This window comes from Leptosomus discolor, chromosome 13 (genome assembly GCF_034619465.1).
Source record: "Leptosomus discolor isolate bLepDis1 chromosome 13, bLepDis1.hap2, whole genome shotgun sequence".
NCBI classification, from domain to species: domain Eukaryota; kingdom Metazoa; phylum Chordata; class Aves; order Leptosomiformes; family Leptosomidae; genus Leptosomus; species Leptosomus discolor.
Window position 1 is genome coordinate 9,830,703 of NC_141403.1, and position 243,793 is coordinate 10,074,495.

A 243,793-nucleotide genomic window follows, 5' to 3' on the forward strand; every position below is an offset into this window, starting at 1 on the left:
GATATCTGCAGGCAAAAGAGGGAGCTGAAAATAAGTGTCCTTTGACCCTTGGTGTCCCAGTGTCTGGCTACCCCACTGCCTACTAAACTGCTTGTGTGAAAAGGACTGTCATCAGCTCTGGCTCTTTCTTCATCATCTCTAAGACCAGATCTGAGAATTCCTACCCATCTTGGTCTGCAATTACCTTGTGACTGCTGTGGCTTGGGGATGAGCTAGATGAGTTAGCACTGAATCCTCCCACACTCATTTTTAAGGATTTCTGGGTGCGTAAGTAACTCAGTTCTGTATGGTCTGCCCTGCGATGGGCATTTGGCACTGCAGGTCTAGTCACCACAGTCTCAGGCCTTTTGCAGGTTCTATTTGTCACCCTCTAAATCAGGCGGTTCTCCATATCTGGCAGTGGGAAATGCCTTTGGCAGAAACGTAGGTGCTAGGCAACAGAGAGGTGTTTTTCAGACTTCAAATCTTAAAAAGGCGGTTAGATGCCTATGTCCCTTTGTGGCATTAGAGGCTGCTCTTCAAACACAACCAGGGACTGCACAGCATGAACAAGGTGTCACAATTTGAGTCCCTGCAAAATACGGTTTTGGACAGATGTCTATGCATCTGCCCAAGGTCAGAAAGTGTGAATAAAATCACAGCATCTTTTGCTGGGTGGAGAAAAGTCGATCTGGAGTGTAAGCAGCATACAGCACAACTATATCAGAATAGCCCAGTGTGAAAACATAAGGAATGGTTAATGGCGTAAGCAAGAACCAGCCCTTAGAAGAAAGGACAAAAAGCAGTCAGAAGCCACAGAAGGGGACAAAGTTCCCAAATGCACTTTAAGAAAGGTACGATTTCAAGTCTGTCTGATTTCTGCATTAGTCACATACTAGGATCTGGATGCCCTTGAGCTATGACGCTGATGATTATTCTTCCTGCTGCTATCAGCACATCCAAGGTCACTCGCTCTGCTTCATCTCAGCCGGGTCAGGAAAGCATCGCTGACTCACCATGCTTCAAGAAAAGATGAGGGGTGGATCAAAGGCTGGTGAAGTCATAGCATCCATTCCAGCAGCTAAAACAAGGCCTTTCAGTGAATGGCCAGTGGGTTCTCACGTCCCTACCAGAGCTTTGCCAGATCCCCCAGTGGACTTCTCCAGTTGCCCAATGCAGACAACCACCCAGGACAGAGACAGGTGGATGTGCACAACCCTGCTGTGCAACTGCAGCAGAACAGTGGGTAGGCCATGATGGACAGCTGAATGGGCTGTTGTTTTCTGCTGGGGCAAACTATGTGGGATGGGTCTGTCTTTAGGACTATAGGGTTGAGTATGCACTGAGGACAGATCCTGCTGCCGACTGTAGGGGCTGTCCAATGTGCAGGAAAGAGGGTGGCCATTGTAGTGCCTCCTGGGTGTGATGGGGAGCTTTGTAGCTGGGGTAGCCCAGAGGGTCTGTGAGGGAGGTCTAGAGCCCTGGTTCGCTGTGGTCTCAGGCAACACCAGTGCTGTGGTGGGGAGCCCTTTTCTCCCTGTCTTCCTTGCTTAACCCCTGGTTGGATGCAGAGCATTGAAGATCGCTTCCTGCTTTGGGTCAGTTGGGTTCCTGAGATTATTCCATTTTCCCTCATAAAAGAGCCTTGCACCAGGACCAGCCATGAGCAGCCAGAATATTTCTCAGAATTACCTTCAAGTTATTTAGTTGATACAAAACTGAGCCTGTGTAAACAAGGGGCTTGTAGAATTAAGTTATCCCATGTGTGGTGGGGTGTTAGCTCTCACCAAAGCTTTCCCCATTCATATGGCACTTTTTTGAATCTGCTCTTAGTAGCTAGCATTGTGCCTTTGCACTGCAGTGTTTCCTTCACTGGTGGCACTAAGTTGTGTCTTGCCTTTACTCAGCTGTTCACTTTCACAAGCGAAAACATGTGAGAACACAAATATATTTGAGAATTCTACCCTTTTTTAAAATTGAGTTGAAAGTAGTCAGGGGTTTCAACAGTTTTTAGGAGGGCAAAGGACAGAGAGACAGCAGGACCTCCTAAGTTTCACTGCCCTAGGAAGACAGGCTAAAGGAGATATTTTTTTTTCCTAGCAGTCCTTAAGGGACTTTTTGCTGAAAGGACAGGCCTAGAAGGCTAAATAGTAAGGAAGGCATGATAAAAAGCAGTGGCATTTTTTAGAAAACACAAGGTGAAAGAATTCGCTCTTTTGATTAGCTTCCATCTGATTGGTGGTGTGTCATATTTATGCAGGGAAAGTGGACTCTGCAAAAGGCATTGGACAACATATGAGCAATTTTTATAAATGGTTTCTTCCCCTAGCCTTTGTGAGTAGATGGTTAACTCTCTACATACCATGGACAGAAGGAGATCTTGGATCTCCCAGGGAATCTCTCAAAGAAGGAACAGACCAGGACACAAGTAGAGCCTATTGGTGTAGATGGTCCCCAAACCTTAAGTTTGCAGTAGTCACCCTTGAGTGAGAGCGTATGAACACAGAAAATAGACAAATGGTTAAAACCTGGATCTATCAGGTGTTTCTGGAAGATTTTGGACCAGATGTTCTGTTTTCAGGAAGTTATGTTGCATATTGCACATTCCCCTCCAGTTGTGAAGGGAACAGCTGGACTCTTTGGGTTCATCTCCCCGCCTGGTAGAGCTCTGGTTGGAGGGCCTGACGATGAAGGATGTGTTCACATCCCACCACAAGCTGAACAGTGTCAGTGCCGCTGGTCTGCAGCTCTGCAAACAGACCAGCCCTGATATTCATTTTTGTTGAACAGGAAATTCAATCTCAAAGCCACCAGTTTTTCATCTATAGCTTGGTGCCTGTGTGCAGAAGTGAGGAATTTTGCTTGCCAATGCATGTGTGTATCCACGCCCACAGGCAGATCAATATAATCAGAATAAGGGTACGCTATCAAATTCTGGCACCACTCTGAACTTTCGTGACAGGAAAAACTGCCCAGGAAAATTAAACAACTACCTACAAGTGAAGAAAATAGACATGAATAAAAATACAATGTTCTCCCATAGTAATTCAGTTTGACCTATCCCCATCTTTCTCCTCTGGGTTTTCAAACCCCTTTCAGTGGCATCAGGACTGCAGCTTTACCTGCTCTCTGCCTTTGAACCAATGATGCTTTTGAGTTACGTGATGCTGTAACAAGCTGACAGAATTATAGGCACACTGTAGGCACCCTCTGAGGCAGGGCAATGTTCCTGGGGCTGGCAGGTTTTGCCTGTTAAACTGTTTCTAAACCAGAGGTGGTGACATAAGAGCTTCCAAGCTGAATATAACTCGAACAATAGGAGGAGACCAACAGAAAAACCAGGGCCTTCCCTTCTTTTGCTTTCCAAGGGAGGAAAAGGGACTGAGTAAGCCCAGCAGTGTCTGTGCCATCTCCTGACTGGACCCGCTGCAGCCCAGAGACTGACAGGCCCCTTAAGCTGCAGACAAAGGGTTGTCAGCTGTGGCAGCAGTGAAAGCTACTGATTTCACCTGTTGGTGGATCTGGAGCTTAGCCGGGCAGCTGCCATCACATCTCTGCCACCTGCTGCAACTTGCGTTGCCTGTGACTGGTCTCCAGGATTCCTGTCTCCCCCTGAAGCACTCAGACCAACTTCCCTGGTTTTTCTGAAATACTTTGCTGAAAACATATATAAACACTGTGCCAGTAGGGCTGCTGTGAAGCATGGGGTTAGCCGTACCCCAAAGGGTCAGATTTCGCTCTGCGTGCTGTGTCAGGGCATGCATCAGACCTGTTAGAGAAAGAAAGTGACTGAAGCAGAGACAGGGTGACCTACCCTTCGTGCCAGGCCTTCTATTGGTCTCTGATACTAGCAGTGCGCATAGCTTCTGTTTTTTAGCACAGATCTTTCCAATGAATTGAACAAGAGAGGAATTAGGCCAATGCTGAGGCCTCATGAAAACCCCACCTACAGCATTGTCAGGAACTGACCATCAAGTGTGACTTAGAGAGAGAACAGATAACTTCAAACCTTATAGTCTAAATCCTATTAAAATATAACAGTTTACTTTTCTTGTGTGGCCTGAGAAGATCAGAAAGGAAGACTGTAGATAGCAAAATATGTCTTTAAGTGTTTTGTACTTCCCTTTGTCCATGCCATTTTAAGAGCTATAGAAAGAAAGACCCAGGAAAAGCCTAAGGGTACAATCTTAACAGAACTCCAGCTAGTAATTCTTTTAGGCTTTATACTTCAGTCCTGCTCTCCAGTGTTTGTTATATCTGTGTGGAGGCTGGGGAATTATTCCTCTTTCTTCACATTTTCTTTCCCCTATTCAGATGTATTGATTTTCTCTTCTGCTCTTCTGTGTGGTTGAAATTGCCATTGCGCTCTTATCCTGAAACCACAGCAACTTTGACTTCCACACTTGCCAGAGGAGGGCTTACAGGCCCCCACTGTTGAATCCTGCCAGAGGTTACAGACACCCTGGTGCAGGAGTCGCTGATCTGTAAATAGGCAGGGAGGTCAAGGAGGAGGGAAGAAAATCTTGCAAGCCCTCTCTTGTGGGGTCTGTAGTTAGGGCTCAGCTGGAGGAAGCACGGAGTCTGACCTGCGGGGAGCTGGCGACTCCTTCCAGGGGGGCTCCCCATCACACTGACTGCTCTGCACGGACTCTCAATAATGCTGCATCGGCTGCTGAGCTGCAACCATTGCTGGTGGCACCACTCATTGTTATCTTCCTCTTACCACCTGCTGAACTTACGGGTAGCTTGCCTTTTGCTTTCCACTTCGGTTAGGAGTTTGGGGGCCCTGTTTCTTCTTTGGAGCCGTTCTCTCCAGCACCAGCGGAGACACCAAATATTGATAGTGCTTTTGTGGAGGGGCGCTCCTCTGACTTCCACAGGATCTTTGCCAGAGCACAAACTTTATCATTTGACTGTTCGTCTCCAGATCTGATCACAGATCTGAAAGTTAGGAAGAGTCCTGTGCAAAGTCTGACACTAATGCAAGACTCTGGGGTGCCCAGTCCAGGACAGGCTGCCCTGCCAGGATGGCTCCTTTCCCTGGCAGCTGGAGAGCTGCAGGCAGGAGCAGTGCTGTGTGGTAGCACACTATTATATATAGCAGGCATAATACAAAATGAATGAGCGTTTCTCTTAGAGCGAACGAACGAATTGTGATCCCAGATCCAGAAAATTCAGAGCTGGGGAGCATGCTGTGAAGCTGTTAATAAAGAAATACATTTGCTGCAAATGGCATCACAGCCTTTCTTTCAAATAAAATATTTGATGGATTTGGGGTTTAATCTGATTTCAGATACAGAATATATATCACAGCTTATCCTGTAAAAGCAGCTGCTAGCCCTGGCCACATGTATACACAGATGCTGATTTTACAACACATGCAGTGATAGGCACCTGAGAAACGGAGATCAGTGGAAAACTGATAATGTGTTCTTGACACCACAGAGCGTGAAGGGAATTTACAGCGAATGGAGATAGTCAAAGTAAAAATGTAAGCGAACGCAGGGCTCTGAGTTAATAGCCTCAGCCTCTTCAGTCCTTTATTCCTCCCAAAGTAAGTAGGTAAGGGAGCAACAATGCAATGTTTGCTGGAGATCTCATTAGCACTAATGGTATTACGATATCAACCAGAGCTGAAGGGTGAACTTCAAAAAAGTCACCAGTGAAGGGAACTGGGAGGCAGTTTTATTGCCTAGAAGTAGAATGAAACCTGAAAATTCAAAACTGTTCTTAGGCTAGAAATCCCCAGGTATTTCCTTTTGGAAAGTCAGGAAACTGTGGTTTCCAAACCAAAATGTGTTCCCTGGGCTCTCAGCCACTTCATCTGTATGAGTGAAACAGAGCCAGGCATGCTGACTGCACTCTGCATGACACCGGCCCTTTCAGTGTCCCACCAGCAGCACCACGGGTGGACAAGAAGCATCCTTGGCTGCCCCATCCCTGTCCTGCAAACTTGGTAGGAGACACGTGGGATTTGATGCAGAGCTGCCCAGGTCCAGGGTTAGGGCGGTGGATGGCTGCAGGGGCAGGGACCCAGACACCATGGCATCCTTGGTGAAGGCATCTGGGTCCCTGGTGTTACAGGCTCTCGAGGTCTAGGCTCTGAGCTCAGGCTGCTGCGAGTAGCTAACCAGCCAGCACCCCCTCTCTGCCCTTCAAAGCCTGTTGGAAGTGATTAAAATAACACAGGTTGATTTTGGTAAAGTAGCTAATTCCGATGAATAACAGGATCGAGAGCTTTGCCTGCCAACTCTGCTTTCCAGCTCAGTTTAATGTCCAGAGGTGTGGCGTGCAGGTATAGTCTACAAGCAAAGAATAAGAATGGATTTTTTTGTTCAGATTTTATTTAGGATAGGCACATTCAGGGTAAAAATAGAAGTTTTCCGGTTATTTAGGATAAAAATTAGAACTATTTTGAGTAGATTTATGGATCTCTATGTCTAGATGTTTGCTGTGTCACAGGTTACTACAGGTAATAATTTTGTCCTTTATAAATCAACACACCCATACCAAAAACAACACAAGGCTCAACTGGTGCAATACTACAGCTCCTAAAAGATAGTTTATGCACCAGAATGGCACTGGAATGATGGCTAGGTAGGTGTTGAAATACCTCCAAAAATCCAGGATTGAGAACCTATCGGAATTTTTGGTGACAGGTTTTTGCTAAGAAAGACAGCAGCAGGGATTAAAGGTGTGACAGTGTTTTTTCTGGGGTGGCTAGCTAGACTGAATTATTAAGGGCATTGAACTCCAGAGAAGAATGAAAATTACTTCAGGGTAAAGGCGATCTAAATGGAGAGCTTTAATTTTAAACCCTTTGAACTACAGGAGTGGATTAAGGTCGTGTTTGAAAGATTAGATTCTGCTGCCTCAGTTTTGGCTCTGTTTCAAATGACAAACCCAAGTGCAGATAACTTTCAGCTCTGTGGTCCTCTAAGAAAGACAAGTGTGAGTTCAGACTCACAGTGACCGACTGCAGCACCTGCTGCAGAAGCGCCGGACCGGCCGGCTTGCTGCTGACCCTGGCTAACGGGTAGTCTCTGCTGCCAGTCAGTCCCTAATATGGGGAGGAACTCAGGGGCTTTTTAGTTAGGCTGTTGTTTATAAAACATTAAACACCTCTTCGGGCACAACAAACACCGTCAGCTCCAGCATAAGCTGAAATCAACCATAACAAGCTGAGCCTTCACATGCTTAATTTACTGAAGAGAGAACACTCTATGTGCCCCCCCCCCCCAGCCTTTCCCAAGGCCACGACAGAAGGAAATTCATCTTTACACACTGGCCTATGGCTCCAGGAAGTCAAACGTCAGACCTGATGTTTCTCTTGTCTTCCATAAATTCAGAAGTTTTTTGAGATGGCTGTGTTTGTTTGCATTCACTGGTATTTCCTGATGTTAGGACTTTTATATCAGTTTTTATGCTACAGTAGTGCCATGGACCCATCTTTCTTTTTTTTTTGAGAACTGAAGATGTTGATTTTCATTCTGTTAAGGAACGAGCTGGCCGTTTTCAGCTCCTGCTTTTAATACTCCTGATTTGCTCTCCAGTGACAAGCTATCTTGAACGGAGTTTCTGTGGGTTACGTAGTCCCTCATTGTGAAGGAAGTGTTTTTAGATATGAGTTGCTGTTTTGGTTCAAACCCACTTAAATTTGTTTCAATTTGTTTGGTTCTTTTAAAACATGGTTAACTGGGTTAACAGACTTTGCTCTAACATATGATAACCCTTACAGATACAGTTTTCTCTCAACTGTGATGAAAAACCTGGATCTCTTTCAACCCTCTTGAATGTGTGAACTAAGGCCTTTGATAGCAGGATTGGATTTTGGGTGCTGAGACTTCGTATGTACACTGTTTCAAAAGGGAAGCCATATAAAAACTGCTGCTGGGAGCACAGAAGGGGACCTTGCTTCCAGACTCCTGAAATCCTGTGAGAACCTCTCTGAAAAAGAAAAAATCCCTTTCAAGGCTTGTTACAGTTTTAGTGCTGTTTAAGAGAATATAGCAACCCTTAAGCACACACTAGCAAGTTCTGAATGGCACCAGAGAGTATGCTCAAGGATTAGGTGTTTCTTTCTCCTTACCTTTGTGGTCCTCTGGCAGAACAGGGTAGGAAGGAACTGTGCAAAGGGAAAAAGCTTTTCTCTGCTACAGCAGTGGTCCATGGGAGAGCTCTGTAGGCATCACTGGCTGGGCTGAAATGAGAGAGGCCCCCAGCTTGGCAAGAGGAGACAGGGAGGCAATTTCCTTCTCAAGACACAGTATGTGTACATAGGAGGTATGTATTGGCATTGAATCTCCTTTTTCAATGAGAAAAGGATGATTCAGGAGTTATATCGCCAAGATGATACGAGTGGAGTGTGGGAGAACCACCTGTTTTTTCATTCTGGACTTTTCGGCTGAAATTCCCTGGGCCTGTATTGGCCTGAGTATAAGAGGGTCTTGAATCTAAAGCAACCATTTCTTATCAAGAAACAGGAGAGAAGTAGAGCAAGATTATGTGGGAAAGAAAAGGAAATTCCCAAGCACGCTGCACTCATGCTTCCTCGTTCCCTATCACAGCTCTGCAGCCCATTGCAGCTCAGCGACACTTGTGCTTTGCTGATTCACAAAATAAATCTGTGTTCTTCCCACAGTCTCCTCCTTCACACTTGGTTTGCTGGACATGCTGATGTAACACAGCAGGCATCAGCATGGGTACTTCTGTGTGCAGCTCTGGATGGGGGAGGTGGTAATAAGGACATAGAGGACCCTAGCATCCTTGATCAAGCAAAGACTCTGCCAAAAGCCAAGCAAACGGTGATGCTCTCTCGTCACGGATGAGGACAGGTCTGTGCAGCCAGGTGCAGGCAGACCCCTCAGCAGCAGGCTGAGCTAGCTGGGTCAGTGCTGTCTCTGAACAATGTGCTCGCTGATGGGGTTTCACAATGAGAAATGCCTCTTACCTGGCCTTGTCGGAGAAGGGTAGAGCAAGCGTTGTTGTATCAGCTTTGAACCACTTCACAGATGGGGTTCCTTTTGCTGCAGGTTCTGGGGCTCCTGCTCTAGTAGATGTTGTTTTTGTGGGGCCAGACATTCAGCTCCGGGAATTCTGTACAACCTTGTAATTCATGAATGTACATCATAATCTCAAAAAAAAAATGCCACATGCTGTATTCAAAACTATCAATATTTCAATGGACTTTGTACACACAATTAGTCTCATGGGCTTCTTTGTGTTTTGTGGTGCGTAATGTGCAACTCCTATTAGCTCTAAGGTGATGTTCTTAATGCACTGTCTCTCAGGACATATGAGAGAATGTAACATCCTTCAGCCAGTTCAGTAAAAATCAACTGATGAAATACTGTTGAAATAAATATTGAATGTCATTCCTAAATAGTCCATGGGGCTATGTCTTAAAAGAAATCAATAATAAAGCAGATACTCTGTACTTTAGCCAAGTGAATTGATTTTCATGTTAAAAATAACAAGTAGTTTGACTTGTGTCTTCTTAATACAGTTGGAAAATCAAACAATATTCTGTGATCAATATCATACGCGTAAATGAATTTTTGCATCTAAATGTGTTGAGTAAACATTATATCTAGTGTAAATACCTATATTTATTGGTGGTGTTAGGAAGTGTCTCCAGGTAAGAGCCTCTACAGACACAATAAAGAGAGAAACCCTGTCCACAAATGTAAGAGTGATTGAAACCTTGGCTATATGTAACTATTGATGTTCACCTGTTGAGCTAAATTCTAGAAATCACTGTTAGCTGTGGGACACAGCTAAATCTCGACATATGAAAGCCAAATACAATCATCAGAACGCTGACACCATTTCTCTAGTACAAAGACTATGGAAAGGAAGAGCATGCAGTATGTAATTCGGTTTTTTATCATCCTTCATGGCCTGTATCCTCAAGTAGTTTTGGAAACAAAGCAAGGTGGATACATTCCTTTTTCTCTACAAAATAAACAGTATTGAAAACAACTGGTAAAAAAAAGCAGGATATATGTACACTAACAGTCTGAGTTTTAAGGCAGAGTCTAACTTAAATGCATGGAGCATCCCTGCTAAGAGAGTACCAGCAGCAGCTTGAACCCAGCAGCTTTACTCAGGCTGGGCTGAAGTCTGTCTGGTGAATTTTGTCCATTTTCTACAGTCTAAGAGAAAAGCAATTCACCAGTAGCAGCTCTAAAGCCTCGTGTTCCTGACACTGGTGGTCTACTTTTTTTCTACTTCTGTTGTAATTAGAGAGAGGACAAAGCAGACTTATTTTTCACAGGACTGCTGTAGGATCAGGGAGCCCGGTGGGGACATGGGTATGCTGGCAGGTGGCACATGCGCAATGGCCTCCAAAACCAGCTTTGAACTCTTTCTCAGCTTTTTAATATCTTCATGATCTTAAGAAATATTTAAATTAACATCACAAAAGGAATGAGGGACCAAAGCCTCCTGCATGCTGTTTAAGTTGTTTAAGACAACCTTGTGCTTCAGGATGAGGATGAGAACACATCCAGCGAGTCAAAGGCTCCCTGCAGGTTCCTCTGAAGACATGGTCCACAGACACTTCCTCGGAAGAAGCCAGGCACTTCCCTGTTGGACACAGGATGCTGTGCTAGATGGACCATGCAGCTCATCCACCACGGCAGTTTTCATGTTCTTGTCTGCTCTAGGGATGCTTCAGCAAACTGTGTCAGGAATCTAGGGCCAAATGTGACAACGAATCCTAACAAAAATGCTCTGCATAGATATGCTACAGAATTTGCCTGTGGCCAGCAACACTGACCATATTTCCTAACATGAGGAAGAGGTATACATAAATGCTCTGCTGGCAGTGTATCAGAGAAAGAGGCTGATAGGGCTTGCAGAAGAAACAGCCTGAATAGAAGCAGCGTGTGTGACATCTGAAAGAGAATAAAAAAGGGAGAACGCGCCTAAGTGAATTGGTAATGGCAGAAGTTAAAATCTCTGTTTTTAAAAGGATGTTAAAATGTCTGAGTGCTTCATGCATTTCAGATCTCTTTGATCTGTTTCCTTAGCTGGATTTGAATATGTTTTAGATAAGTTTTGTTGCCTCTGTTAGTAGAGAGATGGCAAAGTCCTATTTTCAAATCAAGTTTTAAATGATTTTTTAACTGGTAGCTGACTCTGAATATAGATTTTGCTTTCACATGTGTTAATCTTAGGCTAGCATTCAGAGCAGCTACTAGTATTTAACCCTTGCAAACAGCCTAGCCTGATGCTATTTCTGCAAGCGGCTCTTTTCCAAACTTTACAAAACAGAACTTGTCTTCAGGAAAACAAACCCAAACCACACTCTTCACCTCTAAATCTCTTGTGTTGTATTTAAAGCCTGCCCTTTCACATTTTAGATATAGCATGCTGCAAGCAGTGGGAATCTCTGCTGTTATGCCTCCAGAACTGTGTTGTGACAGGTCCCTATACAGTGGCCTATCCATTGTAGACTCTCACCGTTTTTTGCAAGTGTCGCACTACCTGGGGTTATAGCAAAAGCCCCAGCTCCTGGATCCACATGGTTGTGCTTTAGCTACCATTTGGGCCGTACTGAAAATACTCTTTCCTAGTCAGACAGCACAGTTTCAAACTATGAATAAATGTGTTCAGAAATCAAAAGGATTCAACAAACATAATAGGCAAAAAGTGTAGACCTCCTGGCGTTTGAAAAGATCCCGTGCTTGTACATAGTAGATACTGGATGGGTTTTGTGTTCTAGACTGGCAATGCTATATACCCAAGGATCATAGACAGTTTGTTGCCTTTGCCCTTTTTCTCTGCACAACACGACGTCCCAGAATGTGTTACCTCTGTGGCTTTGATGTCACTGTGTACTGTTCCCGGGGTTTTGTACCCTGACCGATGGTACATGGAATGGTGACTGGATTGCCCCAAACATCTCACACGTGAGTAGCATGTGGGAAAAGAAGTCTGTAAGACAGTCTGCCAATAAAGGAATTCAATGGGAGACAGTTCTGGAAGACTGGATGTGCCCGTAGCTGCCTGTGGTGGTGCTGCTGTCAGGCAGTAAGCAGCAGCTTCTTTGCAGAGGAAGCCACTTGGCAGAATTAGCACGTTCAAGATAGTTTAGGTAGTAGCAGAGCAGCACAGCAAACACACACCTCAACCACACTGATCGTTAGTGAACCCAGTCATAGAGCTACGTAGTGGCGAGGCATGTACAGTATCTTGAATATGATTAGAGGAAAAGACTCCTTTTTTCACCGTTCACTTTACCATTTTGATGACCTTTTGGTATCCCATCTGAGATTCTCTCCTCCAGCTTGACAAGGTGTCACCATGCTCTTGTTTAGTCTTTTCCTTGCATGTTTTGGAATGAGGCCACTAATGAAGCGTGCTAATTTGCATTTTGATATTTTTCCTTCCCCCATCCCTTTTTTTCCCTTTCGTTCCCCAGCTACTTTTCTTCCTCAGTCCGAGAATTTCAAGATGGCTTTTCAGAGGGGATTGTTTTCCGTGCTTTCATCTCTACCTCCCTCAGCTGCGCTATTGTAAATGGCTTTGTTTTTCTTTAATGGATTTTCTTGTAGTGGGGAATAATTGTTTGGTTCACTGCTTCGTTTTTCATGCTTCATTTGCCTTATGTTCAAACTTTTGCTCTCCCTTGAGCAATTCACTTTTGTTGCTTCTGCTTTGCTCTGCAGCCTGTGGCTAAGACGAACGCTCAGCCTGGAGTTCAGGCTGGGGCTTCTCAAGGCAGCAGCTGTGCCTTGCTTTACTTCTGGTTTGCTGGGTTCTGTAGCATGAAAACATAATTTTCCCAGTGGTGTTTTGTACATCTAGCTGGTGAGAAGGAACATGGAGCAGGTGGATTAGCCTACAGCAGCTCAGGGGATTGGCAGCTGGTGGCAGTAGAACAGGCAGAAATTTCTTATCTTTGTGATAAAAGCCAGAGCATGAACTGAGAAGACAGGTAAGACCTATCTGCTGATCAGATCTCCCTTTGGCTTGTCTTTAGAACCTACTTCTTTTAAGTGTTACTTGCAAGTACTTTCTAACATAAATGATCTTAAGGAATATATCACCATAAATATGACCACGCGTGTGACCATTTCTACTTTAAAATATGCTAGAGCAGGAAAAAAATCTAAAATCATGCAGCAATGGGGATCCTGAATTTCTAGATTACTTAAAAGGTTGCATCTAGATGGAGTGTGGGAATGCATGGTGGTTCTGGCCTCTTCAAAGTGACCGCATCACGGTCCCGGATGGAGCTCGCACCTCCAGTTCCTTCCAGACCATGTGCTGGGCACTCCTTCACATGAAAACCAGGGCATAGGAAGGGGGAAAGGTCCCCTATGCACGTTGGTCTGATTCAGAGGTAGAGTTGGACCCCTGACATTCATGGTCGTCTGGGCCTTGGAAATGTTTCATTTCACCAAGGGTAAGTAGAATTGACCAAACATGCTATGTAATTCCCACTCTGAAATACAGTATTTTTCCATAAAGTCATGGGCTAATTCAATAATTTGGTCAGGTAATACAAAAAATGGTTACAGAATAATGACATTTCACCACTTTCGCCCTTTTTTCCACAGTGTCTCTTGTAGCAGATACCAGTTCCAAGGAGGGTGACACAGATGACAAAATTGCAGGCACATTGTGTATTTCTTCCTTTTCTAGGTGCCGTAGCATAAATCATGCAGCTTAATCACTCTGAAGGGACAGTAAGATTCCAGATAGATTTAAGCAAAAAGAATTGTTACCTGATTACAATAAAGCACACCACAGGCCTACTATTTCCCCCTACATCATTAGCATAAGCGTGACCACATCAGCAATTGTATTCTTGTGTCTGTTCATTGTGCAGCACAGAGATCAATATTTTCATTCTGTAAGAAATTCTTTTATTTGAATATTTTGATTCAATGGTAGTATATACACAACCTAAAAATCCAATATAATGGTGTTTGGAAATAAACAGCTTTCTAACAAACTGAATAATTGTTATGATTTAGAATTTCTTATGATAATTTCTACATTTCAAAATGATGCTTTGGCCCGTTTTATTTCAGATGAAACATCAAACCAAATCCCTAATGTGATTTTGCCCCCAGCAAAACACCACATTTTAAATCTTCCTGAAAGAAATGAAGACAGCCTAGAGCTGGCCATAGCCTAAGTCCCACGGAGCTGGTAGAGCCTGTGGACAAGCGCAGGTGGTGGTGGGATCGCTGGGTGTGTTACAGGGCTGTGAACTATAGGTGCCTTCAAGCTGCTAGAAGGTAGATGGAAAGAAGAAAGACTAAATAACTCTCCAGTCCCCCTTGTGAAATATAAAGTTGACTAGAGAGTGGCACGTTCACTCTATTTCCCATTCTGTGAAGAGTGAAGGAAGAACCTGGTGAAACACCATGTCTACATGCTCTGACATGCTCAGGATGCTTTGTTACTCATATGAAGCTGGTTATTTATTTCTACAAAGTGCATTTTGGGAAAAGAGATGTAGATTAGTACAGTATTTCACGTAATGGGAAGTTAGAAGTTTACAGCGGAGCCAGCCATAACATTACCTTTCTGGTAATAACGGTTTCCTCTGGTTTATCAGCAAAAATTTTTGTACTTTTTCATTAAGAGCTCAGTCAAGATACTAACAGTATGTAAACTTTTAACAAAGAGAAATAGGACCGCTGACAGAAAAGCTTATTTTCTTCCACACAAATGAAGAGAGAAGGAGGCGGAGGAAAAAGATAAGGAATGAGGCAAGAATAAACAAATATCTTAAAAAAAAAATCAGGTAAATGCATTACATATGTGCTGTTCTGGAGAACTCCTAGGTAATATTGGCAATATCATATGAGGCTGGAAAAAGGAAATGTGGTGCTCTCCATAGTTGCACATTAACAGAGTGATCCCACGTTTCCAAGGGAAGCACAGACATAGCGTGTCAGATCTTACCTCTTTCAGCAAACTGACTGATTTAAAGGCCAGACTGTACACCCGTTTAGTTAAACCAGTAAACCAGAGCTAAGGTTTGTATAAGCACTCTTTGTTCAGTTTATCATGAGGTTTTGTAAACATAGCCTAGGTTGATACACGAGACATTCAAGATAAAATGCAAAAAAAAAAAAAAAAAAAGAAAAAAAAGTGAGGTGAGATTGAAAGAAGTATCCAATCGAGACTTAAATATTGCTTTAAATTAGGACCTAGGCACATGATTGCCTTACAATGGAATACAATTTACAGCCTGTTGCCCACCCCAACAGCCACCAATACACGCTCTGGTTGTAACTCGGTTACATGTGTGCCTGAACTCCGAAACCAAGTTGGCAGAAACGAGCACCCATGGACAGGCTCACCTGTCTTCAGGGCTAAAGCTCTTTGGGTTGAGCTTTATTTCCCCTGGGGGCATAATGTATAGAAGTTAAGGTCATGAAAAGATTTCATTTCCAACTTCCCTTTCCTGCTTTTTGTTTGGTTTGGGTTTTTTTCCGTGTCCTGATGTTGAAAGTGAAAGGTGAAGGGGAAATGAAGGACAGAAGCAGGAAGAGAGAAGGAAGCCACTCTTGTGTTTCCCAGCGTGAAGCAGCTGCAAGTCTTCTTGACCTTCATGTGGACCATACAAACGAAAGACAAAATTGCCCCCCCTCTATGCTCTTTTAATGTTGTCAAGGTGGCAGTCCAATTAGTGCTACGTGCTAGGCACACAGAATGGCAGGGTTTTATTTAGTCACAAACATCTTCATCTCTGCTGAATGAACAGCAACTAATTCAGACTTCCTCAGACTGCACAACCAGCTCCTATTAACAGTAATTAGAGTGAAGTATGTGCATTGAGGGAAAACAGCTGTAAATGATGAAGAGATGGCAAGCCTGGTCTCAATCACTCCCAAGTAGTTTTTCTCACCTTACAGCTTGAAGTATCTGCCTGCAAAATGTCTTGGAACTTGCCTTTTAGGGTGAAAAATTTAAAAGAAGTGACACATCTGCTGTTGCAGGCCATTTGACCTGACTGGCTGTACTTGATCCAACAGAATCTTCAGAATACATCATCATAAATAAACAAAAAAAAAGATTAAAAACCCCCGAGTAGCAGAAAAACCCATTTTTGGAAGCCCCAAAGTAGGATCACGAAATTTATTTCAGTACTGAGACTGCATGGCTTCTTTTGAAGTCAGAAACAAGATGGGGACTTAATGGTTTGGGGGACTTGTAGAAGTCACACTGAGAAACTGTATTTCAGCTTCTCGGTCACCTCTGTAAATGCAGGGTGCAGATTCAGGGGTCACATTTCTCTGAAGGGTGGTAGGGATTTCTTTCCTTGGAAGTGGGGCATGTTTGACATTTTTACATTGGAAATTTGATTATGACTTGATAATAGCCACGTTTATTGACTTTCAATGAAAATTATGTCCTCTGGGAGAAATACTCATCTTGTTTCTCACTTGGAATCAGACAAAGGCCACAGAATTTGACAAGAAAGAAATGTGAGATAAATTCCAAAATATGTTTCATTTTTGGCCATTGTAGTTACAGTTCTAAGAAAGCTCTCCATTAGTAACTATTTTTAAAGGCAACTCCAGTAAAACACTACTAACATTTCTATTGTTATCATTAGAACTACCAATGTTAGCCATTGTAAATGTAATAAAGTAATAAAAAGTAATAAAAAGATCGTGTAGCCTTTACTAACTTTATGACAGTTATGACCCATGGTATGACAGCAAATATAATGCTTCCCTTTTTCTCTTTTCAGGGCACTAAAAAAAATGCTTTATTCCATTACTCCAAAGGCAAAGAAAAATTTTTACTGCTCTGAATAAAAAAATTCTGTTCTGGTGTGGGAGATATGTAGGAAGAGGAAAGATGCTGGAGGTTCCACAGAAGGGTCCTCAAGATGTTTTCTTGTCCTCTCCACACTCCCACCCTCTTCTCAATCCCCAGCTCTTCTCAACTTACAATTAAATGGTTAGAAAAGAAAGGACACCAACATGATGGAGAATACTTAGCATACTGATAGCAAAGCTCTCTCTTTTACAACCCTTTTACTACGTGTTTGTTATTGGTTCTGTTTATGATGACGCTGCCTTACATGTCTGAAAGTAGGGGAAAAGTATTTTTTACACAAAACATCCATGATAACTGCACAAATACAAATTCTAAAGAAGAGACCAGTAAACATTTTCATTGGATTTTTTTTCCCAAATTACTTCTTCTGTTACCAAAATGATTCTATAAAAATTAGTAGCATAAGCAAATCTTCCTGCCTTCCCAGAACAGGATTAGTTTCTTTCACAAAGTCTCTCTAAAAAGCTGAAGAAACTTAATTCAAATGTGATTTCATTTCAACATCATTGTGATATGGATGAGGACGAGGACAAGGAAAAGGATGAGGATGAGGATAAGGATAAGGATGAGGATGAGGATAAGATAAGGATAAGGATAAGGATAAGAATAAGGATAAGGATAACCCCAACATCTAAGGTAAGGATGGAAGGATAAATCACCCTCTGGACATGGTAACTTGGAATTCATGCTCAGCTTTTAGTTGCTACCATTGCTTCTGTTAAATCTCAGCCTAAATTTTTGGAAGTTGGTATCAAAGGATGCGTCGATGTTTGATTTTCCCCTTGAAGTGCATTTCACTTTTATCTTGGTTAGCCTTTCTGCATGGTCTTTGGAGGAAGGAGTCCCCATATATTCACCCCTCTTGGGGTCCACTACAAAACCAACCTGACTTAAACAGTAGCTGTATATTACCAGCGAGATTGTTGTCCTGCTGAAGTAAACGGTCATGTCTGTTAACAACAACAGGGCAAATCATCCTAAACCTGTATAGTTTTGCACCTTTTCAGGGTTAGCTCCTTCTTGAAACAAAAAAGAGCCATCAGGTTCAGATTCCATTTCTTGTGTGTCTCTAATGGAAAGGAACAGCCGTGCTGGACAACTGCAGCAAAAGCACATAAGCAGGTTTGAAGGGCACCTTCTTACCTTGGGTAATCATGTGAAGTAGTAGGATGTCCTGTAGTAAGCTAACAATAAAGCCTTTTATTGACATCCATTTTACCCAAGTAATGGAGGAGGTAATTTATAGACAAATTCATGCTCACCTTACAGCTGAATAAGAGCACAATGTTACAAGACAAAATAAGACTCAGGCCTGTTTTTTGAAAAAATAACACAACACTGGGCTTGTCCTTTGCTGTTGCTCTCTTCTCCCAAGTACTGTAATTGAACAATCTTTATTTTTCCAAAAGTGCTGTTCCACACAAGCTCTTAATGCCGGAGGATCAATGAGCGATGCTGGAAGGTGAAATTTAGACTGACAGAGGAAAAAAAGGGCTTTTGCAGCGCATTCCATTATTTTTAAATAAATGACCTTAATGCGTGCGTTAAGCAGGAGCTGGCCTTGAAGAATGGCAATGGTAAAAGCGCTGCCAGCTGGACTGGGACATCGGTCCTTTGTTCCGAATATTACGTATTTATTCTGGATCTAAATGAATATAGGATTTTTTTCCACGCTTCTAATAATGAAGTGAATGCCTGTCCTCCCCCAGGGAACCGACACTGACCAAGAGGCAAGCAGTTGTCAGACACTGCCTGCAGCAAAGCTTACAGCTGCTCCAGATCAAGCTGCACAGCAGAAAAGACTATTAGGTCTCTGGGGATGCAGATAATAGACAAAAATGATAATGTATGTGGACAAAAGTAGAGGACAGTAGTGCTTTCTGGGATTAAGAAGCAGGCAAAAAAATGGTTTTGTTATACCCTGCAAAATGATTGCTGACTCTCATTTTAGGGTGACCTCTGACCCAAAGGAAAATAATGGATGGCCCATCTGCTTGATACACAGGAATCCTCAGGCACCATTTTGTCCTATTATGTCAAAGCTGGTGCTAGAACTATGAATGTGTTACCATTTGTCTTTCCTTTGTTACACGAAACAAAGGTACCAGATACTTAACAAAACTCGCCCCCCCCCCCCCCCCCCCCCCAAGTCTCGTTCCACCTGCATAAGAATGAAATAGAAGCAAGTCTTCCTCACGCAGTTGTACTTCTCACTCTGTTTTCATTACAGAGGAGGGCATCCATCTCGGCTCGGAGCAGACATTTCTTCAATGAACTATGGATGGCCTGAGAACTGCTAATAGGGTATGGAGACCTTCATTACTCTGCTGGTCACTGGAACGTGGGCCAGCTGGGGAGAGATGGAAGGGCATTATTGTTTATGAGCTGTGTGAAATAGATGAAGGAATCAATTCTGCTGTCCACTTCGTATCACCAACAACATTCTCAGCATCTGAGCAAATGATTGTTGAGAATCTGAGCTATTTTCCCCCAGCAGCAGCACTGTTCAGGCTGAGGTTGGACCTTGTTGAACAAGGAGGCTGTGCTGTGCTGGGGTTTCTGTGTTATGACAATGTTGTGCTAGAAGGAAAATACACAATTCCATGGCCATCAGCCCTGGAGCTTGCACAAGATACTGGAACCAAAATTTCAGAACCAGTGTTTACATCTGGCATTTCTTTCACAAACTGGAGTAGGGCACCACCAATTCCCAATAACTTCACTGATGCTTAAGAGGGTTGTTTGGTTTATTTTAATAGACACAAAAAGAGGAACCTAGAAATAACAAAACAGTACTCCTTGCATCATACCTTTCACCTCAAGCAGGAAGTTATCCTTGTATCCAGGTGATTTTCCGTGACTTTTTGTTACTTCTTTCATCTGCTGTGGGAAAGATCTTTTTTCCCAGGCCTGATCCAGGACACCAGGAGCTGGCATTGCTCACAGAGAATAGCACAGTGATCTGCTGCTGCAGGCATGAAGTCACCACGCACATCACCTGAAGTGTCCCTGTGTTTGTACTTTCTACACAATCTGTTCCTGTTGGTACCGTTGCTGGGAGCATTTATTCTTATTATCTCTTGCATGCAACCTTCGTCCTGTCCTTTACCCTGCAGCAAGCCTGGGCAGAGAGAAGTAAATTTGCTCCCAGCTGCAATCCCAAGCCTTGTGAGTCTCCTCTCGGTTGCCCACATGCACCCTTCAGCACCATCCTGCACCTGCGTGGAGGCAGTTGAAGATTTCTCTCCAAGGAGGAAAGGAACCAGCATGGATTCAAAAGCACGGCAGCAAGGCATAATCCAATCTGCCGAGTAACACAGAGGACTGAGCTCCTGGACTAAGCTCAGCTAGCATCTGTGGTGCACCTCGTTACTGGCCCAGTGATCCTTGAGAACTGTTTGTAGGTTACCTGAGAGAGAGATTAAGAGAGAGAGAAAGCCAATCAAACGGAGAACTGCAGGGAAGAGTCCACCATAATTCCCACCATAAACCTGGGTGAGTATGCCAAGCTGTATCTGGGCTACCAGGTGGCAACTCTCTAGGAGAATTTCACTCAGATAAATGTCCCCAGCTATGATGTCACTACATAATTACGTTTATTTGATGTGGGCTGACAACTAGAGAAATCTGACTCATTTGAAGGAGCTTCAGAACAAATCTCAATAACAACACCTTGCATTTACTTCACATTTTTTCATGTCTGGAACACAGAGTGTACTTCATGATTTAGCAGCACCTTCATTAGGCAGATCCATTTTGGAGGTGTGGGGAAATTTAGATGCACAGAAGTTAAATAACTTGTCTGGATGCACATGAGGGTTCTGGCTCAGAGCCGAGAACGTAGTTTAGAATAACCAAGGCCTCATCTTCTTTTTAACCATTAACCTACAATCTGTTTTAAAATACTTTCTACTTTTGGATTAAAAGATAAAAACTCAGTTTAACTTATGATACATAGCTAACTTCATTTCAATGCAAAATCCTCAGTGCCATTCAGTTGTTCATCTGCTGGAGGTAAATAAAAAGCTAAAAATATTCCTGTCTTTCTAGTGATTTATAGGAGTATGAATCACAAGCACTAAGAAGGCGTGACACACATGCTGACATTTTAATACAACGTTTCCCGGTAAATACCAAATCCTGTCCTCCAGATTTGTAAAACCAGAGACAAGACCCGTGGTGTCATTACAAAGCAGCAGCTCTTCTGTGGTGACATCTGCCCTTCAGCCATAGCACTCCTGCTCCCTTCTCTGTTGGGCCACAAAAGGAGAACTTTTCCCCGAGACCCAGCTGGCACTAGCCTGGTACCTCCCAGCATGAGGATTCATAGTTCTCGTCACATTGTTATCTCAGGCTGAGCTGCAGATGCTGCTCTTTTCAGGGGTTTACTAGGCTGCTTCCTTCAGTGGTATCCAGTGGCAATGAACCACACAGGACAATTGTAAATGGTAGAAAATGGAGTACTTGCACCATTTTGTGTCTATTGCCTTTCAGCATGGATATTTCTTGTCTTCGTGGTAATCTAAAGGACAAACCAGGTTCAAGCATCAGTCTTTCATGATAACGTTTGTTATTTTAACTACTCATCACATTGCCTCTCTTAATTGTAACTTTTCCTTTTAAAATGTGCCTAGTCCTCTTCATAGCTTTAACCTTTGCATTATCCTGCTATAGAACTTTTCAGCATTTGCTAGGTCCTTTCTGAGACAAAAGTGATCAATGGGGAATATGATATTTACCATAAAGCTCTATCCATGCAATACTGTTCTAAAAACTGCCATTGACTCCAACAGGGCTTTGACATAGGTAACTGTATTCATTGAAACTGCATTTCTCTGCCTTCATCTTATCTGGTTGTCTACTCTATATTTCCTTTTCTAGGGACTGTATAATCCTCTGTAACTGTCTTCATTTATGTAAATGATGACTGATATTTGTTAAATTTCTCTTCCTGCATTTGTTGATCCACCTTCTCCAGATGTTTAGCAATAAGCTCACAGAACTAATCTACAGAGCGTCACAAATGATCTCTGGATCAAAACCAGTTATAGATTCTTACTCAAATGCTTTGCAACCTTTAAGCAAAAGTGTGTTTTGCCTTTCCAAAATGGTGGAAATCATTGAACTTAGCATGTGAATGCTTTAACCATCAGCTAGCATTCAGCCAGCTCTATCCAATACTACATCAATGTAAAACCAAGGAAAATTGACGGTGTCTTTACGTGACAGCACACATCTATTCTTCAATACATTCAAGGTGCAAGATTCACCTACCCAAAAGTGAAAACCATTCTCATGTCTTTTAAAGTATGGTAATTATATTAAAAATCTTGGCACAGGGTACTTCCTGGGGATTAGTGGCTGAGTGGGATAAGTGGCCTTTGCCTCAAGGGTCAACTCTTCCCACTTCTCCATCAATTCACTGAACCTGTGCTGCAGCTCCTCTGTTATTGCTAAGTAACAATGATTCTTTTAAATGTTAATATATATATATACTCATTTACAATGTACTAAATTTATGACATGAAGCCTGCTCCAATTACTGTTTCTAATAAGCTCACCTTAAAAGTGATCTTTCCATAGTAATTAATGACTGAATAATTTCTATAATGAGAAATAAGTGTTGGTGGGGTAACATAAAGTAATATGTCCTCCTTTATCTTTTAACATATAGACTCTGCAAATAACTGGTATGAGAAAATGGAACAGATGTCCTCATCTTTGAGTTACCGTTCACTCCAGATTTGTGATCAAATCAATCAAGCACAAATGTAAAACTGGAACAATACAGAAAGGAACCAACCTGAAGTATTCAGGTTCCTCTTTCCTTGTTTATTTGTGTTTGTGCTTGTTTTGAAATTATTTACATTGTTGCAAAGAGCTTGCATAACAAAATCAAACTGATTTAACGCTCGCAAGAAATCAAGATCTAGTACACAGTCTTATCATAGATAAGAAGAAAACTGATGTCTCGCAACATAAGCAGGTTAATGAATGCAAAGAGAAGTTGTCTTTTAAACCTCATTTCTATATCCAGTTCCTCTTGTACCTTTGCCACAAGGTAGTGTGCCCTAAGGGTTTGTGCCTTGTCCTGTGAAACCCACTGTTCACAGCAGCCACGCTGAAACCCAGGGACCAGGGAGTGTTCACTGCCGCAACAAGAAATTGGGCAGTTCTTTGGAGCAACCTGTGATAGGTCATTTCTTTTCCCATCTCTCCCTGGCTGTGAGGCCATCATAATAACACACTGTCTTGAAAATAGCCCGACACAATTATATTTTAGCACAACACACCAGAACATCTCCTGTTGTAGTTGTTGAAAGAGTGACAGTACTTTCTCTTTGGTTGTCATTCACGTGACTGAGAACGGATAAACAGCATTCAGAGGACTGTGACTTATCTCAGCTTAAATGTGTATATGTAGTTTTTAGTGTCTCAGCTGATGCTTGGCTTTGCGTGCACTGCTCTGCGCATCCCTGCTCAGTGCTCTTCTGGGGGCTGTGCAAGCTGGCACCATATCGAACGAGCAGCAGCTCTGTCTAATACATGCCATACTGGCTGGTTATTTGACTATTATGGAACAGTTAAAACTATGGAATGATACAGTTGTGACTATTTCTTATAGTCACTTTGGTGTTAACACGAAGTGGCAGCAAGCTGCTCATACTGGAATTTACTGACAAGGTTTAACATGGAAGAAAACTGAAAATAGGCCTGGAGCAGGCAGTAGGGTGCTACCATGCTTAGATGTTTGATATAAGATTGGAATTTCTGGTCTGTTTCCTGTCAGACTTAGCTCATGAAAGCTGTCAGAACCCATTAAGTTTGATTTTCTTGCATTTAAGGCAGAGGTAAAGGCATCCATAATTTCATAAATGTGTTTTATCTCATCATCCAAACTGTTTATTTCTGTAGTTAATGTGCACGCCTTGCCTTCATGCAAAGGTGTATATGCTTGAATATTCTGAATTGCACATCGACTCTTACCTCACGCTGACAGCTAGGTTTGGTCGACCCAGTATTTGCCAACACAGTCATCTGAAATCCTTTCAACAAGATTACACTGCAGATACAGGCAGGCGCAGCTGCTCTTTGGCTGCTGTGAAGAAGGATGTTGGATAGGCATCAGGAGGGGAACAGCACGTTTCCATGCGGTGCTTTCTGTCCTTAAGAAAACAAAGCCTTTCGTGGCAGACAGGAAGGGAACAAAGTATTTCTCCTTTGTCCAATCCATTTATGTGTGCGCCATGACAGTGTCAGGGAAGTAGTGGGATGAAGACTGTGTTTTTGTAACAGAAAGAAGCAGTCCTGAGCAGGCTGGTTATCTGATCCATTTTTTTTTTGCTATGTTCGTGTCCCACTGTTCATTTGGGCAGATGACAATGCACTAACTGGTGCTGTAGCAGTTTTTGATGATACCTCACAAGAGATTTTTGATTTTCTGAGCTGAAAGCTTATCACTTAGTTTAATTTCAGAACCTGCTGTTCCCTTTGTGAATACACTGTCAAATTCTCATCACAGATTTTTGCATGCTTTTAAGAAAAAAATATATGGAGCTATGTTCTTTCAGGAATAGATCTGGAGGCCGTATCAGCCCATCCCTGCTTGTCCCTCTCTACACTGGCTCTTAAGAGGCCTTAGAGGGTATGTCTTAATCAAATGATTCCCTAGATATTTGAGAAATGTAGGATTTGGCCATAGTTTTTAAAGAGAGTTGTGGGGGCACGTTGCTGCCATGGTCAGGGACACCTTCCACCAGACCAGGTTGCTCCCAGCCCCATTCAGCCTGGCCTTGAGCACTGCCAGGGTGGGGGCAGCCATAGCTGCTCTGGGCAGCCTGGGCCAGTGCCTCACCACCCTCACAGGAAGAATTTCTTCCTCATATCTCATCTCAATCCCCCCTCTTTCAGTTTAAAGCCATTGCCTCTTGTCCTATCACTACATGCCCTTGCAGAAAATCCCTCCCCACCTTTCCTGTAGCCCCCTTTCAGTACTGGAAGGCCACAATAAGGTCCCCCCAGGGCCTCCTCTTCTCCAGGCTGAACAACCTCAGCTCTCTCAGTGTGTCCTCACAGGGGCTCTGCTCCAGCCCCTGAGCATCTTTGTGGCCTCCTCTTGACCCGCTCCAACAGGTCCGTGTCTTTCCTACACAGAGGACCACAGAGCTGAACACAGCACTCCAGGTGGGGTCTCGGGAGAGCACAATAGAGAGACAGAATCCCCTCCCTCAACCTGCTGGCCACGCTTCTTTTTCTGCAGCCCAGGATGAGATTGGCTTTCTGGGCTGCGAGCGCACACTGACGGCTCATGTCCAGCTTTTCATCCACCAGCACCCCCAAGTCCTTCCCGGCAGAGCTGCTCAGCCTGTATTTGTGCTTGGAATTTCCCCGACCCAGGTGCAGGACCCTGCATTTGGCTGTGTTGAACTTTGTGAAGTTTGCATGGGCCCACCTCTCCAGCTTGTCCAGGTCCCCCTGGATGGCCTCCCTTCTCTCCAGTGTGTTGACCGCACCACACAGCTTGGTGTCATCGGCAAACTTGCTGAGGGTGCACTCGATGTCACTGCCCATGTCACCAACAAAGATGTTAAATAGCACCGCTCCCAATACTGACCTTTGAGGAAGGCCGCTCGTCACTAGTCTCCACTCGCACATCAAGCTGTTGACCGTGACTCTTCTGGTGTGACCATCCAGCCAATTCCCTATCCACCACGTGATCCATCCATCAAATTCATGTCTCTCCAATTTAGAGACAAGGATGTCTTGTGGGACAGAGCCAAATGCTTTGCACAAGTCCAGGTAGATTATGTCAGTTGCTCTTCTCTTACCCACCCACACTGTGGTCTTTTAAAACTTGTAGTTTTCTTTTAAAAGTTTTTCTTAAATATTGCTGTACGTTGCTTCAAATGAACTCCATTGTTTTGCATGGTGGTAATATTAGGCTAACCAGATTATAGATGCTGAAGTCTTCAAACTCCTTTTAAATGTGAGGATTTGACTAATTATTCTTCCATGTTTTGTAGTGTTGCATTATTCAAGTTGTTTAACCATTAGTGTGCTCAGGAAGATAGTTTCTCACTTCCTCTTTAATTTACATTATCTTGTTGTCTTTAGCAGATTTCTCATCCTTCTTTGTCACAGACGTGTCCTTTATCCAGCATATCATGTGGGATGGAAACATGCTCCTGCTTTATTCCAAATGCAGAAGAGAAACAGCTGTCAAGAATCTCCCGTCTCTCTGAGTCAGTATTTATGATTCTCTGAGTGTAAGAAATAAGGTAGAAACTGAATGTGCTTGCCTGAAAGGAACACAGCCTACATTTGGGAAATCCAATGATAATATTAGTTGTAAATGTCTATTACATAAGATTTTTAGCAGTTTCTCACTCCTAGAGACAGTCTGACTGTCATAGTCTGAAATGCCCAATGTGACACTATTTCTGTGTTAGCACTTTTTATTTCCCTCTTCCACTTCCACAGCTGCATCACTTGCTGCTGGGTATTCAGTATTGCTTTGGTATTCAGCGCTGCCAGAACCCAGAGTTTGAGAATGATTGCCACTAGCCCCTCAGAGCAGTTTGCCTGGTATTCTCCAAAGCAACACTGTCTCCTCCTGAAAGAGCAGTTGTAAGCTTGATTGCTGGATTGAGAGTCCCTCAGCTGGTTCTTCAGCTATGTTGATGAGGTCCTACAGCTTCAACAAAAGCCATCTCTGCATTATCAAAATCTGTCACAAAGTCTTTAGAAAGAAAGTGGCCTGGAGGGTTCTACACAGAATTTTTACATGAGAAATACTGTACGGGAACACTTGCACTTTTTTCCCTCTTACTGTTTTTCACAGGCTCCAAAACTCCTCCATACCAGTCTGCCGTAAGCCCTCATCAAAAGTAAACTCTGCAGTTCTCTGACTCCATTATACGCCAAAAGAATAAGCAACGTTACGTTATTTCTTTTACTAACACTTAATGGAGCATTTGAGCAAATACAGCAAATGACAAATTGGCAAAGTATGCCCTAAGTGTCCTGTGACAGAAGTACAAGTGACACTTAGCCCATGCAGTCTTTTCTCTTCACTCACCAAGAGATGTCAGTCAAGACATCTTGCCCCCTGACAGACCGTCCATCTACTGGAAATACTTAAGAAGATTTGGATCACTCTTTTCCCTGTGTTAACAGTGTCGACAATGAGCTCTTTATCTAAGGGTCAACAGGTCACTAGCCTGTCAGCTTGGATTACTCATTGTTTCACTCCAGGGTCCCGTTTCCCTGACCAGCAGCACAGCATGCAGGCTGGATTTGTCCTGGGATCTGTTCTGGAGGGGAGCAACTGGGTATCTCTCTAACAAAACTCATGAGTGGTTTGATGCTTAGATCAATCAAAGGCAGTTCCAGTAGGTGTTATGGCCAGGGCTATGCCTGTCTTTCCACCCAGTTCAGGCCTCCAGCAGGTACCCAGTATGATGGACCTTTTCATGGGTTGTGGTGTCACGGCCTGCTATATGCAGCTCACGCTCTCAGCAGTCTGCTGGGAAAGTACAAATGTACTGCGGGTGTCTCGTTTTCCAAGCATATTTAAAAATAAATGATAAAACTTTTTTAAAAGATTAAAAAAAAAACCCAAACCAACAATGAAATGTCCAGGACAAAAGAGAGGCTTGACATGGCCCAGAGGAGAGCTCAGACTTTTGTAGCAGAAGGACTTAAGCAATCCCAGAAATGAGGAACTGGAAGAATTTCCCTGTTTACCCAGGGGGAGTAGCAGTGTGGCTTCATGGTAAGAGGTTTGAGGCTCAAACTAGCCTGTGTAGCTCAAAACTAAAAACACCAAAAGTGACTCACAATAAAAACCACCTCAAAGCAGACGAGTAGTATGTGTGTGTTAGAGAGCCTGTGGGTGACTAGACACAAATCTATGGGCACAAATGCCCATGGGACAGTGATCGAGCCAGGCCAGTGTGGAGAAGGGAGTAACTGTAGATAGCCATTAAGTGAGCAACTGTGACACAGTTGACCAGGAGAATAAAATCACTCTCTATAGCTTGTTACTTGGCATCCTCTTGCTAGGTAAATGAGTGGAGAACAATTTATTAAGACTTTTGGCACCATCTCCCACAGCATAACCTCTTTGGAAGATGAAGCAGCATGGGCTGGAAGGAAGGGTTTTTGGATGGACTGCTAGGTGGGTTAAAAACTGGCTGGATCATCAGGCTCAAAGAGTAGTGACCAAAAGCTCAATGTCATGATGAAGACCAAAAAATAACCAGAGTAACCTGGGGCCTGATACTGAGGCCCATATGATCAAAACTGAGATAGGCAAAACCACAGCTGACTTGACCTCATCTTAGCAATGGTGCCACTTTGAACAGGAGACTGGACTAGACATCTCCAGAAGTCCTTCCCAAATGCTCCTTTTATGACTCCATGACACTCTGCTGCATTGCTGTTCTCATGAATCAGCTGCAGAGCCTTAAGCAGTGACATCTGGGATGCCTTGGGATACGTTTAGACCCGTGAAGTGTCATTTAGCCACGTAGTTGCTGTAAAAAGGAACATGAACTTAACGTTTTCCAGATGCCAGGGAGCAGCAAGGGCAAGCTGCTGTGCAAGGTAAGGGAAGCTAGGACCAGAGTGTGACGGCAAGTCTCCCCAGCCAGAAGTCTGGAAGTTTAGGCAGCCGGGGTCAGGATCAGGTCCGGGGACAGTGATCACGGTCAGTCTTAGTCCAGTGACAGCCCTGCAAGTCCATTGTGATCAGACTGGTCCAGGGTCAAGCCAGGAAGTCAAGTCAGTTTGTCAGGATCAGGTCCAGGACCGGGGAGGTATTTGGACCAGACACAGAGGGCTGTAATGTAACAGAGACATGGCCAAGCTAATGACCTGCTGCTTGAAAGCAGCTCCCAAGGGAAGGCTTGGAGAGCAGGACTGCTTCTAGCTTTCTTCACAATAGTTCTTGTTAGCAAGGGAGTTGACCTTGGACTCAGTCAGTCAGACTCCTTAACTTAGTCAAACAGGCTCCTACAGGTGTGCGTGGAAGGGTGCGCTCAGGACCCTGACACCAGGATTCCTGCCCAGAGCTCAGCAACCCAGGGCCTAAAGCTGGAGAGGAAAGCTTTGCTGGCCCATCGGTCCCTAACCACATCTTGGTTACACGGCCAACACCAGTTCAAGTTGGCAGGTGTGTGCCTTTTTAGTCGATGTTTTAGCAGATTTAATACTTACAATCCCTTAGACATTTCCCACGCCAGAAAAGTGGCAGATCCATCCCGTCCAGCCGGACTCTGTTGTTTGTGGCTGTTTCATCTTTCTGATAGACCGGCTGGCTTGACTACCTTCTCGTTTCACAGTAAGTGTAGTGGTAGACAAGGCTTAGCTAAAGGGTATTTATCTCTGATAGTGAAAGCATTTCCTGAACTTAAGCTTTCTTTTCCTCTTCCTTTTGCAGGAAGCAGGCTTGTGGTGTGGTATCTGGCTAAATTCCTTTTGCGCAGGTGGGAAGCCTTTCTCCTTGCTTTGCAATACATCAAGTTTTATTATTTAAAACATGCATTATTATTTCATACATATTTGGCTTAACATAAATAACAATGAAAAAAAGGTTATCAGGCTGCTTTAAAGAAAGAGCATCCTCCCTCATTTTTAATGGGTTTTTTTGGGGTGTCCTCTCCCAGGAGTGTCACAATATCCTGCAACTCTCCAGGCAGAGTGGGTAAAGACAACAAGAGGTAGCTGAAACATAGTGACACACAGCAGCTGCACTGCCCGTTACTGAAAGAGGTTGATGAGATCTAGAGGAGAGGCTGTGTCTTGTAGCACATGGGATATGGGAGATGCCTCAAAACTGGAAGTCGGGAATAATCCCCTGCATCTTAGGTGCACCCACAATAAGAAGGCATCCACAACAGGAAGGCAATCCAAAAGCAGTGGTTATCTAAGGAACCGGTGCTGTTGGTTGTTTTAGAGCATTCAGACTTCCGATTAACACATGTTCAGTCTGGCAGCGTTTGCTGGCTTTGTGTATTTGTGGTCATGGATAATTACACCATGTCATGAACTAAAACATTTCCGCAGGGTACAACTGTATCGATCCACAACGTACTTCTAAACGTCATGAAAATATCTTTCAAGGGGCATCAATGAGCAACCTTGTTCTGGAGGAAATTGGGTTTGATTTGACAGCATTAAAAGTGTTTAAAAATCACTCCCTGAGCAATTAGTGTCAGCTGTGCTCATCTTGTTGAGGCTGAAATTCATTCTCCTAAGGAATGATATGCTGAGCCTGCACACATAGCTGGAGATTAGTCACTGGGACTAGTCACCACTAGTCATTAGTGGGGTACAGGGGTATACAAGTTAAAGGATGATGGTTTTCTTGCAGAATTATTATTATTTTCTCAGGACCATATTCCTCCTAGTAGAGGTAGGTACTGTATGCCAGGGCCAATAATTCAAGGAGACAAACAGCTCATGGGTATGTGGGCTTGTGGGGAAAAGCTGATTTAGAACAATCACTGTTGTGAAACTTCGTTTTGACTACACAAAGAATTAGCCTATATGCAACAGAGCATTTGAGTTCAGTTTATAATCCTTGCTGCTTCATATATCTGGCCTTTATTCACTGCCCACCCAACACAAGCTCAATAGACTTAAACTGGCATTCATCACTGTTCTCTCAGTGGAGCTTTAGCCTGACAGCATCCGTGTGAGACACCTTCTCCTGTGCTGCCAGGTGAGCAGGGATGATATAAGGCAGCAGAAACTTGTCAGATCCTATAGCGAAGTACAACTCAGGTTTCAAAGCCAGAAAAGTAAACTCCTGAATGGCTGTCATGCTTCAAGGCTGAGAAATTTTCATTCCAGTTTAAAGCACTAGAAATGGTCTTGGCTCTGTCTCAAACTCTTGTTCTGTGGTTTCTCTTCTGACTATTACAAGACACAACCACATTCACTTCAGAAAAATGGTTGTTTAACAATTAAAACACTGGCTTTTAGAAAAGTTAAATATAATTGAATCCTCAAAAATGTGTAGCCAATTTGCTCTAATAATATTGTGGTCTTCTTTTGCACCTTCTTTTGATTCAGAAATCACATTACCCACGTATAAGAATTAGGAACTATAACATCTCCACACTCCAGGCTAGCATTACTATCCTTAGTCTACAGAGCAGGAAATTTAAGGCAGAGAAGATCTTGATCACTATCGTTCAGCAGATATGTGAGATAAATGGGAATAAGATACAGACCTCCTCAGACCTCCGGGACTGGGGTGCCAGTGCTGCAGGATTCTGCTTTTACTATTAGAAGTAGTAACAACAGGCGCTGTATTACAGAAACTGTACAGAGGACTCACACACTTCATCAGGCTGTGGCAAGGGAGCAGGACATTGGAATGCCCAGTCATTCGTGCTTCCTCAGAGTGCTTCACCTGTCAAGTGTTGCTCTTCTTTTGAGCTTTAAAGTCAGAGGAAACAAGCTAAATTAGCAGCGAGTACATCCATATCCTGCATGTCAGGATTTCTCTGCTGAGAGATGGCAACTTTATATGTTCATGGCATATGTTCAGCCATCCCTCTGAGCCCTGAATATAAACCAGGGATTTAATTTTGTTGCTTCGAATGTGTCACACCGATGGGTTACCCCAGCAGTTTCCAAATGTGTGTGTAGTAGTTGTTATACATAATATGTTCTCGTGCCCTGTGGTGACAAGCCTGTGCCAAGTGCCTTAATACCAAGAGCAGCAGAGAGAAAATGGTGATTCTCATTTTTCTCAGGCATGCCAGGACACGTTTGAAAAGGTTTTGACTGATTTGAATGACACTGCACTTGGTGCCACCCCATCCTTACTCAGAAACACTTGCTTGTCCTGCCTCCTCTGGAAGCCACAGGATGACACCCGGGAGCCGAGGACCTCGCAGGTCCCTGCCCCGTTGTGCCAAGGCAGCTGCAAGTGCTTCTGAGACCAGGCAGGTTTCCACGTGCCTTCGTTGTTCCAGCTGCATGAACACTGTGCCGCAGAGCATTGAGCTCCCTGAGGTCATTAACAGAAGTGATGGAGAAGGTGCACTAGAAGGAACAGCGGAGGGAAGCACTGTGCTCTGTTTGGAGCTGGCAAAGGACTGTAATCCATGCATTTTGTAAAAAAAATAAAGGATAAGGTGTATGAATTGATAAAAACCAAGGTTAGACTTTGCAAATAAAATTAAAGCAATTAGTGGAAATCTCTTGTCACGCAAACAAATAAGGAAACGAGTCCTCTGTGTAGTAAGGGTGGGCTAAACATGAGACAGAATAATGCTGTGGCTCCAGGTCCAAATTGATGCTTGGCCTCATTTTTTGGTAAGAAAGATGACATTGATGGGATGGAAGCAAAAGCTAAATGGCTGATGGAAGTGAATGCACAGAGACAGAAATGACCACATCTGGGTGTAAGAACATTCAAAATGCTCTTTTGAGAAACAAAGTAATTTGCACACTGAAATCTGAAAAAACATTCTGAATTTTTAATGAAGCATGGAGGAGTACCATCTGACTACTAAACAGCAAGCACTCTACCCATATATGCTGAAGGGGGAGGAAAATAATCCAGAATCAATAATTTAATCTGAATTAGATGTAAATTTAGCACAGATATTGAAGTGGTGAATATTTAAAAGCAGGACATTAAATAAAAAACAGGATATACCATGGATTTAGTCATGGTAGTTTGGTCAGATGATGACTATAATTTTTGATACCAAGGATGACTAAATCTGTGTAAAATACAGAAAAAAAAAAAAGAAAAAATACAGAAAAAAACCCTTGCTAAGACCAGAGCTAAATCTCATCTATCTGTATGGTAGCTAGCTACCAACACCTTATAGGAAATTATTATTTATAGAGGTTATACAAAGAAAGTAGCAAGAAATAAAAGTTCAGAGTGAGCGAAAGAAGAGAAATAATAATGGTTCTGGAAAGAGCTGCCATTAGTGGAAATCCTTAAACATTTGGGATGGATTTTTTTAACATCTTCATTAATGACTCTGGGATAAGAAGGTGTTGTGTACTGATGAAGTTTGGTGATGACACAAAGCTCAACAGAGAGGCAGCCTGTAATATCATACAGGAAAAACTAAATGACTTTGAGAGCAGAGTATTAGAGATGGGATGAAATTTAATTGCATAATGTGCAAAGTCATGCACTTAACGAGCTTATAACATGAACTTCTGCGAATTGGGAGTTTCAGATGAAAATGACAGGGAAGGAGGGAGACCCTGGGGCGCTTGCTGATTGCAGGAGGATTGTGAGCCACCAGTAGAGTGTGGTCATGAAAAAAGCAAGTGCCACAGCTGGAAAATACCTTTCCTGCTATAGCAAGGGGGGTGTTTGTGTCACTGCACGAGACACTGATCAGAAATCACGTGAAATATCACCCATTTCCCTTGTTTGAAAAGGATAGTTTCAGATGGGAACAGATGCCAAATCAGCCACTGGGAATTCCTTAGGGACGGAGAAAGGGATTTTCATCTGTGTGAAGCAAAGGCAATACAGCCACACAACTGTCCCTGTCCTCCCCGTGGGGCTGGGCCGGTGCCCTGCACGGTGTTGTGCCCCACCTGATGGATTCATCAGCCCCAGAGAGCACAAGCCCACTGTGCAAGAGCCATGTCCACCCAGAGTTACCTTTCTCGGCCTAAAAAAGTAAAATTAGCTAGAAACTTGATGACTCTCTGTAAATAAGCACTGGGGTTTGTAGCCGTCCTGTCCCCCAGCAGGGCAGTGTCAAGGAAATAGAAACCCAAAGAGGGAGAAAAATTATATAAACTTAGGCTGAAGACAAAGACAGCTTTGTAACCACCAGAGCAGAGATTTAGCTGTGACATTATAGAGAAAAAATAAACTTGCTTTAAAATGGAGCTTAAATTCTTCAGCATCCTCTATTCACACTCTTTCCCAAAATGAACCTAGTCAAAGCTCTCGGTCTCCAGTTTGTTCTGTAACAGCAAAGCACCAACTTCTTGGTTTAAGTCTACTACTTGTTAGGGAATGTGCTAGTTTTTAACAACTTATTCCATCAATTCCCCATGGGAAAATATACCATTCAATTCAAGTTTTGGGTGTCAGTGGTCTTTTAAAGACAACTTGGCACAGAAGTTTCGTCGTAGAAAATAAAATGAAATTGATGGAGTTGTTTTGTAGTGTCTGCAACCTTTACAGCGATCTGTATTTGGTGAACATTTAGCTGTAGGAAGAAAAGTCAACAGACTGAACTGGGCATTTAGAAACATGGTGCTAATTTCTGGTGTGCGGAAATATTTTCTCCCAAAACGGACTAGTCTTCTCAGACTGAAGACAGCGCAAAAGAGGCAAAATAATTTTTCCACTAACCGCTGTCAACTGTTGATGTTTTCATCACTAGGACACCAATTATACTGACAAATGGTCTTCATGAGGTCTCTTTTGGGCACATATATTTCACCAGTTGTCTCCCTCTCTGTGGCTTAGAGTGGAGTCGTTTCTTTGGAGATCTAAAGTACTTGTCTTCCTTCTGATTGCACTAGAGACAAGTTACTGCCTGACAATTTATAACTCTTTGATAGTGAAGACCCTCTATTTAAACTCCCTGAGCACTTCTTTTGGAAGATACTTAACTTCATTTTATTTTTTTAATGTTTTCCAGCTCTCACAGTCATATGTGACTATGGAGATCAGTTTGGAATTCAAGGAGGGATTTGTTTTCAGATGTACTTTGAGTCCTACATGCCCTGCTGTTTTTCCCTGGGTTTTACATTCTCCTATAGTTTTTCAGAGATGTTGAGAAGCACACGGTTTTCAGCAATGTCTAGGACAAGTAGATAACTCGCCATCTCTTCATGTTATACTACAGTTCCATAGGAATCAAATACAGGTGAGAGGAGAGAGGCTGAAACTCTGTCACACACAAGTGCCCATGTTGAGCCACTCCATCATGTGGTTATTCACCCATGCAGAGTACTTGACACCTCCTAAGGGTGCTGCAGGTCTGTGGCACTTCATGTTCAACAGCAGGACTCGTCCAGCCTCTGTTCTGTGATGCGATGTCCAATAGCTGGAGAAAGCCAATTCAATTCGATGGCAGTTTCTAGGCGTTCGTCCAACGCAGACGCAGCGTGCACCACATCATGGGAAGAGTGACAGACCGAGAATCTAAACTTAGCTTAAGTGTGGAGCAAACCGCTGCAAACCTTCCTGGTATGGATCGTAAGCCCTGTATAGGGCCGGGCCAGACACAGTCCTCTCTAGAAAATCACAGCCCAAAGTCAAGCCTTGACCTTTTGCTAAAGGGGAAGCAAGGCTAATTGTGCCCAACTGGTCAGGCAATAACTGCGCTTGAACACCAGGTTAAAGAGTTTCTGGGACTTTATGTCTCTCCAGAGAATATCTGGCAGCCGTGATAGACTCCAACCACACCTGACAGAGGGGGCTTGCTACCAGAATCAGGTCTTCTCTGCGTACACATAGGAGAAAGTAGGTATTTGCAGTAGTGTATATGAGCCATGGGAGAGTGACACGGGAATGCATTTTCTCTCACTTATACATATACACACGAACACACAGAGACCTGTCCCAAAGCCATTAAAATCTCAGCCGTAGGGGGGAGATTTCTCAGGACGTGTGAAGTGACAGCCCTTGGCGCTTCTCCAGCCAGCCCTCCCGCAGGCCCCTGCTGCATGAGAATGAGCTGATTAACAGCTTTCCGTACACTGGAGCTAGGGCACTTAAGGGAAGGGGATGCTCCTTTTATCCTACAGCTGCAGAGACCGCAGACAAGGTAATGAGAATTTTCCAGTAGTCTCACCTTCCCCTTTCCAACTGTTTTTCTCACTGTTCCTCAGCCCCTCCTCCCTCCATCTTCAATGTACTTGCTCATTAATGGTTACAAAAAAGCCCCGAGCTGGTACACATAGAAGTGCAAAGCTGCTGCTGAACAGGCTCCGTTTGCCTCCAGATCGGTTGCTGCATCTGCTTGTGAGGCTGCCAGTCAGGACTCTGGATGATTTAAGAGGCTTTCTGATTGGCAATTTAGTTAAACCTGCTGTGCACAGCTAGGTCTTGGGAGAAGGAAGATGAATGCACATTTTAATGACTGAATCAGCATATATTGGGAACCAGGATGGCAGCAGCCTCCCCTCCCTGGGGGCTCACCAGCTAGGACAAGCAAAAAGCCTCGCCTGTTAAAAAGTACGTGATTGCTGGATGTCCCTATGCTTGATATGTATTCTGGATGGATTGTGCTGGGGCTCCCCAATGACATTAAATCATACCCAGTGTTCGCAAGATGATGTTGATGCTGTTTAGACCCCGATTCCAGCGCTGCATCCCAGGAGGGATAAAGCCGTACTGCAGAGTGGCTTCAGCAGGTTGTTGCATCCTTTACGTTCCCGTGTGAAGTGGTGCTGTAAAACAGGAGACTGCTGACAGGTGTAATCGTTGTTTTATATACACACACTTACTCCGGGCTGGCTAGTGTAAATTAGCACACCTCCCGCGCAGCCACTGGAGTTACGTTGATTTATATCTGCCGAGGGATGCAGCAGTAGAGCTTGCCTCTATTTTTGTACATGACGCTTATACATTCCTGTGCTTCAGTTTTCAACAGACAGACTTCAGCTACGCAGAGGAAGATTGTGTCCTCCATCTGTTTTTACTTCCAACAAAAATCTCTGCAGTTATTCAGTCACAAATGTGAAATTATTCCATATCCTCAGTGACACTGAGATAATTGAATTTATATTGCACATATGCTTGTTTACACTTGCAAGAGCTCACAGTCATTATTACTGTTGCTGATTTATGTTACTGCCATCCAAAGCTGCATGCATTTATGTACATCATTCATTTTAAAAAATTTCAGAAATAAATCATCACATAACAAACTAAGCAATCAGATGAATATCCTATTATTCCCCTCATCTCTAACTATTCCAGTCGCACTAACAACCTTCAGATCCTTTTATGTCACTCCAGAAGTTATATTCTTGTACTTTGAGCTCAATAGTTAAAACTGTTTTGGACAAATGCACAGTTTTGCACAAATGCACACAAATGCACACAGACAAATGCACACAAATGCAAAATGCAGAAGCAAGTTGCAATTTGAGGAAAGTGTACAACAGAATTCGGGACGTTAAGGAACCCTGAATCTAACACATTGGAGAATTACCACTAAACTCCACACATATTTCAAGCTTTTAACAAATCATATCTGAGACCAGTACATTAGAATTCAGACTGAAGTGTTGCTTGTGGGCAGACTGATTCCAGCATAGTAAGGCACCAGAAAGCAGCCAGGTTTTTCCCAAGATGATTTTTTGAATTAATTCTGTAACAGCCACCCTAAACCTTCTTCCTGGACTCATCCACTTTCTGGAGCGCTTGCCTCCCTGTGAGCTGTTTTTGTCACACCTGCCTGCCTCAGGCCGTCTTACTCCTAGATCAGGAAGAACATGAGCTCTGATACTCACTTGCTCAAGCACTAAGGCTAAGTTTTCCATGCTGTGCTTTAAAGGTTATATCATTTAGGTACTAGCTGTGGAAAACATGGCACCTCATAATTTATTTCCCTCTGCAAAAAGACACTTAATGGTTTACCAAGACAGTGTCATTATTGTTCAGACAGAGTAGAACTGACTTTGTGAGTAATTGAACTCGATAGGAGCCGGTCCCCGGGTGATTTAAATCACAAGTATCTTGCTAAAGTCAGTACAATCAGTGCTGCCAAGTTAAACCGACTAAAGACATGAGGCCAAATCTGCACCCGACTTATACATCACGTCTGGGCCTAGAGTCAATGTTTCCACCACACAGATGATCAGGCCGTCAGAGAGACACTTGTTGTTTTTAAAAAGCTGATTGATCTTTGATAGCAAGCTACTCAGCCCGGATCTGCGCCAGGAACTTCACAATCCCAACGTAAGCCAGCTACGGGATTTAGACTGGTTCAGAGTTAGGCAAGAGGCGAGAGGGGAAATTCTGGATCGCAGTTCTGAGAGCTCGACTTTGCCCGACTTCTGCTGCTGGACATCCTTGCCAGCTCCCAGAATTCCTGTGGAGTCAAGAATGTTTCAGCTTCACTCCTCTACGTGCTCAAGGCTCAAACTTTGCTCGTGTCCCAGTTACATGCCCTGCTGAGAGCAGCAGAACTGGCGATTGCCTGTGAACGCAGCAAAAGAGTGAATTCGCTACATCAAGAATAAAAATGGCAAAAACTGGACTCTTCTCGTTAAATAAATCATATGAACAATCCATTTGCATATGTTTTTCATTCTTGGGTATAGATTCTTAAATATTTTAAAGGTTTAGGAAACCTGGGAGGATTTATAATGTGGATCCCTCTGAACTGTGATCTAAGAGTTACTTCTCCCTTAAGAATAATGATTTATTTGGTCTAAGCTGTTTTAGCATTATTATTTTTTAATCTACTGGGGCTTTCAATGCAGTTACTTTCAAAGGAAATAAAACCAGATGGTAATTGTAGATTAGGGAAAAAGAATGAGCTCCCAATTAATTATTAAAATTGACTGTTAATTTTAGAGACTCGCAGCAAATTGTCCATAAAAGAAAATTTAAAGATACAGGGACACCCCATATTATATTATTTCTCAAATTTCCTATTTGCAAGCTGTAAAGAACATTTTCAATGTTGGAGAAATCCCATTGAAAAAGTAAATGACACTAGTTATATATGGAATTACATCAAAGATCTGTTCCCCTCCTTATATATGTACACCATTCACAAACAGTAACACTATAAGATGCTGAATATCAGTATGTTTTGTGTAGTGGAGATATATATCTGTGTTTCAGTCTGAAAGCAGAGCGAGAGCAGTTTTCCAATTCTTTGGATTTTTTTTTAATCCTCAATCTGTGGTGAATTAAAATAATTTGGTGGTTTTGGGCTTTGTATGAATTAGAAAGTAATATCAGAGCTGCAAAAATACACAAACTAGCTCCTAGCTTCATGGCACTTCTTGGGAGTCAGGAATACAGCAAGAGGCTGTGTGTTTACGTCACTGAGCGAAGACAAAATATTTCGCCGTGAAGAGAGCAGATTCAGTAGAAGCTCTTTATCATACCCAGACCATGGAGCAATGAGCTGCTCTGCCCTTCTCTGGCTTCCTTTACAGTTCTTGTACACGGATCTTTTCTGCTGGCAGTGAAAATATACATTCCTTCTCCAAGCTTGTCGTTCCGCTGCTCTTCAGTGAAACAGTGAATCAACACATGTGCTGACAGGGAAGGCCAGGTTAGAATAAATGTAGTATCAAAGTTCTGTTTCACTTTCAGAAAAGGCTGCACAAAACATCCTCCCCTTCTGAACTGACCTGTCCCCTCCCTGTGTTCAGTCCCTTCTGATGCATTCAGTGACCAACTGTGGTTACAGGCACGCTTTTCTCCCCTTAGCTCTGCATACTCCATACTGCAAATGAGAAAGGGATGGAGCTCCAGCCTGTGCACATTGGCAAGGGAGTTACTGGTATCCCAGACATGCTTTTAGGAAACTGAAGGTTTTATCCCTTCAACACCACGTTTCTGACGTGATAACTTCAGCTGAAGTGCAATGTCTGGGACAATGCAGAGAATGAGAAGACCTGGAGCACACTCTCGGAGTACAGAGTAGACTTTGCAGAAAGAAAGTGATGAAATGGTGACCAGAAAGAGAGCTGAGAATATTTGCAGTGGGATCAATATAAAGCCCTGCTGTAATATGTTGAGAGACTTACTTCAACCACAGCATTATGCTACATGTCAGCCATCCAGTGGATCAGCAGGTGCTGGTCACCTACCAGCAACACTAAGGGGGAAGAAAACAACCTCAATTAACAAACCAAATAAAAATATTAAATCTCTTAATATTAAGCATACACCAAATTTGACAACTCATTTGACTGCCTAAGGCACTTGGTTCATTCTGCTTAATATTATTAACAGTTCCCAGGGAAGTGCTGCATAGTTACAGTAGCTGGTACATGAATCTTTATCACACGTGCAAGAGTGGAAGCTTGCAATGGGATTATGAAAACAGAGTGTTTATTGGTTTATTTCCAAACTGATCTCTATGCAGAAAATAGTGATCTAATGACACTACTTACTGTCTGATTGCTGACTTCCCTCGGGCAAGAAATGCTCACCCGTCAAGTGCCGGGATGAACGCTCTCCTGAGAATTTTGAGCTCTCTGCCTTTGAGAGTTGCTTCACCTCTTCCAGTCAATGTGATTGGGTCACAGGATGCAAATACCTTGTATTCTAGTTTGGAACACGCTGTGAGTTAAATTAATGGTTGCACATGGAAATAATTCTAAAAGCACAAGGCACCTTCCCCACAGATCCCTTTGGCCTTTGCTCGTGAATGTTGCGGGGTTTCCTCTAAAAAGAAGTGGCTCGGTCTGGATGTACGCTCTTTCAAATAGAACAAAACCATGGGCTGTTCTCCTTTCAAGGGAAAGCAAAGCTGAAAGCGCTCCTGTTGTGTTCACAGTCTCAAAGTCTACTTTGTATAGAAGAACGTAAGAGCAGGCAGTCTTGGGTCAGATCAAAGGTCCATCTAGCGCAGTGCCTGTCTCCAGCAGTAATCAGCAGTGGATGGCTAAGGCAAAGAATAAGAGCAGGGCAAGGATATAGTCATTCTTTCCCCAATGTTACCCCAGCCTTCAGCAAATTGTTTGAATAGCAACTTCCTGAGCCAGAGGTCGTGACTTCATTTTTGATAGCCCTTAATGGATTTTTCTTCCATGGATATATCCAACAATTTTCTGAAGCTTGACTTCCTGTGGAAATGAGTTCTACAGCCTCACTAAATATTTTGTGGAGAAGTACGTCCTTTGGTTTTATTCGAAGCTGGGCCCTGGTGGGTTTCATTTCTCCTACTCCTTGAACTGGAAATGATATTGAGGTATTGCTCCAATTTATCTTCCTCATGCTGCTCAATATTATGAAATACTATAAATGATGAAAAAAAACCCAACACCACTATTCTATCTACACTTACTCATCTTTTTTTTTTTTTTTTTTCCATGCTGAAGAATCCTACTCTGTTTAGCCATTCTGTACACAGAAGTTGTTCCCTGTCTTTATGCTTTATCATCCATGTCTTTGCTATGCAAGATCCTTCAGTAACTGACACAAGAGAGATGTCCAAAACAAGGAGACCGAAACAATCAGCTGACTTTAATCCACCACTTCCCAGGAATTATCCTCCACAATGTACAAGGGCAGCAGAAGAAGAAATGCACTTTGCTGGTACATATAATTGGGCTCACTGTGTTGACAAGAGCAGTTGAGCGTGAGTTTGGTTGCCAAGGCCATTAAGTCACCCAAAGTCTTCCAAGAACAGATTAGCACAGGTCTTATGATGCTCCTCATAAGTGATTTTCGGGACCTGAATGAGAGAAGCTCTCCTCTCCTGTCATTTCCACATCACCAGCTAAAGCTTACAGATTCCTGTAACAACAGGGAGATGGTGGGCTGTGAAGTAGGCAGATGGCCTGTAGAGCTCCTTGTCAAAGGGCATCATGGAAGGATGTTCCAGAAATGTATAAGTCTTCTAAGAGACATTGTGAAAGTTCAAAGAGGACAAATTTGTCCTAAAAACATGAGCACCACATTGCTGGGGAAATTCCTGACCTCCAAATGCTTGGGCTGGGAGAGTGCAGGGGTGAAGCTTGTCCTGTTTTTACACCCTTCACTAGACGCTCGTGGTGGCTGCTGGTGGTGCAGCACCCTGAGACAGATGTACCTGCAGTCTGACCCAGACGAACCTCTGACAGACCCAGGCAGACGCATTCACACGTGGCCCGTCACCATGACCCTTCCCGTGGCTGCTGAGATGCCGCAGGAGGTTGTGCTCTCCCCGAGCTTTGCTGGGAAAGGGGCGACGCGACAAAAAAGGGCGGTGAAGACCCTACGGCCGGGCCGGAGCCCGCGCTGCTGGGCCGGCAGCCCCCGGCTCCTTTGTCCCTGCTCCCGCAGCCCAGGAGCGCCGGGAGAGGCGGCCGGGCGGGCGGCAGGAGGGCTTAGGACCCAGGGGGGCGGCAGCCGCCAAGTGGAAGGACCCAGGCTTTGGTGCACACGCCTCCTACCAAAAAAAAAAAAAAAGAAAAAAAAAAAAAAAAAAAAAGGAAAAAACTCCCCAGCCCCGCGGAGCTGCCGCTCGCTCATTCACAGTTTTCTAGAGAGATCTGAGCCGGAACCCGGGAGCCGGCAGCTATTTCTCGCCCGCCCAGCTCGGCGCAAGGACACCTCGGGGGTCGCCCCCGCCCCGCCCTGCAGGTACCGCGCGCGGCTCCCCTTGGCTCTCGCGGGCGGCTCGGCCGCCCCCGGCCCCCGGCCCCCGGCCCCCGCCCCGCCGGGCCCGGGCTGCGGCGTTCAGCACCGCCGGGCGGACAGCTCCGGCCGCCGCCCCGCTCCCGGACCGGCCCTGCCTGCCCTGCCTGCTCCTGCCTGTACTGCCCTGCCCTGCCTGTACTGCCCTGCCCTGCCTGCCCTGCCTGCTCCTGCCTGTACTGCCCTGCCCTGCCTGTACTGCCCTGCCCTGCCTGTACTGCCCTGCCCTGCCTGCCCTGCCTGCTCCTGCCTGTACTGCCCTGCCCTGCCTGTACTGCCCTGCGCTCCCTGCCCTGCCCGCTCCTGCCTGTACTGCCCTGCCCTGCCTGCCCTGCCTGCTCCTGCCTGTACTGCCCTGCCCTGCCTGTAGTGCCCTGCTCCTGCCTGCCCTGCCTGCTCCTGCCTGTACTGCCCTGCCCTGCCTGTACTGCCCTGCCCTGCCTGCCCTGCCTGCTCCTGCCTGTACTGCCCTGCCCTGCCTGTACTGCCCTGCCCTGCCTGTACTGCCCTGCCCTGCCTGCCCTGCCTGCTCCTGCCTGTACTGCCCTGCCCTGCCTGTACTGCCCTGCGCTCCCTGCCCTGCCCGCTCCTGCCTGTACTGCCCTGCCCGCTCCTGCCTGTACTGCCCTGCCCTGCCTGCCCTGCCTGCTCCTGCCTGTACTGCCCTGCCCTGCCTGTAGTGCCCTGCTCCTGCCTGCCCTGCCTGCTCCTGCCTGTACTGCCCTGCCCTGCCTGCCCTGCCTGCTCCTGCCTGTACCGTCCTGCCCTGCCTGCCCTGCTCCCTGCCCGCTGCCTGCCCTATCTGCTGCTCTCTTGCCTGCCCAGCTCCCTGCCTCCTGCCTGCTCCTGCCCTGCTCCTGCCTGCCCTGCCTGCTCCTGCCTGTACTGCCCTGCCCTGCCTGCCCTGCCTGCTCCTGCCTGTACTGTCCTGCCCTGCCTGCCCTGCTCCCTGCCCTGCTCCCTGCCCGCTGCCTGCCCTATCTGCTGCTCTCTTGCCTGCCCAGCTCCCTGCCTCCTGCCTGCTCCTGCCCTGCTCCCTGCCTGCCCTGCTTGCTGCCCTGCCTTCTGCTCCCTGCCTCTCCTGTCTCTCCTGCCTCTCCTACCTTTGTTTCCCTGCCTCCTGCTTGCCCTGCCTGGCTCCTTCCCCTGCTTGCCTCCCTTGCCTGCCCTGAATCCCGGCTCCCTTTCTGCCCTGCTCCGTGCCTCCTCTGCCTCTTACCTAGCTTGCTCCCTCCCTGCCCCCTTTTCCCGCTTCCTGCCTCCCCTGGCTGCCTCTCCTGCCTGTCCTACCTCACTGCTCTCTGCCTCCTTCCCCAGGCTCCCTGCCTCTCTTCCTCTGATCCCTGCCTTCCCTGCTTCCCTGTCTGCCCTGCTTTTCCTCCCTGCCCTGCTTTTCCTCCCTGCCCTACCTGCCCTACTTCCCCTACCGCCCCTGCCTGCCCTGCCTACCCTGCCTCTCCTCCCTGCCCTGCTTCCTGAGTCCCATCTACCCTGCCTCTTCTGCCTCCAGCCCTCCTTGCTCTGCTTCTCTGCCTCCTGCCTTCCCGTTTTCTGCCTTCCCTGTCTACTCTCTTCCTTGCCCTGCTCCCTTGTCTCCTTTCCTCCCTGCCCCTTTTGCCCCCCTTTCCTCACTTTCCTGCCCCTTCTCCTCCTCCTGTCTTCCTTCTCCATCAATCCTTCTTGAAAGACGGCATGGGGGCTGGAAAAATCAGCTCAGCAGCCCAGGAGCTGGGCAAGCAGGGGAAGGGGCACAAGTTGGAAGGGAAAGTCCAGATCCAGTTTGAGAGTAGGGGAGAGGTGAGAAGGATGGAGGGGAAAGGGTTAAAACTGACAGTTATGGGACCAAGCAAGGACTCCAGCCAAGTGATGACGGACAGGAGCTTGCCAAGTGGCAGCAGATACCTATTTGCTCCTCAGCAAAGTGACGCCTGTTTTGACCAGGTTCATTCACCCCAAAGGGGGATGAGGGATTAAAGGGAGGGGGGAATGTGCTGAGTCAGGCCCATGTTCTGCTTTCCCAGTGGCAAACGGTGATGGATCACGGTGGCAGGGAAGAGGTGGGTGATGGACTCCTACCCTGTCGGCCCTTTGCTGCATGAAGTCGAGAATTAAGTTGTGGTCTCTGCAAGCAGTGAGGGTGTTCAGAGAGGACTTCATACAGAAAACAAAGGCAGAGCAAATAACGGCTGGAGAAACCCCATGGGTGCTACTGGCCTGACTTTAATTCTATTTGCAGTGGTTTAATCCTGGGAGGGTGGGGAAGGTCATATGAGAAAGGGAGCTTTCCCTTTTCAAAACGCTGATTCCTCGGTCTAAACAAGCCCCAGGAATAATGAAGTTAAGGAGCAGATGGCTACTCGCTGTCCATCACCAAACAGTGACTGGATCATATTTGGAAGGAAAAATTAAATTACAGAAATGCTGCTTTCATGTGCTTTCTGAGTAATCAGATGGTAACACGGCTTTCCTCCAGTACCAGAAGTTAATGCAATGCCAACATCTAACCGATATATTATGTAACGGCATTATACCATGCACTGCGTAGCAAAGGTAAAGGTTTACTTTTTCATACAATGATGTCAGAAAACCTTATGGAGCTTTCCCTGGTTTGCAGTCTGTATCCCAGCTTGAAGTTTACAGGGGCAGCTTGTGTTGTCAGTGCAATCGGGTCTGATATGCGTCTATTATAAAATGCTGACAACTATTTTAAAAATTCTGTTGACTCACCCAGCTCTGAAAGCTACTGGATATTTTCTAAAAGCTGGACTCTGGTAAGGCATGTGCAAAACAACAGAAGACATTACAGCCTTTTCCAAAAATATTCTTACTTTATTAGATCACCATTTATAACTTAAAACAAGATTCTCTTATACTGAGCAGCACTGAGTGCTGCCGAGTAGTAGCGTAAGTAGCGTAATTGAGTTTGGCAATGGAGGGACTGCAGAATGCACCCCACAGCACTGAGTCATAATGCCTTAACTGTGTGCTTTGAACACAGAGGATGTTTCTTTGAAACATGTAGCAGCAGCCACCTCATCTTCCGAAAGAGGACCATGTCAGTTAAAATATAAATGATCAACCTCATAAAAGGATGGAGACTATTTCCTTCAAACTAAGACTAAACTAATGCAATTCTTAATTTAAGTGTGCTGCTACCGAAGCAATTGTGCTGGTGTTTGGTGAGCAAGTATTATTTTCTCTCACAGCCCGTTGCTGTGGTGTCTGGCACATACACAAACAAGACACAACTGTCAGACCCTACCAGTTTAAATAAAGGAAGCAACCTCAGTCTTTTATGGAGGGGGAAGTTCAGTGAGCAGCAGTTCACAGAGTTTTTGGTAGATGAGTAATAGGTCTGTTCCCTCCTGATATTAACGCTACTCTGAGGATCTAGTTTGAGAATTTCCAAATGGTTTGGAGTTTTTGGGTTTGATTTTGTTTTATAGGATTTGCAGAAATAAACTCCTTATGTCTGATATGTTCCTCAACTGGGAAAATAAACCCACAAGGTAATATCAAATTGCTACAATTCTGAGAGAATTGTCTCTGTGTAGATCTTTGTGTTTGTACTCAGACTTCAATAGGAGAGAATAAAACAGGAGGATCACATGAATTCCTGAGTGCAGAAATCCCTCCCTCTTTCCCCACTTCCTTCCCTTCTTCCCTTCCCCCTTCCTTCCTTCCTTCCTCACCATCCCTGACTGTCCCTCCTTCCCTTCCTCCCCCCAGGGTGATGGATGCCTTTCTCTGGCATCATGTGTAAAGCAGAACTAACTCAGCCACGAATAGGGCACTAACACCTCACCATCACATTGCTTATTTTTTAAAGGAACTTAATTTTTAAAATGTGGAGCAAAAGAATGGTAAAATTAGATAAACTTCATGGTATCAAAAATGTAAGACTAAATATCTTGATAACGTGTTTTGTTCCTTCTTCTCTATATCTTTGTGCAGACGTTGTAACACAACTTCTACAGTGCACTGAGAGATTTCCAAACACCAGTACTAACATCCTCTCCCATCAGATTTCTACGTATAGCTTAATTACCCGGTTTGGGGGTCAGAATTCATATTTTGCATGCTACTGATAATTTATGCTGTAACGAGTTTCTATGTTAATGGCAAGCGACCGCTGTCCAGTAGTGGCCAGGATGCTTTTTACATGGTGACACTTGGACTAGTTCATGGCTGACAGGGAGGTCTCTCATAGCCTGCTGCCGCTTTGACATGCCACAGGTCAGGCACCACGTTCCCATAGAGATTTGCAGTTTATCTGCAGTTGGTGAATACTTAAAACTTCAAAACTATGATTTGGAGAAAGATTGAAGCAATCTCATTAAGTTCATGTGTATTTGGATTATTTACAAGTTGTCCCTCTCATTGGTGTGTTGTCCTATTCCTTAATATTCAGGCAGGCAATAAGTTTTGCACATTTCAGGTCAAAAGACAATGACGCAATTTTTTTATTTTACTTCTATTAGACAACTTTGTCAGCCACTCCTCATGCCTGCCAGCTTGCAGCAACAGCAGGACAACTGCAGGTCGGTGTTGCAGATGTACTGTGCAGAGAGCTGCAAAGACCTGTTGAGTCACTGCCATGTTTTGACCTGTGCCACGGCTGAATTACCACAGCTGGGCAGCCAGATGTGCCCCAAGGATGACCCGTACCTGCACAAGCTAACAAGAAGATTGTAACATGAGGGGACTAGGAATGTGTGATGTATCTACTGAACCGAAAGAAATGCTAGTTTTTGTACCTGAGCGAGGAGATCGCATATCGCATCCTGGGAAAGTGTGAGAAACCATCGAATTCCCCACGCAGCTGTTACAGGCACAAACATTTGTTATTTTGGTACTGAAGGGGAGCAACAATTCCCTAGTGAAGGTTTACAGGAGCACCAGGACTTGAAGGAGAAAGGCTTGTGATATTTAACTCGTCTAGGTTCACTGGGAGAATCTAGTCCCTTAGGGAATGGCTATGGGGAAGCAGATGTTCATAATAGTCGGCGCTGGTGAGTCCACAGCAGGGGTGCTGGGTCCAGTCTGGGCTCCCCAGCACAAGAGAGACATGGACATACTGGAGAGAGCCCAGCAAAGGGTCACAAGGGTGATGAAGGGACCGGAGTGTCTCTCCTGTGAGGAAAGGCTGAGAGAGCTGGGACTGTTCAGCCTGGAGAAGAGCAGGCTCAGGGGGATCTCGTCTGTGTGTACAAATACCTGGAGTCAGGATGCAAAGAGGATGTGGCCAGGCTCTTTTCAGTTGTACCCAGTTACAGGATGAGGGGCAACAGGCATGAACTGGAACACGGGAGGTTCCCTCTGAACAGCAGGAAATGATTTTTCTGTAAAAGTGACCAAGCCCTGGCACAGGTTGCCCAGGGAGGTTGTGGAGTCTCCATCCCTGGAGATACTCAAATGCTGTCTGGACACATTCCTTGGGTACCAGCTCTAGGAGACCCTGCTTGAGCAGGGGAGTTGGGCCAGATGCCCTCCAGATGTCCTTTCCAATCTCAGTCATTCTATGACTCTATAATGATCTGAGTCAGGCTATTTGACCTGGAATACGAGATAGACCTGTTGGGAACCCCCATAGGGGGGTTGGTCTTTGCAAAAACATGAAGAAATGGTACACTTTTGGGGTCCTGATTGTGCCATTGAAGACTTGGAGGGTTACACTGGGGACTGCGGGAACATTGCAGTCTACCTCTCTGTTTCCTTGTGTGCAACATGGCTTCACATTTTTCTTACGACAGAGTATTATGCATAGGGGGAAAGATCGCCCAGAGGTTAGCATGGAAGCTTGCAGCTCAGGAGACATATGGTCTGTTCCTAGCTCTGTGAAACGTGTTCTCCGTGATCTCAGGCAAAACACTCAGGGCTGTACTTCTCCCTGCTCTCTGTGGAGGATGCCAGGATCTCGCAGCCAAAGGCGGGAGGGAGGCAGTTTTTCTCATCACTCTTTTGAAATTAGTTCATGGAGCTGGAGTACATCCCTTTCTGTGCCCGAGTGCTCCATTTCCAGTGCGGGTTTCTACCAAGGGACCATAAGGCCACAAAGTGCCATAGGAGTCGTTCCTATAGGGACAGCTGTGGATTCATCCTTCCCTGCCCTTCTGGAACAATCCCTGTGAAACAGAACATAGCCCCAAGATGTTTTCCACAGTTATCAACAAAATATTTTTAAAAAAGCGATTTAATGAGGTGACACCCACACTCTGGGATGAAATCATTCTAGATTACCATTTTCCCTCCCTCCCTGCCCACTCTTTTCTTTTCTGGCATGATTTTAGCAGCTAATATCTGTATGAATGCTAGGATTTAGGAATTATATAATGACACAAATTGTAACAGTGGTGCCTGTTGGTATCAGGTGAGGATCAGCCTTAGTGCCTTCTGCATTTGAAAGCTGTGGTAATGAAATTTCACATGGCGTATAGCTTTGGACTGAATGGAAAACACCTGGTAGACAGAAACGATAAAATCTTTCTGGAACTGAGGTGGATGGGAAAGGGCCAAACGGATGTGAGGACAGTGCTTCAAGAGGCAAATGCTGTTGCAGGGATAGCTCAGCGGGCAGGAACAAAATGATCCAGACAAACGTCATCATCACTGAGAGCAGGTTTTGGCCAACTTTCCAGGGGATGTAGAGCAGATAGAGGTTGAATGCTAATTCAGACACTGTGATTGAAGAGAGAGCAGCAAAGCATATTAAGATATGTAAAGTGCTATATATACTCTCTTAAGATATTATTTTCATTTTAGTTAATTAGTAAGTATTACTATACATTTTATTATCAACTAAATCTTACGTTTGAGGGCCAGGCAAAAATATAAGCTGTTTGTCTGAAGACCATATACCACTTTCAGTATTTTACCCATCCTAACCCACACTCCGCCCCTTGTCATTCTCTTGTTGGGAGTGAAAATAAATACACCAAAATAGTGTGTGACGACACAATTTTGGGAATCTAGTGTGCCAACACACAGCAACAATATTCAAGATAGGGAAGAAAAGGCCAGCATCTTCATTTGGGAAAAAACCAACCAACCAAACAAACAAACTAAACCAAACCAAAACACAGAACAAAGGCATAAACATCTGAAAATCTGGCAGATGAGTAAGAGCTATACACCACACCAGAAGAGAAGGAGAAATTGCCATGTGTGGGAGGGGGTGAAAATGGAGAAGGTGCTTTTGTTATACCTTTGGGAATCAGAATAAATCAGTACCATTTGAGAAAGCACAATGACAATTAAACTGGGTAGCTATGGAACATTAAATTTATGGTCAAGGTAAGCAGTGGGAGAACCAAATCATCCACTGATGTATATCAGACCCCTTGAAGTCAATGGTGCTCAAGTGGATTACTAACCCCATGATTTGTGTTATGATTCAGATAGTGACAACATTGTTCATACATATTTTGGATTATTTTGCAATATATGACACTGAACCAATAAAGTATTTTAGTGCAGTCTGTTCTGGCTGATAATCAGGATAATCTATAGAGGCTCTCCTGTAAGCTGTAACCCATGGCTATAGCTCAGCTCTCTATCAGAAAACTCTGAAATGCATTAAAAAAATGTATCTTTTTTTTTAGACTGAATATATCCAAGTTGCTTTTTGGCAGCAACATCTGACAGGAGAGAACACTGTCTCCCTCACTTTGGGATCATCCTGGGTATGAAGGGTGCTAATCCATTTAAATATTTAAATGGATTAGCACTCTTCATGCCCAGGATGATCCTGAGGTGAGGGGAAACTTTAACAAAAGTAAGTAGCATAATTTTTTATATTAAGTGCTTGGAGATACTATAAAAAATCTAAAGGACCACACTTCATCTCCTTGGTCGAATCCCATTTTCTTCCAGAGCAGACTGAAGTTGACCTTTCAAGAATCTGCCTTTTTTCCAAATAAGTGACTTGGTGGATGAGGGAGTCAGAAAAGGAGCAGAGGACAGGACAGTTTTACTGCCATAAACTCATAGAAAATGGATGAACTTACTGCAGGGGGGGGGGTGTCACAGTTAACTGCCACAAGTCCTTGGACCTATTAGAACATGTCCAGAGGAGGCCACAAAGATGCTCAGGGGCTGGAGCAGCTCCCTGTGAGGACAGGCTGAGAGAGTGGCTTTCAGTGCTGAAAGGGGTCTACAGGAAAGGTGGGAGGGACTCTTGATCAGGATAGGATGAGTGGTGATGGTTTCAGACTGAAAGAGGGGAGAGTGAGATGAGATATGAGGAAGAAATTCTTCCCTGTGAGGGCAGTGAGGCCCTGGCACAGGCTGCCCAGAGCAGCTGTGGCTGCCCCCTCCCTGGCAGTGCTCAAGGCCAGGCTGGATGGAGCTGGGAGCAACCTGGTCTGGTGGAAGGTGTCCCTGCCCATGGCAGGGGGGTGGAACTGGGTGGCCTTTAAGGTCTCTTCCAGCCCAAACCCTTCTGTGATTCCATGACTTTGTGTTTCTAGGTGACAGGAGCTCCAAAGGTGTTCCAACTCATACTGGGCCCCAAGCCAGAGCTAATGCAGACCCCAGATAAGCTCCTTACTGTACTACTTGCTGTGAAAATGAGGAGGGAACCCATCCTTACAGTACTCTCCCCCAATGACAGTGTGACCCTTAAATACACCCAGCTCCCCTAACAACCTCATGGAGGTGATTGTAACTAAAAGCATGATTTATGCAAGAAAATGCTAATGTCACGATTCATTTGAGATCTCAGGCACAAAATACTGGCCTGGTTTCCCCATGGCCTATGTCAATTTTACATCAGTGGAATTCAGTTGATACCATCGGAGTTGTCCTAATTTGGTCTAACAAAGGCAAGAGCGAAGCAAATAACTGCTACTTTATTTTTACACGTGACCCACCTTTAATACAAATCTCATTTCTTTAAGAATGGAATAACCTGTCCCTATAGATTACCCTTCAAAATGTCAGGGTTTGTTTTTCTGGAGTCATTGGCCCTCCGTAGTGCCTTGTCAAAGGCAGCCAGCCTTCTTTCCTCCTGGCATGGCCTTTTCCCAAATTTTCCCAGGCTGATCAATCACCGGACACTCTGCTCTGCAGGTAGCTCTTCTCAACTCCAGCTCCACAGGGAATACAGCAAGAAGCTGCTGAACAAAGTCTCATTTGCATCACCCACAGACCAGCCTGATGCACATTGCTGTTAAATTAAAAGCTTATCTCCCGCCTCAACTGTCCTTTAAGCAAATATGCAGAAACTCTCTGTATTCAAATTTTGGGATCTCATCCTGGGGCTGCAGCTGTGGCATCTAAAATGTGTTTTTAATCAATGACATGCAAGCTCACAGAACAGGGAATGTGGGCAACCATTGTGCTGATTGACTTCCAGGTCCTGCAATGTAACTTTGAGCAGCCCCTGGACGAAGAAATGCTCTGGCTGCTGCTCTGCCCTTTGTTTGATATGAGAATGCTGAACCCAGGGGAGTAGCTGAGTGAAATGGTTGTTTTACTATAAATAATTCATAACTTTCCAAACAGCTTTCTTCAAATACAATAAAATATGTCTTTCACTGAGGGATTCCCTTTTAATTTTTAAAACCAATTTTTCTTTTTCCTAAGTTAGAGAGGGAGAGGGATCAGTTAAGTGGTGGGGTTTTTTTGTTTGCTTGTCTGTTTTTGTGATGGCTGAAAAATTGGGCAGATCTTGATCTTTCGTCACACACATTTCACACTGGAACAGACTTTGATCTTATTTCACACAAGTGTAACTACACAGACTTCGATGACAGCCTCTTGCTAATTATGTCACTGAAATGTAAGAGATTCACTGTACCGTTTTGCTCGTACATAACAGCTTAAGCAGCTTTTCTTCTAACACTTGTAAAACAAGTTTGAGGTAACATGCAGGAATGAAAATGAAATTCAGAATTAGGTATTCAAGAAAGATACAAGATACTAAAAGAATAATTTGGAATAAAATACGTCGCTTTTCTAGTAAAACACAAACCCTGTTGGATTATGTTCATCAAACACTTTATTCATGGGAAGTCTCTCATGAAGATGTATTAAGTCTCAATGGGAAATATTTTCAGTGGGGTTTTACCAAATAGAAAGTGCCCTTGATGTTGGTGGAGTTTGGGGGTTTTCTAATCACTTTTATGATCAGCTCAGGGGCTAATTCAATGAAAGCTCAAGCTGATAGTATGAGTGATAAAACTGAATCAAACGGTTGTTATGCTTAATGTGACAAGTGCAAATCTGCATACTTAGGAAGGTGACGTGTAGCTCCTGTTAAGGTAGAAAAAGTTACTATTATTTTTGCTTTTGTCAGCCTGGACTTGAAGTCATAGGATGTTGGAACTCCCACACTTTTGTAAGACAACTTTGCAAAGTGTGTTCTAATAGTAACTTGATACAGCTTAGTATTAATCGTCAGTTAGTCAGATTGCCTTTCTGAAAGCTTGAGTATATATATTCAAGATGTCGGTGACTGCCTTATCCCAAATGCACCCATTCTGAATTACTTGGCTGATATCTTCTTGCATATGAAGCACATAAAGCAATTTTTTTTTGCTATATGAAGTTCAGAAATGCATTCCTGTAGCTTTATATATAAATTTAATCTTTTCTTTATGTATTTGCTTTTTCTTCTAGTAAGTGATAGAATAAACAACCCTTTCCTTTGGATGGATTATACTACATGTGAACTGCCTGTTACTCTTTCTGCAAGAATAAGAAAAGCCCTTCACTTTCATTTGTTGAGTATCAGCTCGATAGCACAAAACTTCTGAATGGCTCACGCTCACAGCAGACCACCAATTGAATGTGATCAGCACCTCTCCTACTAAAATAACTGAAGTTGAGGATTTGGAAAAGAGATTTTTGCAGAGATGACCCATTTACAAGCTGGACTTAGTCCAGAGACTATAGAGAAAGCCCGCCTGGAGCTGAATGAAAATCCAGACATTTTGCATCAGGATATCCAGCAAGTCAGGGACATGATCATCACGAGGCCTGACATCGGGTTTTTACGTACAGATGATGCTTTCATCTTGAGATTTCTCCGAGCCAGAAAGTTTCACCAAACGGAGGCCTTCAGACTGCTGGCTCAGTACTTCCAGTACCGCCAATTAAATCTGGACATGTTCAAAAACTTCAAGGCCGATGATCCAGGAATAAAACGGGCTCTGACAGATGGGTTCCCGGGAGTACTGGAAAATCGCGACCACTGTGGCAGGAAGATTCTTCTGCTTTTTGCAGCCAACTGGGATCAGAGTAGGTAAATGTAGATAGTGTCCTTATCTTTTTTCATACACTCACACTCAACTTGTAATGGAATATTTGTGACCAAACTTGAAGCAGCAAGGCCATTTTCAGTAAAATATTTTGCAACCATGAGTCCATTTCACTAAAACTTTCATCTGATCTGATCACCTCTCATTCTTCAGACTTAACACCGTTGAGAGATAAGGGTATATCAGTGTGTCAGACAAGTAGCTCACGTTTTTTTCCGTAAATATTTCAAGTTTTTAGCCAGACAGTATCTGTTTGCTGTAAGTACATTAATGCCTATTAAATGAGTGCCTCAGTAATATCAAGGGCTAGCTGAACAGGTTGACAGAAAGCAAATGCCTCAAACATATGGGGGTTCTCATAACTCTTCTGGTGCAGAAGGAACTGACCATATTTATCCTGTCTCCATACTTCTTAACTGATCTTTTTGTTTGTTTGTTTTAACTATTTCAGGAGTTACAGCCTGTGCTATGAGATTTCCACAAACTGCATTGCAATTTCTGCACACTCTGGTTACTGTACACTTGTTAGTCCAATAAATAGGAGACTCACGCAAAGCATATTTTCTGTTCAGGTTGTTTCTGTACAGAATGGTATGAACAAAGATATCTCCCAGCCATTGTTATAAAGTGATGTCCCTAAATGTTAATGTGATTAGTCAGCTTTCACTACCCATTTGAAGTGATACGGAGAAAAGGGGCTAGTCCAGGAATACCCTGTTCACATTCCTCTTCGTCAGAAGTCATTCCATTTTTCCCTGCCTTCATGGTGAGCTGGAGAAATGTAATCAGCTGTAGGATTGCCATGTGTTCTGATTTTTCACAAATATCAGACCAAAGAACAAAATTCAGATTCAGGTTTTGAGTATCATAAACTCTGATGAGCTGCAGGTAGGGTTTTGTCTTGGCACAGTCTAAAGTTGTCCATGAAAGCGTCAATAGATTGGAGCTTTGAATTTATGTTATAGACATTATTAGAGAACAATATATATACGCTGTCAGTTTTTCATGTTAGTTGTGTTCTGGGAAAACCTTTCATCTCCATGTGAACACAGAGTTCAGAAGCGTTTCTAATTTTCCTTTGCATGTACAGATCTGGTAATTAAATGTACAGAAAAATTTACAGAAATGTAACTTCGCATATACAAAGATATATTTGGTGAAATCCAGAACTGAAGCGAGTGATGAAAGCCCTATTGACTACAAAGCAGCTGACCTCCTGTCTTTCTGAACTGTCAGCTGGTCTTTCTTCCAGCTACAAAACCCTTCCTTTAGCAATTGGCCTGGAAAAAAAGATGAATGAACAGGTATCTTGAATTAATAGAAAGTATCGGCTTTAGAGGACAGAAAAGCACTGTGGTTCTGCCGGTTGCATTAAGGGATTTAGGTATTATATAGAGCCAGCTTTGGGTTTCTGATCCCTCAACAAAATGAATCCTTGCGATTAACCTCATACATCAGGTCCTGCTCTTGGAAAGCTGAGAGTGCTGCTGTCTAAGGCTCCTGCAATGAGATTTTGACAGAACATTGATTCCTGTCAGATTTTGGCTCGAATTTTCTGCAAGTCCTTTAATACGTGTCCATGTATATGCGTATATATGTGTGTGTGCAAAACCCAAAGTGATCCTGTACACAAGACGTCTTGTTTCTGAAAATGTAATTTCCACTTTCAAAGAAGAAAGGCTGAGGAAGATAGGATAGGATAAACTTTCTTAAGGGTCCTCAGTGAAATTAAAAATCACGTGCAAATCTTACCTCTGTTCAGCCACAGAAGCTCAACTTCTCTATGGATTCAAATGGCAAGAAGTGTCATTTCTGTGGGCTTTTGTGGTGCCTCAAATGCAACAGGGATTTGGGACAGGGTTTGGGCCGTGAGTAAGTAGAGGGATGACCTCTTCCTTTTTTACTGTCCAAAGGCATCAACAAGAGCAAAAGGAAACAATATGCAATGTCCTATTAAGCAGAAGGAAGCAGGCTGTTGACCAGAAGAAATACATATTTGTATATATTTCACAAAAAACCTTGAACAAACAGGCATTGTGTGTGTGTTACATACATATATCCTGGGCAAACTTTCTATAGATGTGTCTTCAGTGATGGCAAGATGTTTACAAGCTTACAGTTCATCTGAATGCTAGTGCGATCAATTCACATGATGCTGTGATGCTGACAGGCTCAGCCTTCAACACATCTTTCCTAACTTTGATCTCATTTGCAGCTGGTTATCTTCTCTTTCTTTATGATTAAATCATAATTTATGAGGGATGATTTATAAAGATCATAATTATCATAATTATCATAATTAATAAAGGATCATTTAAAATCAGCAGAGTTATAATCCAAAAGCTGATTTTCAGTCCAGACACTCTGACTGTTTATACTCCTGGGAGTATGGTGGCTGTAGGGATCAAATGTCAAGGGGGCAGAAGCAGCTTCAAAACTTTTTGTATTACAAATATATTGATTTTTTAAAAGAAATGTCATTATTTGTGTAACGTGACTGCTTGGACAAATCAGACGCAAGATGTTTTTAAGGAATTCCCTGTATCAAAGGTAAATCTTCCATGCAAGCTTTTAGCAACATTTGTAATTTCATCCTCAAGAATGTAAGTGACAGATCTAACGTCTCTGGAAAACCAGGTTTTAACTTCCAGTCTCGATGTTTCCCGTTTCAGCTTCCAGCTGCTGGATTGTGTTAGCTTAAAGGGACCACAAAAATATGACAGCTTCCCATGCCTGAGCTTTTGTGTCCTGATCACGTCATCTTTTAACCTACTTTTGAATTCACTGAGGATGCGGCACTGCAGGGTACGTTACTGTCAGGCAGTGAGAAGAGAGTACATTAGCTGCGCTACAGCAGTGGTTCTTGTGTTCACCTTTAACCGCAGTGAGCATAAAACAACTGACCCTCTTTTCCTTGAGGACAAAACAACCTTGTGCTGTCCACAAGGTAAAGAACATACTTGTGGGCAGCCAGCCCAGCAAAGGTAATGTTCTGCAAAGTATTGCACTCGCTTAAAATCTTGCAATATATTTATGCTGCCAAAGCTTAAGTAGATTGAACTTCTTCACTCTCAGAATTAGGAGGATTTTCCAGGTTGCTAATACTCTTCATCATTCCTTTCTGGACCTTTCCTGTCATTTTAGCATTGTTGCTGATATGCAGATGGACGGAGTGAACACAAACTTTCACTAATAAACCATTATGTGGTACCACCATCTCTTCTGTTCAGTAGTTCCCTCCTTTTAAATATAAGATTCTCACTGTTTTCTTAGCTGTTCTATCACATTTTGAGCTCATGTTCAGCTCAAATCTGCTTCCAAGTCACCGTTTCCTAAAATACAAACACCACTGGTAAATGTGTCATACGTTCTCATCCATAGTGTGGGCACAGTCTAGCATGTGATTCACGCTCTTCTGTAGAGCTGAACCCGTCCTCCTCATCAATCATCATTGCGCGGGTTTTGTGACATCTGCAGAGTTCACTGGCAAGAATTTTATTTTTGCTTCCACATTGTTCAAAAAAGATAATTGTGTTGACCAAAACCTCCTCAATGACTAGGAAAAAAACACGAGGAATGATAATTCTTATTGCCAAATCACTAGCTAATATCTATCATGGTGCCAGGGTTTCATTCATTTAGCATGTGCTACATTGGTTCAATTTTTCTTGATTTTTTTAGACAGGCTTCTTAGAGATGATGTCATCACTTTCTTTCTGGGTCCTGCATAGTATATTTTGGATCTGTTAGTTAATGTCAATCACACGTGATACAGAACAGAAAACTTCAGAGGTATTGAATAAGTGACAATGAGCAGATGGATAGAAAAGAAAGAGATCAGATTAGTTCTGTACACTAGAGAATCCACGCAGGGGAGGGTCATCGTTCGCTTTGATCGGAGCTCAGGCCTCAGAGCTGCAGAATAATCCAACTACAAGGTGTGAACTCACCCCAAACCCACAAAGGCTTCACATATACCACTGCTTGCAGAGCACCTTCTTTTTAAAGAGAAATTGTGCAGTAATAAAGACAGATCAGGATGTCAAACTGATCTTGTTGGGAACTTTTTTGATGAAATAATTTGCATCATTAAAAACCCCAGTTTGTGAAACTGGTACATGCATACATAAAAACGTATGGCTTTGATGAGACCTGAATCAGGATGTGTCGTGTTGTCTTGGTTTGAAAGACAGGTGTCTGCTGAGGAAGGCAGGAGCCTCCCTTGAAATGGAAAAATGCAACCCCCTTCCCTCCAAATTATTATAATTTTGAAATTAAGGGGCCTTCAGGCAAAGATATAGGGGATAGGAATAACAGTTCTTTACTTATATATATATATAACACAAGGCAGGGAAAAAAAAAACCCAACCCACTGGTTTACACTGTCAGAGTCAGAAATACAACCTGACACCCTGTTAGGGTGGCAGTAGCAGTCCGATAAGATGCTGGCTGCAGTCCTCCTGAAGCGATGGATGTAGTTCTGTTGAAGCAGGGATCTTGTAAAAGGGTCTGGTCTTCCTCCGAAGGTCCGGTGGTAGGTAGGTAGCTCTTGTCCTCTGGAACTCCAGTGGGGGGAAAAACTCCTCTGGGAATCCAGTGGAAGAAGGCTGCTAGGGTGTTCGAAATCTCAGTTTTTAGTTAGCATGGACTGCTTGGCTCCTTTCCCCCCGGCGGAGCATCTCACAATGGGATGGGGAGTCGTGAGGCAGTTCCTTGATGGGCCATTTAGCAGGAGATAGTCCAGGAGCGAGTTATCGATGGGTCAGGCGAGATCAGGCATTGTTGTGCCCATGAACAGGAGATAGTCCAGAGGGGGGAGGCAGGGAGCACCGCCCCACCTGGTCTCAACAGCTCCTGAAGATGGTAAAAGAATACTTTTTTGGGCACGTTTTACGCTGTAACCTAGGACACGTGTGCTGAATCACGAATACTCTTTCTCAAACATTTTCATTTCGTCAGCCTCACCAAACCTAAGCCCTTGCTCCTCTGACACACCTCTAGCGAAACTGAAGCTTTTAAAGAAGTCAGGTAAGAGTGCCTTTGCAGCTGCTGGGGTGAGAAAAGCCTTTGCTAACCACTGCAACCATCCCCGGGTCTGCTGCTGCCTTCTGATATACCCTGTTCTGCACCAGGGATATGGGAGTTTGGCTGAACAAGTAATTCAGCAGAAGGTGTTCATTAATCTTCCAAGTAAAGATATTTCCTTCAAGGTTGTTCAGCCAGAGTAAAATTTATTTCTGTGTAGAGAGCCAGCAGAAGGACTATCTCTAGTCACAATCCTCTGCAATCAGGGTCCGGGGGTAGGGGACAGAAGGTTGGCTATTGTGTTTTGATGTAAAATGGTAATTAATTTCTGTCTTCATATCTGAACTGTTGCGTCTTAAAAGCTATCGCATAGCTCCAAAAACTCTGTAAGTGAAATGGAAAAAACTACTGCTTTATTTACAACATATTCCCAAGTCAGCTGCTAGCCGTAAATTCTCTTTTATTAACCAAGGAATCCCAAATGCCAGAGAGTTACCGTTCTGTAGGAAAGTGTATTGAGAAAGGGCAAGGAAATACTCTCACTTAGTGGTAAACCAACAGCTATAAACATTTGAAAAGATCGTAATAGAAAAAACGATGTCCTTGCTGAGAATGCTCATAGTAGTGTAATTACAAGGATATTATCATCAGCAGATCCTGTTGGTATAAATGAATATGTCTCACATGCTGATTATTCCAATATATTTCAAGGATAGCCTCAGACGCTTAATAGAATATGAAAGAATAAACATCTGTTGAGGCTGATTTATAGTCCCAGGCAAACTGTGGAAATAACTCAGCCTCATAGCTGTGTATTATGAGGGATTACAGCTGAAATACGGCCAACCCTAACACCAGAATGATTTTTACACAGAAAATCCTTGGGTTTGGTTAGGAGGTAGTGCTTCTATGCTGGGAGACCCAGACTGAGGTTGTGGTTCAAGCGCTGCATTGACCAACAGATAGCCGACAAGCACACTGTATCAGAAAATAGTTCACATTGCATTGTTACATTACTGAGCTAGTCTGAAATGGCAGCAGAATTCAGGGTAGTAGAGGAAGGAAGCAGGGCATAAGCAGAACACTCATTTCAAGGAGTAACAGATGTGCAAATCAAATGTTGGACAAAGACGATGAAAAGGAGATCTGTCTTGAAACATTCTAATTTGCTTGGAGGCGGCAACTTAACTCAGTATCATTTATTATGGAAGCCGCGTTCAGGAAGGCAATTGTAGTCCCTATGAATGACAGAAGGATGACATGCACAAATGACAGTCTTGGGTAGGGCTGAGAAGGGAATCAAAGGAGAGGGAAAACGTCTGAAAAAGAGAAAGAAAAACAACAGCTGGGAAAGTTATGAAGCATATGTTGAAGAATGAGAGAAGCCTGACTGAAAGGAAAAAACCAGTCCACGGCGGGGAGGAGTCAGGCAGTCAAGTCCATACTGAGAGGGAGGAGAAGGTGACCGGCTGGTGCCGGGCCAAGGGCTGGCTGAAGGGCTGCGAAGGACAGAGCCAGCAGGCGAGACAGACCATTGCTGGAGCAATGAGAAACGAAGGGCAGACTGGAAAGTGGCTCTGTGCCACCTCCCTCCCATGGAGAAAAGATACCCAACCCAATCCCCAGGCTTGATAAACCAGAGACAAGGACGGTTGATGAAGAAATGTACACACAAAGACACGCGCACGACAGTGCACCCATGCACACACTCCCCCTTCCTTCCCAGACTGTCTCAAAAGATGCCAATTTTGTGCGAGGATTTATTACTGGGCGGCAGCAAAGAGAAACTGCTTGTGACAGCACTTGTCCCTAGACAACGACCCACACTCCTGCGTGGGCCCTGTGTGTCATCCTCACAGCTGGTTCTGCAAAAGAACATTATAACAGAGCTGTAGCAGCAGAATAGTACGAAGCCCAGCAGTAATGACATCCCGCTTGGCTCTTTGTCTCTTTGACCCTTGGAAACAGCTGGTGACCATGAATGAATGCGGGAGCTGCGTGAGGACACTGACATGATCAATGTGATCTAACAAGTGAACCTTTATTTCCGTGTTTTTCAGTGCAATTTATAACCGTTGACCACACCAAATAAATACTGATTTGCTTCATCGCAAATAACGGACCATAGTCCAACATGATTGGCCACATTGCGAGTCATGTTCAAGTCACGTTCACAGATGTTCACACCCATCTTCTTCAAGAATTAAAACTGCGTCATTAATGGCGGCTGTCTCTTCTCCTGCACCTGTAAGATGTTCATGCCCCCTGCACCGGAAGTTGTTTATGCTTTCTGCAGTTCCGGTACATCCCAGCTCAGGTTCTCTGGAGAGGCTAGATTTTTCACATGTCCCTTGTTTCATAAATGTCCTCCCACAAATGAATGCTCTTGTAAACAGAAGTTTTTTGAGGTGAGAATTCACAGGAAGGGGATCACAATATTTTTTGTCAGAGCTTTTCCTAAATCAAGTTTTCTGAGTATCTGATATCCTGCTCTGTTTCTAACTTGCCAGCATAACTAAAAGCAGCTAAGGGAAATCCATGCATTGCAGAAGAAAATGACTGCAAAGAGTCAGGGGAGGGAAAAAAGGTAATTCTCTGACTACCTATTTAATAGGCTACATGCAGTAGAAGCGTGGAGGTATTGAGCTGGAATCCTTAAATACATTTGAAATTTTTTAATTCTAATAATATCTTTATATATTATTTCCTCAGGCCACGATTCATTTTAGACTCTTTCCTCTGAACGCTGAGCCTCTGTATTAATTCAATTTTACATAAAAATAGTTGCTTTTTTCGCACACCCTGGCAAATGCTGAGCATCCTCCACTTAGAGCACCTCAGAGCAGCACAAGGGATGCTTAGGAACTGGTGCCGTTGGCAGGCGGGGTGATCCCGGTGGGGTCACAGCGGACAGTACGAATCCAGTGGATGGTGTGGTGGGTACTGAGCGCCATGAAATGCCTGAACAACACATTGGGGTGAATTGTACCCTGACACCACAGTCACCCAGCTTCAAGGTGCTCGTCTGCCGTGGCGAGGCTGAAAGACAGCTCCCACGGTTGCGCTGGTGAGAGTGCCCTGACCAGGTATCTCCGGGAAGCTCCTGGTAACCACAGGCACCTAAAAATCTAACATAGCAGGCAGAGGTGGAAGCCAGGGGAAAGGATGGAGGAGTAAAGACATTCCAATAAACCAGCCTAAGAATTGTGTTAAAGCTCTTCTGTACAAGATATTTTGCCTCTTTGACATGGGTAAGCCAATAAAGAGGGTGGGGCATCGTAATTAGTAAGTCATGACTTGAGACTTGATTCCTAAAGAGAAGAAAGTGGAATCACTCCTTGAGGAAGAGGAAATTTTTGTTTTAAATTCTGATTGCACTCTCATAGTTTTAATTTTTAATAAGAGCAGCAAAAAAGCAACTACGCCTTGCTCTCTGACCATGGCAATTGCAGCTCTGGTAACATCCTGGAATGTCCCTTTGTAGCAGGGGACAGAGGGCAAAGCCCGCTGGTTAGCTTCCTGCTGGAGCTATTTGCTATGTAACTGGCTATTTTCTGCCCATGCTGAGCAAACTCTCATCAGTAAAGATTAATTTTTAAGGGAAAGGTAATATGTAAATATCTCCATTGGTGCTTTTTTCTTTATGGAAAGATGGTATTGCTTTGCCAGTTTTCTGTTGCAGGCCCACAGTGGATGGCATGTGTCTGTGCATGCATCGACACGTGTGGTGCCAGTTACCTTTTATACATGCAGTATAAATCACAGCACCAAGTGTTACGATGTTTATACGATCGATAACAATCTATTTGAAAAACACACATGGATTATTTCTATAATATCTCATAATACATCTTTGGAGGGCCAAAATCCAGGATTTGATTGAAACTGTCAGATTCAATGCTATTGAGTACAATATTTTTTAAGTTAATGTATCAATATACATAAGAAGAAATATTTGCATTTCAGAGGCAAATTAGTATGTTTTCTGTTTTAACTTTGCCAACTTGCTGTGTATCACACCCCTCGTTAGGGACCTGCTGCTGGCCACTCTCACCATGAGGATTTGGGGCCAGAGGAACCCTTGGTCTGATCCAGCAGAAGCCCTCGCACATGTACATTACAAGATATATACTCTCGCACACTTTACCAGAGATGCAGCTGATGGTCTGAACTAACAAAGCAGGAAGCTTAAGACTTTTTTTTAAAACCTTTTTAGACCAATATAGTTTTTTCTTCATTGAGTTCCAGTTATGAGCCATCCCCACGCCTGTCTTGTTCTTTCCCACAGATAGTCCTGTTCTCCCTTCCACAAAGCCATAACTTCAGCTCCTCTGGTTTTATGCCATGTCAGTAGAGGGAATTAATTCTGTACATTCAGATATGAATGAAGTAATAAAGGCGAAAAAAAAGTGGTGACAAGCACAAGGCCACTGCTACAGTGTGATCAGGAGCGTGTGATCAGGGGCATGTGCTCCCCGTGCCAGCGCTAAACCTTTCACTCTTTCCTTCCTTCTGGCTTCCTTTCACAGCAAACCCAAGAGATGCCAGTCACGTGCATTAAACATGCACAGATTAATCTACAGTGTGTATGTGGTCCCTATACCCCTTCGGAGTGCTAGGGTATGTATTAGCCCACAGAATTTCTTTTGAATAGGTATTTCTGATCAGGAAAGTCCACACTGGAGTGCAATAACCTTATCTAAGTCATCTCCATCCTCTACTATTATCTTGGACCTGCTCTTCTAAGCTGTTCTCACTTCGCGAGGTTTCTGAATAAGAATGCATTACCTTGTTTTCCCAGGGATAATCCTACCCATCTGTTGTGTAAGTACAAAAGGAGAAATGTGATTTATATTGAAAGAGACTGCTGAAAAATCCTGCTTCCAAATGCACTACAATATTCATTTGAAAACTGAGATAAAAAAAAGAGAAGGAACAAACTCTGACCTAGGGAGAGATGGTAGGAAATCTTTCTATTTCTTAGGTTCTCATTTACATGTAAGCCACTTTTAGATGGCTACTGCAATTTAAATTCAGTTTCACTCTGATAAAGCCTGCATTTCTGTTCGAATAAAAGAGCTTTCAAGTCTAGTGAAAATGACAACTTATGTATGCTGTAGCTGCCAATGAATGCCTTTCCTTTTTTCCAGCATCTTATTACTATTCTCTGCTAAAATGTGTGCACAGGTGCATGTACATTCACTTTCTTTCAGAGAACATTTTACATGACTCATTTAAAAATAATTCAGGATCATTTGGGGGTGATTTTGTCTCTTCAACAAGAGACATATCAGTGGTAGACCCCACATTAAAAGCCAAGGAGCCCTGTGAGACACCAGACATACCTGCCAGTACTGGTTTAGTCCAGGCTGACACATTTGTCTCTACCAGGATTTTCTCACCTTTTGGTTTGTTAAATAAGGTATTCATGGTTCATTAATAGAGAAAATACTGATTGAGCACAACAGGATTTGGGGTAAAGGATGGACTACAAATGGAATGATACCGTAAGGGGATGCCATTGAGGAAGCGCTGTCTCTGAGCTGTGTTACAGGAATGTTGTCTGCAGGGCACCACCAGTTACTCACCTTTACTCACCTCAACTGACCTGTAACCTAAGTACTAGCACGAGAGCCAAATCTAAGCTAAGTCAAAAAAAGAATAGTGAAACAAGAAGTCTGGAAAATAGGACAATGTAATAAAAGTTGAGGACAATAAGAAATGGCATAGGAACCTTCTTATATATGAAAATTTACCTTAAGAAAAAGTAGTAGTAAGTTGTTCCCCGTTTCGTTGGGGGTTGAGAATACAGAATAAAAGCAAATTAAGTAATCTTAAGCAGAATTAGATTTCTGAAAATTAGAAAACATTTTGCAATGATTAAGATGAACTTGTAATGGAGGCACTTTGTGGACTGTTGACACGGGATTTTTTACTGAAGAAGTCAGAGACTGTCCTGGTTCGGCTGGCACAGACTCACAGCCCAGCGCTGCCAGGCAGGCCGTTAGCAGCTCTGAGGCAGCCAGGGCAGCTGCCCTGGGTTAACTACAGGTGTAGCCCAGACCATAATGTCATGGTCATCATAAAGGGGGAAGGTTGGCTGAGGAAGAGGACTTCCTGCTGAAGTTTCTGCTTGAGTTCTTTCTTCTCCTTCTCTTGAGGACTGTGATGGCTAGATGCTCCGGGCTGCGTATAACCTCGTACACTTTATTTGTTCTGCTGTTTCATTGAATCTGTCTTTACTTCAACCTTTGGATCTCCTCTGACTTTCCTGATTCCCCCTCTCAATTGGGAAAGGGTCATTGGGTTATAGAGTAAGTGCTGTAGTTTAGCCCCAGCATGGGCTAAATGTAGGCACTTTGTGAAAAGGTTATGATGCCTGTCTGTGATGTGGAAAATTGCAGGATCTCTAGGTAGGCAGCCTGTTTAGAAATAATCCTCCAATGGGGACTTTCTGACATAACCCCAATAAAACTTCTAAAAGTTAAGGAAGGTATCAGTGAGTAAATACTCTGTCAGGAGTATGCAGATGCGATGGGTGAGAATGGCACTTTCTTGTGTCCGTCTTACCTTCAGTGGTATTGAGTTTTCCCATGGGAGGGAGCTTCTGAAGCACAGAGTGTGGCTGTCTGTGAAATGTTGCAGTGCAGATGTAGTGGTGGCTGTGTGTTTGTAGAGGGAATGCTCCAACTAATGCAGGAGCCACATGGCCTGTCCTGTTGGCTGCCCTCAAGGAGATTAGCCCAAGGAGGGCCTTCAGAGCTCTTGCTGACCCTGCTAATCGGCAGCTGCATCCCTACACCCAAGGAAATTTAACTAGTGTAAAGCCACCTTAATCTTAACTGCAAAACACACTGTGGTATGGCTCTGGCACAGATGAGTATCTAATCTCTGGGACTTCAAATGCTGTTATTGAATGCTGCTGGACCTACCAAGCCAAAACCACTGTCTTAGTAGAGTAGGCTTGAAATTTAAGGAATTTACTGTGTTGTCTCATTTAACTGCACTAGAGTCAGGGAAAGGCAGCGAACAGCAAAGGCTATGTTAGCATACAATGCAGGGAGGTAACCTACAGGCAATTGCCAAACATAATAAAACGCATGGATTTTAAGTGCAGCTGCGTCAAAACTCTTGCCCAGTCAATCCAGACTATGGCAGGGCCACATTGCACCTGCAACGCTTATGTGTACTCTGCTGGAGACTGGTGTGTATCAAAAATTATACTGGCTTCAGAGGAGTAGAGGATAGAAGGCTGGGCTTCCTTTCACCAGTAAGTACCGTAGAGTCAATACAACAATTGTATTGAATCCTATTTCTCCACAATCCTATTTCTGCTGCCTTTGGGATCTCAAATGGTTACTGCACATCTCTGCTGTCAGTATGTCACAGAAAGACCCATCCCACCCTGGAAAAAGACTTCATGCTGCTGGATCAGGAGATTTGTAATCTTGGTTAAAAGGCAGAGTTTATTGCAGAAATTTAAGACTTCAAATCCTGATAATGAAATACAAGTAAAGCATTGATTAAATGCTTCAGGTAGATTGCCCATTCTTTTTTTTTAAACAAAGAAATTATGCGTTAAGTCACTGCATTCACAGAAAATGAAGTACTCGTCTTAGGGTTTTAAAATATGTTTAAGTTTTCCCTCTGTGATTATGGCTATAGAAATAATACTTAAAAATTTAATATAGCCTATTTTGCCCCCTGATCCTGCATAGGGGGTATTTTGAGAACTACTGCAAACCTGGTGGTTTCTAACTTTCAATTTGTAACCTGCACTTTAATATTTTTGTTCCATAATTACTTCATGTGTTTTTAGAAAGCCAGTCTAAACATTGTATTTCTAAATTAGCTGGGCCAGTCCCATTAATTTGTTCAGGTGATTCCTTTGGAAAAATTTCCTCTTGGCTCTTTGTGTTGCAGGGAGTCCTTCTGGGCTCACCTCTTTCCCCTTTATCTTGCAATTCTCTCAGAAAACAGTATTTTGCAACCTCAGGGCCAAAAAAAAAAACCCAAGACCCTTTCAAAGGACTATTTTATCAAAGAAACCCTGTACCTCCCAGAAAAGCTCACTTCCTCACTTGCAAACCATCAGGTGGTGGTAGCTCTCTCTGGATCTAAACATTTTTTTGTTCCTCTTACTTCACCTATTCTGTATAAGTGGAAGAAAATCCACAGAAAAATATATTTCTCTTCCTTTAGGCAGACCTTTTTTTGTTCCATTACTGTCATCCATACAAAAATATACTTAGTAAAAGGCTAGCAATGATATGTAGCATAGAGCTGATGATACTTGATTTCTGTGTTCAGCGATTCCTCTCCAAAAGGAGCAGTTGCCTCCCTCACTGGTGTCATTATAGGAGCAGTTCCTTCATCCTGCCTATAGAATTAAATCCAAGGCAAGTTCCTAAGGTTTCTCCTGCAATCCAGTATGATTCAGACTGATGGTGTCTTCCATAACTCTTGTTTTCTGCTTGGTAGTTATAAAATTCATTTAGTTATCAGTCTTTTGATAATTGATGTATTGGGGAGTCATGTGTCCATGGAATCCAGATCTCCCAAAGTAACTTCTCGTCAGCTGCTTTTCACACGGGAGGTCTGATACCCAATGAAGCCTGAGGCAAACCTGGAAAATGCGAGTAAGAAGACATACTTTTTTTCTGGTTCTGCTGGTAACCTTTGACTAGGCTTCTCATTGTTGGTTGGATTGCATCATGTTCTTTCTCATTAAGGATTCTGTGAAGTCTGGAGTCTTCTACAGCTATCTCTTGTTTATGCTTTCAGTGGATTTCTGGAAAAAATATCTGCGCTCTCAGGGGGAATTGTTGTTGCTCTTCATTCCTTCACTTTCTTAGTGAAGTTGTACGAAATATGATCCACTCAAAGGTGGCTAGGGTGAAAAATGCTTGTTTTTCTTGAGCTTCATGGCACTGCGTATCCTTTTCAGCATAACTGTGCAAAGCAGTTTCTTTGTGGCTGGCAGCATCATGATCCCACACACTTTTAATGGTCTTTATTAAGTGTACAGAGCTTCTTTTTTTTTTTTTTTTTCTGGTTTTTCTCCCCTGCTCAGTTTCTTCATCATTGTTTCTGAAGAGATCTGCAGTTAATTTTTCCTAGACTGCTGTCTTATGAGTCTTTATAGAAGCTGTTTTGTGTTCCCTAATGTTCATTTCTACATCCATCAAAACAAATAATATCAAGTTCCTCCATCTTGTCAGCTGTATCAAAGTTGCCTATTGTTCCAGTAGGAAAACTCTTTGTTATGTAATGCTTGACATCCTTTTAATTTGCTTATAAGAAATAATTAAATATTTTCATTTCTGTCATCTTTGGCACAGAAGGGCTCAAACTAAAATAATTTATAACCCTTTTTGTGTTTGACATCACTTGTACATCTCTTTTAACGTCTGCCACTTTCACTGCCCAGATTTAAGTACAGGCATAAGTGTAGGTGCATGATTGCAAGTGGCAAAATTGCATTGCTCTAATGCCCAGCAGTTAACAGTCTTTTGGCAGACATAGGTGAGGTAAGTTGTGATGTGACAAAAAGTAAATGGAAAGTTGTGTATGTTAGTGAAGACTAACAGAAACTTGGAAAACTCTAGAGTGACCTAGAAAAGCAGCATTTATTATGCAAAGAAGCCTAAGCGCAGTGCAACAACATGTTGGATTTTAATATGCGGCCACATCTGGTATGCAGACCTCTTATCCTCTCTTAACTCCATGCAGTTTCTTCTGGGTTGTCAATTACTTTTAAACTTTTAAGAAAAACATCAGGTCATTATGGGCAGCACAATTAAGAAGTGTACTTATTGTGCAGTGGTGGTCAGAAAAGTTAATTAGATGTTAAACTGCATTAAGAATGAGATGGAAAATAAATTGGAAAAGATAATATTCTTTTGTGTATGTTGATATTCCAAACTCACCTGGAATACTGAATTCACTTTACATTGTATTATCTCAAAAAGAAGGGGATGTAAGAAATATAACTGTGCAAACAAACGAGCAATGAAAGGAATTCATTAACATTATGAACAAGTGAGGCAATTGCATCAGGAAAGAGTGAAAAGTCCTGGGCTATTTCAAATGGAAAGATGTTGAAGATGCAGTGGAGAGATAGAGGAGGTACAGTGGAATCACACAGGGAAAACATGATAGGAGGGAGTCTGAATCGGTGGTGCCATTTGTACCTTCTTCTAATAACAAAACAAAGAAGCTGTATATTTGCTTTCTGTAATTAAACAGTGGCTTCATAATGTTCAAAAGAAAATCTTTTCCTTTTCTGTAATGAAAAATTAACTTGTGGAACTCAATGATGCAAGAAATTGAGCAAATAGCTTAGTGTGATGCAAGGATGGATTGTAGTGCTAAGAGGGACTAAGAGAAGGCAATGCAGTCACACAGAACAAAATAAAACAGAGGTCATCAATCCTAATGGTTCCAACCATAAGCCATTGATGTACCAACATTTGTTTTGCTCATTATTACTACAGCTGTGCTTTGAGGGAACAATATCACAACATTGGTAAGGTCATGATAGGAGATTAAAAACTTCGTCTCCAACAGTACCCTGACCTGTGATCATCAGTCTGTTCCCACGTGTCATCTCTGAAGTTTCTAACAGCAGAGACATCTAATCTGAAACCACCACGAACTTCCTGACTGTGCTTGTGCTGGAATGTACCCTTTGCCCATCTTCCCCATCCTCCTTGAAGGGGGCATTGCATTTGGGAGTATCCAGCCAAGTTGCTGCTGTGGCTCTGTAGAACTGATTTGTTGACTGCATTATGGGGTTGTAGCGTAGGGCTTTTAATAATTTCCACAGTATTGTAACACACTGCCTGTGATTTTCACTTATTCCTCTCAATAGAGAAACTTGCACAGTGTGCAAGCACGACATTGCTCTGGGAACTAAAAAGGCAAGAAAATCAGCTCAGAAATACTGAACTCCTGAAAGAATAAAGCCCACAGCCAGAAGAGCACTCGTATTGCACTGGAGATTCAGTTCTGACCTTTCCGTTCAGCAGCAGGCTGCAAAGCAGAGCTGCCCACTGCTCCAGGGGGGCTTCACCCTGCGTGGTGCTGAGCCCAGCCTAGCTGGGCTGCCCCGCTGTGCCCAAGCAGACTCCTCTTGTGCGATCATTAAGCTTGTGCTGTGCAGGGTTGAAATCATTTGCCAGCCCCATTTGGGATCAAGTTTCTGGAGAGCACAGGGAATTTTATGCTTTATCTTGGACTGATCCCTTCTAGATGGTGTGACACATCCTTGGGCTGAGGCAAAGGGAAGAGCAGAGGCCATGTCCCCATTCCCCTGTGTAGGTCTCTGGTGGAAGCTGGACTCATCAGCGGTCCGAAGAGCCCCACCACCTGTGCTCTGCCTCCCCAAGCACAGGAGCTGTGAAGGTCCCTGGTTTTCAGCCAAATTACACATAAGAAAGGGTCCTCGCAGAGTCGCATTGACATCAGGGACAAAGTACTCATTTGGTGAGGGTGCCCACGGTATGAATGAGCATGTGTAGGAGGAGATTCGTAACAGGCTTGAACACAGAGCATGTAATTCAGGGGCTATTGGTTGCTATGGAGTTCAACTGAAGTGGAGAGTGACAGCAAAAAACCTCATAATACTGGTATATAGAAGAACATCCAGCAGAAACATAACAAGGGGAATATTTTTACAACTTTAAGAAAGCCTCCGAGAGGCAATTTTTGCATGATAAAAGAATAAACTGATGCAGCTTCTTTCTGCAGGCTGGTATATTTTCCCTTTGCAGGCAATGGCAGAGGCTTCCAGCCCACTCCAGGCAGGAATTCAAAGGTAGCCAGATGTCTGTGGGTGACTGGCCTCTCTTCAGTTAGAAGCTAAGCAGTGGATTTCTGATGTTGTTAAAGACAGTTCAGGTCTCAGCTTAGTCTATGTTGTTCTTTATATTGTTCAATGCATTGCTGGACTGAACACTTCTGAAGAAAAAAAAAAAAAACAGTACACTTATCTATCTAGTCTGTTATCCTGGATGTGAAGTTACTTGGGAACTATATTTATAGACTTACACAGATGCTGTGGGGAAAAACTTGCTATCTTTTCATTACAAAACAGGAGAGATGCCGATCTGAAGCTGACATGCTGAAACAACCAAAGATAGCTACACTGGATGTGAAAGAAGAATAATTTGGAGCTATGACATTAACTTAATGCAACCTGTGTTTTACTCAGTAGGATTTTTGTGTGCATATATTCTGCTTATACAGAGAAATGAAAAAATCTGTAACATGACAAAGAAGAGGCTGGTATCCTACAAAATAAGAAAAAAACTTCATTGTGTAAGAATTTCTTCAGTTTGTGTGCTGGTGAATTATTCATATTTTTGCAGCTAATGAGTTTAAGCAGCTTTGAATTGTTCTATGAAGAAAGTTACCCACAGCTGGTCAAAATATTTGTTGTGAACATTCGCTGTGAATGCAACCCATTTTTGTTGTGAATTGCAGACAAGCCTTGCCGATTTCTGTGCATATATGTGCTATTCAGACCTCAGACAGATGAGGCAAACAAGCCCTTTTCAGCACAAGAGTCAGCTGTGAGCTCTTCTGTTTGCCTGTTCGTCTTTGGTGCAGTATTAGTCAAGTGAGTCACCATGTTTAGTCACAATTCTTCATTTTGCAGTTGTTATTCCTGGTTATTCTTCAGCCAAGGGCTTCCCTGCGTTGTGCAGGGTTTGTAGAAGGGGTTTTTCCTCACCAAAAGTCATAAAATGTGAAGATCAGGTCTTGCAGTGGTTGGACTGGCTGCCATTTCCCTCTGATGGCAGAAAGGCTGAGTAGCTGCTCATGAGCATGTGTTTGAATCTAGAAATGGATTCCAAGGACTGTATGTCAGTAATTTCCAGTGCTTTTTTCATCAGTGGTGAATTTTAAATTTCTAAAAACACATGCACCAAAAAGCCCCAGATACTTTCTAAGAACAAATTAATGGAAGTTGGGGCTTCTTGTCAATGCTTCCTGAGCAGAAAGTAGAATTTAATCTGCTCAAATAAATTTGTTCGTATGACTTATGAACATTGGTTCTAAACCCAACGCTGACTGGGTTCCAAGGGCTTTTCCATGAACAGCATACCTCGGCTGTGTGGGGGAACAAATAAAAATGTTCCTTCCTGGGTTCTCCCTCCTTCACCAGCATTGGCCTGCTGTGTTGTTTGTTTCTCCATTTCGCAGCCTTTGATAGAACCACAGAACCATTTATGTTGGAAAAGACCTTTAAGAGCACAGAGTCTGACCGTCAACCCAGCACCGCCAAGCCCACCACTAAACCGTGTCCCCAAGAACCACATCTGCACGTCTTTCAAACTCCTTCAGGGATGGTGACTCCACCACTGCCCTGGGCAGCCTGTTCCAGTGCTTGACAACCCTTTTGGTGAATAAATTTTTCCTAATATCCAATCTAAACCTCCCCTGGCACAACTTCAGGCTGTTTCCTCTTGTCCTATCGCTTGTTACTTGGGAGCAGAGACGGACCTCCACCTCACTACAGCCTCCTCTCAGGCAGTTGCAGAGAGCAATAAGGTCTCCCCTCAGCCTCCTCTTCTCCAGGCTGAACAACCCCCGTTCCCTCAGCTGCTCCTCGCAAGACCTGTTCTCCAGACCCTTCCCCAGCTTCATTGCTCTTCTCTGGACACACTTCTCTCCAGCACCTCAATGTCCTTCTTGCAGTGAGGGGCCCAAAACTCCACACAGGATTCAAGGTGCAGCCAGCCGCCTCAGCTTGATGAGCTCAAATAATGTGGGGCAACCTGAAGATGTTCTTTTGGTGATTCTTCTCGCCGCTTCCTCTTCCATGCATTATTCCTGGTGGGAATCCTCCTTGCAGGACGGCACCAGCTCTCCCACCACTAGAAGCTAAGTCTGCATTTCTGCTCTCCATTGGTGATTTGTTGTGTGGGGTGGGTACAAAGCGAGGTGTAGTGTCCTACCTGGTTTGTACCTATGCCATGTTTGCAGCTTGCTGAATCTTATTCAGCTTTGGCCACATTTGAAGTATTACAGGAGAGTGGCTCTTACCGCGTACTAACTCAGGGGTGTTAAGCTGAGTTGTCTGCAACTGCCAAGATAATGGTCCAAACTTGGTAGCCTGCTGTCCTGTGGGACAGTTCATATTTTTAATGACAGTTTGGTTTTGCTTACTACCAGACCATCTTAATGGCTTCAGCTGCCAGTACTTCTGTACGTTCATACTTTTAACCATCTGAATAATCCAATTAATTTCACTAGCATGCCTGAAAGAGAGCCTGTGCTTAACTGTCTAGAGAGAGTAATGTCAAAAGCCTTTGCTGATGCTATCTTCCCCAAAATGTATCGCTTTCTTGCAGTGCGCCTTATTTGACCCCTTATTTTCCGACAGTTCCTCATCTTTGCTATCCATGTATCTCTTCAGGATGACGGGTGGCAGAGACATGCAAATAGATCATTTAATTTCCCTGCAATGTCTTTATCCCCTTTAATTGTTCCCATCGCACCCTGGTACTCCACTGAGCCTTTTGATTCTCTCACAGCCTGCTTACGCCTCTTATAATTAAGTAATTTCTTCTTATTTATTTTCATGTTATGCCTTTGGCTAATCTCCCCACCAAATCCCTCAGCTAAACCATCTTCATTTTTGCTTTACATTATTGTTCCTTACCACTAGTTTCTGTTGGGCCAGCTTCCCCTTTTCCAAAGGATATTTGAAGACTCTCTTTTGTGCCAAGGCAGATAGGCACTCTCCCTCCTCCTCCTTTTTGTCTTTCTGGGGCTTGTGCAAATCTTTTGTAACTCATTAGTGGCTCACTTCAGTAGGCTCCATGCTGAATCCTCACAGCACCTTATGCATTTCCCTTTGTGTAATAGTAATTTATTTCACTTTTTTGGTGTGAGAGGGTTAAACTGGTGGGGAGTGGGTTTGGAGGAGGGAAGGGAACATTAAGCAAAGGAACAAAAGAGGTGGACTAACAGAAAGTGGTTCTGTGTTCATGCATAGAAAATGATTTGGATGCAAATCAGTCACACAGCTGAATGATTTGCCTCAGAGCCTCAAGATTAGGGAGCAGAGGGCTTCAGCCTCAAGTGGCACTCTGATTTCTATCCAGGTCCTGCATTCACCGAACAGTGTGCCTACAAACAGCCCACCTGGAGGACCTGTGTGCTGCTTTCATGTCTCCTTGTACTCATCTGAAAAGCGTCTTTGTGTTCACTTTGAGTTATTTCCTACACCTTGTCCTAAAACTGCAAACACATAGAGGGTGGGAGGGGAGATCTGGGCAAGGGACAACCAGATTAGTTACACACTAAGGAAAGTGGGTGCCGTACCTCATACACAAATAATTTCTACTGAAAGTACAGGCAAGTACAGGTGAGTAATTCCTTGATAAACTCGTAATTTATGTAGACACTCAAACGAAGATTGGAATTCCTCCTAGGAGGAAGACGTTGCACTTAGTCAAATTAAATATTTTGTTGTGGTTTAGAGTTTAAGTGGATTACAGAAGATGCCTTGTATGCACTCTTTCCATACAGCCCTGCTGAAATCATTACATAGCCTTTAAAAGCATCAAAGGTAACAGGATCATGAACGTGAGTTTGAATGTTCTGTTAAGAAAACTCCTTCCCACAAAAGAAGGATGAAACCTGTTCTTATCGCAGCGTGGCCCTGTTTTCACACTTTCAGTAATAATAAGTATTCGGTTTGTTTTAAGGTTTGCGAACGTGGGGTTAAATCAAGCTCAGGATTAGTCCATCTTCTGCAGTCTAGCCAGAAAACCCATCTGTGAATGAGGATACCATTCTGTGTCGATGCCAAGAGAGTAGAGCAGGCTGGCATGTGTGTGAGGACACTTTAGGAGCCCCTGCACATCTCTGGGAGCTCCCACAGGGCAGCTCCTGTGAAAGACTAACCTCCTTGAACAGGGATGCTGCGGTAGAATACTGTAGGGTATATTAAGGAGATAAGGTCTAGGAGTGCAATTGCTTTTTTCATCACTGAAAGTCTAGTTATTTGATGCTGCTGTCTGAAAATCATCACCCATTTCATCTGGGCAATGGGTAGTATATGCACATCACAGTTTTTTTAAATAAATTTACACTAAAAATAAAGGTTGGTTGACAACCCAGTTGGTATGTCATCACCTTACGTTGCTCCTTCAGTTTGTCTGTTCAGCGCAGCTTCCCCATACAGTTTGGAAAGGTCAAGGCTGTCCTGTTACTGCAAATGAGGGAGGGGTGGTCTGGTACCCAGCGGCACCAAAGTTAAGTGTCTTTAAGCTCTCTGTCTTGCAAGTTGCCTCAGCAATTGTACTTCAGAGAAGCTTCTAACTTAGGCAGAGGCACAGTTCAGAAACAGCTTTTTCAAGAGACTGTGTCTTTAGAGAAGGAATGTACATTTCCACTCGAAACCTGCTGAGAGAAAAGAGAATGACTAAGAAAACACTGCACCATTTGCTTTAATAGAAATTTATCTTGTACTGCTGCCATTGAGGGGTAGAGGTCTTGACGGTAGAGTTTGTTTTGACTGCACGTAGCTTTTTTTCTCTCAGGCAGAATTTGAATCAACGCTCTTGTAGGCTCGGATGACTTGTTTTAAATTAAAGAAAACAGCAGAAAAGTATTAAATTAAAATCTCCATGGGAGAACATGGCGTAAGCCTTCCCTGTAATAGACCTCAGGCCTCATCAAAATGTGAGATTTCCTTGCTTGTTGCTCTCTAAAAGAATCCGTTGTTTGTAAATCACCTTAACAGGAAGGGCAGATGACGAGAGGGCCTGATTCAGCTTACTCAGGTGTAAATGTGGAATAAGTCATTAAAGTGCCCAAGTCGCTTTTGTAAAATACATGAGATGGAAGCAGAGAGCAGCCCAGGCTTCTCAGTACAGACTTTCATATTAAAGAAAATATGTCAGCATTTTCTTCTCTGTCACTTGCTATCTCCTTCAGGACCTCCAAGGTTTCTAATTATTTTCCCAGAGCTGAGGGAAGCCTTGCAGCCAGCCTATTGGTAGCTGCTAATTAATAAAGAGTTCCCATTTTGAGTGGATGCAGCTATCTTCCATGCTGCATTTTGTTCACAGAAATAAGGCAACAGTCAAACTTTATCATGCACAGCCTTGGATCATTCCCTCCACACAAGCTGGAAGCCAGGGAGCCTAGTTGTAACCATATTGTTTGTACTACTACTGTACCGATTTATTTCCTTTTCTGATTTTCCTCTTTTTAACAGAAAGAAAAGAAGGGGGGGAAAAACCCAACAAACAAAAAACCTGGTAAACCATATCCAAAGGAGAAGGGATTTAAACTGATAGCCTGAATCCGTTTCATTTCACCACAGAGAAATATTTTCCCAAAGTAGCTTAGCTAAAACCTTTTGTAAGGAACGCCAGAAGAATCGAGACAATTTAATTCAGGGTTTATTTTATCCACCAGTGAGGAGGACTTATCACATCAAGCAGAGGAACGTGAGTTTTGGAGCAGGAGTGCTGGGATGACACCTCTGAAACAACTTTCTTTTCAGAATTCTTCTAACAGAATAAATCCCTATCCCTTGCTCATGTCCCATCCACAGCAAAGCTGAGTGTCTTGAGGTTTGAAGATAACTACAACCATTGATTGTTTTTTTTCCTGCTTTTTCTTTAGGAACTCCTTCATAGATATCCTTCGGGCTATCTTACTGTCATTGGAAGTGCTCATCGAAGATCAGGAGCTTCAGATAAATGGCTTCATTCTAATTATAGATTGGAGCAACTTCTCCTTCAAGCAAGCCTCCAAACTTACACCATCTATCCTCAAACTGGCCATTGAAGGGTTACAGGTAGGTGGAGGGTAACACATGTACCTGCAACTTTTATTGCTGCAGCCAGTGTTTTTTACCTCATCGGGCACTGGGCAGGGTAAAGGGTGGTGGGAGAAAATAATCCAGAATGCTTTAGTGTCCCATCCACTTGCAGCACAGATTGCTTTTCAGATATTTCATTTTGACTGCCTTTTGCTTTTATTTCAGCTGTAAGTCAGTGCAATCAATATGCGTGATACTTACTGTAGTATTAAGAAGGATGGTTAGAGATTTGAGGTTTAATCCATCAGAAAATTCAGGGGGATTAAAATCCAGCAGTGTCTGCCTTCTGGAATGTGCAGTCCACATGCAAGCACATCTGTGTGCAGAGGGAGGGTGGCAGGAGAAGAGAGCAGCTCCCTCAGCAGATGGAAGCGTGCTGCCGCGTTCCCGCAGATGCATTCGTGTTGGAGGGAAAGGAGGAAGAGGGAAGACAGGCTCGTTCTGTGTCCTCATTCTGACTGCTTTCATTTGTCACACAGGATCCTGTTACATCATGGTTCAGACCGTTCAGGGGCTGCACGTCCCCTTGGAGCTTGTGAATAAATAGGAGCAAGCTAAAACCTTGTCCTGTTGTGGGGTTAGGTGGAAAGTGAGGACAAAGCAAGCGGGGGCCTGATGGGGCAGCCTGAGGACGACAATCAGCTGTGGTGCTCAGGGAGGACTTCAGCCCTTTCCACTGGAGTCTGAGCTCACCTCTGCTGTTAGACCTGAGATGAGTTTTTAGGTTTAAAGTAGTCTGAAACAACCTTATTTATTGTGGGCATTTGATAGAACCCAAGGACTATTTGGGTTGGAAGGACCTCTTGTCCAACCTCCTGCACAAAACAGAGCTGACTTCAATCTTAGACCAAGTTGCTTAAGGACCATGTTTCATGTAACTGCATATTTAAAAGGAGAGATTTTATAAGTCATTGTTTATCCATTGTATTTTTAGTACTTTTCAGGTATCCTGCAGTCATAAATACCTCAGGAATAATCTTCCCTCGTGTGTGTGTATTTTAACTTCAATTTATATACTAGAAAGAACAATTTGTTCAACTAATTTTTTTGACGAACAAATTGTCTACTATTAGGTCATGTTTATCTCTACTTTATGTTATTATTCAAATATGAGGTAGAAAAACCTGTCAGCAGTTTCAAACCCATGTTCCTCTTTGTGGGGAATTTTCATCTCTTCTAACAAATTAGAAAGTCAGGTTGTGCAATTAGTCCCTAGGACAATACCTTATCTTCTCCTGCTCCTACCAGCACTTCATCTGCTTTCCTTCACAGAATAACATTCTGTGGTTCAAAAAAACCCCTCCAGTCAGAAGAAAGAGAAAGCCAAGTGACTTTCATAAGGAAAGCAAAATCCAGCAATGTGTCCTTATGCCTGTCCAAATTTTGCACTTCCAACTCTCCAGTAAGAGGCCAGTCCAGCCTTCATCCCATCTGACTTCTGGCCACGGCACTGCCAGGTTTTCTGCTGACTGCGTGGAATGAGGGGACACATTCACCTTATGGCAGCCCCGGCTTTGAGCAGTGGAAAAGAAAGTTATTTCTTTCGAAGCCAGTTTCCCCAGCTGTGCCCGTTCACAGGCTCTGCTTTGACATCACCTTTACCTGAAGGGAGACCCCAGTTTATTTGCAGTTGTTGGCAACAATATGTTTCTGGAAGTACCAAAGCCTGGAAGTACCAAAGCTGGTCTTACGGTGGTGTCATTAGCATGACACCCTGGGCTGGGCAGTATAAGGAGGCTGCCTTGCTTCTTGGTGGGTGGGCATTTCACTTCTCATTTAAAGTCACGTTACTGTTATCTTCTCCATGATAATTAGAAACATAACTGTCTTCCTGAAAAGTACAAATTGGGATAATGTGTCCTAGACTTTTCTAACCACTGGCAAGCTTGTTGAGTTGTAGGAGTGAATGATGTGCCCAGATTTAGCAGGTTTAGAAGCAAGTCGTTCATGCTCATAAAGCACATATTTAGAAAGCAATGGGGGGGGGGGGGGGGGGGGGTTGGCTTTAATCATTGCTGTTGAAGTATTTTCATTAAGAATTTGTTCTATGATTATTTTAAAAGAACTACCGTTACCCTAATGTAAAATGTATGTGAAACGTGATTGAAATGCAGACAAGACCTAGATACAGAAAAAGAAGAGTCACAGTATGAGTTGCATATTGTGCAAGGAGGTCACTGAAAGTGAAAAAATCAGGTTCTGCTCTCATGAGACAATGACCTCTGAAAAAAATTTAGATTGTTTTAGTTCCGTGTTATTTCTCACAGATAAGGCACTGTGCACGTACAGATCCTCAGACAGGCAGATTACATGGCTGTTCCAGTCCTCCTTTCTAAGAGGAGATTTTGGGTCATATTAAGTCCTGTGTAAGTTGTCTGGTGAAGTGGATGGAAGGAAAATAACCCTCTCTTACAACCGGTGGGTCTGAACCCATATGTTGGTATCTGAGGCCGGAAATTCTAGCCTCCCTGTCTGTAATGGTAATTTTAATGCCATAGCTGGACCATTTTCCCCTAGCTTTGTTAAGCTCTCATTTGGTTCAGTATCTCAGACAGTCGTTTCCGGAAATATAGACCTCTAAAAAAGAAATAGCATTAAGTTTAATAATTTAACTTTATGCATTTGATATTTTCTTCTTACTTTCAATTGGCTTTAACCCAGTTAATAAACTGGCAGTTCATTTTTTTGCATTTGTATTCAGTTTATTTTTTCCTGAAATTGCTGCTGCACTGTATTATCACTAAGTGACGAGAACAAACGTTACACAGGCACTTATGTTAATTCGTCCTGTGTTGCAAGACCAGCACCAGCCAAATGCGATGCAGGTTGCTCAGTTCCAAATACTGTAAAGTGTGTAGATGCTCAGGGAGACAAAGTATGAGTTACACCACCACATGGCTGAAAGCACATTTTGCTCAATACTGCTCTTTGTTCTGTTTGAATTTCTGTATATATTGGATCACACAAGTCAGTTCATTATAACTTCACAGGGCACCTACTCTGTTTCTCAGTTATGTTACCTAATGACCTAAAAGTAGCCTAATGTCTGCTCTTTAAACAGCAGTTGTTCAGCTGCTGAACAAGTATTTGTACAGTATGGCAATTCTCATTATGCCACAGCAGCAGGGGAAAAAATGTATTCTTAGTGCCTAAACCATCTCTGATTAAGGAGCTCTGCTCTTTTATCACAAGGCAATGGCTACAGTATGCTTTGAGCTCATACCGTACTCCTTCCCAGACCTTACTGATCTTTTGAGTTTTAACACGCTAAAGAGAAGGTTGTCATGTGGGTAGAAATGTGGGGAAAGAACTGTACATAAAACCAATCTATTTTGCCAATAACTCAATGAGTTCTGACTTCTGATCCTTGTTGTTTTAATGTGAACAGCTTTTCCCCTTCACAGCATATTTCTCCCCTTTGTTCTCTTAATCTGTGAAGCTACACTTCTCTGTGGGTCACACTGATCTTATAATTATCCTGTGACGGTAGACAAAATTTAATGGTGGCTGTCTTGGTTTGAAAAGACAGGTGTCTGTGGAGGAATGATGAGTGATCTTTAGGGTCCAATAGGGCTTTGATTCGAATTTCACAATCATTGCAGCAAAGAGCAGTATCAACTGGGAACAACCAAGATCAGTAAACGGGGATTTGTCCCCAGAATTTCTTTGGTAATAGCCTGACAGAAGTTATGACCAACAACATCCATTACAAGAGCCGTTAAAGTTCTTATATTTTTTTAAATTATCTTCAGTTTATCATCATCCACTGAAAATTGGAAACTGGTATTTCTGAGAGGAGAGGGAAATGAAAGAAAATCAATGATGCTTGACTTAAGAAAACCCTCATCAGATGCTGGTACTGATAAAATTCTTTTAAAACAGAATCTTCAAATAAGGGAAACTTGTATAAGCTTCTCTTAGAAAATTGTTTAAGGTACGTTTGTCCAGAATAGCTCTGATGCTGAGATTGAGTCAGATAATCAAGTTAACAGGTTTGTTTGGACATTGTTGGAGGTTATCCCACTTCAAAATCTGGAATGAGACACCAGATCAAGGAAAACTCAGCCTGCTGAGAGTTATACAAAGCTTTTGATCTTTAACGTGATCAATAGATTTAAATATTATTTTTTTAAATCCCCTCCTACTGTAATTATGTGGGATTGAAAAACAACGTCAGTTAAATTATAGTGGCAGATTACTTGTCACTTGGCACTATCTTACACAATCAAATATTTTTCATGTTGTTTTAGAAGGAAGAGTTAAAATATAAAATACACTCAAAATGCCAAATAGAATGTAGAGCCTGAAGAAAAAAGTGTAGCTCAATATTATGGCAAAGGAGTAATTTGTTTGTTTTTCTGAATCTTAGTGAAAAACAACAGCTTTCAGAGTCGATAAAAGTTTTCCGCCAAAAAACATTTTTTTCTGAAACAATGCCATGTTTTCAGAATAGAAGTTTACAGTGAAATATGTTCCCAAAATTCTCTGCAAAAAATCCAGAAATGATTGTTTCAAAAATTTTCAGCTGGAAAATCAAAATGCTTAGTATTCTGTTTCAGTATGAGTGGTAAGAAGCACTTGATTTCTTTCTTAATTGTTATAATTTCTTGCTTTTTCAAAGTCGAAAGCAAGTGGAGCTAATGGATCAGTAGTTCAGATCAGCATGACCTGGGTTGATGGGTACAATCAAATCTTTGTTATGGTCCCACTGGGAATCTGAACAGAACCCAGGCAGTCCTCACCCATCTGGAGACCTTGCCAAACCCTCTGCCCTGCAAGCTCGGTCTTTCCTTCACCAGCCCGGACCCTGGAGCAAGGCCCTGACTCTTCTCTCTGCTTAAACACATTTATACTCTGAAATCTGAGGTAGATGTGAACTCTTTGGCTTACTCAGCACTTCCATTTGAACACTTTCTGAGTCATGTGAAGGATGCAGGCTATAAGGTGCCTTCCTAGTAAGTATAAGATAGAACTCGTCTTTCCATAGAGTTTCTGAACATCATACTGCTGTTACTTGAAAATTTAAAGTGATTGATAATCCGCATCACAACAAACTGAAGAATATTCTAAAAAGACTTATTCTAGCTCAGCCTTTCTGTAGAAATCTCTAGTGTAGGGAGAATCTGTTTGTGCTATAAATATCCTATGATGCTGTTATGTCTCATCAGATATTTGTAACAGGTCATATTAACAGAAAGGCAGTCTTTCTGAAGGCCTTCTGAGTGCAGAACAGATCAAATCCTCTGTAATAGAAGCTAGGCAAGTAAAACCATATATAGGCACATGTATACACTGGCTTGGGCAAGGACAAGTAAGAAAAACTTAGTATCCAGTGTAAAAAGCACCTCAATGTAGACTCTAAAGCTGTTTATCTCTGGGAGACTAAATGCAGACTCAGAAGTCATTCGCTCGTTTGTCCGGCTGCTCCTCAGTCCTTCAGGCTGAAAATCTGAAAGACGAAAATCAGCCGAGAGCTGAGGCCGGTTGCTGGGGTCGTATGGCCAGGCCCCTGCACCCATCGGCAGAATAATGCCAGTTTACGGCAGCTGGGAATTGGTCTCTCTTTCCCTTCCTCTGTCAGAAAGATACTTACTTGAAGGTAGACTGGTTTTTCTTTTTTTATGTCTAGAAATTAAAGTAGTTAAGTTGTAAAAAATCAAGGAAATATTTAGATTTCGGATTTTGTGCAAAAGTCTTGTTGTTATCTTCCCCAGGATAGTGAAACTGAAGAAAAGGGGATATTCTAGGCCAGGTCCTTGAGGATGAATAACTGTTTCTTTAGTGGTGGCCTGCCAGAAGACAGGCAATTTCCTCAGAATATAAAAGCAGAATGTTCCTGTGTCATAATCACAGTGTATTGATATGTCCAAAAGGCATGTTGTAGCTTCCCAAACTTGAGTCCCTGCTAACAACTCTAGAAGACCTGCTAATAACTCAGGCTTATGTTCATAGGGGCAAGATTAGCTGTATAAACAAGGGTTTACCTGCAGGGAGGGACAAATCTGGTCCGTGAAGAAAACAGACAGCTCCTCCCAGTAAGAATGATTTAGCTGTTTCTGAAAAGAGACAGCTTCAGGACCTGATGGCATTCAGCATCTGGAAAATGGCTACAGCTCATAATTTAGCAGATGCTATAAGATGCAATGGGCTGTTCCAAACAGCTGGAGCAAAAAACCTTTCTTGATTTCAAGTCCACTATTTGTATGAAATGTGAGTTTGCATATTTACACAGATACTTGGATGAAACCACTTTCAGTATGCACATAAAAAGCACACCAATTTTTTCTATTAAATGCTCTCTCAAATGTTCCCCAATCTGTTCTCTAGTGATTTTTTCCCTCAATATTAGAATGCACTTCATGTTAGAGACCTTTGTTGAACTGCTGAACACTGAAGTCACTGCTAATGATGGGCACTTAGTATCCATTGAAAGAAGGTCAATTTGGATCATTCCAGAAATGCTTGTGCTATCTGTCTCCGGCAGCTGTTGCGATATGTAGAGTGAGTACTCGCTGAGCTGTCACTGAGGGTGCCTTTGAAATTTTAGGAGACGAGAAAAGGGATTGACTCATTATATATAAAATAAAGGTAGATAAACAGACTTTGCTCGCTGCAAGAGAAGGCCTGTGCTCATTGTGTGCCTATCATCTCTAGGGATTCGACTGGAACAAGGAAAAAGAAGAGCATAGTAGGCTGTAGACTCACATTTGTCACTTGAAAACTGGAATTAACTGCTTAGTAGAATTGATCAGCCCATCCATGTTTGCCAGTTGGAGGCTTTGGGGCTTTTGGCTGTGAGTAAAGGATAAGCTGCAATGTGGACAGCCTGAGAGGCTGGATATGTTGTATTTTGGTGCCAGTTATTTCATTTCAGTAAAGGTCTCATTGAGTGGCTGATAAGAATTAGACAGGAAGCAAATATACTTTCAGCCCCAGAAAGGAAACAGGAAAGTTTATTGCAGTAAGTCTGCTTAGAACAGAAAGCAGCTGTTTCTTGCTGGTAGCTGGTAAAAAGGCAGCTAGAGCTAATACCAGCCATGCTTGAACCTTCCCACCAACAAATGCATAAGTAGCTCATGTTGTATCTTGAACATTTCTTCCTCTCAAAAAACGTGAAAGTGGCCAAATGTACTTGAGTGAAAGCTTCCTGAAGAGAGCGTTTACTGCAGATACCTTCTTGCTACGAGAAATATATAAAGCAATTATGCAAAAATACAAAAGCCATTGCATATACAAGACCAGACCAGAATGATAGAGGAGCGGTGACATTTCAGTGACAGCTGTATGCCCACAGAGGTGGAATGGGTGTTATTCTGTTTGAGATGCGGAATGGCAATGGAGGTACACGTGGGTAGGGAGATGGAGGAAGTCAGAGCAAGAGGAGGGGTGACGATATGACTGTGCACTGTGGTAAGTGGCATGGATTATCCCCCGAGCACAGGGATGAGGACTTGGCTCTTTCTGGGAGAGGGCTCATGCTGGAGCCTCACTGACAACTGCAGGACTGAAATCCATGTCCCCTGGGAAAACAGGGGAGGCAGTGTAAGGTCCATTGTCCCCTTACACCTCCGGCTCCCAGTCCCCTTTTTAGCACATGCCTTCAAGGATGTGCCGCATCAGTGGAACCAGCCATGGGTCCCTGATGAGAGCCAGCGGTGCGGCTCACGCGGCTGCAGGGAAGGCTCTTGACAGGCCTTGGTGTTCACTGTCCACTCTGCTGCTCTAGGCAAGGTAATAATTTCTGATGCAAGTTTTTAACAAAGAGCTGCAGACCGTAATGCTTAAAATTTCTGCAGAAATGTTTGCCTGCTTGTTGTTTGACTCCGATTATGTGCAGAAAAACAAGACGCTTCTACTACACATAACAACACTCTTTAAAGCCTTGTGTATTATTATTATCTCCTCCTAAACAAAGCAACTTACAAATTCCTCAATACTTTGTATGGTCATATGTATTTGTATGGTCAGTATGTGTATGGTCAACACGTTCAAAAGAGACTGCAATGTTTTCAGTAAGTTTGAGGTGAAGTCCCAGCTGATGTGAATAGGACTTTCACCATTGCCTTAATGGAGGCTGTAATTCCACCCCTGTTATGCCATGGCAAGAAGTGATTTTTCCATTTCATGCGAGTTTTCCAGGCTTGTAGAAAATGTCCCTCAACATCTGAGCACCTTTTTGAAATTTTGCACATTGATTAGAACATTTGCCTAGTGATCTTGAAGCACTCTGTTTTGTTCTCAAACATTTTTATGTCTCTTCTTAACTCTGTAGAACTTAACACTTGAAACAAGCATTCCTGAATAGCAGGGGTTCCTTGATGCAGAAATGTCAAACTGAAACATCTCAAACATCACAATCTTCCAAGGAAACGTGAAAACATGGAGTGAAAAATTCATCCTACTTCCCTCTCGCCTCCTCTCTACCCCTTGCCCCCCTGCTAAGCTTTGATTTCAACAAATGGGCATGTTCTAAGGAAAAAAGCATTTCGGTGGAAATTGCTCCAGTCGCTGTACTGCTCTGTGATTCAAACCTTCCTACAACTCTTTCAGGATATGTTTTGCACCCCTTTCTGGTAGACACATATTAGGCCATTTGAACCTGTATTCTGCTTTTCACTGTGAGCAAACTCCCGCTGTTTCAAACAGTTTGCAGTAGAACCAGTTTGAAGCATGTCCGAAGTGTAACAAAAATAATATCCATGTCAGAGGAGGTTGATCAACCCCACTCAACCTGTGATGAAAATGCAGATAAGAAAAAGCATAGCTAACACAAATACAATTGTAATGCAAATATTCTTCAAATAACAGATACAGGTGCCTTTCTTTTTCAGAAAGCAGAAGCATGAATATATACATGATGAGCAAAATACTTGATCACTATTTAAGAATTACAGAGGATAACAGCAGATCTTTCAATAAACTGAAAACAGAATTCAAGCTTGCCTAGGCTTACAGGGTAATATAAATCTTATTCTTCTAATTTCCAAGAGAATTTAGGAGTGAGTTTGAATTAGTAGAAGTGTGCTCAGTAGCACGTGTGCTCAGTGTCTGGAAGAGGTGGTTTCTGGCGGGTTGGTGGGAATGCTCGTGCAATCTGCAGTAGTTACGAAGTGTCCTACTCTAACTTCTGTGCAAAGTTTCATGGAGAGTGCCACTGGCAATCCTCGCCTGATTAGGCTTCATTAACAAATACAGAGAACCTGAATTTAAAAGTTCTCAGGAAATAACTTCTCCTCAGTACAGCACAGACAGCATTTACCTCCTCGTGATGGTCCTTTCCTTTATCATATGATTTGATATCATTTATCAGACTTAGTGCTAAGTGTGAGGAAAGCCATGAGGGGACAGTCCTAAAGAGATAAGGATTGCTGAATCTATACTGTAACTGAAATGAATGAATTGGTACAGATAAAGCTTTGGACTTAATTAATCAATGTGAGTGGGCTTTCTGCGACTGTTGAAGTCAATGTCTGCTACTATCTCTCTCGGAAAAAAGATATTAATCATTTTAGTATGCAAAAAAATTAACCCTCTGTATTTTCAGAAAAATCTCAAACATTTTTTAATCCAAGAGAGAGCATGTGCACTCATAAACAACCAGGCAAACCTCAGTCTCTGTTGCTGGTCATTGTCTTTGCTTAATCTGAGCCGATGATCACTGCAGCACAGGGACTGTCTGTGGTCATGTGGCATCAAGTGTAGAAGAGCCACTCGGACAACTGGGCTGACAGAGGATCGAGGAAGCAGAAAACAGCCACGCTGCAGTCCTGATCAGGTACTGCGTCAGAATTTCTGCAATTAGGCTTTTCTACGAAAAGTCAACATTTTCTAAAAGAGGCCCGCAGCTTTTCACACAGAAAAAAATAAATAGTTTGGCCAGAAGAGCTGCCTTTTGTCAAAACTGAGAGAAACCTTGTTTCTCTGCAAGATTCTAGCTTGTAGTGTATCACCTCACATATTCTTACCCAGACCCTGCCATGGATACATGGGTTCAAAGGGTCTTCTGGTCATCTAATAACAATTTGCGCAAAGCGGAACTGCTGCAAATACTAGATCAGTTCAATCACAACCATCAAATCCACTAGCTGTTATCTAGCTTTTTCCACTTCCCTTCCTCCCTGCTCTTTCTCCACCTTTGATACTGCTTTCTCCTCTAAATATTGAAAGAGAAATAAAGCTGTGGGGTAAATCAGGTGTGCAAGATGGACATTTTGTGGTGCTGAGCCCACATGGCTAACAGCGTTAGGTATTCAAACACACCAAATATAATTAACTATTCAAGAAATTTCCCCCCTCCAATTTGTTATACATGCCTGAGTGAATGTTAATGGGGTCACATAGCTCTTTGAACTGCTGCTGACAGAACAATAAAGAGTTCCTGTGGTTTTCAAGAAACAGCACAGTATAATTTTGCTTGCTTTGCAAGGGCATTTCTTAATGATATCATTATACCCTCTAAACTCCTAGTCCACTCAGAAGCTCACAACACTTCAAATGACAAGTTACCTTCTCCTCTCCCTGGGAGAATTGAATCTCAATTATAATTTATAATGTGTTACTTACTCAGTGAATATTCTTTTCCTATGCCTCCGAGAGGTGCCAACTATGGTATTTTAATGAAGCACCCCCATTTTATAGCCTCTCTCTTCTCAAACTGGAACAACAGCATTTAAAGGGCTAGACCTCTTATCCAGCTTGCTGGGCAAGGAAGGCAAATAAATTCCATTTGAAATGTCTTAAAAGACAATGAAAATAACTTAGATTTGTCTCTGTTCTAGAGGAAACTTACTCCTGAACAGTAGTACCTGAGAATTAATAAATAACCTGACTAGCAAATTCCTGCCATCTGTGATAAAATCCATTCAAATGTCTGACGGAGTTTACTTTGACTGCTTCTACCATTTTGACATTGTTTGTTTTGCAAAGATATTCAAAGCAAATTAGCTGAGGAATGTTTGTTAAACTAACAAAATAGGGGAATGTTGCTATTAGCTTGAGTAAATATATTTGGCGTCTAACTCTAAGGATTGCTCAGCTTTGTGTGATTAAAAAAAAAAAAAGGAAAAAAGCAATCCTTTGTAGTAGTGCATTCCTTTTCTTTGAAGCTAGTGCAGAAAGTACATCTGTAGGATTACAGATTTAGACCAAAAGAAAAGAAAAATCAGGAAACAATCTTCCATGCGTATAGGAGACTTTGCAAATTAGTCCTCTTTGATGATTTTTTTTTTTTTTTAATGGAAATTTTACATACTACATATCCTGCTATAATATCGGCATGTGATTCTCAGACATTTGCTTTTAACAGCAGAGTGCTGTGCTGGCATGCATGCTGTTGCGAAGAAATGCCTGACTCGGGCTGTCAGGCTGCAGTTTCCCTCCTCAGACACCCACTCTCCGCAAACTGCCCTGGACCAGTCAGCGGTGGCCGTGCCACCGACATGAATGGGGATGAGTGATCAAGAACTTCAGCACAGTGAATCCCCAGTTCTGTCACCAGCCCTACTAATGTGACTGTGGTAACCACAGGAGAAAATGGATGTCTCCCTCGTTTTGGATATTTCGGAGGTTGTGGCCAAGCCCAGAGAGCAACTTCATGCCACCTCTCCCTAGACCCTGGGGAGTGTGTTGTCAGTGCAGACCTCATTGAACCTGGACTGGCTGGCACACTAAAAGGAGATGTGGAATAACTCTTGGCAGGAATAGCTGACTAAAGATGAAACGTCTGTTGATTTTTGTGTATATTGCATCCTTTTGAGGAACCTCCCGCCTCTGTAGGGACAGCCTTGGAAGACGTAACACAGCCGAAGACTTTGAACCCTTCTGATTTCTTTGCCATTCAAGTGTTGTTGCGAGTGAAGCAGATCCTGCACTCTTTAAACATTTCAAAATACTGTTTGCCCATTTTGCTAAATGCAGCAAACCACCAGCTTTAAAATTATTTGTATTTTCTTTTTATCTACCTTTCTTCCCCTTCAGTCATGATCTCACTTTTCACCCTGTGTTTCTCCAATTGCTAATGCACAGCAGAGCTTTACAAGCTGAGGTATTGTCACACTGCCGTGATGGGAGGTTTTATGAAGCAGAACAGATAGTGTCATACCTTTTGGTCCTTTTCTTTTTTTTTGGTTCAGCATCAGAATTACTTAAATGAGCTCAGCAGCAACACATCAAACACTGATAAGCTTCCTGTCAGGAGGTGGTACTGGAAGGATATTTGCAGTAGTTTGCTTTGTTAAGTGCGTCAGAAAACAGGCCCTTTCACTTTTGTTGCCACATCTCCCACCTTCTTGGTGTTCTGCCCTTTCTCAGATAATTTCTGCCTGAACTTCAACGTACTGTCTCTTTGGAGACTTTTTTGATCTACAGTAAGCAAAGCTCAGATGGTATTTAATACTTTTACTATTGTTAAAATCTTTAAAAGTGTTGTAACATGTGGAGGGGTAGAAGGTATGGTCATTTTTTCATACTACACACTTTTCCAGAACTTGCGTACTATCATGCTGAGATGCTCCAGGAATGCAATAGAAGTGGTGTTCCGAAAAACCCATTCATTTTCACCCTGCAGCAAGAGATCAAATTAAAATGGGGACAAATGAAATAAAACTGGAGTCGGCCTTTAAAACACAACTGTCTGTATATTTTTATACCCTGGGGTTGCAGGCAGGGGAGCAATAAACAAATTGGGGCTTGTGAAACCGCAGCAATTCCAAGTGGGGTGTGACCCCCACAGAAGTCCAGTTGTTGATAGTGTGTTTAAAATCAAGACCCAGCAGAGGCAAAGCTTTGAACCAGAATTCACAGCACACCCCTTCTACGTGGGCTTGATGGTAACAGTGGGGCTGTAATAACTGAAGTGTGGGAACCGTCGCTCCAAAAAAATAAGGGAGCACAAGGCTGACACTTTGCCACTGTTGCTAGTGGCGCACGTTCCCCGACACTAGCACAAGGACGAGGAGGCAGCAAATGAACTACCGGGAACCAGGTCTGGAACAGACAAAAGAAGCAGCTCTTGCCGCAGCGCTCTGTAGACCTGACAGTCCCTGTCTCACAGGATGCGTGGATGCCACGCGACATCAAGAGACACTGGGCAGGTTAACGCGAGAGGATGACTAAGCAGACAGGAGTCATGTCTGACTCTAAATGCTGAGAATAATTGACGGCTGAGAGCATGTGGGGTGAAGACACGCTTACCTGCTTCCCTCAGCAGCTGTGTAGGGCAGCTGGTCTAGAGAGAGGATACAGGGCCAGATGGGTCTTTGGTCTGGCTTGCATGGCTGCCTTCTGCTCCAGAAGCAGCAAAATTTGCATCTGCCCTCAGCAACTCCTTCACATGTTGCCTAGTCATGGCAACGGTTGTAAAACTTTTGATTCCAAGAGTCCAAAAACACTGAGCAGGAGTGCTCCCTAATGTTCTCCTGGGATGGAACAAATGTCAGGATGGTGGGTGTGGTGGTGGCTCGGGGGCAGCCTTTGGCATTGAGGGACTCGGCTGTCCCCTGGGCAGTGCAAATCAGGGGCATCAGGACATGCTTCACTGGTTTATACTGAAATAGATAAAAACAGATTAGTATTGACCCTTATGAACATTGATCAAGCCCATCGTATAGAAACTACAATTTGCTCAGTCGGTGACTCTGCTGGCGGTGTTACTGGCATGGCAGTGTATACCTTCTTCCTTCAAATATCAGTTTATCTCCGATTTCCAGCACAAGAGAGGGATTTACAAATATCGTCTTCTGGGTTTCCTAAGTAAATAAAGATCTGATTCTGTTCAATACGCTTAAAAGGAGCAAACAAACAACCACTATCTCTCTCTGATGTCCCCCAAAAGAGGGAGAAAACACATCCCAGAATGAAACAAAAATGTCTGAGCCAATGCTGTGTAAACTAACAAGAAATCATTAGATATATACTGCCCATCCCCTCTGAGCTACATGCTTCATTTTGAAACAAATCTGTACTTGGAGGCATCAGTAATTATTTCCCTTTATTTTCTGCTTCAGTGATATGTAAAGCTGCAGTTTTGTTATGCCTTGCCAAATGCCTCTGTTGATTTACATAAAAGGTTCACAGGAGGCAGAAATATTTGCCTGTAGGACAAAAATAAACATATTCAAGCAAACAAGTTGCCAGTAAAAATGTAGTAAATTCTGAAATTTAGTGGAAAGCTGATTGTATGTCTCCCTGTGCTTATCTGAGCATGACCACAGCAGAGCTTGGTGGCTCGAAAGCACGGAGCGTTCAGTCTCTCCCACTGACCCATCACCTGCTCCTGAATGGCGCTGGTGCCATCCTGGTGGCAGAGGAGCGTGAAGGTCTGGTAGGTGCCTGATCCAGCCAAGGGGGGGTGGGAGCAGGAGCCACTGAGCTGAAGCTCTCACTCTCCTCTTGTAATGCTGGAGTGAGCACTGCAGATGGGAAGGGCAGAGAGGCAGGAACGCAGAGCCTTTTCCTCCCCCCTCTCGAGCCAAACCCCCCACACCTTGTCCCAGGGCCAGACGAAGCGGTGACCATGATCATGAGATGAAAGCCGGACTGTGGCACTGTTACTCCAGTGTCCTACCGAGCACCCAAAGCACAGGAAGAGCAAAAGACCCCTGAAATCCCCAGCTGTGCTCTGGCAGAAAACCACAGTCTTTCTCAGTGCTTTTCAGCTTCTTTGCAGGAGTTCTGCCCAAACCACAGAACTGAAGAGGGAGAGAGTTCCATCCAAACCCCTGCTGCTGCTGCTGCACTTCACCTGGCTCTCTTTGAGGAGCTCATGGAAACCTCGCAGCACGTGCTCCTCTCCAGGTGGCCAAGAGACTGTCAGTCAGGGCAGCTGCTCTACGGTACTGTTAGAGCCTTCCTCTGGAAACATCCCCAAACCTCACACTCCTCCTCTCTTTTATCTCCTTAGTGTCATAACTTTTTTTTTTTTTTTTTTTCCCCAAAGGAAGATATAAGTATAAATAGAAAATTCAAGACCCTTTCTTTTGCTGCATTTGCAGTCTGGGATTTGGGTCTCTCAGGTGCATTCAGTTAATATCTTCAAGATTTTGTTCGCTGCCGTGAAGGCTGCAGCTATTTTCTTGCCATTGTAATGAAAGCCAAGATTTAGCACAGTGTCGCAGGAGCCGCAGCTCAGGCTTTAAGGGAACCTTTGAAAATCACAAGGTTGGTTGCCAGTGCTGCTTCTGTACCTCCGCAGAATAAGAGGTTTACATACGCCCTCGCTCCCTTGCCAGGCCTCCTTGTGACCCGGCTGCTGCTGCAAGCGCAAGCGCATTGCAGCCTCATGGAAGAGGCAGCTGTGTTGGATGCGGTTGTGATGGCAATGGGGTGGTTGGGTCGGAGAGAGGAGGAGAGACGGGTGGAGAGGTACAACCTCTCTCAGCCAAACAATGCCTAGCATGTGCTGCACTAAGCAAGGTTTTGTGAGCAGCTCCAATGCTCCCCTGCTCAGCCGGTCCTAACACCTAAGTGTTTTCCACAGAAATGCTGTTTATTTGCAGCTACAGTGGTTCATTACCAAAGACCACCTCCCTCATCCTTTGGATGCAGCCAAAAGAACTATTTGTGGTGTACAAGATGTACAGAGACCCTCATTGCTTGCTTTTGTGCTGTGACAACGTGGGGTGGGATTTTTGCTCAGAGTGAAGTGTTAATATTTAAGAAATCATATCCTTCCTCTTCAAACAAACAAAACTTCAAACAAAACTTACCTTGAGGATGAAGTGCTATGTTGTCATTTGCTCCCACTAGCACTGCAGAATCAAGTTAGAAAGGAGACCACAAGCTTGATTTTACTGCCACTTGCACATCCACTGAGCTCCCATGAAGTGGAGAAGGGAGGAGACAGGTGGTATTGCTGATTCCAGGATTTAGCTGGAAAAAAACCCCTCACCGTCTCCCTTGCAAAACAGGCACAGTTTGATTTGGAGACTATAAATTCAGCAATTGTCCAGTGATATTAGAAAGTCCTTAATCTAGCTGTTGAAAGACCAGTTCAGACCACAAAACAGGTCTCTGTTTAGTGATGTGTGCTGTCAACCACTACAGCGTTTTGTCTAGAAGTGCAGTGGATTCTCCACCATCCGAGCTATGCTGGTGAATGCTTGACAGCTTTTTTTGAAGACATGTGCTATCCTAGGCTGCGTTTACTGGGAAGTTTGCGACAATCACTTGGGGAAAACTTAGTGGTTTTTGCTAAAGCAATAGTCTAGCTCAGATTTCCACCCTGCTTCATTCTGTCCTTTAAAGCTCTGCATGGCTGAAAAACAAGGACTCCTAGTTGTCCAGTTCCACTCAGTAGATTTTCAAACTTACAATATACTTTTACAGCTATAAGTTCCCTCGTACCCTGGTTTTTAATTCACCTTTTTAATATTGGCAGCAGTGTGAGGTTGGGAGGTAAACTAACAGGTACAATTGACAAAGAAACACACGTATTCCTGTACTGGAACAAGGAGGTTTTGAATAGGGAAAGGTCTAAACAAGGCACCTAATAGGATTTTGTTATCCAGGCTGTCCTTGTGCCTCCACACCCACCTATTTTATCATTAAAAATGGATTAATAAAGAGTATTGATCCATAGCTGTATTTTCACGGTGCCACATAGGAATTCGTGCACTATAAATGGAGGAAAATGAAGTGTCTTTTTCAAAGGTGCAAACAGGGCTAATAAAGTGATTAATGAAGTAACCTCCTGCATTTTGATTGCCATGAGAAATCTCAATGGGAGAAAAATGGTTCATGAGAATGAATGAAATAGCACTCCACCCTCCCTGAGAAAGGAAGAACTGGTAAGCAACACAGAGGTAATACCCCTGCTTCGAGTGGAAAGGAAAAATGATTTCTTCGAATTTGGTGGAAAGCGGCTGTGTGTCATCAAGGATCGGTAGTGAGTCTATTTTGTCCTCTGCCTTGTATTCAAACCATGATGATTTTAAAGACTCCTGCAAAACAAGATCAATTTTTGCTGATGCAGCAGTCTGTCAGCAGGCAGCTGGGCTTCAGGGCACTCAGTCAATGGTACTGCAATTATTTACAAAGAAGATCAAGTAACCTCTAATTCTTCGGATCTTAGTCCCCTTTCACCTCCCCCACCTTCCTTTCAAATACAGGGCTAAAGGGATACTCTCTTTGGGGTTAGCCTCTTTGCCAAACAGAGGTAAGGAAAGGAAAAAGAAAGGGAAAAAATTTACATGTGCGTTTTCTCTGGTTTTATTTTCCAAATCCTATAAAAAGCTAAGTTCCAGATCTAATTGCAGAGTAAAAGTAAGGAAATAAAGCTCTAAATACATCTGGTTTTCCTGATCTAGATTTTTTTTTTTATCTTTGTATCCTTTTAAAGTGCATAAAGCTGTGTCTTTCTCTCTGGGAGGAGGGCAGTGAGGGAGGAAGGTGGGCTCAGCCAGCCACGGCTGCTCAATGCAGCGGGTGTGGATGCTGGCAGACAGTTCAAGCAGAGATGATGGGTGCAGAGATGTGGAGCTGAGCAGCCACCACTGCCAGGAGATCAGAGTTTGGGGGTTCTGACCACAGAGCAGTGAGGGGTGGCAGCGGAGAGCCTGGGGCAGAAGAGCAGGGAAGTAGGAAGGTTTGGGCAGGAGGAGGTTCGGGACAGGAGGCTGGAAGAACTGAGGAGATTCGGAGTTGGGTGGTGCTCTGGGTGGCTTTTTGGGGCAAAGAGGGTGGATGATTTGGTACGCACTGTGAGGTTTTGGGAAGCTCTGCTCTGACATGCATGTGTGGAATTAGAAATAACCATGAATGGGATTTTTGGAGTGGTAAGAGCTGTGGGCTGCAGTGTAGTTAGAGAAGAGAGCAGGGGTCTCCAGGACTGTTAGACCAAAAAAGGGCAGAGAAAGCTTAAGTTGTTGTGTGGGGACATGTATGGGGCGTCACCCAGGCATTCTTGTGGTGATCCTGGTCTGGGATGGGGATCACACTCAGAGGTCTGCTATAGCACCCTGCAAGGGAACCTGCCCTTTTCCACACCACCAGGGCCCGTCAGGTGGCCTGTGAGAAGCCCACAAGCGCAACTCAGCATTTAGTCAGTGTTAATAATTCATAACACTACACAAGGCCTATACCTACACCTCGCTGACAGGCCTAAATATGGAAAATAGCATTTTTTAAAACAGGGGGAGGGTTAGCCTCCCTTTTTCACTCTCTCAGTTACTGCATGAAGACAAAAGGATCTTATTATGACATCCAAAGGAAGATATCAGCAGTATTTGAAGTAGGTAGCATCCCTATGAAAAGTCAGGTCTTTTCTTCTCAATCCCCAGAGCTTGTTTGGGCAAGAGCTTTTAGCGCTGGCTGGCCTCGGATGCCCCGGGGAGTGGCTTTCTAGTACCAAAATCTCACAGGACTGTATTTTACTGACCCATCATTTTTTTAGTACAGTTCATGTGTATTTATACACGACGGTTCTTTAAAAAAAAAAAAGTCAGGTCACTTAACATAATGCAGACATTAAGGAACTGGTATTTCTTTATATTTTTGCTTTTTCTTGCTCAGACTGAAAGGATTCCCCCTTTGAAATCTCAAACCCCACAATTATTGACTGTATATGCTTCTCTATTCCTAAATTATTAGTTTTCCTGGTCTGGAGCCTTCTCCAGGTGGTGGTAACAAAGAGGTTAAAACTTTAATTTGACATATGTTTATTGTAGCTGCAGCTATAAACTATAGAAAGCGTATGCTGGTTCATAGTGCAATACATGCCCTTAGCTCTTTATCTGCCTTCAGGTTTTATCAATTGAATTGTCAATACTCTGGTGCAGGTCCATTGTTTAGAGTTTAGCAGAAGATTTGAAGCCATGGGTGGCTATTTTAACCTGGACCTAGGTAATACTCCTTGTGTTACAGACAAGTGCTGTATTTACTTTGCTCCTCCAGCTCTAACCTCCACAGTCCCACTCTCTATCTCCCTCCTTCCCTGCCTCCCAGCAGTACTCACTGCAGGGTCTTTCACGGAGAGCTAGAAAATGGCTTTACAACTTGCACACATGCCCCAGATTGCAGAAAAGATGGTCACGACAGAGGCTTGTGAAGCTTTTGAACATGCCTTCCACCTTGTGGATTAATAGCGTGAGGGGTAAAAAGCAAGACCCCTTTTGCAGTCATGGTCCTGCTGCAGGAGCCCTGCACTGCGAGGCAAGTGTTCATCTCCAGCACATTTCTAAACCTTCCCACATGAGTCATGAAATGACACTATAGCAGCAGCCCTGTCCTGCCAGCAATCATTGAGCTACAAACACCTTTATAAACTTAGGCATGTACGTATCCATATGCATATACGTAAGGTGATGGTGGCTCGATAGAGGTGTCTTCCAGCACTGATGTCTGCTGCGGCTCCAGAAGCTTTTCACAGACCTCTGTGTTACTGGGATTGCTGCGTGAGGGCCAGGAGGTGCGGATCAACCACCTCAGTTTGTGCTCACCAGGAGCTCCAGGCCCTGTGGGGTCTGCTGTCGTCTGCAGGTGCCACATCCTCACAATCACACTGGTGCATTTTTGTCACGGTAATACTTGAACAGACGTTACGGGAAAAATTGTGTAACGAGAGCTTTCCTGTGCGGGCAAGGTTTTAGTGGTGGCCCTGCAGAGCTTCTGTTTGTCATCAACTGTATAAAGGGCTTTTTCCCAGCTGAATAAGGGTCTAATTCGGGGACAAAACCCGCTGCCATTTTTATGTATGGATGGATGTTTTGTTTAGTAGAGGTCTTACTTTAATAAGAACTGTAAGATTTTGCTTTCTGAAGAAGCAGCTCAGTGGAATTTTACAATAAACTCTCCAACAAACTTACCCAAATCTGCCTCGGATATATATTTGGCATAGCTACAGTTATTTTCTTTGAATCACAGCTTCACAATTTTGCATATATTGAAACTATGAATAATGTGCATCCAACTTTCTTCAGGCCATTTCCCACCTGTTTTCATTTCAAAAGTCACATGTACTTCATACTACATAGATATTTTAGTCAGTCCTTTCTTCCTTCTTTGAATAAAGACAAGACACCCTATAGGGCAGGAGGTAAGATAGATACTTTAATTCATGAGCTACATTATGCAATGGATGCTGAAATATGAAATAGAAACTTCCTATTTTTCAGTTCAGAAAATTACGGATCATTTTCTCTTGGCTATTTTCTCTTCCATCCACTAGCTGAAAGATTTAGTATCCATCTGAATTTTGCCAGCAGCAAGATCTGACGAATTCCCAGAACTGACAAGGGCAAATCTTTTGCTGACTTCAGGACCAAAAATTTCAGCCTAATGAGTCGTTTGAACTATTTGCTCTTCTCAGAGCTTTGAATCACAGGAGGCTGGACACAAAAGTAGGAATCCAGAAAACTTCTGCTACAGATGCTAATTTATAATTTAATTGGGTGATGCATTTAGTACAGGAACGAGGAGTGTTTCACATTGCTGAAGTTCATGAAGTTCATGCATTTTTTCTCTCTTGGCTAACACCTATCTGTCTTTCTAGCTGTGAATGACAGTTACTTGCAAATGAGCCAATACTTCTGAAATAATATTACCGCTATTTTAGCTGCATTTACAGCAATTCAAGAAGGTGCAGAAAAACTTCCCAAACCAAAGTGATTCCATTGTCAAACTTTTTAATTAATTAAGAATGCTTAGGTCTAATTAAATAAATGCCCCTTCTGCTGCAATGATGTGTTGCTTCTCACCTTGCTATCTACTGATATCTTGCCAGGTCAGGGTAGAACAGGAGAGGTGGAGCTGTGCGTGAGAGACCACAGTGAAGGGGCAGTTGTATGGCTGTAAATAGTTGTTTCAGATGTCATGGGATTTCTCCCTTTTTCCTATCCCTGTTGCATCATCCTGTGGGAATATGTGCCTGTGTGAATTTACATGATGGAGCCAGTGTCTTACTGGAGAGCTGTCTTCCAGGGGAGGTAGGTGTTGTTTGTTTTTTATGTTCAGCACCAGAAATTGTTGGCAGCTCTCTGCACCTAGGACAGGTTATGATGTCCAGGGAGGACTGGCAGCATGTTGCCAGGAGCAGAGATGTTATTGGTTCTGGGCTGGGCAACAGAAGGACCCCCTCAGGGACCCCCTCAGGGAAGGACCTAGGGGACTTCTTGAGAGTCACCCATCACGCTCATCTCCTGTCTGAGCAACACAACTGCCATTTTTCCCCTTTGCAAGTGCACATGCTGGAATATCCACCTCTCCTCAGAGATCTGGAGGATATGATTAAAAAATGTAACTCCTGAGAACACAGATGTTCTGCTTTCAGCATCCCATGGCTGGCATTTCTACCAAATGCTCTGTCATTTCCTGGGCAGATCTCAAGAGGGCTGAGTTCTGCTCGTGTGGCCACGTTTGTGTTCAGTGCTCCTCTTCAGTTGGACAAAATCCCTCATTTTTGCCTGAGGCTCATTAACCTGGGTTAATAAACTCTCATTATCCAAGGTTTCCTCAATCGACTGCTGAATTGATGATGAGCCTTCCAATACATAGCTACATCAGAGTGAGAGGTTTAACATCATGTAATTAAAATCCCCATTATTCTAGCATGAAGGTGACTGAACTGACACAGAGCAAACTGTGCCTACTAATTCAGAAAATAATGATGCAGAGTGAAAGCGCTCGGCACTTCTCTCATCAGTGGTCTTCCCATGCCTGTGCAGGACACAGCTAAAGGAACTTTAGATGCTGGAAGGGACAAACAAGTCGTTTAAAATCGGAGAGAGAGTCAGAGGAGGTGCATGGTATAGCTTTAGCTATACTGCAAGAGAAGGGACAGAAGATGTCTAAGACAATCAACTTGAGAACTAGTAGGGAGGAAAATTAGATGGATGTGAATGAAGTAATACTACTTCAGATGCTATGTGGCACACCTACACTGCACCAAGTGGACCAAGTTTAGGTCATGCGCAGTCAAGGGATGCACTCTGCAGTTGGGTGTAGGCATGATTTTGGTACCCTTAGACCTGTCTTGTTGACTCATTTCCCTTCCTTTTACAAGTCAAAGAATTTTTCCTGTAATATCAAGCATATGGTACTGTCCTGTGCACGTGTCATCCTTTTCCTAGTGAGGTTTGAGGAAAATCTTCCTTGTTGAGCTGTCTTTGGGAATGATGAATTATAAAATACACATACTCATATAATTCATTTAACCTGTACCTCTGTTAGATTTTTCTCAGGATTTTTAGATCTTTATGTCTTAAGTAAAATACAGACTGGAAAATTATTATGAATATATTAAGCCTCCCAGGCGAAATGGTTTTTAAAGCAAAACAGCCACGACAATAAGGAAAATGAAGATCTTTAGATATGTGTTCATTATACCAGAAATTGAACACAACAGGGGAGGGTACCACTTTCAAATGATAATAACTATCTCAATTCATTCAAAGTCTTATTATAATAGTGTTAAGAAGAGCAAAATTGTATCCTATATCTGCATATATCCAGGCAGGTGATTCTAATACCCACAGAGAATGATGGATTTTTAAGAGTAGGTTTGCATTTATTTCCAATCAAGGTTATTTGCCAATGGGGTTATGAGATGGCTCAGGTTGATTCAACCAAGCAACTCTAAAATAACAATTTAGAAATTTAGACCAGCTTAAGAATGTCGGTTCATTTCAAAGTTAGTTTGTCCAGGTAACACAGAAAAGAGTTCTACGCACAGGACTACAGTCTGTTGAAACAAAAGTGGGACCATCCAACCAGGAAGAACTCCAACTTCAGACCAATCCATGCTATAGCCCGCTCAGAGAAATGAGGGAAACAGGGATAAAAATCTTCTGACAAATTCTTCCCTGACATCCCAGTTCCTTGGGTCTTGGTGTCTCTCTCTCTCCTTGTGTGACTCAGTATGTCCCTGTCACGTGAAAAAAATGAAGCCACCTTTATTACATTTCTGAATGAGAAGTGGGTGTGGCATTTAGTCACATAAAGTCCATGCTTCCAGCCATAGAACAAATACAAGGACGGGTCTTATAGTCTTCTGAGATGACTATAGATGTTACATGACACATGACATACATTTTTCTTCCAATAATTTGGAACCCTCATGATAATGGGTCCTCCAGTAGGAGCTAATTTCTGAAGATAAATGTAACATTTGAGTGTTGAGTCTCCCCCAGCCTTACAGTATTCCCAGATTCCATCATGGCCTCTCTCTGCCTAGTTGCATGGCACAAATTGTTTTGTAATTTTTATTTAGGTAGGACAATCTAGCTCTACTTGGACAAGTGTCCTGGTTCGGCTGGCACAGACTTACAGTCCAGCACTGCCGGGCAGGCCGTTAGCAGCTCTGAGCCAGCCAGGGCAGCTGCCCTGGGTTAACTACAGGTGTAGCCCAGACCATCATGTCACGGTCATTATAAAGGGGGAAGGTTTGCTAAGGAAGAGGAGTTTCTGCTGCTTCTGAGGACTGTGATGGCTGGGCAGTCTAGGCTGAGTATAACCTTACATACTTTATTTGTTTTGCTGTGCCATTAAATTTGTCTTTCCTCCAGCCTTGGGATCTCCTCCCCTTTTCCTGATTTCCCCTTCTCAGCTGGGAAGGGGTCATTGGGTGATAGAGCAACTGCTATAGTTTAGTCACAGCTACAGGCTGGGTGTAGACATCCAAGCAAATACAGTTTCCATTTTTTCCATGTAGTAATTTACAGGTGGGCTTGAGGCACTTGAGTTTTGTCATGTAAGGGGGTGGGAAATAGTTTTGAAAGATTGTTTATTGCTACTCACAGCCAAAAGATTCGGGTCAACCACTGATACCTGACCCTGGCTCTACCCTCTCTGTCATGCCCAGGCTGCATTTTCACCAGGTTCTTCTGACTAGAGAAATGCTTTCTATTCAATTTCTATTCAGCCTCACTTTGTATGGGCCAGCTCTTGTTTAATGCTTTATTTGACAACACTGAAAACAAAATGAGGAATAAGATTAATACCCAATTTTGGAAGTGTTCAGTTAGGAATGTTGGTGTAGCATCAGGAAGTCACAGCTCCTCTGTGTTAATGGCAGGAACAGCATTTACCCTTTGACATGCGTTCATGTCGTATGCCTGAACTGTTCTAGGGGTTTCTGGCTAGATTGTGAATACAGATCAGCTACACTGGTGTGAATAACAACTGTATTTTTGGTATCAGGACTAAAATCCATAACTGAGAGAGCTTATCACAGAATATCAGACTACATGGATCACAGGTCCAATCTAAGTCCCTTTGTGCTATTGTGGAAAAGGTGATCTGGAAATCAGAAGATAACTTTCTGCAGTACATAGAACATTTTTTGTGTGTAAAATATATGCTCATGAGTTTAAACTATCTATACTGTGTCTAATTAAAATTTATCCTCAAGATGACAATAAGATGCCTGCAACACTTTAATATGGGAGACTTCTACATAATGTAGCAAAATCACCCAGCTGACAGTATGATGCACACCCCCCCTCCTGCTATAACTATTTTTTCCCCTTTACTTTAATGGACAGTTCAACACAATCCAACAAATGCTCCACTGGCCAAAAAGACACACAGCTTATCAGACCAACTTGTCCAGGCTGTTTTGATAAGGTTTTGCTATAAAGAAATATTTAAAATGCCTAATAAGTTGAAGATTACATTGAATTATGACACTGATTTGTGAAACACTGATTTGTGAAACACTGAAGATTCTGCACAATGAGGGGTGTTACTCAGTGTTCAGGAGTTCATAGGCTGAAAATGTTAATGACATTGAATAAGTTGTTTATTCAATGTGGCCATGAACCACACTGAATGCCTCATTACTCACTTAATGACTAGAGATGAACAAATTGATTTTCTAAGTCGCTGTCCCAGTATTAAAGTTGGAAAAGCAATTGTTATGGGTCAAAGAGAAACAGAAAACATCCAGTTCATTCTTTGACTTGCAAAAAGGCTTTGTGTCATTTTGGCACGCTACTTTCTCCCTTTCATATCACACAGAAGCTACGCATCAAAATAAAAACAGAGTTCAAATTGAAAGTTGGAAGTACTTGTGTTTGTGCATTTACTTGGTTTTTATTCTCTCTCCTCCCCTCCCCCTTTTCTCTTTTGGCAAGGTGCTTTATCAGAGAAATACAAGTAATTTCAGTCAGTCTTTTTTTTTCTTCAGTGCATAAATTGCCTTCTTAACAAATTTTGGCCCCATAGCCCTTGTCTCTGCAGCTGAGGCAGACAGATGCTGTGTCACGCCCACTTGCTAGTGCTAGCCTGAAAGTTGGGTGAACACCGGTAACAAGCAGCCGAGCTAAGAAGCCCCTCTGAGATGTGAGTAGGCATTACTTTAAACATGCCATTGTGTCACTGTAGCTGTGCAGCTTTCCTGAATCACTTCTCAGACCACAAATGCTTGACGTTGCCAGAAACTGTCCTCCAACAGAAATAATTTTTTATTCTGGTCTGGTTGTTACCTGAAGCCAATCGATACCAAATTGTATCACCTGGCAGCGTTAAAAACTAGAGAGCACTGGATGGAGGAGCAGACATCCCTCGCTGAGGGGTGTGGGGTTTTGATTTGCTCATGTTGTCAGCAAAGTCATTTCTTGTTTACCTATCTAAACAATTAAATGGTCATGTAAAAATGGTTCAGTGTTCCCAAAGGGCTTCCTGTGGTCCCCCAGTCTGGAGCTTGTTTACTGTGCAGAACAGACGGTGTTCCCAGGGCCAGGGGAGAGGAGTAGTTAAGTGCTCCCTGTGGGACAGGCAACAGAGAGAAATCCTGAGGCAGGGTTTTGCCTGTGGTGAGGATATTCACATCATTCTAAGGGAGGCTGTGCACAGGTCCATATACCCTATGCAAACAGGAGACTATACTTCTTGGCTGCTTTTAAACTTTTTTTTTTTTTTGCCAGGGACTTTTACAGCACTGCAACCCTCCAGCATTCCGGAGGGATGCAGTGAATTTCTTCCATCCAGAGACTGAATTAGAGTTTATGGGTTTCATGTGTTGGTTTTTTTTTTTGTTTTTTGTTTGTTTGTTGGTTTGGTTTTTTTTGCTAAAATCAAAGGGCTTTATGGATGAGACATTCTGGTTTACAAGAATAGATTTTTTTTGTAACAACTCTTTCTATTTTCACCTGTTTTGGTACCGCACAGAAAATATGTTGGGTAGCTGTAAACACGGAGTGTTTATTAGTCTGACAGTGTGGTTTTTAGAAAATACACTTTATTGTATTCCCAGGAGTACAGACAGCTAAGAAAATAAAGAGCACTGGAATAAGGGATGTATTATACCTTCTAGAAGACACTGTAGTCCTCATGACCTCTTCAGAGTCAGCATTTCACCCTAGCGCTCTAGAGAGCTAAAAATAACAGATTGTAAGGGATTCTTAAATATGTCATATTTTGGTGAACTGAGCTTTAATATCCTTTTTATCCCTTTTACTCTACACTGAGTCCTACTAAACACTTGGCAATATCAGGAGATCCAGAAGTACTGCTGCAGAAGGTGACAAAATGGCAAGTGCTTCTGGATCACAGAACGGTTTGGTCCGGAAGAGACCTTAAAGCTCACCCAGTGCCACCCCCCCTGCCATGGGCAGGGACACCTTCCACCAGACCAGGTTGCTCCCAGCCCCATCCAACCTGGCCTTGAGCACTGCCAGGGAGGGGGCAGCCACAGCTGCTCTGGGCAGCCTGTGCCAGGGCCTCACCGCCCTCACAGGGAAGAATTTCTGCCTCAGATCTCATCTCAACCTCCCTTCTTTCAGCCTGAAACCATCACCCCTCATCCCATCACCACACCCCCTGATCAAGAGTCCCTCTCCACCTTCCCTGCAGCCCCCTTTCAGCACTGAAGGCCGCTCTAAGGTCTCCCCAGAGCCTTCTCTTCCCCAGGCTGAACCACCCCAACTCTCTCAGCCTGTCCTCACAGGGAGCTGCTCCAGCCCCTGAGCATCTTCGTGGCCTCCTCTGGACCCGCTCAATGCAGCACTGCAGGGGGGGTCTCACCCGAGCGGAGCAGAGGGGCAGAATCCCCTCCCCCGCTGCTCTGGATGCAGCCCAGGATGTGATTGGCTTTCGGGGCTGCAGGCGCACATTGCTGGGTCATGTTGAACATCTCATCAACCAACACCCCCAAGTCCGTCTCCTCAGGGCTGCTCTCAATCCATTCATCACCCAGCCTGTATTTGTGCTGTTGCTTTCACTTTCCTTGCAAATTGTTTTCTTACAATCAATCATCACTTTTTATTCAACCTCTTTTCACCTTAGAAAGCTCATATGCCTCAGGCTTGGAGGTGAAGCTAAAAAGGAAATGTCAATCTAATGAAAAACAAGCAAGTGGTTTGGAAAGTCCTGAGTTTGTACTTGTAAATGTTCAACACCAGAGAGCTGAGCCAGGTCAGTTTCTCAGGTAGTCCAAGGAGGTCATTGTCACACTGCAAAATATGCTCAGCAACTCTCAGCTCCAAGGATGACTTGCAAAGTTTCTGTAATATAAAGCAATGTAACCAACACCATCATAAATATCCTGCCTTTTTTTTTTTTTTTTTTTTTTAATGAGTTTTTAAGCCTTGTTTCTTGAGAACTGCATGGGAGAGCAGAGCTTTCAGGATTCACCAGCATCTGAGGAGTGCATGTAAAACTTTTCTGGCTAGCACACATGGAGTTCCACACAAGATGTTACCTGATCTGAGACATGAAGGGGGAGCAGCTGGAAGGACATCATACTGCAACATTTGGGATCCTGTTTCATACTCTCAGGACAATAATAGGCTTGACCCCTCCCACAGAAATGCTTTTTATTATTTTCTCCAATGGAAAATTCTCCTACAAGACCCAGAGAGTCCCAAAAGAGTGTTTCAGCGAAGCAAGTAATGAGCTATTGACCATGGCAATGCTAAAATATTCTGAAAAGACAAAACCACAGAAACAGAATCATGATGTTACCCCCTTCACTTTCTCAAAACAAACCCTGACTTCCAGGGACAGCATTGCAGCTGGCAGGCTCCCTCCCGTTTTAGTAAGGAGTGTTTTGATAAGAGAAAGGTAAACCTTGCAACCTATTCCCAGACAGGCAAGCCAGACTCTTAAGGTCTCAATAGTCTGCAAAACTCCCATCACTTTAGTTCATGCTGGTTTTCATCTATAGATTGCTAGGATGGAGAGTCATAACTGAGTTGTGTAGAGAAGAGATGTCTTTGGAGACAGAAAAATCTTTTGGAAAAAAAGCAAATAGAGAAAGCTGTTAACTGGTGACTGAGAGTACTCTGGGAACTTACCAAATTTTACCCTATTTTACTCCTTCCTGCCTGTCCATCTTTGACCACTGCCAGAGGCAGAACAACAGGCTAGCTGGATCTGGCTTGGTAAGGACCTCCCTGTGCTTTTATGAAAGGATTTTTCAAAAATGGAATTTGAGCAAGGAACTCTTGAGTTCCTGGATATTTGTCCTGTTGTTAACTCAGAGGCAAAGAAAAGGCAATCAGAGCTCACACTGGTGTCAGCAGCCAGTCATTAACACAAGCCAGTAAGGTGAAAGGATGGAAGAGAAGGAAGCGATGTTCAGATCAGAGATGAGACAATAACCTCTCTTTCAGAATTGCACCCCTGTTTTCATGTGTTGAGTTTCACTTCACAGTAAACTTTCCTGTGTCTCGGCCAAGGCAAGGTTTTTCATTTTGTCTCTATGTCTTTAGAATTACAGAGAATTGCCGTGCACAGGCAGGCACTGTTTTCTTCTGCTTCCAACTGGCACAGCTAGCTTCATGTTTTGCTAGGATGATCAGATACTTCTGCGGTATGTACTATTTATTTAGAGGAATACTTTATGAAGCAGCAGGGAGCAATGAAGCTTTTGACCTGCGTCTCTAAAAACACACGGAAGTCCATCAAAATGACAGACAAAACACCCACTGAAATATGTTCTCCAGGATTTTGCTTCAACATATTTAGCTGAGCCAGGAGAGGACTATGGATGATGGGAAAGGTGAAGGAATTACAACAATGCGGAGAACAAAAAGGCACAAAAAAGGCCCTTGAAGAACATTAGCATCAGGTCATGGTTGGCAGCCTGAACCTGAAACTTGTGACAAGCCTTACAAATATTCCTTATCTACTAGACAGGGATTTTCTTGGAGGAGTAGGAAAAGGCAGCAGAAAGCAGAGCAACAAAACATTATTGTCCCACTAACCTGCATCTCTGCCTCCAGCTCGTCCACATCACACTGGCAGCTCAGAGAGAAGAGGCCAGAAGAGGCTGGAGGGAAGGTCAGAGAGAAAATGCAGGACTGTGGGACAAGCCCATGTGTGTAGCTGTGAGCCACGCAGAGTGGAGCTGGCCCTATGGACTTAGCCTACATAGGTCCCTAACTTGGGGTAGCTACCCTGGCCATCACTGGTGTGAAACACGGCTGATGGTCTTATAGCAAAGACACTATCAGTGCTTTAAAGTCTTTTGCAGAGTATCTGGTTCCAGAATATTTTAACTGCAGTTGTGCTTTATTGTTATTGCAGTTACTGGTACTACTGGCTTTATACTTTTGTAGGATGCTTGATTATTTGTCACACGTCTTTTTTTAGAAGAATGGACAGGTTAAACTATGAAAATGACATCAAAATGTTTTTTAAAGAATGAGAAACAGGATTAAAACTGAAACCCTGTTTACTAAAATGAGAGAAACCCTGCAGAGCTGTGATGTGGCTGGATGACTAAGTCAGCTATCCTTTCTGGAAGTGTGCTCTTTCCATGAGCAGATGGCTTGCTGCTATGACCAGGCGATCTGAAGCCAGAGAAATTATCCAGTTGTGAGAACGCCACTGGGGAACAGATTTCCCACCTTCTTCTTCCTCCTTCTTGTCTTCTTTTCCTTACTGCTGCTTCCTACCAATCTGGTCTCTGTAAGCAGTGGGGGACACCTTATCCTACCCCTGCAAGGGAAAAGAGGCTGTTCCTGCCATTTTTAAAGGAGATACAAAGAGAATGCTGCTTCACGTTTCCACTCCAAGTTGTGAACACAGCAACAGTGGGGTAACTGATCATGGCCAGACTGATGGAAAAGGGGAAGGGATCACTAATCGTTTGTTACCAGTGGCTATTTTAAGGTCCTCCTGCAAGTCCTTTATTTCCCACAACTTCCTTTCCTAGGAAGGATTTTTAATGCAGCTCAGAATCTCAAAGGCTATCAGTTACCAGTGCTCAGTTAACTCCTCAGATGTGCCGTACAGTCCCACGGACCCTTGGATCTCAGCTCTAATATCTGTGCTGCCATTTCTGCCATGGCCAGGCCCTTCAGCTTCTGCTGTCGTATGTCCTGGGGCTCAGGTGCCTTGGCTGAGAAAACCTGCTCCACCTACTCCACCTCTGCTTGTGTCCATCTGCTGCAGCAGGGTCTCCTGCATCCAGGATGAGTCCACTGCACATTGGCACGACTGCTCCCCACCTTTATCACTGCTAGCACGGTTTCACGAACCATGCTGGACTCGCTGCTCTGCTCTGTCTGTCTCAAGACCCCTGTGAGGCCAAAGTGACTCTGGCAGCTGGCTGACAAGCACAGGCGTCTTGTTTGCAGAGTTTGTGTGACCTCCTGTGTATCACTGGTGCCACTGTGGTGTCACAACGCTAGCTGCAGATCTGCTTGTGACCTACTCCTCCCACAGCGTGTCTTCTCAGCAGGCTTCTCACACGGGCAGCTCGAGTAGGTGCAAATGTCCCTATGCCTCCCCCATCAGAGGGGTCTGCTGGGGGAGACATTCCCATGGGGTTCTCAGGAATACATCTGTACACTTTATATCCTTCTCTAGCTGATGCTAGAACTTGTGCTTTCCGAGCTGCTTGAAGCCTCCAGACAGGATTTTTTTACACTTTAACCCCCTAGCTAACATAATTTATGCACAACTTAGCACTGTTTATACTGTCAAATGTGTTGCATTTCCAAGCAAAAAACTTACAGCTCCGAGCACAACCCAATGACATTCTGAGAAAATGGTTTCCTGAAAAGGTAATGATCATGCACAAATGGATGCCCCAGTTTCATACGGTCACCTCCCAGAGTTTACTGTCCTTTCAGTTTCTCATTAGAGACATTGCAACAGATGCCATTTTTAGGTCATTTATATGCAAATGAAATATTTCGATGTTTTTCCTTGCTTTTTACATAATCTGTAGGAGAACTACCGTCACTCATTCTTCCTGCTTACATTTTTCTCCCTAGAGCAATAGGCTTCTCTTATTGTAGTCTGAACTATGGCAAGAGAAGCTTTCCTTAGGAGAAGAGCCTTGACTCTTTCATCTGTATTCCATACTCTATTGAGAGTTCCTATGTTTCCTGAAAGCGTCCTTAGTTTCCTTTTCAGTTGCTGACAACAATTGTCCATCCATTGAATGAATTCACCCTCTGAGATCCAGAAGTTGGCATCTTTTTATCTCAATAATATTTTTTTTCCCTCTGGTACTAGTATAAATTTTAACTTTTCCAGATTTTTCAATCCAAACACTTATTGGCATAGTTCTATAATGGAATAAATTTAACTTCTGTAAGACCAGAGTTTCTTTGACTCCCACCATCAGTGATTTGTCTTTGCCGATATTGGTGTCCATGGTGCTCAAATTGCTGTAATAATCTTTCACAATTAGCCTCCTCTGCCTAAGGTAATAGGAAAATATTTTTACTAATCAAGGTGCTTCAGAACTTCTCTGTCAGAAATTAAGCTACCTTTCCAGTGGCACTTCTGCCTTAAGGATATAGACTGAAGTAATAGGCAAACAACTCCAATTATCTTCTGTAGTCTGAAAGACTGAAAGACTTTTGGTGCTGGCAAGGCATTTAACTTCTTTATTTTTCTGTTTATTTTGCCGTTTATTCTTGGGAAAATTAGTTGTTCAATAATCACCTTGAGGGAAGAATTTGCTGTGTTCAGTGATGGATTTCACGCTGAGCAGGTTCTCATAACCTGAACCCCTTCACAACTCAACCCGTTCAAATAGCAGAGCCTATTTAACAGTCTCTCACAGGTTGTACGACACAGCATGCCTAAGATTGGTTTTAAACTCAAAATTGAAACAATATAGTGCCTGGAGCAGAGAATTAGGGGGGAAAAAGAAGGAAGTTTGCTAACGGTTTCGTCTTAAGCTTTTGGAGAGGGTGGTACCAGTTAGCAGTGAACAGACTTTCCCAGATGGACCCCTAAAAAAGTGGGGAAGCAAGGTATTAGGGTAACTTCTGCATTATGTGTTGTCAGTGGCCCTTATCTTGAATTTTTGTCCAAAGATGCACTGTACATGCACACTACTGCATATGCATGATAAAAGTGTGCCATTGCCAAAAGAAAAGGGAAAAAAAAAAAAAGAATCCCAGGGCAAGCATCTGCAAAGCGTTTGGTGGTAGTATTACGTTCTCCCTAATGCTTGCGGACAAATGCTGGCTTTGTTTTCAGTCTCCAGATGTTTTCCAAATTGCTGGATTTCCAGCAGAAATTGTTTATTTCCTACCAGAAGTAACCTAGCACTACTGGAAAGCAGTCCAGTGAACAGCATAAATGAACACTCTTTCCTAAGCTGTGATACCTTTCTGTGCCAGTTATAGATTTCAATAACAGAGGGGTTTTAATTAAATTGATGGACATGAGTGGGATTAATATGCATTGGAGCATGTGTGAAATACTGTAGCAGTTAATAGGGAATGCAGCTTTTCTGATGACTTCTGTTCACCCAGCACATTCCTGATGACAAGGAAATCCTTCATTCTTGGAACAACCGTTCAATGCAGGGAGTTAGTGATATAGATTTTCTTCTGGTCCGAACAGATAATTTTCTTTTGTTTATTGCTGTCATTTATGCTCATAATATGGGTATTGTGGCAAAGCATATCATAAATAAGCCTTACCTTCATGCCCATTAGTCTATAATAAATTCTGTGGCATATTTTAAAGATGATAAAAGCTTCAGCTTTAAATGGAAACTGCAACCTGAAGCCCTGCGTAACCAGAGATCAGACAGCAGTAGATGTGGGACATGACTAAGGAAGTGACAGGGCCAGAATGGTCGGACAGCTTCAGACACGCGCGTAGGTACACATATAAAATACCACAGAATCATGGGGTAATTAAGGTCGGAAGGGATCTCCGAAAGTCATCTGATCCCACTCATGGCTTAAAGCGGGGCAAACTTTGAAGTTAGATCCAGGCTTGAGTTTAGATCAGGTCGCTCAAGGCCTTTTACAGCTGAGGTATGAACATCTCTGCAGATGGGTTTTCCACCGCCTCTCCAAACACAGCCTGCGTTCCTGTGGTTGACTGCCCGCTGTGAAACTTTTCCCTAATGTGTGGTTTGGCTTTCCACCACCGCTGCAACTCGCGTTAGTTACCTTGTTGTTTTTCCCTGAGAAAAGACTGGCTGTTATCTCCGTAGGCACCCATTAATCAGTTGCAGGGAGCAGTGAGATTCCCCCTTACTCTCCTCTTCTGTGGGCTGAATAGACGCTGTTCTCTGAGCCTCTCCTCATATGCCATGTCCTCCAGTCCCCAGCCATCTTGGCAGCTTCTGATGGACTCACTCCAGTATGGCAGCCTTTCCTGCAGTGGGGAGCCCAGAAAGGGACACAGCACTCCAGATGTGGTCCCATGGGTGCTGAGGGGAAGGATCACCTCCCTCACCCACCAGTTATGCACTTGCTGGTGCAGCCTAGGACACAGCTGGCCCCTTTCGCCATACAAACACACTGCTGATGCACTCAACCTGCCCACCAGGACGCCAAGGTCCTCTTCTGCAAAGCTGTTTTCTAGATATTCAGTGCCTTACCTGTCCTGCTGCGTGGGGTTACTCTGTCTGAGACAAAACACTTTGCATTTGTTGATGTGGTTCCCAGCAACTCATCTCTCCAGACTGTCAGGATCTCTCTGTATAGGGACTCTCTGCCTCAAACTCCAGCATATCAGCTCTACCCCACAGCCTGGTGCCATCAGCAAAGCTTCCGAGGGTTGGTTACTCCCTACCATCACCCAGGTCATTTATAAAGACACTAAGCTGTACTGGCTCCAGTATCAGCCTCAGAGAAAAAGGTATCAGTAAATGACCACGAGGCAGGCTTTGTACCTCTGATCCCAAAACCTGAATCCCAGCAATCCGATCAATTTTTCACCCACACTGTATTCCACCGCTCCAAACAGAATCTCTCTGATTTGCCAGAGGGACAACGTGAGCCACCGTGCCTAAAGCCTTGCTGAACTCCAATCAAATGACACCCAGTGTCTTTCAAATGCCCTGGTACTCAAGCAGGGAGCAGTAATAAAATGCTTGGAGTTGAACAAGGAGGATATGCTGCTGCATGCCTTCAGGTGGAAAGAGTCCTTGACAAGAAGCCTTCAAAGCAGAAGGTACAGACTGACTGCCCTGTATCTACCCAGCAGATTGAATGACTTCCAGGGGTATGACGTGGCACACTCCAAGCCTCTGGGTGGAAAAAGCGTAATTCATTTAATACTTCGTGTAGCAGTACTTAATGTGTGACTTTAATCCAATATGAGAAGAAAGAAGAAGAGGAAAATTTGTTCAATCTGAGTTGGGTGAGAAATGGGGTCACATTTTTCTGCTAGCCGTAGTTTTAGCAAATTCAGAGAAGTCTTTTTTTTTTTTTTTTCTTTCTGCTCTTCACCTTAGAAAAAATAATCAGAACAAGTTTTTAAGAGTAGAACAGGAGAATGGAGAAATCATTAGCTTGCAGACTAATGCTGTGCTGCCTGAAAATACAGCAAAGAATAACCTTTTGGGGCAGGCAGTGCAAGCACTACTCTGGCAGTAAACTTAACTGGTGATGCTTGGACTCCTCTCATTCAGGGACTGTAGTGGGAGCAGGTGATAATACAGAAGAGGTCACAGGACTGAAACAGTGTCCTGGAATTTTTCCCGCAATCTGATACCCATGCTTGGCTGGTGATAACAAAAAGGCTGGGAAGCTGCTCTGATCAGTGCCCTGCTTTCTTTGCACCTACACAGACAGCAGAAATCATTTTCCTACTGCTACCTTTCAAAGTTGTTTTGAAGTCAGAGTTAAGGTCGCAACAAAGCAAGGCAGGAATAAAAAGTGAACTGAAGGGAAGTTGTGCTGTGGAAATGAAAGAGCTGTTGCAGAGAGTATAAACGTGTATTTTGTGTAGCAAAGAGTACAAAGTTTATGTGGCATTTGATGCTGCCAGACTGATAAAAGGCCTGGATTCTGAGTGATTGTGTGACGAGCAGCACTGGCTGTCAGCTAGCATTGCTTTAGGTGGTGAACACGACACAAAAAGAACATTAAAATTGCAAAGTCACTTAGAAAAGGAGAAATCCCTGTATCAAAGTACAGCTTCAGGGGGCCCCAGCTCCACCTGTGTTTTATACTTCCAGGAGCAACCACTGCAGGGAGAGCTCTGCCTCCCACCTGCGCACCAGGGCTGCAGCCGCTCCATTGGGAAAACGTAGCTGATGGACTCTAAGTATTTCGGCTCGTCACAGCTTTTAAGACAAGATGGTATGACTATGACTAGTCCAGCTTATGAACCATCTCAGCCTCCAAGCTTCCCAGAATGAGTTCGGGCATACGCACACACAGAGCTGCAAATTCTCACTGTGGAAGTAAAACCATGTGCACTAGGAAAACCTTACATGAAAGGTCGGGTTCATGCCCCAAAGGCTTTGAGGTTTAAACCTCCACCCTCCAGTAGCCATAGAAATATTTTTGAAGTGAAGAAAACAATTTTTTTCCCCCAAGCCCATGGAGAAACCCTCAAATCACTTCCTCAACCCCACTCTCCAAGCCTCAAAAATGTGTCTATCTCCCTGTTGAAACATTTGAGCCCAAAAAGTAAAACTCCCACAAACGGAGTATCAAATAGTCTTGGCTATTGGTGGTGCTATTAGCAATCCTATTTTTATGACCACAGGGGAAAAATATCAGTGTGTTCTCTGTACTGGATAGGACAAGGTTCTTCACCACAAAATGGTCTTTGCATCTTGTTTCTTAAATGCAGAGTACAGGAAACATCATGAAACTTAAAATGCTGTCTGCCACTGTAAAAACAGCTTTCCTAAAAATGTTTTCCACCTTGTATCTTTACATCTTTCCACATATATCTTCAGTATGACTCACTTTTTTTGTTCTCAAAACTTATTTCAGGAACATCCAGTTATGGCCAGGTTTCTCATTACCAAGGCACTGCTCCATTATTAAAAAAAAAAAAAAAAAAAAAAAAAAAAAAGATGAGAAAGAGATCACAAAAGGGCAGACACAAAGAGATTATATTTTATTGCAGAGCTGACACGTTGGTCTGCTCCTGTCAATTCAGCCCTGTGACTACGTGGGACTTTGTGACACATGTTCATGAAACAAGTTTCCCTTCAGCATGGAGGGATAGGCTAAGCAAGCTCACTAAGATATTAGAACAAGGACAGAGACTGAATGATGCAAGTAATAAAAGATTATTTTTTCCCCTAGGCTTCTATGGTTTTGAAGTATAAGAACTTGTACACAAAGCAAAGGTGCTGCTGCTGTGAGGTGTTCAGCTAATGCAGTGTGAGTTGCCTCGCATTGAATCCCCCAGAGCTGGGTTTTCACCACCACACAGGCATTTAGCATTTTGGCTCTCTTTAAAACAAAGTAGGTCACAGGGTTTTCTCACCCACCCTCTTGCACACACACACTCCTGTTGAAAGAGAAAAAAGAATCATAGGGCCACTGGTCAGAGCACATTTCTCAAGGATAACAGATACCATAGAAATTATTTTTAAAAGGGTTTGTGCGAGAACTAAGTGAAAGGAAACCTTCCATTTTAAAATAAGGTCCCAATCTCAAATAAATTAGGGTAAAACTCGAAATTCTTAGTGAAATAAGATGAGACTTTAGCTTCTGTTTAGCAGACAGCTTTGAGAAAATGAGTGCTAAAAGCCTGTGATACCTTCAAGGAGCTCTATGGAGAAGTCAACACAAAGGACATTCTTAACTTCTTGCTAGATGCAGGGAAATTTACTGGAAAAGGAATAATCGCTATCAAAATAGTTTGTTTCAGTCAACAAATGCCAATAAAAAACCAGCTTCATCATAGTTTTTCTGACCTGTGCTTGGTTATAACTCATCACAATAATAGTTTATAATCTCCTTTACACGCCGCTCTCTATGTGAATGCACATGCAAAAGCTTTAAGACGATTCCACTCTCTGTTCAAGCCAAGCTACAGCAGACTCCTGCTCAGTGCCAAATAGGTTGCCCAGCACTATAAATAACGAAATCTCCTTCTCTCTGTCATCAGCTTTCAATCACAACACAAGTGTAATACAACTGTATGATTTCTGTGTAGCACCTCGGCGCTCTCATAGGCAAGATGGAAAGCTTTTCTGCAAAGTCAATAGGTCTCCTGAGAAGAAAGGCAAGTGCCACAAGACCTTTTTTAATTGCTTTTCTTTGGCTGACTTTAACTAATGCTGTGGGCGTTTGTCCTTACCACAACAGCTTGGCCTCCATCGCCCCTTCGCGCAGACACAGGGCTCTTTTGGCAGCAAGCAGATACACAGAGGCAGCAAGTGGCGATGTGAAGAAAATACAGAATAAATGTTCTACATACATGATGTAGATCCTCAGCATGACAATGCATATGCAAAGAGGCAGTCTTTGTACAGGGTTTTTTGTTCAAAATCCCAGTGTTGGACAAGAAATTAGGTGCTGTACTTTGTCCTTTTCAGGACTCGCTTTTTGCATGCACTTGACTCTCTTTTCAGAAGCTTTTTAAATCCTGCTGGACTTGCCTCAGTGCCACCTTCTTCTCTGCCCTAGCTCCTTCATTCCCTGTGCTTTCAATCACAGCGTCCCACATACCTATTGCCCTTCAGGACGGGTGGGTGACTGGTCTATGGAAACAGAAATAGCTAGGGAGAGAGAGGTTTAAACCAGGTCAGCTAAGGAAAATAGCAGATTTTGGCTACAGTGGTTAATAGCACTAATTAATTTTGTTTAGAACTTAATTTTTAAAAATTACTTTCAAAAAAAATCTGTAAGTTATTCTTTCTCAAGAAGTGCATATTAAAAATAGAACATTTTTCAGGTCAAGTTTTCCCTGCCAAACCTTTTAACCCCAGTGCTCCTGGGTGGATTATTTTCCATGTGCAAGGGAATTGGTGTGGTCTTTCCCTCGTGCCTTAATGCTGACTTTTACTTCCATTGCTGGACGTGCTCATTCTGCGCATGGCCATTTTGCTTCTGAAGGTCCTGCATTAAAATCTGGCTACAGGAAAAAAAAAAACAACAACCACTTCTTCATCAAGCCCGCAAAACTGAGAGCAACTGACACCCACCCAAACAACCGACAGCTCCAGCGTTACTTGAAGTCCTGGTGTCAGGGAAAGGACTGGAGGGATGCCGCTTCTCTCGGAAACCTGATGATTGCACGGGTGATGATGATTTCGAGTGAGCAACCAAAGCTCGTAGGTCAGAGCCAGCCGAGGGCTTGGTACCCCGGGGAGAGCAAAGCATCACAGCCAGCTGCAGTCACACGCTTCGGCCAGTAGCACCTGTGTCCACCCGGCAAACCCCGGGCAGGGCTTGCACTATGCCCAGCCCTTTTTACAGTTTCTAATGAAGCCCTAAACTACTTTCAGCTTTGATGATCTTCCTGCTGCTTTTTCCTTCCCCCACGACTAATTTCAGACATTCGTGTTCAGTGAGATACAGGAATAGAAGCGACTCAGCTTGCAGTCATCCTCACTTAGGCAAGCTGGATATAAACATGTTTCTAAGCTACAGTTTACACCAAAAATCAGGACACTGGAGACAATTTAGCCCAGTTTGCCAGAGCTGACTGCAAAGATAATAGCAAGTTCCGAAACTAACTCTGAAAAATAACCTCCAGCTAATTCGTGTCCCTTCCCGTGCTGCTGCCTGTGCCTGTGACCCAGCCTACTCCTCCTTACCTCAGTCCGACTTTCCTGCTCCACCAGGAGCTCCCTGATCTGACTTCACCTCCTCTGACCTTATCTAGAGCAAACTGTGGCACCCCAGTCGTGCACACACGTGGGCTACTTCCAAATCAGTGTGTCAGTGCTCTTCGTATTGCTATTTTTTAATCACCTTTCGAATTCCTCTCTTCTCTGTGTATCTCCTCAACCAAGCCCCTGCATGAACCTGCTGTTTCTCTAATTTATTCATATTTTTTTTCTGGAGGGAGCCTCAGTCTGTGCTGTAAGCGTATGAAACACTTTGAAATCAACAGGGGTACATGCCAAAGCAAACAGCAGCACCAGGGTACAGTGTCACTCCAGCAGAGTCACTGCTTCTGGGAGATTTTTGGTTCCTAAATTATACTGAGCTGGTTCAGCAAAGGGTTTCTTGTAAAATGGTAGTGAAAAAATCCCCTTTTTGCCCCAAGGTTACAAGTTATTTTGTCAGACCAGATGATACGACAGCATGATTCTATCAGGACAAATCAAAGTTTACTGAGCAAATCTGTGCTCTATAACCTGATTTATTGGTGCCATCTGCCAACACCCATGAACAGATGCTCCATAGGACCTTACTAATGTGCAGTAATGACTGGGAGAAACCCACTGCAAATGACTGAATTTTAAAAGTTACAGAGTGTAGCAGGAGAGATAACAAACATAACGAAAAATGTCTAGGAGAATGCATCCCAATGTTCATTTTTCAGTTCCACTTCCCTGGCAGCAGTACTTCAGAGCGTACTCATCTATAAATGTGGGTATGCGGTGTAAAAATAAACCCAGCGCTCGTATTTTCCTGTGATTTTGCTCCAATCCTTTGCTACTGGATGCTTCAAAGAAAAGAGAGTGTTTTGGTGTGAGCAGTTACAGTCACGTCTTACCCAAAATCAATGAGTTCTTCCCCATTGCAGTAATTCTTTTTACAGTCGTATTTGAGTGGGTCAGGACTGCCATATTGCTAGTGCTAATGACTTTTTTTTAACGGTTTGCCCCTGCTCTGCAGCTTTTTCCAAGCCCTGTGTACTCTGAGGGCATGCCAAGGTAGAAGCAAACTAGTTTGCAATTATAGCCACCGGCAACATTCATTTTGCATTCCTGTCTCTTCAGAAACACAGGGGAGCAAAAAGAGATAACAGAACGAGGAGCGTGTCCGGATGGAGATGTGAACTGTGCCCGGGCTCAGAGCAGGCACAGCAGTGGGCGAGCAGGAGCCACCCTGGCTCCCGCAGCCCTGGGGACTGCTTGGAGATCCAGATCCCGGGTCCCCATGGTCCCCTGCCCCACCACTGCCTCCTGCCCATGGGATTTTCCAAACTAAGCCTTCACCTCTTAGGGGCTGCACTGAAATTAGAAGCTGAAGTTGTAGCAGTGGGAGGGACACTTTACCTTCTCTCCTGGCAAGGACTATAAGGCAGCCTGCTCTGTCCGCACCAAGGGCATCATGCAGCACTCAGGCACAACCTATCCAATATCTGACAGAGCTGTAAAATTGGGGGACAACAGCTTTCAACCACTGCCGCTGCTTCAGAGGCTGAATTTGGACTGAGAGCTGGAGAGCACAAAGCCTTCTTCCCTTATGGTGCCAATCCATTAAAATCATACACTCAGGAAACTCTCCATGGAGAAACTATCACTGAACTATTAATAAAATCTTCCTGAACTACTAATACAGTCTGTGGAAGCTTTAATCTACCACAGGGACTGATTATGTAAGTGCACAGGCATGAAGATGCTGTTTTTATCCCCAGTTTAACTGATCTTTCAGTTTAAACAGTTTTGTTTGTGATTGACATCTTCCTGAATCTAAGGGAAATTATTTTCTTTCAAAGGGGATTATATTTTGATTTGCAATAAACTGGCAGGTATGGATGAGATTAAAGTGCATTTGGACGGCAAAATGTGTGTTTGCTTTTCCAATTGCAAAGGGTAGAAGATATGAAAGCATTTTAAAAAATGTTTGTGTCACAAAATTCAGATGTCCTGTAACCAAGAAATATGCTCAAATTTGGGGTCTGAGCTCAGGTCATTGGTCTATGAAGCAAATTCACGTAGATCAAAAAGATTGGCCCTGAGCATCAGGTTGGATTTATTCCTAATTCTGGTATTCAAAAGATTGTTTTGCTTTTGACACTTTGGCGTGAGGAGATGCTGGAAGATCATCTTGATTTTTAGCTTTCAGGCAGTTCAGAACAACACCACAGTAAAAGGTTTCTGATGCATACTCATGCCAAAAGGAATAGATGTGGTGAAGGCAAGAACAGGCAGAAATAGTGAAAAATTGTCTCTCATTCACCTCGTAGCGATTGCTTCCGAGCCATTCAGCGGAACATCATGTACCAAGGGTTTTCAGTCCCAGGCTCATTTCAGTTCAGAGATTTCCCTGCACAGGAGGTCCGAGTGGAGAAGGGAAACCATGATGTACGTAACATTTTCCTCTGATCTGCAAACGTGGAGACACTTCTGCAGTCTGAAACGAAAGATGGATTGAGGCCTGTGTGGCAGCTCTTCTGTGGACTTGAGTTCATTTCTTTCTCTTCTTTGGGGATGATGCAGAGAGGAATAACTGAAAACAGTAAAGAAACAAATACAGAGAGTAAAAAAGGCAAATTAGGCAAAAGAAAACTCCTGTCTATGGCACCAGTTTCATTCAATCAACAGCAACAACTAAAACCCCGTGGCTGGACAATTGTCTCTCTCTAGGTTTGCCCACACTGCTTTGAGATGGTGCTGCTGCAGCATGGTTAGATACATCCCTTGGTTTAGGTCAGCTCAGGTCCCAGTGAAGAAGACCTGGTCTGACTCTGGAGGGAGCTAGCTGCCCAACCAGGTGTCTGGAGTCCTTGCACTGTTCCTTCCCTGCAATTTCTGAGTAGCCAGTTAGCTAGATTAGCACTGGGTTGGATGGACCGATTCATCTCTGTGACTTCATCTCCAAGCAACATGTCCAGCCTGGTTTTCAGATAAAATGACTGCAGTGCCCACAAACTAGACCAATTCCTGCATGCTATATTTTGTTCATGCCATTTATGCCAATAAAATGTAAATACGTCCTCAGGATTGGGTATTTTTAACAAGGAATCAGGTTAAGAAAAGGCTCTATGATCCCAGGGTCCTTTTCACAGTAGGCTCCAAAAACATACCTCATTATAAAACACACCTTCCCAAGGAATCACAAGACATGAGGAATCAAAAGAGAATTCCTAAAAGCAAAAGCTCTCCAGCAGAAAATCAATTTCAGCTACTTTCACCTTGCCCCAGGGAAAGCAGCAGAGACACTAAGCGGGGTGAGGGAATCGTCTCATACATCTTCTGGCGCTGTGCAAGGCAGACCTCCAGACGGGAGATTTTCTTTCCAAGGCAGCTCTGCTCTAATTAGGGACTTCTGCAAAATTGGTATGTTGCGGTTCCAAACAGTGTCTGGATGATTCCCACATCAAATTTCTTCGGTTTAAAAAAAAAAAAAGTCTTTGTCCTTGTTCTAATTGACAGGCTTACGAATGCAGGTGGACTGAGGGATGAAGGTCAGATGGAGCTTATTGTGCTTAACAGGGCAAGGAGCAAAAATTAACAGAAAGTTACACACAAAATGATGATCTTTGGTGGTTGTTTTTTTCCTGGCCATCGTGTTGCCTTTTCAGGAGTCTATGTGCATTTTTGGGTGTACCTTCAGAATGAAAAGGCAGCAATTGCCTTCAAAGAAAACTGTTCTATAGGGGCTTTCCTGTAACAATCTACAAATGTACCAGCCAGAATCCAGTTTATGGACTCAGTAAGCTATCTCGGGTGGACATAAAATTAATTTTCTACATAGGAAAGTACATCTTTCTCCTCAGTCGACCTTTTCAAGAGGCAGCCTGCCAATTTAAACTTCTGGCTGGTCCTGTAATTCTCAGCATTCAGACCTTTCTGGGTAATGTGGTATCATTAAGGCTGGTCAACATGTTCTGAAAAAACCATGTTCCCCCTTGGAAATTAAGCCTGACTGATGTTTCTCACTGAAGGTTGTGATTAATATCAGCTGTGCATTCCAGTGAGAAGGCCAAACAATTTTTCTTTTTTGGGTCAGTATAAATCTCTGTGTCTTGCAGTTATTCCCCTGCTTCCTATCTCTCATTCTTTTACTGTCGTTTGCTTTGGACTCAGGCTGTATCTCCTACACTGACCTATGCTGCCGTGGTACAGCCTGGGACAGCTGTGGCAGCTCAGACCCAAAAAGCAAAGGAGTCCAGAATTTCTCCCTTAGAGTCACAGCTTGTGGGATAGCAGTCAGCTTCACAAATATAGAATTAAAAAAAAAAAAATAAAAGGCAAATATTGAACATTCCAATATTAATTTTTTTTTTAGACTATTCTATGAAAAGTTTCAAATCTTCAAATTTTCATTCCCAGTAGGAGGAAAGCAACTGAATATGTGACTTTTGCATGACATGGGGATTTTTGTGTCTGGTCTGCTCTAAACCCCAATTTTAGGTTATCCCAGGGTAGAACATCACTTTGGGCTTCACTTCACACTTCTGTTGGCCGCTGTTTTCTTCTCGAGGGGCTCAGACTCTCTGCAGCTGTTTCTCAGCACAGCCCAGCTGAAGCCACTGCAACCTGCAGCACTGCAGTAGCTCAAGTCAGAGCTGCGTCCCTGAACTCCAATGGATATGGCAGCAGCAACGGAAATACAGTCCTCTTCTTCGTGAACAAATGAACACCGCAGCAGAGCATGTGCTGTCCTTAAAAAGCTCAGCTCATAGTTTATTGGGATTTGCAATGGGATCACCTGTTATGTGACACTGCTCGGCCTCCTGCATGCTGGCCTGACTACCCACTAGTCTTGCACAGAGCTCCAATATTGAGATTTGTAATGATTTCAGGTCAACTGCCGTGTCTTAGGCTTGAGCAGCTTGGCGCCTGTGGCCGCTCACAAACACTACCCAAATATGATTTAAGGTGACTGCCCGGGCAATCCATGGCCAGTGCTAAAGAGCATAGAGAGCCCTGCCAATCTGCCCTGGGTGGTAGGAGGTGGTGAGATGCCTACGTAGTGCTAAATCTGGGGGAAAATTTGACCTTGAAGCAGCACAGAAGCTATACCGAGCAGGTGTACAGAGGATTTTCCATCTCACCTCACAAATCCACCCCACATCCTCACCAGCTGTGCTCGGTCTCCGATGCTCCAGAGGAAGGTGAGAGAAACCCCCAGGATACCCCGCGCTAATTGTGGGGGGAGTGAACCTGCTTGAGTCCCAAAGCCGAAGCCCTGGAGGAAGAGACCTGATTATGCTCTGTCTTTCCACGCTGAGCCACGGGGGTTAGGAGCACACAAGGGATGAGGACAGTTTCATCAGCGTCTCCCTTCACGGGGGAGAGACAGGCACTCTCCTCTCACTGGAAGCACATTTGCACGCAGGAGCAGCGGTCGTCCCACTATTTATGCAACATGAAAAAATCCAAGGCTCTTCCCTGACTGACTGACATTTGTTAGATGAGAGCGTAGGCACAAAATACCCATCACAATATACAACAACCTTTAAAGACATGCCAGCAACCTCCTCCTTTCTGAAGCGTGCCACGCTGGCTGAGCGGAGCAGGAGGCTGTTGCAAACACCTCCCCAGTGGGACACTACCTGCATGCTAATGTTGAGGGGGTTTGTGCACAGCCTGGCAGCCAGCGCTGGGCTCCAGCAGTTTCCATGGAGCCTTCATGGTGCGCTCTCCTTACACCTTCACTTATCAGCATTTCCCACCCATCCTCCTCCCCGTCGTATGCTGCTTGCTCACCCCGAAAGGTCAGCCATTGTGATGATGATTTTAGCAGGGGGGAGGCGGGGGGCCGGAGGGTGAAGAGGTGAGCTGTGAGCAGCAACGTGCGTGGGAACGGGGGGCTCGCTTTCCGCTGCACAATGAGAAATTGGAACCTCACAGGAGCGGTGCTCATCAACCCGCTCTCGCTTCCCAGCCTGGCCAAGGCAGATGCCTTGATGGAGTTAAAAAGTGTTCAGGCAAAGTGGCTGGAGACCCTGCTTTAAATCATCGGCCATCAAGGCATTAGTGTGTGGAGGGGGCTGCGTCTGCTGACAGAGAAAACTGATGCAAACGTTTCCAGGCGTCTTTCATTTTCCATCTCCCTCCTGCCCCCTCCCAGCAAGCCCAGTGCTCATTTGCAGATGGGAAGTGGCAGACTTCTTCCTCTGACTTGCATCCTATTGACTACTGGACTGAAACACTGCATCCATTAACTGCCTTCCTCTTCTTTCTCTCTGTAGGACAGCTTTCCTGCCCGTTTTGGAGGAGTCCATTTTGTCAACCAGCCCTGGTACATCCATGCCTTGTACACGCTAATCAAACCGTTCCTCAAAGACAAGACAAGGAAAAGGGTAATTAGATGGGGCCGGAGGGTATAGGAAGCTGCAGAGCCAGAGCAGCTGAGTGACTGCCAGCTTTGTTTTCTTCCTTCTTTTTCTCTCTGCATTTTTCATATGGCCTCAGAGAATTGCTGCTGTTATTAAAACTTAGAGTTTGCAATGATCTGAATTCAATCAATAACAGCCAGGGACCAGAAAGCTGTTGTCACTATCAAAGTGTAGGTACATTTTAATGGGACAAGGGGATAGAGAGGACTGGCCATGCAGAGGAATTAGCAGGCCTGGCTGAGGTCACCCGCAGTGAGGGAAACTTCAGCTCAACCCCTCTTTGTGGGAGTAAAATTTCCTATATCGTTCCTGCAGCAAGCTGACTGTTTTCACATGGTGGTACCTCATGTCTTTACACAAAAAAAGCCCGTGCCTGAAGGCTGTTTGCTCACGCTGCAGAAGAGGCAGGTCTTCCCCACCAAAACCCATGTGAACTGTGGTCCTGCGGTCACCTCAGCCATTTGTTCTCTGCAGTCTGGCAAACAACCATGGAGTCATCCCTCAGGAGGCCCCAGAGCCCACCCTGGGCTGTGTCCGACCAGGCAGGACAAGGGTAGTACCAGCCTGAAAGCAAAGAGGGAATAGAAAGACCCATGTTGTGGAAGCAGTGCAGAGCGGCTGTGACACAGCCTGGTCCCCCCCCCCGGAAATGTCAGTCCTGAGGTGCAGGGCTGGGTGGCCCTCTTGGATGCTGAGGACCTACTCTTCACACCTTCTCTCAGTAAGCTCCACTCTTTCCCTTTTCTTCTCGCGGCTCTTCATGCAAGCCTCTATCCTCTAGCAGCAGCAATAATCAGTTGTTATTCCTGACTTCCTCTTCCCCTGATCTGGTACTTAAGAAAGCAAAAGTGTTGTGTGCCAAAAGCAAGCAAATTGGGGTTTTCAGAAGTGTTCATAGTGCCAGCCTAATTCTGCAGCTGCACACCCCAAAGCTAAGTCTCTCTCTGCCTGCCCGAGCCAGCCCTGAGCACTTCAGAAATTCCCACCTGAAACTGCAGCGTCAGCTAATGACGCTCCACACCTCATTAGTGCTGTTATTATTGTACTTAATGAAGCAAGGAATTGATGATGACTTTGAACTTTCTTTTTATTTGTTAAAGATCTTTCTTCATGGTAACAACCTGAACAGCCTTCACCAGCTAATACACCCTGAATGCCTGCCCTCTGAATTCGGAGGGACTCTTCCTCCCTACGACATGGGGACGTGGGCTCGAACATTACTTGGCCCTGACTACAGCGATGAAAATGAGTACACCCACACCTCCTACAATGCCATGCACGTGAAGCACGCATCCTCCAACTTGGAGCGGGAGGCCTCGCCCAAACCCATGAAAAGGTCAGTGCTGCCTTTGACATCGGGTCGGATTTGGCTCTCTGAACAGGTTTGTAGTGAATCCAATGGGAAGGGCTCATCTGGCTCAGAGAGAGGCTGTAATTTGGCAAACGTTGACAGTGAGGAGCACTGCACCCCAGACTGCGTTCATGGTGCGGTGGGAGAAAGGAAGCCTCTCTGTGGAGCGGTAATTACTTGTCTGATTACTGTGCACAAAAACAAGGAGAAATTAATGAGCCCCTGCGCAGAGCATTGCAGAAAGTCTGTCAGAGTGAGATGCTCTTCTGCACGGCAGCAGCACCACTTCAGTGCTGGTCCCTGTTACTTGCTACTGCTGACCCCAGTTGTTAATGGTAAGGGTTTTACCTCTTCGGAAATGCAGCTTTTGTACAACGAACACCACTGCCCTCTAAAGGGAAAAGGGGTTTGTCTCCTCCCGCTGCTTCTGCTCCCGCTTTCTCTGTCCAGCCCTGCTAAGGCAGCAGAGCTGTTCTTCTGAGCTCTCTGATTAGGGGTTGTGCATTCAGCTCTGAACGCTTAAAATTACTCCTCTTGAGAGCATCACCCTCAGCCATGTGCGGTGGCTGCGAGGATGGGGGGAGGAGGGCCAGGTACCTGGCAGGGGTCCGCGGGCGGTTGGGCAGAGCGAACGCCAGCGATGGCCGGGCTGGCTCCCTGCAGGAGCGCGACATCTGCGCTCGCCTCGCCCTCCACACCGCGCACCTCGAGACTGCTGCCCAGGCAGATCACGGCGATGCTTTCATCGCGGCTGCCACTTGGTGAGCACGGCACTTTCAGACAGAGCATCACTCCGCCTGACAGGGAGCGGCCATCATTTTGTCACAGCAAAATCAGAGCTGACAACACAGACAAGCCATAATGTCATGCAATTAATTTTAAAAGTCTTTCATCTTTGGAGGAAAAAGAAATGCATTCTTGATTCACAGCTCCCTCCCAGGCCGAGGGGCTGCCACGCCGCCGCAGCTGCAAAGCGAAGCCGTGTGTTGGGAACACTCGCCCGTACAACTGACGTTGAGTGCTGTGAGTCCCACGACTCACAGGGCCACGACACCGCAGGGCTACAGCCCTTTGCAGGGTTGCAGCCACGGGATGAAGAAAGGCAGCCATCTGCATAGTCAGCAGTTCCCACTATGGACTGCCAGCCCAGACTGGGAGCCAGGATGAGTTTGCAGAGCCTGTCCCAGAGAGCTGATGTTAAACCAACTTTTTTATTATTTTTTTTTTTAGAGCTTAGCAGCGAAACACACTGAATGAAGTTTTAGAAAGATGCTAACTATTGTATTGTTATTAAAACATGTATCAAGATTACACAATTTATGTAGCTTTATAGAAAGAAATCTATAGTTTTAAAAGCTCCGAAGTGTTAAGAGCTGCTCACAGGTAAATCTCTGCTGAGGATCATGTCCTCAGCTGCGAAGAAGGGAGGGTCTTGGCATGCCCTCAGGGGAGAACCTCAGCTTGAAAATGAGTTCAGTGCCAGAAAACCCTGCCTCGAGGCAAAACCTTCTTTTATAATCTGCTCGCTAATACAAATGTGCATTAATACAAATATGGCGAGTGGATGAATCTAATTTGTCATGTTGCCTCTGGGCAGACTAGATCTAACTTTTAGCCTAATTTCGTTACTCGGTGGTTAAGTGAACCATCTGATCTTGTACCCCGTGGTCATTACTAGCTGTTAGAGGTGAAAAGTTCACTGCTTCCACAGATTTTCTCCTCTGAGAATTTGCTTTGATTCTTCTTCCCCTCAAATTACAGTTTGGTCTAAGTTGAAGTAAAAGCCTACGCCTGGGAAGCATAATTGTGTGCTTTATTAGATTTATTAGACCAGATTTATACCTAAGGCCTGTTAAAAGCTCTACAGACTCCTACCAGCATTACCTGTCTTCATATATCCCCCCTCCTTGCCTCTTCGCATTCATACATCTCTAACACAACGAGTTCTAGGCCGCGGCTGAGATTCCTGGATACTCCAGGGAGGTTTACACCAGGCATAAGTGATCTCCTAGCATTAGTCTTCATCTTAAATATAATTCCCTCACAATTGCCCTATCATTTTTTCCTTTATTAAAGCAATTTTTCAGTGTTATTAAAAATCTCTCCTTTCCTCCTCCACTCACAGTGTAAAAACCTTTAAACTCTTAAGTAAACGTGGTAATTTTGTGTTTCTGTGAAGAAATGTTTGGTTTCACAGAAAAAAAAAGGCAGCTGACCTTCTCTTTAGCACTTACATTCCTCTGAAAGGGGTAAATATATGAAGATTGAGCCTTCTTGGGTTTCTGTATTTTAAGGATGAAAAGCCTTGCTGAACAATTACGGGTCTTCTCCTCTCTGACTTCCCAGATGCAGGGTTACCTGCCCAGTCATTAGCTGCAGGGGAAAGCAGTGCTTATGAGAGGCGGATTTACCCCAGAGGCCGGGGGGATGGTGACTGTTCCCCCTCTCCAGAGCATGTCCTGCTGCGTGACAAGGTGCAAGGTTGCAAGTTGCCCCTCCTGGCTCTGCAGCCACTTGCTGTAAAGCTGTACAAGCACGTCCTCGCTAGAGCTGCCACAGGACCAGTGCTGTGCGGAAGCTTTCTTAATCCCAGAGCTCTGTGCTGCTGGACTAGCTTGGAGTCTTGCACTGTGACCACAGAGAAATGTCCCTGCAAAATGTTGTACTGCCATCTTCTTAGAGAGAAGCTCACCCTGGACATAATCTACTCCAAATAGTGTCCAGCAATTTGCGTAGCAGAGATGCTAGGCAATCAAGACAGGAATTGCAGATCTGGGAGAAAAATGCCAGGACGTGGAATCAGAGAATAACTGATAAAAATACTTCCGTAGCCACTCAGTCTATGTTAGAAAATGAATGCAGAGGGCAAGAAAGAGGGCATTTTCAAGATGTGCCTGAGACCAAACTGAAGTCATCACCTGCAAAGTAAAATAAGTCTCAAAATGGTGACCAGGAGAAAACAAGGCACCAAGCAGCAGTGGGGATTGAAGCTGGAGCTGGTATAAGCCTGTACGTTGGCTTCAGGACTGACAGCAGTGACTCGGCTCCCGTCACCAGGGCAGATGCACATAAATCAAAGGAAGTTCACCTGAGAGTTGTGAGGAGGGTGGGGAAAGCGGAGAGCATATTTTTCCAGCAAGAAGGTATAGAAGAGAGGGGTTTGTTCAGCCTCACAGAGCAAAGTTTGGAATGGATATGATCGCTCCCTATAAATGCAGGAGGGAATACAAACTGGGGGGAGAGAACAGGTATTTGAGAAAAAGGACAACTTAGGTATGAGACCAAATGGGTATAAGCTGACCAAAGTACACCTCGGCTGCATATTAGAGGAGCAGGTTTGCTAGTCATCAGAGGAGTGAGCTGCTGAAACAGCTTGTCAGCACAACAACTTGATACCTGAGTGAGAGGTCTGATGTGAGGTGGCTACCAGTGGCCACAGGAGACTAGACTTGCCACTCAAAGTCTCATCAGGTTCCAGTTTCTGCTCCCCTTAACAGCAACGAAATCAGAATGTTGTCTTCTCCCCAGCCACAAGCAGGGGTGGTTTTTTTCCCTGTGACCTGGAATTGCACAAAGATTTGTTCTCAAAAAGGAGTCCTTGTGTACTTTAGAGAATGGAAGCTTTGTAGATGGGTAAAGGATTGAAAATCTCCTCAGAAAAAACCTGCCGCTGACTCTAGTTACCAACATGATCTTAAAAATCTTGAGAGTTGACAGGTTCCTATAATATGGAAAATCTTTAATCAAAACCATTGCAATTGTCATTTTTCCACCAGTGGCCACACAAAGCTCCACTGGGGCAAAATCAAAACAGTCGAAATTGCGCTCCCATCTGCAGTATTATCTCACACCCTGGGAAAAATCCCAGAACCCAAGTACTGTATGAACAGATGGGAAACAAAGCAAAACAGCTGATGACTCCACATAATGAGTCTTAATGGCCAGGGGGGGCGGAAAAAGCAACAATAACAAAATCCATTCAGAATATAGCTGTTTATTAAGATTCAGCTCAGTGAAGTTTGAAATGGGCAAGGTGATAAACAGACAAACCAGCATTAACACAGCACTAGCAAAGCCAGTTCAATCTGAGAGCTTGGCCGCATCTGTTTGATAATCCTGGGAGCAGCGATGGCAAAAGACACATCCCCTGTCTTGGGCCACCTCTTCCGAACGGTCTGCATCCACGCAGGGAGCCTGGCACACACAAGCTGCAGGATTTGAGAGCAATGTAAATGGTATGAAAATTCAGAGCACAGGGAAGAAAATCACCTCCCTTCCACCTGCGGCCAAACCTTCTGTGAGCCCTGATGGTCAGGAAGGGGCCTTGGGTTGCATTGGTCAACAGGGAGCTAAAGCAAAAGCGAAGCGTTTGCCTGAGGCACTCGTGCTGGCTTTTGTGGCTGAGCCATTGTTGTTGGGAACAGCTGGAGGGTTTGTCTGGGTGTGCAGTGTAACAAACAGTGAGGGCGGACGGGGAAGCCTAGCGGGTGAAGAGTCAGAGATGGCTCCCAACACACCTCTGCGCCAACAGGGCGCGGCCCGCCGGCCAGCCGCGTGCCTGTCACTATTTGGGTACCGAGCAGCAGTGAGCGAGCATTCCCAGTTGGAGAGGAGGATTCGGTTGCTGGGGAAGATGTGAAGGAGCTCAGTTCTTTGAAGAGTTTCCTCTTGCCCCAGTGTCACCCCACTCTTACAATCTGGTTCAGCAGCAGCAAGTGACCTGCAGTAGCACGTTGCCTCCCTGTGACTCGCTTTTCTTTACAAGAGCTGCCTTTCTGCAGCTGCATCTGAGTCACTTGATTTCTGAACTGGATCGTCAGTCCCAGTGACAAAGACTGTTCTCTGCCTCCGCTTGTCCCCCACGCAGTCACCATGTGCAGCCTCCCCTGCCCTGCCAGGCATCAAAGCAGCGCGCGCTTTTAACCTGCTGCCAGCACAAACAGGTCTGAAAAACTACTGCAATTTCAAACTGCCCTGCAGAGAAAGGAAGTTTTACCTAACAGCTACATATCTATTCTGGCTAAACAATCATGCTGTTAATCAAGTTTATTTAACCAAAGTTTAATCAAAATTGGTGTTAAAAATTATTGTCAGGATAACATGGATTGCAGGAACATTGCTGTCACCAAGTCAAGCTCATTAGAGACTCGGGAAATTCAGAGTTAGGGTAAAACTTTTAAATGAAAACTTTTAAACTAAAACTTTTAAAGCAGAGCCAAGCATGCTAATCGTGAAAATGTACTAATCAGGCATCGAGACACCATTAACTTTTCCTGCTGTGAAGCAGAAACTTGAGCACCTAAAGATGCGATGACCTCCCTAGTGGTTCGCCAAGAGCCCCCATGTTCGGCACCTTGAAAATGCAGCAAACCCCCCTGTTGGAATGTGTTGCCCGCAGTGTGGAGTCAGAGTGTGTGGATTTTTATGTCCTAGATCAGAGTGAAAGGATTTTAAAGTACACATTCAGGTTTGCCATTGTCGCCTCCTGATGGGTGTGTTTTCGAAAGGACTGATCTTCAAATGAACTTGGTGCTGAAACTAGTTATTGGTTCTCAGAAATGAGAACCTGCTCCCAGAAAGAAGGGTGTCACCACTGGTATACACTAACCCCGACTGGAACAGTTTCAGATCCAAAAGGGGCCATTCATGGGGGTGACATATGTGAGGGTTTTGTTTATTCAGACCGGTTCCCCCATATGCCCAGCTGGGCTGTGCAAGGCAGACCTTTCTAGTTGTTATCCTTGGTTTGACCCTAATGTTCCTTCGCCATATGTTTCTGCTTTTATGGGTCATGTTTTATGCCGGTTCACAGTCAGCACCAATTTACTGCAGGAGTAGTAAAATACCAGCAAATAAAAATCAGTATGAAAATGTGTGAAAACTTCTCACTGCCCACAGATGGCAGCTGCGTTGCTCTGCTTGTAGCTGGGGTGCATTTCCACATGTGCTGGGGGAAAAGGGAAAGCCTCCATGTAAGCTTTCATTTAAAGAAGCTCTATAATTTGAGACCTACGGTGCAAGACATATATTCATTGTTTTATTACGAATTATTTCAAACAATGGAGAATATCTGAATGCTTCTGTGGAAATGTTTCTCCCATCCGCAGGTTATGAATGAGGCATGTCTTGATAGTCAAGCAGGTGACTCAGGGATGTTCATATCACGTAATGCATGCATTATTGAGCTACGTAGATTATTAGCTGTTGAACAGTTTTATAGCTTTTGACCGGAATTCTGCTAATGTATCAGAGAGAAATGGAAAGAAGCCCGTGGATCTGGCACGTTAGCAGGTCCTGGGGAGGCTACAGGGGAGGCAGTGCAGAACACCCGCAGAAGCCAGGAGTGAGAGACGCGGAGGAGGCGATGAGAGCCGCACCGCCACGTCTGAGCCAAGGACAGGAGGGACGGGTAGCTCGTGCTGGGGGTGCCCTGGGACAGGGCAGGAAATCGGTTGATCTCTGATGGAGTCGTGGGTTTCATCTGTTTACAGCACCCAGTTACCACTGCTCGGGCGCACAAACACAGGCTGGAGGTGAGAATGAGAGCCAGCGCTGCTCAGGCTGCCTAAAATATTGCATTCTAAATTATGTCTTCAGCTGGCTATAAATTTGCCAAAAGTTTAGTAGTTTGGGTTAGAGACATGACACTTAATAAAACAAATGGTTTTACACTGCTTATGGCTTTTGCTGCCCTGTGAAAAATCCACCTACATCTGGCTGAGTTACAAGCCTTTGAAAAGGCAATTCACACATGCTCTGTAGAAACGTATTTAATTTTAGCATTTAACGACCCTAAGGATTGCCTCATGCTTTAGCTTGGCCTCCCAGAATAAATAAACTTGTTCAGCTCGGGTGGATGGTTCAACACCCACAGTGTGCATGTCCTGCCCAGGCCACGGGGTGCAGAGGGCTTTTGCAATTACGGCTTCTACTCGTGATCACAACAGCTTTCCCTGCACTAGGCCAGGCTGTAGCAAGACGTGGAGCTGGGATTTGGCAGACTGACTCCCCGTACTGTCGGGGCTGCCTCCTCCCCGCTGCTGGTAGGAGAGAGGAGGATTCAGCGGTGAAGCCAGCGGGGATACTGAGGACTTGGGTCACTGGGACGGGAGCCCCAAGGTGGGTTGGAAGACAAGGTGGGCATAAAGGGCTGGAAGCAGCTGGGCTAGGAAGCACACTTGGTGGGCAAGAAAATGGGGATGTTTAGGGGAGGGCTGATGGAGAGCAGGATTGATCCCTTGGTTAAGCCTGTTGGGTGCAGCCCTGGAGAAGCAGATCCTCCTCTCCCTCTCTCCCCAAGCCCCTGCGTCAGCCTGGCAAGTCACTTAAACCAAACTTCACACAGATGGTGAGATTGCATGTTGCTTGTTTCCAGCCTGCCAAGCTATAGACTCTGGGGGTCTAATTTCCAGAAATACTCAGCGCTCACCTGCGACAGAAACCAATGGGACGTGTGCTTTGAACGCACACGCTGCTGCGTGATGCTGAGTGCTCTGCAAAATCATCCCCTCGGCACTGGGAAGTGGGCACCCCACATTAGAGGAACACTTGGACCCGAATCTGAGTGTGCCTCAGCTCTCCGCATGCAAAATGGAAATAAAAAAAGCCCTCACAGTCTTGCTATGGCAGTAAATGAATTAACATCTAAGAGGCGCACAAGTGCTGCATTGATGAACTCCACAGAAAAGCTCAGGAGGGAATTAACAAAAGCTATCTTCAGAGCAGGCTTGGAATAATATGCAGCAAATGTGTCACCGAGCCACACGCTGAACTGCTAGAAGACAGCGACATAAATAGCCACTTACTAGCTCAGCACTGCCTACCCTGGGCATTGAGGGAGGGAAGAGCCCTCCGAGACACAGCAGGGCGTGCTCCTGGGGCTGGGGCACAATGCAGGGCTCACAACGCCCCCACGCACCCGGCCCAGCGCCCGCTGCCCCCACAACCCACCTTCTGGCTTTTCCCGCTGTGCCGGTGCTCGATGGGCCAGCCTCACTGGTACATCTGCAGGGCAGCTTTCATGCTGCGGTGCCACTCTTGTTAAGGGCAAGAAACTTCTGATGTGGGGTGGGGGAGCAGGAGGACTGACTTTGCTTTCGGGGCTCCATCTTCCCTGTTAATGCCACACAGAAGTGAAGAGACTACCATTCAGTGGCAAATCCGGTTCAGACACTGGGAACTAGAGTCACTGGAATGGGAGCAAAAAAGGCAGCCTGAAAGACGAGGCAGGTGTAAAGGACTGGAGTGTCTGAGCAAAGGGACTGGAAGCTCTTGGGCGAGAAAGAGCGCTTGGTGGTCAAGGAACTGGGGATGCGCAGAAGAAGCGTGAATGGTGATGACAAGTGCTCGTGCGTGTGCATAATATTCATAAAGTGGAAGAAGTTTCCTTCTCCACCTGGCTCACTGCGCCAGTGCATCACTTGACCAGCTCAGCTGCGTCCCTAGACAGGGATGCTGTGTCCTCTCTTTGAAAGGCCGCAGTGGCACCAGAGCTGCCCCTCCGGGCTGGTCTCTGTGGCACAGCACCGCACTTAGCGCAGGGCTGTGAGCCAGGGCGAGTGCAGAAGCTGCGGAGCTGCGTTAGCAAGAGATTTCAGCAGGGCTGATGAGCCCGGGCAGGGAGCCACACCGTGTGGCTTCTGCGCCGGGGCTGCGCACTGCCGAGCAGAGCTGGCCTGTGTCTGCCTGCATCACCTGCAGGAGCAGACACAGCTTTCAAGATGCCTTGCCCATGCATTTCATTTTCAAGTGCTTTCAATAATAAAAGAATACCTTTTATGGCAACTACTTCACACCTGCACATCTGCACGGTTTCTCTAATCTGGGGGGAAAGTCCTCGGTTTTCCCACCTGAGGAAGGCGTGCTCCGGAGGTGTGCTGCACCCTCCCCTGCACTCTGATAGGGAGGGAGGGGGGCAGAGAAAGAAATGCCCCTCACACCTTCGCCGTACAAAAATTCACAGGTGTGATTTTGAAAAAATGCTTGTTATATTCTGTAAAGAGAATGAATAATTGGGAGATGAATGGCCCTAGGGTGCTGGTGAGATGGGAACTAGAGGGAAATGAGCAGATGGAGGTGAGGGGTAGATGAACAGAGTCACACGATGTGATCTGATTGACTGGCTGCAGTTTGGCACTCTGAGAGCCTGAAGCCTCCTGCACTTGGGGAAAAAAACCCGTGCCACCCTCCTCCTTCCTCCACCCCTCCCCAAAAGAAACCCCACACAGATGTAACGTGTCCTCGCTCCTGCAGCACACCAGCATTGCTGCCCTGAGGAGCATGAAATGAGGGATCAGAGAATTGGAAGATGTCTTTTGAGGCAAGCATGCCACGGTACGCTGGCAGCTACTGCTAGCTCAGTGCAGGGTTGTGGCATTTTATTTTTTACAGGAAACAAAACCGATACCCAACAGACATCAATTCCTGGGAGCTGATTCACTCCAGCTGCACTCTGACAACAGCCTTCTGAAACCAGTGCAGCTGGAAGGTCTGCATCCAGCCTTCTGATATGGTTTGTGACTGAATTTGAGACAGTCACTTTAAAATGACCACACACATAAAGCCATCTGCTCTCTCAGACAGCGATGCACATACCTATGCAGTGCTGTCATCTGAAATGTATGGCTGACCTGCTGGAGGAGCAGCTGGGTAGTGTTGATTTTCCAGACTTCCAAATATTCTTGCTGAACAGTAAAACAACCACGGGGGCTTTGACTGACGCTTTAAATGGAGCACACTCAAGCGGTACCTAGGCTTAGAAGTGAGACTGAGGATTCATTTCTCTTTCCATTTCCATTTTGCTCTCCTAAGCAAGGTTTCCTACCCTTGGAAACTAGGCTAGGAAAGTCTACGGGCACTGACTCATCCGTTAATTACACCAGCTTAGCTCCCAGCCCAGGGTGATCACATTGATGAAACCAACACACAGGGCACACTCTTTCAAACAGTATTTGCCTTATATGAATTCCTACAGCCGCAAAACAGAATTACTGGTCAGCTGAAAATGCTTTCTGCAGCAGTAGCCTATTGCAAATCACCTTTTCTCTGTCATTAAACAAAGTATAGCTATAGAATACAGAGTCCAGGGTCTTCCAGGCCAGTAAAACACATATCGCCCACTGAGTTACTACATTAGATTGGGAGCTGCATTGATATATATTGACAAAACGCTTTTCTGAGCATCTACATTTTTAGTATTTATCATAAATGAAGAACATGAAAAAAGTATTTCAGAATCTTGTTGAGAATTGAGTAATTTCCTTCTTTTTTTTTTTTTTTTCCCTAGATAAAATTTAAGTTAAAAACAAAACTGGAAACACTTTTCAGCAAACCAAAACCTGATGCGTTTGGAAAATGGAAATCCAAACACAATAGCAAGCCCTTTATTGTGGTGTCTTGGAAAAGAGTGATGGCTGTCTAAATCACTACTGTGCCCTTCAGACAAACGTCTGAACTGCTTATTTTGGGACAGAGGGTTAAGCACCTTCTAGCAGGGAAGGAAAAGAGACTGTGGCTGCAGAGCTTGGCAGATACTAAAATCTCAGTTGGATCCCTCCTCAGGTTGTTCAGAAGGGCTGGGCACAGCCTTTGAATCATTTGGTATCTTGAACCTGGCGGCCAGGTGGGCTGCAAGGCACCAACCCGCTGCTCTGGCTGTCTTGGCTCTGAGTGCAGAGCAGCAGCTGGGACCCGCGCGCGGAGCTCAGGATCACCTTCCTCCCAACCCGGCATGCACCTGCACACCAGTGTGGGGGAGGAACTGCTATCTTGCTCTTACAGGTGCAAGAATTTTCTTCTGTGTAACGAGATGAGAGCTGGGGCAATCAGCAGCGACCACAAACGGCACAAAGGCGAGACTTTTCACATTTGCCTTAGAGCAGACGTCCCGCTGCACACTGGCAACTGCTGCAAAGGGTCTGCGGCTTGTTATGTTCACTGTAGGGCGGTGGGTCAGAGAGAAGCAATGCCTTGGTGAGAAGTGTTAATCAGGGGCTGTTTAATAATAATTGAATCTGGTGGCCCAGAAAAGGAAATAAAAACCTGTTGATGCTACAATTTGAATTCTGTATCAGTTTCAAAGCCACATGGTGAGTTTCACTGCCACAGACCAGAAACACGTAAATTGCCATTTTGCATAATCTCCTGCATCAGCTGCTTTTCAATATTAAAATGTAGTCATAAACATTACGCATGTCACATTACTGTAAAAAATACGCAGTGAAAACATTTGGGTAAACATATTTTCTTTGAAAATTTTGGCATAAAATCTTCCCATTGAGCATCCAGTTTTTGTTATCTCTCTTTGGAGATTTTTTTTTTTTAATGAAAAATTTTTATTATGCTTTAATGAAAGCTCCAGGCATTAGAATAAGAAAAATAATCATACATATTATTCACAATCACAGTATTCAGTCCCGATCAAGTGCTGCAGTACCAAAGGATGCAATTTATTAATGATTCTTGTCAAAAGAAAGGTGATAGCTCATCTCCTGAAATAGCTAAAGCTTAAACTGCGGTTACCATAAGGAACCGCTAGGAAGTACAAACACATCCTGCAGGGAATGGGCGCTGCCTCTCATTCTAAAAGCTGTCCATGAGAAAACGGGCTCTTTGAAATGGTACTGTGTGCTACGCAAATGCCTGGGCCGGGTGGGTCTGCCCCTACCTTTGAAAAAGTTCGTGATTCACACAGTGATTTTGTGCTCAAGCTCATTCCCCACTCCAAACTGGGAGGCAACTCCCAGCCCGAAACAGAGAAAAGGTAGATAACAAATCTCTGTAACATTAAACTCATCGGTTCCTCCTTCCACAGCTCAGTGAGCAGACACTGGAGCACACAGATCGCAGAAAATGAAACAGTCTTGAATTTTCCCACAAATTTAAGCCCACTCAGCTTTTGTTGCTGCAAGAAATCATAATTATCCACCTTCTCTAGCGTTTACTCATTTTTTACATGTTAGGCGTTTTTGGTCCATTAGCAGCAAAGGCTAAACTATGCTTCCCGCCTTGAAGACAGAGATGGAGTTAAAATGGACCAGCCCTGAACAAAGTTCTCCTTCAAGGGTGTAGACAAGGAGATAAATTGCTGGACTGGGCACACCAGAAGCTCTCTCATTGCCATATTAATTCTGGGTTCTTCTTTGGTCTTGGGTACCTTGTGGAAAATCTGCCCCTTTAACCCTTACATCAGTAAAATGCGATTTATCTACTTGTCTTTCTCAAGATTTGTAACAAGCATGAGCCGAGACTCACTCCGGCAACCGCTTGTACGAACGACTTTACTCTCCAGCAAGCGGTCGCACAAGCAGATGTGCCTTGGAGAGCACTAAGCACCAGCAGCTCTCACGGGACCTCAGGATCGTCCCTTTAAGCTGCTGAGCGCATTCAGCGTTACGGAGAGTAACTGGGCACTCGCGATTCTGAAGGCATCTGAGGTCTGCAGTGAGTCGCGCCCCTGTTCAGGTTTGAAGGGACGCTTCTCTAATTCCTTAAGTGTTCCACAGAGGAGAATTAAAAAGCCATAAAGATGAAAATGGATAAAAGGAAAAACCACGAAACAAAGCAAAGGGACTGCAGGAAGGTGGGTGCTGTTGCACAGCCTTCGCTAGCGCGCGTGTCTTCTTGCTTTCAGGTCCCAGTCCGTGGTGGAAGCCGGGACGCTGAAACACGAAGACCAGGGGGAAAGCGAGAACACCCAACCGCTGCTGGCTCTGGACTGAGCCCCCATGTGCCCACCACACAGGTACATTGACAGACTCCCACCCTACCCGAAACCCACCGAGCACACCACGCACGCACGCACACGTCCTGCTTGAGAACAAGTCCTTCGTGTTTCTTGACCGAGTCACAACAACTGCCACCAGCCATCCGACCGTGCGGCCGACACCGAACAAAACTGAGACATTTCTGCTGGTGCAGGAGTCTGTCCAGACACAAAGAATTTATTTTCCCCTTTTCCCCTTTTTTTTTTTTTTTTGACTTATGACATTAAAATGTTGGAAATGGCAGAACTGCATTCTCTGTTTAAAGAAACGAGAGTGTGGCAGTAGTTTTCCTGAGGACTCCAGCAAGGATGCTCAGTTTCATAGAAGTGAAGGTTAAGCATGTTTTAAAGAAAAGCACCTCAGATTTAAACTTTGTGCTGTAATCAGCAGTTTAATCTGGCTCAGAGGGCAGAAACAGCAGCATCTACAGTGGTCAAGTTTTACAGAAGGATTTTGCATTAAAAAAAGAAAAAAAAATAATCCGTGCCAGCATAATGCCATTCAACACAACACTTTGTGACTGCCTCATCCATGCTGCGTGCAGGGGTCGCGTTTCAGTATCTAGCAAAAAAAACCTTCTGAAGCCCTTACAAAACTGTCAGCTAACCGCAATGAGCGGTGTGGGCAGCAGACGCACACAATTTGAAAGGCAACTATTTAATTTTAACGATGTTTTTTTTTTTCCACAGGCAACTCGGGAGCCTATTAGATCCGTGTGTGTGCATGCGTGTGCGCGTGTGAAGGGGGGGGTGCTAGGGAGACCCTTTGGACACATTCACCAGTGATTAATGGTTCAATCCAGATTGTTTTATTTAGGTCACAACAGCAAATGAAAGCTCTGCAGAGCCATTTACCCCCTTCCCTCCTGCAGTCAGCGAAAGGCGTAGCCAGAAGGGTATGCTGATTGCAGATGCGGGCCAAGGTTAAAATGAAAAAGGAAAGCTCAGAATTAATTATTCAGTACAAGCTTCTGCCAGAAGGAAACATGGAAGAATAGAACTGAAATGCCAAAGATCAGTTTGTTATTTCTCTATTTGCTCTAGCTGCAAAGAGAGTCCCATCCCTTCATTGAAATGGAAACAGGATTAAAGAAATAAAAGAAAAATTGTTATCAAATTGCACGTGCAGTGACTTTATTTCCTAAAATGGTTACAACCGCTGTAGACACATTTGGTCTCTGCTTCAATCACCATACATTGAACGTGAGACAGTGGGTCTTCCAGCCAGCGGATGGTCCCAGCAAGGCAACACAGGAGTCAGAAAAAGCAGCAGAAGCTTTCAGGAACATGAAATAAGACAGCTGAGCCCACTTATCTCCAGGACTTCTCCCCCTCCCCTCCCCTGGCAGCACAACCTAATGCAGGAAATCAGGAGGTCAGCTCCTGGGGACAGACACAGCTCCCATCCCCTCCCCGGGCTCACAAAGACTCACAGGCGTTTGCATTTGTCACAGAGAACTTGCTTAAAGCAGAAAGTAAAAAACCCAACAGACAAAAAAAGGCAGATGTCGGCCATCGTACTGCAGTGTTAATGAAGGAACACTTTGGTTTATGGTTTTTCTCTGTTAATACACTTACCTTCTGTGCCACTGAGTCTTTGTGATGACCCATTACCATCACCGTTCAGTCAAGTAGGACTTGTTCTGCCCAAGAAGTGCAAATATCACTGAAATCTGGTCCTTGAGGATTAAACCTTGCAGAGGATTAGAATTATTTAATTTTTTTTAGCTGTGACATGAATAAACACATACAAAGCCTTTATTGAACTGCAGGATCTTACACAGAGGCTGTGCTTGCAAGCAAGGTAACCACAGGCAGGAAGGAATCCACCTCCTGCATCGTGATGAGTATGTGGTGCCTTACAAGCAGGAGACTCTATGGCCCTTTTCTGTCATTTCCCTCCATCAATAAATCTAAAGAAAAAAAAATTATTAAAGTTGGAACGGTTCTCCATTTAAAAACCATTTCCATTCACTTCTTCCATTGGCATTCCCAATGTTGAAAAGCTTTTTCAAGATGAAACACCGGTTGGCAAACAGGAATACTAAAATAATATACCACTTATTCATGGCATAATTTCTGCAGTTGGCTACATACATATATATATATATATACACACATATATATACACACACCTATATCTCCTCCCATGTACAGAGCTGATGCAGTAACTGCCCCCGACAAAAGGACGTGCTCCCAGCTCCTGGACAGGCAGGCACAGAGCAGACTCCCTCCAGTGCTGCAGACGCTACCCATAACCCACCTTCCCATGTTCAAGGCACTTCAGATTTTAAATGGCCAACATACCACTACACAGTTTACTGAACACTGCTACTCCAGCACACGCACATCTCGGTCAGACTGCTTTTAGCTATTGGCCAGTCGCAACTGGCAAAGATACAGTTTAGGCCTCCAAGGGAGCCACGAAATAATCTGAAGGACGGCATGGATTTTCATAAATAAAGCTCCAAAGCTTTTACCACTCCTTTAGTATTTACTCTGAGCTATAGAAACTAAAATGCAACATTAATAACAATATTCTTAAACCACAAATCTTGGTTTAAGCAGACCTTGACTCCTTCTTTACAAACCATGTCTTTATTTTAGAGAATTACAAAATAGTTTATAATTTGTGCTGCTTGATCACTTTACAAAGATACAAAATACAGCCTCTGACTAAGCAACTACCAGGAGATTTAAAATGTTTTAAAAATGTTTTTACCCCCCACAATAATGAGTACCTCATTTCCAGTTTTGCACATGATTCTCCTATAGCTCTACAAAAGTATTTTTATATTTTCTTAAGTGTGAAACCTAGAAATCTTTTCAGTTTTCATGACGATTAACCGACAACTGTTACTTTCTTGAATACTATGTATCGTCTCGGTGCTATTTTTCATGCAGACCACACATTAAAGCCTAATTATCACAGCTGTCTAAAGCTGACTCCTGATCAGAGAGGGTTTATCAGTTTAATAGTCAAAAAGGAAATTAAAGTGCACACCTCCAGAAACGGGTTACACTAACTCGTGGTGCAATCACCATGTGCTACATGGCATTACAAGATTTAATTACCTGGTAAAACACCAAATCCGAAAAACCATTCAGTTTATGGGAAGGCAAAGCTCTTCTCTATATTCTGCTTCGGCAAACGTGGCATTCTGGTCACGACACCCAGGTACCACGGTGTCGTCCCTGCAGCACAAAACCACTGAGCATTAAACAAATAAGATGACTGTTCAGGGTCTTTTGGACAATGAAGCCAAAGCTGTGGGGACTAAGTGACCCCAACATCTCCGCGCTCAGTGCTTGTCTCTCACAGCCCTCGGTAACGACGGCCCTGCCTTGAGGAGCCCCGAGCACCCCCGCACGCCCATCCACACCCAGCTGGTCTGTGAGCGAGCAGGGAACAGCCAGCCGTGACCATCAGCCACGCAGCCTCGGGTCTCTCTCCTGTCAGCCTCCCTACAGGTCAACTGCGGAGGGTCCGGCACCCCCCACCTCCCACTCAGCAGCGCAGGGCTGAAAGACCAGCCAAAGCCTTCAACACCCACCCAGCTCCCCTTCCCGAAAACCGGCCTTTTGCCACATCGTATGTTCTGAACAGCAAACACAGAGCATACGCAGGCCCTACCGGGATAAGACTACTTCAGCATTGCGTCACACATTTCGAGGCAAGGAAAACACCGTTCGGTCAATCAAAGGAGCATTCAAGCACTCTGCAGGACGCTGGCAGCAGAAGTTAAGGCAAGTTAATAACCTGAAGCTCTTTGCCCGCTCTGCATTCTGGCAGGAAACAAAACTAGACCTTGTCCTTCTGCCCAAAGCACAAGGAATTCTTCATGTATTTTTTTTCTGCTGAATCAGCACCCGAGGGCAGCCTAGAAGGAGCTCCTGGAAGGAGGAGCCTCTGGAAGGAGGAGCCCCAGACCCTTGCTGGGTAGAAAACAGCTATCACGGTTTTGTAACAACAGGAGAAACAGCAGTTCACCACTAAGAACCATCAAGCACTCTAAGATCTGTGCCTACAGATGTCACATTTGCTCAACATCTTCCAAAATCACATTATTAAACTGAAGGATGCCTGCTAACTACGGGAACTACTTCGCTTCAGAAGAACAAAGCTTCACTAAGCAGCGGATTATGCAAGTTTCTGTTTGCATTTCCTGGAAGGCAAGAGAAGGCCACACTTGGCAAGAATGCAGTCAGTCATATATAGTGTTTTTCTTCTGCTGATAGCTAGAGATGCACCTATATATATAGTTTTTTTAAAAATAGTGGTTGATTAAAGGAGATTTGTTCCTAATTAGGCTAGAAAAATACAGTTACTCAGGTAGAAAAAAAATACAAACCACACATAACCCATTCACATTATCTACAGTTGATAACACAGGGACACATTCTACGTCTAAAGCAGCTACCGTTACAATTGCATACTGATTTTCAAAGTTGGTCTTGTGCATATGTTTGCAAATACCTTACAAGTTGCTTCCCAGATAAAAGCCTGGGGAATATTTCCGACGGAGAATTGCAAATCTTGTGCCTAAACATGGTCGGGCAGGTGACTGACTGACTGCCTTTGAACGCACAACACGGGCATGGCAAAAACATCTGCACATTCCTCAGCTTGAAAATCCAGACCGATCGCTCTTTGGCTAACACGATTTGTATTTTCAGACTTGCAGCTGGAAAAACAATACGTATCAGTGCCGTATCAGTACAGAACAAAACATGGCTTTTTTTTTTTTCTTCTTCTTTTTCATTTTTTTAAACCAAGTCCTCTGTGATCGCAGAATGTTGTCCGTATCTCTTCTAACCCTTACAATACTTGCATTCTTTGTATGCTGGATATATTAATCCTATTTGCCACATTCCAAAGGGGTTAAAGCTCCTCTGCTCCGCACATCGGAAGGAACCCCTTAGATAGCAGGAAGGGTGCGTCTCTGTTGTGCCGTTAACTCAGGGTGCCACACATCCACAATGAATATCAGGCGATAATTTTCAGCATCCTGCCACACTTCATGTTCAAAAGAGTCATCAAAAATAAGGACTTTCCCTTCTTCCCAGGTTCTGCAACACAAAAAAAGAAGATGCTTCAGTGTAGTATTTGAAGTGCTGTGGAGCAGCCAAGCTATGTATCAGCTGTGAAGATGCTCTTTGACATACACTCTTTGTACTCTTAAACAGTACATATTGCACGGTTAGGATTTCACTTCCTAATATAAAGACATTGGAGTACCAGAGTTTTAACTGAAATAAACTACAGAGAGATCAGCCTAACGGGCCTTCGTATTAGCAAGGGAACGGTTCCCCTCACTCTGCGTAGTTATGCCCACACACACATTCAGACATGTATAATATCTGTTATTTATATACTCTTAATGAGTTGAGTGCAATAAGCTGGGAGCAGGCATAATACTGGTGTGGTAATCAACTTTTCTCCTTTTCTAATCAGACACATACACAGTGAGTGATGCAAACCAAGGGAAAGACCAGTAATGCGGTCATATGGTTTGAAAACAAATTACATTACATCAATCTGCCTTTTCTAAAAATTAGAACAACAGAATTAGGCCCTGATCATGCTTAAAATTTCAGGGATATTAACAGTCTTGTCCTGTAAATCCATTCAAAGCACAAAGTCTGAAGATTTTTCTTCAGAGGCAGGTTGCAATGCCACCGTGCACACTGGGGTAACTACAATGTTAGAGCTGAGCTGGAAGGATGAGACCACGTAACTCAAAGCCCCCTGCTTGCCCAGCACTGCTCAGGCAGAGCCGATCACTGAGCAGATGTAAACACCCTGCGTGAGTGTTCATTACCACGTGGAAAAGACAAGTTTCAACAGTGGCACTTTTCCAGGATCTGTACCTGTGTTAGGCACAAGAAGGGATACACACCATTTATTCAGAGTGGTTTGGTTTTAAGCACCTCCATCATTTGAAAAATTAACAGAATCATCAGATTTAAAAGCCACAAGAGGCAATGTAGAAGGGAGATATTAATTATTGAAGAATCAGTGTTTCTGCCCATTTTTACGAAGTACAGAATCACAGAATAACTTAGGTTGGAAGAAACTTTGGAAGGGCATCTGGTCCAAGCCTGTGCTCAGGCCAAGACTCACGGCAAAGTTAGATCCAACTTTGAGGTTAAATGAGACAGCTCAGGTTCTTGGCTAGTGGACTTCTGCAACCATGAGCGCTCCACCACCTCCTCCTGTGTTTCACCTACCTCACTGTGAAAATTTCATTCTATCTAGACGGAATTTCCTTCACCATCACTTGTGTCTGTTACCTCTCATTCTATAACTGCACACCTCCGAAAAGAGCCTGGCTCTGTGTTCTGCACAGTCACCCATCAGTCGCTGAAGACAATAACTAGGGTTCCCTTTGGCCTTCTCTTTTTCAGACTCCAAACCAGCTTTCTCAGTTTTTCCTCATGTGCCATGTGCTCCAGTCTCCTCACCATCTTCTTCATCCGCCATTGGAGTCCTCTAGTTTTTCAATGACTGCTTTTGTACCGAAGAGCCCCGGACTGGATGCAGGACTCCAGAGGCAGTACCTTGAGGGCAGGAGAGAGGGAAAAAACCTGTTCCCCCCAAACCGCTTCCTATACACTTACTAACACAGCCCAGTACACAGCTAGCCTTCATCAAGCCAAGAGCACACTGACTCAGGTTCAGCTTGTCCCCCAGGACCCTTAAGTCCTTCTCTGCAAAGCTGCTTTCTGTGCAGACATCACCCAGCCGGTACTGCTGCGAGATGCTGATCTGTCGGTACCAGCTGCAGGGCTTTGCACTCGCCTTTGTTGAACCTCACGAGGTCTCGGCGGGCTCGCTTCTCCAGCCTGCCAAGAGCCGGATTCATAATTTGGCAGAGTTAAATGCAGTCCTGATACTGCAAAAAATCAGCAGCTGATTGGTGACCACTAGTGCTAATGCCACCACACGTCAAAAAGTCACTGTGCCGGCCATTTGTCACTGCCCCTCAGATCTTGATCTCACCTACTGCACAGGCACAGCGGCTGACTGTGTGTTATGTGGTTTGTCCATGGCAAAGTCAGGCAGTGGCAAGAGCAAAGCAAATTGATTTTGCATTGCAGCAGGACAAAAAGCATGGACTTGATTATATCCCTTCAGGTAAGACTCGATGAGTAACAGTCAGTCGAGGCAATACTGGTCAAAGAAGCCTCTCTATAATGACCACACAACCAAGTTTTTAACAGGATCCCTTAGGAGCTAAAGCAGTCCCTGAGGATGGATGCCCTTAAAGGGAATTAGGAACTGTGAACAGCAGCAGTGGTAAAGAAACAAAGATCTTGCCATCAAAGATGGAAATGCATTGCTTAGGTCATTCAACTGTGTCCACTCACAGAGAAAACAATTTTCTTTTTTTCAAAAACAGTGTGAAAATGAGTTTTAGACTCCCAAGTCATCCCGGTATTTTAATTTTTAATTCAACAAAAGCAAAAATTAACCATCAAAATTTATGAGGTTGTGCTGTAGCGTTCTGAAGAGAAATGGAAATTGGAAATTGGATCATTTCACCTAAAATGATCATCTAAACATATTTTAAGCAAGGGTAGATAAACCAGAAAGCATAACATATAGTAAAAATTTCACACTGGCTTGCACACAGACAGCAGCTTTGAAGGCTCAGATAATGAGCCTTGTACAGGTTTCAGCTGTGAGCACGTGTTTTCTCTGCTACCACCTCAGTTATCTGGTAACAAAAACAGTTTGTGCCATATAGACCCCGAGTCTCTGCTACTGCACTGAAGTTAATCGGGTATTACTCAAGTCAGTGGGAGTTAACCGCTTGCAACACTACAATGTGTTAAAAAATAAGCAGGAGTTTTTTTGAGGGATGGGGTTTTTTTGTTGTTTTGGGGAAGTTTGGGGATTTGCTTTTGTTTGGGGGTATTTTGTTTTGAGGGCGTTTTTCTTGTGGATTTGTTGTTGGGGTTTTTTTTTGTTTGTTTTGGTTTGGTTTTTTAAATTAAACCAAACTTGAAAAATCCTGCCCTAAATAGCCTGAAAGTGCAGCTCAATTAAGGACAATAAGAACTCCAAGCACCCAGATGAAGTAGCTTCAGAGGTGAAACCCCAGGATCTGTCATTTGCATCATAATGGGATGGGCTGTTTTGCACAACAAAGAAAAAGTCATAAAGTTGACAGAACTATTAGCCCCTTTTGAATAGATTACAAACCCCACCATTAGCATGCAAATAAATATTTTCTAGAAGCCTTCACGGTGTGAGAAACACTTCACAGTGGGACCACAGGGACGATATTATTCTGGTCTGGTGCTGAGCCACTTTGAGGGAGTTCCTTCATCGCCTGCACACCCCTAGTGTCCCCAGTTCCAGGGGAGATCTCGGCCTGGACTCTGCATAAGGCTGTAATTCTGCCCCTTCCCCTCAAACAATGATGACCTTGTCTGACAGCGATGTTCAATTTTGATAACTAGATATTATCTACCTATCATTTTTGTGCATTGTACCCTACACTTTACAGAGCTAAGACTTCTAAATGGCCCAACGACCCAAAATGATCAAAGCTGTACAGAACACCCAGCAGGCGTACCCACTCCTCGCAGCTGCCAAAAGACTCTTCTGCAAGCGAAGGAGTGAGACATGGTACCAGATGGAGCTGAGCCGCCCTTCCATCAGAGGGTGAGCTGCACTCTAACATTGCCCCTCTAAGCTCCCACGCTGGGGGGCACAGAGGAGACCAAGCACAAAATCTTCCCCGTTTCTGTTCTCTCATACACAAACAGCGGGACAGGAGGCCAGAAAAGGCCTGACCTATGCTAACCTTCATATTTGGGCCAGCTCTCTTATTTGAAACTAGTTTACCCCTGCTCTGAACCACCGGGAAGGAGGACGGACAATGCCCAAGGCAGGGTTTCCTCCTGGCACCATTCCCTTCCACAGCCGGTCACCCACCTCCTCTTTCAGGAGGGAAGGAGTGTAAAAACCCCCTTTCACTGCCAGCAGCAGACACACTTTCAAGGCACTCAGGGAAAACCCTGTCTTTGATTCCGAATGTGTAGCTCTTGCCAAAAGCCACTGAAGTGAGAGCATTCCAGCACAGGCTGCGGTCAGCTCTTGAGCGTTTCACATTTCCAATGAGCAAGTCCCACGCACAAGACTGAGCCAGGTTCGGGAGCCTGGACACGGACGTGCCTGTCTGCAGCGCACCCCTTCTCCACTCTCGACTTGGAGAGAGCGCTGCTGCGAGGAGGTAGTGAAGTTCATTTTCCACAGGACTAGCCCTTCTGTTTGGGTTAAGGCAAAGAAGGGTCTGGCCATAATAACAGGTGGTGAGCTGTGGACAGCCGCGCTCTTGGCAGCAGATCAAAGCCACCACTTCATTCACTACCCAACAGCCGCCTAATGGTAACGCCGTTCAGTCACCACCAACCTGAACTCACAGACTCCACCTCTCTATATCAGTCCTCTAAGTCCTCTCCCTCCATCCAGCTCATTTTGGATATTGGATTGGAATGTTGGAAATACATGTCCATCGCTACCTAGATGTGGGTAGTGTAGATTGTAACGCTGACTGTGACAAATCATTAAATAAGCTCTACATTGGCAGGAGTCTACAGCGACAACATTTTTGGTTATAAACAGTTGGATACTTCTATCCTTAAAAATTCTAAACATTTCTTGTAGTTGTTTTCAAATGTTATGAAAAAAATCTTTGCTACATATTGCAGTCATGCAGACAGGAGTAGCATTTCATTTCTCGGTATCAAATATATCTGTACATTATTACCATGAAAAGAATTCAAAATTAATGCTTGTTGCACTCCGATGCTGCAGACATGACACAGAGTCTTCCAAAAACATACATGTAGATATTAAGCATCATTAGAATTTCAGAAAAGTCTCAGAAAATTAAGTCTGTAAGCAAAAAGCAATGTAGTTAATACTATATTTTTCTGTCTGTGTTTAATAATAACACGCAAAAACTTAATCACATTTTCTCATATTTTCCAGGGGAGTATATGCTCTGATTGTAAATGAATAAGCTGTTGCATTTTATTTTGGTTTTTGCACCAGGCAAACAGAGACAAAATTGGTCTTCAAGTCAGCATAATTTTTCCCTAAGGGGTAAGAATTCTTCCCTAAAATGCACTTCAAAGAAATTTGCTACCTGTGAAACTCATTGGGCCAAACCCTTCATAGACATCTTCATCTTGAAGTCAACTACAATTGGAATATTTTTAACTGAATTATGACAAATAATATCAGTTAGGAAGGAGGCTTCTGCCAGAAACACAAGAGTATGCCGTCATGGTGGTGAAAACAGAGGTACAGCTTAGTCTCAGGCTTTGTTGAATAAACAACGAATTTGAAGTCCCCCAAATCAAAACAAATGGATTGCCAGCTCTGTTCGCAACGATATTAGACTGGCATTGTAAAAGTAAACGCAGAGACTCCGTGGACTAAATCCACCGTTATTTCCACGCCATAGCGAAGAGGAGCAGATTTGTCTCCAAAGATTCTTCTGGTATTTTTTGAGAACTGGTATTTATGTGTTTGTATCAAGAGTTAGGGTGCAAATTGCCTGTTTAACAAAACATATTATGCCTCCTGATCAGTGAAACACCCTGTTATTTTTTTTTTAATTACATGCAGTCCCACTGCCTTTTCAGCCTTGAGTAAGGTGGAAAAAAAAACAAACCCCCAAAACCCCAACCATACCTGTTCTCTTGGGCACATCGAATTCTGCAGCCTTCCTTAGGTATCACCAAGCCCAAATGCATCCTTAGACGACAGTTGGTGGGCCCTGTGTGGGGCCAGACATGAGTCCCTGGGTGCATGATGGAATATTTGATCTGCAAGAAGAGCAAGGCAGGACTTCAACACATTCACCTTCACAACTACACAGCCAGGATTTCAGGGCTTCATCACATCTCATCCTTCACAACCGGCCAAAAGTGCAATGTTGCCTTTTGTTAAAGAGTCTCAGCAACAATTGCTCTTTCTCACATCCTAAAGGTGTTCGATACTACAAAAAATATGTTTTGTGAGGGAGGGGTGTGCATCCAGGGGGGTGTGTGTGTGTGTGCGCGCAAAAGTGCATATTTTTTATTTTGCTTAAAATAACCAGTATTCATATTTCAATCTGAAAATAATTATCTGCTATCTACAATCAGAAAAATACCTTCTTTCCTACAGAAAGACTTACAGACACTCTTATTTAAAAGGATGGACCACAGGAGACACAAGGCCTGTGCCAGCCAGACTGACCAGTCCCTCTCAGATGACAACATGGCTGTGAAGGTCACTGTCAGCCTTGGCTGGAGCAACCATGAGATGGTGGAGTTCAGGATCATGAGACGAGGAAGAAAGGCAAAAAGCAGGATTACTGCCCACAGCTTCAGGAGGGCAGAGTTGGGCTTATTCAGGGATCTGATGGGAAAAATCCCACGAGACACTCTGCTGGAGAGAAGTGGGGTCTAGGACAGCTGGTTGACTTTTAAGTATCACCTTGTCCAAGCTCAGGAATGGTTCATGCCCGTGCGCAGGAAGCATGGCGACTCAGACAAAAAGGAAGCATATGAGAGGTGGAAGCAGGGTCAGGTCACCCAGGAAGACTGTAGAGACACTCTCTGAGCATGCAGGGATGAGGTTAGGAAAGTCAAAGCCCTCCTGGTGTTGAATCTGGAGATGGAAGTGAAGGGCAACAAGAAAGGTTTCTATAAATCAGCAGTCTAGGGAAAACATGGGCCTGCTGCTAAATGTGGCAGATCCAGTGACAAAGGACATGGAAAAGGCTACGGCACTATATGCCACCTTTGCCTCAGTCTTTACTGGTATGAGTGACCTTCAGCAACACCAGGCAAACAAGACCAGTGGGAAGGACTGGAGCAAAGATAACTTAATCTTTGGTGGAGAAGGATCAGGTTAGGGAGCACTTAAACAAACTCAAGAAACTTGTCCGTGGGTCCTGATGGGATCCACCCATGAGTGCTAAGGGAGATGGACGATGCTGTGAATCCACAGTCAATAATCTATGAAAGGTAATGGCAACCACCAGAAGTCCCTGAGGACTGGTAGAAAGCAAATGTTGTTCTTATCTTCAAGAAGGGCAAGGAGGATCAGAGGAACTACAGGCTGATCAGCCACACCTCAATCCCTGAGAAAGTGATGGAGCAAACAATCCTGGAAACCATTTCCAAATAAATGAAGGAAAAGAAGGTGACTGGGAGCAATTATTATGGATTTATGAAGGGGAAATTGTACTTTGCCAGCTTTTGATGGTGAGATGTCTAGCTTGGTGGATGATGGGAGATTAGTGGTTATAGTTTATCTCAACTTTAGGAAGATTTTCAACACTGCCATAAACACCCTCACTGACAAACTGATAAAATAGAAACTAGCTAAGTTGACAGCGAGGTGGATTGAAAACCAGCAGCTCAGCCAGGCTCAGAGAGTTGTGATCAGAGGCACAAAGTCCAGCTGGAGGCCACTCATCAGAGTTGTACCCCAGGGCTCAATACTGGGTCCAACACTGTTCAACAACTTCACAAATGACTCAGATGATGGGAGCAAGTTTGCAGATGATGGAAAGGAACGGCTGATATATTACAGGTTTTTTGCTGCCATTCATAGGGACCTTGGCAGGCTGGAGAAAGGAGCAAATAAGAATCTTATGATGTTTGACAAAGAGAAGTGTAAAGTTCCGTACTGGGGAGGAATAACCCCATGTACCAATACAAGCTGGCGGATAACTATCTGGAAAGCGACTTGCCAGAAAAAGAACGTGGGGTCCTCATAGACAGCAATGTGAGCATGAGCCAGCAATGTGCCCTCGCAGCAAACATCACCAACAGCCTCCAGGGCCACACCAGGGAGAGCTTTGGCAGCAGGTTGAGGGAGGTTATCCTTCCTCTTTACTCAAGAGTTGGTGAGACGTCTCAAGCTCTGGGTCCAGTTCTCTGCTACTACTACAAGAGAGACGTGGACATCCTGGAGCAAGTCTAGTGATGGGCTACAAAGGTGATTAAGGGATCGGAGTGTTTGACACACACGGGGAGGTTGAGAGAGCTGGGACTGCTCAGCCTGGAGAACAGAAGGCTCAAGGGGGAATCTTACCAATGTATATAAATACCTGATGGGAGGAGTGAAGAGGACGGAGGCAGACTCTTCTCAACGGTATCCAGTGAAAGGCAAAGAGGCAATGGACACAGATTGAAATACAGGAAACTCCATTTAAACATAAGGAAACACTTTTTACTGTACACTGGAAAAGGCTGCCCAGAAAGGCTGTAGAGCCTTTGTCCATAGAGGCACTCAAAACCTGCCTGGACAGTCCTGAGCAACCTGCTCTAGTTCATCATGCTTTGAGCAAGGGGTTGGACTAGGTCACCTCCAGACATCCCTTCTCACCTGAGCCTTTCTGGCATTCTACAACAACCCGAGGAACAGGAAGTGTGAACAACGCGCGAGAGTGGTGAGAGGAGGCTTTTCAGCTGAGAAATCTGCACGTTTGGCAGGGATTGGGTAACTGCGATAAATCTTAGGGTTTAAGGTGTTGCTTGCTCTCCAACTGCTACAAAATCAGCAGAAGACACCGTGTGTCTAACGCCTTAGCTGTTCCCACCATCTGAGGTTCCAGCAGTTTCTCACGACAGCAGGTGATCAGCTCCAGTGGCTGTGGTGAACACAGACGCTCCGACCCGCCACCTCTGCTACACCGAGGTGCATTAACTTGATTGCCCTGCCAGACCCGAATGCAATGCAAATAACTGGCTACACAGGACAGCTACTAATATCCCAGAGAATCAAACTTTTTAATGCTAATACACCAGCACTGCAGAACAATTACTGTCACGTGTTTTATCTGACCACTCAGATCAGTCTAGATATGTCTGTGAATGACATGTATGTGCTGTACTCAAGTACTACGTAGTCGTGAACTACTGACAAGTTATACTGTGTCTGTAAAGTAAAACTCCAAAGAGTTAAGAAATGCCCAGCATCAAAATTACCTGTGCTACTTTCAGTTTACTGCTATTTTTGAGAAGAACGACATAATTTTTAACAATATGATCACTTGCTATTGTTCTACACAGTCTTTCAGCAGCACTAAGCAGTTTGTGAATTATTTTACATTTCTTTTTACCTTTGTCAATACACAAGGTGCCCAAAGCATCCAAAGGGTCTATCTACCACAGAATTCCTGATCATGTCCTGATCATGTTTGTTCCCATTGCTTCCAAGTGCTTCAGTAAATGAATAGATATTAGGTGATATTTTTAATTTAATTTACCAGCAAGAATCTGAGGCACGGCTAGCATAAAACCAAAATTGCCCTAGTCATCCCCTAATCCTGGACGTAAAACTTAAGACTTCTGGAGCATCATTTTTCACATTATTTTACATTTCATATGTTCAAAACACACGACTACAGTTTATTGCTGTGAATAGGCAACGCTTCCACAAACCATGTCCTGGCGTAACACATGGGGTGCCAAAAAATGAACAAGACAGGAGCTCTCAAAGAAAACTTGCTCTCTGGGGTAGATCCATTTTGGCTGCGGATGCCACAGAAAGCAGTTTTCTTGCTGTTAGCCTCACTGAGCGTGATGACCTCTCTCACCAGTTGTATTCACTCAACCAGCTTTCACAACAGACCAGTGAAGCGATAGCCTTGTCCATTTCCACAACAGTAGCCAGCCAGGGCACGTCTGCACATCAAAAGCCAGACTCTGGTGAAAAAGCTACTCTCAAGGCTCTGAATTAGGATGACGCCAGCACTGTGTTTTCCAACTTTCGCATCCTTAATTTTGCAATGCAAAGGTTATTCTCATGTAGTCATTACAGATATAACAACCTAATAAAAAAAAAAAAGATTCTGTCCTACAGAATCACATCCAGTTGCGTATCTATTGATCCATACCATGTAAGTGCATGATTTAATGAGGTTAATTTGCAGCCGAATAGTCAGTGTAGACCAGTCACGCAAAACAAACTTTGCCAGCACCCAAGGCCACAGCTCATGGATGTAAAATTTCCTTCCTTAACCTTCAGGAAACAAGTGCATGGCAGCAGCACTGTTGCTTGGCTTCCACGAGGTGATTCTCTGTCTGCTAAAGCAGCTGGGCTGGGGCAGATGGGGGGAGGTCATCACAGTGAGCTCACTGAAGTCGTCCCACAAAGTTCAGTTCAGACAAGAGTAAGTATAGGAAAATTTAGGTTAGAAGAGACCTAATCCAACCTCCTGCTCAAAGCAGGGTTAGCTCTGAGTCAGACCAGGTCACTTAGGGCTGAGGTTTAGTAAATTACTACGTGGTTGACCCACGGCAAATAACGACTCACCTACCACAAGATCCCAGTGAACCCAAGGTGAAATGGCTCCAACTAAAGATTCCATAGAAAGGCTCCAGCTAACATATTGCACCTTGTATTTGCTGAGGGCCAAAACTGGGTGTATTTTTACTGTCAACTTCATTGTAGGATTGAGGCATCATTAAACATACCTCATGCATCCCTCTGTATACATTCTGCAAAATCACCTCTTCCCTGTGTTAGGAATTTGCAAAAACGAAGAAGTTTGCCAAGTACCTGCCCTCTTCTGCAGCCAGTAGCTTCCGGGAATCTTTCCAATAAAGCGCACGTTTTTGGAACACTTTTACAAGCGTTCTCGTTTTTTCTTCCTAGTGAAAATAATGGATAGAGCACTGGTAAGAGCAATGAACCAACACTTCCTTGTTTTCTGCTTTGCAGAAGGGCAACAAAGCTGAAAGACAGAGAAATATTATTATTCCCATTTTACAGATTGTGAAACTGTGTAACGCATTGTAGTATCAGAGCAGCCTGCACATCTTTGCCTTTAAATTATTTGTGAAGATCAGGCTTTCTACCATTTGTTAAAGATGATTCTAAAGGTATAATCATTAATGAGGCTGCATAGAAAAAAAAGGTGAAAAACGACACCAACATCATACCATTTCAACACCAGATTATATTTTGATATAAATTGCTTTTAGTATTTTATTTCACAGTACTCTCTCATATGCAGAGTCTTATAAGAACTTAAGGTCATTCCAATAGCTGGGCCTCCCACTGCACAGCTCAGGGATAGGGCAGCAGGCTTATTAAAGTCCTATTCTTTTGCTCAGACCATTTCCAAATGATAGATCTCACCTAGCTGACAGCACGATATTGAGGATGTCCCTTCTCCCATGTTCCCGTCTTCCCTCAGGCTGCTCTGTACTGGGCATTACCAAGCAAAGTGTTGGCAGCCTTGCCATAAGAGCAGTATGACCCTCCAGGGATTCTTCAAAGTGCTTGGGGACAACATGGTTTAAGCCACTGTCACAGGCATCCCAGACACCATTTTATTAGTTCCCTCCTCCTGCAGAGTCAGTGATTACAAAAATGATTCTGTAAAAACCTGTGTTGCTGCTCCTTATTATATTATATTAATCTGAGAAAGTGAAATCAGGGAAAGAGAAGAAATACCAACTGTTTTACCTTGTTGCCATAAGGTAAACTGGCTCCAGTCTCCCTTTTCTCGTAGATTCTCATCTTCAGGCAGGAAGAGGCTTCTCTTTTTGTCCATCACAGCAAGTCCCTCATCCCGAATGAGCTTCCAGTTTTTTTCTAAGGACTGTTATGAGAGCCACGTTACTGCACTAAGAACTTACTGCATTTGGCTTTAGTACCATTTTTTTTTCCCCTGCCATTATTCACATTTTTTTTCTTTAAGTTTAAAAGCACTAAAAAACCATTCATCATCATTATCAAGTTTCTCTATATTCAATTCTCTTCTGACACGTTAAGGCAGGAAAAACAACTTCCACGGTGTTCCTCAGACTCAATTACGTTGGGATTGTAAAAATTCCAATAATCCCCAGCCTCTCTGCAGACTAGGCCTCACTTTGGCTTGCTTTTTGATCAGTCTAAGGGCTCTTTAACAGCTCATTTTGTATTGCAAGCTAAGAAGTGTATTTATCTTCTTAAACGCTGCACAGGTTACCTGGAAGCGCTCCTGCCACTAGAAAGCCACTCACATAACCTGGAACTCCAGGCGCTGGCAGAGCATTAGGTTCAAAGAGGACAAATGTAAACATGCCACTTAAGTTGAACATTATGATTTAAACCTTCAGAAAGGTTTGCAGAGATTCACTTGCACATGCTGATGCCATTGAAAAAGATCAAATACAACTTGAAACGCCAGGAGATTATTTATGGACATAACCACTAAAAACGTGTAAGCTGTCTTGTACCTCACACACACCAAAACCACGAAACAGTAGAATTAAAATTTCTGTTCTCTGCTGCCTTTGGACACTATATTTGCAAAAATCAGAGAGATTACAAACCTTTATACTAGAAAACTTTTATTCTAGCAATAATAATGTCATTTTAGTGTTATAGCAATATAAATGAAAAATCCACAGTGTAACAATGGACCTGGATAAAAGGAACTTCCATTTCCCAGCCGCTTACTTTGCTCACTAAACCTCATTTGGGGTGAATAGTTTTCATTTTTCCTTTGTGCTCTTGAACAAAGAGTTTTTTGTAACACATTTTCAATCCATTTCACACTGAAAATAGGCTAAGGTGTGTTCCCACACTACCTCTTTATATGATGTGTAAAGCTGAGTAAAACTCAAGAGTCCTTATAACACAGATCAGGCTAGGTGATATAACTGCCCCTTTTTAGCCTTAAAACTCCATGTGGTTATTAGCCTTTCCCACTCAAACAGTTGCATTTTCCACTTGAGTTTTTTCAATGAAAAGACTAGCTGATCCCACGGACTAGGTTGCCCGTCGCTATGCCACCAAAGGCTCAGTAAAGCAAGCGATGGCTAGAACAGGCTGTCTGTCGCACAGCTGCTGTCTCCCATGAGAATGTTTGTAGGTAGGCAAAGACCTAAACATGGGAACAGTGCTGGTACTGTCAGCACCACCACATCTACAAAAGCCAACACCAGCCCGAGTCCCTGAACTTGCACTAGAGAAGAGAAAGAAAAGAATAACTCACATTTACACCAGCCTCAATTTAATGTGACACAGGGCAACAAAACCAGGAAACTGTAAAAGATATTACAAGCGCTTCTCTAATTCCTTGAACTCCTTGTGCTCCCTCGTCAGGTAAAAGGTAGTCGGGAGCACTCCCCCGTGCAGGCGGGACAGTGCTTGAAGAGCACTGGTGCCCCAAGGAGCTGCAGGGAGCAGCTGCTTTGTCACCTCCAGTCCCGCATGAGCGCCACAGGCTGAGCGTGAACCTGCCAAGGAGGGTATTTGCTCTTGCCTTTTAAGGTTCCCCCCCCTGCATGTTGGATCCAAAGTGATTTGAATAGAGATCATCGATTTTGAACAAACTCCTCAGTGGTTTTAACTTGCTCTGAAATCAACAGTGACCCTGCACACCTGAAAACCTGGAACCCATCTATAAAACACACTGGCAGCGGTTTGCTATGAGTAACAGGTAATTCGCAGGTAGAAATGGAGTGGGGAATTCAAACACAGCTCAGCCTTGATCTCCCTGATTCTACAGACTCCCAGGCATTGAACGGTATATATACAATTAAAACACAACCACTAAGGCCAGGAGCTGGACTTACAGCTCTTGACCCAAGGGCTGGCATCTACAGAGAAAAGTTAAATACGCTTATGCTCCATGCTACGTAGGAATTCAAGCCTTGAGTTAGAGTGACAAATTTGTATCATATTTAGTGCAACATCCTGATTCCAAGTGAAGAATGAGGTGGCGACCAGCATCGGGAGCATATGCGCTTGTTTCCTAGCAGCTGATTCCAATAAACCTCCATATGGCTTTTTAAATGTAGTTCCTAAAAATAAAGGAAGTTTACAGTTGCTGTACATCTGGCAATAGTGTAGATTTTACTGGCAAAGACATTACTATATTTAAATAGGGATTTTTTAATATCGGTTTATTTTTATGTGTAACTATTATCTTAAAAGAATCCTCACTCTGTGCTGCCAAACCCCTTCAGTGCATGGTCATAAATGAAACAGGCAGAGATTAAGAGGTTACTGCCCCTCTGTGAGGCATAACTACCGACCACATGTCCATTTTAATCCGTTGGACTATAAAACGAAATCATGGTGAAGACTTTATTTCACTTTGCTACTGAAGCAGAGCAGGACAGTGTTCATGGTCAGTTATTGTGTCTCGGCTGGGGAACGCTGACGACCTCCAAGTAAGGGGCAGTATTTTGAACCTTTCAAAAGAGATTCCTTGCATCCATTCAGTCACTCAGAGTGCTTGAACATCGGCATGTGTACACACCATCTCTGCTCTTTTCAATACAAAACTCCCCTTAAAGTGTCCAGCCACACTTTAAATGCGTATTTCAATTTAATTTCTCAATTAAATACAAATGTCTAGCTATTGTTAGCTAAAACATTAAGCCCTAGCTGTCACTCTACAGAAAACGCTACAGATATGTGCTCTGCTTTCATTCTCTTTCTGCGCTTTTCTTGCCACACTTTAAACTTTTAATTAATAAAATCTAAGCCATCAGAGAAAGCTGACAATACAAGATCTACTTTAATCCATCAGCTATTCACTGTAGTACTTTACTGGCAAAGCATCCTCTGGGTCCTTTCCAAAAGTCAACAGACACAACACGAGGAAAGGACAAAGTTACCTAAGTCATCACCTACACATTAGTTTCAGACTGGTGAAAAGTCTCTAGGATCCGTTAGCATTGTGCCTCTTACTTTTTAAACAAGCACCAGAATAGAAAAATAATGTTATACTGAAGTATAATAAAAGGTACCAGAAAAAAAGTTACCAGAAAAATCACAGAATCACAGAACAGTTTGGGCTGGAAGAGACCTTAAAGCTCACCCAGTGCCATGCCCCTGCCATGGGCAGGGACACCTTCCACCAGACCAGGTTGCTCCCAGCCCCATCCAGCCTGGCCTTGAGCACTGCCAGGGAGGGGGCAGCCACAGCTGCTCTGGGCAGCCTGTGCCAGGGCCTCACCGCCCTCACAGGGAAGAATTTCTTCCTCAGATCTCATCTCAGTCTTCCCTCTTGCGGTTTGAAACCATCACCCCTCATCCCATCACCACACCCCTAAATGACGCAAGGACTCAGTGAGACCGCAAGGACTCAGTGAGACCGTCCATGGAAAGCCAGTTGCCCCAGGGGAGGAGGACAGGTTTTTCAGGATAAAAGTCAGGTTTGCTTTTAGCTGAGCTCAAACAAGAAGGAAAGAGTTCCCTGATCTCCAGATCCAAAGGCCTGAAATCCCGTAGATCAGAAACACTAACAGAACACTTCTACGTAAGCCACTTGACACACTCTCCCTAAATGAAGGCTGGTGTTTTCTGCTCCCTGGGAAATCAGGCGCCCCTTCTTATTTTTTCACAGAAACTACAACACACTTAAGCATTAAGGGGCAGCAGCCGAAGAGATACAAAGATCCAGTTCTCTTCGGCACAGCAGCACTAACCAGGATTTACCACCTTAACACGTCTTGTTAAGTGTTAGTGAGGTACTCTCAGTCTTTTTTATTTTTTAAAGAAACGAAAAACCCCCACCCTTCCTTAAGACACCCAGGCAAGTAGATAACAGTGAAGTAAATGAAGTATGAGCTTGTCTTTAATCTTACCCATCAGGCAGTTAAACATCAGGCCTCAATCAGTTATCTAGGCTTCTTTTTTTAGTAAAGCAGTAGGAAAGTTAACACCAGAAAGGGAGACATGCCATCCTTAGATAGTTATTTAAGATAGTAAAAATTAATCAACCTCTGCAAAGACCTCTTTTTTGACCTGTAAACTCAACCACTAGCATGGACAAGATGCCTTATGTCTGTGTGGCTACAGTTAGGTGAGCTGAACGCCCCGCAGAAGGAATTTACTGCACGGGGAATACCAGAAAAAACACTTTTTTTTTTCTTCAGGTTTTCTGTGGAAAAAGCAAGGTGCTGTCAAAACTCACATCTCCGTCTCCAGTCTCAAGAAACCACATGACCCTTTATAGCAAAATCAAGCCAGGTCTGTGCTATAAGACACTACTGCCAGTGTCTTCAATATGTTTTTGCCACTTTCTGGACAAATACTACTACAAATTTTGTTTGCAGCATTGTTTTCTTTAAAAGAAAGATTGATTTCTTTCTCTTTTTTTTTTTTTTTTAATAAAATCACCCTTTCATAGTAGGTTTTTTAACACGTTATGTCACTAAGTATAAAGAAACAACCACTCTGAAGGAACTTCCCTCTTGCAAATAAACATTTATAGTTTACAATTCTTTGTGCAGAATAATTTTGCTAAGCCACATACCAATAATTAAAACACACAGGGGAAAAAGGTTCCCCCCCCCCTTTTTTTTTAGGAATTATTATTAAAATTATTAAAATTAAAATAAAATAACAATTATGCAATTTTATAAACACAAACTATTATTACAAATAATAGCCTTGTATTAAATAAAAAAAAAGAACTTTAAAGAACTTAAATTCTATGTTGTTATCTTTTGTTAAATCCGTCACTGTGAATCCACACTTGTTTCTCTCACGCAATTAAAAGCTTCCAAAGAAGTCAACAAATATTACACAAGGGATGAAGGACACAGCCTTTCCTGACTAATTAAAAATTCACAATGGGTGTCCCAGACATGACCAAAGTTTGCTGTCATTTGGCACTTGAGACATTACTGTTGCCTACCATGCAAACGTTGTACTTATTCATCATTTCAGCCATGCTGTCCCCATTCTCAATGTTGAAAATGCCAGAGCTCATTTTACAGTATCTTAGTAAAATCTTGTGCTCACTCTGAAATCAGTGCTGGTACTCACAGGCAGTGATTCAGATCTTATTAGCATTTTCTCTGCTTACCTTAGATTAGACTTGTTATTAAAAAAAAAAAAAAACACATTGAAGTATAAAGGAACAAACTGCCTTACCTTCACCAGCTCCGTATAACCAGTTTCCCTCGCCGTCCACCAAGGCTGAGCTTTCAGTCCCTTGACATTGTAAAGGGAGCGCTGCCAGACTGATGCAAAGTGACCTCTCTGGTATCCAAGTTCATACCACTTGTACGCCTGAAAGATTGCAGTTGTTAACAACCAAAAAAGGAACACCCTTTTTGGTAAAAGGTAACAGACTGTTTCTTTGGATGCCAGGGTTGTTCTTGTAATGTAATGTGGCAACGAACACTTCAAGGAAAAAAAACCCGAACAACCCCAAACAACCCAACTAACAATCCCAAAACAGATCAATCAGACAAGGCTGTCCAATCCAACATCAGCAAAACAGGACAATCTTCTCACAACCATTCACACCAAATCCAGGCGCTGTCCTTGGACTTGGGAGATCCAATTGTTTCTCATCTTGGTCAACCTTGTTTTCTCTGTTTCAGTTCTCTCCCTCTGAATTAAAGGTGACTGCTTCTTCTGCCAGCAGAGATGCTGGGATGATGAAAACACTGCTGACTTTGTGGGTCTAAATTGTTACTTAATTATCTAACGCCTACATGCACTTGAGTTTCTTCAAATATCTGTTGCCACAGCACAATTGATCACGTGGTAGAAACCTACTGAGGCTAATACCAGACCTTTGCTTGTCTTATCCCCCTTCCCACAACCTGCTTTACCCCTGTAGAGCAGCAAAACAAGGTCCTGCAAAGAAAGAAAACGGGATGCTTGGAACGAAAAGATCCAGTATAAGTAGCACTGTGATGAACTATACACAGAGAAGGCTACGTACAGCTGCCTCCTTCCTGGCCAGCATCGCTGCTGCAGCTGCAGTATCTTAGACAACACAAAAAAGGATATGAAAGGACAACGCAGTAGGGAGAGATGAGGGTAAGAAGTCCAGAGCAGAGGGGTTGAGGCAGGCAGCAATCCCTGCCTTGAACAGAAAACATCCAAAATCCTCTTTCCTTGGACTCATGCAGAGTCCCCCTCTAGCTACAACCTTTGAAATCCACTCCCACCCAAGCCTGCAGCCCATCCAATTCACCCCCACCTCAGCATCACTCATCCAAACTTGGACCATGTTCTCATACTCCTTTACCCAACCCAGTATTTATTCTTGTCCCACTCCACATAAAAAAGCCTATAATTTCACCCTCCTGCTTCCAGTTAATAACGCTGCCCCCCACCCCACTCCACCGCTGTCCGCCTTCCCCAGCTGTACCCACTTCCTTGCCAAGTTCTCCTCAGAAAGCCCAAACCCTCCACTTTTCTTTCCAGCAGGAGTACAGAAAATCTGTCCAAGACAAAGATTGTCCCCAGTCACATTCTGGTACGGTAGTTTCCCTGCACGACTATTCTAATTGTCAGTTGTTTTTCAAAGAGAGTCACTTCTCCTGCTCTAACTCACGAGCCTATGACAGTTGTCCATTAATCTGCCCACACTTGACTCAAAGGCTAAAACAAAAGACTCACTGAGACAAAACCCACAGCACCAACTCTTAAGCTAAAGAAGAATCATTTCATGGATGGAGTCTGACGGAAAGTAAAACATACAATCAAACAAACACATCTCTAGGAGAAAAACTAACATCAGCTTATTATTTATGTTTGCCTTGAAGCTGGTAAGCCAGAGGGAAAATAAAACTTTTTTGGATACAAATCAGCCCTGAGAACAGTGTGTGACGTACTAAGACTTACAAAAAGCTACTGGAAACTCTTCGTGTAATGGATTATTTCTAAAAATTTCCAGGTGTCACCTCAGAGATCTTGTATTTCAGATATAAGGTAAGAAATCACTTTGGGTGGGTTTGTTTTCAAATTTTTACAGAAGTCTCTATATTGTAACCATAGATTATTTTTTGAGAGTCTGTAAGTTTTCTTCAAGCTTTTAAAAAATGTGATACTCTGATCGTTATAACTCTCTCAGTGTGGCAGAGAGGCTGCAATGGAATGTTGCCTTACAGTATTTATCTCAAGTACAGAAAAGCAGTGGAAATCAATAGAGTAACAGCAGACCATCTATAAGCTTTCAACTGTTTTCCATAGAGAAGCTTTGTAAAACTCTGTATGGGGCAAAAAAAATATAAAAATTATGTATAACCTTTGGGTAATACACAGCATATCTTTAAATTTTGGTATTATCTTGGTTAAGTCTCTGAAGTGGAAGCATGATGATTTATAACGTATGCTCCCCAAGATGCAAGTTGTACCAGCAGTGGGGTATCAGCGGGTCGCCCATGCTGCCTGCCTGCATTCGTGTGCCATGTCTGGAGCTCGCCCGGTGCCATGGGGGATGGATGACTGGTTTCAGCCACTGACTGACGGGTGTGAACGTCGCTGCTTTTTAGGATCCAGCAGCTACAATCATGACGTGTAACACTGCTAGTCCTCACTTGCTGGAAGAACTGTGCTATGGGGTTGCCTTTGGCAGCATGGAGTGGGGTAGGTTCTCTCGCTCATCCTGCCCCATCCTGAGTTTCCATCAGAAACCTTTCCTTCCGTGCGCAGACCTGGGCAGCGGAAAGAGCAGCTCATGACCACCGCGCTGCTCGGGACAGCCACCGTGTACAGCAGCTGCTCCAGGACAGCAGCCGCTGGAGCTGGGCTCAGCTGACACCCTCCGTGTGAACAGCACTTTGCTCTGTAATACCTTCCACAGCTCTCATTCACCTTTTTTAAAGTCAATTTGGCATTTTATCAAATTACAGTTGGAAAGGGCATACTCAACACTGTTTCCCTAACACTTACCAACACCACACCCATAATTCCTAATTTAGCTCTAACAGATGAGTATCTACCTTCAGCAAACCTTCAGTGACAGCTGTTTCACATGTGCCTTAAATATTGATCTGTTTCCTTGATTAAATCTTGACATTCAGCAAGTCCAGCAAAGTCAGTGAGAAAGATTTAGCTTAAGAGTGGACTTTCCGCTGAGAAATTTAAAAGTCTCCTCTACGCCAAGAAGTTCATTTGCCATTGATTAAAACTTCTTCTACAGCAGGTTTGACCATTAACTCCACAAACATTAACACGTAATTATCCTGGGCACTGGGATGACATACATTAAATACATCTGTCTGGTATCTTTAGTCAAATATCGCAGTGGGATGCTCTAGGCTCAATCACTCAACCCAGAATACCCCATGGAAGGATACAGGGGTTTCCTTTTTGGTTTTCTGGGGAGAAGGACAGACAGTCAGACAGAGAGGCTGTGTGCATGCAAGCAGAGGCTGCGTGCGTGTGTGTGTGCACACAAGTGTGTGTGTTGACGTATAGAATGAAGCCAACTAATGCTCACTTGTAAATTCAAAAAACTTCAGAGGAAGAATATTTTATTGTACTTTCAGAGAACACAATATAACCTGAAAAACATAGATGCTCCTACATTTCAACGTATGTATAAGGCATTGTAATAGAAATTCCACAATTTATAAAAAAAGAACATTAACCTGATGCACTAGGCTTAAGAAAGATCACTAACAGAGGCTTCATTACAGTCCACCTGTCCATAGCTCGCATGGGAGAACTGCCTGCCCACTGGGCCAAGGCACGCAAGAGGTCAGCACTCTTTACAGTGTTTGAGGTATCAACATTGCTGACCTATCACCAGATAACTGATTAAAGAGCAGTTCCGTTACGCTTTTTTATTCTTATTCTTTTCACATTTCCCATCCAGGAACCTGAGTAGGGTTTTTTGGTTTGTTTTTAAATTCACGCCCATAGTAAAGTTCATTACTGATAACAGTCTTGAACAGAAGACATTTGCTCCCCTACCATGGCAACAGTGCTCATTCACACATTTAAATTTGGCTTTTACATTAAATTTGGGTTTAAATTAACAAATTGGAAACTCTTCTGGATGTTCCAGTCGCACATGTTTACTTTGTTGGGCTTGCAACACATTTGGTGCACAAATCTCTGCTTTTCTGACCTGTTTGCTAGTTTAACTATTGAACAAATATCATATCTCAGCCCACACATTCAGTCTTCTCATCACCTTCTTTTATCCCACACTCACTGGTGCTCAAGGTCACTTTGGGAAAGAAAGGAAGTTCATAAAACAGTTATATCAGAGCTAGGAGAGAACTCCTACACAGTGACAAAAATTTAATTGTTTTTCTTAACTCTGGTTAAAGTTACTTTGTTGTAAGTGGTAGGAGCAGAGAACAGACTCTAAAAACACCTTCATTGAATTTTGGGAAAATGTTTGGTCCCTCAGTTCAAAGGGGCCTACGCAAGCTTCAAAAGCTTAGCTTATTCCTAAAGCAAGGGATGCTGAGAGATTGTATTCTCATGCCAATGGCAGATTTTTGGTATTGCTCATCTTGACCTCTACACACATGTGCTGGATGTTACTGCAATAGGGCTACTCATGTTTTCAGCGTTAAGCCTGTGCTTAAAGACTTTTCTGGATTCTGCAGTCCACCAGAGGTTTAGATTTTAAAGCAAGAACTGTTAAATGCATACCTCTTTGTCTCCCATTCTCTGCAAGGCATCGCCCAGATGGAAATAAAAGCGTCCATCATTTGTGCCAGGATCACCAGACTCTAGTCCTTCCTTTAAAAGGAAAAAAAGAAAGGATAAGAGAAACCTCAGCAGGCTTTCTAGAAGAGTTCATTTGATTGTGTCAATAGCTGCCCACTCTATGCAAGAGACAGGCCATGAAATTGGCTCTAAAATACAACCACCGCGGTAACCCGGCACTTAGGCTAACAAACACAACACTTCAGTGCAAAGCCACTGAGCAGCGTTACCGGTTTTCCAAATGCCATGGCCTCTCCCCTCAGCCCCTCCAAGGCAGAGGAGTATTCAGAGACGGACGCTTGCCCCTGACCCTATACACATACACACAAGCATTTTAGAAAGCTGGATTAAGGTTTTATTTTGCGGTATTTCTTCCCACTCAGAAGTATCCACAAGCCCTCTCTGGATTTTTCAAGAACCTTAAGTTTGCCAGACTCGAAACAACTTCAGACTCACAGCTGGGTACTTCAGGTTAACCACTAACAAAACAAATACTTGATGTTTAAGCAGTGATGAGTCTTAATGTACAAGCCAGTCCCAGTTCACAGGCAGTGACATAGCAACGTAACTCCAACAAGTAGCTTAAACTGTGATTTGCGATTAATACGCTTCTACCTTGACATGTTCTATAATTTGCAATTTTATCTTGTACAGGTAAAATATTCACTGTAGATGAGAAACAAAAAATACCTTTAGATAGGGTATGCTCTCTGCTATTTTGTTTTCTGCCTTCAGGATGAAGCCATAATGTACTTTGGCAAAGCCATCATTTGGAGCCAGGCTCAGAACCTGTTTGAGAAGAAATGAATTAAATCCTCATGTATGGATCTATGCAAATTAACAAACCTACACATATATCACTATTTAGCGATGCAATGACATTTTCTTCCATCGCTGACTCTGAGATAAACTCTTAGCTTGGCTGTACTTTCTTTTCGCCATTCACTTTTGTGAACTTCTCCGGAAAAATCTGTTACAAGCCAAACTCCAAAGTCTCAGAAGTAAAATTATTCCACTTGGAATCTCTGAATTGCATTATTTTTTTGTTGTCCATCTTTCTCCAGCCTCTCTCTTGAGTTACAGCATGCCATGTTGCAGAATTAACACCATGCATTGAGACTTCAGTTACATGTCCCAGGACCGACTAAGCTGAAGCAACGTAGCTGCTTTTGAACAAGTCTCCAGCACAGTCACAGGAAGCGTAGGGCAGAAATACACCTGAACTGGGTTAGACAGGCTTATACTGGTGGCATACTAGTCTCGGCAAGAGAATACACTACGCTGCGAAGCACGGTGAGTGCGATTGAGAGAGATGCTGTACAGCAATGCCTGTGTCGTGTAAGGGGGCTGCATAGACCCTGGGAACGTGAAGGACGTTTTCGGCACCGCGGTGAGCTGGGGCATGCTCCGGAAGGGCTTACACTTGCTTGGCCAGGCTTACACTTGCTTGGCTACCAGGCGGTAAGGCAGGGGCTAACGCAGTAGTCATTCAACGTGCTCTCACACTAGAACGTGATGGACAAATTATCCTTGTACCGTTGGGTGTTGCGCTCTTTAACCAAGACCAAGACCTAGCGTGCTGAATTAGGCTAAAAGACTTTGTATCCTGCATGAGATTCAGATAATGTCCAAGTTATAACCCGACTTGATCTTGCAGGAAAGGAAAACCCACAGGCAAATATCCAGAGATGGCTATTTCACGGGGACTGTGGAAGACAAAGGGTTGTGAGCGCAGGGACAGCTGTAGGGAAGGTCAGTGTACAGGTGGATGTTTCAGGGAAAGGAAGAGTGACGCTGGCTGGCTGGAGTTCTGAAACATACACCTCCAGCATCGCTGATATAATTTAAGTGCGTTTGTTCTGCCTCAGCCAGGGGGAAAAATCAGAGAATGTCGGTTTAATTTCCAGCTCCACGTTTCTAGGATGTATACATTCAATACCATTTGTAGCTCTATGCGATATCAGTCACATGGTCAAGTTAATCTGTTGTTACACTTCTCTCCTTAAAATAAGGGTGGACAGTCTTATCAGGACAGACCCACAGACCAAGAGGATCATCACAAGAGCCTGTCAGTCAGTGGAATTACAGAGGCTGATACCTGCTGAACATCTAGCACAGCTGCTAAATACAGAACGGACAGATGAGCAATTTCTCTTCCCTAAATCCATTCTCGAAGCTAAACTTATGCCATGGATAACATGTCTGTGTACATTACAGCCATTCCCCTCTGCCTTTTCCAGTCAGTGTCTAACCCAATTTTTCAATCAAAATAATTACAAGCAAACCTATAACACGTTCTCTGGGCCAGTGTCTCTGCTTTCTCAAACCTTACTACAGACAAACTACATCCAAGCAAAACCAAAGTCAGTGCAATGTGGGTACAAAATATATGAGTTAGAAACAGCTGCATTTCACCCTTTTTGCAGAAAAGAGCTACTACGACAGAGCAATCAATTTGAGAATCTATCTGAAGTCCATAATATGACACGCTATTAGCAAAAAGTGAAGCCGGCAAGTCATAGTAAGCATGAGCTTGATCCCTAGTACAAGAATACACCACCAACTTATGCATCTTATGCCTTTTGACTACAGCATTCTGTGCATAATTATTTTGATCCAAGAATCTGTACCTGCAGGGGGAAATAAATGACTGACAGAAATATTTATTAGCCATATAATTTCGTTACAGTTCCTTTAACTATAGGATAAAGCTATCTGATTAATTAAGACAGAATAGAATTTTCTGTATTACGGTTCATTTAAACTATGCCGAGTTGCATTAAGGCACGATCTACATTCAGAGCCCCTAAAGAGAAGCAGAGAGATACAATCAGCAGAAATCACACTGAAAGTATTTAATGTAAATTGTATTACTCTGTTGCTGTTGCTGCATGCAATATTAATTATGTTTAGAAATAACTTTTACTAAACTGCTCACAGCCCATTAAATATTAATCATGAATATAGAAATTAACCTCTGGGGCTATCAATGGCTAATTAGCCAGGGCAGAGAACTGTGTGAATGTGGATATTCTGCTTTTGGTACCTGAGATAGCTCAATCAGAGCTGGCTTATGCGTGTCTGTGTAATGCTGCACCAAGGCACGCAGACATGCCTTAGCATGGCAGGCAGAAAAAGTGCTATTAGCCAAGGAACTGGTCTTGTTAGGTTCTCTTCCGCTGTATTTTATCTGGAGGCCTCTGAAAACAAAAATAGCTCTGAATTCTATCAGGACTAATTTTGATGTTATGTTTCTGTGTCTCAAATAATATTCAAAAGAAAATGCTGTAATGTTAGAGGCAAAACAGAAATCCTCTCCAGTTGGAGACCATTTTCCAACTGTGGTTCAGAATAAATTCTGGCAAAAAGTGTATTTTGCATCAGTTAGACTGCACCACACTACAGCTTTAAGTCCAAAACTCTCCTGATCTGAAGTTCAGTGTTTATACACATCGCTTCTGTAGCTTGAAGAAGGAACATATATTTAAGACTTGAAATAAAAATGTGACTATAACACTTCAACAGCTGCTAAGACTTAACAGATTTGGAATGGAAAATAAGAATTGAATTGAAAATAAGTAAATGGGCTATCAAATGTAAAGCAGAAAGTTTTCATGCACTAGGATTCCTTGGGCACCTATCCAGTTCCTTGGAGATGATGCAAGCTAGAGTGAGCCTGGTCTGAAATGGTAGTGCTGCAATCCCAGTGCAGGGGACAGTGCCTGTGAAGGGTCCAGCTGGTTGCGTGAGCTCAGCCCACGCTTAACACGGACTGCTACCACTGAATTAACACCAAAATGCTGCAGCAGGAAGCAAAGGAGGGCATGGGTACCTTTTGCACAAGTATCTAGCAGATTCCCACGAAATGGGAGATCTGGGGTCTTGGGAATTTGCCTGAGGAGCAGAAACAAGTACTACATACACAAGAAGTTAGACAACCACGAAGAAAAGAATGGGACCAGAGGGGAATCCGCAAGAACCTGAGCCTTTACTCGAACAAGAGGTACGTTCTCTTGAGGCTGCATCCTGAGCTCTGCTCTCTCTTCCTAGCTGTCCATGCCTCCTGTGTAAGGAACGCTTGACTAAGCTTACAGCGGGAACCAGAACCCCAGATTCAGAACTATTGGAGGCATCTACTGTGCAGCACTGAGCTCATGCTCTTGTCTGTGCTCTCTTACGCTTTTCTATCAAGCGACTGACTTGTCCTACACTAGTGAGAAGAAGGATTTCATCATGCTACAGAAGATGACCACGTTTTTAAAAAATCATGGGCAGAGGAAGATGTCTCCTGGAGGCCCTCAGAACCACTCTTCACAGTTTGTCCCTCTCTTTATTGACCATGCTTAGCACCTGAGCACCTACGGCAGGAGCTCCAAACCATATGCCAACCCCTTTCTAAATACGCGTTGCAACAGCTGAGCAAAGCACTCAAGAGCCGGCATATGGCCCCTAAGCAATCTGCCCAAAATCACGTAAGAAGCCTTCAGTATAACCAAGAATAAAAGCAGGTACACATGAGCTTCTCCCTGTTTCTTTGGCTGCGTTTCCTTTCTTAAAATGCTTCATGTAAATTTATCCTGAGTTACAACAAAGAAAAAAAATTACATTACTGTGTTGGAATCCAGCCTGAAGAATAACTGGAATGTGGACAAAACCCACATGATTTTTAAAAAGAATAAATGCAATTCCTTTTAAAAGGCATTTATTTGTTGCTCTTTTACAAGGACAGAACATCACTAAGATCTCTCTTATTTCAGTGGTTAGCAAACTGCAAAACAGAGTAATTACACGAAGTCTATGGAAGCATGGAAAACCAATGTATTAAAAGCAGACCAGTTCTTATTTTGCATATCTGTTCTTAATCAGAGCAGTATACACTTCTGAATTATATCAAACTCAATATCAAAGTAATTATATAGGAAACTCATTACCTTCTTCCATTTATAAAGAGGCCTGTGATTATCAATATTGAGAAATTCTAACAACTATATTGTTTGCAGCAAAATTGCAAAGGAAAATCTTGCCCAGAAGGAGTATGGTTTTGTTTTTTCAAGTTCCTTGAAGCTCGAGAAGCAGGTTCGGTTAACATTTTCTGTATTTCAAAGCTGATGTTTCCAGCCCTCTGAGAAATCCTGACAGTGGGCCAAAAATTATGGAACAGAACTGTTTTATGGAGGGACCTACAAAGCAGCCAAAGTAGCAAAGCAAATATTATTCTGGCAACATCCGAGACTACCAGAGGAGCTTGGAGAAAAAAACCAGTATAATCAGGGTTCGACTCCTGCATCCCACCATGTGGTTGAACATCCTCTTCCTCTTTGAGAAACCACCTGAGCATCCCCTCAGACTCCCAGATAGAGAGGACGGAAAACCGGGCTTTTAGTTTCTGGAGGTGGCAGTAATCACACACTGACTCATCTTCAGCCTACACAACAGCCAATTACCACAGCACGCCTGTGCTAGACAAGCACTGCAACAATGGGCCAAGGTCAACAGGATCCTCTCTGACCAGGTGCTGACAGCTTCTGCTCCACCAGTGATGTCAAGTTCCACATCTGCCAGAGTTTCCAGATGTTAACAGGGTTTCTAGATCACAGGAGCAGAGTGGCCCTTGCTGGCAGTGAGGCTTCCCCAGCCTGATAAACACCGTGTAAGAGATGAATATAGATTCAACAACTGTCCACACTACAAGCATCATGAAAGAAAATCAGAATTTAGGCTGCCTACAAAAATGATGAAAACCCAAAGGTTAAATTGCTGTATGAGTACTGAACTACTTCATCACATGGTTAGAGACAGTGCTCCTGTAAAGAAAAACGCTTGCTTCTGCTTTCCATGTCTTGTAGATAACACATCTTTTTTTAGACTATGCATTACGTCTTTATGTGTTGTCAATATATTCCAAACCTGGCTACCAGAAGGTGTAAGAAATCAAGTATTACTAAGCATATGAAAAACATCTGCATTTCTCTGTCTATGAGAAAAAACATTTAGCATGACAGTATCAGGAAATCTGAATTAAAATCAGAAGATAATTAAGAAGTGCACTACAAAAAAAATCACCTATATTAATCCTTCCAAACTTGACATGCAAAATGTTATTGACGAAAAAAGCTAAAAGCAAGCAATCTTTAGAATGAACATACAAATGCAAATAATATTTTTCCTTGGCTGGAGTGGAAACTCACCTCTTCGTATACTTTCTTGGCATTGCTGTTATCTCCTATCAAGAGGTAACCAACACCAAGGTCATTCTTGAATGAAGTATCACCGGGAAACAGCTGAACTAATTTCTGTAGCGTAACCAGGGAACCCCTCATGCGACCTAATTTAATTGAACAGGACTTAATTACAGCTCCAGATACGAGTGACAGTGGTGAGATGCTTACACAACACTTAAGAAAACAGAGACCAGAGCCAGGTGTTCCACTCCCACTAACAATCAAGAAGCAGAATTTGGAAAAAAATTAAACTCGTGCAGACAGGAGAACATTCAGCTGCGTGGCTGTCCCTGGGGTGCAGCGGCACCAGGAATATTCCGGCGATCACTGTGAAGGCCCGTCGTGCGGTGCTGTGGTAGCCTCTAGTGGAGAGACTCCACAGTGTAGCAGTAACGACATTATTTAAGCTCTGGTTGCTCTTTCATACACAGATGTCAAAGTGTTCAACAAAACTAGTTAAACATACCAAAGTAAACAGAGTCTTGATTGATTAAGTAATTAAACTGTTAAGCAATAGTTCTACTATATTTCCATTATGAAATTAATCGTGCTCTACATACTTAAAATTGTGTTCCTCAACTTCCTAGATGAGGTCATGCTGAGGAACAGCAAGGTCAAAACAAGTCAGTATTAAAACCCAACCCATGGGAACAGAACTCTTTTCTCCAGCAACGCTGACTGTGCCTCATATTCTAATCAGCACTTTTTGTACATCACAGATTTGAGATCTAAACCTTCAGGTGTTACAGAACCCCAGGACAGTTTGAGCTGGAAGGGACCTTTAAAGGCCATCTAGTCCAGCCCCCTGCCAGAAGCAGGGACAGCTTTAGCTGGATCAGGTGGCCATGATCGGGGCGGGCTGTTACCCCCGAGTTCGATTCCAATCTTCTCTATGTTTACTGAAAATTTATTCTGGGTATGTTTACTCTGCGTAGGCCATTGATTTCCTCATGATTCCCCTCAGCTTCAGTAGAAAAAGAACATTTTCTTCTTTCTCTGTCAATAAAAATTTCTGACCACCTCCCATCATGGCTTCTCAGAGCACCTAGTGCACTGCTGCCTACAGGCACTGTGATCGTACAAGCAATTACATACACTGGCTCCCTAGAAAAATTTTAAAGACTTTTAAAATACTTTTCATAAGCATTTAAGAGATTAGCAACACAAGTTCATTGAAAATTCAATGGAATTGGCACTTTTAAGTCCTCAGTGATCTTTTGAACGGCTTGTTCGCACAACTTCCAGAATTTTTACACCACCCTCAAATCTTACCAAGAAACTGCTGCCTGTCTGCTTCTCGTTTCAAGCTCAGTTTTATCAGATCTGACGGGACATTTGGCAGACCAACCACCTCGTCGTAAGTGTTGATAGCTTTTTGCAGCATCTCATTACTCCTCATTTTCTCAGCTAAGTCATCTTCAGACTAGAAAGAACCACAAACCCATCATTAGAACACAAAATAATCCATTAGTCTTAAAAATAACTTTGTTTTCTTAAAAGGCAAACTATGCAATTGTTAGACTATGGGAATAATTTCAGAATTATCTTTAATCCATATAATTTTGGCACAACAACCAAAAATATATTTGGTTGCGCTTTATAGTAAGGCAGATTAGAAATACTGTTAATTCTTGTTTCCTGCAAGCTGTTGACCAAAATTTGCACCTAAACCATACATTAACACAGATTTTTGGTTAATATTTGTAGAAGTCATAATTTCTGCTCTCGAAAATAAACGAAGCAACATGTTTTAATAACATGGAAGAAATGTAAATTGTTGCCTACAGGTTATTTGTATACGAAGCCACACTGGCAGCAACACAGAGATCAAACCCCACCAACAAACCTTTCTTTCATATATTCTGACACAAGTTTATTTACACTCTTCCTTAGAAAACTAATTAGGAATTGTCTTTACTCTTGTGTACATGGACAGAGTATCTACCCCACAACTCTTCCAGAACTTAAACTTGTGTGTCCTTTGGACTGCTCCTGCACTTGACAAACGAGATCTCTACTGTGAAATTACAGCTTCGGAGACCTAATGGAAGCTACGACTGGTTTCACCCATGGTATGGCATTTTCCTCATTTGTTTCCACAGCTGAAAAAAATAAGACTCTTAACTGCTGAATTTTTAAAGCATTACTTTGAATTGTTTATACAAATGCATGCATTTCCATGTGTTTAAGGTATTCTGCCCCAATACTTCCACTTTCATTGGCTTATGCCCTTTCCCAAGTCCATTCGCCGAGGAAGGCGCAGGGGCCCCGCAAGCGCTGCAGGTGCTGCAGCTCTCGGTGCTCTGGCGCGAGTCCCCGCGGTGTCAGTCATGCCCGTTGGACGGGACAGCTTCGGCTGCGTGAGCTGCCCAGGCTGCCGGCAGCATCGGGAACCTTACTGCGCTTCCATCCTTTCCTTTGTTTCCTTGAGCTACTTTGAAATTGAGTGCGGGGAATACCAACGACATGGTAACTCCGCCAAACACTCCACCAGCCGGTTTCCAGGGAGAACCTCAGAGACCAGTTTCAAGCAATAATTTATTTTTCTGACGTACATTCACTAGGAAATTTCCCTTTTATTTTTTGAGGGAATTGCAGGGCGAAGAATAGTAAAAGATACATAAGGAAGAGGCAAAAATTGTCAGCATAAAATCTGCGTAAATTCACCAGTATCGACGCTATAAAACATATAGGGAGGTTTAAGACCTCTTTACTGTTCTTTTCAGCCTTAAAGACGTTGATGATTTCTGTAGAATATCTTTCATCTGGCCTAAGTGGAGCTCCAGATATCAAATCAGGAACTGCTGAAATTTCTGAAAAACATTGTAATTACGAAATGTTTTGCAGAATTTGGGGGAAAACAGTTGCCTTTTAAACCCAATAATGATCCAGAAAAATGAATTCTCACGTATTAGAAATGTGCCACACTAGCACGCAATGTCGGTTCCCAGCTCACAGGAACAGAGAAGTACCCTCTCCAAACCCTCTCCTCTGTTTGGGAGCAAAAAGCAGTTTCAGCCCCGAGCTGACCGATGTGTTGATCTATCAGCTGCAGCAACCAGCAGGTAACAGCTCAGTTCTGCCTGTTGCTCCTGCACCGGGACGGCGGTTGGGATTCACCTCTTACCATTCCCCTGACAGTTTTCATGAGATCTACGGGATGTATCTTTTTTTTGGTGTTATTTCCAATACTTCCTACTAGACTGAAGTCACGCAAAAGCTCCCAAAGTAATTGGGGAAGGACAGAGAACTGAAACACAGATCACACAACTCTTTTTCCCGAGGAAACATCCATAAAATTATAAATTAAGTCTGACTGGCGTTTAGCACTCTATTGTTAAAAAAGAGGGGTTTTATCTTTTTTAACATTTATGGGGTTTTTTCAGTACCTGTGCTTTCCCATATCTTGCTCGAGGACTCTGTGGATACTGATTCACCAACGCTTCAAAGGCCCTTAGAGCTTCTTCAACTTTTCCCTGGAAAATATCAGGAAGCAGACTGGTTAAAGGTGAGCAAATGCACACAAACAGACACACACACTTATGACTTTAAAAAACTGAAGATAAATTATCCTGCAAAAACGAAACTTAAAGGACAAACACGCACTGAATATTTAATTTAAAAAAGTTCATTTCACAGAAAGTAATCTAAAAGTCATTCTCCCTTTTTCTAAGCTAATTTTTATTTGATTTATTCTTGTCCACTGTCTACAGTCCCAAGTGAAACATTCAAAACTTACTTTTTTACGTAGTTTTTCTGCAGCATCTAGTTCAGCTTTAATGGTCTTATCAAATTTGTTCAAGAGCTTTGGCTTCTTCTTTTTAGCTAGAAAAGATTTAAAAAACACACCGTTTATTACTTCTTTTGTATTTCACAGCTATTGTTTGGAGTAACCTTTAGCGACTAGTACCGTGCTGGTGAAGTGCGTGGTTTCCAAATAAGGCAGTTTCAAAATACACTGAAAAGAAATTGATATCTTATACAATCACAAACTCCTGTATGAAAAAGCAATTTTCAGTCACTTAAACTGCATAACTTTGCAGTCAAGCTTTTGACAAAGCATTTTTCATCTCATATAGTCAAGGATTTTTTTCCAAATGGTTCAAATGACAGTGAAGAACAACGAGAACTCTTATTTTTCTACATTTATATGGTATTATGAAAAATACAATCACCTGGTCGTGTCAGGGACTTCTAAAGTTGTGCCTATATATGTCTACTTCTTTGTCCAAAGCAACTAAAAGAGCTGATAGAAATCACAGCTACTCGGGGTAGGAGGGGCTCGAAAAGTCACCCAGTCCAACGTCCTGCTGAACACAGGTTCAACGCTGAAACATCTGACCACAACGTCTTTACGTGATCACACTTCCACAGCCTAGCAAGGTAGCACACACTAGCAGGGCAGCAGCAGTACGTAGCAGAACAGTTGGGTTTTGTTTGGTGGTTGTTTTTTTTCCTAAAAATATGCCAGCTCAGTTTTTAAAGAAATCGTTGCTATTTCTAAGGCCTGGCTTGCTCCACAGTAGGTGTGGATGAACCCAGAAGCATCAGCCCAAGGAGCCAACAAAAGCAAGCGTCCCTGAGGACTTTCCAGGTTGGTTGAGCTCGCAGTCGCGACGTGAAACGGCTGCTTGTGGTTAGCAGGAAAATCGAGGCACGTCAGCTCCTCTGGGTACACGATCCGGTGAGCCTCCACTAGACATCACCACTAACACTTGGTTTGCTCCTGTTCTCTACGTAGGAGGCTGTACATACCAGAAATGCTGTAGACCACAACTAAAATGCCAATTCTCAGTTCTCACGGCATGAATGAAAACCTGAGACCAGCCAGTTACACAGAAACTGGACTCGGTCAGAGAAGACAGCTGTTTGTCAGCTTTCTGACCTTCAGCATGCACGGAAAGACATACACTCACTTGGTCCTTCGCAAACTCGTCAAGCATGGCAAGAGTGAGGCTCCTTCGAGGCAAAGGCAAGAAGCTTTCCCACCCACCAGGAAATCTTACTGCCCATGGGATGCTGCTTCCACAATTCCTTTGAGTTTACAAGGCGAAGAGACAGAAATGGCTCAGAAGAGAAAGTAAATGTAAATGTGACAAGTCTGCGGCACAGAGACATCTTTCCCCTTGTATCTGACTTAGTGATGTGTTGGAAGAACCTTTTTGCCATCCCTCATTACAAAAAAGTGTTATCTTCCCATTTTCAGTATAATTATGTATCAGCTCCAGACCAGCAGGAGATCAATATGAAAAGCTGGAAAGGAGCTGTTCACATAAATATTACTCAGCTGCTAGGCGCCAATATAGCACAGCAAACATTCTATAACGAGCCATCATTTCCATCTCCCATTCTACTCCTGTGTTTAAGGATTCACCAGGGAGCTTTCAGTGGAACCATCAAGCATTCCTCTGTATTAACCAGCTAGCCTGCTATCTCCCTGCAGGGGTATTTTAATAAATTATCCGCTGCCTCCTTCTAGTGTAATAATCTTTTAGCAGATGTGACCCAATATATTAAATTCAGTGTTACAAAGAAGTTAACTTAGCTGGTTTCAGAGGAAAAAACATGTCATTTTTCTTCAATGACTTCCAGATTTCACCACGTAGCTGAAGTAATGCACGATCACACACCTGCTAGAGTGATTTGTAGTCCAAACCTGGCTAAGCATTAGAACAGTAATAATTCTTTTATATATCATCCTATAGTCTTGTAAGAATAATACTGTGGATTTTCAGTAATGGCCTTGGATGTAAGGATAGACTTTCTATCTATGAGTGCTGTCATAGGATTGCTGAAGACTCCCTCAGAGGAAAGAGTTTCAAAGCAGCAAGCCTAGGAAGAAGTCTTACAAGAAACTCTGTGCTAGTTCTTTCTGTTGGACAATAAACAATGGCCAGTGATGACAACCAAACTGTATCTCCCTTCTGTATTAAGATATAGAAGGGGAAAAAAAAAAAGAAGGAAAATATTTTGGAAGTGGTAATGTATGAAATGTGCAGTAAACTTAACAGCCTGCAATGTCATCCAATGAAAGACGATGAAACAGCTACTTTATATACCTATTTTGGCATATGAAAACTAAAATACCAGCCATATTTTGTGGTTCTACACTGAAAGGCACCTTGTGATCACCAAGAGCAGTGACAGTCTTTTTCTACAAAGGACAGAGAAATACTTTCCAAAAACAACGAATGCACTGCTCGATACTCTTCAGACCACAACAGCATCGCACGAAAAACAAGGAAAAGCAACCAAATGATTAAAGGTGATTGAATCACTTACTCTTGAAGAATGGTTTAAAAATGTTTTGTCTTTAATTGTTGAATGGCAGGAGGGGCAACATTTACATCAGAATAAGCAACAACAAAGAGGAAAAAGCTAGCAGTAGAGTCTGCCACCCGAAGAGGGGTAGGTACCACTCTGTAAAAACTAGCTACAGAGATGAAAAGAATAAATTATTTTCTATATCACCATAGTCAGGACAAAGAATAAAAGGCTTTAAATCGCTACAGCAGAAAGTTTGGCTTGAACATCTGGAAGTGGTCTCTGAGCAAGCACAGTTGAACAGATTGCTGAGGGTACTTGTGGAATTCTAATTCCTGGAAATTGTAAGAACAAGTTGTACAAGCATCTGCCAGGAACTATGCACACGGCTGATAAGACCTCTGGTCAACAAAATAGACAAAGTAAGATTCAGGGTCCCATCTAGTCTTATTTTCTACAATTTCTGTAATATACTGCTATATGTCAATGCGCTTTAGACTATAATTAAGGAGGGAACTTCCATCCTCTCACCATCACGGTGATGGAGATTCCTCCTAGCCCTATGCCAGCAGCAATACTGGAGCTCAAAAATAAACTTATCAGTCACAGGTTTTCTGATCTAACAATCATGCTCTCATGTCCTGCAGTTTCTACTCAGCCATTAACCTTCTGTTCATCTCCTTTCTCTTTCTTTCTCCTGTCATCCTCTTCTCCAGCCTTTCCCCTTCTCCACCTTGATGCCCCACCACATTTACTCCCCTCTCATTTCTACTCTTGCTCACAATCTGTTCCTCGGTCCAGCCCTCTCTTTATCTCAATTCGTTCTTAGATCTGTCTTCTTCCACGCACTTCTGGCTCATGCCCTTCTTCAAGGGTCTTCTCCCTGACACGCCCTTGCCCCAAATCCCTGTTACAGACCATCAGCTCCATGCTGCTCTCCATCTCCGCTGTGTCCTTCAGAAAACGATGAGGGCCATAAGCAGGCAGGAGAGCAACTCCAGGAAAGACAATGCGAGTGACAAAGCCCCTCTGCTGTCCCACAGTTACACGTGCCCCGCACCGAACGGTGCGAACAGAGCACAAGTAGCACAAGTATCCCTTGCGAGAGACACCTCACCTACTGCAAGTGATGCTGCATTGTGCTAATTACAGCAAATTACCACGGCTTGAGCAAGGAGCAATACCACCATGTGGCTCAGCAGCAGCACCTGATGGCACAGCTCCCTGCTCTCTAGCTAAAAGTTCATTCACTTGGTCACCAATTGAGAATGCCACAGTCCATGGGGCCTAAAAAGTGAGCTCAGCACGAAGCAAACGCCTACTAGGCAGTGAGATGAAGGCTCCACTGATTGTAAGGACAACGGCTGGTTATGATGCAGGTTGGACACCAGCACATGTCTTGGCCTGGAACTGAGTCCCCTCCAGGCTGCTCTCCTCCCTTGCTGACACGACTGTTGGGTGCTAACTCTTGCTCCCACAGGCTGTTTGGAAGCCAGGAGGGTGAACACCGCTCTGGAACGGTTCATTCCTCACTTTCAGGACCTGATCTCACTGAAGGTTTCAGAGCTGCAAAGGCATCATGTCTGAGGAAATCCTGCTCAGGTCTAAGGATCTAGACCACAACATGCCACCTGCGTTGAGACAAGTGGAGATACAGAGCGAACGGGGACTGGGCAGGGGACAGAAAATGAAATGCAGTGGCCAAACTCAAACATCTCCCCACTGATTATTAGCCAGCGAGTGCCTGTGTGAACTAGTATTTTGTAGCCGTTAATAGTACAGGCTCCTGCAGAGAAAAAAACATGCACCAAGTTTGCAATAAAAGCTTTTTCTTTTTTTTCTTTTTTTTCTTTTTTTTTTTTCATTTAAACATTGGGAAAAACCAAAGAAATCAGTGCAAAGTACATCTCGTGAAGCTACTGAGTCTTTTCCTTGAAACTTTCCAAAATTTTTTGAATTGAAAACTACACTGGAACAATCCTGCTGCACTGACTGTGTGCTGCGCTTACCACTAGCAGGGAAGTTTTAAATACAGTTTTAAATAAAAGCTGTAATGATACAGTTGTAGAGGTTGTAACTAGATAATGATGCCTCTTATTCCTCTCTCATACTGACAAAACAGAGTGGGGGTGCCATCTCTAAACCTAATCTGAAACAAAAACCTCCTCCAGTGACGCAGCCACACAGTCACTCGCAGCAAAGGCTCCTCCTGCCAGTTCTCCATCTTAACCCACCAAAATCTAAGGAAGCAATTTCCAGGGAAGCCACAGGCTCTGTTTTCTAAACATCTTCCTATCCTTGCTGTGACACAAAACCAGTAACAGCGTGCTTGGCAACCTATGGTGAGTGCCTTAAAAGACCATGGTAAGTGGATACTAACGATCACAGTCTGTGGAAGCTTTCCAATGAATTTTGTGAGCTTCTGTTTCACTAATTCCCCCCACCCCCTCCCTCAAACACTCTGACCTTCCCTGTCCAAGTTTTAAAGTTTCAGTTATGGGCTGAAAAACATACATATATACTAGCAGACCCACTACTTTTCCCTGGAATTCAAAATTTGCTCAAGTAATTGTCCTCCCTCCTCGTACTAGACCTGTCCCATTACCCAAATTAGTTTCTGAAATTGTGCTGCCTCCCAGTGGGCGCTTGAACGAGAATTTGATGATGATGAAAATCTCCTGCCATTGTCCTGTTGTTTGGGAAGCTCATTAGGCGAGATAGATAGCGCAAGCGATCTGCTTGGTTTATGGGCTTCTGTAAATGATAACTCAGAAGGCATAAAACCAAGTAACTGCAGCTAGACAATTTAAGGCCAGCAGCACTACAATAATTAAAAGATCTTTCTAAACTGTACTGGTAGAACAGGCAAAACCTCTATAATCAACTTATCTGAGGAAGTAATCGGACAGTAAGAACTGAGGCATTTCAGGAACTAATAAAGCTGTGGAATCTAATGATGGTAATAAATCTTCAGCTGCAGTTATTCCAGAACAATTTCCCTTGCAGTAAAAAGTATTCTACAGGGGTTTCTGTCTGAAATTACTGTTGGTTGGTTAGATGTTGATTGTAAGAAACAATTGCAGAATGGTAATTTTATTTCTGGCATGTACTTCCATCATTCACCTCTTCTCCCTTTCATCATGAAGTCTTTTGGCTTCGTTCAAAGGCTAGAATCGAGCAACCCTTTGACAAGACCAGAAATAAATTTCTTCATTGACTTTCTGTACAAAAATACACACTGATACTCTAATATCCGATGCATTTAGTTCAGCATGGTGTTATGCAGCAGTTTTGGACTTTTGAGAACTACATTCTATGAAGTACGTCGGTCATTCTGCCCACAGCTCACATTTAGTGCAGGCTACAATCAAAAATGTAAGTAAATCAACAGGTTGTATGTATACCCTTAAAAGCAGAGCTTGCAAGGGCGGAACTCAGCCCACTTGACTGGAGGTGATGACGCTGGAGGTGAGCCAAGCTCTTTCTACAGCCAGTGCAGCTCTGGTTAAGGTTCTCAACAGAGCTTAGGGGAAAACACATCTCAACCTACAGCAAAAACCTACATCACTTTACCTCCTCAAGTCCGCAAGCCCAGCGTAGTAATGGATTTCCTGCCCAGTCTGTCCTGTTATGAAGGAAATGTGGATGCCATTGCCTTCCTCTCCAAGTAAACTGGCCAGTGGTATATTTACGTGTCAAATGTAACGCTTATGTTTGGAGATCTTATTCTCTACAGCTACCTAAAAGGAAGTTGTAGTGAGGCCGGTGATGGTCTCTTCTCCCGAGTAACTAACTGGACAAGAGCTAATGGCCTCAAGCTGTGCCAAGGGAGATTTAGATTGGGTATTAGAAGAAGTTTCTTTACTGAAAGAGTGGTCAGACATTGGACCAGGCTGCCCAGGGTGGTAGTGGAGTCACCACCCCAGAGGTGTTCAGAAGACGTACAGATGTGGTGCTTAAGGACACGGTTTAGTGGTGGGCTTGGTGGTGTTAGGATAATGGTTGGGCTTGATGATCTTAAGGATCTTTTCCAACCAAAATGATTCTGCGATCCTATGACAGGTTTAACGCAGGTGCAGGCTGGAGGTGCAGGGACAGGCTCAGGGCAGGCCGAAACCTTGATCCCGGCGACGGGGGCTCATGGTGATGGGGCATGCTGGGGAGAACAGGCTCGCTGTGCTCTTGGCAGAACCTCCCCTCTTCCCCACCAAACCTGCCCCTGCGTGTTCCTGCCTAACCTAAGCCAGACAGAAACCCCGACCGGGTAAAGATGGAGTGAGCAAGGACGGAGTTCGGTGCCACCTGTCCCCCCCCCCCGGCTTAGCACAGCGGGCAGGGCTGAACCCCGCTTTCGGGGCAGGGCTGAACCTGCCGCTCTCACCCAGGGCTGCCGGAGAAGCCCAGCAAAGCTATGACCTCCGGAGTCGTGCCCCAGGAGCACAACACTGAGCATTTCACCCTGAAAGAGCCAGAGATTTCCCAGCAACCTGTGGCCACATCACAGGGAACACACCAACGTCCGCTTTGGGAACGGCTGGGCATTTACCTGCCAAAGCAGATGGTGACTCAACGCCAGCATATCTACACACGACGTACAGGAGCTAAGCTTCACTACTGTCTAATCTGATTTAAACCCCTCCTCCCAGAAAGCATGCTTTTGAATTTCAGAAGAGCAGAATGTTACTTTCAGACTTACCTTTTTCTGTTTTGTCTTGTTCAGTTGCTTTTTCACTTTTCCCTAGAATATTAAAAATATAATTTCATTGGAATACATTTATGTTAACAGTTCACGATAAGAAAGAGACAGAAGAAAATTACAGCTTATACCCAAAATATGACTGGACCAACAGGAATTTTTTTTCTTTCATTTTTATTTTTTAAGTAACTATAGATTACTGCCTGAACTATATACTTACATAAAATGTCTGCAGATGCTTCAAATATTACCTTGTTGCTTCTGTCACAAACTAGTTCATAAACTTCCCCCTTTAGGTATTTGGTAGATTTTGGTGACACACATTTACAACACAAGCTATTTTGTAAGAAAAAAAAACTGTTCACTAATCAAAAGCTCCTGAGAACACTAGCTTAGTATCTAGATGTGATTAAAATGTTAAAAAAGCCATGAAAACCAAGTGGGAACCTAGGTCTCATTTTCAGAAGTGACTCAGGCACTTGAAAGCCCTTGTCTTACCACAACTTTTGAACTAATCTAACCCAGGTGCTTTGGGAACACCTGGATGCACAGGCTGAACATCTGGACACGCAGGTGAACGTCAGCCGAGCACAAGGCAGCCCGTAGGGAAGCCAGACGACACCCATGAGACAGCAGGGATGCACACGAGGCGGGGATGGCATGCACCGACACAGGCTGGCCTCTCCTCTTTTTCTCCTCTCCAAACACTTTTTGATCCTGCCCTACTCCATACCAGTTAAAGCACCTTGCCTCACGACTCTAACGTTATCATCTTGTTTCCAGTTTCATCCCAATAAGCTTCCAATATTCCTCCCAATAAACTCAGATGACACTAAAGAGAGAGGTCAGTTGGCTTTTGAGTTAGTTATTCTCCTCTCTAACAGACACCCTTTAATTTTGATGTATTCTTCTATACAGAAAAAACATTTGCTTTAATTTCCGAGTCCGTTAAAATACACCTTGTCAGAATACTCCATCTTCGCAGTTTTTTAAACCGACTGCTCAGAAGCATTATACTGTGAATAAAATATGCCATGTAAAAATGCTGGAAAACATTTCTTTTTTTTTGTGGAGAAAGTGGGTTTGCGCACACATGAAATCAAACTATTTCACATTCTAATTTCCCCCTTTACTACTGACAACTGCTACTACTGAACGTGCAGACAGTACAACTCTGATTTTTATATTCAGCACATGGCAGAATGAGCATTAGCTTGATTAAGACATGGTAAATTAAATAAATATGGTCACATTGAAAGTCATTCACCTCTTCAATTATATCATAAAATCCAGACTGTCAATTAATTGAAATAAATGACAAAGAGATCTATAGAGTCAGTTACACACCATGGGACAACCTGGAGCAGGAATATCATCACTGTAACAGCACATCCATGAAAGAGTTCTTTGTTCAGTACTTGCTAAAACACTAGCTTTTTCAGTTTTATCTTTTTGTGCATATCACACCATAAATAAAACGGTCCTGTCCACCTCTGTGTCATCAGAAATACTGTACTTTAAAGAGAGCGGTAACACAGCTCCAGATGAGACATGATATAAACTCATATTTCTATTATTTTGACAACTCAAAGCACATGAACAACTCATGACAGGACAGTAAGCCTGGCACAGCATCCTACTGAGCCATCCATCTTCCCCATTTCTTTTCCCTTATCAGCACTGCTGATACTCTCCCCTGACCTCTTCTCTCCAACTCCCTCTAGGTCACTCACCGACCCTCTTCCACCCATCTTGGTCATTCATGTTATTTCTGCAACTTCTTTCCCATCAGAGGAGGAACAAGGTACGAGCTCATTGCTCGAAAACCTGCTCCCACCTCCCAGTTCTTGCCCAGCTGCTCTTCTTCATTTCTTTCTCACTGAGGCTCAGGCAATATCTAACCTACAGTCCTCTGTGCCCATTCATGCGCTAGGATCAATTCTCCAAATTCTCTCTCAGACATTTTCAACCTGTATTCTGCTAAGTTAGCTGCCCTTGCTTTCACCAAAGCCTCCCCGATGATCTTTAAACACTCCAGCTTCTCCTTCTGGGTAGCTGCTTTTGAAATTCATCACAACTTGACCTCGTTAACTCCGAGGATCTTGTTTCTCTCACCAGACTTCACTAAGGATCCGCTTCAGCATCACATTCAGCACACACCGCCTTCTTCCCTCTGCCCTGATCCCTGCCTTACTTCGATGGTGCAAACGGGTTTAATTCTGCTATTTCTGACAAAGGTTTACAAACATGCACTCTCAAAGACAGGGGTAGCTCAGGAAATCTTGAGAGATTTTTTGTCATCAACTCACACCACTTGTCCTCTCCTGTTTAAGCACTTTTTGATCCTGCCCTACCCTGTAACATTTACAGCGTCTTCCCTCACAATTCTAAGATTACGTGAAAGATTTTTCTTCACTCTCCAAACCACTCTCACCCTTTACTTAACTTCTCTGTTTCCAGCAAACAGATCTAGATCAAAATGACAGACAAAACTGTTTTAACCAATCTCTACAGGGCAGGGCTGTTACCACTGTGTAACGTGTGCACCAGGTATTCCCAGGAAGGTTTCTACTATAAAGAATACATTTATTTTCCATATTACAACACACCTAAATATCAGTAGAGTACGTATAGCAACAACCCACCACAACTAAAAATGTATTTCAGACCTTGCAGATTTTACATGAATCCCAATCAACACTGGAAATGTACAATTCAATTCATTATTTACATATACATAATTTTTGAAACACGTAAAATTACACAATGATTTTCAGGAAAAACATGACATTTTTCAGTATCTTTCCTATATCCAAATCTTACCCATTTTCTTTACTTCTTAGAAAGAACAGTGTCATGACATGATAGCTTTTCAATTACTGAGAATGTGAAAAAAGTCACTTAAAATTGTAGTAAATTTTCAATATTAAAATAAAACTTTAGTATCCTATTCTTAATTAAATTTTCCTTTCCTTATTGGTATTTCTTCCTGTGATTTCCAAAAAAGCAACTGAATCCAAGATTTCATAGATTCACTAAGATACAGCAAGAAGCAATGTGAAAATGTAGAGAAAGACGACTTTTTCTTAAACTACTGTTCTTTATTCAGCAATATTTCATCACAAAATCATGGCGGTTTTTGAAAACCAAAGAGGTCAAGAAAGAATTTGGTTTTCAAAGAGAGAACTGCACAGCCCCAACACCCTGGTGAGATTTCCGATCTAAACTACGGACCATAACCTTGAATACTTCTCTATGCAAGGCAGCCATCATACCTTCCACACACATCCGCACTGTTAAAGCGTGGTATCTCGCCCCTTTTAAGGCGCAAATAGAAATTATGTACCATGGGCTAAACTGAGACCAAACTGGTTGCAGGAGAGCTAACACTCCAAAAGGAGAAACACTGCACAACAGACCTTACAGTAATGCCCTGTAATGTTTCCTTCACATAACACTGTCCAGAAACAAAAATTACCTCTACTTGCTACATATCTTCCTCCTTGTAAACAATATTTTCAAACACATTTTTAAACATTCAGAATTGTTACTTTGAAAAATAATAATATTAATTAGTGGCTGAGGCAAATATTTATCCCCACAGTTAACATCTACCACATTTTGGAAAAAATAATGACACTACAAAGACAAAGATATTCTTCTGTGTTTTATTGCAGCCAAACATTAAAACAGATTAAGTATACATTTTTTTTAATAGTTCGCTTGACCTTGCTCAGCTTGGCATATTTTTGTAAACATGAAGCACGTAAAATCACATACCCAGTTACAAAATACTTAAAATTTGATCACAGCATACTATACTCTCACAGTCCCGTAATTCTACAAGTAGGCTGCCACTGTTACAGAACAAGTCCTCCATTCACCATCCTAAAATTATTCCCAAGCTTCCTCACAAAATATGGCTTTGTAAAAATTATTGCTCTGCAATTCACAATCACAGGTAATTTTCCTAGAATACCCCATCCCAAACCAGATCACAGTCTAAGAGTATTATTGCTTTCCCGAAAAGTCTGAAGGAATCGCTTCGGGACATCTGTGTGCTGCCCAGGTAGACTCTCACTGGAGTCTTCCCGCCAGCCCACACAGCCACAGGCAAGCCCGCACGATGCCCCTCGTGCTACAAACGTAAGCAACTACGAACCTGCCTCCAGCACAGTGTTACAGAAACTTCAATCTCCCTGTCAACCCACAGGCAACCACTGAGGGTTACCAAATTGAGTTTTCTTCTTAAAAATTTATCTCATTGTATTTCTTCTAAGCTCCCGTATCAGGCCTGGCAATTTCCTAAAATCACAGCAATTATTCCTGAGCCAAAAAAGGAACACATGCAAAATGCCAAAGAATAAAGTATGTCTTCGTAATTGTGGAACAGCAGCACAGAATAGGTAAAAAGTACATCTGTCATATTACAGTTCTAAACCACTCCAAGTCTAAATATCAGATGTACCATTTACAAGAGCATTTACAATTGCAGGTCTTAAATTTTGATATCCAATTTTTGTAAGGTTGAATTTCCAAAGCTTTTTTAATTTTTAAATTAAATTTATAAGTCGGGTATTTACACAAATTTGACTTCTTAAATACTTCACTGAATTTACTAAATCCAGCTTTGAGATCATTCTACTGGTAGGCAAACCAGAAGAATTTTACTGAACTCAACCAGATTCCAGCCACTCAGTTTTGTTGCAATCTAAGCTGACTCCCTGACAGGCTACGATGTAGTTTCTAGACATTTTTGTTTTAAAAATCAAATGTGCATAAATAAAAAGTTCTAATTCACACATAAAGGGTTTCTGAAAAACGTAATTCAGTAACCTGCCTTCTCCCAGTATGAATTACACAAACACATTTTGTATCTTGTTAAGACTATTTTAAAAATCACCTGAAAATCATGTAGTGTAACTGGTGACATAACATCAGTGCAAAAAGATCCAAGTCAAACTCCGCAGCACAGTGTGCGCCAGATTAGTTTCCGCTGAACGCAGTTAGGCTGTATGCTATACCAGCAGTTATAAAACATTTAAAAACTCATAATATTGTATCTTTCATTTGACCAAACTGCTCTGTACATACTGTATGAATCCACAACAAAAGATATATATTAAAATCTGAAAAAAATGTACTTGCTGCTACGTTATAAATAGAAAACTAACATTGCCTGAACAGCACATATGAAATGCAGCTCGAAGTTGCAACTCGGTCACAAACACAGAAGAAAAATAACAAATCCACTAAACTTGACCAAGAAAAACAAAAAAACCCACCAGACAGGAACGTAAATTAAACATCCAAGTGTTAAAAAAAGCTTACTAAAATGACAGTTGGCTACAACCCATTTACAATATCTTAGTGTTCGCTCCCCAAACCCTGCACTGCTTGGTAATTACATCGTAAGATCTATTACAACCATCTGCTCCCCTTTTGTAGCGTATGGTTAGGGCTGGTCCTCCTGATGTAGGGACTTTTCTTTTGAAGCTTTAAGTATCTGAAAAAATAAGGGGAAATCTATATTAAAGGACCAACCAAAACACAACTCACTCTAAAACAATAAAAAAAACCTTAAATGCTAAAAAATGCAACTTTGTATCAGACTAGTTAATTGGAGCAAGCTATCATTCCTAGAGCTATCATAATGAATATACACAAAGTTGCTGTATAAGGTGGGAAATGCAAACTTTTAAATATTTATCTAAGCAGTAAGGTTTTTCTCAGCATAAGGCACTTCGTTTACCTTGGAAAGGAAATCTAGGCCATGTCACAAATACAGTAAAACAATTTTTTAAAAATTTTTTTTGAAGTCAAGGACACTTACAATGGAAAAGGAGCTGGGGAATGAGGAAGGGTCAAAATTGTAAAGTGGAAACTTCTCTACATATAAGGGATTTCAGCAGTTGGTATAACAAATGCAGGGTTATAAATATGTCAAGGATACAAGATGAAAGGAGGGATGGGGAAACACCCCTTAGATATTTTAAATCTGAACATATACAAGAGGGATCAAAATCCAAATACAGAGAGTAAAAGTGTCCCAAAATCTGTAATATGTCTCCCTTGAAACAAGCCTCCGACAAGCACCCCTCTACCCCAGCCACCGCAATTTATGTGCCAGTGTGAAACAGGATCAGCCACAAGTCCTCAATCAGCAGGGCTTCACGCCGGCCTGTGACACCACTCAAGTGCATTAGTTTACAAAAACAGAGACGATAACTGCGGTGACGTCAGCCTACTGCTGGAAAGGCATGTCGGGAACAGCTTCAGAAGTAAACGCAGAGAACTGGAAACCAGTACCTGCAGCTGCCTAGCGGTACTGTCGTCCTGGTATGCCCTGAGGTCAGCAAAACACTTGGGACTTGCACTCCAGCATGTTCCACCCCACACCCCATCTCTTGGCTGCCGACCTCAGAATGTTCCTCGCAGCTAAACGCACCCTCTGAACCATCTCCTGTTTTCTTTCCAGAACAAGTTCCTACACCTCAGGTAACAAGCAAACCACTGCTCCCAGCCTGGCACAGACTGGTGCCACCACGCCTCCAATGAAGGCGCGTGAGTTTATACTGCCGAAGAGCGAGGACTCCATAGCGGCATTTCCAAATAGCTTTTACAGCGCCTAAAGTTGTGTTTATTACACAAACAGATGCTATCTTTCATATATGTAAAGGGTGTATACATGTATAAATGTCGTCTTCTTCATTCAGAAGAGAGTTCCTGACTGTCTCTAGCGCAATGAATTTTATTATTGCTGAAATAACAGGAAACACTAGCTTTGAAAACCTGACAAAATGAAACCACATGAACAAAGAAGAAAATACTAAAAACCCCCATATGGAATCCTCCATCACAAATAATTATAAAAACAACCCTGGTAAATATGAGTTTCGTACTTGAAAAGGAAAATGTGAGAATAATGTTGCTCTCAAACTGAAATTTTCACAGCCAAACATACTCAACAGTAGGAAAAAACAGTATTTTAATAGCAATAAAACTTTTATTGCTGGTCAGGAGTTTACTTATGTCCCTTGTTTCTTTTCTCAGTATTCAGAGGTGCTATTTGAATTCTACTTTATGTGCTGAAACCATAAGCTTTTTATAAAAACTGATAAACATCAATTTTTCTGCCTTCAAAGTGGCTCCCGCACAACTACACAAATTACTAACAGTTCTGGAGTATGTTGGTACACTGTTGTGGATTTTGTGCTGATCAAATTATTTCCATTTTCTACTTCCTAAACAAAGATTCACGTATACAGAACTACATCTAATACTTGTTTAATAACTGAATAAATAGGTTTTGATTGATTCTCTCACTTTTTCCTGAGAAGGAAAAAAGAAAACATTCACTCCTTCCAGTGCTGCTATTGTTATCTGTTTCCACAAGATACATCAGGATAGAGCTAAGACGAGTCTCGTGGTCTAAAAAGTGTGTTGCACTAGTTTTGAAAACAACTGAAAGTAAAAAATATAAATCTAAAAACCCTTTTGAAAGGATCAGAAAGACATACTATTTCACAGTAAAACAAGTTATTTTTGATTCTAACGGTGTTTGAAAACTGTAAGGGCTCTCTTTGTATCGCAAAACCGTAAAACAAGAGAAGACAACGAGGTTCAATTCCACCATCTTATTTGAAAGTCTACCTGCAATTAAAGGAGTGATCATCCCCTGTACTCGGCACTGGTGAGGCTGCCCCTCGAATGCTGGGTGCAGTTTTGGGCCCCTCACTGCAAGAAGGACACTGAGGTGCTGGAGCGTGTCCAGAGAAGGGCAACGAAGCTGATGAAGGGTCTGGAGAGCAGGTCTGGTGAGGAGTGGCTGAGGGAACTGGGGATGTTTAGCCTGCAGAAGAGGAGGCTGAGGGGAGACCTTATCGCTCTCCGCAACTGCCTGAGAGGAGGCTGTAGTGAGGTGGGGGTCGGTCTCTGCTCCCAAGTAACAAGCAATAGGACAAGAGGAAACGGCCTCAAGCTGCACCAGGGGAGGCTTAGATTGGACATTAGGAAAAATCTCTTCACTGAAAGGTTTGTCAAGCACTGGAACAGGCTGCCCAGGGCAGTGGTGGAGCCACCATCCCTGGAGGGGTTTGAAAGATCTGGAGATGCAGTGCCTGGGGACACGGTTTAGCGGTGGGCTTGGCAGTGCTGGGTTAATGGTTGGGCTTGATGATCTTAAAGGTCTTTTCCAACCTCAATGGTTCTGTGATTCTACATGGAGTATTTGGAAAACTATCCACTACTGTACATTGCATTTAAGAATTCCTTTTTTGGGGGGGTGAAGATAGGAAATTCATTTACTGCTGCAAGACCGAGCCATAAATTACAGCTCAGAAAGTGATAAAAATATGGTCCACAAAAACAAAAATTAAGGATTTCAAGTTTATATTTGGATTCTGAATTTAATTTTAAAATAGTATATGAAAGTCAAGAGATCACCTCAAGATCCTCATATCAATACAACGGACACTGTGCAGTGGAATTATCTCCTGTTGAAATTTTGCAATAGCCCTGTAAGGGCCTTTTTGTTATTTTAACTTTAAGGAGTAACATCTTCTGAGAGAAAACATCTTTTCCTCTTCTACAGTTCCAACTTAAAGCACAATACACCAACCTAACACTACCATTGCTGAACTTCTTGCCTATGCTGTCAAAGGCAACTACAGTGATTATACACTTTGGTCAAAAATATTTCATATTCATTACGAAACAAAACATTTTTAGATAAGGCATCTATTCATGAATACCTATGGCTGCAAACACTTCAACATACCATGTAGCTGTCTGGATAAACAGGTTAGAAAGGTCTCACAGACAACAGTTATGTATTGATGTGAACACTTCAAACCACCGCCGCTAAGGTTCAGCATGTAAATTAAACATGAACTAAACCACGCCCCCAAGCTGTACAGGGCAACCGCAAAGGCCTCCTGCTTTTTGACTTCTCTGGCTACCTTCTGGCATGCCCAAGGACCAAATGCCAGTTTCCTTTCCTGCAAGGAAAAGCAAAACCCTGCAGAACCACCTGGGCACCACCCAAGAGCTTCTGCGTAGTGCCAAGCTGAACTGACCCAGAAGGGTGCTCAGGCCAAGCAGGACAGAACGGAGATACAGCTGGCAGGGCTCCTGGGTCACAGCTTCTGTGATTTAGTGCCGACAGATCCAACTTGGTGTTTTGCTCGACACAACTACTTTATTACAAAGAACAAACTACCAACAAGTACTAATTAACTCCAAAAAGCAGATTAAATGTAATACTATGCAGTCTTCAAATTTAGAAGCCATTTAGCTACTCTACAACAAGTTTTGGTGGACTCTAGGCTTACTGCTGTCAGGAGACAGATGGAAGAGCTGCAAGCGCTCTTGTTCTCAAAATCAGTCACGCCAAGAAAACTGTGCCGGCACGACAAAGCAGCCCTGTTTCCAGAGCCAGGCCAAGTGCCACAGTCGGGCTCCAATAGATCTGACTGATGCACACAGAAGTGACGGGATCCCCACCCATGATCAGTCACACTGGAAAGGAAGAACTCGCGTATTTTTGAGACCTGAAATTTTTAAATTTCCCTTTACAGCAAAAGTATCCAGCTCTGTCTGTAATCATTAAAAATTAAGTTGTAAATTAAAACTACTCATAGTTTTATGTGGAATGCTTCCGTATAACCCAGTAACTATTAATAGCATTCACCTAGCACAAGATAAAAATTATTGCTTCAAAACTAGGAAGCAACTTGAAATGACAATGATGACATCCCTTCACTCCTCTCCAAAAGTAATTTGTTTACTAACTTTCCACGTAGCTATAGCTTCATTTTGGGGGGAAAAAACCAAGCACTTAAGATTAACTTACCCACTAGATCATCATTTGAGTAATTCTCAGCTTGAACAGGCGTCTCTGTAAGTCAAAAGTGTACAAACAATTAAAACCTGATGGTTCTCTAAATATTTACAAAAAGCTGCATTTTTTTCCTTATACTTAAAACAGTGACCTATCAAGACTACTCCGTAATACTGCTTTTGCAGAGGTGGGATGCAGATTTTCCTCAGCTGAATTTTTCCAGAGAAAAGACTAATACTTAAGTAGGCCGACAAGTAAATTGCAGGACTGCACAGCTTCAAAAGTCATACTTCAAAATTCTGAAACTATGCTACCCAAAGCACAAACCTCCCAGTTTCCAGTGCTACTACAGTACAGGCTTAGAAAACATTTATAAACTTATTGAGTTCCCAGCTGTAACTGTGAAGTATTTGACTTCAAACTTCACAGAATCACAGTTCAGTTCATATTCAGAATCACATTCAGTCCTTTTAAATTCCTTATGCATATTTGAATTGGAGACGTCATCCGTCCTCGAGTGCCATCACTGCCAACAGACTGAAGGTGGCACGTAGCTCCCTGTTGATGCAGGGAGGGTGCCAGGCTCACCAGAAGATATCGTACTAGCCAGGACGCTGCTGGAGACAGTAAGAAGAATCGAATAGAGGGAAATACACTCTCTGACTTGGGGAGCCCATAAATGAAGTGCTCAAAGCTGGGGAGACGTTCCACTTGACTTTATTTCTTACAAATACTCTCTTTTCCTGAGTACGCACTACTGACTGGCTGGTGGGCAACAGAGCACCGCAAAGAAATCTTTGTCTCCATATGACCCGATATGGTCATTTTTATTGATGGAAGTTTTTCTGAACTGGGAGCACTCTCAACTTCTACACCTGATGAGTGCTCTGAAAGCCATTAAAATATTGGCATTAAAACCCCCAAGATGCTAGATTCCAACAACATAGTTATCTTTGTCCTTAAAAGAAAAAACCTGCAGAAAAGTTATAAACGTGTTTTTATTGCAGCATAGAATTCTATCCTATTCTATCTATCATTCTCAATTTTATAAAGCAGCAAACTCATGCAGAAGATAATATACAAACCTGATTCTTCTGGTTCAGTGGCCACAACGTCCTCTGTATGCTCACTTTCTACTGTTACAGAGAAAGCAAGTGTTGAAAGTTGCACACAGTATGTTCACATTGTTGTATTTATTCCCCACCAGCCACCCAATCAAATTAGTATAAAAGAAATAGGAAGACTTAAACTGCAGAACAACCAATTAGGTTAACTTAAGAGTAGAAAAAAGGTATTGAACGCATTTCGTGCCCAAAAGTTTAGTTCCTCTTTGCTATTTACTTCTAATCCTACTACATCCCCTAAAAGTGATTTTGGTTACAATTGTGGTTTCTATGAAACAACAATGTTTGTTCTCCCATTTAATTACATTAGAGCGCCTTTTTCAAATGGAAAACCTAAAGAAATATAGTATCAAATGTACACACCGTGATCAGACTAACCCTCTTAGACCACTTTACTCCAGCTGACTGAATTAATGTCATGTTTGAAAATAATCTTGCTTAATGATATGTTTAACTTCTTAGAGCAAATCTTCAAATTACATTTGACCCAGTGCTCATTTAAAATTCCCTGACACCAGCAGAACAAACAAAAATTTACAACTTAATCTTTTTGAGCAGTAATGTGGGAAATTAACATACTCCATTCCTCAAACTGAAGGTCTCAATACTTCACAGGAACCTCGTGACGTTCAACAAGGCCAAGCACAGGGTCCTGCACCTGGGTCAGGGCAGCCCCTGTATCAGCACAGGCTGGGGGATGAAGGACTTGGGGGTGCTGGTGGGTGAACAGCTGGACACGACCCGGCAACGTGCCCTCGCAGCCCCGAAAGCCAACCGTGCCCTGGGCTGCATCCAGAGCAGCGAGGGAGCAGGTCGAGGGAGGGGATTCTGCCCCTCTGCTCCGCTCGGGTGAGACCCCCCTGCAGCGCTGCGTCCTGCTCTGGGGGACCCAGCACAAGACAGACACGGACCTGCTCGAGCAGGGCCAGAGGAGGCCACGAAGATGCTCAGGGGCTGGAGCAGCTCCCTGTGAGGACAGGCTGGGGGAGTTGGGGTGGTTCAGCCTGGGGAAGAGAAGGCTCCGGGGAGACCTTAGAGCGGCCTTCAGTGCTGAAAGGGGGCTGCAGGAAAGGGGGGGGGCACGCTTGGTTAGGGTAGGATGAGGGGTGACGGTTTCAGACTGCAAGAGAGGAGATTGAGATGAGATCTGAGGCAGAAATTCTTCCCTGTGAGGGCGGTGAGGCCCTGGCACAGGCTGCCCAGAGCAGCTGTGGCTGCCCCCTCCCTGGCAGTGCTCAAGGCCAGGCTGGATGGGGCTGGGAGCAACCTGGTCTGGTGGAAGGTGTCCCTGACCATGGCAGGGGGGTGGCACTGGGTGAGCTTTAAGGTCCCTTCCAGCCCAAACCGTTCTGTGATTCTATATAGCATATTTCCCTGCTTTGTTTTTCGTTTGTTTGTTTGCTAGTTACAGTAACAAATACAAATGGAAGAAAAAATGTTTTCTTTCACACACTATAAAAACTCATACCTGACAGCTCTTTATCAATACCAAAATCTTCACTAATTTCATCTATAAAAGAAAGTATAAAAAGAAGAAAGCATAGAACGCATATATTTCATCAAAACATTTTAAGATCACAATTACAAAATACACACCTGGCTCTGTTGCTTCATTCACCTCCTCTGGAACATCCTCCACAGCTAAGGAAACATTCAATGCAGACCAAAAATGAAGTCAAGCCCTCCACCGATAAAACTCGCACACAACACAAGAACACAGCTAGCATGCAGATGTGTTTAACTGTGAACAGTAAATTGCTATAAAAAACAGGAACTTTGATGAATTAGAGGGAAAAAAAGAAATTAGTTCTTAAATTTTCTTCCGTGTTTCACTAAAGAACTGATGAATTCATAAGGTAAATATTTAATAATTGTATCTTCTGAACAAATGTGGTTTGGATTAAGGCACACTAACTTCAAAAACTGAAATTTTAAAAACACTTCTTAACCTTTCTGAGCACAATCAGTACTCCCACTCATCTTTTGCAGCACGAACTCCATCTGCTAGACATATTGAAAAGCAAAACACAAAAAACCCCAAACCTATAACCTTTTACTTTAAACATCTTTATTTGGATAAACATGCAATTCCTTGGAGTCCTACTTTCCTTCCCGAAGGACAAGCAAGTTGTTCAACTTCAACTACGGATTCCATGGAAAAACATACCATGATTGAAGATCCCACAGGTTACATATTCCAATATATATAAATACCAAGATTAAGTAAATTATTTTTATGCTAACTTGAGTGAAATATTTCTCTGACTTTGAAAATCACTTATATACCAATATAATTTATTTTAGAGGCATTTCTACTTCAATTACATATGAAACAGAGATTTTCTAATATGCCTCACATATATAAGTATATATATACATGGTGGGATGCGTGTAGGAGTGTGCACACACTCCAATCACAGACATACACACACACACACACATTCACACATTTCTATGTATGTACACACCCGTATCTTGAGTCTCAGTCTCCTTTTCATGTTTTGGTTCTGAAAGGAAAGAAAAGTAAAGATCCTGAGTGGTTGATATGCACAAAGTATCTCAAAAATTTGGTTGCTGAGCATCCAGTTCATTCCTTTACTGATAAATGCCAAGCTCTCAAACTTTCTCTAGCTTTGGGGCCTGAATAGATACACAAGCCCTTACTGAGGCTTGAGGTAGAAATTCTACACAAAAACCAAATACCAAATGTGAACAGAATTAACCAAATCAAACTAAAACAGAGTAAACTCTAAAGACCTGGTAGTTATGAGCAAGATGAAAGCTAACTTAGAGCTATACAGATCCAGTGAACCACCGCGGACGTGGCTGGGGCTTCCTAAGAAAAAGGGCACGGAAAGTCTTCAACATTGTTCTCTCACATATGCACAGAGCATGACCAAGAGGACCAATATGGGAATATAACGTATACACACACTGTACATGTGTTCCAGTGTTCATGATTGACTGATTGTGTACACACACAGGGGGTTCAGACATAAAAAAACACCCAACAACAAAACCTTAACTGAGAACTTGCAAAATAACGTGACATCACAGAAAATTAACACAAAGTAATTCCACTTTCATATTAATGAAAGACTTCGATACTGTCATTTCACTAAACACAGCAGTGGCCATACCATGGTCTCCATTATAATCGCCATGCACCCCATCCTCTGTTTAAAAAAAAAAAAAAAAATCACTATGAAAGTTCACGGATCTTTAGAACAATAAATAGACACAAATAGTACAGTGTCAAGTTTATTCAGAACAAAAAAGACATTCAGAACGATAGTATATCATACTGTATTAAAGTTAATAAGCATTCCAACAGAGGGGAAGATGTCTAAAAGATCCTGTGAAAAGAACTGAATCATTTTCTGGTATCACAACACAGACTTAAAAAAGTTAAAGCACCATCAGTAGTCTTTTCTTATACAATTCATGAACTCATCACTCATCTACAAATTACCCGCAATTCAGCACGGAAATACTCATAAATCATTTCTATACACAGCAAAATTTTACAGTGGAATTTTGGAATCCGCTTGTTAAGGCTTCCTCGCTTTTTTAAAAAAAAAACATCTTTTAGAGATACTATTTCTTTCCTGACACTTATCACACTAACCTCAACATCTTTGGCAAATTCAAATTATTTTTTATCCACAGAAACACTCCTATGCAATTTAAAATACAAACGCCCATTTTCCTGGAAATTTAACCCTCAAAATACTATTCTGCCCAATTGGTTGACATTACAGCAAAACAGTATTCATGTAGGTCTTTGCGTTTTTTCAGAATGTAAATAAAAATGTAGAGGTAATAACTTACTAAGGAACTGATGCTATCTATGAGCTCCAATTTTTGGTCATTGTTTGGGGTTTTTTTGGTCTTGGATTGGGGCCAGAATTCCATGAAACTTCAATAAAAAGAAATAAGATATTGGCTGTACCTGTGTAATGTTCCACTGCATCTTCCAGCGTTACCTCAGAATCACCTTAAACAAAAATATTTTATATTTTATATTTGAATCAAATTGGCACACAAGAGCTAAACAGCACAAAATAAGTTAAAACTGTCCCATATTTAGCTCAAGAATAACAGAACTAAACACACTGACTTAATCCTACAATGTTTCATTTGACAGTGACAGCTGGATTGTAAAACACACCACGCAGTAAGTTCATGCATATCTGTGCTTAGGCTTAAAACAGGGAACAGAAGTAGGTCTTTGACAGCCCATCGATTCGACTGGAAGCCTCCTGACCACCAGACATTTATGTGAGTGCTTGCGGATTGGATTTGTGCAGCGTGGTGTTCACAAACGTAACAGTAACACAGCCACGAAAATCAGGCTTATCTGAAACTACTCGAGAAACTATTTGAACATAAAACTACAATGAAACAGTCAATATGACACATTACTTTGAAGCATGTTTAAAAAAGTGTAAGTGATTCTATTATAAGCTGAAGTCATGAAAATTTACAAACCTGGAGCTTCCGGATCACTTACTGTCTTTTCCACACTCATATCATCTTCATATGAAACTGTAAATAAAATATTAAATGAAATTTTTGACATGAAAAATATGAAATGTTTTAATACTCGACTCTTTTAACTTGAATCCGCAGCGTGTCTGTCAACAGCTAAATGTAGCCCCTTAGCTGACAGCTGACAAATGAAAACCACACAAACAGGCACCTGCAACTTGACCCATGGCAATCAAATGGAAGGAGTGGGGCCACTCTCTCCTCTAGCCTTCTGTTATACTCTCTGTATCAAAGCTAGATCCACGAGAGTCACAGTTGCCATCAAGATTTTTAAACAGTTCTTCTGATACTAACAAAAACTGTAATCTTCTCCTAGCCTCAAAGGTCTAAAGTGGCTGCTTTACTAATGTGCAGGAGACCACTGGTGATGACCTACAGAAGACAAGATAAGAGCCAGAAACCAGACCTTGAGAAATATGTATGTTTGCTTCTGGCATCACAGACTGAGAGCAATTTACTCTTTTTCACTGCCTAACTACACATGTGGATTGCCTTGTTTCCTCTGTGACTACAATTCTTGGCAATGTTATTAACATACTTAGTATAGTACACCCTACAACACAAGGTACTGAAGGCAAAGTAACTATCCTTTTTCTTTGGAAGCATCTCAGCTTGGATTCTAAATCAATAACCGGAAAGCGTAATCTCCCACAAAGATCGGAATAAGCAGCTCTAGCCATATCAAACAAATAAAATTATTTTTCTGTCATATTTGGCATCAAACAGGACTGTAAAGTCCAGAACTAACACTGAGCCAAAAACAAGAAGCCTAGTCCAAACAGAAAGCAATGCCTAATGTCCGTGGAAGAGGCTGCCTGTACTACAAACAAGCACTATTACATCCAGCAGAAAATACTTATCAGAGAGCAGGGAAACTGTAATATCCACCTCATGTTTCTTCGTAACGGGAAAGGTGAGCTAATGCCGTTGTACATGCCATCGAGCACAATATGAAGGTGACTATAAGCTAATGGATTAGTCCAGGAAAAATTTCAGAGAGCTTTGAAGATGAATGAGGGTGTGCAGACAGTGCAAGGACAGCTCAGAATGAAGTCCTTGGTGCTGACTCCTCTCCGACAGCGTACTGGGTCATAGAGAAACAACCTGTCCTGAAGGAGAGGTGACAAACTGGATGCTTCTGAAAGGTGACAGGTTCCATGTGACACACAAGCTTCTGACTAATGCCAAGAGTAACAGGCAGAGGAACCTTAGCACTGTAGACTGTATGAAGACAGGAATATAAGCAATAAATCTCATTCTCACTTTCTTAGACTGCGCTCTCTTGCGACAGATCTCTCGCCTATCCAGATCTCAATCATACACAACAGCCAGGAACACACAGAAAAGTAAAAATGAAGTTTTTGTACCAATGAAAGAAAAGCTTCTACACCTATCACCCATTCTTTTTAAGAACCATTTGCAGTAGTAAATACAGTACAGTCATCTCAGTCAAAGTAAAAGTATTCAAGTCTTTTTTGGAGAAAAAGTAATGCAAAATTACATATTCCTAAACCAGTCTAACCTATTCTATTTTGCTTTCTCATATAATTTGCTACATTTAGATAGAAAACAAATATTAGAGTCTGAAGAAACAAAATCACACCTGGAGCTTCATATGGCTCAGGCTCCACTGCTCCAAGATCATCTGCGAAAAGATCAGCATCTGAGACACAAACATGTATTTAGAAATTTTAGAATTTTTGAAATCAACACATGATACCATAAACACCATAACAGACTATTGCATAAGGACAGTCAAAATTCTAAGCAGAAATTCTAAGAAAATTTCTTCTAATGCCAGCAAAATAGGTATATAGCTTGAAAGAATAAAGTTTATCATTTCATCCTTATACATAATACCAAGACTGTACATTCACACATAAGCTCTATACACATTTGTTCAAAAAAAGATGACTCTCCACAGCAATTTCAGGTTAAATGTGAAGAAAGTAGAACATAGCCACTCTTTGCCTTCTTAATAGTAATTTTAAAGATTTAAAGTACCTGGACCTCCTCTATTCCCCTTCTCTAACCTGCACTGTGGATGAACAAAAGAGATACAGAAACTAGGAGGTGTAACAGACCCGACTGAAAAGAACTGCGCCAGGTGTGAAGAAAGAACCACAGTGCACTTCCAGCAGTCACAACTTCTAGATGACATCCATCACATGAGTGTGTCAAAAGGTAGTAAGATATGTGCAGCATTTTCAGTGGTGCATATAGAAAGCATTCAGAAATCTTTTTCTCTAAGTTGATTCAGATCATATGATTCTGCTTTAATATTTTGATTACAAACAACTTTCATCATGCCATCAGGGCCTGAAGGCGGCAGGACATGAGCATCTCCTTCACATGACGTTATGTTCCCAGCAGGACTTACAATGCAGTTCATGCATAACGTTCTCTTAGAGAGCCGCATTAGAAGGAAAGCACAGAGAGAACAAGTCTGTCCACAACAGGCTGTGCTAATAAACTCTTAAAATTTAGTTTAACAGACAAGAAAGCCCAGAAGCAGACTCAATACACACACCATAGAAGTCCCTCTGTTGGGGGAGATATGCAAACCTGGAGCACACATTAGCTTGTTTGGTTAAAAGCCAATATCGCAGTAATTAAACAATAATATATAGTTACCTGGATTCCAGAACTCATGGCATTAAAATATCCCATTTTGATTTAAAAAGAAAAAATATTTATTTGCTAAATAATACTCGCTGTGGTTGACATTTGCTAAGTGTCTACTACAAGTAGAAATTAGAAGACGAGTTTTTAATGAGATATATTTCCATTTGTCCTTATTTTGGGCAGAATTTAATTTTAAATATATTTAGTCATTCAGATACCTTTCTGAACCGAGTCTGGTGTCTCATATGCTTCTGGCACTTCATTCTCTAATTCTCTGAGCAAGTCAGCTGTCGTAGGAGCTTCAAAAGCTTCTCCATGTATTTCCTCCTTCACTTGCCACTGGTCATTTATACTTTCATCTACATCTTCATGCCTCTCCCCTAATCAACAACATAGACTGTTAGCGAACACATACTCTTTGGTAAACTCTATTACGAGCAAATACTCAGTCTTCAGCACACCCTTCGTGTTTTCCAACCAGTCCCAACGGGGACGGGGAGGGGACAGACGGCTCCTCTGCACCTCCAGCAGTGCAAACCCACCGTATCTGCACCAGCCGGCCAGGGCTGCCTTCGCCCGCAGCACCGGCGCCTCCGGTCACCCGCCCTCGCGCTCTGCTCAGCATTGAGGGAGTTTTTGTCAACTGACTGATTTCACCTATTGCTGCCAACCACCCCTGGGTAAGAGGCCACCGTTTTAGGATTTGGTGACTGAACTTTCTGAATTTTCTTGAAAACGACACATCCGCTGATTAGAATGTTTTGTGCAGGCAAAAGTACTGTAAGTGCATCCCAAAACCACTCTGAGGTCCGCCTAGCCTACGGCAGCATTTCTAAACTCCTCAGTGATTCCTAAGTGTTAAGGCATTACCCGGCTGGGAACGGAGAGTTTCGTGAAGAACAGACTGAGTTTCCTCCTCCACCTCTGTGTCAGCGTTCTGGTGCTCTGAAAGGATTACAAATTGCAGGGACGGTAAGTGCAAAGGCAAAGTCTAAACATGAGCTCAAGGTTTGCAGCTTTTAGTGGCCTCCATAAAGTTCCACAGAGATTGACTTGGTGAACCTCTGCAATTCACACCACTACAAAAACAATTTGGTTTTGCTCACTCCCCAACATGCACCAATCACTTCAGATGCATTCTGAACAGGCATTAGAAGAACTTATCTACGCTGCATTTTCTGCACCTCTATTTTTCTCAGTGGCAGTAACATTAATAACCTCAGATTGCTAGTCAAACCAGGAATTCTCTTCTAACTAATTACCTTACTAACACTTTCATCCATTACTTTCCTACAATTTAGGCAGCAGCACTCACATGTCATGTTTGACAACAAAATCCCACAGGCAGAGTAGGGTTTTGTTGGATTTATAAGCAGAGAAAATAGATACTAACATTACAGTACCAAGGTCTTCTCCTGGTAATTCGCAGCAGAATAAATGACAAACTGATTTCAGGGACAAGTGATTGTCATCTAACACACCAGCCCAGGACATGACAGGAATTTGTATGAAGTGCTGCCTTCAGATAAACAGCTCGAAATCAGCATTGATAAACCCAACAGCACAAAACCAAACCGCAGCTGCAGTTTTCAAATAAAGATCCAAAATGGTGCCCATTATGGGGGAAAAAAAAAAAAAAAAAAAAAGGAAACAACATCTTAACTTCATATATCTTTGTAAAAAATAACGTAAGTAATGCAAGTCTTTTAAAACAAATTCTACATTCCATTTTATTGAGTATATATTCCACATTTGTGGGTTATTGTGTTAGATTCACACAAACACCAAGTAGGACAAGCCTCTCCAAGGAACAGGAAAAAATATGTACTCTGAGTAACACAAAAATGCAAATCACATGTCCAAAATCTGATGTGTAAAAATATTTTTTCTTTAATTCCTCTTATACCTAAGAAATTTTACTAATACTATGGCGCTTTTAAAATGTTTAAATGATTTTTTTTTTCAACAGGAGAAGCTGTATGTATTGTATTTATGATATACTATTTGCTTTAGTGGAATAGTGAATATTTGATTAATTATGAAGTTGGTTGTTGGGAGTTTCTGTTTGGGTTTTTTGGTTTCTGGGAGTTTGTTTTCTTTGGGGTGGGGGGTTGGTTGGTTGGTTGGTTTTTTAAGGTGGAGAATCTGCCGTTACTCTAACTGGGTATACTGTTGCATACTTATCAAAACCACAACTGTAAACCAGCAGGAAGTTATTCTGATGCGACGTGGTGCCAATGGTAACCACGAGAGCCGACAAGAGTGCCTTCTGTGCATTTAAATGATAAACTTTCCATGGTCAGTGATTTAATAGAGAGTTACCAGCAGCAATTCCTGTTAAATAAACTGTAGTGCATACGCAACACATAAAATGGACGATTTCTTTTCTACCCAAAGAAATACCACAATGATTTGCATGCTAAGGAAATGGAATTCTCATTCAAATGAAGCACCCCCTCTTTTGTCTCACCCACGGTTGAGGACAGGCCATACCTGATTCCCCACGCGACTCCTCAGCAGGCTGGGCGGGCTCCTCAGGTTCTGGTGGTGTTGGCTGTGCTGGGACAGATCTTTCTTTAAGGCCTGCATTTTTCAGTTATAAAGTTAACTTTATGCTCTTTTTGATCTGATTCAATTACAAACTAAGAAAGTTGTTTCAATTAAATTAACTAACGTTAAACTCTTCAAAACGTATTCAAACAATTAATCACCATCACAGGGCTGTCCTGAAATACAGTGACATAAGACACAGACTGAAGAAGTGTATTCAGAGAGCAAACAAATGTATTCTGAAGACAAACACATAATGAGGGGAAAAAAAGGACAGAAGTAAGTAAGCACTTGCCTTTATTTCAAAGTAACTGAACAAATGACTATGCTATTCTCAACACCTTTCAGCATCCAAAAGAAAAATAGGCAGTGGGTTTTTCTCACTGTTTCTTCTTTGGGCAAAAAGTGCTTCATATAGTCAATTTTACAGTTTTATGAAAAACTAATTCGAACTGTACAAAATCCTGTGCAGAATGAGAAGAGGTATTTTAGATTCCTATGTTAAATCTCAGAAGATCTGATGAAGAGAACTGTAGCTTCTTCAAGATGAAGTAATCTAAATCTCCAGTTCCTTTTGACAACTAAATTACTACAGAAAAAGCATGACTGATGGAATTTCACCACCAAGATGCTTAATACTTGTAACACAGTCCTTCTGCATCAAAACACAATGAAAAGGAAGCAGCCAGTAACAGGAATGCTCACACCATGGCAAAAGAGAAAGATAATTCACAGCCCTGAAGATTACGCCACATCTTAAGACACCACATCCCAAAGAAGGAATGTACTGGTATTAGCCTTATTCTCCTCCCGTCCATCCTCCAGGAATGAGTCAAGCAAGACTTACACAAGAGAGGTTCAGAACAGTTTTCAGAGAAAACTTACACCCCCAACCGCCATGAGGGCAGTGACACCTGTGGAACAGGCCATGCAGAGACGTTGGGCATTGCCCTCTTGGGGGCTGTACAGACCACGCTGGGTAATGGCCAGTGTCACCTGGGCACCCCGCTGAGACAGCCCTGTTTGGAGAACAAGGATCTCCTGAAATCCCTTCCAAATGGAATTCTCCTATAGTCCTACACCATTTCTTCCCAGGTTCATATTTAAGTATGATGGATTTAGATAAAACTACCTTCTTAAATACACACACGCACACTGCCCAAAACAAACTAGTTTCTCAAGAGCTGTACGCACGGAAATCAACAGAAAAATAATATTTAAGAAAGCAGAAGCTACACTATAACACTCCTGCACTGCTATCAATCTTGTAAAAGTAACTTCAAGCGAACAATGTAAGTAGTGTATTTCAAGCCAATAAAGTTTTTAAAAAAACTACTGGAGTCAAACATATCTCAATACAAATAGGACTTGTACACCTGAAAATAACTTTGTGTAAACTAGGGAGATTTTATTATTTTATGTATTGTGAGAAAAACATGTATTTATTCCATTACCCTATGTCAGTGATGGGAACAGGAATAACATAATTCATTCTACTTACACCTTTTTATATTATCTAAATTAGAAGAAGGTAAGTATACAAGGCCGTATCTATAAGTACTGCAGCTAGGAGTCCGCTACTGTGGAGTCAAGGGCAGAAGCTAGAAGAAAAAAGCCAAATTCACGCTTCATTTTTTGCCAGTTTTCTTCTGGGTCATTAAAAAACACCTGAAATACTAAAAAATATTATTAAGACTAACACTCATCTTTTCCTGCAGTAATGTTAATGGCTACGAGAGCAAGAAGTTACTTCCTGCTATGGTCACCTTTAACTGCCCGTGGAGACAGGCCCGCTCCTTCCATCCACCGCCGTCGCACCGCAGTGCCTGGCAGCGCAGACGCACCAACCCGCTCTCGCACACCCAGCTCGCACCCTCACCTGCAGCCCTCCCTGCGCCAGCCCTTGCGCCCTCCGATAACCCACAGCTCCACCTCCGGATAACCACTGGCCCTGCCTCACGAACCACGCGCGGACTCAAGCCCCCCACGCGCGCCCACAGCTCCCAGCCACGAGCCCGGTGGTGTGCCGGCGCGCTGCTCAGCTTTGCTGTCAGGCTTTTAGGCATGTGTTTAGCACTGACCCTGTCGAGTATGTAATACGTTAAGTCATTTACTTTTTGCAAGATCCTATTTTATCTCATGCTTATTATTAAAATAAAGTTGCACGCAGTTTTTACTCGTGAGACACTTTTTGAGCTTATGTGGTAACTTGCCACGTTAAGCTGAACGACACTAATATCGCACAGATATACAACAGCACAACAGATCACTGGGGAAAAAAATCTCATTTTATTGTGTGGCTATCTGTACAGCCTGGAGTGCTGCACAAATAAAACATTCCTTGGGAAAAAAGAAACCACAAACTTTTTTAGAACTAGATGAACTTTGGGTCACAGATACAATAACATGTTAATCAGAAAGGCAACTCATCCCAAACTTCACTCCCGGACAGTTACAACTTCTGTCACATTAGGGAGGAAAATAAAAATTGATGTGCACAATACCCCTGTGCCACCGTTTGAGAAGTGTGATTTGAGTGCTCCTCTGTCGAGCATGTACCTTCACACCTATCAGAGCAAAGATGAATAAACATGTCTACCACCACCGACACCCAGCAGAGAATGCTCATTGTGCACGTGCATTTATTAGATCGTCATTCTGTCACGTTTTTTGCCGAGCACTATAATGTTTGTAACACATGTCTTTTCCCTCCGTCTTCACATGAATATTTAGGAAACAGCTCAGTATATCACCTCTGTTAATTATCACAGCCAGAATCTTGAGCTACTGTACTATTTTCTACAGCTTTCATTTGAACTATTTTTCATAAATTTCCTCTAGAAAAAATAATCAGATATTTTACCACATCTTACACCTGTAGGGATCAAAGCCTCTTACAAAGACATGTATGTGCTGTACCGCCAGGCTGAGATCAGTGTATTGCCAGCTGTTATACACAAAATTTAAGCAAAGCCATGAACAGAACCAACCTTCAGGACTCCAATCTTACACCACCACCCACCTGCATATACTAATGCTCAATTTCACTCCTTAGCTTTGTTTTTCTTTAAAATAATACTGCAGTATAACAATAACAAATCTTCAACTTTCACTACAAATTTTGTTCTGAATCTTGTGTAATTTTATTGTGCAATTAACACTTCAATATACTAAGTGATATTATTTACCTAGTAAAATTTGAAAATATTCCTTTCCCATATAAACTTGAAAGCAAGTACAGAGTCAATAACATATGGAAATACCTCTGCAGAGATGTTTTGTAATTTTGTTTATTCCAATGAGACACCTGGATAAATCATTCCTCGGTGCTAAAAGTACAGAAGCCGTAAGAGCAAACTAACACAGGAGATCACTTACAGACGCGTCATGTACTTGAGAAGTGGTGTTTGAAGAAAATAATAGCGGCAAAAATACATAAGCTGTTCTCTAATCAAGTTCAACCAGAACACGGCGGTGGTAGCATATCACTGGAATCCAACACCACCCACCAACGGGGAAATAGGTGGCCTGAATTTCAGGAGTGTTCATGACCAGAAGCTTGGAAAACTCGGAAAAATCAGGACACAGTTAACTGAAAAGTGACAATGAATCAAGTTTTCAGCCCTGAAGATAGCTAATAAACAAATAAATAAAGGACAGAAGGAAGGGAAAAAGGAAGGAAGAAAAGCAGAACAGATTGTCACAGGATCAACCAACAAAAGTGCTGCAAGGTTTTGGCTGAGTATTCACCCAAGTCTCATAAACAAACACAACACTAAACCAGAGTTGAGTGTTTGTGTATAAAATAGTTTTCTCAGTCTAGTTAGGGGAAAAAAGTTTAGTAGGGAATAATTCACATTTATTTGCTGGGTTCCCATGACAATACACCCCATTAACGCTCCTCTCAGCTATTTTTGTGAAACAGCAAGATTTTGTGTGTTTCCACCCTGTGTGTCCAGGCAAACCTCTTAATATTGCTTTTAAACTCGCATCTCATATACAGCATTACACTTTCATCCCCACATCAAGAAAATAGCATTTTAATACACAGAAACAAAGAAAGGAGGAAAAAAAACCCCAAACCCAACAAACCGATTCAGAGTATGCTTGAAGCAACTGGCATCACCCGACATGGCCGTGTTCAGCCCACAGGGTCAGCCAGGCACACTTACATGTACATACCCCAGTGTCACAGCAGACGTTTTTGCTTTCTGTTTACAATGCCAGCACACGCTCAGCAGTTTCCAAAGAATTATTATATATAGCCTTTGTTCACACTTATTTCCAGAAAACATTATCGTTTTATTGCCGTGTTTAGCACATTCATTAAACAAGCTGAGTTTCTCACTCTCGAGGTCTGTTCCTCATTAGCAGCACCAGAACTCTATTCATTTCTTTTCTTTCTTGTCTTCCTTGGATGGGTTTTTAACTACCTTTTTGGTTTCTTTGTCTTTACCCACCTGAATAGTACCATCCTTTTCACTGGCTGGTTTTTTTGTAGTCTCCTTGGATTTTACATTTTTGTCTACGCCTTTTTCCTTTCCTCTGACTCTTTTCGCCTTGTCTGAATCTTTCTTTAATTTATTCATATCAACAGCTTTCTTGTCCTTTCGGTCAGTAGCATCTTTTCCTTTCCTGGCTTTCTTTTTTTCTTCCTCATCTTTGATCTCCTCCTTCTTGGATTCCTGCTTCTCCCTTAATTTCCTGAGCGGTTCTTTAATAGCTTCTTTTACTTTTTAGTTTTTCATTTAAAAAAGAGGAAATGTTCAGTAAGAGAACTATTCTTAGATCAGGAAACATCTTACGAACAGCTATCTAAAAGCTTTGAACAAATTCTTACTTAATGTTAGATGCCAATTTAAACTGATGTAATTAACTATCAAAGCTTCAAGCAATTGAAACAAATTAGTTTGGGCTTTCAGCAGTACCTCACACCATGCAGCCAGCCAGTCCCCTCAGCCTGCTGCAGCAGCATCCCAAGGAAGCCGTAATCTCAGGAAAACCAAGCCCCCAGCAGCCTACTGCGACCTAACTTCTGCAGAATGCTAAGCCAGCCTTGCCTGTGAGCAGTGAATCACAACGCTTTTCGAGTCTCGGGCAGCAGCGTGCCAACTGTAGGATCTGCAAACGCAAGAGCATCACCAACAGACGTGTTTTTCCCATTCTTCTCAACTTTCTAAAACTACAAATGGAAGTGTTGCAACTACCACATTTTACTGATTGGTACCTCAGATTAAGCCAATGCTTAAATCAGTATCTGAAGTAGGTGTTTTACAAAACCAAGTACACAGTAATTGAGAAGAAACTGCAATGTCCTGGCGAATTAAACCAACTTCAAAAAAGTTAACTTGGTTCGACCATACGCAGTGAAAACAAGGTAACAATTGTAAATTAATTCTTCCAAGCTTTGCTTCTTCATATGTAGTGCTACTAATAACATTTTCTTGGGTTTTTTACTTCTGGAGTTGTAGCTCTTGTGCTTATTTCCATTCACATTTGGCTGTAACGTGGTATCTAGATAACACATGACAAGGTCAGAACAGCATCCTTGAAAGGTAAATGTTCAGTGTTTACTTCCACTTTGCCCACAGTCTCGAAAAAACCTGTCAGTACTGGCAGCATTCTCCAGAACAAAGAATTATTAACTCAGTAAAATTTACAAATTTTTCCATTAAATCTCTGTATTGTATTTAGTTTTAAAATTAAAACTCGCACATTATTTAAAAAGCAATAAAGGCTTTCTATATAAAACACAACAGCTCCATTTTTAGTCAGACTTCTGAGAGAAACTGCAGTCTGTTCAGGAAAATGCAGGCAAGGGACAACATCCCTCCTGTAACATCTGCCTCTAAGCATGGTGCAACACCACTGTGGAGTGAGCCATGCAACCACACAGCTCGCTCTAAAAGGAGTTACATCATGTTTCCTTCCAACTGTTTTTCAGCATAAAGCATTTGAAATATATTGTACCGTTTCTTCACTCTCATACCAAACACTGAAAACATTCCCGAGCTCAGCAATGAGCTGTTAAATGACATTTATTACATTCTTGGAGACACACAATTTTCAACCACGTCAAGCCAAGCACAACATGGAACAAACGCTAAAAATTCCCACTTCCATGCAAGATGCAAAGAAAAGTCACATTCCTGTGAGCAGCAGAGCTTCCCTCGGCAAACGCGCCGTTTCCCTACCGACACGTGGCATTACCAGCAGCGTGCATTTTTCACACACCGCTGGAAAAAACCCGCTGGAGTCTCAGTGTCCTTACTGCAACAAAGGGACTGTTCTTTACAGAGCGCCACGCTGAGTGGGGATCACTGAGCACGTGTAAGAAGCTGAGCCCCTGAAGTACATCTGGTACTTCTGCTGAGCCTAATTAGCTTTTGTCATCCCTCTGCTGCACTGAACACGTTCAGACCATTATGTCCTGTTCATACGGCAATGGAATTATGAATAAATAACTGGCTGCAAGCTATCCTACGTTAAGCTTTTGGAAAATTTCTAAGTATCATCACTGCAATCACTCATGCGAATAATATTAAATGGGAAGTTATTGAACTTTACCTCAATTTATCCTCCCGTAAGAAAGAAACTGATGAAACTACTTAAGTACAGACTTCAGAAGAAATTTACATGCTCGAGTCCAATTACGATATAGTAATGCTATCATGAGGTCTTGAAAGATAACTAAAGGAGGATTTCACGCAGAGCAAAATCTGCATATGCATCAGACCTTGTTCTTAAACATCCAGAATATCAAGTTGTCATAAACTGCTTATAATCCAGACAAGACAACTGTCGTAAAAAAATGTGTACAAATGAAATACACTCTCTAGCTAGGAAAGCACTCGCATGGCCGCTAAATTAAAATTGGTAGTAAAAAATCCCCAACTTCTGAAAAATGGGGGGGATAACGGTTTGCCACACATTAGACAACACTTAGCCAACGCAGCTAGTATTAGTAAACACGATTATGACCTGCAGTCTGTACTTGCAATGCGCATGCATTTCAGACATCGTTATCTGCAGAAAGTTCCACAAGAAAAAAAAAAAAACAAAAAACCAAACATTGAAAATACCTTTGACTTTAGTTTTTTTCTTGGCTACCCCTCCTGGCTCCTCACCTGATTTGTTGCAAAATGGAAAGAGGTTATGAACATACCTGCAACGTTCAACAAACACGACACAAAATTTTCTAATCTGCCCTGCCCTGTAAGCAGTTACCTGTACACAGCACACCGGAACGCTACGGAGAGACACGCCCCGTTACCTCCCGAAGAATAAAGCATCAAGACCACCACAAGTTCTGAGGGGAAAGACTAATCAATCCAAGAAAAGGACCATATGACCAGATGCACACGACTTGAGACGCTGCTTTACTCCTTAGAGCCAGCCCAGCTCTCTCCAGCCAGCGTGATGCCACGTACTTATAATAACATCCTGGCGGATTTCTCTGCCAGGTATTGTGTCTGTTCTCCCTCAAACCCACTACGTTATACTTCTATACATTTTTGTAAATATTTAATAAACGCATTAACTCAAAAGATCTTCAAGCACATCTGTACTGTGTACTATATAAATTATTTTCTTATAGTGAATTTCAATCTGTGTTTCTTTATCCAATGGAAAATACCTGTTTTGGCAAAGGTAGCTCATACTTGAAAAAACAGTTGATATTTCATTTCAGTTAAAATACCTCCTGCTTTACTTAAGACTATTTAAGAGCATTAAGACTTTTATTTAAAAAATAAACCTTACTCTGTCCAAAGCCCGGCGCTGCCCTCTTTCCCCACTGTAGCTAACAGAAACTGAGGTCATTCAGTTTCTTGATTGTGCTTCATATCCACTTCCACAAGAGGCATGAAGGCAAAAGCTTTCTCCAAAACACAAGTAATAATTAGCCTCATCTTTCTAATATCATAAAGAAGAGACTGGATTATCACCATCATGCTGCTGGATTAAGACCTAAATCCCATAAACATAACTACCTTAACCACAAAAATCACGTGCACTGCTACCCAAAAACCAAGTAGAAAGTGATGAAAAGTTATGGTAAATATATGTTTAAAACTCGTAAACAATCTTACTAAATTAGAAGGGATATTCCCATGTCTCAACATCAAGCTGCTCATTCAGACATACAAAGCACCTACACTGGACATCTGAAACTCCAGCTCAGGTTTCCAGAAAACAACTAATAACTGCATCAATATGCCTCAAAAAAAATATCTTTAAAAAACCAAAACAAGCAGACCCTCCCACATTCTACACTAAAAAACATTCATATATTTAAAGAATATAGCCATTAAAGCCACCGCAATCAGCTTCTGGCTAATTTCTCTCTTACATGTTCTCAAAGTATCAAGCATTGACATTATGGCTAAAATTTCTTTTAAAATGGGTTAGGCAGGTAAAAATACAGTTTTTAAATCAATTTCCTTACAAACTCTACCTGGGATACAAAAGTCTTTCGAAGCTCATCCCTCCCAGATTACCATCATTGCCAAAGTCCAGAATTCTAACTTGACTAAATTAATTATTCAACCTCATTACTTTTAAGCAGTGTGTGGAAGTAAACAATTTTGTCATACAAAAGGAAGAATATACTCCAGCTTTGTTATACTACAGCATCAATGAAAACGTAAATAATAAAAGGTTCTCAGCAAAGTTGCACGAAGTCATATTTAAATTTCCAGCTCTCCCTTCTTGTCATAGTAAAAATAAATATTACTGGATATTTAGGACTCTTAAAAGCATGTCTTGACAGCAGAATCAGAAAATTCTACAAAGACCTGTATATACAAAAATGATCATGCAGATATTTGTAATTATTTTTAAATAAAATAAGTATATGCACCACACAGAAAGATGACAAAATACCTTGTTCACTGATTATTGATCTCTCACTCATTAAATACTCAGATAAGCAGTTATTTGTTTCAATCGGCTTTTATACCATGAATAGTGTTAAGATTCTCAGCAAATTCTCATGGCATGTCATAATTCCATAAATCATCTATAGTTTAACATTTTATGAATGGGCTCATTTACATGACAAGTATGTACAAGAATATATTTCAAAATGGTAATAGTACGCAACGATCACAAGACAGAAACCTGATGCACCTTGGTCCCACCTGCAGCGGGTCCCCACCGTGGCTACAGTCAGGGAAGTCTCATTTGTCCACCTGAACCGGCTGAAGCAAGACACGGGAGCAAAACACTTCACTTGGCCAAGTCAGCCACGTCCAGGGCACGCGGTACGACCTGGCACCCGAGTAACCCCCTGGCACAGGCCTGGGCTCCTCCAGCCTCCGTCACGACCCAGAGGCCAGAGTTCCACGACCCACGGTGCTAAGCTTGGGACCTTTATTCTAAGTTCCAGTTCCAGTGTCTCCACACTTTTTTTGAGGTAGTTTTTAAGTTCCTTCTTTTTTCCACTCAGTCCTACACTGTGCAGGCCCAGTGCTGGCAACACACAAAGAAATACAGAATTTAGATTCATGTGTGTGGTTATGATGGAACGTCAGAAACGGCTGCTGTTGGAGCCAGTGAATTAAAAAGCAGAGTTTGAAGTTACCACAGCTGGACAGGTTTCCAATATTTTCCAAAGAACTGCTTTAAACAGTCATACTAAAAATTAAATATTCCTGTTGAAGTAGCTATTTTTACATAATGCTTAATGGTAGGTAACTTGGTATCGTAACATTCTCTGAAACTTGGAATATCAGAAAGCATTCTACTACTGCAACAAAATCCAGCCGTTTCCTCTAGTTTTTCCTCATAAAAATCTTCAAGAGCAACCTCCACAAAAAGAACACTCAAGTGAAAGCACAACTTTAATATCTGAAAGAAAAATACTCAAATACTATTTTTACTCAGAAAGATAACCTTTGAAACCAAAAACAACAGCTAACACAAACCACTCTGTCATCTTGAGCAGTTTCACAGCTGTTGACAGATACCACCCTCAAACTTAACAATATATTGAGGGACCTGAAGTTTATTCTTGCATAGGCAAATTGTATATTATTCATTGAATAATACTGAAAACTTTAACAGCCTTACTATACAAAAGGCTTTGCTACATGAAAAAATGCCTATAAATCGATTTCACCACAACATCTACCTGCAGAAACCCTTTTAACCCGCAGCATCCTGCAACAAATGTGAGGTAGGTGAGGTATCTGCTTCTGTGTGGAAAAGGACATGGCAGCCTCGCCTTTCCCATGGAGAGCCCAGGGCCAGGGCAGCCGGCGCAGCTGACGCACAACTTGCTGCCCTTCTGCAACCTGCGCAAGGCCTGGGCAACAGAACAGGTGGAGTCAAGCTTTTAACATTAGGGCTTGTCTTCAGACTCTTGCCTTAATTCAGGAGGTGCCACCAAAAAACCTCCCTCACCACACAGAAAATTAGCAAAAGGTGTTAAAATTGCAGAACTAGAAAAGGAAGTACAAATCTGTAAGCCAAGACAGTTATGAACCTTTTTTCTCTCCTTTTTGTTTTCCTTCTCCAGAAGGACTGCAGGTCAGAAAAAGCTACGATGGTTTGCATATGCACCTGCACCTAATTATTACTGTCCTGCTGCATTTCTAATATGCTATGTTGGATACACAAGGCCTTCTGCTAAACGAACAGCTTGCTGACAGAAAGCTGGCACCCACTTACCTGAAACGGAACTCGTGACCTGCACACAGAGCGCCGGGCACGCCAAAGCCAGTAACCCTCCCCAGTGCAAGACAGCTTTTTTTAATGCATACAATAGCATAAAAAAAAATAATAAAAATTAAAATACTCTAAATAAATTCTCAGGAAGTTGCTTTAATATCTCTTGCTTATTTAAGTGCCTAATTTTAGAAGAAAATCCAAACCAGAGACACGAGGCAGAAAGCATTTTCTTTCCTGAAGTCACAGATGCGTATGTTGCGTCTTGCGTGAGAAGATGTAAGAAACCAACAAGCAAGTCTTGCCTTTATAGCCTCACCCTGAGGAATCCATCCTACCTGACCGTGAGAGAGACAGTATTTAGGTCCTGCACGCTGCTGTGCCGTCACTGTGATAGCTGCTTCACTCATGGCACGAACAGGGAGACCAGCACGCATCTGTCCAAAATGACTGCGATGTACGCAACAGCTTTCCCTAGCTCTCAAATCAGGTTTACAGTATCAGTGGTGGTTTTCCCCCACCTGATGATAAAATGAAATGAAAATCCTTCTACTGCTTCAATGCATTCTTCTTCTACCCCTCCACCCAACTGTAACCTGTATGAACAACTCGCATAAAAATTCAATTTCTTCTAAGGCCACTCAATTGAGACTAACTACTAATGCAGAATTACCATAAAGCCAAACCTACAGGTGGTAAGCCTTATTCACTGACCTGGAAACAGATGCCAAGAGTGACCGACTTGAAAATGCTTTCAAAAAAGTTCATTGGGGGCGGGGGGGAAGTACTGGCAAAAAGCTGTTACAGTAAGAATTTCAACGGATAGGCAAACAATTTTCTATTTATTCTTTTCAGTTCTAAGTTATTCTGTATATTAAGAGCAATATGATTTTTTCCCCCCATATAAAACACTGTCTTACTTTCAAACTAAACGTTGTTGAAGGTGGTCACAGAAATCTGGGGTTCAAACCTTCTATAAGTTCTCAGCCAGTTCAGACATAGGGGCATTAAGGGGCTTTTCCCTACAATTTCTTTACATTAGCAACACAACAAAGCAAGCAAGAGCTTATGCTACAAAGGTTAACAGAGTATTTTGTTTGAAGGTTGTAAACTTCTGCTGAAGACTGGTGTTAAAACATCAAACATTTACCAACACGAGAAAACGCAAAGCAAAACATCTCACGTATTTCTAAAAACGCTGGCTGAACTGGAAGACTTCAGTCTTATCACAGAATGCCAGAACGGTTTGGGCTGGAAGGGACCTTAAAGCTCACCCAGTTCCACCCCCCTGCCATGGGCAGGGACACCTCCCACCAGACCAGGTTGCTCCCAGCCCCATCCAGCCTGGCCTTGAGCACTGCCAGGGAGGGGGCAGCCACAGCTGCTCTGGGCAGCCTGTGCCAGGGCCTCACCGCCCTCACAGGGAAGAATTTCTGCCTCAGATCTCATCTCACTCTCCCCTCTTGCAGTTTGAAACCATCACCCCTCATCCCATCACCACACCCCTGATCAAGAGTCCCCCCCACCTTTCCTGCAGCCCCCTTTCAGCACTGAAGGCCGCTCTAAGGTCTCCCCGGAGCCTTCTCTTCCCCAGGCTGAACACCCCCCAACTCTCTCAGCCTGTCCTCACAGAGGAGCTGCTCCAGCCCCTGAGCCTCTTTGTCACAGATATTTAATTCTAGAGCTCTGTAAATTTTAATATAAATGACCTGTAAAGAATATGAGGGCAGCTAAGAAAGCTCCACGTCCAATTTCACATAAAATCACTAAATTTTCATTCTTTACTAGTCTCAAAACCCAGCAAGTTCCTATCACTTAAACAATATATTTTCCTCATTAAAAACATGGTTTGCTACTAACCTGCTCCTATTTTAAATTCTCAAACCAAACACTGCAGGTAGAACATTTTTTTAAAATGCCATGTTGATACAGCTGAAGACTCTTCCAACCACCCTTACTAGCCAAGTCCTGCTTGCAATCACAATTAATGCAATACGTTAAAACCCAACTCTACTACTCCAAACCAGGAGAGCTGTGACAGCTCTGCTCCCTCGGGGAAGGTTCAACTCAACAGGAACACCACCAGGCAAGAGTGAACACTTCTGAAAAAAATCCCCTATATTCTGGAAACTAAACACTCTAGAGAGTTATTTACTGTTAATATTTCTCCCACGTCTCTCCATGCCCCCCCCCCCCCCCCGCAATTTTCTCCTCCTACAAGTTCTTTACTCCTACTACAACTCGTTTTGAGCAGACTTCCCACACTTAAAATCAACAATGAATGTCCCTGATAACAAATCAGAGCTTTCTTGGCCTGTATTTCACCTCTGTGGCCCAAGTTAAACCAATTTATTGTTTATGGACGTAACCACCACGTGTCTCAGTGCCTGCAGCTTCCTCGTGGTTCAAGCAATCTATTTATCTCACTTGAAACTTCACCAGATTATCAATGTGCATTTTAACCATTTGGGATAAACTTCGCGACACAGTTCTCAGTAGATGTTTTCCTCCTCTTTTTGGCTATCTAGCTCCGTCACTGAAGCATCCACAGTAGAATTCAACGTTCCAGGACAATTTTTCTAATTCATACTGAGAGACATTATCCCACAACAGTGATGAAATTCTCATTTCTAATTCAAGTCTCCTTCTAAAATTAAAAGAGAAAGAAACCCAAATCAAACAAACCAAGCCTGCTTATTTCCTATGTCCCAGATACTTTTCAAGTTTCTTCCTCTTGCTAAGAAACGTCGCAGTAATATTGCAGAGATCTACTAGCATTTATTTTCCCAGGGTTTTTTATTTTCTTTACCTTATGCTTCATATTTCTCATCCTAAAAACAATTACACTTACATATTATTAACTTTCTTATACCCTAATCCTCTAATATTTGGAAGAAAACATGACTAACGTTCTTGTGGCTCTATTTCATTCGCAAATCTTAAGCGGCAGTATTAACACGTCACAACTTCGGGGGGTTTTGTGGGTTGTTGGTTTTTTTTTTTAAACACTTCCCTTGCTTAACAGTAACACTTTTTTTTAAAATTACCTTTTAAAGATTGAGTAGAACCTTGAGTTGGATGATTTCATGAACATTTTTTTGAAAGAGGCATGTTAAATTGCTTTAAAATTGCCATGCCAAAGCAAGTGAAAACGCATTTAATCGAAAATCAGGTCAAAACTTCAGCCTGCATCCACTAGTGTTAAAACCTGAGTGTAACTTTATATGGGAAACAGATGCAAACTTAAGCACAGCAGGCATTGCAATAAACTATTTCATATAATTTTAACAATAATCTGCTTGAGCACACCATTCATGTACTGAAGTGACAGCTCAGTCTCAGCTTTCAGTACTCGGCACAGACCGCAGAACACATTTACAAACTGCCCTTTCCAGACCAATACCTTCATGAGAGCAGAGAGACTTCATGTGCAAGGAAAGTATTTTTGGAACAACTGTCATAAAACAGTTTCACAGGAAAAGGATTAAAATTCGTAAAACTGCATTAAGTTCTTGAATTTGGCAAGGAATAGAAGACATTAAGATCTAATTTCCAATTAGTCTTTAATATATTCAGTATTACATTAGAAATACATAATCACAGCTTCCCACTTCCATAAATGGCCCACCTTAAAAAAACTCATCCAAATTTAGAACAGCCCTTGTGGTGTGATTGTTATAATCAAAAAATGACTGAAAACTTAGTTTGAAACCAGACAAATCAGTGGGAATAAACCATATAATGACATTGCATCTTCTGACTACAACAAATGTTAGCTAACCTGGAAATAAATGTTTCTGTAAAATTTTCAAGCACTTTTAAATGAAGTGCTTTTATTTGAACAGGTAAAAAGAATCTATCTGAGAAATCAGTGAATCACAAAATAAATTATTTATTAAAATTATATTTCACAAGAGAATTATCATTGTCATGTCTATATTAAGGATTAACATAGAAATACGCATTTACATAATGCAGTCATGCTAGAATACTTTACAATCAAAGCCGTTACAAAACACTTCAGTTAACGTTTGCTAGAAAGACAAATGTTCCTGTGTTAACAGCAGAGGTTATTACACGCAGCTTTGTAGGTTTTGTGCACAAAATGCACAAACTGAAGCACACACAGAAGCCAGCTACACAACCGCAGATACATGGTTTATTCTACATATTTACACAACTGTGTAGTATTTGTCATCCTGTCACAAAAACGGGAAAAGTCATCGCAAGGCTTTCGGCCAGAGAAACTACATTGCACGGCTGCCTGTAGTTCAATCGTTACAGCGTCCATTGGGAGCATCCCCTCAATGCCATAAATTCCTGTATATTAAGACTGATGATTTCATGGACACTTGAAAGCAAATCAAATCAGTCTCTCGGTCACTGGTTCTGTAAATCCAAAATAACACAAGTCTTTTTTCCCTGAACCCCTTCATTCTGTGACGTACCATCAACATCATCTGCAGCTTCGCTCTCTTCTTCTTCTAGTATTTCAAAAGGAGTCAATACATCATAGAGAAATGAGAGAAAGCCATAAAACCAATCAGAGCTTTCCTCTGCTAAAATATTAAGGACTTCCTCAAGGGAATCAATATTTTCATTACTGCCATCTTTGGTCAGGCCTACACAAGAATAGAGGAAAGAGAGAGAGAGGAGAGGAAAAAAAAAAAAAAAGAGACAGCAGTTAGGTGGAAAGAGGAAACTGTACCAGGAGGATCTGTGCAAGACATCTCATGTCACAGACAGCAGTCTTTAAGGAATGCTAATCAGGAAATAGAAAGATGTTAAGGAAGTCGAATCTTTCAAAGTACAGACTGTAACTTGGACAATAAACATGCACAATATTATGCCAAAAACCTTAGAAAAAGGCGGCAGCTTTGCTTTCCCTTCTTCCTAGTCCTAAACCCAAACCTATTTATGTTCCATTTCCTTGCTGTAGCATTTACCTTGAGAAAAGTCATAACAGTAATCCTCCACTACTTCAACTCACCCAATTTGCCTGCCTTTTTTTTTTTTTTAACGATCATGTTCAAATTTGAAAGCTTGCAACTGATAGCCGAGAGTAACATTGAAAAGCAAATAGTATTTAAACAAGCTTGTCACAGACATACTGTTAAGGATAACATTTATTCTCCCATGCAGAACTTGGATTTTGCTTAGAAGTGATGACTCTAATTACCGGGGGCGGGTGGGGGGCTGTTTGGCAGCTTGATTGCTTGTTGGGGTTTTTTAACATGCTTCTCAATCATTATTTTCTACGACACGTACACTTGATCCTCAGGAATTCATTCCAAACCTGAGGATATACAGAACACGAGATGAAAAGGAATAGGTGGCCAATGCAAAGGGTGCATGTATTGTCCCACAGAATATCTAAAGCAGGCTAAAGGCAGCTGCAGTAGAGATGGGCAGAGCAGCGAAGGAAGAGCTCGTCACTTCTAAACTCTCCGATACCAGGAGCTACGACCTCGGGCTATGAGACCCACTCACCTAACTGGTGTTTGTAAAACACATGTAAGCCACTATTAATGCTCCCCTTTTTTTCCTTCTTGTTTCTGTGTGGTTTTTCATTCTGTTTGGGTTTTATTGTTATTATTTTGCTTTGTTTGTTGTTTTTTTGTTTTGTTTTGGTTTTTAATTAACATCCACAGTTTTACAGTTATTACTGACTAACATTTCAACTTTTCCTTTCAGGGAAAAGCACAACAGAATGAGCAAGCAATGAGAATCATCAATTATTGGTAAGCTTTAAAGTGGGAGAGGGAGAAACTTCCCCCACTTCTAATCAGAACAAACCTTTGTTTGTGTTGGAAGGAGAAGCAAAAAAGTGGGCTAAGGGTGAAGACAGATTGTCAGGACATAAAATTAAGTGAACATGTGGCACATGCAGACTATAATATTAGGTGCAGGTTAATGAAACATTCAAGAGAGAGGAGTTCATGGCAGAGACATTTAACACATTTCAACATGTTTTTCTTACAGCACATAGTGAAAGTATCAATGATAATTCTGAGGAAACTTCCAAGTCCATGATGTTCCACATCCTTGTACGTGGATGTCCGGAACCTCTCTACTTGAGTGACCAGCCATTCTCTTTAATTTTTCACCGGATAGCCCAAAGGTTTAAAAATGACAGATTGAATCCAGGAGGCAATCAAGGTATTACAAATATCGCTCTCCAACTTCTTCCATGGCTTAGTTCTATAAAAATTAAATTTTATAGACTTAACTTTATGCATGGTAGTCAGTCATCATTCTAATTTTTTTTCAAAATTTGGACCAAGCAAGACGTAAAGACATAAACCAAAGTAAGTATATTTACTGAAGAATTAAATCTCAAGAATGGAAACCTGAATCTAAAAAAAATTAAAAAAAAAAATTGAAGTTATAAATACCAATTTACAACTATTTATATCACTCTATCCTGTCAGAACCTGGGACTAAAAACAAAAAAAAACACTCACAAAAGACCGCAGGCTTTAGATGACTCTTCTGTAAGCATGTGAAGTACCATACAGATGTCCCTGTTCTTGCACTAAGTCAAGAATAAGACTCTTGGGCAATTATCTTTATAAAAGATAACATGGAGTACAGCAGCATATTTCCTTTGAAAAGATTCGGACACCAAAGGGAACCATAGAAACTGGAAGAATATGTCTTACCGTCCTTACCACAAAACCCACCAAACAACAAAACCCCCAACCCTTTCTTTACAACGGCCTGTGAATCTAAGGGTGAAAAAAAAAAAAAAAAAAAGACATTTCAGCCTGAGCTACAGAAAGTAACCTGTTGTTTCATGTATTTCTCTTTTCACTCTTAAGAGTCAAAAAAAAACCCCCAACGAACTAATTAATGCTCAAATTATTTTTTTGGTCTTCATTCATGGCCACAAGCGAGAAGCTCTGCTTTTCGAAGCAAGGCTTGTGACGAGCACCCACAAGCAGGATAAGAAGTGCCTGAAAACGGTGACCCAGAACGGAAGGGCCCAGGCAGGCAGCTGCCCCACGCTAAAGCAGTGACTCGCAGGAAAGAGCTCCTTTAGTTCCCGAGAAGTCTGACCGTGACAACTGAAATCAAACACTGCTCGAGGGAGTCCAAATCCGTATCTGCTCACCAGTGTCACCACAACCAAGCTGGGGGCGGGGGGCTAGCCTACATTCCTTTAACTAGGCAAGGCCTTTCTGCTCTTTTAGCAGAACGAGCATATCGCAGCCTTTAATATCTGAAGGTGCTACAGTAGTTTCAAAACAGCTACTCGGTCATTTTCTGTCCTACTTGGGCACACCTAAATAGAGGAATTAAAATTTATTACTTTATCTCTTGAATGTATGAGGTATGATGGCTCAATAGAATAGCAATAGCTAAAGAACAGGAAAGAAAACAGCCTACGACTCCCCAGCATTAATCATCCAAGAGGAGCATCTCTTTTTAAGGCAACATGAAACTCTGAAAGAAATCACTTGCTCTTATGGTAGTCTGACCCAGAGAAAAACCCCAGAAAGTATTAAGTCTTCACATACAGCATATGTACTAACAAATCCCCACAAACAAAACATAGAAGGAGCTCTGCATTCAATATTTAGAAAGTTATCCTCACACAGCTGACTACAGGCCTGGTAGAGTTTTCTTTCCTACCAAGACTTAATTCTGGAAGACAAATTCCTCAAGAGGCAATCTCATCCTCCAGTTTCTGCATCAATTAAACAATTTTAGTCTGCATAGCTGTGTTCATTTTTTAGTTCATATTAAATGTAAAATCAAACAAGCACAATAATTTACTGGGAACTTCAGATAATAAAAAAATATATTCACATTCATTCATTATATTAATAATTTTTACCAACGTCATGTAACTTTTCAAAATTCACCATATCCTTTGTACCGCAGAAAATAGTCTTAAATGAGATTAAATCATATTTCTAAGCAACTATTCAAAATAATAAAAACAACTTTTGGTCTGTGACCTTTTAATGTCACATTCGAAGCATAAGGTTTAAAAGCGTGATAAGAGAAGCTCATAATAGAAACGCTGTCATGCACTGGCAGAACTCCCAGCTGTATCGAGTTGTGTGAAACAGAGATGTAACAAAGCAGCAGCATGTTTCTGGCTACCACCTCGGCAACCTGAATCCCTCAAACATGGCTCATGAGAGACTGACTCCCACTTTCTCTACACCACATAACAGAGAAAGATTACAGCTACACAGAGTGTTCTCTCACGCACCATTTACAATTAATGCCCCATTTGGAGCTGGAGATTCTCTGGAGCGCCTCTCCCGTTCACACCACCGCAAACTGGTGCGGTACTTTCAATGGCATGGGTTTTCTTTAACCATCGAGGGATTAAGCAAATGAACCCCCCAAAAAGACTTGCTTATTTCTGCAAAGGTAAGTGGAGAAAATAACCTGACAATAAGCTGATTTTTTTATGGAGCAGGTGTTTCAAACAGCAAGCCGTAACACCCTAATGTACCACGGATAACTTCGACTAGTTTGCGGCAGTCTGCTTTGCCCTTTGCTCAAGGTATTATTTACTACGTTGGGGTTTTTTTGCTGTTTCGTGCATTTAACTCGCTAGGTTTGTGCACTCAGGATAGGTTTACATTTGAACAAATCAAAGCAAAGTAAACTTTCTGACATCAGGTATGTGAGAAGTGTCTCTGCAATGCGTGATTGTGAGGCTGCAGACAGCAGCGCCCCAGCTGCCAGGAGATGTAGGTAGAAGGGCAATATCACGAAGCACGTCTAGCGACTGACATTTCTCTTTGAAGATACAGAGTGAGCAGAAAGACATTCTCCCAAACTACAAGGAACAGAAGCCTAAAACCAGTGTTTCAACATCAAAGGAGAAAAATCCACGTCATGTAGGATTTCTGAAGGGCAAAGAAAACAAACAGACTTGTGGAGAACTCAGAATAGAAGAAAGACAGTACAAAACAAGCCGAACAGAGTCATCTAAGAAGTACAAAGGCCTGCTGGAAGTCATGTTAAATGAACCTGGCTTAACATGTCAACAGAAACAATGTTTTAACCCTTGAAGCATACTAAGCCCTGCACCTGATAAATTTATCAATAATCACAACCATCTTTCAACAATCGATACAGCATGATCAACCACCCAACTTCAAAATTGTCCTGCAAGGAACCAAATGCTTTCCACTGGTGTTGGGGTATTAAGAGAAAAAGAACACAACTTGCTACAAGTTCCACACACAATCCTACAACTTGCATTAAGAAAAAACCCCACCACAATTAAATCAATTTAAGCTCTCCAATTAGGAAAAAACAGAAATATTGTTTTGACATCAAACAAAAACCAAACGTGAATATGACAACTGAATTATATACATTATTCCACTCGGGTTTGTACTTGCCTAGCAATACTTTAGCATCTTCCACATCAAAATCTCCATCTCCATCAGCATCATATATTCCAAGCTTGCCTAGAAATCCAAAGAGAGGAAGAAGAGAGGATTCAGCAGTTTGTTTCCAGCACAGTGTTTTCAGTGTGCAACGGCTGACTGCCAATGCTAGGTTGTTACCATAATTTTTTTTTATGGTTTAGCCGTACTTTTCTGAACCATATTTTAAATTTCCTGGAAAACATTACAAATATTTTAAGTTCCTTTCTGCATTTCATAGACTTTAGACTGAACACAAGTCTTTTTTCCACACATTTATTTTGTTGCTCAAAGATTTAAAAGAGATTAAGCGATGCAGCCTGTAGAAGGGACCCACACTGGAGCTGTTCGTGAGGAGCTGCAGCCTGTGGGAAGGGCTCACGTTGGAGCAGTTGGCGGAGGACTGTCTCCCCTGGGAGGGACCCCACGCTGGGGCAGGGGAAGAGCGCGAGGAGGAAGGAGCGGCAGAGACCACAGCCACCATTCCGTCCCCCTTCACTGCTTTGGGGGAGGAGGTGGAGAAATCGTGAGCAGAGCTGAGCCCGGGAAGAAGGGAGGGGTGGGGGGAAGGGGTTTTTAAGATCTGGTTGTATTTCTTATTATCCTGCTCCGATTTGATTGGTAAATTGGTGGCGGTGTTTAAATCAAATTGATGTTTCCCCAAGTTGAGTCTGGTTTTTACCCACGACCATAACTGCTGACTGAGCCCTCCCTGTCCTTGTCTCGACCCTCGAGCCTTTTGGGATATTTTCTCCTCCCCATCCCGCTGGGGTGGGGGTAGGAGCGGGCGAGTGGCTCGTGGTGTTCAGTTGCCAGCTGTGTGGGCCTAAACCATGACACATTCATAATTTTTATCAAGAACTGTATAGCATCCACTGCAGACAAAAAAGTTGTCCATCCTTCCAGGTGACTAATACATCAGACTTGTCACTTTTATTTTTGACATTGCAGCTCTACCAGCCCTAAGTACATGCAAAAGGAGAACCCAGTTTCTATTCAAAGAGAATTTTTAGCACAGAATCGTGGTATCCAGGATTAGAAGTGTCCTGGGATCACCAAGTGAGTAGAGATATCTAATTAGCTTTGATAAAATTCACACATAACTTTTAATAGGATTGAAACTCTGTACACTGCAGAAGAATTCTAAGTCCTTATAATTTGCCCGTTTATTATTACACTTCATTCTTTAAATCGAGGCAGAACTTGATTGCCATTAAAATAAATGAAATATAGTTCTTAATATGGTACTTAGAAAATTAGGAAAGTTTTGCAGAAGAAAAAGTTCAGACTTGGGTCTAGAACAGACAAAAATAAGGCCATCACCACTGTACAGAAGCAATCAAATAGAAAGGATCTTTATCGGTTCATGGTTAAACACAGCAGACTGGTGGAATAAATGTAATTCTCTAGAAATAAGAGGAATTGTACCATCTTCAAAACCATGAAGAATGAGACAGATGAGAAATGACTGAGTTTCACATCATTGTAGAATAGTAATTCTCTAAAAAAAAATTAAAAACATAAAAAAGTAAACCAAAATTTTGAGCCAAGGGACTGTAAAGCAAGCTTATTTGTCCAATATCCTACCTTGTAGGACCTCTGACAAGTTATAACGGAAATCCTTTGCTTTGGCTGCATGCATGGCAAAAATATAGAAACCATTATTTACATCACTAGACCCAATTAAGTTTCAAACCAGAAGCTTCTCTTAAAGTCAGTCCAGATCAAAAAAGCACGTACCAACTGATTTGTAAAGCTGTAAAGTTTGTAAAACGAGCAGTTGCAAAAGCGCACGTTGAGTCCTACAACATCAGGGACAATAGCTCTACCTATGGACATACATCTTGAAATCGGAGACATTCATTTTCATCCTTTCACATTAACAATACTATCTTAACATTGTCATATTGAGATACAATCATCACCGTTATAAGCTTAAACTGAGGCCATTCAACAGCCCATTCATGAGAGAATGACTGACCAGTAGTCCTGACTAGAGGCAACAGTCTGGCAGAGGAGTGGTAACATCAACCGCCCACTTTCAACCCCTGCTGCAAGTTTCTGAGAGCTTAACTGGAAACAACACATATCTAGCTGACATTTCAAATGAACTACAGTATACATTACAAACAGATCCAGATCCATCCTGCGCATTTGCTTCACTTCTTTAATAAATGCAGTAGGTTAATAACCATTCCCAGTCTTATGAGAATCCCATTTTAACATCATAATAGAGTTCAGCATTAACCATACTTTTTGAACTACATTGCCTGTTCTTATCATGCAGGTCATTTGCAAACACTGCAGTAGTCAAACCAGCTATCTAGATATTTAAAATGGCCTCCAGCTAACACATATCACAATAATTACTAGAAGTGTCTTAAGATTTAAAATTCTTACCTAGAACTTCTTCATAATCTACAAGTTCAAACCAGACAACTGCTACTGACGTCCAAACTCCCAGCAAAGCAATTACCATAAACCAGGTGAAAAATGAGCTTCCAGAGAGTCCTTCTTTCTTTCCATTCTTGCTTCCTCCATGCTTAGTCTCTGTTAAAATAAGGCAAACAAGTAGGAAACACAGGTTTGCATAAGAGTTAGAAAATTATGATTGAGGATGCAATTATAAATTCTGTTTCTTAAGGCTATGCAGAACACAAGACATTCGAATAACGCTTTTCTGGTTGAGTTTTTTGTTTTGTTTTCTTTTGTTTCAAAAACTTGACCACTGTTACTTGCTTTTCATATCACTGAGAATTATGGTGGAGAGCTCGATGATTATGTAAGTAAAGTGCTATAACCAACTGAACACCAAAACCCCACATGCAGTTTGTCTTAACTTAGTTGGAAATCCCCTCTGCCGCCCCTTTGGTGTATGTTTATATATACGAGCTTAACATGTCGGCGATGCTTTGCTTTGTGCCACCAGAGGGCAATGCCACCAGCACAACGGCTGGGAAGTAGAGCCTTTCTTCTGAAGCAAGTTTCAAAGCTGGTTGCATTAGCTCACAGAACCAACATGAAAATTCAAATAGTTTAAGAAGGCTCTAAATTCTAAACCGTGTTAAGGGCAAGACTCCAAGTTCAGACACTACCAACTAAAAATATCTCTCCTGTTGCTTCAAATCAAGCAGAGATTCACTACATGCTGAGTACCTTCAGACCTCCAGTCCCATGGAACATGCAGGAAAGGATGACACAGAGACTTAAGGCAAATCACAGCTTCATTTATAACCGCGCATACGGAAAGTTAAGTGAATGTAAAAAATACAGGAGTTATAAACAAATCCGTGGGAAGAGAAAGATCTCAACCTAGCATATGGGTCGGGGGTTTCAAATGGGCATCACCACTAGAGAAGGCATAAATTGCTTGGTTCATTGCTTTAGGATCACTTTAGGGAAAGGGGGACACGTAGTAAATAAACACACATCCAAAAAGCTGCCCATGGCCTTTCTTCCAAAGCTCAAGGTCAGCTCTTCTGCCTCCCAACGCTGCCACTGCAAGGCTGGCACTTGGCTGCTGCTTCATGTCACCCAGCCTGTTCCACCTCGAGCCCTTCTAAACACCAGCCTTTGCCCACTCAGCCCCGGTCAGTCCTAACTACTGAAGCAGAACTATTTCTTACATATTTCAAAATACTCAAGGAACTTTGTCACAAATATTTTGATAATATAATAAGGTAGGGAGTTAACTTTATCACACTAATTGCAAGTAATGTTTGATGTATTTCTCAACACTGATTATAGAAAAAGAGAAAAAATACCCTCAACAGCTAAATACCAACCCGGTTGTTGTTAAGAATAAAATGGAGTAGCTCTGAAAGATGAGTAATGAGAGACTGGTGACTGACTGACTTATTTCTGTAATAGATATTATACGGAAGTACTTTCAGACCCTGCTTGCCAGCAGTTCACAGCTGTAATAAACTCACCTTTTATTACATTCATTGTGCTATATATCGAATTCAGACCAATAAAACTAAATAAATAAAAAAACCAAACCCTGACTCACGTCAGCTTTTACTCAGCCAGCATCTCACTGGAAAAAAAAAAAAAAAATTCTTTTATTAAGACTACTCCATACAAAGATCAAACACCAACTACTTGGTTTCTTTTCCATATATATTAAACATGAAGTTGCCTTGGTATAGGCTGTCCGACAGTATCTGGAGAGAAACCGAGCCAACTCAGCCTCACATCGGGCATGTATCGCTTGCTCCTGCACAGCACCCTAACTATGTATGTGCAAGGTCCATATCAACAACTCATCATAACATCTCTCTTGTGGGAAAGATGTACTGGTAGCTTGAACACAGCGTCAAATTCAAGCAGCGTGTGCCAGTACATGCAGAAATAGGACCAACTGCATATGAAAATTATTTAACGTACTCCTGAGCTGGAAATGCTAGTATTCAGAAAAAAAGAATTATACCACATAACAGCAGAACTTCACTACTCCTGTGTTCCAATGCAAGCAACAGAAGCTTTGTACATATTTAAAATAAAACCTTAAGGCTAAAAACATTTTCAATGATTCCAGGTTACAACTTTGTTCTAGAGCAAACTAGGTATTAGAAGAGGCAAAGAGGAAAGAGACCCTTACTGTACTTCACACTTACGCATCTACCTTACTGTTTTCTACTGGTTACTGCTAGTTGCCTCTGAAGAAAGAGGCTTTACTTATGAGAAGAAACGAACAGGAGAAAGGCAGAAAAGACCACTCATTTACGTAATCAAGCACAGCTGTTCATATTTTTTCCAGTCGAAAAGACCGTTTCATGCAAATCCCTCAAAAACAGATTCTGCTATAAAAACATCACTCACAACAGTTAGAAAGAGTCATTTTTATGCTGTGGCTTCCTATCTTATAGGAAAATTATTTTCAAAACTCTTGAAAAATTCTGCTAAGAATTCAACCATGGCAGCTTGATCAGGCACCCCTTGACCACAAATGGAAGTCATGGAACACGACCTGTGTTACCTGTGGTCTGCACAGATAACCCTACACATGGGGCCAGAACAAAACACTGCAAGGACCAGCGCTGGCTCGGAGCTCGTTCCCGTGAATTCTCAATTCAAGCCCTTTCCCTGCATACACTGCCAGCCACGCCAGAAGTAGGTCACTTGCCATATCTGGTAAGCCTGTGCTTACACCACCAGATGTCTTTATGCGGACATCAGAAAGTCTTAAATTGTGCTCTATTCCTCAACGGCAAATCTATAAAAATCCTCCACCTCACCCACCCTGCACTAAGTCACGCCTAGATAAAAACGTACTAAAACCTTTTTTCCTTTTACTTTAGCTTGCATTAAAGACACCCAGTAATTTTGCATACTCCAAAAATAACTTTTAAGTCAGGTATCTGAAGACAAAACAATGTCTTTTATGTGCTCTACTCAAGCAAAAATTGTTACGATCAACCACCTGCCAAATACTCATGAAATACCCCAACTCCAGAGAACATTTAGTCAAAGAGAACAGAGGCTGCCTGTATCGCAGACCAGAACAGCAAGCTGGCTAGAAAACACCAACATACCACAGTAAGCCAGCTATTTTGCTGATTACAAAACCAGACATGCCGGCATTGGCGACTATGCATTTCCCATTTGTTCACAAGAAGGTTAGGATTATACCTGTGTCGTCAGCCATAACATTAGTGCTGGATTTCCGCAGACAGAGCAAGTGGGTCAGTATCTCCAAAAATCAATGCTGAAGGCAGAGTAAGAGACGGATTTATCCTCACTGTAGTCTTGCAACAGGAGCAAACAAATTTCCTAAAGCCAGCTCAGCTGGAACCCGAAACTGGACCCAAGAGAAACCTCTCCTCCACATCTATTTTTAGAGCAGTTATCCTCAGGAGCCAAGCGCTTTTCAGAACTCATATGGCAATCTAGTTCTGACGACAATCAAATTCACTTACTCCTCCTAACAGAGCATCCTGGGTAGTTGATCCCCTCCCCTCCCCTTAATCCTCCAACATCAAACACGGCAGCGAATGAAACCGAGCATGCCGTGCAGTGGTATTTCTGCTGCAGTGTACGCCTCGGAGCCGGAGCCCTAAGGACATTAAATCCATCGGCGTAAGCTGAAACACAAGTCTGGACACAAAGCTTGCCCGGGTGCATTTGTCAAGTTGGCCCTCGCCCAGGAAACTTTCTCCATGTTGGCACCCCTCTGCCAGCCTTCCCGAGGATCCTGCAGCGACTGCTCACTTGAAACTCACTAGCTGCCCGAAGAATAAAAGAGACAGCTAATGTCTACAACTTGGTTTTGAGTCTTGTAAGAGTTACTTGAAACTCTTGCCAAAGGGTCTTCGGATCAGAACTGTTCCCCTGCTACACCTCATCTTTGCTTCCAGCAGACCCAAAGGGGGTTACCAATAGTCTTCCCAAAACAAAGCCCATTCCCCTCGAGAGCAATACACCACGTGCCATAAAGCTAAACCAGGCAAAATGCCTATTGCCTATTTGTCAAAAGTAGCTGCGGTGTTGATTTGGCTTTGTTGCCCTCCCTTTCCGGAGAGGACTAACACCAGCCCAGCTCACTCACCGCTCCTTCACATCCCGACAACATACACGCTACCTGTACAATTTAAAGCTAACACAAATGATTACCGGTCAACATACTCGCTGCTTTGTAAGGACCAGAAAAGGAGGGGAAAAAAACACTAATACACTATTCAACTTACTTACATCTTCAATTTTAGCAAACTACTCTTTTCCCACTGCATTTCGCACAAAAGCCAGTTCCTTTTGGGTGGGAGTAAGAAAGAAACATGCCTATTTCTCATTCACAGCAACGCTAATAAAAACTCCAAGGTCTAGCACTCTGCCTTCTTCCCACCACAGTCCTTTAAATGACAGAGCCAACAGGTAGAGGGAGTGAGCAGTAGAATGTTACAGCTGCTTTGAAAAACAACACATATCTCCTGTGGTTTTAACATCCACCAACTAATTACCAAATGCAAGTCCCAGTAGCTCAAGGGAGAAAAGAAGTGAGAAACAACACTTGAGTTTAAGGCTTTTCAAATGGATGTAAAGGAACCACAGGCAGTTGATTCTGTAACTAGTGTATCTTTTAACAACCTTTAAAGCCACTTGAACACATTAAACAGAACAGATGCTTTATGAAAGACCTCCTCACTCACACATTTCAGCAACTCACCTGATGCATAAACAATTTAGAGCAAGATAGGAGGAAAATTTAAACAGAGAGTAAAAGTCACCAAATACATGGAGAAATCAACACCTTAAGGGAAATAATTTTACGTGCAACGATGCCTATTGCATAGAAAACCTGCAGTGCTTTGACAGGCATTAGATCAGCCCATTTGTGGTAATTCCACTGCAGCTGCACCTGCATATGCAGATACCAGATCTTACTACAAGTGCCTTCGCAGAGCATTCACCTGATGCTGAGAACCTGAAGTCCATATTAGAAGTATTTGGGGGGGAATTGCTCCAAACTAGGTCTTACCTGGCTGAAAGCCCACGAACAGCTGCAGCATGCCTTTCTGCTTCATTTCACTCAAACCTAAGTAAGTATATTCACAGGCAACAGCACAACGCATAAAAGCAAAACAAGTGGAGAGAGTCAAGAAAGGAATTTCCAACATATAGTCCCAATCTGAACCAAGACACATATGTTGACCTTTAACCAAGTACCCACAGCCTTACCTTGTGCTCTTTAAAAAACAGCTGATTTCTTGGGGAGACATGTTCTTGCAATGACAAACATCTCCTGAAAGGGGAGGCTGCAGCTAAGATGGGGAAACTCTTCGGACTCATCAGCAGTGAGTGACCAAAGGGCCACAAAACTGATTATACGCCCCATGAACAACATAGATGAACGCACACCTTGAAAAACACAGCTTACAGATGTATCCCGCTGAAGGCTACAGTTCAAAATACATAATTTGGGTTAGTTTTGTGAACAACTCGAGATCGGGATAGCTAAGTAAACAGTGCAGACTTCTTGGAGGTCTTGTTCTACAGTGTTCAAATGCTGTGACTACTGCTTTGTTTGTTGGTTCTTTTTTGAAGCAACCCAAATTGCTTCACTAACATTCAAAGTTATTATTCTTCACCTCACTTGTATAACTGCTTCAAATTTTAAAACTGTTTTCAACCTAGTTTGGCTACAACTGTGCACTCCATGCTATTTTAGTTAATTTCAGAAAAGCATGATTGACACTCAAGACTAGCAGCATTAATTCCACCTGCAGATCACTACCAAAGAGCAAGCAAAGAAGCTTAGGGGAAAAAAATGTCAACTACAAACACAAAAATAAAGGCAGGCTTCAAAGCATCAAGCTAAGTTTTTGTAACATGTATAATTATTTCCCACAAAGGTGCGTTGGGAAGTCATACGGAAGAAATTATGGATTATCACATGAAGAGAAGGGTACACACCAGCAGACAGGTACCAAAAAACACAGCAAGAGGAGAAACAACAGAACACTAACCTCAGAGAAATACCTAAGAATCACATTTCAGAAGTAAAAATTATCAATCAGCTAGGTCATAGGGAGATTTTAGAACAAGCTCATTTTACAAGTAAAATACAGAATGATAAAAACCAGGGATGGGAGAGAAGTAAAAATCTAAACTAAGTGACAACAGAACTGTCCTACCACTAACAGAGCAGAACTAGTAGCAGTGCAAAGGCAGCAACCAACCTCCCTCGTGCGAGCACAGCCTGCTGCCGCCTGTGTTTCAGCCAAATGATCTTTTCCAATACGACTGGTCTGCAACAGTTGTTTTATCGTTATTCTCAGACACAAAACTTCAGCTCATTATTTTAAACAGTTTTTACACAAAGGTTTTCTGGGTGGAGTCAGTAACAAGTATTTTGAGTAAAATGTCTATTAAAGTGAAGTTCACAACATTGTCTGTTGATATTATTTTCTGCCTATTAAAATACAACTTCCCCCCTCCCTCACTACTGTGAGACAGGTCACATATGTGTGTGTGTATATATATACACACACACACTTTTTGTGATATGTATTTTAAAACCTAGACTCAATAAGCATGTGTTGAACTGTTCCACGCTAAGGAGTTCACAGATGATAATGACTGGAAGTGCTATCCTGAGGCAAAACAGATTTTCATTCAGTGTACCAAAGCTGCAATAATACACCTTGGACAAATCTGTGCTTTTACAAACTCTATTTCATTTTGTAAGGGAGACAAGGTTACTGTTTTCTCTGTTTACTTTACAGATAGAACAGAGATTTTTACCAAAACACTTATATCACTTGCAAACTATTCCTACCTTAATTTTTCACAAATATCCATACTCAGAAATTTTTTTTTTTACAAATAGTTATGACAGCAGGGTCTTTAGAGATAAGATCTAAAGTTTACGGTAAAGGTTTACTCTTAATAAATTCAATATAAATTCTTTGTGATATAAAATTGAGTCGTCCTTTGGGGATCTTAAATTTTCTTCAGCACTGCAGCCTGAATGGAAATTAGGGAAAAAAAAGTGGCTATTATTATTATTAAAAACTAGACCTCTGCTCTGCACTTTATATAATCTAGCCTACACGGTTAGAAAGATACCTGTGCACATTATCAAAGGACTATAATAAAGTAAATCAGCAACCTAGGAGTTAGGAACAGGGAAATGGATGGAACAGAAAGAGCTCTAAGTTCAAAGAAAACACAAAGAAAAGAACTTGAAGTTGAAATAATAAATTAGCCGAATGAAAGGCAATTTCGTCTTTCCTGCTGCCACTTTAGTGTTTGAGGAACTTTTCCTTCTCTCACATATAAACAATTGTCACATAAACCTTTAAGTGCCTTAATTTTCAATCCCTACAAACAATCAAAGAAGAACATAAATACTTTAAAAAAGAGCAAGGTCGTAAATTCAGGATTCAACAGCTAAGCAGACTGATGGTGGAGATGCTGACAGTGGCCAACTGGGGGGGGGGGGGAGGGAGATGCACCACAAAATATGCAAAAAGCCCTCCAGAACCATAAGCGCCCCGCTGAACTTCCCTGGGGAAAGGAAGCTCCTCCCTTCAACAGATGAAGCGACTCCATTGAACCATGTCCTCAAATTCAGCACTCAGTCAGGAGGTGAACGACCAGAGACTCAGTTCTCTCCCCTGGGGAACAGTGAATGCCTTCAGAGGTCTGAACCACCTTTCCCAGTGCACCCACAAAGCCATTTCAGCCCCTCACCACGAAGCTGTTCCCCCGCGCACCGCCAGACCTGAGCTGGCCGCGGCAGCAGCCTGTCCCGAGGAGCTCTGCAGCACGACTACGGCCCGTTCCCAGACAGACCCGGCCTGTTGCCACGCTTGCGCGCAGCAGGCTGAGCCTCTGGTTCGCATCGCACTGGAGCTGCTTCAACAACAAGAGTTTACCACGTACACTCTCACTCCTGCTCAAGTACACCCCACAAACAGCAGCTGCAACACTGAACGGCACCGAACTACTTCTTCAAGAAAAAAATGGCATTAAACCTTTTTCTCCTCTGTCCTGGGCGAGAGCTCCAATCACCAAAGCACCGTACAGAACCTCTTTCCAGGCCAGTTCCACACAGACTAGATCTGCAACCCTATTATCTGAAAACAGGCTTCAAGTAAAACAGATCCCTGTAGGGTTTTTCCTTTTTTACACCCAGCTTATACAGACAGATGTCAAACACTTAAAAGTCAGGCCATTTCTGATATAAGCCGTTACAGTCCGAGTACTTTTAGGCCTATAGACACCTCCCTGGTTCACAGGAAGCACCATAGTATTTAGATGAGTTTTTCAGTTGCACGCTAAGATGACTTGTTACCAAGCTAGAATTATTCTTGAAAAAAAACCCCAACACAAAACAAGAATAAGAGTATCATCTGGCTGACAGATGTCAAACAGCATTCCCAGGGTGGGTTTTTTTTAAAAAAACTATTATTCTGGCTATAAGCAGTGAACAAATCCTGATCGCTTTCCATTTAAGTGATTCTTCTAAGACATACATACACAATAAAAATCAGAACATTTATTCAGAAGAAATCTCATAAAAGAAACTTCACAAGAATGACTTTTTTTTTTTTTAAGAAACGGAAGGTTTTATCTCTAAAAGAAAAACAGTCACAAACTAAGGACAAAAAGAAACTTGATGTATCCATCACACACCGTCTGAACAGTTTGGATTTGGGGTTTTGGGGGGTTTTTTAAACCTTTTCTCCACAAACTCACAGGTGGTAGAGTAACAGGCTTAGCGAGTTGGCAGTTCAGGAAAAAAACTAAAGTCCTGTAAAGGCAGAACAAAAATATTTTGCATTATCTGTTTACCTCATCTAAACAGATTTGTACAGAGAAGTTCACCTTCCTACACCCTGGTATTTTTCCCAAACACTTTAGTCAATTTTCTCAAGTTTTGTTTTCATGTGTATACAAACACAAACCACAATTACTGTTCAAAACTGAATGCAGGGCTTGTCAAGTCATCAAGCCAAGAAGTTCAAGGTTAAGACTACAAGCTTATAAAGAAATTTTAGTTTGTCTCCTGCTACAGGATCAACATGTCTGTATCAGCTCTAACACTGATGAGGAGACAAAATTAATACAGATTTTAACAGTGCAGATGGCTTAAAGATTTTAATGGCTGCTTTTTTGATTAACCAGCTCTCTCCCACAGATCATTTGGAAACAAGAAAACCTAAAATTACACAATCTACCTATCTCGTATTTGAAGGATTCAATGTAGCCAATTGAACCAACCATCCTACATAATTACTAGGTTAATTAAATGTTGCGTTGTATTCAGGCCAGAGCAGAGTTCATGAAAGGTAAGCATGGAGAGGAAATACAAGAAATACTTAAGCCCAGAACATGCAAATTCTGCTGGTGGTGACCTTTAAAAAAGTTTCTGTTACATAAGGTTGAAAATCCTCATCTCTGTGTCTAGCACACCGGCACTAATTTTAGGGTATTTTTTCCTTGTTCCATTTTCCTATCCTGTAATGTGGGTCACATCAATTTGTTTTAGTAGCAAGTCCTAATTAAGCCACAAAAGAAAGAAAACAGATGATGTTGTTTCAGTTGTTTCAACTTTTCTCATGGTTTGAGGGAGTTTCAAATAGAAGCAAGTAAAACTCTAGTTGCCATGCAAGTACCTACAACTTTGCTATTCACGGGTTTCTGCTCACAGAAAAAAGAACATTTTAAAATCCTTTATTTAATGCCTAAAACTTATCAAAGTTTCAAGTCTGACACTAAGTCAATTTAATCAGATGTTAGTTCACAGAGGTGCTATGCATCTGCAACTCCTACAGAGTTCAGAGAAGTTTTTAGGTGTCTCATACCTACAGTCTGATAGTTGTTAAAACATGTTGTTAGGAGATCTCAGTTGCAAATATTCTTTCTTTAATAATACTAAAAAAAAACCCAAACCAAAAAAACACTAGTGTAAAAAGTGAGAAAGTGAGCTACGTTACATTAGTAATTAATTGTCAATTGCCATTCAAACAGAACCTCCGGAAATAAAATTGCAAAACAAGAAAAACTGCTACTCAAGAAAAAAGTTACAAAACTCCAAGCTATTAAATATTTTATAGAGAAAGTCTTCACACAAACAACTCGGTAGCATTGTCACACTGGGCAAGTACATGCATAGTAATGGTGCAACTCCGTATGAAGACGACTAAGATTTGTTTCATATTAAAAGTTTCAACAAAGCTGCACCACACATACTGAAACTCAGCAGATGCTTCTCTGCATACTTCATTTCCCGGGTGTTTAAAGCCACATAACCGAGTTACGATTTCCACTTCAAAGCACAGCTCAAACTCGTCCATGCAAAGAGCCAGCCCGCAGGATGCAGTTAGGAAAAAGGCTGCTGCAGGCTCTCACACAGGTTACCAGTTTGTGATCTTCATCAGGGAAGAACCGCTCGGGGTAAATCAGAACGTCACTGCTCAAGTTCTCTACAATGAAGAATCAACACAAGAATTAGAACAGGAACACTTATTACATGTTTCTAAGTGATTCAGAAAGGTCCAGCTGAAAAGGAACTGTTTTTCTTTTCCTACAGGTGATCAGTGAAGGGGGCTTCAGTTTAAAGAAACAGCAATCTTGAAATCTCACCTCTTTATGCACTCCGTAACCTGAAATAATCTTTACATGCCTTCTACTGCTAGCAAATCTTGTTGTCTTTACTGAAGCCTTTGAACACCCAGCCGTTACCTTAGCAGGCCCAACCAAGCCGTCACCTTCTGCGTTCACACTGTGGCTCCATGATGACACGACCGAACACAAAACCCCAGGTTCAACCTCCCCTGATGCCCAGCCACTCTCAGCACCTCTTCCCTCCTCCCCAAAGGACTTGCCATAAAGCCGTGCACTGAGCCAGTCTGGGGAAAAGCTTTCGGCTTCCAGTTCCCTGGGTGGCTCACCCAGCGCCCGTGCAGGGACTGATCCAGCTACAGGGAAGGGGAATCAAAAAGAGGAAGACTGCGGAGCAACCTCAGACCAGACCAACCTGACTGCAGACCTACAGCATTGAACTGTAAGAAAATTTTAACTCCTTAATCCCCCAATACGACATACATCCCTGGAGCACAAACCTAGACTAGCTGCCACCTCTGGCAGGGAATTTTCATGCACATTCTCAGAGTAATTGCCAAAATCTGAGAAAACAGACTGCAATTTCTGTCTCCCTGAGACTATCAGTGATACCTTAGGTTCTCCACTCACCATTTTAAACAAGCTCTATCCTCAAAAGTCTACTGAAAAGGCTCTCTCTCTTATATACCACTTAAACTCTTAATGAAATGCTCAGAAAATATATGAACCAACGTTCGTGCAGACGTCAAGTGCAAGGCCCTTCCCTGTTGGAAGCGCCATGAACAAAACCTTTTAGCCCACAGTGACTTCCCGCATGCAGGCATGACACATCAGACAACACAGAGCAGGCCCCAGGTTTCAGCCCACACTGGCTCAAAAGGGGTGGGAGAGCCTTCCCTGATGTTTTTGTCAAGTGGCAGCACCTCCAGGAGCAAGGAGAGGAATCTCCCAGTGCTCCGGAGTTCTTAAGGAGGAAAAGGACCGGTAGAGGGAAAGCATCAGGCTCTTTCTGTTTTTATGTCAACCCTGTTACACTTAGGTATCAACTTAAAACCCGAAATAAAGGGAAGAAATCCACATACCAGGCAATACGGAAAAACAAGTCACAAAAGCACACACTGTGTTCAAATAGGTCATTTTTCACAGCAGAGTGACCTTGGCAGCTGGTTAACTCACCTTTCAGTAGCTAATGGCATATAGAAAGTTTCATCCAGACAAACCTAAAAGATGACAAACCTAAGGGCTGCCTTTCTAGCCTTTAGAGCTCGTTCAACTCCAGCCCTAGACAAATGAATGAAGAGGTGTATCAAGGACTCACTACTCCAACGCAAATCTGCCCAGGTATGCAGACGAATACCTGTGCTAACAATTTTAAGAGCATTATTTACATCACTTTCCTTTAATCAGAGATAAGAAAACTGACTGGTTTGAAGAGTTACTGCCTCAGGTTTTGTACAGGACATTTAGAAAAGTAAAGGGGAAACAAAGGGGGGGGGGGGGGAAGAGGCAGGGGGGGAAAACCCCCAGCAAAACCAGTCATTTCAGTAATGGCACTGCTGCAACATACCATGTAAATCACAGAACTACAGATGTTTGGATCATTACTGTCATTACCAATACTTAATTTGGCAGATTATTTACAATATGTTAAAATGTTTTCCAGAAGGACCACCCTGGACAAGACACAAGGCAGACAGATGAATCGCCAAGAAGTGGCTGTCCGCATTTCCATGGTTTTGCTATTTGTATTAGCACGTAGTTTAGGGTTTCCTGAAGATTCAGGGAAGAAACATACGGACACACACACACACAGAGTTACTTAGCTACTGTCACTGACACAAGCAATTCATCCGCTGAAAGCCATAGTTAGTTATTAGACACCAGGTATGCAAATGCCATTAAAATTCAGATACCCGGGAGTCATAATCAACTTTCACAGTTAAACCCATCTTGTTCCAAATACAGAGACATGATTTTTACCAGTTTGTGCCAAACTGTTTAAAAAATAGTAATATCTGGTACTAAAGGCAAAAATTAAAGATCTTTGACTAGTTGTAAGCAACTAAATTAGGCAATAGGGTAAGCACGGTGAGGAAATCGCTGCAACATTTCTAAAACAGTATAGAACAATTCCACCAGGGAGACAAAAAGAATTTCTCATTTGTCTGCAGCAGTCGTAGAGCAACTCTAATAAAGCAGCACCATTCCACTGCGTCCTCCTGAATACCAAGAGAACATTCTAACGTTGAGTTTGAACCGCCAAATCAAAGCACCGAGCAGCACACTGCCTGAATTCATGAGCATCTGTATTAGCTGGGCAAACACTAGGAGTTAGACTTGGACAAACCAGTCAAGACAGTTGTTAAACCCCACAGACCACCCCAAATTCACATCTCATGACCTCCAACACCTTAACATCCTTCTTCCTATGGATCACAATGAAAATGAAGAAGGAAATAATGGACAGAATGTAACACAAAAAATCAGATGACCCACTACAGTACTGTACAGGCAACAGCAGAAGCAAGCAACACTGCTCAGTAGTACAGATCAGAAAGACATAGAATTTTTAGACAGATGGAAGCCTCATATTTATTTGGAATCCACAGCGTAAGAAGGAGACATTATACCACAGCACGGCTGGGTAGCTGAGAGAGGCCGGAGGAGGCACGGGCAATCCCACTTGAAGCACGGGAAGCTGTGATGTGAAGTTCAGCGCTCCCAAGAACCAACGGAAGAGCTTCAGCAGGAAAAAAGTGACCTGTTTAGCTGACAGACTTTCTCTGCTCTTCAGGTAAATTAAAAAGCTAACAGAGAGCCTCACCCAGAGAAAGCACCCGGCAAAGTAGTCTGTACGACAGAGAGGAGACAAAATGCCAACGTTCACGCAAATTAACAGGCACAACGATCTTTCTGGAAGTGACGCTGTTAACGACACAAGAAGTAGTATTAGCACAAAATCGCATTTGGAGAAGGACCTCGGGTCAACCTGAATGCCTACAAAAAGAAACAAATTTAAAGAAAGCTGAAAACGCAGGGATTCATGAAAGGATTAGATTAAGGGACCTTAGAAGGTCCAAGAAGGTGAGTAAAAGGAGTTAAAATCTTGGCAATACGTTTGCATTTGGATATATAAGAAAACTACAGGGTTAAACCAGGAAAAAGTCACATCAAACATCTCCTGGGATGTTGCAGAGAAAAAAAGGGGATGTCACAAAATAATCTCAATTATCTGTGTTCAGAAGACGTACAGATGTGGTGCTTAGGGACACGGTTTAGTGGCGGGCTTGGTGGTGTTAGGATAATGATTGGACCTGATGATCTTAAAGGTCTTTTCCAACCAAAATGATTCTGTGATTATTAAAGATCAAAGACAATTTATCAAAGGAACAGCAGAGTTCTTTGACTTCAGTCTGTGTGATGACAATACAGCCTCAGAACTAGCAGAGGTAGGATTTATTTACTATTTTTTTAATATAAAATACCATTGTCTGTAGATACAGACGGTGCCTCGTGTTGTACAGTGCCTAGCTTACTGGAGAACTACTGTCCCACTTGTCATTAGAAATACAAAGAAAACAGACAGCAATTATTGCAAAACCAGACATATCATCAGTGAGAACTACTACGTTTAAGTAAGTCCTTGCTTACATACTACAAGGCAAAGACACACAGCAACACAACAACAGACGCCTTATCACCAGCACTCTTACTTCCATAAGCACAGCTTACAGAGTAATCTGCATTTTTTCAGCCATCTGTATTTCAAAAGCAGCTGGGCTGCTGTCCTCACTCGTACTGGAAGGCTCCTCCACAACACCCAAGACATTTCCAAACTTCCTGTCTCATGAAATTTGAGGCAGTTAATTCATTACCAGGTAACACGCACTTGTTCCTATACCAAAACTGTCCCTCATCTAAGGAAGCTTTAAGTAATACTCCAGCAAGCATCTATTACTTCATCCAGCTGTTTAAAATGATCTTCCTTTAGCGAGGCCACAGTTTTTACAATGGATTCTGTAGGCTAGTGACAAGAAGCCAAACTTTCCAGTAAAGCTAATAACAAACACATGTTTCCCTCTCTAAGTGTCCCCAAACTGTCAAATCTTGACCTGATTTTCACTTCTGTACTCCAAATAAAACCATTGGCATATTCACACAACTCTGTAAATGTCACCTTCAAAGAGGCATCCACCAGCAAACAGTACAAGGCTTAAGTACAAAGGGGTTTTGTTAATTAGGACTGATTTGACAGCTTCTAGTATATGACTTTTGAAAGCAAGCAGCAGAGTTCTGTTTCTAAAAAATATTTAGTTCCACTTCTGACACTCCATTGAATCTGAAAACACCTGTATAACCTACAGTTAGAACTATTTCAGGCAATCTATTCTTAAGATTACTGTCAGTGTCTTCTGATGTGAAAACCTAAAAGCAGATTTCTACATCCAGACGCAGGCACTGTCTCCAGCGCACAGATTTTTAGGTGTGCTGTCAGCTTCAGCGGTTTCAGAGCCATGAGCAATGCCTTGGCAAGAAGCCACATCCTCTCCCATGAACCGCTGTGAAAGTGAATACTACAACATCATCGAGAACTGCCTCAAACTCGAGGTTTCCATTCGGCACAGCCTGTTACCAGCCACTTCAAAATGATCTCCTCGTCAGATCTGCACATCCCTCAACTGAGGAAGGCTTTCTGGCTGCCACGAAGACGCTGCTCCTCTATGCGCAGAGGAGTAATCATCCATTACCTCCTCCTGCAGCTGTGAAAACAGCATCAGCCTCATTCTATGGTTGTCCAAGGGACTCTTAACTAGGGGCTGCTGTAACTAAGAAAAGAGCTGTCCAAATTTAAGAGGTTACATCTGAGGCGAGTGCCTAACATTACTCACTGTTTCATCCCCTCACAGATAACAGGAAATAAAAGTGTCCTGGGTGCAATTACCCAAACCAGGTATCTTTTAATACAAAGAGATAAAATTTTACTTAGATTGAAAATAAAAATCTACAGAACACTTTTTTACTTAGTCAGAGATTTAGTTTCCTGATAAATTTATTTTTCAAATGTTGAGGAACCTTTAAAGTGGTGTTTAAAGTATTAACAGAACCATGTTTAGCATTCAAAATCATACTGGGGATGCAAGTTTTAATGCATTATCATTGAAAAATCTGTATTCAGCGTGCTTAATGTGAGATGATGATCAGAGCACCCCCAATCCAAGCAAAAAGTGCAATACAGACTCTACAGCATAAGCCAGCAATTAATAAACAAGGATTTAAAAAAAAAAAATAAATTAAAACCCTCCAAAAATACTTCTAGGAACATTGTAATACCATCTCTAAACTCTTTTATGCTCGAGTCCGTTTGAAATCTTTCTCTCAACTCATCATGTGACAAGTAAACTAATCCCGTAGGGTTCATCTATTAGTTAACGCTGGTCTCCATATTTCTGCTACATTCAACCCACACTATTTCAGCATCGTCATCACGTCTCAGCACTGGAGCTCCCTCACGCCAAGCCCCAAACCAGAGCGGTTACAGTGAGCCAACGCTCCCCCTGACAAGAGCACGGCCTTTCTCCAGCACAGTGCGCAGGGCTGCACGGTGACCCCAGAAGCAGATACGCTTTTTTTCCTCCTCCAAGCATGTCCTGCTAAGCTCAAATACACCGCTGCACATAAAGCTTTCCCACCTCGACCCTCCACGGTGGCAGTGGCTGGATACTCCAATCTGCCAAGGTGCTCTCCACCGGGGGCAGGGATCGCCATCTCGGAAACACCTTCCGCTCGCCTTTTTCCTTTCCTCTTCGCCTCCATACCTACGGGACCCTCCAGCCTGGCCGCCTCGTCCACGGCAGACCGAACGGCCTCAGGCCGACGCTGTCCCGCCGGTCGGCCTGGGGAGCCAGCCGCGCCCCAAGTCTCACCGACCCCGCAGCATCACCGGTCGGGCACCCGGCCGCGGCGGGACAAGGTCCGAGCGCACCTTCCCGCCACACCCACACGTGTCGCGACCCCCCCGCCGCTCACCCCAGCCCTTTCGGGGAGCTCTCCGGGGGCGGCCCCACCGCCCGGGCCCGGCCACGCCAGCCTCTCCTCCGCGGGAACGGCGATGGACAGACCCCCGCCACCCGCGGAGGGGGCCGCGCCTCAGCCCGCCGGGAGCCCTCAGCCCGCCGGGAGCCCTCAGTCCGCCGGGAGCCCTCAGCCCGCCGGGAGCCCTCGCCTTGCCCGGGGCTCCCCGTCGCCGCGGTGAGGGGCGGCATCGGCCCCGGGGCTTCGGCCACCGCCCCGCAGCAGTACCCCCCGCCGGGCCGCCCCTTCCCCTCCGAGCTACGGCCTCGCTCCCGCCGCGGCGCTGCTCACCTCGCTTAGAGCCGGGGCCGGGGCTGCCGCCGGCAGCTCGGGAGCTCTTGCGTGAGGCCATGGCACCTCCTGTCAGGCGGCAGGCGGGGGGGGGGAGGGGGGGAGGGGGGGCGGGGCGGAGCCGGCGGGGCCGCGGCGAGAGCGAGTCGGGAACGGCGGCCGCCGCCTGAGCCCCGCGTGCGGCAGCGCCCTCCGGCCAGCGCGGCGCGGCGCCCAGCGCAACGCCCCCTGCCAGCCAATCGCGGAGCGTCTGCGGGAACGAGGCGGGGCGCCTCCCGGCTTCGATTGGTGGAGGGGGCGGGACGGGGCGGGGCGGGGCGGGGCGGGGCGGAATGGACGCAGGGGCGGGGGTGTGCCGCGTGCGCGTGCCCACCGCGCTCCCCGCCGCCGGCGCCTTTGAACGTGGCAACGCGGGAGCGAGCGGTAATCTCTCGCGAGGGTTCGGTCGCGCGCGCCGCCAGGGGGCGGGGCCGGTCCTGGTCCCGGTCCCGATCCCGATCCCGATCCCGGTCCCGATCCCGATCCCGATCCCGATCCCGGCAGTCAGGGGCCGCGTCGTGGCGGCGGGTTCGGGCCTTTCGGCAGAAGCCGCCGCGGCGGGGAGCGGCCTCGCCCTGGGCCCGGCTCGCCGGGAAGGGGCCCCTGTGCGGCCCCGCGGGCTTGTCGCTCGGTGAGGGAAGCGAGGGCTGACAGGGCGCCGGGATGCCCCTGTGCGTGTATCCAGTGCGTTACAGCGACGGGTGGATTCTCAAACAAGCTTTTTTGAGGCTTTAAAAAAACTTACAATAGCCTGTGGCAAAATAAGCCTGCTTTCACAGGAATTCAGGGTGCTCCTTGTCACTCCGTGTTTGGGATTGAGACGTGAATAGCAGTCTGATGTAACAGTAAAACTGAAACAAAAAAGCCAAACCCACCTTTGAGTCCTGACCGTAAATGCGGCGTTTCAGGTCAAAATAAGCAATTTTGGACGTTAGAGCCTTTGCAGATGGATGTGCGGAGAGTGAAGACTTTTCCCAACACCGAGGCTGGGGCTGTGTGGAACCCAGTAACACAACGATGCTAACCAGCGAGAGTCATCACTGAGGAGCATTAATGGGTAGTTTTGAGCAAGAGTTGAACTTAAGTGCTCAGGCAGGTAAGAGGATGGCAGTGTGGGTGCTTTGGCCAGTAAATGCACTAGCGTTGTGGACGTCAAACCCAGCGAAGCCAACCTACTTATTGGTGTCCCTCGCGTGGTTAGTTGGTATCTGGTGCAGGTTAGTGTCCGAACTCCCTTGGTTCCAGCGCTCTACCAAAACCTTGTTTTCCTACGATGTGTAAGTCCTTAATATCTTTGAGATGCTCTCCTTTTGTCTAGTGGGGCTGAAACAAGTTCACAAGCTGCTAGGGAGGAGCATGGCCAATTCTCAGGTTATCACAGAGAAGCTAGCAGGATGAATTACTAACATTTTGGCAAACAGGAAAGCGCAATGTAAGGAAGAAATTGTTCTAAGGAAAGCAAGAAAAAATTGGTAATCCGTAACTGGAATTACTGAAAAGATAATAATTAGTACAAAATAACTGCTTGTGTCACCTTATTCTTGCAAATAGTGATTACTGTCAAGTAAGACAACAGGTTTTTGTGGTTTGTGGGGTGCAGTTTCCTGAGGCTGTACTGTGGGAAGTGGCAGTTTAGTAAGAAGAGATGCTAAGAACGTTGAAGCAACTGGGTGAGCAGTGGCATTGAGAAGGATATTGCTAATGATTTACTGTGAGCAAAATTTTTGGCTGTAAATGGACTGCAGAATTGCTTGCTTGTGTTTTCCTTGGCACACAGCTGCCAGTGTTTCATGTCTGGTGTGTTCAGTACCTGACCGGACGCTCTTCCGTCCAAGACAACTCCCTTGCAGGATGGAATTACACACGCAGAGGTGCGAATGCTCGCAGCAGTATCGTATCTTTGTGCTGATGACCAGCCTCCTGCATGGCCTTGTTACTCGGAGGTTTCTGTTGATCTCCTACAGCAGCAGGAGGACTTCTTCCTCCTAGTCCACAGATAACCCCAACCTGAAGAAGAATGTTAGGTAAGAGGGGCTGTTGTCTTCTAGTGATCAGAGAATCTTCTTCTTATATTCCTGCCTAATGCCTCTGATCATGTACTTAAAATCTGGCCATCATGCATGGTTTTGGACTAAGCAGCCTTTCGGATAAACTCAGCGGAAAGCAGCAGGCCTAGTTTCATACTGGCACCACCTGAAGACAATTCAGGTACAGGCTCTGTGATCCCTGTTGTGCCACTGAAGGAGCTCGGGGCAGCTTGGTGTGACTTGTTCTAGAGACAGTAATGCTTGATGGGATTTAAATTTGCCAGGGGGACTGTTGCAGCAAATGATAAGACCATCCCTTCTGATCTGAAATGTAATGACAATTGAAGCAAATATTTAAAATGTTGTTTTGGGAAAGATGATGGGGAGAAAAGCGAACAGCGTGGGCGAGTGAATGTCACCAGAATGGCTTATCGTTTTTTAATCTGCTCTGTTGTTGCAGAGCTCCATGTTTGGTGTATTGTGAGGGTGTGCAGTGCTCCACAAGGAGATAAATATCGTTGTGCTTGTTTGTAGGAGGGAAAGAAACAGGGCAGAAAAAGAATGTAACCATGAGAAAGGAGCAAGTTTGTAAGGCAAAGGCAAAGAAAAAAAGCCAAAAAAAACAGGAGGAATAAAACCAGAAGTTGCATAATAAAGGCAAGGGGTATGAGACAGCCCACAGCAGTCAGTTGGAGTCTTTCCACTTGGATCAGGCGTATTTAAAACAGAAAATAAAAAATCCTCCCTCGTGGCACAAGTGACATTTACCCCCACTCCAAACTGCCCTAACTGGCTGCTTGTTGAGGCTACAGCTAACCTATGTTTAAATTACGCTGCGTATCGTAACTCGTTGTGTTAGAAGAATGCCACCGATCGATGAGCCCTGCTCAGAAAATAAATGCATGTTTATGCGGTGCGATTTGGTTCCATAAATACCTTTGCGATAGTGCCATCACAGCTGTTTTGCTGCCCTGATTCATTCAGTAGCAGTGACTCTGCTGTTTGACAGGAAGAAACATGTCCAAGGTGATAAGCAGAAGCAGCAATGAAACAATCACACAAGGGGGTTCAGTCTCTATTCTCCTAATTTCTAAAAGAACTGTGAATGTATGACCTGTCCGTAGCAGGGAAAAGAGCTGCTGAGTAAAAGAGGCATCATTAATGTGAAAGAATGAGTGACATCTCATTAAAGCAACCACTAATTCAGCCCTGCGTTTTCCGCTTCCAGAGTCATAGCTGAATGAGCCATTTTAAATCCCCCTTCACCCATGCCAGATTCAGTGCTATGGTTTTCTGAGTTTGAGCTGTGTGTTCTATTGGCAAATTTATTTCCATTCACCGTTTTTGTCAGAATTTGTCATAAAGTCATCTGTGGCACTGCTAACAGGCCGTGGCGTTTTTTGTATGAAAAAGGTGTGAAGAAGAATTGAAGGCTTAGAGGGCTCAACCTTACTCTGTTGGCGTTCCCGAGCGATGTTGTTTGTATGTTGATCGTTCTAACTGAATTACAGCTGTCCGTTAGGTTATGGATGTGTCTCATACGTGAATGAGTTTCAGTTGATCATTAAGGGAAAGCCCATTCTCCAACTAGAGGAGAAATCTGTTAATTAATTAATACATTGCAGTGAAAAGAGGTGGAGAATTCTCAGGGTATGATAAAAATAGTATGTTAAAAACTCTTAAGATAGTCTAAAGTTTTCAATGGAAAACTTTGGCATTCAGAATTTTAAGGTTTTTGATGTCTGGATGTTTGGGGTTTTTTTTCACCCATGGTGAGTGAACTAAGCACCTTGCTAGCCAGTTGGAAAAAATGTTTCCACCAGCAGACTTTGTATTCAAAAATATGCCTTGGGTGAACTTGGGGTGAAGAGGGTGATGAACAGGTTTTGCTGTTTGTTTTCTGGATCATCAGGTTGGCACTTGAACTGCTGATCAGCTTTCGGGTTTCTGATGGGGTTACAGGCACTACAAAGGATCAACATCGAGCCATTTGCGTTTGTCAGCCAAAATTCAGCAACCACTTACGCAAAAACAGATCAGATGCTTTGGGAAGAGGGGGAGAAAAGAGATGGTAGGGAGTGTCTGAGTTATCCAAACCTAAACAACTCTGGTGGCTGTGGTGGTGTTCTGCTCGCAGCTAGCTGAACCTGCAGCAAAGGAAGGTGTATCTGAGTTGGTTGTTCTTAAGGAGGAATTCCCTCTCGTTTGTTGGTTTG

The 243,793-nt window shown here is 43.0% G+C and overlaps 2 protein-coding genes across 4 annotated transcripts; one reads left to right on the forward strand and one right to left on the reverse strand.

Moving 5' to 3' along the window:
- Positions 1–52,989: 52,989 nt before the first annotated feature.
- On the forward strand, positions 52,990–135,646 carry CLVS1 (clavesin 1). Its single transcript, XM_086472699.1, has 5 exons — positions 52,990–53,378; positions 76,072–76,246; positions 121,430–121,540; positions 122,677–122,912; positions 135,559–135,646. Exons 1-5 carry the CDS (start codon positions 52,990–52,992, stop codon positions 135,644–135,646), a joined length of 999 nt encoding a protein of 332 aa, XP_086328825.1.
- A 4,963-nt stretch (positions 135,647–140,609) lies between these two features.
- On the reverse strand, positions 140,610–239,572 carry ASPH (aspartate beta-hydroxylase). 3 transcript variants are annotated; one of them, XM_086472621.1, is made up of 27 exons: positions 225,712–225,727; positions 222,478–222,627; positions 220,051–220,119; positions 199,952–200,041; positions 198,329–198,403; positions 197,677–197,838; positions 196,437–196,496; positions 194,774–194,830; positions 194,235–194,279; positions 193,423–193,458; positions 192,751–192,789; positions 191,879–191,923; positions 191,751–191,792; positions 190,244–190,294; positions 189,171–189,215; positions 179,318–179,359; positions 172,097–172,182; positions 171,747–171,833; positions 169,630–169,780; positions 168,325–168,461; positions 162,827–162,925; positions 162,080–162,169; positions 157,601–157,738; positions 152,186–152,321; positions 151,274–151,365; positions 146,405–146,538; positions 140,610–140,760 (listed from the first exon to the last, which is right to left on the reverse strand). In XM_086472621.1, exons 1-27 carry the CDS (start codon positions 225,725–225,727, stop codon positions 140,610–140,612), a joined length of 2,325 nt encoding a protein of 774 aa, XP_086328747.1. The 3 variants fall into 3 exon arrangements, with proteins under 3 accessions (XP_086328747.1, XP_086328748.1, XP_086328749.1); XM_086472622.1 differs by lacking the exons at positions 140,610–140,760; positions 146,405–146,538; positions 151,274–151,365; ... (20 more) ...; positions 199,952–200,041; positions 225,712–225,727 and adding exons at positions 215,057–215,298; positions 221,665–221,709; positions 239,512–239,572; XM_086472623.1 differs by lacking the exons at positions 140,610–140,760; positions 146,405–146,538; positions 151,274–151,365; ... (19 more) ...; positions 198,329–198,403; positions 199,952–200,041 and adding exons at positions 215,057–215,298; positions 221,665–221,709.
- Positions 239,573–243,793: the final 4,221 nt, after the last annotated feature.

What these genes read in the sequence shown, in the direction of transcription:
- ASPH (XM_086472621.1), bottom strand. An exon ending in CGATTATAATGGAGACCATG is followed by an intron (nt 192,790 to 193,422) that starts GTATGGCCACTG and finishes CTTTCCTTTCAG; the next exon opens with AACCAAAACATGAAAAGGAG. An exon ending in GTTTACCTTATGGCAACAAG is followed by an intron (nt 151,366 to 152,185) that starts GTAAAACAGTTG and finishes TATTTTCACTAG; the next exon opens with GAAGAAAAAACGAGAACGCT.
- CLVS1 (XM_086472699.1), top strand. Translation starts at nt 52,990, where the DNA reads ATGACCCATTTACAAGCTGGACTTAGTCCAGAGACTATAGAGAAAGCC. An exon ending in GCCAACTGGGATCAGAGTAG is followed by an intron (nt 53,379 to 76,071) that starts GTAAATGTAGAT and finishes CTTTTTCTTTAG; the next exon opens with GAACTCCTTCATAGATATCC. An exon ending in TCGCCCAAACCCATGAAAAG is followed by an intron (nt 122,913 to 135,558) that starts GTCAGTGCTGCC and finishes TCTTGCTTTCAG; the next exon opens with GTCCCAGTCCGTGGTGGAAG.